At 47.1% G+C, this 288358-nt stretch overlaps 1 protein-coding gene across 2 annotated transcripts; it reads left to right on the top strand.

Annotated features, from left to right (window-relative positions):
* Positions 1–60410: 60410 nt before the first annotated feature.
* Positions 60411–237555, top strand: FAR1 (fatty acyl-CoA reductase 1). 2 transcript variants are annotated; one of them, XM_063944487.1, is made up of 12 exons: positions 60411–60605; positions 178398–178599; positions 197162–197337; positions 198307–198486; positions 207010–207187; positions 215091–215135; positions 215834–215961; positions 216061–216128; positions 217484–217655; positions 231578–231707; positions 232279–232406; positions 235418–237555. In XM_063944487.1, exons 2-12 carry the CDS (start codon positions 178411–178413, stop codon positions 235578–235580), a joined length of 1557 nt encoding a protein of 518 aa, XP_063800557.1. In that variant the 5' UTR covers positions 60411–60605; positions 178398–178410; the 3' UTR covers positions 235581–237555. The 2 variants fall into 2 exon arrangements, with proteins under 2 accessions (XP_063800557.1, XP_063800556.1); XM_063944486.1 differs by lacking the exon at positions 60411–60605 and having other exon boundaries at positions 215834–215952.
* Positions 237556–288358: the final 50803 nt, after the last annotated feature.

Here is a 288358-nt window from a genome sequence, read left to right on the forward strand (position 1 = left end):
TAAGTCCACAGTGGTGAGTGGTTCAAACCAATGTGATTTTAGGAACCCCAAAACTACATTGAGATCCCAAGGTGCCACTGGAGGCACAAAAGGAGGCTGTATATGCAGTACCCCCTTGACAAACGTCTGAACTTCAGGAACTGAAGCCAGTTCTTTCTGGAAGAAAATCGACAGGGCCGAAATTTGAACCTTAATGGACCCTAATTTTAGGCCCATAGACAGTCCTGTTTGCAGGAAATGCAGGAAACGACCCAGTTGAAATTCCTCTGTAGGGGCCTTCCTGGCCTCACACCACGCAACATATTTACGCCAAATACGGTGATAATGTTGCACGGTTACATCCTTCCTGGCTTTGATCAGGGTAGGGATGACTTCATCCGGAATGCCTTTTTCCTTCAGGATCCGGCGTTCAACCGCCATGCCGTCAAACGCAGCCGCGGTAAGTCTTGGAACAGACAGGGTCCCTGCTGGAGCAGGTCCTTTCTTAGAGGTAGAGGCCACGGGTCCTCCGTGAGCATCTCTTGAAGTTCCGGGTACCAAGTCCTTCTTGGCCAATCCGGAGCCACGAGTATAGTCCTTACTCCTCTCCTTCTTATGATTCTCAGTACCTTGGGTATGAGAGGCAGAGGAGGGAACACATACACTGACTGGTACACCCACGGTGTTACCAGAGCGTCCACAGCTATTGCCTGAGGGTCCCTTGACCTGGCGCAATATCTGTCTAGTTTTTTGTTGAGGCGGGACGCCATCATGTCCACCTTTGGTTTTTCCCAACGGTTCACAATCATGTGGAAGACTTCTGGGTGAAGTCCCCACTCCCCCGGGTGGAGGTCGTGTCTGCTGAGGAAGTCTGCTTCCCAGTTGTCCACTCCCGGAATGAACACTGCTGACAGTGCTATCACATGATTTTCCGCCCAGCGAAGAATCCTTGCAACTTCTGCCATTGCCCTCCTGCTTCTTGTGCCGCCCTGTCTGTTTACGTGGGCGACTGCCGTGATGTTGTCCGACTGGATCAACACCGGCTGACCCTGAAGCAGAGGCCTTGCTTGATTTAGGGCATTGTAAATGGCCCTTAGTTCCAGGATATTTATGTGAAATGACGTTTCCATGCTTGACCACAAGCCCTGGAAATTTTTTCCCTGTGTGACTGCTCCCCAGCCTCTCAGGCTGGCATCCATGGTCACCAGGACCCAGTCCTGAATGCCGAATCTGCGGCCCTCTAGAAGATGAGCACTCTGCAACCACCACAGGAGAGACACCCTTGTCCTTGGAGACAGGGTTATCCGCTGATGCATCTGAAGATGCGATCCGGACCATTTGTCCAGCAGATCCCACTGAAAAGTTCTTGCGTGGAATCTGCCGAATGGAATCGCTTCGTAAGAAGCCACCATTTTTCCCAGGACCCTTGTGCATTGATGCAATGACACTTGGGCCTGGTTTTAGGAGGTTCCTGACTAGCTCGGATAACTCCCTGGCTTTCTCCTCCGGGAGAAACACCTTTTTCTGGACTGTGTCCAGAATCATCCCTTGGAACAGCAGACGTGTTGTCGGAATCAGCTGCGATTTTGGAATATTTAGAATCCACCCGTGCTGTCGTAGTACTACTTGAGATAGTGCTACTCCGACCTCTAACTGTTCCCTGGACCTTGCCCTTATCAGGAGATCGTCCAAGTAAGGGATAATTAAGACGCCTTTTCTTCGAAGAAGAATCATCATTTCGGCCATTACCTTGGTAAAGACCCGGGGTGCCGTGGACAATCCAACGGCAGCGTCTGAAACTGATAGTGACAGTTCTGTACCACAAACCTGAGGTACCCTTGGTGAGAAGGGCAAGTTGGGACATGGAGGTAAGCATCCTTGATGTCCAGAGACACCATATAGTCCCCTTCTTCCAGGTTCGCTATCACTGCTCTGAGTGACTCCATCTTGAATTTGAACCTTTGTATGTAAGTGTTCAAGGATTTCAGATTTAAAATCGGTCTCACCGAGCCGTCCGGCTTTGGTACCACAAACAGCGTGGAATAATACCCCTTTCCCTGTTGTAGGAGGGGTACCTTGATTATCACCTGCTGGAAATACAGCTTGTGAATGGCTTCCAATACCGCCTCCCTGTCGAAGGGAGACGTTGGTAAAGCAGACTTCAGGAACCGGCGAGGGGGAGACGTCTCGAATTCCAATTTGTACCCCTGAGATACTACCTGCAGGATCCAGGGGTCCACTTGCGAGTGAGCCCACTGTGCGCCGAAATTCTTGAGACGACCCCCCACCGTACCTGAGTCCGCTTGTAAGGCCCCAGCGTCATGCTGAGGACTTGGCAGAAGCGGGGGAGGGCTTCTGTTCCTGGGAAGAGGCTGCCTGCTGCAGTCTTTTTCCCCTTCCTCTGCCCCGGGGCAGATATGAGTGGCCTTTTGCCCGCTTGCCCTTATGGGGACGAAAGGACTGAGCCTGAAAAGACGGTGTCTTTTTCTGCTGAGAGGTGACCTGGGGTAAAAAGGTGGATTTCCCAGCCGTTGCCGTGGCCACCAGGTCCGATAGACCGACCCCAAATAACTCCTCCCCTTTATACGGCAATACTTCCATATGCCGTTTGGAATCCGCATCACCTGACCACTGTCGCGTCCATAACCCTCTTCTGGCAGAAATGGACAACGCACTTACTCTTGATGCCAGAGTGCAAATATCCCTCTGTGCATCTCGCATATATAGAAATGCATCCTTTAAATGCTCTATAGTCAATAATATACTGTCCCTGTCCAGGGTATCAATATTTTCAGTCAGGGAATCCCACCAAGCCACCCCAGCACTGCACATCCAGGCTGAGGCGATTGCCGGTCGCAGTATAACACCAGTATGTGTGTATATACTTTTTAGGATATTTTCCAGCTTCCTATCAGCTGGCTCCTTGAGGGCGGCCGTATCAGGAGACGGTAACGCCACTTGTTTTGATAAGCGTGTGAGCGCCTTATCTACCCTAGGGGGTGTTTCCCAACGCGCCCTAACCTCTGGAGGAAAAGGGTATAATGCCAATAATTTTTTAGAAATTAGCAGTTTTTTATCGGGGGAAACCCATGCTTCATCACACACCTCATTTAATTCATCTGATTCAGGAAAAATAAGAATTTACTTACCGATAATTCTATTTCTCATAGTCCGTAGTGGATGCTGGGGACTCCGAAAGGACCATGGGGAATAGCGGCTCCGCAGGAGACTGGGCACAAAGTAAAAGCTTTAGGACTAGCTGGTGTGCACTGGCTCCTCCCCCTATGACCCTCCTCCAAGCCTCAGTTAGGATACTGTGCCCGGACGAGCGTACACAATAAGGAAGGATTTTGAATCCCGGGTAAGACTCATACCAGCCACACCAATCACACCGTACAACTTGTGATCTGAACCCAGTTAACAGCATGATAACAGAAGGAGCCTCTGAAAAGATGGCTCACAACAACAATAACCCGATTTTTGTAACAATAACTATGTACAAGTAATGCAGACAATCCGCACTTGGGATGGGCGCCCAGCATCCACTACGGACTATGAGAAATAGAATTATCGGTAAGTAAATTCTTATTTTCTCTAACGTCCTAGTGGATGCTGGGGACTCCGAAAGGACCATGGGGATTATACCAAAGCTCCCAAACGGGCGGGAGAGTGCGGATGACTCTGCAGCACCGAATGAGAGAACTCCAGGTCCTCCTCAGCCAGGGTATCAAATTTGTAGAATTTAGCAAACGTGTTTGCCCCTGACCAAGTAGCTGCTCGGCAAAGTTGTAAAGCCGAGACCCCTCGGGCAGCCGTCCAAGATGAGCCCACTTTCCGTGTGGAATGGGCTTTTACAGATTTTGGCTGTGGCAGGCCTGCCACAGAATGTGCAAGCTGAATTGTACTACAAATCCAACGAGCAATCGTCTGCTTAGAAGCAGGAGCACCCAGCTTGTTGGGTGCATACAGGATAAACAGCGAATCAGATTTCCTGACTCCAGCCGTCCTGGAAACATATATTTTCAGGGCCCTGACTACGTCCAGCAAATTGGAATCCTCCAAGTCCCTAGTAGCCGCAGGCACCACAATAGGCTGGTTTAAGTGAAATGCTGAAACCACCTTAGGTAGAAATTGAGGACGAGTCCTCAATTCTGCCCTGTCCGTATGAAAAATTAGGTAAGGGCTTTTATAGGATAAAGCCGCCAATTCTGAGACACGCCTGGCTGAAGCCAGGGCTAACAGCATTACCACTTTCCATGTGAGATATTTTAAGTCCACAGTGGTGAGTGGTTCAAACCAATGTGATTTTAGGAATCCCAAAACTACATTGAGATCCCAAGGTGCCACTGGAGGCACAAAAGGAGGCTGTATATGCAGTACTCCCTTGATAAACGTCTGAACTTCAGGAACAGAAGCCAGTTCTTTTTGGAAGAATATTGACAGGGACGAAATTTGAACCTTAATGGACCCTAATTTGAGGCCCATAGACAGTCCTGTTTGCAGGAAATGCAGGAAACGACCCAGTTGAAATTCCTCTATAGGGGCCTTCCTGGCCTCGCACCACGCAACATATTTACGCCAAATACGGTGATAATGTTGTATGGTTACATCCTTCCTGGCTTTGATCAGGGTAGGGATGACTTCATCCGGAATGCCTTTTTCCTTCAGGATCCGGCATTCAACCGCCATGCCGTCAAACGCAGCCGCGGTAAGTCTTGGAACAGACATGGTCCCTGCTGGAGCAGGTCCTTTCTTAGAGGTAGAGGCCACGGGTCTTCCGTGAGCATCTCTTGAATTTCCGGGTACCAAGTCCTTCTTGGCCAATCCGGAGCCACGAGTATAGTCTTTACTCCTCTCCTTCTTATGATTCTCAGTACTTTTGGTATGAGAGGAAGAGGAGGGAACACATACACTGACTGGTACACCCACGGTGTTACCAGAGCGTCCACAGCTATTGCCTGAGGGTCCCTTGACCTGGCGCAATATCTGTCCAGTTTTTTGTTGAGGCGGGACGCCATCATGTCCACCTTTGGTTTTTCCCAACGGTTCACAATCATGTGGAAGACTTCTGGGTGAAGTCCCCACTCCCCCGGGTGAAGATCGTGTCTGCTGAGGAAGTCTGCTTCCCAGTTGTCCACTCCCGGAATGAACACTGCTGACAGTGCTATCACATGATTCTCCGCCCAGCGAAGAATCCTTGCCACTTCCATCATTGCCCTCCTGCTTCTTGTGCCGCCCTGTCTGTTTACGTGGGCGACTGCCGTGATGTTGTCCGACTGGATCAACACCGGCTGACCCTGAAGCAGAGGTCTTGCCTGACTTAGGGCATTGTAAATGGCCCTTAGTTCCAGGATATTTATGTGAAGTGACGTTTCCATGCTTGACCACAAGCCCTGGAAATTTCTTCCCTGTGTGACTGCTCCCCAGCCTCTCAGGCTGGCATCCGTGGTCACCAGGACCCAATCCTGAATGCCGAATCTGCGGACCTCTAGGAGATGAGCACTCTGTAACCACCACAGGAGAGACACCCTTGTCCTTGGTGACAGGGTTATCCGCTGATGCATTTGAAGATGCGATCCGGACCATTTGTCCAGCAGATCCCACTGAAAAGTTCTTGCGTGGAATCTGCCGAATGGAATCGCTTCGTAAGAAGCCACCATCTTTCCCAGGACCCTTGTGCATTGATGTACTGACACTTGGCCTGGTCTTAGGAGGTTCCTGACTAGGTCGGATAACTCCTTGGCTTTCTCCTCCGGGAGAAACACCTTTTTCTGTACTGTGTCCAGAATCATCCCTAGGAACAGCAGACGTGTCGTCGGAATCAGCTGCGATTTTGGAATATTTAGAATCCATCCGTGCTGTCGTAGTACTACTTGAGATAGTGCTACTCCGACCTCTAACTGTTCTCTGGACCTTGCCCTTATCAGGAGATCGTCCAAGTAAGGGATAATTAAGACGCCTTTTCTTCGAAGAAGAATCATCATTTCGGCCATTACCTTGGTAAAGACCCCGGGTGCCGTGGACAATCCAAACGGCAGCGTCTGAAACTGATAGTGACAGTTCTGTACCACAAACCTGAGGTACCCTTGGTGAGAAGGGCAAATTGGGACATGGAGGTAAGCATCCTTGATGTCCAGAGACACCATAAAGTCCCCTTCTTCCAGGTTCGCTATCACTGCTCTGAGTGACTCCATCTTGAACTTGAACCTTTTTATGTAAGTGTTCAAGGATTTCAGATTTAAAATGGGTCTCACCGAGCCGTCCGGCTTTGGTACCACAAACAGCGTGGAATAATACCCCTTTCCCTGTTGTAGGAGGGGTACCTTGATTATCACCTGCTGGGAATACAGCTTGTGAATGGCTTCCAATACCGCCTCCCTGTCGGGGGGAGACGTTGGTAAAGCAGACTTCAGGAACCGGCGAGGGGGAGACGTCTCGAATTCCAATTTGTACCCCTGAGATACTACCTGCAGGATCCAGGGGTCCACTTGCGAGTGAGCCCACTGCGCGCTGAAATTCTTGAGACGGGCCCCCACCGTGCCTGAGTACGCTTGTAAGGCCCCAGCGTCATGCTGAGGACTTGGCAGAAGCGGGGGAGGGCTTCTGTTCGTGGGAAGAGGCTGTTTGCTGCAGTCTTTTTTCCCTTCCTCTGCCCCGGGGCAGATATGAGTGGCCTTTTGCCCGCTTGCCCTTATGGGGACGAAAGGACTGAGCCTGAAAAGACGGTATCTTTTTCTGCTGCGAGGTGACTTGGGGTAAAAAGGTGGATTTTCCAGCCGTTGCCGTGGCCACCAGGTCCGATAGACCGACCCCAAATAACTCCTCCCCTTTATACGGCAATACTTCCATATGCCGTTTGGAATCCGCATCCCCTGACCACTGTCGCGTCCATAATCCTCTTCTGGCAGAAATGGACATCGCACTTACTCTTGATGCCAGAGTACAAATATCCCTCTGTGCATCTCGCATATATAGAAATGCATCCTTTAAATGCTCTATAGTCAATAATATATTGTCCCTGTCCAGGGTATCAATATTTTCAGTCAGGGAATCCGACCAAGCCACCCCAGCACTGCACATCCAGGCTGAGGCGATTGCTGGTCGCAGTATAATACCAGTATGTGTGTATATACTTTTAAGGATATTTTCCAGCTTCCTATCAGCTGGTTCCTTGAGGGCGGCCGTATCAGGAGACGGTAACGCCACTTGTTTTGATAAGCGTGTGAGCGCCTTTTCTACGCTAGGGGGTGTTTCCCAACGCGCCCTAACCTCTGGCGGGAAAGGGTATAATGCCAATAATTTTTTAGAAATTAGCAGTTTTTTATCGGGGGAAACCCACGCTTCATCACACACCTCATTTAATTCATCTGATTCAGGAAAAACTACGGGTAGTTTTTTCACACCCCACATAATACCCTTTTTTGTGGTACTTGTAGTATCAGAAATGTTCAAAACCTCCTTCATTGCCGTGATCATGTAACGTGTGGCCCTACTGGAAAATACGTTTGTTTCCTCACCGTCGACACTGGAGTCAGTGTCCGTGTCAGTATCGACCTGAGGTAACGGGCGTTTTATAGCCCCTGACGGTGTTTGAGACGCCTGTACAGGTATTAACTGATTTGCCGGCTGTCTCATGTCGTCAACAGTCTTTTGTAAAGTGCCGACACTATCACGTAATTCTTTCCATAAGACCATCCAGTCAGGTGTCGACTCCCTAGGGGGTGACATCACTAACACAGGCAATTGCTCCGCCTCCACACCATTTTCCTCCTCATACATGTCGACACAGCGTACCGACACACAGCACACACACAGGGAATGCTCTGACAGAGGACAGGACCCCACTAGCCCTTTGGGGAGACAGAGGGAGAGTTTGCCAGCACACACCAGAGCGCTATATATATATATACAGGGATAACCTTATATAAGTGTTTTTCCCTAATATAGCTGCTGTATATATTAATATGCCAATTTAGTGCCCCCCCTCTCTTGTTTTACCCTGTTTCTGTAGTGCAGGACTGCAGGGGAGAGTCAGGGAGCCTTCCTCCAACGGAGCTGTGAGGAAAAAATGGCGCTTGTGTGCTGAGGAGATAGGCTCCGCCCCTTTTTCGGCGGCCTTTCTCCCGCTTTTTTGTGGAATACTGGCAGGGGTTAAATACATCCATATAGCCCAGGAGCTATATGTGATGTATATTTAGCCATTTAAGGTATTTTCATTGCGTCCCAGGGCGCCCCCCCCCAGCGTCCTGCACCCTCAGTGACCGGAGTGTGAAGTGTGCTGAGAGCAATGGCGCACAGCTGCGGTGCTGTGCGCTACCTTATTGAAGACAGGACGTCTTCTGCCGCCGATTTTCCGGACCTCTTCACTCTTCTGGCTCTGTAAGGGGGCCGGCGGCGCGGCTCCGGGACCCATCCATGGCTGGGCCTGTGATCGTCCCTCTGGAGCTAATGTCCAGTAGCCTAAGAAGCCCAATCCACTCTGCACGCAGGTGAGTTCGCTTCTTCTCCCCTTAGTCCCTCGATGCAGTGAGCCTGTTGCCAGCAGGTCTCACTGAAAATAAAAAAACCTATTTAAACTTTTACTCTAAGCAGCTCAGGAGAGCCACCTAGATTGCACCCTTCTCGTTCGGGCACAAAATCTTAACTGAGGCTTGGAGGAGGGTCATAGGGGGAGGAGCCAGTGCACACCAGCTAGTCCTAAAGCTTTTACTTTGTGCCCAGTCTCCTGCGGAGCCGCTATTCCCCATGGTCCTTTCGGAGTCCCCAGCATCCACTAGGACGTTAGAGAAAACTACGGGTAGTTTTTTCACACCCCACATAATACCCTTTTTTGTGGTACTTGTAGTATCAGAAATGTTCAAAACCTCCTTCATTGCCGTGATCATGTAACGTGTGGCCCTACTGGAAAACACGTTTGTTTCCTCACCGTCGACACTGGAGTCAGTGTCCGTGTCTGGGTCTGTGTCGACCATCTGAGGTAACGGGCGCTTTAGAGCCCCTGACGGTGTTTGAGACGCCTGGACAGGTACTAACTGATTTGCCGGCTGTCTCATGTCGTCAACAGTCTTTTGTAAAGTGCTGACGCTATCACGTAATTCCTTCCATAAGACCATCCAGTCAGGTGTCGACTCCCTAGGGGGTGACATCACTATTACAGGCAATTGCTCCGCCTCCATACCATTTTCCTCCTCATACATGTCGACACAACGTACCGACACACAGCACACACACAGGGAATGCTCTGATAGAGGACAGGACCCCACTAGCCCTTTGGGGAGACAGAGGGAGAGTTTGCCAGCACACACCAGAGCGCTATATATATACAGGGATAACCTTATATAAGTGTTTTTCCCTTATATAGCTGCTGTATTGATTAATCTGCCAAATTAGTGCCCCCCCTCTCTTGTTTTACCCTGTTTCTGTAGTGCAGGACTGCAGGGGAGAGTCAGGGAGACGTCCTTCCAGCGGAGCTGTGAGGGAAAATGGCGCTTGTGTGCTGAGGAGATAGGCTCCGCCCCCTTCTCGGCGGCCTTTCTCCCGCTTTTTTAAGGAAAAACTGGCAGGGGTTAAATGCATCCATATAGCCCAGGAGCTATATGTGTAGAGATGTGCCCTGTGGGCACATCTCTGGTGGTGTCCCTAGCTGGGGACAGCGCTGGGGCAGCTTGTCTGTCCCCAGCGCTGGGTGCGTGGCGGCGGGTGTCCGGTGCAGGGATTACCCTTTTCCCTGCACCGGACCAGAGGCGTTTGAATCTTGGCGCCCTCCGGGAGCCAATCGCGGCTCCCGGAGCGGCGGCCAATCAGGGGGAGACGCGGCGAGCCAATCGGCGCTCGCCGCGTCATAGGCCCCGCCCCCGGCGTCTGACGTCAGACGCCGGGCGGGAGCCTGAAGAAAAGGCCGCGCCAAAGAGCGGCAGAAGAGACGGGCGGAAGAAGAGGAAAGAAGACGCCGCGCGGAGGAGAGGAGAAGAGCTCCGGTGGCCGCTGAAGAGGCCTGAAGACTCCAGCCCTCGGAAAGAAGATGTCCAGCGGCGGCTGGACGCGGCGCGACGATGGCGGCGCCGCTGGCCAGGACGGGCCAGCGGCCGAAGATTAAAGAAGAGCGCCGGAGGGGTCACCAGGGGTGGGAAGCAAAGGGCTGCCGAAGCTCCCCCCTGGTGCCTCTCCCAGCGGGTCAGGTAGGCCCTTCTCAGGTGCCCCTGTACCCGCCCCTCCCTAGACCACCGGGTGTTCGGGCATTAGGCCCGTGGGCAGAGTCAGGCCCTCTCGGCCTGTGGGCATTCAGTCGGGCCCTCTCGGCCCGTGGGCACATAGTCGGGCCCTCCTGGCCCGTGGCCAAGTAGGGACACATTAAGGTGACCCTGGGCATTAGGTCCAGGTCACCCAACGGGCACCAGTTAGGCGGGCACTAGGCCTGGGGCACAATCCAGGCACTAGGCCTGTGGGACAGATAGAGGGCATTAGGCCCTAGTGTATTTTGGCCGAATAGGTATATATAAGGTGACCCTGGGCACAAGGTCCAGGTCACCCAACGGGCAGCGAGTTAGGCGGGCGCTAGGCCCGTGGGCGAAATCAGGCCTCCGGCCTGTGTGCAGTTAGGGGGCGCTAGGCCCAGTGAATTAGAGCCCCCGGGGTGAATACAGGTGGCCCTGGGCGCTAGGCCCAGGCCACCCCGAAGTATTTAGGAAGGCAGATCTGAGGCCCACCTAAGGGAAGGCACAGGAGGTGGGTAGGCCGTGCGGTGCCCACCCCCTTCCAGCGGCAGGTAGGGATTTAAAGGGACAACACCGTGTGATATTGCATTCCGATATTGTGATGTATGTTGTTACCGTGCAGGGCAAAGTGTCTGTGTTTGCATAGTTTTGTTGCACCACACCCACAGAGCTAGTTTGAGGGCTCTGCTGTTGTATTTAGTATAGGGTGTGACACTAGGGTAGAGTTAGGCCCTGCACGGCTGTTTCTCTTTGCCTCCTTACAGGGACCTGTAAATGGAGAAGATCGGAGTGCAAGACTTGTGACGGTGAGTAGCATCCGTGTACGTTTGTCCCTTGTTTGTCCCCGAGCGCCGGAGTCGGGATTGCTCACGGACGTGAGAATCCTTTTCATCACACTACGTGCGAAAGCGCGAGTGTGTGAAATCTGGGTGGCTGAGGCTTTGTGCCGGTGATGACCATTCACCCAACCGGTGAAGGTCGCGGCCACCCCTGGGGTATCCCCTGTTCCAGTGGAAGAAGGGTCGATACCCCCTTTAATGTAAACCATTCTCTCCTCAGCTCGGTCGTCGGTCAGCTCCGAGAGGGAATCGCCGTGTCCGGATCCGAGTGAAGATTTCCAGGTCCGTTGAGGGTTCCGGTACCTGAAGGTGAGAGAGAGCGGCGCCTGGTGAGTACCGAGTCTACACCTGCACGGCAGCAGGCACCACACGCACCGCCGCCCCACCTCTCACATATGTGATGTATTTTTCGCCATCTAAGGTGTTTTTATTGCGTCTCAGGGCACCCCCCCCAGCGCCCTGCACCCTCAGTGACCGGAGTGTGAAGTGTGCTGAGAGCAATGGCGCACAGCTGCGGTGCTGTGCGCTACCTTATTGAAGACAGGACGTCTTCTGCCGCCGATTTCCCGGACCTCTTCTGTCTTCTGGCTCTGTAAGGGGGCCGGCGGCGCGGCTCTGGGACCCATCCATGGCTGGGCCTGTGATCGTCCCTCTGGAGCTAATGTCCAGTAGCCTAAGAAGCCCAATCCACTCTGCACGCAGGTGAGTTCGCTTCTTCTCCCCTTAGTCCCTCGGTGCAGTGAACCTGTTGCCAGCAGGACTCACTGAAAATAAAAAACCTATACTTAAACTTTTTCACTAAGCAGCTCAGGAGAGCCACCTAGTGTGCACCCTTCTCGTTCGGGCACAAAAATCTAACTGAGGCTTGGAGGAGGGTCATAGGGGGAGGAGCCAGTGCACACCAGGTAGTCCTAAAGCTTTTACTTTTGTGCCCAGTCTCCTGCGGAGCCGCTATTCCCCATGGTCCTTACGGAGTTCCCAGCATCCACTAGGGCGTCAGAGAAATTCTCTTTTAGTACCCATGTTAGTAACCTTACCGCCTGCTCTTACCCTCCCCCCAACTTCTCCCCCATTTCGTTTACTACCGCCATCCCCACTATTCTCACTGCATGACCCGTAGTTTCTAGCTAAACCCTCCCCCCAGGCTCCTAGTTTAAAATCTCCTCCAACCTTCTAACTATCCTTCCCCCAGCACCGCTGCCCCCTCCTCAGTCATGTGCAATCCGTCACGACAAAAGAGATGGCGCCTGACTGAGAAGTCCGCCCAGTGTTCCAGGAACACAAACCCCTCTTTCCTGCACCAATCCCTAAGCCACACATTTACCTCCCTAATCTCCCTCTGCCTCCCTGGACTAGCGCGTGGCACGGGTAATAATTCCGAGAATATTACCTTAGATGTCCTTGCCTTCAGTTTCTTTCCTAAGTCCCACATGGTGGGGGCATATCTGGCACTGTGGGGGCATATGTGTATCTCGCACTATTGGGGTCATATGTGTATCTGGCCCCCCCATATGTGTATCATGCCCCCATTTTCACTGGCCACGCCCCATGTGGCATTTGGCCACACCCATTTTTGGGGCACAGTACCTATAACACGTTTTTTTCTACTTGCACCACTGGTTACTACCTTGTGTTAATGTGAGATTCCGTTCAGCTACTATGAAGGTCCGTGCATCTGCAAGCAGGAAGTGTGCCGCCCCAACATCATCATTAAGGCCCATACACACTAGTTGATTTTGAGTTCAAAGTAGCTCACTTTTGGCATTTTGAGCTACTTTGAGCTCAAACTCGGCCAGTGCGTAGGGCGGGCGATGAGCGCTGATGTGCACTCCCGCATCATTGCTGGCTGCCGCTGTCCGTCGGGCTGTTTTAATAGGCAAGTGAGCCACTTTCCACAGTCTCCTACTGTGGAAAGTGGTTCACCCTCCTGAACATCACTGGGCACAGGGAAAATCGCTCAGTGTGTATGCACTTAGCTATTTTCCTGCCAGCGATGTTCACATCATCACTCTGCATACACACTGTGCAGTGTGTATGCACCTTTATTGTGCGATACGTCAGAGACAGGCTTCCCTTCCCTGTATGCACAACTCAGGATCGCACAGAGCATTAGCTATACGCCCATGACACTCCCACATATCAGCGCAGTTCTGTGCAATTGCATTGTTGCCGCCCTCTTCCTGCCCCCAAAACACCCAATTTCATGGAAAGACAGCCAGCAAAAATCTACGCATGTGTTGTATGCTAAAGCTGAACATTTGCATCTCTGCACAGAGGGCCATCCATTCAGAATCAGCCTGTGTCTTTATTTACAAGTGCTCAGTCCAGGTCTATAAAGCCGAACGCTCCACTGAGTGGATTGAACTTTGCCCTTGTAAAATGCATGCTTTTTATAGCTTCCTTATAAAACAATTTACTGAAACTCAAGTCAAATGTTACGACATTGTGATCCCTTACAATCTATGTATATAAAAGTCTAAACGCTGCTCCTCACCTCTGTGGTACCAACGGCGGTCACTGGAGGGCGCCCGACGGAGCTCCTTTCAGGACACAGACACACTGCACCCCCCACCATATACTGCCCCTATATACACTGCATCCCCATCCTCTTCCATATTCTGCACCCCCCACCATATAATGCCACTATATACACACTGCAGCCCCATACCCCTCAATACAGTGCCCCCTATATACAGGGCACCCCCTTCCTCCATATGCTGCATACTCTGCACCCCCTCCTCCATATACTATGCTGCAACCCCAGGTTACTTGCCATCCCGGGACTCGGAAACGAGCAGCAGTAGTAACCAAGAAACAGGTGCAGGAATCACCAGACAGTCCCGTAGCGCTCAGATTGTAGCCATCGGGGACCCTTGTGGCCACTTACTGGCGGGGGGGGAAGGTGAATCAGTCTGGCAGAAAGGGGTGAGACCTTGTGTGGGGTTGGCAGTGCGGTGACTGGGAGGAGGGGTCTGTGCTGATACTGCAGATGACGCGGGTGAGGAGAAAGCAGATAACCAAGTCAGCTGCTTTATATATACTGCACGCTGGCGGAGTCCTGTGCACGCCCCTCCCATACAGGCAATGCCCAGACCCCTCCAGCCAGCTGCTGGTAGCTACTGGTGACCTCTACCCCAGACTGGGCGGGAGCTGTGCGGGGACTGGTGAGCTTACACGTGCCAGTACTGGAGTAAATAGTGCAGCATCATTATAGCCTCCCATTACAGATATACAGCATCTATATCTAGCTATCTATCTATATATATATCTATATATATATATATATATATCTATATATATATATACATAAAATAGGATTTTAATACCTAACGGTAAATCCTTTTCTCCTAGTCCGTAGAGGATGCTGGGGACTTCAAAGGTACCATGGGGTATAGACGGGATCCGCAGGAGACATGGGCACACTATAAGACTTTGAATGGGTGTGAACTGGCTCCTCCCTCTATGCCCCTCCTCCAGACCTCGGTTATAGGAACTGTGCCCAGGGAGACGGACATTTCGAGGAAAAGGATTTTTGTTAACCAAGGGTGAGAAACACACCAGCTCACACCACAACACACCGTACAACATGGTTTACAAGCAATACCAGTTAACAGTATGAACTAAAAACAGCAACAAGCTGAATATAACCGATACACAGCCTTCGTGTAACAGAAAACAATGACCAGCAATACAACTGCAAGTAACAGTCCGCACTAGGACGGGCGCCCAGCATCCTCTACGGACTAGGAGAAAAGGATTTACCGGTAGGTATTAAAATCCTATTTTCTCTTACGTCCTAGAGCAGGCTTTTTCAACCAGTGTGCCGTGGCCAGTTGCAAGGTGTGCCGTGGAGCCAGAGCAGCTTCCTGCACCTTCAGAGTGAACTGTTGGCCCGGGCTCTTCTTAGAGGATCAGTCGTGCTCTGGCCGTGACCTATGCCTTGAAGATGTGGCGGTGTGATATCATAGGTCACAGCCGCCGTGTATCACCACCCAGCCAGCCCACCTGCCTGCGTACACATCTTCCAGTTCCTGCCTGCATACACAACTTTCCTTGCCGACCCACATCCACACTTGCCCGACCGCCCGCTGCTCAGTATTCGCAGAATTCCACTATGAACAACCCCCGCCACTGAGGAACAGGGAGGAAGACAGCTGACCAGTAGGGGCTAATATTTGTTATCTTATTTCTCCTGTGGGGAACAATAGGATTTCAATAGGATTTATGTGAGGAGAATAAGGATTTATGAGGGGAACAATGAGAATAATTCATGTGGGGAGCAATAGGATTTATGTAGGGAGCAATGTGATTGATTTATGTGGGGCGCAATAGGATTTATGTAGGGAGCAACATGATTTATGTGGGGAGCGTCGTGATTGTTTTTTCTATGTAGGCAAATGTATGTGTGGATTTTTTTTTTTTACTGTGAGGGCCAATGTGTGGGTTTTTTTCTGTGGGGAACTGATGGTGTGCCTTGGGAATTTTAAAATATTGTTCGGTGTGCCGCGAGTAAAAAAAGGTTGAAAATCACTGTCCTAGAGGATGCTGGGGACTCCAAAAGGACCATGGGGTCTATACCAAAGCTCCAGATCGGGCGGGAGAGTGCGGACGACTCTGCAGCACCGATTGAGCAAACATGAGGTCCTCATCAGCCAGGGTATCAAACTTGTAGAACTTAGCAAAAGTGTTTGAACCCGACCACGTAGCTGCTCGGCAAAGTTGAAGTGCCGAGACTCCTCGGGCAGCCGCCCAAGATGAGCCCACCTTCCTGGTAGAATGGGCTTTCACTGACTTCGGCAACGGCAATCCAGCAGTACAATGGGCTGAATCGTATTACAGATCCAGCGTGCAATAGTCTGCTTGGAAGCAGGAGCCCCAATTTTGTTGGCAGCATATAGGACAAACAGAGCCTCTGATTTCCTAATTTGAGCCGTTCTGGCGACATAAATTTTCAAAGCTCTTACGACATCTAGAGATTTTGGCATCGCCACGGCATCCGTAGCCACAGGCACCACAATAGGTTGATTTATGTGAAACAAAGAAACCACCTTTGGCAGAAATTGTTGACGAGTTCTCAATTCCGCTCTATCCACATGGAAAATCAAATAGGGGCTCTTGTAAGACAAAGCTGCCAATTCCGACACCCGTCTTGCGGACGCCAAGGCCAAAAGCCTGACCACTTTCCAAGTGAGAAATTTCAACTCAACCTTTCGCAAAGATTCAAACCAGTGAGACATAAGAAATTGTAACACCACGTCAAGATCCCACGGTGCCACGGGTGGCACAAACGGAGGATGGATGTGCAGCACTCCCTTCACGAAAGTCTGAAACTCTGGAAGGGCGGCCAATTCTTTTTGAAAGAAAATAGATAAAGCCGAAATCTGCACTTTAATGGAACCGAATTTCAGGCCTGCATCCACGCCTGCCTGCAAAACATGGAGGAAACGACCTAGCTGAAACTCCTCCGTAGGAGCTTTCTTGGCTTCACACCAAGACACATACTTTCTCCAAATACGGTGATAATGCTTCACCGTGACCTCCTTTCTAGCCTTGAGGAGAGTGGGGATGACTTCCCCGGGAATACCCTTTTGAGCTAGGATTTGGCGTTCAACCTCCACGCCGTCAAACGCAGTTGCGGTAAGTCCTGCAAGACGCATGGCCCCTGCAGTAACAGATCCTCTCTGAGAGGAAGAGGCCAGGGATCTTCTATGAGCAATTCCTGAAGATCCGGATACCAGGCCCTCCGTGGCCAATCTGGAACGATGAGTACCGCCTGAACCCTTGTTCTTCTTATGATCCTCAACACTTTTGGAATGAGTGGAAGTGGAGGGAACACATATACCGACTGAAACACCCACGGAGTTACCAGGGCGTCCACTGCACTGGCTTGAGGGTCCCTTGACCTGGAACAATATCTCGGGAGCTTCTTGTTGAGGCGAGACGCCATCATGTCTATTTGAGGAATTCCCCAACGACTTGTCACTTTTGCAAAAACCTCTTGATGAAGACCCCACTCTCCTGGATGGAGATCGTGTCTGCTGAGGAAGTCTGCTTCCCAGTTATGCACGCCCGGAAGGAAGACCGCTGACAGAGCGCTCACGTGCTTTTCTGCCCAGCGGAGAACTTTTGTGGCCTCCGCCATTGCAGCTCTGCTCTTTGTTCCACCCTGGCGGTTTATGTACGCCACCGCTGTTACGTTGTCTGACTGAATAAGGACAGGTAGACCTCGAAGCAAGTGTTCCGCTTGCAGAAGGCCGTTGTAAATGGCTCTTAATTCCAGAACGTTTATGTGCAGACAAGCTTCCTGGCTTGACCATTTTCCCTGGAAATTTCTTCCTTGTATGACTGCTCCCCAGCCTCGGAGACTTGCATCCGTGGTCAGCAGGACCCAATCCTGGATCCCAAACCTGCGTCCCTCTAGGAGGTGAGAACTTTGAAGCCACCACAGGAGAGATATTCTGGTCCTGGAAGATAGACTTATTTTCCGGTGCATGTGCAGGTGAGACCCGGACCACTTGTCCAACAGGTCCCACTGAAATACCGGGCATGAAACCTGCCAAACGGAATGGCTTCGTAAGCTGCAACCATCTTGCCCAGCACCCGAGTGCATTGATGACTCGATACCCTTGCCGGTTTCAGAATCTCCTTGACCATAGTCTGGATTTCCAGAGCCTTTTCCACTGGGAGAAATACTTTCTGCAGTTCCGTGTCCAGAATCATGCCCAGGAAAGACAGCCGAGTTGTCGGAATCAACTGTGATTTTGGCAAATTTAGAATCCAACCATGTTGTTGCAGAATCATCAAGGAGAGTGCCTTGTTTCTTAGCAACTGCTACTTTGATCTCGCCTTTATCAGGAGATCGTCCAAGTACGGGATAATTGTGACACCCTGCTTGCATAGGAGTACCATCATTTCCGCCATTACTTTGGTGAAGACCCTCGGGGCCGTGGAAAGACCAAACGGCAACGTCTGAAATGGGTAATGACAATCCTGCACCACAAACCTCAGGAAAGCTTGATGTGGAGGATATATAGGGACATGTAAGTAGGCATCTTTTATGTCAACTGACGCCATAAAATCCCCTCCTTCCAGACTGGAGATCACTGCTCGAAGAAATTCCATCTTGAACTTGAAAGTTTTCAAATACAGATTGAGGGATATTAGGTTCAGGATCGTTCTGACTGAGCCGTCCGGCTTTGGTACGACAAAGAGGCTCAAATAAAACCCTTCTCCCCGTTGAGACGGGGGTACCGTGACAATGACACGCTGTTGACACAGCTTTTGTATCGCCGCACTCACTACTTCCCTTTCTGGCAAAGAAACTGGCAAGGCTGATTTGAAAAATTGGTGGGGGGGCACCTCCTGAAACTCCAGTTTGTACACATGGGACACTATGTCTAACACCCAAGGATCCAGGCCCAAGTGAAACCAGACCTGACTGAAGAGTCGGAGACGCGCCCCCACCAGTACGGACTCCCGTAGGGGAGCTCCAGCATCATGCGGTGGACTTGGCAGAAGCCGGGGAGGCCTTCTGGTCCTGGGAGCCTGGCACAGCAGGCAACCTTTTTCCCCTTCCTCTCCCTTTAGAGGCAAGGAAGGACGACCCTCTTCCTTTTTTGTATTTATTAGGCCGAAAGGACTGCATCTGATAATGGGGTGCCTTTTTCTGTTGTGCAGGAACATAAGGAAGAAAGGATGACTTACCCGCTGTAGCCGTAGACACCAGGTCAGCGAGGCCATCACCAAACAAGACACTACCTTTATATGGGAGAGCTTCCATAGCTTTCTTAGAGTCGGCATCAGCATTCCATTGATGAATCCACAGCGCTCTCCTGGCTGAAACTGCCATGGCATTGGCCCTTGATCCCAAGAGGCAAATATCCCTCGCCGCATCCTTTAGGTAAGCCGCAGCATCCCTGATATAACCGAGAGTCAAATATTTGGGTAAATGAACGGTTTTGTGACACTGGGGGGGCCTGTACCTGAGACAAGGCGTCCTCCATGGATTTTCTCCACGTTTGTGTCTGATTTATCTAGCCTTTTAGTCAATAACGCCACATTTGCATTCAATGTACTCAACATATTCACCCAACCAGCATTCGGCGGTGCCGACAGAGCCACTCCCAAATCCTTCTCTGCGCCCCCAGCAACTTCCTCCGGGGAGGAGCACTCAGCCTCAGACATGTCGACACACCGTACCGACACACGCACACACACACACACACACACACACACACACACACACACACACACACACACACACACACACACACAATGGCTATAGGGGACAGACCCACAGGGAAGCCTGTTAGAGAAACACAGAGGGAGTTTACCAGCCCACACCCCAGCGCCTATTTCAATGCTGAGAAAGAATATCAGATGTTCTGCGTAGAGATGAGCGCCTGAAATTTTTCGGGTTTTGTGTTTTGGTTTTGGGTTCGGTTCCGCGGCCGTGTTTTGGGTTCGACCGCGTTTTGGCAAAACCTCACCGAATTTTTTTTGTCGGATTCGGGTGTGTTTTGGATTCGGGTGGTTTTTTCAAAAAACCCTAAAAAACATCTTAAAACATTGAATTTGGGGGTCATTTTGATCCCATAGTATTATTAACCTCAATAACCATAATTAACACTCATTTTCAGTCTATTCTGAACACCTTACACCTCACAATATTATTTTTAGTCCTAAAATTTGCACCGAGGTCGCTGGATGACTAAGCTCAGCGACCCTAGTGGCCGACACAAACACCGGGCCCATCTAGGAGTGGCACTGCAGTGTCACGCAGGATGTCCCTTCCAAAAAACCCTCCCCAAACAGCACATGACGCAAAGAAAAAAAGAGGCGCAATGAGGTAGCTGTGTGAGTAAGATTAGCGACCCTAGTGGCCGACACAAACACCGGGCCCATCTAGGAGTGGCACTGCAGTGTCACGCAGGATGTCCCTTCCAAAAAACCCTCCCCAAACAGCACATGACGCAAAGAAAAAAAGAGGCGCAATGAGGTAGCTGACTGTGTGAGAAAGATAAGCGACCCTAGTGGCCGACACAAACACCGGGCCCATCTAGGAGTGGCACTGCAGTGTCACGCAGGATGTCCCTTCCAAAAAACCCTCCCCAAACAGCACATGACGCAAAGAAAAAAAGAGGCGCAATGAGGTAGCTGTGTGAGTAAGATTAGCGACCCTAGTGGCCGACACAAACACCTGGCCCATCTAGGAGTGGCACTGCAGTGTCACGCAGGATGTCCCTTCCAAAAAACCCTCCCCAAACAGCACATGACGCAAAGAAAAAAAGAGGCGCAATGAGGTAGCTGACTGTGTGAGAAAGATAAGCGACCCTAGTGGCCGACACAAACACCGGGCCCATCTAGGAGTGGCACTGCAGTGTCACGCAGGATGTCCCTTCCAAAAAACCCTCCCCAAACAGCACATGACGCAAAGAAAAAAAGAGGCGCAATGAGGTAGCTGACTGTGTGAGAAAGATAAGCGACCCTAGTGGCCGACACAAACACCGGGCCCATCTAGGAGTGGCACTGCAGTGTCACGCAGGATGTCCCTTCCAAAAAACCCTCCCCAAACAGCACATGACGCAAAGAAAAATAAAAGAAAAAAGAGGTGCAAGATGGAATTGTCCTTGGGCCCTTCCCACCCACCCTTATGTTGTATAAACAAAACAGGACATGCACACTTTAACCAACCCATCATTTCAGTGACAGGGTCTGCCACACGACTGTGACTGAAATGACGGGTTGGTTTGGACCCCCACCAAAAAAGAAGCAATTAATCTCTCCTTGCACAAACTGGCTCTACAGAGGCAAGATGTCCACCTCATCATCATCCTCCGATATATCACCGTGTACATCCCCCTCCTCACAGATTATCAATTCGTCCCCACTGGAATCCACCATGTCAGCTCCCTGTGTACTTTGTGGAGGCAATTGCTGCTGGTCAATGTCTCCGCGGAGGAATTGATTATAATTCATTTTAATGAACATCATCTTCTCCACATTTTCTGGATGTAACCTCGTACGCCGATTGCTGACAAGGTGAGCGGCGGCACTAAACACTCTTTCGGAGTACACACTTGTGGGAGGGCAACTTAGGTAGAATAAAGCCAGTTTGTGCAAGGGCCTCCAAATTGCCTCTTTTTCCTGCCAGTATAAGTACGGACTGTGTGACGTGCCTACTTGGATGCGGTCACTCATATAATCCTCCACCATTCTATCAATGGTGAGAGAATCATATGCAGTGACAGTAGACGACATGTCCGTAATGGTTGTCAGGTCCTTCAGTCCGGACCAGATGTCAGCATCAGCAGTCGCTCCAGACTGCCCTGCATCACCGCCAGCGGGTGGGCTCGGAATTCGGATTTGGGATTTCGAAGAATGCACAGTTCTTTGCTGTGCTGCTTTTGCCAGCTTGAGTCTTTTCATTTTTCTAGCGAGAGGCTGAGTGCTTCCATCCTCATGTGAAGCTGAACCACTAGCCATGAACATAGGCCAGGGCCTCAGCCGTTCCTTGCCACTCCGTGTGGTAAATGGCATATTGGCAAGTTTACGCTTCTCCTCCGACAATTTTATTTTAGGTTTTGGAGTCCTTTTTTTTCCTGATATTTGGTGTTTTGGATTTGACATGCTCTGTACTATGACATTGGGCATCGGCCTTGGCAGACGACGTTGCTGGCATTTCATCGTCTCGGCCATGACTAGTGGCAGCAGCTTCAGCACGAGGTGGAAGTGGATCTTGATCTTTCCCTAATTTTGGAACCTCAACTTTTTTGTTCTCCATATTTTATAGGCAGAACTAAAAGGCACCTCAGGTAAACAATGGAGATGGATGGATTGGATACTAGTATACAATTATGGACGGACTGCCACGGTTAGGTGGTATAAAAAAACCACGGTTAGGTGGTATATAATACAATTATGGATGGACGGACTGCCTGCCGAGTTCCGACACAGAGGTAGCCACAGCCGTGAACTACCGCACTGTACACTGGTTGATAAAGAGATAGTAGTATACTCGTAACAACTAGTATGACACTATGACGACGGTATAAAGAATGAAAAAAAAACCACGGTTAGGTGGTATATATTATAATAATAATACAATTATGGATGGACGGACTGCCTGCCGACTGCCGACACAGAGGTAGCCACAGCCGTGAACTACCGCACTGTACACTGGTTGATAAAGAGATAGTAGTATACTCGTAACAACTAGTATGACACTATGACGACGGTATAAAGAATGAAAAAAAAACCACGGTTAGGTGGTATATATTATAATAATAATACAATTATGGATGGACGGACTGCCTGCCGACTGCCGACACAGAGGTAGCCACAGCCGTGAACTACCGCACTGTACACTGGTTGATAAAGAGATAGTAGTATACTCGTAACAACTAGTATGACACTATGACGACGGTATAAAGAATGAAAAAAAAACCACGGTTAGGTGGTATATATTATAATAATAATACAATTATGGATGGACGGACTGCCTGCCGACTGCCGACACAGAGGTAGCCACAGCCGTGAACTACCGCACTGTACACTGGTTGATAAAGAGATAGTAGTATACTCGTAACAACTAGTATGACACTATGACGACGGTATAAAGAATGAAAAAAAAACCACGGTTAGGTGGTATATATTATAATAATAATACAATTATGGATGGACGGACTGCCTGCCGACTGCCGACACAGAGGTAGCCACAGCCGTGAACTACCGCACTGTACACTGGTTGATAAAGAGATAGTAGTATACTCGTAACAACTAGTATGACACTATGACGACGGTATAAAGAAAGAAAAAAAAATACCACAGTTAGGTGGTATATATTATAATAATAATACAATTATGGATGGACGGACTGCCTGCCGACTGCCGACACAGAGGTAGCCACAGCCGTGAACTACCGCACTGTACACTGGTTGATAAAGAGATAGTAGTATACTCGTAACAACTAGTATGACACTATGACGACGGTATAAAGAATGAAAAAAAAACCACGGTTAGGTGGTATATATTATAATAATAATACAATTATGGATGGACGGACTGCCTGCCGACTGCCGACACAGAGGTAGCCACAGCCGTGAACTACCGCACTGTACACTGGTTGATAAAGAGATAGTAGTATACTCGTAACAACTAGTATGACACTATGACGACGGTATAAAGAATGAAAAAAAAACCACGGTTAGGTGGTATATATTATAATAATAATACAATTATGGATGGACGGACTGCCTGCCGACTGCCGACACAGAGGTAGCCACAGCCGTGAACTACCGCACTGTACACTGGTTGATAAAGAGATAGTAGTATACTCGTAACAACTAGTATGACACTATGACGACGGTATAAAGAATGAAAAAAAAACCACGGTTAGGTGGTATATATTATAATAATAATACAATTATGGATGGACGGACTGCCTGCCGACTGCCGACACAGAGGTAGCCACAGCCGTGAACTACCGCACTGTACACTGGTTGATAAAGAGATAGTAGTATACTCGTAACAACTAGTATGACACTATGACGACGGTATAAAGAATGAAAAAAAAACCACGGTTAGGTGGTATATATTATAATAATAATACAATTATGGATGGACGGACTGCCTGCCGACTTCCGACACAGAGGTAGCCACAGCCGTGAACTACCGCACTGTACACTGGTTGATAAAGAGATAGTAGTATACTCGTAACAACTAGTATGACACTATGACGACGGTATAAAGAATGAAAAAAAAACCACGGTTAGGTGGTATATATTATAATAATAATACAATTATGGATGGACGGACTGCCTGCCGACTGCCGACACAGAGGTAGCCACAGCCGTGAACTACCGCACTGTACACTGGTTGATAAAGAGATAGTAGTATACTCGTAACAACTAGTATGACACTATGACGATGGTATAAAGAATGAAAAAAAAACCACGGTTAGGTGGTATATATTATAATAATAATACAATTATGGATGGACGGACTGCCTGCCGACTGCCGACACAGAGGTAGCCACAGCCGTGAACTACCGCACTGTACACTGGTTGATAAAGAGATAGTAGTATACTCGTAACAACTAGTATGACACTATGACGACGGTATAAAGAAAGAAAAAAAAATACCACAGTTAGGTGGTATATATTATAATAATAATACAATTATGGATGGACGGACTGCCTGCCGACTGCCGACACAGAGGTAGCCACAGCCGTGAACTACCGCACTGTACACTGGTTGATAAAGAGATAGTAGTATACTCGTAACAACTAGTATGACACTATGACGACGGTATAAAGAATGAAAAAAAAAACACGGTTAGGTGGTATATATTATAATAATAATACAATTATGGATGGACGGACTGCCTGCCGACTGCCGACACAGAGGTAGCCACAGCCGTGAACTACCGCACTGTACACTGGTTGATAAAGAGATAGTAGTATACTCGTAACAACTAGTATGACACTATGACGACGGTATAAAGAATGAAAAAAAAACCACGGTTAGGTGGTATATATTATAATAATAATACAATTATGGATGGACGGACTGCCTGCCGACTGCCGACACAGAGGTAGCCACAGCCGTGAACTACCGCACTGTACACTGGTTGATAAAGAGATAGTAGTATACTCGTAACAACTAGTATGACACTATGACGACGGTATAAAGAATGAAAAAAAAACCACGGTTAGGTGGTATATATTATAATAATAATACAATTATGGATGGACGGACTGCCTGCCGACTGCCGACACAGAGGTAGCCACAGCCGTGAACTACCGCACTGTACACTGGTTGATAAAGAGATAGTAGTATACTCGTAACAACTAGTATGACACTATGACGACGGTATAAAGAATGAAAAAAAAACCACGGTTAGGTGGTATATATTATAATAATAATACAATTATGGATGGACGGACTGCCTGCCGACTGCCGACACAGAGGTAGCCACAGCCGTGAACTACCGCACTGTACACTGGTTGATAAAGAGATAGTAGTATACTCGTAACAACTAGTATGACACTATGACGACGGTATAAAGAATGAAAAAAAAACCACGGTTAGGTGGTATATATTATAATAATAATACAATTATGGATGGACGGACTGCCTGCCGACTGCCGACACAGAGGTAGCCACAGCCGTGAACTACCGCACTGTACACTGGTTGATAAAGAGATAGTAGTATACTCGTAACAACTAGTATGACACTATGACGACGGTATAAAGAATGAAAAAAAAACCACGGTTAGGTGGTATATATTATAATAATAATACAATTATGGATGGACGGACTGCCTGCCGACTGCCGACACAGAGGTAGCCACAGCCGTGAACTACCGCACTGTACACTGGTTGATAAAGAGATAGTAGTATACTCGTAACAACTAGTATGACACTATGACGACGGTATAAAGAAAGAAAAAAAAATACCACGGTTAGGTGGTATATATTGTAATACAATTATGGATGGACGGACTGCCTGCCGAGTTCCGACTGCCGACACAGAGGTAGCCACAGCCGTGAACTACCGCACTGTACTGTGTCTGCTGCTAATATAGACTGGTTGATAAAGAGATAGTATACAATACATACAACAATATACTACTATACTGGTGGTCAGGCACTGGTCACCACTAGTCACACTGGCAGTGGCACTCCTGCAGCAAAAGTGTGCACTGTTTAATTTTAAATTAATATAATATTATGTACTCCTGGGGGCTCCTGCTATAACAACCTGCAGTGCTCCCCAGTCTCCCCCACAATTATTATAAGCTTTGCCTTTTATACATTGATGTGCAGCACACTGGGCTGAGCTGAGTGCACACAGACTGAGTCACACTGTGTGACTGGCTGCTGCTGTGTATCGTTTTTTTTCAGGCAGAGAACGGATATAGCAGAGAACGGATATATTATATTAAAATAAATAAAAGTTAACTAACAACAACTGCACTGGTCACTGTGGTAAACTCTGTCTGACTCTGCACAATCTCTCTCTCTCTTCTAATCTAATTTCTAATGGAGAGGACGCCAGCCACGTCCTCTCCCTATCAATCTCAATGCACGTGTGAAAATGGCGGCGACGCGCGGCTCCTTATATAGAATCCGAGTCTCGCGAGAATCCGACAGCGTCATGATGACGTTCGGGCGCGCTCGGGTTAACCGAGCAAGGCGGGAGGATCCGAGTCTGCTCGGACCCGTGAAAAAAACATGAAGTTCGTGCGGGTTCGGTTTCAGAGAAACCGAACCCGCTCATCTCTAGTTCTGCGCTGTTATAATAGCACCAAATTACTGTGTCCCCCCCCCCTGTTTTGCTCCCTGTTGCTTGATCAGGAGAGTGGAGGTCCGGGCCAGCGTCTCTGCAGTCTGTGAAGAGAGAAAATGGCGCTGGTAAGCTGTGAGGGCTAAGCCACGCCCCCACTCGGCGCGCTGTAGTCCCGCTCAAATTTGAATCTTTATACTGGCGGGGGCTTATATTTAGTGCCTAGGCACTTATAATATATCTCTTTTAGCCAGTCTTTACCTCAGTAACATGCTGCCCAGGGCGCCCCCCCCCTGCGCCCTGTAAGTGCCGTTGGAAGTATGTGTGGGAGCATGGCGTGCAGCATGACCGCTGCGCTGTACCTCGTTACTGAAGTCTTCTGCCGTCACTGAAGTCTTCTGTTCTTCTATATACTCACCCGGCTTCTTTCTTCTGGCTTCTGTGAGGGGGTTGACGGTGCGGCTCCGGGAACAAGCAGCTAGGCGCACCAAGTGATCGAACCCTCTGGAGCTAATGGTGTCCAGTAGCCTAAGAAGCAAAGCCTTTAACTCAGAAGAAGTAGGTCTGCTTCTCTCCCCTCACTCCCACGAAGCAGGGAGCCTGTAGCTAGCAGGTCTCCCTGAAAATAAAAAACCTAACAAAGTCTTTTCAGAGAAACTCAGGAAAGCTCCCCTAGTGTGTGTACAGTCTCTCTGGGCACAGAATCTAACTGAGGTCTGGAGGAGGCGCATAGAGGGAGGAGCCAGTTCACACCCATTCAAAGTCTTATAGTGTGCCCATGTCTCCTGCGGATCCCATCTACACCCCATGGTCCTTTTGGAGTCCCCAGCATCCTCTACGACGTAAGAGAAATAGTATTTGTATTCGGCGCTCATGAAATCAAAATCACAGTGCGCTTGCCCGGTGCCCTCTAAATCAACTTTGCAGGTTGAAGATAAGCACAGTGAAGCAGCACTCCAGGACTTAATTCAAATAAACGGGTCCAGTCTCCCGATTTTGATGTGCACATCAAAATCGGTAGACTGGACCCGTTTATTTGAATGAAGGGGGTAATTCCAAGTTGATCGCAGCAGGAATTTTGTTAGCAGTTGGGCAAAACCATATGCACTGCAGGGGAGGCAGATATAACATGTGCAGAAAGAGTTAGATTTGGGTGGGTTATTTTATTTCTGTGCAGGGTAAATACTGGCTGCTTTATTTTTACACTGCAAATTAGATTGCAGATTGAACACACCACACCCAAATCTAACTCTCTCTGCACATGTTAAATCTGCCTCCCCTGCAGTGCACATGGTTTTGCCCAACTGCTAACAAAATTCCTGCTGCGATCAACTTGGAATTACCCCCTAAGTCCTGGAGTGCCGCTTCATTGTGCTTATATATATACATATATATATATATATATATATATATATATATAAAAAAGGCTATCGCTGCACACACCCCCAGCATGGCACTGGTGTCTGCCATTTTGACAGGCTTTTAGCTAGTAACGATTATATTTCAGTAAATCATTTATGCTAGGTGGTTTGTAACACACTCCAATCAGTACTTTACCCGTCTCCTTTTCTCAATCTACAGTATATTTACCCATAAAAAAAATAAGATTTTAAACCTACCTGTAAATCTTTTTCTCGTAGTCCGTAGAGGATGCTGGGGACTCCGTAAGGACCATGGGATAGACGGGCTCCGCAGGAGACATGGGCACTTTAAGAAAGACTTTAGGAATGGGTGTGCACTGGCTCCTCCCTCTATGCCCCTCCTCCAGACCTCAGTTAGAGAAACTGTGCCCAGAGAAGACGGACAGTACGAGGAAAGGATTTTGTTAATCCAAGGGCAAGATTCATACCAGCCACACCAATCACACCGTATAACTTGAGATATACTAATCAGTTAACAGTATGAAAACAACATAGCATCAGTCCAAGACCGATGAAAACTTTAACATAACCCTTATGTAAGCAAAACTATATACAAGTCTTGCAGAAGTAGTCCGCACTTGGGACGGGCGCCCAGCATCCTCTACGGACTACGAGAAAAAGATTTACCGGTAGGTTTAAAATCTTATTTTCTCTTACGTCCTAGAGGATGCTGGGGACTCCGTAAGGACCATGGGGATTATACCAAAGCTCCCAAAGGGGCGGGAGAGTGCGGATGACTCTGCAGCACCGATTGAGCAAACAGGAGGTCCTCCTCAGCCAGGGTATCAAACTTATAGAACTTTGCAAAGGTGTTTGAACCCGACCAAGTAGCAGCTCGGCATAGTTGTAGTGCCGAGATCCCTCGGGCCGCCGCCCAAGACGAGCCCACCTTCCTAGTGGAATGGGCCTTAACCGATTTTGGTAACGGCAATCCAGCCGTAGAATGTGCCTGCTGAATCGTGTTACAGATCCAGCGAGCAATAGTCTGCTTTGAAGCAGGGCCGCCAACCTTCTTGGCTGCATATAGGACAAACAGTGCTTCTGTTTTTCTGACTCTAGCCGTTCTGGCCACGTAAATTTTCAAAGCCCTGACTACATCAAGGGACTCGGAATCCTCCAAGTCTCGCGTAGCCACAGGCACCACAATAGGTTGGTTCATATGAAAAGATGACACCACCTTAGGCAAGAATTGAGGACAGGTCCGCAATTCCGCTCTATCCATTTGGAAAACCAGATAGGGGCTTTTATGAGACAAAGCCGCCAATTCCAACACTCGCCTAGCCGAAGCCAAGGCTAATAACATGACCAACTTCCAAGTGAGATATTTTAACTCCACCGTTTGAAGTGGTTCAAACCAGTGCGACTTAAGGAAACTCAACACCACGTTAAGGTCCCAAGGCGCCACCGGAGGTATAAAAGGAGGCTGAGTATGCAGCACTCCCTTTACAAAAGTCTGTACTTCTGGGAGAGAAGCCAATTCTTTTTGAAAGAAAATGGATAAGACCGAAATCTGAACCTTAATGGAGCCTCATTTTAGGCCCAAATTCACTCCAGTTTGTAGGAAGTGAAGAAAACGGCCCAGATGGAATTCTTCCGTAGGAGCATTCCTGGCCTCCCAAGAAACATATTTTTGCCATATACGGTGATAATGTTTAGAAGTCACGTCCTTCCTAGCCTTTATCAGCGTAGGAATGACCTCATCCGAAATGCCTTTTCTGCTAGGATCCGGCGTTTAACCGCCATGCCGTCAAACGCAGCCGCGGCAAGTCTTGGAACAGACAGGGCCCCTGTTGCAACAGGTCCTTTCCCAGAGGAAGAGGCCACGGATCTTCTATGAGTATTTCCTGCAGATCCGGATACCAGGTCCTTCGTGGCCAATCTGGAACAATGAGAATTGTTCTCACTCCTCTCTTATTATTTTCAACACCTTGGGTATGAGAGGAAGAGGAGGAAATACATAGACCGACTGGAACACCCACGGTGTCACTAGGGCGTCTACAGCTACCGCCTGAGGATCTTTTGATCTGGCGCAATACCGCTGTAGCTTTTTGTTGAGGCGGGACGCCATCATGTCTATCTGGGGTAATCCCCACTGACTTGCAATCTGTGCAAAGACTTCCGGATGAAGTCCCCACTCTCCTGGATGCAGGTCGTGTCTGCTGAGGAAGTCTGCTTCCCAGTTGTCCACTCCCTGAATGAACACTGCTGACAGTGCGCTTACATGAATTTCCGCCCAGCGAAGAATTCTGGTGGCTTCCGCCATTGCCACTCTGCTCCATGTGCCTCCTTGGTGGTATACATGAGCCACTGCGGTGATGTTGTCTGACTGGATCATAATTGGTTGGTCGCGCAGTAATGTCTCCGCTTGACGTAGGGCATTGTATATGGCCCTCAGTTCCAGGATGTTGAACTTGACCAAAAACCTTGGAAGTTTCTTCCCTGTGTGACTGCTCCCCAACCTCTGAGGCTCGCGTCCGTGGTCACCAGGATCCAGTCCTGAATGCCGAACCTGCAGCCTTCTAGAAGGTGAGCACCCGCAGCCACCACAGGAGAGATACCCTGGCCCTGGGGAACAGGGAGATCAACTGATGAATCTGTAGATGTAAGCAATAACTATATACAAGTCTTGCAGAAGAAGTCCGCACATGGGACGGGCGCCCTGCATCCTCTACGGACTACGAGAAATAGATTTACCGGTAAGTAAAATCTTATTTTCTCTAACGTCCTTGAGGAGGCTGGGACTCCGTAAGGACCATGGGGATTATACCAAAGCTCCCAAACGGGCGGGAGAGTGCGGATGACTCTGCAGCACCGATTGAGCAAACAGGAGGTCCTACTCAGCCAGGGTATCAAACTTATAGAACTTTGCAAAGGTGTTTGTCCCCGACCAAGTAGCTGCTCGGCACAACTGTAATGCCGAGACCCCTCGGGCAGCCGCCCAAGAAGAGCCCACTTTCCTAGTGGAGTGGGCCTTAACCGATTTCGGTAACGGCAATCCTGCCGTAGAATGCGCCTGCTGAATCGTGTTACAGATCCAGCGAGCAATAGTCTGCTTTGAAGCAGGAGCGCCAACCTTGTTGGCCGCATACAGAACGAACAAAGCTTCAGTCTTCCTGATTCTAGCCGTTCTGGGCACATAAATCTTCAAAGCCCTGACTACATTCAGGGACTCGGAATCCTCCAAGTCCCGTGTAGCCACAGGCACGACAATAGGTTGGTTCACATGAAAAGATGAGACCACTTTTGGCAGAAAGTGAGGGCGAGTCCTCAACTCCGCCCTATCCACGTGAAAAACCAAGTATGGGCTTTTATGTGATAAAGCCGCCAATTCGGAAACACGTCTTGCCGAAGCTAACGCCAACAACATGACCACTTTCCACGTGAGTTATTTCAACTCCACAGTTTTGAGTGGTTCAAACCAAGGTGACTTGAGGAAACGTAACACCACGTTAAGATCCCAAGGCGCCACCGGAGTCACAAAGGGAGGCTGAATATACAGCACTCCCTTCACAAAGGTCTGTACTTCAGGAATAGAGGCCAATTCTCTTTGAAAGAAAATGGATAAGGCCGAAATCTGGACCTTTATGGACCCTAATTTTAGGCCCAAAGTCACTCCTGTTTGAAGGAAGTGAAGTAGACGGCCCAAATAGAACTCCTCCGTAGGAGCAGCTCTGGCCTCACACCAAGAAACATATTTCCGCCATATACGGTGATAATGTTTGAACGTTACATCTTTCCTAGCCTTGATCAGGGTAGGAATGACTTCCTCCAGAATCCCTTTTTCCGCTAGGATCCGGCGTTCAACCGCCATGCCGTCAAACGCAGCCGCGGTAAGTCTTGGAACAGACAGGGCCCCTGCCGCAGCAGGTCCTGCCTTAGAGGAAGAGGCCACGGATCCCCTGCGAGCAACTCTTGCAGCTCCGGATACCAAGTCCTCCAAGGCCAATCCGGAACAATGAGAATTGTTCTGACCCTGCTTCTTCGTATTATTCTCAACACCTTGGGTATGAGAGGAAGAGGAGGAAACACATAGACCGATCTGAACACCCAAGGTGTCACCAGAGCGTCTACCGCTACCGCCTGAGGGTCCCTTGACCTGGCGCAATACCGCTTTAGCTTTTTGTTGAGACGGGATGCCATCATGTCGATTTGAGGCAGTCCCCAACGATCCATAATGTGTGCGAAGAAATCTTGATGAAGTCCCCACTCTCCCGGATGCAGGTCGTGCCTGCTGAGGAAGTCCGCCTCCCAGTTATCCACCCCCGGGATGAACACCGCTGACAGCGCGCTTACATGGCCTTCCGCCCAGCGTAGAATCCTGGTCGCTTCTGCCATGGCCATTCTGCTCCTTGTTCCGCCTTGGCGGTTTATATGAGCCACTGCCGTGACATTGTCTGACTGAATCAGAACCGGTTTTCTCCGAAGCAATTCCTCCGCTTGACGCAGGGCGTTGTATATGGCCCTTAACTCCAGGACGTTGATGTGGAGACAAGACTCTAGGCTTGACCAGAGACCTTGGAAATTTCTTCCCAGTGTCACTGCTCCCCAGCCTCGGAGACTTGCGTCCATGGTCACCAGGACCCAGTCCTGAATGCCGAACCTGCGACCTTCTAGTAGGTGAGCACTGTGCAGCCACCACAGGAGAGATACCCTGGTCCTGGGAGACAGGGTGATCCTTTGATGCATTTGTAAATGGGACCCGGACCACTTGTCCAAGAGGTCCCATTGAAAAGTCCTCGCATGGAACCTGCCGAAAGGGATGGCCTCGTAAGAAGCCACCATCTTCCCCAGGACCCGTGTGCAATGATGCACTGAAACCTTTTTTTGGTTTTAATAGGTTCCCGACCATGGCTATGAGTTCCTGAACCTTTTCGATCGGAAGAAAAAACCTTTTTCTGGTCTGTGTCTAGAATCAGCCCCAAAAAGGTCAGACGCGTTGTAGGGACTAGCTGGGACTTCGGTATATTGAGAATCCAGCCGTGTATCTGCAACGTCTTCATGGACAGAGACACGCTGTCCAGCAACCTCTCCCGAGATCTCGCCTTTATGAGGAGATCGTCCAAGTATGGGATAATTGTGACCCCCTGCCTGCGCAGGAGCACCATCATTTCCGCCATTACCTTGGTGAAAATTCTCGGGGCCGTGGAAAGCCCAAACGGCAACGTCTGGAATTGGTAGAGACAGTCCTGCACTGCAAATCTTAGGAACGCCTGATGCGGGGGGAATATCGGAACATGAAGGTAAGCATCCTTTATGTCCAGGGACACCATCCAATTCCCCCCCTCCAGGCTGGCGATGACCGCCCTGAGTGATTCCATTTTGAACTTGAACCTCTTCAAGTACAGGTTCAGAGATTTCAGGTTTAAAATGGGTCTGACCGAACCGTCCGGTTTCGGGACCACAAACAGGGTTGAGTAATATCCCTCTCCTTGCTGGAGATGAGGAACTGTGACAATCACCTGTTGAATATACAATTTTTGGATTGCTGCCAACACTAGCTCCCTCTCTGATGGGGAAGCCGGCAGAGCCGATTTGAAAAATCGTCGAGGAGTGAAGTCCTCGAATTCCAGCCTGTATCCCTGAGAAACAATCTCTAATGCCCAGGGATCCACCTGCGAGTGAACCCAGACGTGGCTGACAAACCGAAGACGAGCCCCCACCAGATCTGCCTCCCCTCGGAAAGCCCCAGCATCATGCAGACGCAGGGGAGGACTTCTGCTCTTGGGAACTAGCTGTGTGCAGCTTTTTTCCCCTGCCTTTCCCTCTGGCAACAAAGGATGATCCACGTACCTTCTTGTTTTTATTGGAACGAAAGGACTGCATTTGATAATGAGGTGCCTTTTTTGTATGCTGCGGGGGGACATAAGGTAAGAAATTTGACTTACCAGCCGTAGCCGTAGAGACAAGATCCGAGAGGCCGTCTCCAAACAACTCCACCCCTTTGTAAGGCAAGGACTCCATATGCCGCTTTGAATCTGCATCTCCCGTCCACTGTCGGGTCCACAAGAGCCGCCTAGCAGAAATAGACATAGCATTTATTCTGGAGCTTAATAAACAAATGTCTCTCTGAGCATCCCTCATATACAAGGCAGCATCTCTGATATGCTCTATGGTCATTTGAACGGCGTCCCTATCTAAGGTGTCAATTTCCGTAGATAAGGAATCTGCCCATGCCACAACCGCACTACAAACCCAGGCCGACGCCATAGCCAGTCGAGCAATAGTACCGGAATGATTGTAAATGTGCTTTAAGGTAATTTCCTGCCTGCGATCAGCAGGTTCCTTGAGGGAAGCCGTATCCTGAGAAGGCAGTGCCACCTTTTTGGACAAACGTGTCAGCGCCTTGTCAACCTTTGGTGAAGATTCCCAGCGTTTCCTATCAGTTTGTGGAAAAGGATACGCCATGAGATCCTTTTGGGAACTTGTGGTCTCCTATCCGGAGATTCCCAAGCCTTTTCGCACAAGTCACTTAATTCAAATGAGGATGGAAAAGTGACTTCAGGCTTTTTCCCTTTATACATGTGTACCCTCGTGTCAGGGACAGGGGGTTCCTCAGTAATATGCAAAACCTCTTTAATGGCAATAATCATGTACCGTATACCCTTAGCCACCTTCGGCTGTAATTTTGCATCTTCATAGTCGACACTAGAGTCAGTATCTGTGTCGGTATCTGTGTCATCGATCTGGGATATGGTGCGCTTCTGAGACCCCGAAGGACCTGGCGCCCCAGGGACAGGCATGGACTGGCTACCTGACTGATCCCTAGCTTCTGCCTTGTCTAATCTTTTATGCAATAGATTGACATTTGCATTCAAGACATTCAGCATATCCACCCATTCCGGTGTCGGCGTTGCCGACGGCGACCTGACATTCAAGCACTCCCCCTCCACATTAAGCGAGCCTTCCTCGTCAAACATGTCGACACACGCGTACCGACACACTTCACACACACACAGGGAACCCCTTTCCTGAAGACAGTATCCCTGTCAAGGCCCTTTGGAGAGACAGAGAGAGAGTATGCCAGCACACACCCCAGCGCAATAACCCTGGAGACCAACACAAAATGTTTTTCCCCAGCAGCGCTGTATAATATGTAAACCGCCAATTATGTGCCCCCCCCCCCCTCTCTTTTAAGCACCCTTTCACCGTTTGTAAGCAGGGGAGAGTCCGGGGAGCTTCCTCTCAGCAGTGCTGTGGAGAGAAAATGGCGCTGGTGAGTGCTGAGGGAGAAGCCCCGCCCCCTCGGCGGCGGGCTTCTGTCCCGCTCAAACTTAGTAAAATATGGCGGGGGCTCTTTTATATACATGTACAGAGCCCACCTGTACATGTATATAGTCTTTTTGCCATGCAGAGGTTTATATTGCTGCCCAGGGCGCCCCCCCCCCCCTGCGCCCTGCACCCTTACAGTGACCGGAGTATGTGAGGTGTATGGGAGCAATGACGCACAGCTGCAGTGCGGTGCGTTACCTCAGTGAAGCTGAAGGCTTCTGCCGCCTGACGACTTCTGTCTTCTGTACTTCTAGCTCTGTGAGGAGAACGGCGGCGCGGCTCCGGGGGTGGACGCCCAGTAAGAACCTGCGTTCCCCCTCCCCACTGGAGCTAATGGTGTCCAGTAGCCGAGGAAGCAGAGCCTATCTTTGACAAGAAGGTCTGCTCCTCTCTCCTCAGTCCCTCGATGCAGGGAGCCTGTTGCCAGCAGTGCTCCCTGTGAAAAAGTAGTAAAAGGTAGAAAAAAAAAAAATCCAAACAAAAATGCTTCTAGGCAGAGAACTCTGGAGAGCTCTCTGCAGTGCACCCATCTTGCTCTGGGCACAGTGTAAAACTGAGGTCTGGAGGAGGGGCATAGAGGGAGGAGAGAGTGCACACCCAGAGTCCAAAGCTTTCTTAAAGTGCCCTATCTCCTGCGGAGCCCGTCTTTTCCCCATGGTCCTTACGGAGTCCCAGCATCCTCAAGGACGTTAGAGAAATTTTGATTTACCAGCTGTAGCTGTGGAGACCAGGTCCGAGAGACCTTCCCCAAACAATTCCTCACCCTTGTAAGGTAAAACCTCCATATGCCTCTTTGAGTCGGCATCACCTGTCCATTGCCGGGTCCATAGGACTCGTCTAGCAGAAATCGACATAGCGTTGATTTCGTTAATATGACCCCGGGTCAATAAAATGGTACCCCTATCCAGGGTATCAATTTCCGTCGATAAGGTACCTATCCACGCTGCTACAGCGCTACAAACTCCCGCCGACACTATTGCCGGTCTGAGTAAGGTACTATAATGTGTGTAAATGGACTTTAAGGTAGCCTGCTGTTTGCGATCAGCAGGATCCCTGAGGGTAGCCATATCTTGGAATGGCAGCTTACTCTTTTGGATAAGCGTGTCCACGCTTTTTTCCCCCCTTGGGGAAGATTCTCGCCGTATCCTGTCCTTAGTCGGGAAAGGATACACTCTAAGAATCCTTTTGGGAATCTGCAGTTTCTTGTCTGGAGATTCCCAAGCCTTTTCAATAACTCGTTCATGAGATGGGGGAAAGGTTACCTCAGGTTTCTTTACCCTATACATGTGTACCCTCATGTCAGGGACAGGGGGTTTCTCTGTGATATGCAAAACATCTTTTATTACAATAATCATATATTGAATACTATTTGCCAATTCTGGCTGTAACTTTGCATCATCGTAGTCGACACTGGAGTCAGAATCCGTGTCGGCGTCAGTGTCTACTATTTTGGATAGTGGGTGCTTTTGAGACCCCGGATGTCCCTGTGACATAGGGGAAAGGCAGGGTTTGACGCCTGTACATTCCCTAGAGTCAGTGCAATAAATTCACATTAGCACTAAAACCTTCCACATATCCAACCAGTCAGGTGTGGGTGTTGCCGACGGAGACACCACAGTCATTAACTCCACCTCCTCCCTATGAGAGCCTTTTACCTCAGACATGCCGACACACGTGTACCGACACACCACACACTCAGGGAATCCTCTTATCTGAAGACAGTTCCCCCACAAGGCCCTTTGGAGAGAGAGAGAGAGAGTATGCCAGCACACACCCAGCGCTATATGACCCAGGAAAAAAACACACAATATGTTTACCCAGATAGCGCTGTAATCTTTATTTTTTGCGCCAAACTACGTGCCCCCCTTCTTTAAAACCCTCTTTCACTGTGGATAAGCAGGGGAGAGTCCGGGGAGCTTCCTCTCAGCGCTGTGCTGTGGAGAAAATAAGATTTTACTCACCGGTAAATCTATTTCTCGTAGTCCGTAGTGGATGCTGGGAACTCCGAAAGGACCATGGGGAATAGCGGCTCCGCAGGAGACTGGGCACAACTAAAGAAAGCTTTAGGTCACCTGGTGTGCACTGGCTCCTCCCACTATGACCCTCCTCCAAGACTCAGTTAGGATACTGTGCCCGGAAGAGCTGACACAATAAGGAAGGATTTTGAATCCCGGGTAAGACTCATACCAGCCACACCAATCACACCGTATAACTCGTGATACTATACCCAGTTAACAGTATGAAAACACTGAGCCTCTCAACAGATGGCTCAACAATAACCCTTTTGTTAACAATAACTATGTACAAGTATTGCAGACAATCCGCACTTGGGATGGGCGCCCAGCAGCCACTACGGACTACGAGAAATAGATTTACCGGTGAGTAAAATCTTATTTTCTCTGATGTCCTAGTGGATGCTGGGAACTCCGAAAGGACCATGGGGATTATACCAAAGCTCCCAAACGGGCGGGAGAGTGCGGATGACTCTGCAGCACCGAATGAGAGAACTCAAGGTCCTCCTCAGCCAGGGTATCAAATTTGTAGAATTTTGCAAACGTGTTTGCCCCTGACCAAGTAGCAGCTCGTCAAAGTTGTAAAGCCGAGACCCCTCGGGCAGCCGCCCAAGATGAGCCCACCTTCCTTGTGAAATGGGCTTTTACAGATTTAGGATGCGGCAGTCCAGCCGCAGAATGCGCCAGCTGAATTGTGCTACAAATCCAGCGATCAATAGTCTGCTTAGAAGCAGGAGCACCCAGTTTGTTGGGTGCATACAGTGATAAAGCTAAATATTTATCGTGTATATAACCCTTTATGAGGTCTAAGAACACTGTACGCTATCTACGTAAGAAGTACCGTAAGGGTACGCAAGTTGCGTATCGATCGCTTAGCCGTGATCGAGACGCTCAGGCGTCACGTTCACTCACGGCCAAGTGATCACAGGCAGGCAGACTATTGGCTGTTGACTATCGTAATGATTCGCTATAGCGTAGCGGCGCTCGGGACCACGAGGAGATCGCCAGCGATGCAGACGCTCACAACGTTAAACCTTTATATCTATACCTTTAGCAATGAAATACACAGCAAACCTCAATGTAGAGACAAAGTGTAAGTGCAACCTTGTGTAACCTGATTAACTACAAAGCTGCTTGAGTGTCACCGATGCTCAGGGAGTACTTAACACTATAAAGAATACACAGATACCTGGGCTTAGGGTCCGAAACCTATTATGTGTATTATGACTATTATACTTGCAAAAGGAATCACAGTACAAAGCATACACTACAATATAACATAAACCAACTAACCAGATAACTACACAGGAAATACAATACAATACAATTCAAGTCTAATCAAGGAAAAATACGAGAGAAAGAGAAGAGAGGGAGAGAGAGAAATGGCTCACAGTAAGACAATATGATTACGGAGAGAACTTACGCACAAGGGGAACGATCGCATGCGCCTCGATATCCAGCTCCCGATTATCAGCAATGAGAACCGTTGAAGAGAGAGTGGAGTTGGATATGGTCGGCCCGCTATTTATGCCCCACACACAATACAATTCAATGGTCCCTACAATCTCATTGTTCATTGGACACAGGAATTCGGCTTCGCATTATAACAAAAGGTCATAGGTTGATTCATACAGGTGGGCTGTGACTATTTCCAACTGCTCAGGTGGGAGGGAAACTGGGTTTCCCGCCGCATGGGTAATAAAGTGCAAATAAAGTAAATGTTCATAAACTTCTTATGTCCATAACTATTCGCACGAGCGATTGATCTGCTTCAAACCAACACCGGAATATTTCTAATTAAATATTCTTCCGATGGATACTAAACACCACTGTATTACTCCTATCTGACCCTTCGTATCAAACAAAGAGGGATTCCTCTGTTCATAAACATTCTATATTAACCAAACTTTCAGAATCTATCAAAGGGACCATGATCTATAAAATACATTATTTGTGAAAAATATGTAACGATTGAGTCGCACGCTACGACTACACAAACTTTACCGTAAATATGCATACCGTGCACCAGCGGGTGCACGCAACAGCGGGTATGCGCCTTCACGGGAGAGCGCACGCATGCGCAGCGCGGACCAGTGTGAGGTGCAAATATGGCAGTGTGTATAGAGATATTTTTCTGACTTTGACAGTCCACCCTTTGGCAGTCAATAATAACTGCCACCTTCTAAAACATTTCAAAAAGGAGAAAAATATATGTCAGGGGTTAATTCATTTCCATGGTTGGGTGAGGGAGGAGAGAGGAGTAGGTGTGAAGAAGGTATGACCTAGTGTGATAGCAGAAGCATGTGTGTATGAGTCCATGTTTGGGGGGTCATGTATCATCGTGCCGTACGTGTTGTAAATCAAGCTTCGAGGTATTGCGAAGTATACATTTGAATTCCTTCTTATCCCGTGGTACAGGTCTGTGGATGGGCTGTCAAACTTTACCGAGCTCTTTTCGGATTTTGAACAAAATGGGGAGCACATTTTAGTTGATGATACATGAATGGGGGAATATGTGATTGCTGATATCTGTGCCTGTATTCCCTATACTATGTGTGTCATTACCTGAGGGTTGTAGAAATGAAGAAAAGACATAATTACGGTAAATGCGGTGGTATTCTATGTCAGGTTAATGTACATCTGTCGGTTGAAGTTTTGTTCGGTATCAGTTGAAAGTCGTCTTCTTTGCGCTGTTTTGCTCATTAAGCGTGAGCAATAAGCTTTGTCAATGCCATTAGATTTACAAAAAATGTTGGGCTAGCGTAATTTTAAGAATTCTAGGGAAACTGGGGATCCATGGCAAAGTTCATCAAGTGTCCATATCTCAAGTGGTCAAAACTTCTTCTTTGGTCTATCCGTTGTCTGTATAGCGTCTCATCAACTTCCTCGTCCAAGGGGGTCTTGTTATCTTGGAGAAAAACCAGAAAAACAGGTGAAAGAAACGGACCGTAGAAATCGCATTTTCATCACATCATTGTTTCTATCGTTGGGTCGTAAATCAATTCCAGGTTAATTACAGTTTCCTCACTCCTCAAACTCATCACTCTGGTACTTTGTTTGCACCTCATTAAAGCCTGCCCGCATCTAAATATCAATCCAATCGATATAACGACACCTAAGATACATAGTAGAAACTTCCCAACATCCATTATGACTCCTTGAGCCCAGTCTCCTAAACCAGAGAACCAATTTCGCGGGTTCAACCATGACACCCAACCAGTCAGCTCATTACCTACAGCAGCAAGAGTGAGATTGTGTTTTCGGCGAAATTCCCACTTTAATTGGAGAATATCGTCCATCTTTTGGTCTATGACCTCTACCGGATCCTCGGTGCTATTTGTGATATACGTGCAACACTTCACGCCGTACTGTGTTGCCAATGTAACACAATATCCGCCTGTCACTGCTGTGAGGTAATTAAGAACCATTCTATGCTGTACCAGTTCTGTTTTATAAGCTTGAAGTTCTCTTCCAGTATATCTAAACGTGTCATCATACATTTCAGTGATATTATCTAACAAATTGGCGAGTGCGGAAATGTATCTATAATTCATCACTCCTCGAGCGGTGCGAGTGAAATCTAACGCCACCAGAACCTGAATCCCGGTGGATTCATGGATCAGATCAGAGGCCGGATGCTCTAACCTTTCTGACAGTTGTCTTTTAACGAGGTGCTCGTAATGAGTGTGAGTATAAGGAGCTTGGGCACCACGGTGTATGTCTTTCATTTTATCATGAGTTACAGTCATTACTTCAGGCAATACTCTTCCAATATAACACAATCCTTCAGAGTTTGGGGCAAGCCACTTGTACGCCTTTCTCCCGCATATGAAATATGCATCATCGGGGAGAACATATGGGACGGAGAAAGACATTACCATATTACACACCTTCCAGGTGAAATCTCCTAGCCCTAATTCTTCCATCTGCTTAATGCACGTATCAGGTTGTACGATATGTGCACAGTATCCTGGTGATACTTCTCCAACTCTAGTAATCCTATTTCCTAAGGTGTATCTATACCGGAAAGATTTTCCTCTACTGGCTATGTGGCGTACAAGCTCTGTATCTGTAGGCATTCTATCTGCTCTATGTGAAAAGGTCATGGTGTGGTTACTCCATGATACTTCCCAATTTCCCGGCTTTCTGGGATTGGAGATGTTAAAACATAATAGGGACCTATCCACGTGGTATTGGTGGAGCTTCAAACTAGGCGGGCTGGAGATATTAAACCTCCGGTCCACCGGTCTCCCACCATTTAACTCAAGTACCTCCCCTATCGTTAAAGGAAATGGTACTAGCCCTGATTTGCTATGACCCTGAGGTACTTGAGAGCATACCCAACAATCTGTTTTGTTTAATACATTACCCACTAAGGAGTGATAATCACTCAATGGATGCCGGTCCATATGGATATTAAAACTGGATTGGCATTTCTTAATGCACCCATCTTCAATGACATTGTTACAGAGCCTACAGATACAATTTTCTTCAGCTAACAATCCGTCACAATTTCTTCTATGGTCAATGCTATCGGATCGTTTTCTGATACTCGCCTTTGCTAGTTGGTTAGGTTGATCTTGGAAAACTACGCCTCCATCTTTATCATCAGAACTCATTCCAGAACCTCTATCGACCTCCATGGTACTCTCGCCGGAACAGACTGCTCTGGTCAACAGGAAAATCCGGATCACAGTCTCTTGGGGCAAGTCCATCTTTGAGGAGGAGACGAAGAAGAATGAGAAGGAGGAAAAATACATTTGAGGGAGAGGGGATGGGAAGTGGAAAAAAAAACAATAAAAGGGAGTGGGGAGTCGACAACAGCTCTCGGTCTTCAAGGCTCAGGTGCCGCCTCAGTCCTCCTGGAACAGACACTCCAGTGATACAACCTCTACCGTCTGTTCCTTATCACGGGACTTCTCTGGATCAGCAACCTTCTTGCAGTGGGATGAATGGACCCAAGTCTCTCTCTCAGCAACCTTCAATGCTGTAGTGCTAGTCAATAAGACCTGGTATGGTCCTTCCCATCTGTCAATAAGGCAACCTGAGCGTAGAAAATTTCGTATCATTACATAATCCCCAGGTTCAATGTCATGACAATTACTATCAGGTAGATCAGGAATCACCAACTTTAGATTATCATTTTGATTCCTTAACTGTTTACTCATGTTAATCAAGTACTTTACAGTTACTTCATTGTTACATTTCAAATCATCCTGAGGGTTAATCATGACATGCGGTTGTCGACCAAATAAGATTTCAAAGGGGGACAGATTAAGAGGGGACCTGGGAGTGGTTCTGATACTGTACAATACAATGGGTAAAGCTTCTGGCCATGTCAATCCTGTCTCTGCCATCACTTTACTCAATTTATTTTTAATAGTGCTGTTCACTCTTTCGACCTTCGCACTCGCCTGTGGACGGTACGGAGTGTGCAGCTTGCTATCAATTCCCATCAACTTACACATTCCTTGAAAGACATCACCTGTAAAATGGGTACCCCTATCACTTTCGATTATTCTAGGGATACCATATCTACATACAAATTCCTGCACAATTTTCTTAGCTGTAAACATAGCGGTATTTGTAGCTGCAGGAAATGCTTCGACCCAATTTGAGAAAACATCTATACAAACAAGTACATATTTCAAATTCCGACAAGGGGGTAATTGAATGAAGTCAATTTGTATTACCTGGAAAGGGCCGCCGGCAGGTGGGATATGGGATGGTTCTGTAGGTATTGCCTTTCCAATATTCTTTCTCAGACAGGTAAGGCATGACATTGCTCTTTTACTCGCATGAGAGGAGAATCCTGGGGCGCACCAATAGGCTCTTACCAATTTGCACATTCCCTCCTTGCCTAGATGAGTCAGCCCGTGAGCTGCTTCAGCCAGACATGGAAGATATGCTCTGGGGGCCACTGGTTTACCATGTCCATCCGTCCAGAGTCCTGAGGACTCTTGGCCACATCCCTTTGCCTTCCATACTGCCTTTTCCTGTGTGGAACACAAATTTTGCATTTTACACAACTTCTGTGTGTTGATGGTATTGAATACCATCAGTTGTGTGGTGTCTGTCTGTATGGGGGTAGCAGCTGCTAACTTAGCAGCTTCGTCTGCTCGGCTGTTACCAAGTGATACCGGGTCTTGGCTATATGTGTGTGCTTTACATTTGATAACAGCCACTCTGTCGGGTTCCTGTATCGCTGTTAGAAGCCTTTTTATGTGAGCTGCATGCGCTACCGGTGTACCAGCTGCCGTCATGAAATTTCTGAGGCGCCATAGGGCTCCGAAATCATGGACTACCCCGAATGCGTATCTAGAATCGGTGTAGATATTGGCTGACTTACCCTTAGCCAATTCACATGCTCTGGTTAGGGCGACCAGTTCAGCAACCTGGGCTGAGTGAGGTGGGCCTAGCGGTTCCGCTTCTATGGTGTCTTGGTCATCTACGACTGCGTATCCAGTACACAAGTCTCCCGAGTCTGACTGTCTGTGACAACTACCGTCCGTGTAGAACGTGAGTTCTGCATCTTCCAGTGGGTTGTCACTGATGTCAGGCCTTGCGGTAAAATTTTGGGTCAAATATTCCATACAATCATGTGTATCTTCCTTTGTATTAAATCCTCCTTCCCCAGCACTCTCACCTTCCACCCTTTGTGCCTGACCAGGCACACCTGGGAGATATGTTGCAGGATTTAATGCACTGCATCTCCTTATGGTGATGTTTACGGGGGCCATTAGTGCTAATTCCCATCTTGTAAACCTCGCTGATGAGACGTGTCTGGTTTGGGCAGAATTCAATAAGGCTGATACCGCATGTGGCGTATGGATTGTGAGGTTGTGGCCTAGCACGACATCTTCGCTTTTTGTCACTAGCAATGCTATCGCAGCAACGCTTCGCAAGCATGTGGGGAGGGATCGCGCTACCGTATCTAGCTGAGCGCTGTAGTATGCAACTGGCCTGCTGGCATCACCGTGTTTTTGGGTTAGTACGCCTGCCGCGCAACCAGCACTTTCTGTTCCGTATAGTTCAAAGGGTTTCCCATAGTCTGGCATACCTAGTGCTGGTGCCTGCGTTAGGCACTGTTTGAGTCTCTCGAATGCTGTTTCGGACTCGTCTGTATGCGAGATCCTATCAGGTTTGTTTGAGGAGACCATTTCCTGCAAAGGTAACGCTAAAATGGAAAACCCTGGGATCCAATTGCGGCAATACCCACACATTCCTAAAAACGTTCTGATCTGTTGCTGGGTTTGTGGCAGGGTCATGTCTCTAATTGCTTGGATTCTATCAGCGGTCAGGTGTCTCAGTCCTTGTGTTAGACAGTGTCCCAAATATTTTACCTTAGTTTGGCATAATTGCAACTTGTCTTTGGACACCTTGTGTCCGGTGTCTGAAAGATGAAACAGGAGCTGTTTCGTATCCTTCAGAGATGCTTCCAGTGAATCTGAACACAGTAATAAATCGTCCACATACTGTATCAATACTGATCCACTGTCTGGTTGGAAAGACTGTAAACAATCATGCAAAGCCTGAGAAAATATACTTGGACTATCTATGAAACCTTGGGGCAATCGAGTCCACGTGTATTGGACTCCTCTGTATGTGAATGCAAACAAATATTGGCTGTCAGGGTGCAGAGGTACCGAAAAGAAAGCGGAGCAGAGGTCAATAACAGTGAAAAATTTGGCAGTGGGAGGGATTTGCATTAGGATGACAGCTGGATTTGGCACTACGGGGAACTGACTCTCAACTATTTTGTTAATCCCCCTTAGATCCTGCACTAGCCTGTAACCCCTCCCCCCACTCTTCTTAACAGGGAAGATGGGACTATTGGCAGTGCTGGACGTTCTTACCAGAATGCCCTGTTGTAGCAAGCGCTCTATTACTGGGTAAACTCCTAACTCCACCTCTGGCTTCAGAGGATACTGTGGGATTTTTGGAGCTATCCTACCATCTTTTACTTGTACAACTACTGGAGCTACGTTTGCCATTAATCCAGTGTCCTGTCCGTCTTTTGTCCAAAGTGACTCTGGTATCTGAGATGTCATCTCTTCTACTTGGGATGGATTCCTATTTGTCATAATGGTATGTGACATTAATTTTGATGGGGAGTCTAACATGTCTCGCACTTCCTGAGCGTGATTCTCAGGTATGTCCAAGAATACACCTTCAGGAGTACAATAAATGACGCACCCCATTTTACACAGTAAGTCTCTTCCCAGGAGATTGGTTGGTGCCGATGCAGCCAGCAAAAAGGAATGCTTGGTATGCAAAGGCCCTATTGTAATCTCGGCTGGTTTGCTAACAGGGTAGTGCTGGACTACTCCTGTTACTCCCATGGCTGGAATTGTCCTACCAGTGGTTCTCATGCCCACTGTCGAATTTATCACTGACTTGGCCGCCCCTGTGTCTACAAGAAAGTTTAAAGTTTTACCAGCTACATTAATTGCGACCTCGGGTTCACTTTCAAGGTTGGCAATCAATTTCACTGGCTGCAGATTACAGGTATGGCCACACCCCTATTGGGTATGGTGACCTCCCTGAATCCCGCTGGCAGCAACTATTTGTGAGGGAGATAGTTGGGAACTACCAGAGGCATGCCAGTCTCTGTTTGGGGGATATCTTTTTGTTTCCCCTGTATGTGGCTCATAACTCCGTTTCTGCGGACCTTGCTCCCAATGTCGTGTGTCGTGTCGTTGTCTAGGGGGTTGGTATGATCTTTGCGAATTTTTCGCTCTACAGTCTCGTGCATAGTGTCCCTGTCTTTGACAAGAATAACATGTTATCATAGTTGACTTACCCACAGGGTTGGATGGTACATACGCAGGCTGCTTTGTGGTCAGAGCCTGTATACTTACTGACATTAGCTTATCACTCTGCGACTCCCTGTGTCTGGTGATGTTTCGGTCGTGATCAATAGCAGCCTCTCTCAAAGTGGACACTGACAGACCTCGCCAACATGGTTGCGTGGTCTGTACCCTTGCCTTTAATGTTTCCTTCAAACCATCCATTAGTACAGATACTGCTACTTCTCGATGGTTTGGATTTGTCCTAATGTCCTCTATACCAGTGTACTTTGCCATTTCTAATAGTGCCCGGTGAAAATATTCTGCAGCTGTTTCTGACTCTTTTTGTTTAATGGAAAATATTTTGTTCCATTTAACAACTGCTGGGAAATGCTCTTTTAACTGTAAGTTTATCCTTCTTACGTTATCTTTGTTGTACACATCTGTAAGAGGTACATCCAGATCTAGTCCACAATCAGCTAAAAATTGAGCTGAGTCGACATTGGAGGGTAAACAAGCTTTTAGCAATATCTGCCAATCTTTATTATTGGGCTCTAAAGTGTTTCCTAAGTCTGTGATGTATTTTTGGCTGGCAACTAAATCTTTTCTAGGGTCAGGGAATTCAGACACTATGGTCCTTAATTCCATTCGGGAAAATGGGCTGTACATGGCAATGTTCCTTATGGGAGTGGCTCCTGATACATCTGTTTTCCCATTGGGAACTGCTATTACCCTAACAGGAGTAATTCTAACAACCTCATTCTGTGTAGATTCTACAGCTTGTGGTGAAATAGTCTCAGCATAATGCATGGTGCCGTACTTACCAGTTGATACGACCTCACCTATCCCTCCGCTAGGGGCCTTTACTAATCTCGTGGGTGTTGCTGTGCCTACTGTGGTCTCTGCTATGGTGGCTGCTAGAGAGAGCGCTGAAATCGTTGTCGCTTCGTCCTCTTGATCACACTCCTGAGGAAAGTTCAAAACAGGGTACAACTTGCACGGGTTAATACTTGCATGGGTTAATGGGTTAACATTATCATTAACATTTACACAGTTACTAAGTGATTTTGTGTTACACTTTAGTGTGTCTTTCTCCGTAATCAACTTCTCTCCTGATATATATGGTGGCGGCGGGGCCGTGGCAATCAGTTTTCTGTTAGAGCCAGATCCTGCCGCCTGAGCCAAACCTCTCTGTATCTCACCTTCCTGTTGCCACAACTGTAAATAATCATAATGCTGAACTCGTCTCTTTGTTGATTTTATGAGACATATCCTCCTCCTTAAATTTTGTAACACCTCTGGGCTGAAGCTACCTATTCTTGGGAATTTCTCCCGGTCTTGTACCGTCATTCTCTCCCATTCATCACATAAAACCTCTGTGTGACTTCCATATTTCTCACACATGATATACCTGGCCGACCCAATTGGTCGGACCACTGAATCAACCCGAACCGAGGTTGATCGCCCCCTACCTGAACAACTGGCCCCCATAACTCTGCAGGCGTTGCTTGCTCTACCTCTGATCTCTATATCAAGGTCTTCAGCGAACCCTTACAGAAAACCAGATTGTTCACAATAGGCTGACGGTGGCGGTTTACCGAGTACCCCACTCACTCGCCCACGCCGACCAATGCGACCTGATCACACCGATATGGTGCTGGCGCACTCGACCCAGGGCACCTATAAAAACCGTTGTTTACTGGAACATGCGAGGGTTATCCGCAGAACACTTACTCTTTCCAGTAAAGGTGAGGTTTGTCAGATAGTTCCTGAGTGACCAGCGAACTTCCCTTCTTGAAAAAAAAAAAAATTACACAAATCACGTCAGAATGTACAAATAGCGTTTGTGACCCCTTTACTCTAATGGTACTAGGTCAGATTACTAACTACTGTACACAATTACGTGCGGTCCAGTCGTTCAGTACACAAACAACTAAGCTTGTGTACGGAAAGACCAATGGAATCGAAACTTACGACTGCGAATTCCTTCAGCCAGAGCTTGTACGGCCTATATGGGTCTTGCACCAACCCTTCTCTTGGTGTTGTGCCTCTGAACTGTATAGCGGACTTCCCTGTTTACTGTACCTGGACCTGCTGATCTACTATGACCTCCTGGTCTTGTTCTGTACGACCTCCTGGTCTGACCTCCTGGTCTTGTTCTATACTGGTCCGCTATACTCTAATGCTCAAATATTATGTTTAACCAAGGATGCCTCCCTAGCCACCGTGCACGTCACTTACACGCGTGTACCTCACGAGTACTCGACTTTTCTTGTGGTTCAACCTTTAAGTTATATAAACTTATGTAATACAAAAACACTCACTCATCACATGTACACTTTTGCTTCTATTTCTGCGCAGAAATTTTTCTTTAGCCCAGCTGTGTTACCAATTAGGAGCAGGATCTGTTAATTTAAATTTTGGATTTCCAAAAATAGACTTGCGTTATTTATCGCCTGTGGCGCTATTTACCGCTTTGCGTTACTTATCGCGTTGCGTATAAAAATCAACTTATCGTGACTTGAGCTACGTGGGCGTAACCGGATGCTCCGTTGCGTAATGTACGCTGCGTGCGTCCGCCTTTGGATTGCGTACACAAGTCTTTTGTTAGGGACACGTGTACGCAAAGCAAAGATCCACCGTAACACAATTTATATTTTTATCAATGTAGATGATCCCTGGTCATCTACCACACAACACACTGACTTCGCCTTATCTCCCAGGCAAAACTGTGTGTTTGTCTATCTTTTAACTATATTACCTTTACTCTTAAACTATGAAATAACAGCAAATCTCTTTTGGCACTTTTTTTTTTTTATCAACTATAAAACTGGCAGACAGGAGAATGATATACGAAAATGAAACGGAAATGCAGATATATATGTGTGCGTGCGTGTGTACGCAAGACAGAAAAATAAACAGTTTTAAAAGACACTAGCGTTTTGTTCTTACCTCCGGTTCCCGGATTCCTTCAGCACTCTTTTATCTAAGCGAAGCAGACGCTTATCCCGTCAGCACTACGAGACAACCTCCCGCCCTTTGCTGAGGGATAATGTCTGCTGATCTACCTAGTGCAGATATGTGAAGGACAGGACGAGCCGCCAATTGATAAAGCTAAATATTTATCGTGTATATAACCCTTTATGAGGTCTAAGAACACTGTACGCTATCTACGTAAGAAGTACCGTAAGGGTACGCAAGTTGCGTATCGATCGCTTAGCCGTGATCGAGACGCTCAGGCGTCACGTTCACTCACGGCCAAGTGATCACAGGCAGGCAGACTATTGGCTGTTGACTATCGTAATGATTCGCTATAGCGTAGCGGCGCTCGGGACCACGAGGAGATCACCAGCGATGCAGACGCTCACAACGTTAAACCTTTATATCTATACCTTTAGCAATGAAATACACAGCAAACCTCAATGTAGAGACAAAGTGTAAGTGCAACCTTGTGTAACCTGATTAACTACAAAGCTGCTTGAGTGTCACCGATGCTCAGGGAGTACTTAACACTATAAAGAATACACAGATACCTGGGCTTAGGGTCCGAAACCTATTATGTGTATTATGACTATTATACTTGCAAAAGGAATCACAGTACAAAGCATACACTACAATATAACATAAACCAACTAACCAGATAACTACACAGGAAATACAATACAATACAATTCAAGTCTAATCAAGGAAAAATACGAGAGAAAGAGAAGAGAGGGAGAGAGAGAAATGGCTCACAGTAAGACAATATGATTACGGAGAGAACTTACGCACAAGGGGAACGATCGCATGCGCCTCGATATCCAGCTCCCGATTATCAGCAATGAGAACCGTTGAAGAGAGAGTGGAGTTGGATATGGTCGGCCCGCTATTTATGCCCCACACACAATACAATTCAATGGTCCCTACAATCTCATTGTTCATTGGACACAGGAATTCGGCTTCGCATTATAACAAAAGGTCATAGGTTGATTCATACAGGTGGGCTGTGACTATTTCCAACTGCTCAGGTGGGAGGGAAACTGGGTTTCCCGCCGCATGGGTAATAAAGTGCAAATAAAGTAAATGTTCATAAACTTCTTATGTCCATAACTATTCGCACGAGCGATTGATCTGCTTCAAACCAACACCGGAATATTTCTAATTAAATATTCTTCCGATGGATACTAAACACCACTGTATTACTCCTATCTGACCCTTCGTATCAAACAAAGAGGGATTCCTCTGTTCATAAACATTCTATATTAACCAAACTTTCAGAATCTATCAAAGGGACCATGATCTATAAAATACATTATTTGTGAAAAATATGTAACGATTGAGTCGCACGCTACGACTACACAAACTTTACCGTAAATACGCATACCGTGCACCAGCGGGTGCACGCAACAGCGGGTATGCGCCTTCACGGGAGAGCGCACGCATGCGCAGCGCGGACCAGTGTGAGGTGCAAATATGGCAGTGTGTATAGAGATATTTTTCTGACTTTGACAACAGGTTAAATAGCGAGTCAGTTTTCCTGACTCTAGCCGTCCTGGAAATATAAATTTTCAAGGCCCTGACTACGTCCAGTAACTTGGAATCCTCCAAGTCCCTAGTAGCCGCAGGCACCACAATAGGTTGGTTCACGTGAAAAGCTGATACCACCTTAGGGAGAAACTGGGGGCGAGTCCTCAATTCCGCCCTATCCATATGGAAAATCAGATAAGGGCTTTTACATGACAAAACCGCCATTTCTGACACACGCCTGGCCGAAGCCAAGGCCAATAACATGACCACTTTCCACGTGAGATATTTTAGATCCACGGTTTTAAGTGGTTCAAACCAATGTGATTTGAAGAAACTCAACACCACGTTGAGATCCCAAGGTGCCACTGGAGGCACAAAAGGGGGCTGAATATGCAGCACTCCCTTTACAAAAGTCTGAACTTCAGGCAGTGAAGCCAGTTCTTTCTGAAAGAAAATCGACAGAGCCGAAATCTGGACCTTAATGGAACCCAATTTTAGGCCCATAGTCACTCCTGACTGTAGGAAGTGCAGAAATCGACCCAGCTAAAATTCCTCCGTTGGGGCCTTCCTGGCCTCACACCACGCAACATATTTTCGCCAAATACGGTGATAATGGTTTGCGGTTACTTCTTTCCTAGCTTTAATCAGCGTAGGAATGACTTCCTCGGGAATGCCTTTTTCCTTTAGGATCCGGTGTTCAACCGCCATGCCGTCAAACGCAGTCGCGGTAAGTCTTGGAACAGACAGGGCCCCTGCTGTAGCAGATCCTGTCTGAGCGGTAGAGGCCATGGGTCCTCTGATATCATTTCTTGAAGTTCTGGGTACCAAGCTCTTCTTGGCCAATCCGGAACCACGAGTATCGTTCTTACTCCTCGCCTTCTTATTATTCTCAGTACCTTTGGTATGAGAGGCAGAGGGGGGAACACATAAACCGACTGGTACACCCACGGTGTCACTAGAGCGTCCACAGCTATTGCCTGAGGGTCTCTTGACCTGGCGCAATATTTATCTAGTTTTTTGTTTAAGCGGGACGCCATCATGTCCACCTGTGGCCTTTCCCAACGGTTTACCATCAGTTGGAAGACTTCTGGATGAAGTCCCCACTCTCCCGGGTGTAGATCGTGTCTGCTGAGGAAGTCTGCTTCCCAGTTATCCACTCCCGGAATGAACACTGCTGACAGTGCTAACACGTGATTTTCCGCCCATCGGAGAATCCCTGTGGCTTCTGCCATCGCCATCCTGCTTCTTGTGCCGCCCTGTCGGTTTACATGGGCGACTGCCGTGATGTTGTCTGATAGGATCAGTACCGGCTGGTTTTGAAGCAGAGGCCTTACCTGACTCAGGGCATTGTAAATGGCCCTCAGTTCCAGAATATTTATGTGTAGGGAAGTCTCCTGACTTGACCAAAGTCCCTGGAAGTTTCTTCCCTGTGTGACTGCCCCCCAGCCTCAAAGGCTGGCATCCGTGGTCACCAGGACCCAGTCCTGTATGCCGAACCTGCGGCCCTCTTGAAGATGGGCACTCTGCAGCCACCACAGTAGCGATACCCTGGTCCTTGGAGACAGGGTTATCAGCCGATGCATCTGAAGATGCGATCCGGACCACTTGTCCAACCGGTCCCACTGAAAAGTTCTTGCATGGAACCTGCCGAATGGGATTGCTTCGTAGGAAGCTACCATTTTTCCCAGGACTCGCGTGCAATGATGCACCGATACCTGTTTCGGCTTCAGGAGGTCTCTGACTAGAGATGACGGCTCCTTGGCTTTCTCCTCCGGGAGAAACACTTTTTTCTGGTCTGTGTCCAGAACCATCCCCAGGAACAGTAGACGTGTCGTAGGAACCAGCTGTGACTTTGGAATGTTTAGAATCCAACCGTGCTGTTGTAGCACTTTCCGAGATAGTGCTACCCCGACTAACAACTGCTCCTTGGACCTCGCCTTTATAAGGAGATCGTCCAAGTACGGGATAATTAAAACTTCCTTTTTTCGAAGGAGTATCATCATTTCGGCCATTACCTTGGTAAACACCCTCGGTGCCGTGTACAGTCCAAACGGCAGTGTCTGGACTTGGTAATGGCAATCCTGTACCACAAATCTGAGGTACTCCTGGTGAGGATGGTAAATGGGGACATTCAGGTAAGCATCCTTGATGTCCAGGGATACCATGTAATCCCCCTCGTCCAGGCTTGCAATAGCCGCCCTGAGCGATTCCATCTTGAACTTGAATTTTTTATGTATGTGTTCAAGGATTTTAAATATAAAATGGGTCACACCGAACCGTGCAGTTTCGGTACCCCAAACAGTGTGGAATAGTAACCCCGTCCTTGTTGAAGTAGGGGCACCTTGAGTATCACCTGCTGGGAATACAGCTTGTGAATTGCCTCTAGCACAGCCTCCCTGCCTGAGGGAGTTGTCGGCAAGGCAGATTTGAGGAAACGGCGGGGGGAAGACATCTCGAATTCCAGCTTGTACCCCTGAGATACTACTTGAAGGAAACAGGGAACCACCTGTGAGCGAGCCCATTGATCGCTGAAATTTTTGAGGCGGCCCCCCACCGTACCTGGCTACGCCTGTGGAGCCCCCGCGTCATGCGGTGGACTCAGAGGAAGCGGTAGAAGAATTTTGATTCTGGGAACTGGCTGACTGTGCAGCTTTTTCCCTCTTCCCTTGTCTCTATGCAGAAAGGAAGCGCCTTTGACCCGCTTGCTTTTCTGAAGCCGAAAGGACTGTACCTGATAATACAGTGCTTTCTTAGTCTGTGAGGAAACCTGAGGTAAAAAATTTTCTTCCCAGCTGTTGCTGTGGATACGAGGTCCCAGAGACCATCCCCAAATAATTCCTCACCCTTATAAGGCAGAATCTCTATGCGCCTTTTAAAGTCAGGATCACCTGTCCAGTGACAGGTCTCTAACACCCTCCTGACAGAATGGACATTACATTAATTTTGGATGCCAGCCGGCAAAATATCCCTCTGTGCATTCCTCATATATAAGACGACGTCTTTAATATGTTCATATGTTAGCAAACTAGTCTCCCTGTTTGACAGGGTCACCGACCACGCTGCAGCAGCACGATCTGCAGGTCTCAGTCTAGTACCTGAGTGTGTAAATACAGACTTCAGGATAGCCTCCTGCTTTTTATCAACAGGTACCTTCGAAGTGGCCGTATCCTAAGACGGCAGTGCCACCTTTTTTGACAACCGTGTGAGCGCCTTATCCACCCTAGGGGATATCTCCCAGCGTAACTTATCCCCTGGCGGGAAAGGGTACGCCATCAGTAACTTTTTAGAAATTACCAGTTTCTTATCGGGGGAACCCACGCTTTTTCACACACTTCATTCACTCATCTGATGGGGGAACAAAACACTGCCTGCTTTTTCTCCCCAAACATAAAACCCATTTTTAGAGGTACTTGGGTTAATGTCAGAAATGTGTAACACATTTTTTATTGCCGGGATCAAGTCACGGATGTTCCTAGTGGATTGTGTCTATGTCTCAACCTTGTCGACACTGGAGTCAGACTCCGTGTCGACATCTGTGTCTGCCATCTGAGGGAGCGGGCGTTTTTGAGCCCCTGATGGCCTTTGAGACGCCTGGGCAGGCGCGGGCTGAGAAGCCGTCTGTCCCACAGCTGTTACGTCATCCAGCCTTTTATGTAAGGAGTTGACACTGTCGGTTAATACCTTCCACCTATCCATCCACTCTGGTGTCGGCCCCCAGGGGGCGACATCACATTTATCGGCATCTGCTCCGTCACCACATAAGCCTCCTCATCAAACATGTCGACACAGCCGTACCGACACACCGCACAAACACAGGGAATGCTCTGACTGAGGACAGGACCCCACAAAGCCCTTTGGGGAGACAGAGAGAGAGAGTATGCCAGCACACACCAGAGCGCTATATAATGTGGGGATTAACACTATAACTGAGTGAATTTTCCCCAATAGCTGCTTGTATATATAATATTGCGCCTAAATTTAGTGCCCCCCCTCTCTTTTTAACCCTTTGAGCCTGAAAACTACAGGGGAGAGCCTGGGGAGCTGTCTTCCAGCTGCACTGTGAAGAGAAAATGGCGCAGGTGCTGAGGGAGAAGCTCCGCCCCTTTTTCGCGGACTTTTCTCCCGCTTTTTTATGGATTCTGGCAGGGGTATTTATCACATATATAGCCTCTGGGACTATATATTGTGATTATTTTGCCAGCCAAGGTCTTATTATTGCTGCTCAGGGCGCCCCCCCCCAGCGCCCTGCACCCTCAGTGACCGGAGTGTGAAGTGTGTATGAGGAGCAATGGCGCACAGCTGCAGTGCTGTGCGCTACCTTGGTGAAGACTGATGTCTTCTGCCGCCGATTTTCCGGACCTCTTCTTGCTTCTGGCTCTGTAAGGGGGACGGCGGCGCGGCTCCGGGACCGAACACCAAGGACGGGCCTGCGGTCGATCCCTCTGGAGCTAATGGTGTCCAGTAGCCTAAGAAGCCCAAGCTAGCTGCAAGCAGGTAGGTTCGCTTCTTCTCCCCTTAGTCCCTCGGTGTAGTTAGCCTGTTGCCAGCAGGTCTCACTGTAAAATAAAAAACCTAACATATACTTTCTTTCTAGAAGCTCAGGAGAGCCCCTAGTGTGCATCCAGCTCGGCCGGGCACAAAGATCTAACTGAGGCTTGGAGGAGGGTCATAGTGGGAGGAGCCAGTGCACACCAGGTGACCTAAAGCTTTCTTTAGTTGTGCCCAGTCTCCTGCGGAGCCGCTATTCCCCATGGTCCTTTCGGAGTTCCCAGCATCCACTAGGACGTTAGAGAAAATGGCGCTGGTGAGTGCTGAGGAAGAAGCCCCGCCCCCTCAGTGGCGGGCTTCTGTCCCGCTAAAATATATAAAAAACTGGCGGGGGCTCTTTATATATACAGTGCCTAGCTGTATATATGTACTTTTGCCAGAAAATGAGGTTATATTGCTGCCCAGGGCGCCCCCCCCTGCACCCTTACAGTGACTGCCGTTTGTGTGTGCTGTGTGGGAGCAATGGCGCACAGCTTTACTGCTGTGCGTTACCTCAGTGAAGATCTAAAGTCTTCTGCCGCCTCTGAAGTCTTCTTTCTTCTCATACTCACCCGGCTTCTATCTTCCGCCGACTCCCTATGGAGCTAATGGTGTCCAGTAGCCTAAGAAACAGAGCCTTGAAACTCATAGAAGTAGGTCTGCTTCTCTCTCCTCAGTCCCTCGATGCAGGGAGTCTGTTGCCAGCAGTGCTCCCTGAAAATAAAAAATCTAACAAAATACTTTCTGACAGGAAACTCAGGAGAGCTCCCTGTAATGCACCCAGTCTCCTCTGGGCACAGTAGTAAACTGAGGTCTGGAGGAGGGGCATAGAGGGAGGAGCCAGTGCACACCCATTCCTAAAGTCTTTCTTAAAGTGCCCATGTCTCCTGCGGAGCCCGTCTATCCCATGGTCCTTACGGAGTCCCCAGCATCCTCTAGGACGTAAGAGAAATCTACATGTGTATAATCATCACTCCCACTGGGCAGGGCTTATCTAGATTATTACATAGAGATAAACCACACCAGTTACTATACTTCCACATACACTGCAGTGCCCAGTTCTCAGGTTTACCCGCTATATTTTAGTTCACATTAAACATTACTGATTGTACTGTAGCCCACCTACTGTGGAAGACTCCTAGCATTTGTTACCATACAGTTAGTATTCTTACTGCCATTTGTAATTTTACTCACCTCCTTATCACCTCTTCTAAGTACTGCATCAAGCCCTATACACACTATACCAGTGGTTCTCAAACTGTGTGCCTAAGCATCCTGGGGTGCCTCAGGACGCTTGCAGGGGTGCCCTGGGTGGTTGGTCTAGGACCAATTAAAAATTATTTATGGTCAATGTATTAGGCAAAACCAATGCTGGGGGCTGCCAATCATAAAATAAGTGGACGTACAGTACAGAACCAAATCTTGTCCCTAACCGCACAATTGAACCTAAGGATGACATAGAAACCATAATTACTTAATTTAATATTTCTTTCAAAATGTCTCAATAAGAAACATTTAGCCTAGGGGTGCCGTGACAAAAATTATGATGCTCTAGGGCACCGTGATTCAAAAAAGTTTGAGAACCACTGCACTATACAGTACATTACGAGAGATTTATCAAAGCTTGGTACCAACTTATCAGCTCCTAATTGCCATGTTACAGGCTGTGCTTGAAAATTACAATTAAGAGCTCCCCCCATTTACCAGTATAACATGTTTCTCTAACCATCTAAGTGAAATCATAATTTCCTCCAGCTGTCTGCACCCTGTCCATTGAGACGCAGCCCATCCCTACTGTAGAGTCCATAGCGGAGAGACAAGTCTTACAAGTTGTCTGTCACTCATTAACCTCCCTAGGCTGCCGCTGCCTCTCCAATTCAGGATTTGGCACAGGTAACAGTTCAAGCAATACTACCTTGCAGGCCCCGGCTTTAAGTTTTTAGCTTAATTCCCCTGTTTTAGAGGACTATGGGAGTCATTCCGAGTTGATCGCTCGTTAGCTACTTTTAGCAGCCATGCAAACGCATAGTCACCGCCCACGGGGGAGTGTATTTTCGCTTTGCAAGTGTGCGAACGCGTGTGCAGCCGAGCGGGCCGAAAAAGTTTTTTGCAGTTTCTGAGTAGCTCTGGACTTACTCAGCCCTTGCGATCACTTCAGTCTTTTTATCCCGGAATTGACATCAGACACCCGCCCTGCAAACACTTGGACACGCCGGTGTTTTTCCAAACACTCCCAGAAAACGGTCAGTTGCCACCCACAAACGCCCTCTTACTGTCAATCTCCTTGCGAACACCCCTGCGAATGGATTCTTCGTTAAATCCATCTCCCAGCAACGATACGCTTTGTACCCGTACGACGCGCCTGCGCATTGCGCTGCATATGCATGCGCAGTAGTAGCCTGTTCTCTGCACTGCGAAAAACGGCGAGTGATCAACTCAGAATGACCCCTTATGTAAATAATCACTGGGTCCACACCAGCAATCAACAAACCCAATCCCTACAGACTCAACAAACACTTTTGGAACTCCCCTATAATCTTCCATAGTGTTTAAGTTACATATTCCAAGTGATACCTTAAATTGCCCAAGAATCAGGCTTATTGTAAGTTATTATGTGACACAGCTTTTAATAATTAATCGCAGCAACATTAATACTGCACGGAACGTGTTGCACCTTTTAGTAATTAATCGCAGCAACATTAATACCGATTAATGTGCTATTATAACTGTGTTTATACCTTATTAAGCAAAAATATGGTATCTACCCTACAGGTTTGGCAGCATACATTTGTAGGATACAATGCCAGCACTGCAGTTAAGAATCTTTATAATCAGTGCAGAAAAATTGTAGCAACTTTTGTGAACATTCGTTTTTTAGCTACAATTTGTATCTATCTCCCTAACAAGTGGCTACAATACTTTGTATTACAGTGTATTCATTTCTTCATATTTTATTGCAACTGTAATTCTCTGACTTAATGCACAGTATGTAATCATTGCTTCAACATTTGAGAGTGTAATCTCCTTCTATTGTGTATCCTGCTCTTTTCAGCATAAACTGTTGGTACTATGCTTATGCATACAAACTACGAACCTCATGTATTAAACTCCCACAAATACTGTTCAGATCTGTATGTTTGTTATATACAAATAAGATTAATTTCTGAATCCAATATCCACTCATTTATTTTCATTTTCTGGACTCTCATCGGTGATTCAGAGAACTCTTCCCACGGCAGTTTTTCATCTGGTGGGGAACAACCCACTGTCTAACACCAAAAGCATATCCACCTGCACTGCTTCTTACTGAATTCTATTTCCTGAACTCTCATCAATGATTCAGGAGAGGTGCGCATATTTGAATCAGTGACCTACTATCATACCATGCTGTATATGCCCAACCCCATCCGATCTTGGAAGCTATTCGGTACAGGGGTGGTCTTCAGTATGCCGGCGGTCGGGTTCCCGGCGACCAGCATACTGGCGCCGGGAGCCCGACAGCCGGCATACCGACACTTATTCTCCCTCGTGGGTGCCCGTAGCGTGGCGAGCGCAGCGAGCCCGCAAGGGGCTCATTTGCGCTCGCCACACTGTCGGTAAGCCGGCGGTCGGGCTCCCGGCGCCGGTATGCTGGTCGCCGGGAGCCCGACCGCCGGCATATCGTAGTGAACCCCAGTATAGGGCTGAGCCAGTACCTGGTGGGAGACCCCCAGGGAATAGTCGGTGTAGTAGGTCCATATTTACAAACTACACTCATTAGTCAGATTTGTTGGGAGCTTATGAGAGCTATATATTGTGCAATAACGAATATCAGGACAGTATTTACGGATGTGTAATACAGTAGGTGTGCAGAGCTCGGTAGAGGTATCAATTAAGATTCCCCCGCTGAGTATTACCCAATGAGGGGCACAAGAATGTGATATATTTTATTCTAATTTATCGCTTACTACCCATATTGACTTATTTAATATACTCTATTCTTTGGAGACATTATTTTAAAGTAACAGGTAAACGTTACATTTTAACTATCTTCAATTATACATAAACATATCATCCTTTCTAAGAGTGCGCCAAAAAAGGAGTCTTTCTTTTTTTTCTCTTTGATATATGCACCCACACCCCATCTGCAGAGAGAGAGCCCAGGACTAGAGGGTATCATGGCTGCAACAGCACTCGATCTGCAGGTTGGGAGCCCAGGCCAGGGACTAGAGAGTGTCATGGCTGCACCCACACCCCATCTGCACAGTGGGAGCCCCGGACAGGGATTAGGGGGTGCCACTGCAGCACCCCCACCCCTTCTATACGGAGGGAGCCCCGGACAGGGATTAGGGGGTGCCACTGCAGCACCCACACCCCATCTATACGGAGGGAGCCACGGACAGGGACTAGAGGGTGTCATTGCAGCACCCACACCCATCTGCATGAAGGGAGCCCCAGACAGGGACTAGAGGGTGCCATTGCAGCACCCACACCCATCTGCATGAACGAAGCCTAGGTCAGGGACTAGAGAGCGTTGCGGCTGCACCCACACACACAATCTGCAGGGAGGGAGTCCAGAAAAAGGGTGTCATGGCTGCTGCACCCACACCCCATATGTAGAGAGGGATCCCAGGACTAGAGGGTGTCATGGCTGCAACCACACCCCATCTGCAGGAATGGAGCCCAGGCCAGGGACTAGAGGGTGTCATGGCTGCACCCACATCCCATCTGCAGGGAGGGAGCCCAGAACTAAAGGGTGTCATGGCAGCACCGATACCCCACTAGATTGTTAGCTCTTCAGACCAGGGCCCTCTTTCCTCTTGTTATCTAAGCCCTCGTCTTGACACATTTCCCTCGCAGCTCTCCCCTACTCAACGACCATCTTTACCCTGCTATTAAAGGCTCATCTCCATCTCTGGCCACCAGCCCCTAGAAGTACGATGATCACTCCCTCAATACTTACATCTTAGCTGTATTATGTCTTGAGAATGTGTGGTGCTCTGTTACCTGTACTCTATTTCTGTTATTTATTTACTGTAATGTTAAGTTTTGTATCCCTGTACTGTCCTTTGTACGGCGCTGCGAAACACTTGTGGCGCCTTATAAATAAAACGTAATAATAATAATAATGGCTGCACCCACACCCATCTACAGGAAGGGAGCCCAGACCAGGGACTAGAGGGTGTCATGGCTGCACACACACCCCATCTGCAGAGGAAGCCCAGGTCAGGGACTAGAGGGTGTCATGGCTGCACCCACACCCCATCTGCAGGGAGGGAGCCCCGGACGGGGTGACATTTGGGAATCTGATACAAAATATATCTTTATTTCCCAGGATCCCGCGCTCCGCCGGCGACGGCCAGCCTGGGTTCGGTTCCCCTCACACACAGGGCACAGCGCCCGCAGCAGGACCCGATGCCCGTTACCGTTTCTATGGTAACCTGACTCCCAGAATCCTTTAGTCTTCCACTACGTTATAGTTCCCCACTGTAACCCGCACACGCGGCCGGGACCCCCTCGCCGGATCGCCAGCCCCCTACCCATCATCCCCCTCTGCTGGGGCTCCCGCCCGGTCCCCGATGACGGACCCCTTCCTTCCCTGCCAGAGCCTCGGCCAATCACAGGGCGGGGTTATTGCCTGTTCCGTGACGCGGTCGGACGGCGGCCAATGAGCGGGCGTGGTGTGGGTCTGCCGCTGGCTGAGGGAGGGGAGCGCGGCCTGAGTGTCTGCTGTCAGCGGAGGGAGGACTGAGAGCGGGAGCTGCTGCAGCCGGAGCTGAGGTACGTGAGAGCAGAGTGTATGTAGGGTGTGACGGGCCAGAGCCGGCATGTCGCCCCCCGCCCTGCCGTCATCCACCTCCATCCTGCCGGTCACCTTCCCATCATTAGTACCGGTCACCGGGCCTCCGCACCCCATCTATCATTCCGTCACCTCCATACTCTCACTCATTCTGCCCCACCACTCCCTACTCACTCATCTCATTCTGTTACCCCCACTTCCTAATCTCGCTCCTCATTCTTTCTGCCCCACCACCCCCTATTCTCTACTCTCTCATTCTGCATCTCTACTCCATATTATCCCCTCATTCATTCTGCTTCCCCCTCCCTTTTCTCTTTTCTCATTCTGCTGCCCCCTCTCCCTACTCTCCCATTCTGCTGACCCTCATTCATTCTGCCCCACCACTCCCTACTCTTCCCCTTCATTTTGTTGCCCCCTCATTCATTCTGCCCTACAACCCCCTGTTCTCCCCTCTCATTCTGCTGCCCCCTCATTCATTCTGCCCTACCACCCCTTATTCTCCCCTCTTGTTCTGCATCTCCACTTCCTCTGCCTCCTGCATTCATTCTGCACCCACACCCTTTCTCTCCTCTCATTCTGCTGCCCCCTTATACCACTTTCACATCGCACTGAAAACCCGGTACCGACACGGCATATTGCCGTGTCGAAACGGGTCCGTGTGCGATGTGAAAGGTCCAATTGTGAATTAGCGGGTCACCTGACCCGGTAATTCAACCCAGTAAAAAAGAAGGGTTCTTACCTGGTTGATTACCGGGTCAGGCGCAGTGTGAATGGGAGCCGTTCCGATGCGAATCGGCTCCCATTCACAGCATAGGCAGAGGCGGCGCAGGAGATGAGCTCATCTCCCGGTGCTGCCTCCACCCCCGCCCCTGCTGCTGCTGCTCCCTCCGCTGCTATGGCAACCGACCCGGTATATTGCCGGGTCGGAAAGCCAGCAGAGGAGCGCAAATGCCGGATCCCACCCGGTAAGTACACGTTTGTCTTACCGGGTAGGATCCGGCATTTGCGATCTGAATGCAGTATTATTCATTCTGCCCCACCACTCTTTTATTATCCACGCATTCTGCTGCCCTCTCATTTATTCTTTCCCCACCGGCCCTACGCTGTCCTCTTTCATTCTCCTTACTCTGCTTCACCATTACATATTCTGCCCTCATTCATTCTACACCCTTGCTCCCCCCTCATTTTTCTTCTACAACTCTCCCCTCTTTTTTATTCTGTTGCCCCTGCGCCCTACAGTCATTCTGCTATCCCCACTACCTACTCTGCCCTCTCTGCTCCATACTCTTCCTTCATTTATTCTGCTCTCTCAACTCCCTACTCTTCCTTAATTAATTCTATTCCCCCCACTTCCTACTCTGCTCTCATTCATTCTGCCCCACCGCTCCCTGCTCTGCCCTCATTCATTCTGCCCCACAAGCTCCCTGCTCTGCCCTCATTCATTCTGCCCCACCGCTCCCTGCTCTGCCCTCATTCATTCTGCCCCACAAGCTCCCTGCTCTGCCCTCATTCATTCTGCCCCACAAGCTCCCTGCTCTGCCCTCATTCATTCTGCCCCACTGCTCCCTGCTCTGCCCTCATTCATTCTGCCCCACCGCTCCCTGCTCTGCCCTCATTCATTCTGCCCCACCGCTCCCTGCTCTGCCCTCATTCATTCTGCCCCACCGCTCCATGCTCTGCCCTCATTCATTCTGCCCCACCGCTCCATGCTCTGCCTTCATTCATTCTGCCCCACCGCTCCTTGCTCTGCCTTCATTCATTCTGCCCCACCGCTCCTTGCTCTGCCTTCATTCATTCTGCCCCACCGCTCCTTGCTCTGCCTTCATTCATTCTGCCCCACCGCTCCTTGCTCTGCCTTCATTCATTCTGCCCCACCGCTCTCTGCTCTGCTCTCATTCATTCTTTGCTCTAATGTTCATTCTAGCCCCCTGCACCAATCACAACCCATGCATGTCCTCTTTCCTACCTGGGGTGTCGCTGTCTGCTCTGGTGCTTCAAGCACACTGGTCTGTATTTCAGTGCTGAGATACAGACCAGAGTGTGCTAGTAGCACCAGAGCAGAGAGTGACACCCCAGGCAGAAAAGAGCAACTGCACGGGTTGTGACAGGTGCAGGGTGCCAGAATGATCACTACTCTCATCATTCATTAGGCCACCTCTCGGGTACCTAGTCACCCATTATTCATTCTCACATTATGTGTACTTTACCTTGAGTCATCCCACCTCCGCCTGTTGCCTTTCCCTCATTGCTCATCCTGCCACCCCCTCCCCCCCTATGTCCCCACTCACCTCCATCATTCTTTTTGCCCCATTAATCTCCAATTGCTGCTTTATACCTCTCCACTCACTCTCCCATGGCTCCTTTGTACCTCTACTAACCCTGCCTTCTCTCATTCTGTCTCCTCTTGCACCCTACTTTTATTACAAACTGCCTCAACTACCCTCCCTTTCTACCATCACCCCAACCTGTACCCCATCAACCATCCCACATGCACCTACTGACTGATCACTTCTCACTTCCTTCCTCTTGCCCTTTACACCATTTTAACAGTTATTCTCGTTCATTTACTTTTATCTGACTTTTACTCTGTAACTGCTCCCTCTCATTAATCTCACTTTCTAATCTGGCTGAGATTGTGTTCTTATTAACACTGTGTATGTATTTTTTTTCCAACCTGACCATATCCTATGCTGTCTTCATTACTTCTCCCTCCTGTCACTTCTAGTCATTTTATAGCGCTTTTTTTAGTTGTTCATGTACAGTATTTTCATTTTTGTGGTAGGTCAAAATGCTACATTGTCAAATTATGCTGCAGCATGTCCCTCCCACCCAAGTCTCTGAAAATAGTGTTTTTGACTTCCCACCCCCTTTTCTTGCTTGTCCAGATTCCATTGACATTCCAATCTGCCTTTCTTATCTTTCACCATGGCTTTTTTCTATCAGTCTTCCACAGTACAAATGGCTCATTTGCTTATTTCACACTAGGCAGTTATACCTCAAAATGTCCTTGGTCCTTATTGATTTACCCAGTGCTCTTTCTTACAATTTTGCAAGCTTCCCTTATTGCGCTTTTTAGTCTAGTTGACTTCCTTGTGTGTCATTACATCCTTTCAGTCTTTGCAATATGTGTTATTGTCGTCATGCTTGGATCTGTGTTTTTGCAGCACATCACATGTCCATACCATAAGTGAGTAAATTATTGTGTGATGGACTGGAAAGTGTCTGGCTTGTCCTGGACTGGAAAGTGTCTGGCTTGTCCTGGACTGGAAAGTGTCTGGCTTGTCCTGGACTGGAAAAAATGGGTTCAGAGCAGTTTTAGCTGAAATATTTTGTTTATCCTTGGGGTTTGTTTTAATAGAGTTTCTGTTTTTTGGCATAAAAACTTAAATGGTTGTTTCTAACGTTTGGGAAATGGTTATCTTGCTGTGAGTTTGTTGTGGTTTTTAAATATCGTCACCACAAATGAACACTTTTTGATTTAGGTCTTTAAAAACAGTATGGATGGTGTAATGGTTTTGCATTACTGCCTCACAGCACTGAAGTCATGGGTTTGATTCCCACCATGGCCCTAACTGTGTGGAGTTTGTATGTTTTCCCCGTACTTGCATGGGTTTCCTCCAGGTACTCTAGTTTCCTCCCACAATCCCAAAATATACTGGTAGGTTAATTGGCGCCCATCAAAATTAACCCTAGCATTTATGTTTGTACATGTTATAGGGAATAAAGGGCCAGATGTGTGAAAGTGCGCTGTGGTTCCTGCTGACCACAGCGCACCTTAAGGCAGCACTTTGCGCTGCATCCATATGTATGAACGCCGTGTTAACGCCATATTGCCTGTCCGCTGCGCGCCCCCGCCACTTACCGCTACCCCGCTGTAGTGAACGGGAGATGAAGAGCAGAGGCAATGTATGATTGCCTCTGCTGTCCCTTTTCGTCTCCTGAAGCCGCCGGTCCGGAACGCCTCCCCCGGGCAGGCGATGTGAGGTTAAAGCTTGCTTGTTTTTTGTTTTTTTTGTGTTCTTGAATTTCCCCCCCCGAAAACGTTATTGTTCGTGGACAAAAACAATATTCCCCTCACAGCAGTGTTCGTCCACAAGTTACTGTACTTAAGTGTCTGCTGTCAGGTACTTGTAATTGCCTCTGACACACCATTATATTTGTGTGTGTTATTATACCTACATTTTTGCTTCTGTGTGTATGTGTATATTAATGTCAGTTGTAAAGTTATTACTCCCGCTACCAGCGCCCCACTCGCCAGAGTCCCGCCCGCGCCTATTGCTCCCTGAGGCAGCCCTTCCTCACACATCCGGCGCCGGCGAGCATCCAGCCTATTTGCGCATGCGCCTCAAGCCGCCAGCGCGAGCAGGGAGAAGGGGAAAAGGGCGCGCATGCGCAGATAGACACCGGGAGCGAGACCAGCCCAGCCGATGTGGAAAGTGCCCTATCGCAGGACAGGTAGGATAACGCACTCACACATCGGCGGGGGCCTTAATCATACATTGTGGCGGCGGCTGCGGGCGTATCACCACAATAATGTGGTGATACGCCCCTGGACACATAACGTCCGTTAGGACGTTTTTAATACATTACCCCCAAAGATTGTAAACTCCACTGGGGCAGGGACTGATGTGAATGGCCAAATATTCTCTGTAAAGCGCTGCGGAATATGTGTGCACTATATAAAAAAACGTAATAATAATAAATAATAATAATAATAAAAACAGTATTAAAAAAAAAAAAAGTTTAATTCTTGTTCCAGGTAGTCTTAGTTTGCATCAGTTTTTGCTGTATTTAGGATAGACCTTTGAATAAATCCTTGTTACCTGATGGTAGGACAGAATTGTATTGTCTTTATTATTTAGTTTTTTGTAATGTGGCCGACTGTCCAGCTGCAGACAAACTCCCCCTCACCTAGAGGCCAGTACACACTAGCCAATCCCCGCCGCTGCCAATATTGGCAGTGGCGGGGGTTCGGTGGGGTGCCGGCATTGGCAAGTGCATACACACTTGCCGATGCCGGCGGGGGAAGGCAGCGACGGCGGGTGGAATGACGCCAGTGCTCCATCTGCAGCATGTCTGTCGTTAACGAGGACCTCCCTTGTCTGTACATGTTCGGACGAGGGAAGGGGTCGTTAACGATGCGCGTGTACACACCGGACAAGATTGTGAAAGATCTCGCTCAGATCGGCCTTTCTGAGCGAGATCCTTCACTTTCTCGTCTAGTGTGTATGGGGCTTTAATTGCGCCTGTCCCTATGGAACGGTACGTCTGCATTTCTCCCTGTACAAGGTGCTATGTTGTAATCTGAAGTAATATTCATGAGTTTGCAGCCTACTCATTCTCTCTGAACTTCACTAGTTGCTAGCCGAATGATTTCATTGACAAATGTTTGTTGAGCCCACAAAACCGTAGCCTACAGGTATGTGTTACTGGGTACACTTCAGTATAGATCCTGGGACCTCCCCATTGCATTTTAGTAAACGTGCATGAAGGGGCAGCACTGCAAGGCAACCAATGCGGTTTCATTCCTCTCTGCCCATTCATACACTGTGTAGTAAGTGATGCTTGTGTGATAGTATATCTCTTGTGATCTGGAAGGGTGCATTAATAGGTAACAGCGAGGACTGCTCACCTTCTATTACCTGCGACCAGATTTAAGAGCTTTTATGTCCCATTTTGAGATGTGAGCAGGACTGCAAGAGCCTTAAACTGCAGCAGAGTTTGCTCTATTCTGTTTACGCCATGCTTCTGCAGCAGACCTGGAATTCCAGATAGCACTATCCATTAATTAGTGGTAACATGGCTGGCCTGGGTCTTGCTGCATAAGCTCTGGAGAGTAGGAAAAGCCCAATCGATAATGATTGGAGCTTTTCTGCACAGGAACTTTTATTCCAATAATATATAGAGTCAGTTTAAGGCTACACAAATATTTATTAAACACCATGTAATGATGATCACATCACATTGATCTACTTGGCATTGTGATTTGACATGCTGCGTACACTTGCTTGCATTGCTTCATCCTACACTTAATTCTCGGTTCCTCAGCCACAGACACCTGAAAAAGTGCTGTGTTATGTAGTTTTGCAGCGGAAAAGAGGTAAATTGTATATTCGGAGCATTTGAACTGTGTAGGTGTCAGAAACAAATGCCGAGGGCAATACAGACCTACATTTCTAATGTGCAACAAACTTTCCTTTTGGGTTTCTTTTTAAAGAGGTGTGTGAACTGCACGCTTTCATTTCTACATTGGCTGCAGGGTGAATTGAACGAAGGAGGTGTGCGGATCTACTGGAAAAACAAATATGGGATACACCCTGCTAACACACTTTGTGAACTGGTTCATACAGAGTATGTGATTAAGGTGTTGGCATGGACTACAGAGAATCAGAAAAATGTTTTATTCTTAGTGTGACAGGACGGTTCCGTACGAAAGCACTCGCCGCTTTCGCGTCCCGTCGGCTGCGCATAGAATGGAAGGTCAAGTCACACGAGGCCTGACCACATAGGGGATTCCCGCTTACCGTCAGTAACCGCCTGTTACTGACTCCACCCACTGCGCTGTGGGCGGGTTTATGCTGCCACCACCAAACTCCTAACCTGCCGTGGCGTTTGGAACCACGGTTCTGCTTTGTATGTGCCGACGCACTGCCTTACCACACCTGTGTGGTGTTGACGAATCCCCACTAGCCACTTGCTAGGCCTCTACCGGTAGCTGGCGGAAGGCGGAGCTTGGAGACGTTTAGGTGCTTCCCTGGGCAGCCGGAGGACGGGGCTAGGTTTGGCCTAACCCTGTAGGTCACAAGATGAAGCAATCTTCTTGAGGCTATGATGTTTATTTGCTCAATGATAATAACCTTTAAAAAGGCTCCTCCCTATTGCTAGGGGCAACAGCATACAATCAGATGTTTCAGCAGAATAAAGATGGTACAACTACAAATCTGGAGGCACGCAGGTCTCCTTTTTATGTCAATTTTCCACACAGTATCACAGGGGGGTAAGCCCTCCCTGTCTTCTCCAACCAATCAGGTTATTTTACAAAATACCAATAAATCACATTTTACAAGGATATAAGTGCAATAAAACAATATCCTCCTTCCTGTGACACAGACGTTTGGTATCAGATTAACATTCACTATTGATAAATTTATCACATAGCTTCAAAATACAAATGTTTCTTTCTCATTCACATCTCCAGGCAAACCCAGTGTTTGAGATTACAACAGGAAGGCTACAATACAAACAAACAGTCTTCCTTCCTGCATCGGCCCCCCAGGGCTCGCACATCAACCAAATCAGGTACATGAAACAAGTTCCAAGCCCATAGACCCAGTGATTAGCATCTCTCTCTAAGGAACTTACACATCAAAAGGTATTGTCCTTCACACCTCTCTGCTAGGACAGGGCCATTAGCATGCCACTTCCTATTTCCAGAGGATAAGAGATGATTATTCAGACATCTATAAGAGTAAGTGCATTTTCCTCTTTAAATATACAGATGACCACATCTTGAATATAAAATAAATACAGTTAAACATGCAATCCTACAATTGTGCACAGAGCACTACATATGACATGTTAAAACACATCATTAAACAAACTTTTAAACAGTCCGCGCCCAGCGCCGTAAGTACGTTTAACAGTGACACCAAGCGCCTATTGTCCGCAACATGGCGTCGGGCACTAGGGGTTAACCCCTTCAGTGCCGCGGCGGCCATTTTCCACGTGGCTGAGGCCTCTCCGGCCACACTTAGACATCCTGGGTCTATGTAATCTATGACATGATCTGGTTGGGCAATTTGTTATGCAGCTAAATCATTATGAAATGTAAAATACGTTGGTGAGCGAGCATGGGTTGAGCAGGAAATATGCTCCGAACGCTAGGTACAGTCCTGACCGATTAGAGAAGCGATACACTAATTAATTTATTTTTTTGTGAGAGCTGAAATTAACATAAGAACATACAATTTCCTGTGTACATATACTACTCCATTATTGTTCCTGAAGATCATTGAGGTGACCCTATGCTGGACGATCTGTGTGCACATTATACCTGTTCATCGGGACCAATGAACTTAGTGCAGCAGTCCAGGTGTCGGGGACAGTTCTGACAACCGTTGGCGCCCGGGTGCTGTGTGCACACTAAGCCACTGAGTCCAGATGGTTAAATTAAATTGACTGAGGTAGTAATTAAGTTGCCTGTGGTCAAGCATGGATATCCTTAAAACCTGGACTGTAATAACGGAGTTTGGTAAACTGCACTAAGCAATAATCGGACTGGTCAGCTGAGAATCGATTTACATTTTTTTTCTTGCACCATTTAGGTGCGGTTGCACCTGAGACCATTGCCGTAAAGTACAGATTTTTCGGCACATTGGGGTCGATTCAATTCGGCAACTTATGAATAGCGCCGGGAATTAGCTCCCGACGCTATTCATTTCAGCTCCAGTTAAGTCGGCGATGGCCCGTTCTCGCCGACTAAACAGGTTGCATTGTCGGGAGAACGGGCATTGTCCGACTTAACTCCCCGGCGCGAGGCTGATTCCTGACAGAATCAGCCTCGTGCCGGCCGCGAGGCAGCACTTTTGTCGGGTTTCTTCTTTCATTCCCCGGGGATGAGAGAAGAATTCCCGACAATTGCGGGTCACTAGCAGCTGAATTGAATAGCGTCGGGAGCTAATTCCCGGCGCTATTCTTAAATTGCCGAATTGAATCGACCCCATTGTGCATGTGCAGGACCCGTTTGGCCATACCTTGTAGATTCAAAGTGTACATGTGATCAAACAGGCTAAAATATGAATCTCAAGTATAATGGCCAATTCTCGGTGCGACCGATGGCACCCTCACCCAGCTCACAATTGAGGGTTATCATACATAAGACCACTAACTTTTTCTTTTTTAAATCCCGTATGACCGGACAAAAGATAACCACTACAGCCACGACCGTAACTAGGGCTGTGGAAGTGGTGCCATCGTGCAAGGCCTTTGGGGCGGCACCTGCAGCCAGTAGAGCTACAGCAGAGCCACCTACAGCCTAAGGAGCACACTTCTGCCCTGTTATGGAGCTGACTAGAGGATATTCCACCTGTTTATATGGGCATAAACCGAGTTTTTTAAAATAATTATCATGTGTCAGTAACTAGTCTAAGCCACTTTTGGATTGCGAAAACCTGTATCCGCATAACCCCCCCTCCCCCCCAAAAAAATAAAAATAAACACACCAAAAGCAACCTTAAGACTTTGCCGCTTTCCTTTGCCTAAACCACGTCAATAAAAACACTAACAAGCTGTAAAACCTGAAGTGTAATTATATTTATGTTTACACAGAATATAAAAGAATGCATCTACTGTGCTCAGGACAGCTATCTGCACTCGGGAAATACAGGATGTTTTCAGATATGGGACTGTCGCAGATCCCAAGTGTCGTCCTTGGATCAATGTAAAATAATACTAAGCAAAAATGCTGTCCGCTAAAGTTGTAATCTGTAGAAGTGATTTAAACCAGTGTATAATGTTTAGGTGACATTAATATACAAGTGCACCACTGATAATCCTGCACCCTTGGTTCCAGCACTGTGCCCGATTATCCATTCTGCCGTATCACAGTGCCTACACTGAGCAAAAAAGTTTTTGGGTCCCCTCCCTTTCATAAAATTGAGGTCCTACTCTGCTGCTGTTGGTGCAGCCGTTAAATTATCCAGGAAAGGTGCCAAAGACGTCTAGGCCTGGCTCCACCTCTGCTTTTAATAGCATGTAGCCAGGCCAGGATACCTCAATCACTTAATCAGGAGCCAGGGATTGGCAACAGCGGAACGTGTCCCCGGTGACCCACCCATTCTGTAAAAGTTAGTCCTCAGTACTGGGTCAAATCCGCACTATAGCATGTGCTTGCGATCAGTGGATTATCTGTGTTACATACTGTGGCACCCTACTGCCTAATCCTAAACCTCCCTCAGCCTGACACCCTCACACAGCCTAAAGGTCCATACACACTGGGCATATACATAGATTATAAATTGCAAGAGATCACAACGTGGTAACATTTGACTTGAATTTCAGTAAATTCAAGTCATAAGGAAGCTATAAATAGCATGCATTTTACAAGGGCAAAGTTCAATCCACTCAGTGGAGCGTTGGGCTTTATAGACCTGGACTGAGTACTTGTAAATAAAGACACAGGCTGATTCTGAATGGATGGCTCTCTGTGCAGAGACGCAAACGTCCAGCTTTAGCATACAATACATGCGCAGATTTTGCTGGCTGTCTTTCCATGAAATTGGGTGTTTTAGAGGCAGGAATAGGGCGGCAACAATGCAATTGCACAGAACTGCGCAGATTTGTGGGAGTGTCATGGGCGTGTAGCTAATGCTCTGTGCGATCCTGAGTTGTGCTTACAGGGAAGGCTGTCTCTGATGTATCTATTGCACAAAAAAAGGTGCATACACACTGCTGGGCGATGATGTGAACATCACTGGAAGGAAAATAACTCAGTGCATACACACTGAGTGATTTTCCCTGTGCCCAGTGATGTTCACGGGGGTTGAACTACTTTCCACAGTAGGAAAGTGGTTCAACTCTGCTGGTAAAACAGCCTGACGGATGGCGGCGGCCAGCGATGAAACGGGAGCACGCATCAGGGCTCATCGCTCGCCCATACAGACTGGCCGAGTGAGCTCAAAGTAGCTCAAAATGCCGAAATTGAGCTACTTTGAGCTCAAAATAGGCCAGTGTGTATGGTCCTTAAGTTAACCTTCCTGCAGCCTAACTCTCCCCTCCTCTCCCCCTCCCCCGCAGCTCCTAAACCTCCCTCAGCTGAGCTCTCACGCAGCCTAATTCCTCCGGTGCCTAATGTGTGCGTATGAAGAGGTGGCGAACCATCAGGTGCCGGATAATTGATCGATGTTGTACCTGTATTTTAAAAGCCTGCTTATATTTGGTGCGTTTCGCGTTACAGGACTTTTCCACAAACACTTGAAGCTGCCACACTGTGCTTTGTATACTGTAGGTTCACTCAGCTCCTGGGTGGCTTCTTATACCCTTTTATGCTCTTTAAGGCCCATACACATTAGACGATGTCGCTCTGTGAGTGACATCGTCTAATGTTTCCCCCTACCGGGGCGGCCGACTGTACACACTGAGCGATATGACCACTCATATCGCTCAGTGATGTCACGCCTCCGCCAGCCCTGCATGCAGGTCGTGGACGACAGACCGGATCCTGCATGCATGCCCTACCGACAGCGACGATCGTTGCCGACCCGTGTGGCTGCGCATTGGTCGTCGCTGACGGCATACACACTTGACGATAAGATGAGCGACGTCGCTCAGGGAGGGGGAAAATTAGCAACGGCGCTCATTTTATCGTTGTGTGTATGGACCTTTAGTTTAGTATTGGACTGTTCTGTGTATTTATTTTTATATTTTTCACTATTGAAAACAGATTTCATAAATATTTGCTCCCAGTTTTACAGAGCAACGGAATATGATTGCTCTTTATAAATATATATGTTCATAGATAAAATACATTTCGCTAACGTCCTAGTGGATGCTGGGGACTCCGTAAGAACCATGGAGAATAGACGGGCTCCGCAGGAGACTGGGCACTCTAAGAAAGATTTAGTACTACTGGTGTGCACTGGCTCCTCCCTCTATGCCCCTCCTCTAGACCTCAGTTAGAATCTGTGCCCGGACAGAGCTGGGTGCATTTTAGTGAGCTCTCCTGAGCTTGCTAATCAGAAAGTATTTTAGTTAGGTTTTTTATTTTCAGAGAGTTTCTGCTGGCAATAGACTCTCTGCTACGTGGGACTGAGGGGAGAGAAGCAAACCTACTAACTGCGGCTAGGTTGCGCTTCTTAGGCTACTGGACACCATTAGTTCCAGAGGGATCGAACACAGGAACCTAACCTTGGTCGTCCGTTCCCGGAGCCGCGCCGCCATCCCCCTCGCAGAGCCAGAAGACAGAAGCCGGCGGGTTGAAGCAAGAAGACGTTAAAATGATCTCATATGAGGTAGCGCACAGCACTGCAGCTGTGCGCCATTGCGCCCACACTAACCCACACACTCCGGTCACTGTAGGGTGCAGGGCGCCGGGGGGGGGGGGGGTGCCCTGGGCAGCAATTGATTACCTCCTGGCAAAAAGCAGCATATATACAGTTGGACACGGTTATATGCATGAGCCCCCGCCATTAATTTTACACAAAATCGCGGGAGAAGCCCGTCGCTGAGGGGGCGGGGCCTTCTTCCTCAGCACTCACCAGCGCCATTTTCTCTCCACAGCTCCGCTGAGAGGAAGCTCCCCAGGCTCTCCCCTGCTGATACACGATATAGAGGGTGAAAAAGAGAGGGGGGGGGCACATAAATTTGGCGTAAAAACAATATATACAGCAGCTACTGGGTTAACACTAAGTTACTGTGTGATGCCTGGGTCATATAGCGCTGGGGTGTGTGCTGGCATACTCTCTCTCTGTCTCTCCAAAGGGCCTTGTGGGGGAACTGTCTTCAAATAGAGCATCCCCTGTGTGTGTGGTGTGTCGGTACGTGTGTGTCGACATGTCTGAGGTAAAAGGCTCCCCTGAGGAGGAGATAGAGCAAATATGTGTGTGAGAGGGTGTCTCCGTCGACAACGCCGACACCTGTTTGGATATGTGTAAGTGCTGAGGTGAATTTATTGCACAAAAGATTAGAGAACAGACAGGAAATCTACCCATGTCTGTCCCTATGTCACAGAGACCTTCAGAGTCTCACTATGCTCACTATCCAAAATAATAAACACTGATATCGACACGGAGCTTGACTCCAGTGTCGACTACGATAATGCAAAGTTACAGCCAAAATGGCTGAAAGGTATTCAATATATGATTATTGTAATAAAAGATGATTTGCATATCACTGATGACTCATTTGTCCCTGACACAAGGGTACACATGTTAAGGGGAAGAAAGCTGAGGTAAATTTCCCTCCTCTCATGAGGAAAAAGAGCGGGAATCTCCAGACAAGAGACTGCAGCTTCCCACAAAAAATTCTCAGGCAGTATCCTTTCCCCACTAGGGCCAGGATGTGATGGGAATCTTCCCCTAGGGTGTCACGTTTGCACAGAAGGTAGCACTAGCTATTCTCAGGGATCCTGCAGATAGCGTGCTGACAATGCTAAATTCCTTTGCCTTATAACAACCCTTTATGAAGCTAAGAACACTGTACGCTGTTTACTTAAGAAGTACCGTAATGGTACGCTAGTTGCGTAACGATCGCTCAGCCGTAGGCGAGACGCTCAAGCGTCACGTTCGCTCACGGCCCAGCGATCACAGGACACGTTATTGGTTATGTCTAGGGGAATGATTCGCTGTAGCGTAGCATACGCTCGAGACCACGAGGAGGTCACCAGCGATGCAGACGCTTACAACACTATACCTTTATGTTAAAACCTTATACCAATGAAATACACTGAATACCTTAATGTGAGTACAGGGTGTAAGTGCAACCTTGTGTAACCTGACTAACTACAAAGCTGCTTGAGCGTCACCGACGCTCAAGTGAACACTTAACACTATAGAAAATACACAGATACTGGTTTAGGTTCCAAGGCCTATTAACTGTATTATATCTAATATACTTGTAAAAGGGGATAACAGTACAAATGATACACTACAATATAACAGAGACTTCCTAACCACAGAACTAAACAATAAATACAAAAGGACAATACTACTCTGACCTAAAAGAAATACAATACAATACTATCTAATACAATACAATACTAGCCTAGTCTAGGGGAGATATGAGAGAACAGAACAGAGAGAGAGAGATGAGATGAGAGAAATTGGCTCACAGAAAGACAATGATTACGGAGAGAAACTTACGCACAAAGGGTATGATCGCCTGCGCCTCGATATCCAGCTCCCGGCTATCAGCAGATAACCGTTGATGAGAGAGTGAGAGCTGGATGTGGTCGGTCTGCCTATTTATGCCCCACACACAATGCAATCTCCTGGTCCTACAATCCCATTGTCCATTGGCCGAAGGAATTCGGCCCTGTATCATAACAAAAGGTCATAGGGTGATTCATACAGGTGGGCTGTGACGATTTCCAACAGCTCAGGTGGGTGGGAAACTGGGTTTCCCGCCGCATACCTGAGTATGTGTAATTAATAGAAATGGACATAAACTTCTTATGTCCATAACTATTCGCACGAGCGATTAATACGCTCCAAACCAACACCGGAATATTGCTAATTAAATACTCTTCCGATGGGTACCAAACACTGCTGTATGATTCCTGTTAGACCCTTTGTACGATATAAAGAGGGATTCCTCAGCTCTGGGACATTGTATTTTAACCAAACTTTCAGAATCTATCAAAGGGACCATGATCTATAAACTACATTAATTGTGAACATTTGTAACGAATGAGTCGCACGCTACGACTACATAAACTCTACCGTAAATACGCATACCGCGCCTGCGAGTGCACGTTATTGCGGGTATGCGAATCCACGGGAGAGCGCATGCACGCGCAGCGCGGACCAGTGTGCGGTGCAAATATGGCAACGTGCATTGAGACATTTTTCTGACTTTGACAGTGCACATTCTAGTACACTGCTCAGACCGGCGATTGTGTCGGCATGGGTTTATCGCGCTGTGGCAGCGTGGACAGGTACCTTATCAGCAGAGATTGAGACCCTAGTATGCATATAGATATATATATTTCTCTGACGTCCTAGTGGATGCTGGGAACTCCGTAAGGACCATGGGGAATAGACGGGCTCCGCAGGAGACTGGGCACTCTAAAAGAAAGATTAGGTACTATCTGGTGTGCACTGGCTCCTCCCTCTATGCCCCTCCTCCAGACCTCAGTTAGAATCTGTGCCCGGCCAGAGCTGGGTGCTCCTAGTGGGCTCTCCTGAGCTTGCTAGAAAGAAAGTTTTTGTTAGGTTTTTTATTTTCAGTGAGATCTGCTGGCAACAGACTCACTGCTACGTGGGACTGAGGGGAGAGAAGCAAACCTACCTGCTTGCAGCTAGCTTGTGCTTCTTAGGCTACTGGACACCATTAGCTCCAGAGGGTTCGAACACAGGGCCTGACCTCGATCGTCCGTTCCCGGAGCCGCGCCGCCGTCCCCCTTGCAGAGCCAGAAGACAGAAGAAGAACGATGAAATCGGCGGCAGAAGACTCCTGTCTTCATTAAGGTTGCGCACCGCACTGCAGCTGTGCGCCATTGCTCCCACAGCACACCACACACTCCGGTCACTGTAGGGTGCAGGGCGCTGGGGGGGGCGCCCTGGGCAGCAATTATATTACCTTTTGGCATAAAATACACATAATACAGTCCGCTAACTGTATATGTGTAAAAACCCCCGCCATTAAGTTACAAGAAACGCGGAACAGAAGCCTGTCGCTGAGGGGGCGGGGCCTTCTTCCTCAGCACACCAGCGCTATTTTCCCTTCACAGCTCCGCTGGAAGCACGCTCCCCAGGCTCTCCCCTGCAGTATCCAGGTACAAGACGGGTAAAAAAGAGAGGGGGGGGCACATAAATTTAGGCGCAAATCGATACAAACAAGCAGTTATTGGGAAAATCACTTATTAGCAGTTTAAATCCCTGTGTTATATAGCGCTGTGGTGTGTGCTGGCATACTCTCTCTCTGTCTCCCCAAAGGACTTTGTGGGGTCCTGTCCTCAGTCTGAGCATTCCCTGTGTGTGTGCGGTGTGTCGGTACGGCTGTGTCGACATGTTTGATAAGGAGGGTTACGTGGAGGCGGAGCAAGGGCAGATACATGTGGTGTCGCCCCCGACGGGGCCGACACCTGATTGGATGGATATGTGGAAGGTCTTAACCGACAGTGTCAACTCCTTACATAAAAGGTTCGATGACGCAGCAGCCTTGGGAAAGCCGGGGTCTCGGCCCGCGCCTGCCCAGGCGACTCAGAAGCCGTCAGGGGCTCATAAACGCCCGCTAGCTCTGATGGTAGACACGGATGTCGACACGGAGTCTGACTCCAGTGTAGATGAGGATGAGACAAATGTACAGTCTACAAAAGCCATCCGATGCATGATTACTGCAATGAAAGATGTATTGCACATTTCTCTAACGTCCTAAGTGGATGCTGGGGACTCCGTCAGGACCATGGGGAATAGCGGCTCCGCAGGAGACAGGGCACAAAAATAAAGCTTTAGGATTAGGTGGTGTGTACTGGCTCCTCCCCCTATGACCCTCCTCCAAGCCTCAGTTAGGTTTTTGTGCCCGTCCGAGCAGGGTGCAATCTAGGTGGCTCTCCTAAAGAGCTGCTTAGAAAAAGTTTTTAGGTTTTTTATTTTCAGTGAGTCCTGCTGGCAACAGGCTCACTGCATCGAGGGACTTAGGGGAGAGAATTTCAACTCACTTGCGTGCAGGATGGATTGGATTCTTAGGCTACTGGACACCATTAGCTCCAGAGGGAGTCGGAACACAGGTCTCACCCTGGGGTTCGTCCCGGAGCCGCGCCGCCGACCCCCCTTACAGATGCTGAAGATTGAAGGTCCGGAAACAGGCGGCAGAAGGCTCTTCAGTCTTCATGAAGGTAGCGCACAGCACTGCAGCTGTGCGCCATTGTTGTCACACACTTCACACCAAGCGGTCACGGAGGGTGCAGGGCGCTGCTGGGGGCGCCCTGGGCAGCAATATTTAATACCTTTATGGCAAAAGAATACATCACATATAGCCATTGAGGCTATATGTATGTATTTAACCCATGCCAGATATCTAAAACTCCGGGAGAAAAGCCCGCCGAAATAGGGGGCGGGGCTTATTCTCCTCAGCACACAGCGCCATTTTCCTGCTCAGCTCCGCTGTGAGGAAGGCTCCCAGGACTCTCCCCTGCACTGCACTACAGAAACAGGGTAAAACAGAGAGGGGGGGCATTTTTTGGCCATATTTTGATATATTTAAGCTGCTATAAGGAACAACACTTATATAAGGTTGTTCCCATATATATTATAGCGCTTGGGTGTGTGCTGGCAAACTCTCCCTCTGTCTCCCCAAAGGGCTAGTGGGGTCCTGTCTTCGATAAGAGCATTCCCTGTGTGTCTGCTGTGTGTCGGTACGTGTGTGTCGACATGTATGAGGACGATGTTGGTGTGGAGGCAGAGCAATTGCCGATAATGGTGATGTCACCCCCCAGGGAGTCGACACCGGAATGGATGGCTTTGTTTATGGAATTACGTGATAATGTCAGCACATTACAAAAATCAGTTGACGACATGAGACGGCCGGCAAACCAGTTAGTACCTGCCCAGGCGTCTCAGACACCGTCAGGGGCTGTAAAGCGCCCTTTACCTCAGTCGGTCGACACAGACCCAGACACTGAATCTAGTGTCGACGGTGATGAAACAAACGTATTTTCAAGTAGGGCCACACGTTCTATGATCACGGCAATGAAGGAGGCTTTGCATATCTCTGATACTGCAAGTACCACAAAAAGGGGTATTATGTGGGGGGTGAAAAAACTACCTGTAGTTTTTCCTGAATCAGAGGAATTAAATGATGTATGTGATGAAGCGTGGGTTAACCCAGATAGAAAAGTGCTAATTTCAAAAAAGTTATTAGCATTATACCCTTTCCCGCCAGAGGTTAGGGCGCGCTGGGAAACACCCCCTAGGGTGGATAAGGCGCTCACACGCTTATCAAAACAAGTGGCGTTACCGTCTCCTGATACGGCCGCCCTCAGGGATCCAGCTGATAGGAGACTGGAAACTACCCTAAAAAGTATATACACACATACTGGTGTTATACTGCGACCAGCCATCGCCTCAGCCTGGATGTGCAGTGCTGGGGTCGTCTGGTTGGATTCCCTGACTGAAAATATTGATACCCTGGATAGGGACAGTATTTTATTGACTATAGAGCAATTAAAGGATGCTTTCCTTTATATGCGAGATGCTCAGAGAGATATTTGCACTCTGGCATCGAGAGTAAATGCGATGTCCATATCTGCCAGAAGGAGTTTATGGACCCGACAGTGGTCAGGTGATGCGGATTCCAAACGACATATGGAAGTATTGCCGTATAAAGGGGAGGAATTATTTGGCGTCGGTCTATCGGATCTGGTGGCCACGGCAACTGCCGGAAAATCCACCTTTTTACCTCAGACCCCCTCCCAACAGAAAAAGACACCGTCTTTTCAGCCGCAGTCCTTTCGGTCCTATAAGAACAAGCGGACAAAAGGACAGTCATATCTGCCTCTGGGCAGAGGAAGGGGTAAGAGAGGGCAGCAAGCAGCCCCTGCCCAGGAACAGAAGCCCTCTCAGGGTTCTGCAAAGCCCTCAGCATGACGCTGGGGCCTTACAAGCGGACTCAGGAGCGGTGGGGGGTCGACTCAAGAATTTCAGCGCACAGTGGGCTTGCTCACAGGTGGACCCCTGGATCCTGCAGGTAGTATCTCAGGGTTACAGGTTGGAATTCGAGAAGTCTCCCCCTCGCAGGTTCCTAAAGTCTGCTTTGCCAACGTCTCCCTCAGACAGGGCGACGGTATTGGAAGCCATTCACAAGCTGTTTTCTCAGCAGGTGATAGTCAAGGTACCCCTCCTACAACAGGGAAAGGGGTATTACTCCACGCTATTTGTGGTACCGAAGCCGGACGGCTCGGTAAGACCTATTCTAAATCTGAAATCTTTGAACCTGTACATACAAAAATTCAAGTTCAAGATGGAGTCACTCAGAGCAGTGATAGCGAATCTGGAAGAAGGGGACTTTATGGTGTCCCTGGACATAAAGGATGCTTACCTGCATGTCCCAATTTGCCCTTCACATCAAGGGTACCTCAGGTTCGTGGTGCAAAACTGTCATTATCAGTTTCAGACGCTGCCGTTTGGATTGTCCACGGCACCTCGGGTCTTTACCAAGGTAATGGCCGAAATGATGATTCTTCTGCGAAGAAGAGGCGTATTAATTATCCCTTACTTGGACGATCTCCTGATAAGGGCAAGGTCCAGAGAACAGCTGGAGGACGGAGTAGCACTAACCCGACTAGTGCTGCAACAACACGGGTGGATTCTGAATTTTCCAAAATCTCAGTTGACCCCGACGACACGTCTGCTGTTCCTGGGAATGATTCTGGACACGTTTCAGAAAAAGGTGTTTCTTCCGGAGGAGAAAGCCAGGGAGTTATCCGAACTTGTCAGGAACCTCCTAAAACCAGGGAAAGTGTCTGTGCATCAATGCACAAGAGTCCTGGGAAAGATGGTGGCTTCTTACGAAGCGATTCCATTCGGCAGATTCCACGCACAAACTTTTCAGTGGGATCTGCTGGACAAATGGTCCGGATCACATCTGCAGATGCATCAGCGGATAACCTTATCGCCACGGACAAGGGTGTCTCTTCTGTGGTGGTTGCAGAGTGCTCATCTGTTAGAGGGCCGCAGATTCGGCATACAGGACTGGGTCCTGGTGACCACGGATGCCAGTCTGAGAGGCTGGGGAGCGGTCACACAGGGAAGAAACTTCCAGGGAGTATGGTCAAGCCTGGAGATGTCTCTTCACATAAATATACTGGAGCTAAGAGCGATTTACAATGCTCTAAGTCTGGCAAAACCCCTGCTTCAGGGTCAGCCGGTGTTGATCCAGTCGGACAACATCACGGCAGTCGCCCACGTAAACAGACAGGGCGGCACAAGAAGCAGGACAGCAATGGCAGAAGCTGCAAGGATTCTTCGCTGGGCGGAAGATCATGTGATAGCACTGTCAGCAGTATTCATTCCGGGAGTGGACAACTGGGAAGCAGACTTCCTCAGCAGACACGATCTACACCCGGGAGAGTGGGGACTTCATCCAGAAGTCTTCCACATGATTGTGAACCGTTGGGAAAAACCAATGGTGGATATGATGGCGTCCCGCCTCAACAAAAAACTGGACTGGTTTTGCGCCAGGTCAAGAGACCCTCAGGCAATAGCTGTGGACGCTCTGGTAACACCGTGGGTGTTCCAGTCAGTGTATGTGTTCCCTCCTCTGCCTCTCATACCAAAAGTACTGAGAATTATACGGCAAAAGGGAGTAAGAACGATACTAGTGGCTCCGGATTGGCCAAGAAGAACTTGGTACCCGGAACTTCAAGAGATGCTCACGGAGGATCCGTGGCCTCTACCTCTAAGACGGGACCTGCTTCAGCAGGGACCGTGTCTATTCCAAGACTTACCGCGGCTGCGTTTGACGGCATGGCGGTTGAACGCCGAATTCTAAGGGAAAAAAGCATTCCGGAAGAGGTCATTCCTACACTGGTAAAAGCCAGGAAGGAGGTGACTGCACAACATTATCACCGCATTTGGAGGAAATATGTTGCGTGGTGTGAGGCCAGGAAGGCCCCCACGGAGGAATTTCAACTGGGTCGATTCCTACATTTCCTGCAAACAGGATTGTCTATGGGCCTCAAATTGGGGTCCATTAAGGTTCAAATTTCGGCCCTGTCGATTTTCTTCCAGAAAGAATTGGCTTCAGTTCCTGAAGTCCAGACTTTTGTAAAAGGAGTACTACATATACAGCCCCCGGTTGTGCCCCCAGTGGCACCGTGGGATCTTAATGTAGTCTTGGATTTTCTCAAATCCCATTGGTTTGAGCCGCTCAAATCGGTGGAGTTGAAGTATCTTACATGGAAAGTAACCATGCTACTGGCCCTGGCTTCAGCCAGGAGAGTATCAGAATTGGCGGCTTTATCATATAAGAGCCCATATCTGATTTTCCATACGGACAGGGCAGAACTGCGGACGCGTCCTCATTTTCTGCCTAAGGTGGTGTCAGCGTTTCACCTGAACCAGCCTATTGTGGTGCCTGCGGCTACTAACGATTTGGAGGATTCCAAGTTGTTGGACGTGGTCCGGGCATTGAAAATATATATTTCAAGAACGGCGGGAGTCAGAAAGTCTGACTCACTGTTTATATTGTATGCACCCAACAAGATGGGTGCTCCTGCTTCTAAGCAGACGATTGCTCGTTGGATTTGTAGCACAATTCAACTTGCACATTCTGTGGCAGGCTTGCCACAACCTAAATCTGTCAAGGCCCATTCCACAAGGAAAGTGGGCTCATCCTGGGCGGCTGCCCGGGGGGTCTCGGCATTACAACTCTGCCGAGCTGCTACTTGGTCAGGGGCAAACACGTTTGCAAAATTCTACAAATTTGATACCCTGGCTGAGGAGGACCTTGAGTTCTCTCATTCGGTGCTGCAGAGTCATCCGCACTCTCCCGCCCGTTTGGGAGCTTTGGTATAATCCCCATGGTCCTGACGGAGTCCCCAGCATCCACTTAGGACGTTAGAGAAAATAAGAATTTACTTACCGATAATTCTATTTCTCGTAGTCCGTAGTGGATGCTGGGCGCCCATCCCAAGTGCGGATTGTCTGCAATACTTGTACATAGTTATTGTTACAAACAAATTCGGGTTGTTATTGTTGTGAGCCGTCTGTTCAGAGGCTCCTACGTTTGTCATACTGTTAACTGGGTTCAGATCACAAGTTATACGGTGTGATTGGTGTGGCTGGTATGAGTCTTACCCGGGATTCAATATCCTTCCTTATTGTGTACGCTCGTCCGGGCACAGTATCCTAACTGAGGCTTGGAGGAGGGTCATAGGGGGAGGAGCCAGTACACACCACCTAATCCTAAAGCTTTATTTTTGTGCCCTGTCTCCTGCGGAGCCGCTATTCCCCATGGTCCTGACGGAGTCCCCAGCATCCACTACGGACTACGAGAAATAGAATTATCGGTAAGTAAATTCTTATTTTCTGATATTAACCCGGTTACCACCAAAAGGGGTATTATGTTTGGGGAGAAAAAGCAGCCAGTGACTTTTCCCCCATCTGATGAATTAAATGATTTGTGTAAAGAAGCGTGGAGTTCCCCTGATAAGAAACTAGTGATTTCTAAGAGGTTACTGATGGCGTACCCTTTCCCGCCAACAGATAGGTTACGTTGGGAAACATCCCCTAGGGTGGACAAGGCGCTAACACGCTTATCTAAAAGGGTGGCACTGCCGTCTCCGGATACGGCCGCCCTAAAGGATCCTGCGGATAGAAAGCAGGAAGCTATCCTGATGTCTGTGTATACACACTCTGGTACTCTACTGAGACCTGCTATTGCTTCAGCCTGGATGTGTAGTGCTGCAGCAGCATGGTCTGATACCCTGTCAGACAACATTGATTCCCTCGACAGGGATACTATTTTGCTAACCATCGAACATATAAAAGACGTCGTTTTATATATGCGGGATGCACAGAGGGACATTTGCCTGCTGGCATCTAGAATTAATACAATGTCCATTTCTACCAGGAGAGTATTATGGACTCGGCAGTGGACAGGTGATGCTGATTCTAAAAAACACATGGAGGTTTTGCCTTATAAGGGTGAGGAATTGTTTGGGGACGGTCTCTCGGACCTCGTATCCACAGCAACTGCTGGGAAGTCGACTTTTTTACCTCGGGTTCCCTCACAGCCTAAGAAAGCACCGTATTATCAAATACAGTCCTCGCAGGTTCGGCATACAGGACTGGGTCCTGGTGACCACGGATGCAAGCCTCCGAGGATGGGGGGCAGTCACTCAGGGAAGAAACTTCCAAGGACAGTGGTCAAGTCTGGAGACTTCTCTACACATGAATATTGGAACTAAGGGCCATCTACAACGCCCTGAGTCAAGCAGAGCCCCTGCTTCAAAACCAATCAGTACTGATTCAGTCAGACAACATCACGGCGGTCGCCCATGTAAACCGCCAGGGCGGCACAAGAAGCAGGATGGCAATGGCAGAAGCCACAAGGATTCTTCGATGGGCGGAGAATCACGTGCTAGCACTGTCAGCAGTGTTCATTCCGGGAGTGGACAACTGGGAAGCAGACTTCCTCAGCAGGCACGACCTCCACCCGGGAGAGTGGGGACTTCATCAAGAAGTCTTTACACAGATTGTAAATCGTTGGGAACTGCCACAGGTGAACATAATGGCGTCCCGCCTCAACAAAAAGCTAAAAAAATATTGCGCCAGGTCACGGGACCCTCAGGCGATAGCTGTGGACGCACTAGTGACACCGTGGGTGTACCAGTCGGTTTATGTGTTCCCTCCTCTTCCTCTCATACCCAAGGTACGGAGGATGGTAAGAAAGAGAGGAGTAAGAACTATACTCATCGTTCCGGATTGGCCAAGAAGAACTTGGTACTCAGAACTACAAGAAATGATCTCAGAGGACCCATGGCCTCTGCCTCTCAGACAGGACCTGTTAAAGCAGGGGCCCTGTCTGTTCCAAGAGTTACCGCGGCTGCGTTTGACGGCATGGCGGTTGAACGCCGGATCCTAACGGAGAAGGGCATTCCGGATGAAGTGATTCCTACGCTGATAAAAGCTAGGAAGGATATGACCGCAAAGCATTATCACCGCATATGGCGGAAATATGTTGCTTGGTGTGAGGCCAGGAAGGCCCCAACAGAGGAATTCCAGCTGGGTCGATTTCTGCACTTCCTACAGTCAGGGGTGACTATGGGCCTAAAATTGGGGTCCATAAAGGTCCAGATTTCGGCCCTATCTATTTTCTTTCAAAAAGAACTGGCTTCACTGCCTGAAGTTCGGACGTTTGTTAATGGAGTGCTGCATATTCAGCCCCCTTTTGTGCCTCCAGTGGCACCTTGGGATCTTAACGTTGTGTTGGATTTCCTGAAATCACACTGGTTTGAGCCACTTAAGACCGTGGAGCTAAAGTATCTCACATGGAAGGTGGTCATGCTGTTGGCCTTAGCTTCAGCTAGGCGTGTGTCAGAATTGGCGGCTTTGTCATGTAAAAGCCCATATCTGATCTTTCATATGGACAGGGCAGAATTGAGGACTCGTCCCCAATTTCTCCCTAAGGTGGTATCAGCGTTTCATTTGAACCAGCCTATTGTGGTGCCTGCGGCTACTCGGGACTTGGAGGACTCCAGGTTACTTGATGTAGTCAGGGCTTTGAAAATCTATGTAGCCAGGATGGCTGGAGTCAGGAAAACTGACTCGCTGTTTATCCTGCATGCACCCAACAAACTGGGTGCTCCGGCTTCAAAGCAAACTATTGCGCGCTGGATCTGTAACACGATTCAGCAAGCTCATTCTGCGACAGGGTTACCGCATCCTAAATCAGTAAAAGCCCATTCCACAAGGAAGGTGGGCTCTTCTTGGGCGGCTGCCCGAGGGGTCTTGGCTTTACAGCTTTGCCGAGCTGCTACTTGGTCGGGTTCAAACACAATTGCTAAGTTCTACAAGTTTGATACCCAGGCTGAGGAGGACCTTGCCTTTGCTCATTCGGTGCTGCAGAGTCATCCGCACTACCGCCCGTTTGGGAGCTTTGGTATAATCCCCATGGTCCTTACGGAGTTCCCAGCATCCACTACGGACTATGAGAAATAGAATTACCGGTGAGTAAATTCATATATATATATATATATGTGTATCTATATCTATATATATATATATATATATATGTGTGTGTGTGTATCTATATCTATATATATATATATATATATATATATATATATATATATATATATATATATATATATATATATATATATATATATATATATATATATATATCTATCTCTCTCCCAAAAGAAAGGCGGCACTCAGAGACTTTGTAAATCACACCAGGTTCTTTAGTGAAAACACTGCACAGTTACAACATCAACGTTTCGGGGCGTGTAGCCCCTTCATCAGGATGAACACGCTACACGCCCCGAAACGTTGATGTTGTAACTTTGCAGTGTTTTCACTAAAGAACCTGGTGTGATTTACAAAGTCTCTGAGTGCCGCCTTTCTTTTGGGATATGGATGGAGGTGATTCCTCATAGGATGGCACCTGAGCCAGATAGCCCTTGGAGGCCTTCTGAGTGCCGGCCACTACATGGACTTTTATATATATATATATATATATATATATATATATATATATATATATATATATATATATATATATATATATATATATATATATATATATATATAATGCTGTCTTAAGAGATAGGTGTATATATATAAAACATGCCCAAAGAGACATGAGTATACTGGGTCCTAGAGTCAAAGCTATGTCGATTTCTGCTTGACGTGTCCTGTAGAATATGCAATGGACAGATGATGCTGACTTAAGAGGCATATGGAAGGCTGAGGATTGTGTGGAGAAGGGTTCTCGGACCTGGTCTCCACAGCTATAGCTGGTAATTCTGATATTTTGCCTTATATTCCTGCACAGCCTAGGAAAGCACGACATCAAATGCAGCCTTTCGAATAAAGAAACAAAGTCCGAGGTGCGTCCTTTCTTGCCAGAGGCGGGGGCAGAGGATAGAAGCTGCACAACACAGCTAGTTCCCAGGAACAGAAGTCCTCCCCGGACTCTACAAAAATCCACCGCATGTCGCTGGGGCTCCACAGGCGGAGCTAGGCCCGGTGGGGGGCACGCCTTCGTAAGTTCAGCCACAAGTGGGTTCACTCCCTGTTAGATCCCTGGTCAATAGATATTGTGTCTCAGGGATACAAGCTGGACTTTTAGAAGATGTCCCCTCACCGACGGCCCTGCCGGCTTCCCCCCACGAGAGGGAAACAGTGTTAACTGCAATTCACAAATTGTATCTTCAACAGGTGGTGGTCAAGGTTCCCCTCCTTCAACAAGGAGGGGGGTTATTTTTCGACCATGTTGTAGTCCCGAAACCAGACGGTTCGGTCGGACCCACATTGAATTTAAAATCCCTGAACATATACCTGAAAGGGTTCAGGTTCAAGATGGAATCGCTAAGAGCGGTTATTGCAAGCCTGAAAGGGGGAGATTTTATGGTGACTCGGGACATAATGGATGCATACTTTCATGTCCCCATTTATCCACCTCATCAGGCGTACCTCAGAATTGCGGTACGGGATTGTCATTACCAATTTCAGATGTTGCCGTTTGGTCTCTCCACGGCCTTGAGAATATTCACCAAGGTAATGGCGGAAATGATGGTGCTCCTGCGGAAGCAAGGTGTCACTATTATCACGTACTTGGACGATCAAGAGAGCAGTTGCTGAACAGCGTATCACTTTCTCTGGAGGTGTAACGGCAACACGGCTGGATTCTATATATTCCAAAGTCGCAGTTGGTTCTTACAGCTCATCTGCCTCTCCTAGGCATGATCCTAGACACAGACCAGAAAAGGGTTTATCTCCCGATAGAGAGAGCTCAGGAGCTCGTGACACTGGTCAGGAATCTATTAAAACCAAAACAGGTGTCAGTGCATCACTGCACTCGAGTCCTGGGAAGGAGGGTGGCATCATACGAGGCCATTCCCTTCGGCAGGTTCCATACGAGGACCTTCCAATGGGACTTACTGGACAAGTGGTCCGGATCACATCTTCAGATGCATCGGTTAATCACCCTATCCCCCAGAGCCAGGGTGTCTCTCCTGTGGTGGCTGCAGAGTGCTCACCTTCTCGAAGGTCGCAGATTCGGCATTCAGGACTGGGTCCTGGTGACCACGGATGCAAGCCTCCGAGGGTGGGGGGCAGTCACACAGGGAAGAAATTTCAAAGGGCTGTGGTCAAGGCAGGAGACTTGCCTTCACATCAATATCCTGGAACTAAGGGCCATATACAACGCCCTAAGTCAAGCGGGAGACCCTGCTTCGCGACCAACCGGTTCTGATTCAGTCAGACAGTATCACCGCAGTGGCTCATGTAAACCGCCAAGGCGGCATAAGGAGCAGGGTGGCGATGGTAGAAGCCACCAGAATTCTTCGCTGGGCGGAGAATCACGGAAGCGCACTGTCAGCAGTATTCATTCCGGGAGTGGACAACTGGGAAGAAGACCTTCCTCAGCAGGCACGACCTCCACCCGGGAGAGTGGGGACTTCATCAAGAAGTCTTGGCGCAGATTGTAGGTCGGTGGGAACTGCCACAGGTGGACATGATGGCATCCCGCCTCAACAAAAAGCTACAGAGGTATTGCGCCAGGTCAAGAGACTCTCAGGCGATAGCTGTAGACGCACTGGTGACACCGTGGATGTTCCAGTCGGTTTATGTGTTTCCTCCTTTTCCTCTCTTACCCAAGGTGCTGAGAATCATAAGGAAAAGAGGAGTGAGAACAATACTCATTGTTCCGGATTGGCCAAGAAGGACTTGGTATCCAGAGCTGCAAGAAATGCTCACAGAGGACCCATGGCCTCTGCCTCTAGGGCAGGATCTGTTGCAGCAGGGACCTTGTATGTTCCAAGACTTACCGCAGCTGCGTTTGACGGCATGGCGGTTGGACGCCGGATCCTAGTAGAAAAGAGGGATTCCGGATGAGGTAATTCCTATGCTGATAAGGGCTAGGAAGGACGTGACGGCTAAACATTATCACCGTATACGGCGAAAATATGTTGCTGGGTGTGAGGCCAGGAATGCCTCTACAGAGGAAGTCCAGCTGGGCCGTTTCCTTCACTTCCTACAGTCGGGAGTGACTTTGGGCCTAGAATTGGGGTCCATTAAGGTCCAGATTTCAGCCCGATTTCATTTTCTTTCATACAAAAACTAGCTTCTCTACCTGAAGTTCAGACGTTTGTAAAGGGAGTGCTGCATATTCAGCCCCTTTTTTTGTGCCACCAGTGGCACCTTGGGATCTTAACGTGGTGTTGAGTTTCCTGAAATTTCACTGGTTTGAGCCGCTTAAGACCGTGGAGTTAAAATATCTCACGTGGAAAGTGGTCAAAAATTGGCGGCTTTGTCATGTAAAAGCCCCTATCTGGTTTTCCATATGGACAGGGCAGAATTACGGACTCGTCCGCAATTTCTGCCAAAGGTGGTGTCATCTTTTCATGTGAACAAACCTATTGTGGTGCCTGCGGCTACTCGTGACTTGGAGGATTCCAAGTTACTAGATGTAGTCTGGGCTTTGAAGATTTATGTAGCCAGATCGGCTGGAGTCAGGAAACCTGACTCGCTGTTTATCCTGTATGCATCCAACAAGCTGGGTGCTCCTGCTTCAAAGCAAACTATTGCTCGCTGGATCTGTAACACGATTCAGCAGGCTCATTCTGCGGCTGGCTTGCCGCCTCCAAAATCAGTAAAAGCCCATTCCACAAGGAAGGTGGGCTCTTCTTGGGCGGCTGCCCGAGGGGTCTCGGCATTACAGCTTTGCCGAGCAGCTACTTGGTCGGGTTCAAATACTTTTGCAAAGTTCTACAAGTTTGATACCCTGGCTGAAGAGGACCTTGTGTTTGCTCATTTGGTGCTGCAGAGTCATCCGCACTCTCCCGCCCGTTTGGGAGCTTTGGTATAATCCCCATGGTCCTTACGGAGTCCCCAGCATCCACTAGGACGTTAGAGAAAATAAGATTTTACTCACCGGTAAATCTATTTCTCGTAGTCCGTAGTGGATGCTGGGCGCCCGTCCCAAGTGCAGACTTCTTCTGCAATACTTGTATATAGTTATTGCTTAAATAAGGGTTATGTTATGGTTGCATCAGGTTTGTCTGATGCTCTGTTGTTGTTCATACTGTTGACTGGGTATGTTATCACAAGTTATACGGTGTGATTGGTGTGGCTGGTATGAGTCTTACCCTGGATTCCAAAATCCTTTCCTTGTAATGTCAGCTCTTCCGGGCACAGTTTCCTTAACTGAGGTCTGGAGGAGGGGCATAGAGGGAGGAGCCAGTGCACACCAATAGTACTAAATCTTTCTTAGAGTGCCCAGTCTCCTGCGGAGCCCGTCTATTCTCCATGGTCCTTACGGAGTCCCCAGCATCCACTACGGACTACGAGAAAATAAGATTTTACTCACCGGTAAATCTATTTCTCGTAGTCCGTAGTGGATGCTGGGGACTCCGTAAGGACCGTGGGGAATAGCGGCTCCGCAGGAGACTGGGCACAGCTAAGAAAGATTTAGGACTACCTGGTGTGCACTGGCTCCTCCCACTATGACCCTCCTCCAGACTTCAGTAAGGATACTGTGCCCGGAAGAGCTGACACAATAAGGAAGGATTTTGAATCCCGGGTAAGACTCATACCAGCCACACCAATCACACCGTATAACTCGTGATAATATACCAAGTTAACAGTATGAACACAACAGAGCCTCTCAAAAGATGGCTCAACAATAACCCTTGTAGGTAACAATAACTATATACAAGTATTGCAGACAGTCCGCACTTGGGACGGGCGCCCAGCATCCACTACGGACTACGAGAAATAGATTTACCGGTGAGTAAAATCTTATTTTCTCTAACGTCCTAGTGGATGCTGGGGACTCCGTAAGGACCATGGGGATTATACCAAAGCTCCCAAACGGGCGGGAGAGTGCGGATGACTCTGCAGCACCGAATGAGAGAACTCAAGGTCCTCCTCAGCCAGGGTATCAAATTTGTAGAATTTTGCAAACGTGTTTGCCCCTGACCAAGTAGCAGCTCGGCAAAGTTGTAAAGCCGAGACCCCTCGGGCAGCCGCCCAAGAAGAGCCCACTTTCCTCGTGGAATGGGCTTTTACAGAATTAGGCTGCGGCAGGCCAGCCACAGAATGCGCAAGCTGAATTGTGCTACAAATCCAGCGAGCAATAGTCTGCTTTGAAGCAGGAGCACCCATCTTGTTTGGTGCATACAGGATAAATAGCGAGTCAGTCTTCCTGACTCCAGCCGTCCTAGAAAAATAAATTTTCAAGGCCCTGACTACGTCCAGTAACTTGGAGTCCTCCAAGTCCCTAGTAGCCGCAGGCACCACGATAGGTTGGTTCAAGTGAAAAGCTGATACCACCTTAGGAAGAAACTGGGGACGAGTCCTCAATTCTGCCCTATCCATATGGAAAATCAAATAGGGGCTTTTACATGACAAAGCCGCCAATTCTGACACACGCCTTGCCGAAGCCAAGGCCAAAAGCATGACCACTTTCCACGTGAGATATTTTAAATCCACGGTTTTGAGTGGCTCAAACCAATGTGACTTTAGGAAACCCAACACCACGTTGAGGTCCCACGGTGCCACTGGAGGCACAAAAGGAGGCTGAATATGCAGCACTCCCTTGACAAATGTCTGAACTTCAGGCAGTGAAGCCAGTTCTTTTTGGAAGAAAATCGACAGAGCCGAAATCTGGACCTTAATGGAACCCAGTTTTAGGCCCATAGTCACCCCTGACTGTAGGAAGTGCAGAAATCGACCTAGCTGGAATTCCTCCGTTGGGGCCTTCCTGGCCTCACACCACGCAACATATTTTTGCCATATGCGGTGATAATGTTGTACGGTTACATCCTTTCTAGCTTTAATAAGCGTAGGAATGACTTCCTCCGGAATACCCTTTTCTTTTAGGATCCGGTGTTCAACCGCCATGCCGTCAAACGCAGCCGCGGTAAGTCTTGGAACAGACAGGGCCCCTGCAGCAGCAGGTCCTGTCTGAGCGGCAGAGGCCATGGGTCCTCTGAGACTAATTCTTGAAGTTCCGGGTACCAAGACCTTCTTGGCCAATCTGGAACAATGAGAATAGTTCTTACTCCTCTTTTCTTTATTATCCTCAGTACCTTGGGTATGAGAGGAAGAGGAGGGAACACATAAACCGACCGGTACACCCACGGTGTCACTAGAGCGTCCACAGCTATCGCCTGAGGGTCTCTTGACCTGGCGCAATATTTTTCTAGCTTTTTGTTTAAGCGGGACGCCATCATGTCCACCTGTGGCTTTTCCCAACGGTTTACAATCAGTTGGAAGACTTCTGGATGAAGTCCCCACTCTCCCGGGTGGAGGTCGTGCCTGCTGAGGAAGTCTGCTTCCCAGTTGTCCACTCCCGGAATGAACACTGCTGACAGTGCTAACACGTGATTTTCCGCCCATCGGAGAATCCTTGTGGCTTCTGCCATCGCCGTCCTGCTTCTTGTGCCGCCCTGTCGATTTACATGGGCGACTGCCGTGATGTTGTCTGACTGGATCAGAACCGGCTGGTTTTGAAGCAGGGGCTTTGCTTGACTTAGGGCATTGTAAATGGCCCTCAGTTCCAGAACATTTATGTGTAGGGAAGTCTCCTGACTTGACCACTGTCCATGGAAGTTCCTTCCCCGTGTGACTGCACCCCAGCCCCGAAGGCTGGCATCCGTGGTCACCAGGACCCAGTCCTGTATGCCGAATCTGCGGCCCTCTCTGAGATGAGCACTCTGCAGCCACCACAGCAGAGACACCCTTGTCCTTGGAGACAGGGTTATCAACCGATGCATTTGAAGATGCGATCCGGACCATTGGTCCAACAGGTCCCACTGAAAGGTTCTGGCATGGAACCTGCCGAATGGAATCGCTTCGTAGGAAGCTATCATCTTTCCCAGGACTCGCGTGCAATGATGCACCGACACCTGTTTTGGTTTCAGGAGGCCTCTCACTAGAGATGACAGCTCCTTAGCTTTCTCCTCTGGGAGAAACACTTTTTTCTGGACTGTCCAGAACCATCCCCAGGAACAGTAGACGTGTCGCCGGAACCAGCTGAGACTTTGGAATATTCAGTATCCAACCGTGCTGGTGTAGCACCTCCTGAGATAATGCTACGCCGACCAACAACTGCTCTCTGGACCTCGCCTTTATCAGGAGATCGTCCAAGTATGGGATAATTAAAACTCCCTTTTTTCGAAGGAGTATCATCATTTCGGCCATTACCTTGGTAAATACCCTCGGTGCCGTGGACAGGCAGAACGGCAACGTCTGGAATTGGTAATGACAATCCTGTACCACAAATCTGAGGTACTCCTGGTGAGGATGGTAAATGGGGACATGCAGGTAAGCATCCTTGATGTCCAGAGATACCATGTAATCTCCCTCTTCCAGGCTTGCAATAACCGCCCTGAGCGATTCCATCTTGAACTTGAATTTTCTTAAATATGTGTTCAAGGATTTCAAATTTAAAATGGGTCTCACCGAACCGTCCGGTTTCGGTACCACTAACATTGTGGAATAGTAACACCGTCCTTGTTGAAGTAGGGGCACCTTGACTATCACCTGCTGGGAATACAGCTTGTGAATTGCCTCTAACACAGCCTCCCTTTCTGAACGAGTCGTTGGTAAGGCAGATTTGAGGAAACGGCGGGGGGGGGGGTGTCTCGAATTCCAGCCTGTACCCCTGAAATACCACTTGAAGGATCCAGGGATCTACCTGTGAGCAAGCCCACTGATTGCTGAAGTTTTTGAGACGGCCCCCCACCGTACCTGGCTCCGCCTGCTGAACCCCAGCGTCATGCGGTGGACTTAGCAGAAGAAGCGGGGTAGGACTTTTGTTCCTGGGAAGTGGCTGTATGCTGCAGCTTTTTTCCCCTACCTCTGCCTCTGGGCAGAAAGGACGCGCCTCTACCCCGTCTGCTCTTTTGGGGGCGAAAGGACTGCACCTGATAATACGGTGCTCTCTTTGGTTGTGATTGATATGTGGCAAAAATGCTGACTTCCCAGCTGTTGCTGTGGACACTAAGTCTGAAAGACCATCCCCGAACAACTCCTCACCCTTATAAGGCAAAACTTCCATGTGCCTTTTAGAATCTGCATCACCTGTCCACTGCCGGGTCCATAACCCTCTCCTGGCACAAATGGACAGTGCACTTATTTTTGATGCCAGCCGGCAAATATCCCTCTGTGCATCTCTTATGTAAAAGATAGCGTCTTTAATATGCTCTACGTTTAGCAATATAGTGTCCCTGTCTAGGGTGTCAATGTTTTCTGACAGGGAGTCTGACCATGCAGCAGCAGCACTGCACATCCATGCTGAGGCAATAGCTGGTCTCCGTATAATACCAGTGTGTGTATATATAGCTTTCTGGAGAGCCTCCTGCTTTCTGTCAGCAGGTTCCTTTAGGGCGGCCGTATCCTGGGACGGCAGTGCCACCTTTTTTGATAAGCGCGTAAGTGCTTTATCCACCCTAGGGGGTGTTTCCCAACGCGACCTATCCTCTGGCGGGAAAGGGTACGCCGTTAGTAATTTTTTTGAAATTACCAATTTTTTATCGGGGGAAGCCCACGCTAGTTCACACACTTCATTCAATTCTTCAGAAGGGGGAAAAACTACTGGTAGTTTTTTCTCCCCAAACATAATACCCTTTTTTGTGGTACCTGGGGTCACCTCAGAAATGTGTAAAACATTTTTCATTGCCTCAATCATATAACGAGTGGCCCTATTGGACATTACATTAGTCTCTTCGTCGTCGACACTGGTATCAGTATCCGTGTCGACATCTGTGTCTGCCATCTGAGAAGCCGGCTGCCCCGCATTTGGCATGTCGTCAAATTTTTTATGTAAGGAGTCGACACTTTCGCGTAATTCCTTCCACAAGTCCATCCACTCCGGTGTCTGCCCCGCAGGGGGTGACAACACATTTATAGGCACCTGCTCCTCCTCCACATAAGTCTCCTCATCAAACTTGTCGACACAGCCGTACCGACACACCGCACACACACAGGGAATGCTCTGACAGAAGACAGGACCCCACAAAGCCCTTTGGGGAGACAGAGAGAGAGTATGCCAGCACACACCAGAGCGCTATATAAATCAGGGATTAATTAAATTATATCCCCTTATAGCTGCTATATGTATATTGCGCCTAAATTTAGTGCCCCCCCCTCTCTTTTTTTACCCTTTTCTGTAGTGTAGACTGCAGGGGAGAGCCAGGGAGCTACCTTCCAGCGGAGCTGTGAGGGAGAAATGGCGCCAGTGTACTGAGGGAGATAGCTCCGCCCCTTTTTCGGCGGACTTTTCTCCCGCTTTTTTATGGATTCTGGCAGGGGTATTTATCACATATATAGCCTCTGGGGCTATATATTGTGATATATTTGCCAGCCAAGGTGTATTTATTGCTTCTCAGGGCGCCCCCCCCCAGCGCCCTGCACCCTCAGTGACCGGAGTGTGAAGTGTGTATGAGGAGCAATGGCGCACAGCTGCAGTGCTGTGCTGTGCGCTACCTTGGTGAAGACTGATGTCTTCTGCCGCCGATTTTCCTTCTGGCTCTGTAAGGGGGCCGGCGGCGCGGCCCCGGGACCGAACACCAATGGCCGGTTCCATGCGGTCGATCCCTCTGGAGCTAATGGTGTCCAGTAGCCTAAGAAGCCCAAGCTACCACCAGTTAGGTAGGTTCGCTTCTTCTCCCCTTAGTCCCTCGCTGCAGTGAGTCTGTTGCCAGCAGATCTCACTGTAAAATCAAACACCTAAAATATACTTTCTCTCTAGGAGCTCAGGAGAGCCCCTAGTGTGTATCCAGCTCAGCCGGGCACAGGATTCTAACTGTAGTCTGGAGGAGGGTCATAGTGGGAGGAGCCAGTGCACACCAGGTAGTCCTAAATCTATCTTAGCTGTGCCCAGTCTCCTGCGGAGCTGCTATTCCCCATGGTCCTTACGGAGTCCCCAGCATCCACTAGGACGTCAGAGAAATAGATTTACCGGTGAGTCAAATCTTATTTTTGTTTTTCACGTTTAATGATGTGGTTCTTCTGTAACCCATCCACTCTTTGCCAGCCTGCAGTTTTTTGCAGTGCTGCCTGGACACACAGTCTTGAAGCTTACGGTATGTAATGATGTAGTGTCCTGTAGATAAAACATTAATTTAATTTTAATTCTCGCTGACTGTGCGATGTTTTTGTTTCTCATTCTAATATTCAGGAAATAATCCTAGGCGAGGCTCTTCTCTGTAGCAGCACATCTGAATGGGAAGCTTAGCTGGGACCCGGGCTATCTGTGGTTTTTTACATGCTTAGTCGTCTTACTAATTCAGAAGGAAATTTATTGTAAATGGGAGAACTGGCAGCATGAATATGATTTTGCTTATTGACTGTATAAAGCGCTGACACATTATACAGAATAATAGGAAATACTTTAGAGACTCCACTGCCCAAATGAAATTTACATCCTAATAAGAGAGGAGACTTCATACATATAAGGAAGCTGCATAACGGTTGTAGGTGCCAGTAAGGAAAGTGTGCAGGTATTCTGGTGACTAGCGTTTCTGTGCAGCTACCGGCGGTGTGGTAAAGTTACATTGATGAGCGGCATTGAACGTTGGAGATTTGAAATGGTTTATTTTCACTACCAAATGTAGGTAAAGGGCCATATGCAATTGCGGTCGAATTGCCGCAAAAGTCGATAAACGGGGCATTTTCGACAAAAAAAAACCTGTCGAATTGGATTCGACAATGCAATACAGTACTTTTCGACAAAAAACCTGCCGTTTCAGATTCGACTTTTTGCAATTCGACATTTCTCAGATTCGACATGTCTGCAATGGTAAAAATGCGGCTTTTTCGACAAAAGTATATTCAATTGAAGAATGTTGATTCGACAACCGTGCTTTTCGACAGTCATTTCGTCAATTTCATTCCGCCTCATTTTGCTGTTGTAATCTAATAAAAAATTTTAAAAATGTTTTTTTTTTATTTATTTTTATTGCTAATAGCATATCTATTTATATTAGAAGGGATTATCTACTTGGTTTGTCTATTTAGGAGCAACAAGTATTATTTAATCGATTTTTTTTTTTTTTTTTTTTTTAAAGAATATATATATTTTTTTTTTTACTGACTCAAAAAAAATAGGAGAGATCAGTGCATGTTTTTCTGTGGGAATGGGTTAAAATTCCTGAAAAAAATTGCGTTGGGTCTCCCCTCCTAAGCATAACCAGCCTCGTGCTCTTTGAGCCGGTCCTGGTTATAAATATACGGGGGGAAAAATGACAGGGGATCCCCCGTATTTTAACAACCAGCACCGGGCTATGCGTCCGGTCCTGGTGTCAAAAATACGGGGGACAAAACACATAGGGGTCCCCCGTATTTTTAACACCAGCACCGAGCTCCACTAGTCAGAGAGATAATGCCACAGCCGGGGGACACTTTTATATCGGTACCTGCGGCCCTGGCATTAAATCACTAACTAGTCACCCCTGGCCGGGGTACCCTGGAGGAGTGGTGACCCCTTAAATCAAGGGGTCCCCCCCCCCTCCAGCCACCCAAGGGCCAGGGGTGAAGCCCGAGGCTGTCTCCCCCCCCCCCCCCCCATCCAAGGGCGGCGGATGGGAGGCTGGTGGCCAAGTCACAAAAAAATATATAATTTTTTGTTGTAGCAGAACTACAAGTCCCAGCAAGCCTCCCCCGCAAGCTGGTACTTGGAGATCCACAAGTACCAGCACGCGGGGGGAAATCGGGCCCGCTGGTACCTGTAGTTCTACTACAAATAAAATACCCAAATAAAAACAGTACACACACGCCGTGGCAGTATAACTTTATTACATACATGCACACCGACATACACGCATACTTACCTATGTTGACACGAGGCTCGGTCCCCTTCTCCACGTAGAATCCACAGGGTACCTGTAAATAAAATTATACTCACAACAATCCAGTGTAGATCGGTCCTCTTCTTAATTTGTAATCCACGTACTTGGCAAAATAAAAAAATGGAGACCACGCACTGAGAGGGGTCCCATGTTTACACATGGGACCCCGACTGCCGGGACCCCCGTGACTGCTGTCAAAGAGGGTCCCTTGAGCCAATCAGGGAGCGCCACGTCGTGGCACTCTCCTGATTGGCTGTGCGCGTCTGAGCTTTCAGGCGGCGCATAGGCGCTCCATTATATTCAATGGTGGGAACTTGGCGGTCAGCGGTTAACTGCGAGTAACCTCGATTAGGGTAGGTGCTGTTTTAAAGCCATTGCTGTAACTGCATTGAGTGCATGTGTTCACCTGTATCTCTCGGTGCTTCCATCCTTTAACCATACGCTTGGTTTGCTACTCTCCATTAATAGGGTGCACAGCCCTTTCCTTGGTGACAAAGATAAGATCGGACGTCCAGTTCTGCATAGCCTGTAGTTCCGTCAGTAAGTCCACACCGAGCTTTACCTGTGTGAGACCCACTGTAGTCACAAATGGAGATGCGACTGCAGTGCGGTTCTGAAACGTGCAGTGCAAACGCGTAAGAGAATGCTCTGTAAACAGGCAGAGGTTCAGCACTGCATTAGCTGCATTGCTAGTAAATCTTAGCCACAAGAAAAGCTAAATTATCTACCCACTTCAAAGTCAAGTATGCTGGGACTTGTGGTACCCCATTCTGGATGACTAAAGTAAATGTTACCCTATTCGTGTCATAATGCTAGTAAATAAAATCATTCCTTTGAAAAAGAAAAAAATGGTACCAGTACATACACCAAGCGCGTCAGATGGAGATCAAAGGGCCACTAGTATCAGTAGTCCTCATATGTGGATTTCCCAAAAGAAACGAAAAAAAGTGCATATAGTGAAGCACAATTTTATGTAGACATGGGGATTTTTGTAATTAAAAAGGCATTTATTATACACATATAAAAACATCAATCCCCACACAATTAAAAAGTATGATAGCAGTGGTAAAAATGACACAAAGTGCAGTGTGTCTAGCAGCAATTGGAATATCCACACAAGGAGTCCAAGTGGACAATTACCAGCATTAGGTGAGAAGAGTGCATGTAAGTGTAAAGTCCACAGCAACTGCAGCAGCTCCTTCACCTCCCCTGTGATAGGACATCCAGGAAAGCCTTGACAAAGACCCGATGAACAGGGGAGAAACGCGTTGGCTATATCGACTTGACTATTGGAGGCAGATCCTGGATGTCCTATCACAGGGGAGGTGAAGGAGCTGCTGCAGGGGAGGTGAAGGAACTGCTATCATACTTTTTAATTGTGTGGGGATTGATGTTTTTATATGTGTATAATAAATGCCTTTTTAATTACAAAAATCCCCATGTCTACATAAAATTGTGCTTCACTATATGCACTTTTTTTCGTTTCTTTTGGGAAATCCACATATGAGGACTACTGATACTAGTGGCCCTTTGATCTCCATCTGACGCGCTTGGTGTATGTACTGGTACCATTTTTTTCTTTTGCATGTCTATCCCACCAGTGGGGGTTGGAGGTACTGGTTAGAGAGTTACCTCTAGGTTACTGCGGTACACAACTAAGCTGCTCTAAAATTACGCGCACTGAACATAGTATCTAAATCCAATTTTTGTTCTAAAATCATTCCTTTGTACAGCAGTTGACTGATCTGATGCTAAAATTGATGCGTGGACTGACAAGTTGGAACAAAAGTTGGGGGATATATGAAAGTTGGTTATATGTGTTGCCAGCAAATACTTACGGGTCAGTCCAGTTACCAACGATTTACTTGCAGGTGTGAATAAGTGTGGCAATATGCCCCATAGGGCTGTGTACAAAAATGCACTAGGTCTACGTTGGGGGGTGGGGGCGAGTTCTATTGCCACTGTTGGTGTATGCACACTGTGGCAACGTCACCTTGTTCCCATCCCATGTGATGGCAAGTTAATTGGATTAACCCCTTAGTGGGTTCCCAATGATCCAGTCCCATCACTAAGGCCTTGAGCTCTATTGACTAGCGACCACTTTGCTGTGTTCTGAATGATGAAGGTTGAGCTCACGCAATGTAACAAGAAGTATACATTAATGTTACCATGTAATAACTCGCTGTTGTATTGAATGTTATATATACTGCAGGTGTTGTGTACAGTAATCTCATCTATTGAGGAAACGTTCCTCAATAGAAGTAATTTTAAAGCTTTTTATTTTCATTCTTATAATGCCGGCGTTGGTCTCCTGACAGCCGGCATTTGAAGTGCATCCCAATATACGCTACTTTAATATTCTGAATCAATTCTTTCCTTCCTCCTTGTGCAATGTAGTATGCCTTAATTGTGAATAAAGAATTGGTTGCCATTCAGCTGTTTAGTGTTGGGGCTGAACCCCTGCCGGTTAGAACAGGTCCGACATAATTTTCTTTCTCAAGCTCAATGACCTACTCCCTGCACTGCCAAAAGGTTATAAGGAAGCTGTACGTTGGAAATGGCCTGTTTGCAGAAAGCGTGTTCCATAATTGGAATGACAGATCGCTGCTCCCTTGCCTGTATTATGACTTGTTAGTAACAACAACCGTGCATATCTGGACTGTCACTGGTTGATGGTTGGCCCTGATGCCTGCCACAAACCTGTTAGAGCTGAAGGCCTAGCAATGTGTGTTTTGCAGTTAAGTGTGTTTGGAAAGTGTTTTGAGCCGTTTACAAACCAAGGCCACGCAGTGAGTGTATAATGTCTGTGAAGTCACTGGTTCTTAACAAATTATTAGGCTGTGTTCTTATGAATTTCTTTTCCTCAAGTAATGGCTGGATACACTATACCTAGACAGCAGGTACCGTTACATTTCTTCTGTCCTTTTTATTAGTTTTGTTGCACCTCGTGAAGAGGAGCAGATTCAGCAACATTCTCATAGTTTAAAAAGGAGAGATGACTATGATTTACATTGCACCTGTTCTGCAGTTTCACGTAAACTAACATGTATAATACAGACAAAAACTAATCACACAATACAGTTTATATACACCAAACTGAATGTTCTGCTGTGCCTATCACACTTTTAATATTCCCTGCTAAAATATCCATAGGCATTACTTAATTTTCTCACCAAAGTGCTGCAATCATGCTCTACAATTTCTCGCCTAACATCATGCAGATATGACACTATGGGGTTCCGACAATGCAGTAGATTTGGCCGTTCTCAACAATGTCAATCCGACTTTTTTTTAAAGTCGGATTGACATTGTCGAAAACGGGGCTAAAAGCTGTCGGATTTGGCCACAAAACACGTGGATCCACAGCTAATCCGCTGATCCACGTGTTTTCTGACAAGTCGGAATTGCTGACATGTCTGGAAAACGGCAGCCCAGTTGAATAGGTTGGAACACTGTTCGACCTATAAAAGTCGGAAACTGCCGTCTTTCCGACAAGACGGCAGTTCCGACTTGAATTGAATACACCCCTGTATCTGATTAGGATGTAGCTAAGGGGTTTTCTGTGATGTTAGAGACCATAATCCTAAAAGCAGATTCAGCTCAAGGTTCCACTGCACACACTCCCACGTATTGGCTCACGTCTGTGTGGTAAGAGGAAATATAAGCCATGTTTCTTACCTGCAACATCCTGCTGAGTATCTTGTCGCTAACCTCCAGCAGGACCTCGCACTGAATTGAATCTGCCTGTGAGTCCTGTAGGTCAGGGGTAAGCAACATGTGGCACTCCATCTACTGTGGAACTACACATCCCAGTAGATGTAGCTGAACTTATTAATGCTGTGAAGGCTGTTCTCAGGGGTATGGGTTCCCATTCAGGAGGCAGCCTCCTCAAAGATTTTTTTTGCACCAGTCCGTCTCGTATAGAGTCGAAGGCCAATGCCCTGCAAGAAGCAGTCCGAATATTACTGCAGTAATCACAAAGGGGACGGGTTTTACTCCAATCTGTTTCTGATCCAGAAGCCAAATGGGTCGTATCGACCAATTCTCAATTTAAAAATGTTAAACAAATACATTTGGATCCCGATGTTACGCTCCATAATGTTGGCCATGGAACCGGGAGATTACATGGTATCTCTGGATGTACGGGATGCTTACCTACATGTTCCTATAGCACTGTCGGATCAGTGTTACCTCAGGTTTGCCATCCTCCAGGAACATTTTCAGTTCCAAGCCTTGCCCTTCGGGCTAGCAACAGCACCCAGGGTGTTTACCAAGATCATGGTGGTTATGACAGCTTGTCTGCGCAAACGGGGGATAAGAATATTCCCATACCTCGACGACCTGTTAATCTTAGCACATTCGCAAGATTTACTTCTGAGCCATCTTCAACAGACAATAGTTTGTTTACAGAGACACGGGTGGCTCATAAATTGGGAAAAGTCGTCTCTGAGTCCGTCACAGCGGATGGTTCATTTGGGGGCCATAATGGATTCAGACCTACAGAAGATTCTCTTACCAGAGAAAAAGATAGTCAAGGTGCAGGTCATGGCTCAGGAAGCGTTGCACGCCCAGACAATGTCCGTCCATGCAGCAATGCGACTGTTGGGTCTGATGGTATCAACCTTCGACATGGTGGAATATGCGCAATTCCACTCCAGACCATTGCAGCACCTTATTCTGACCAAATGGAACGGAAATCATCAGACAATAAAAAAGCAGATGATAAAGTTTCCAGTAAACGTAAAAAGGTCTCTAGCGTGGTGGCTACATGCAGACCATTTAAACAAGGGGAGACCTTTTTGGATAAAACAATGGCAAGCCCTGACGACAGATGCCAACCTGCAAGGCTGGGGTGCGGTACTCGGAAGCCTTTGGTTCCAGGGAAAATGAACCGCAAGGGAAAGTCGCCTGCCGATAAATCTGTTGGAGATAAGGGCCATTTACTTGGCTCTAGTTCAGGCAAAGGACAGTCTGCAAGGAAGACCGGTCCAGATTCGCTCAGACAATGCGACAGCAGTAGTGTACCTCAATCATCAAGGAGGAACTCACAGCAGGAGACTGATGGAGGAGGTAACTCCAATTCTAAGATAGGCAGAACTCCATTTCCCAGCATTGTCAGCAGTTTTTGTCCCAGGTGTTCTGAACTGGGAAGCGGATTTTCTCAGTCGACACACCATTGAGGAAACCGAATGGGCATTACACCCAGAAGTGTTTCAGACACTAGTAAACAGATGGGGTCTACCAGAGATAGATCTCATGGCGTCTCGTCTAAACAACAAAGTTCCAAGGTATGGATCGAGAACAAGGGACCCAGGAGTGGTCTTTGTAGACGCATTGTCAGTAGAATGGAAATTTAATCTGGCGTATCTGTTCCCTCCAATATCTGTTACCGAGAGTAGTGAGAAAAATAAAGCAAGCAAAGGGAGTAATAATTCTAATAGCTCCAGCTTGGCCAAGAAGGCATTGGTACACAGATCTACTGAGGATGTCCGTGGAAGCACCGATACTGCTCCCTCAACGTCCAGATCTGCTAATGCAGGGTTCTTGTTGCCACAGTCATCTGGATCGCCTGTCATTGACGGCGTGGCTGTTGAAACCTCTATCTTAGAAGCGAGAGGATTTTCAAAACAAGTAATCCAAACTATGCTTAGAGCAAGAAAGCTTTCTTCAGCTCGTGTGTATCATAGAATATGGCAAGCCTATATTCATTGGTGTACTGGAAAAAATTTGAATCCAAGATCTTTTAAAGTATCCAGGATTTTGGATTTCCTTCAAGCAGGATTGGATAAAGGTTTGAAGGTTGCTTCCTTGAGAGTTCAAGTATCAGCATTAACTGTATGGTTTCAGCGAAAGATTGCTGATTTACAGGATGTACGTACTTTCTTTCAGGGAGTTGTACATATTCAACCTCCGTTTGTTCCTCCTGCAGCTCCCTGGGATTTGAATTAAGTTCTTAAATTTCTTCAGGGTCCTCCGTTTGAACCGCTTAAGAGAGCAGATCTTAAATGGTTAACGGCTAAAGTGCTTTTTCTACTGGCAATGGCGTCAGCCAGAAGAGTGTCAGATTTAGGAGCATTATCGTGTAAGTCTCCTTTCCTAAGGTTTTTTTTCCAGACAGAGCAGTTCTCAGAACGAGATCGGGTTATCTTCCAAAGGTGGTTTCAAAGTTTCACCTGAATGAAGAGATAGTAGTCCCAGCTTTTCAGGTATCGGGACTATCTGCGGGAGAAGCGTCGTTGGACGTAGTCCGAGCTTTAAGAATCTACATAGATCGTACTAGTGCCATCAGAAAGACAGATTCTCTCTTCATCCTCTACGGATTCCATAGAAGAGGATGGCCTGCTAGTAAACAGATGCTGGCGAGATGGCTCCAAATGGTAATATCAGAAGTTTATTCTCATGCAGATCTCCCTACTCCGGCTAATGTCTCTGCGCACTCTACACGTAAGGTAGGTCCTTCATGGGCAGCACAACAGGGTGCTTCCATAAACACGTACATCAGACATTATGCCTTGGATACTTTTGCCTCTCATGACGCAGACTTCGGGCGAAAGGTCCTCCTGTGTAATCAGGAGCATCCCCACCACTAAAATTGGCTCTGGGAATCCCAATGTTATTCTGTGGATAATCCTGTGGACCCAGCCAGAGAAATAGACGTTATGGTAAGAACTTACCGTTGATAACGTGATTTCTCTTATGTCCACAGGGATCCCACCCTGACGCACCTGATTTGAGGATCTATACAATCACTAAACCACTTCCTCCTTGTATGGAAGGGTGTGCATGTGTGTTCTTATCGCCTAAACAGGTCTCTACCTGATGCTCCTGCCTAAATCGCTGTGGAAAGAACTGATCTAATTGAGTCAGTGGGTGGGAATATATGGTGAGGCCCCGATGCATCCTGGGAGGCCAGAAAGCTTGTGACCGTGTTGGTGCCATTTCCGCTGTCGCTCAACCATATCCCAATGTTATCCTGTGGATACCTGTGGACATAAGAGAAATCACATTATCAACGGTAAGTTCTTACCATAACGTCTATTTTTGCATTTTTAACAGCTGTGAAATAAAAGCTAGAAAGTGTTTTTCTGCATATTGAAGCCCCTCTAGATGAATTGTGGGTGTACAGATGCCAGTAAGGTGATCTTTTATGGTTGTCATTCAGGTGCAGTTGCACCTGAGATCATTGGCGCAAAGTACCGATTTACTGTACTCTGCGCGTGCGTGAACAGGTCCTGCGGCATAGGACGGAGGCTGGCATCAGACTGTCATTGACAAACAGAGTTGTGTCGCCGCCATTTAGAGGGTGTGGGAAGAGGCCAGGGATCTCCGTCATAGGATGCAGAATTCCTGGCCTCTGCGACAGGCAGCTTGAATGGTACTTTGGGCGCCGTAAGCCGACCAATAGTAGGTTCCTTGATCCGATGCTGTGTCCTAGGACGTAGCTCGGATCACTAGTGCAGCAGAAGGCATCTGCTGATTAAACTACCCCACTCGTGTTATTATTTAATCTTTACAGCCAGATATCAAAATAATGTTCAAATCATTAATTACCTCCCTAATAGATGAGTGGTACCATTTTTATATCCTCTGATGTGGAATAATATTTTTTCCAAAGCTCTGCTTTATCCGTGCTCGGTCTGTCTTCTTTGTAACCAAAACAAACAGTTGGTGACAGCTTAAGAATAGTAAATGCTTATTTTATTGCAGGTTTAGCATTAGGTTATGTTTGCTTTCCAGGAATTACACAAGCTGCTGTAACCTGTAACACCAGTCTGAAATCCCTTCATCAGCTTTACTGTTATCAGTTGCTGTACGAGTAGTAGCTGATGGAGCAACGTTACCTTGCAGTTAGGCCAAGTGAAGCGTATTTATGAGCGCAGGTAACGAGATATGGACTTTTTTTGTTTATTAGTTAGTGAATAATCTGAGGCATTTTTTGTGTTTACTTTGATTGTCAATCTGAGATGTGTCCTCCTGCATCTTTGCTGCAGCTGCGCCAAACAACCCCTCTTGGCACACCAGGTCCCATGAGACTGTGCTCGTGTTGGGTGTCCAAGGGTGTGGGTGTTGGATGTGTCTGAGACGCAACGTGATGGACCTGAAGACTGTGCTGATTAATTTAAGATGCAACACTTCTATATTGTGTGTCACTGAGTCTCTGAATCTGCATATGCAGTGCTACAATGCAGCAGCCATGGCTTTTTTTTTTCTGTACCAAGTTTTGTTGTGCTTCATGTACAGTCACACACAATTGTCAAATTAATCAGCATAGCCTCCTGGTGTGTCGTAGACGCACCGTGTTACAACTAAGACGCATTTTCAACAAAAAGACTGCTGATGCTAGTGGTGTTGCACGGGAACGGTCGGCTCACTTGTGACTGGCCTCTCCCGCTACATGGCGTACTGAAGCTAGATGTATGAGGACACATCTGTATCGCAGCCATGCCACCGTTTTATTAGGTCATCGTAGGACAGCTTTTATGTACTGTAGACATATTGAGTCACCAATAAACTGTAGACTGGACAACCTGCAAATTTTGCTTTCTTTGTAGTATGTATGTATGTGTATATATATATATATATATATATATATATATATGTGTGTGTATATATATATATATATATGTGTGTGTATATATATATATATATATATATATATATATATATATATATATAGCAGCAGTAGTAGTAAGGGCGGCACTCAGTCCAGACTTCACAACTTGATGAAAGTTTACTTTAATGGGCCATTAAAGTAAACTTTCATCAAGTTGTGAAGTCTGGACTGAGTGCCGCCCTTACTACTGCTGTTTAAACCTGGGACTTTTTGTCACTGGCTGGGATGGCACCGCAGCTGTTGTTTTCACTGGGAGTGGAGTGCCGGATCGATTCTGTTTGTTATATATATATATATATATATATATATATATTCGTAGTTCCAGTTTCCTGGGGGGGCACTCTCCTTCACAAATCAAATCCAAATGTGTTTTCTTAGGTCATAATCGGCTTTCTTAGGTCGACGTTTCGGCTCAACAAACAGAGCCTTTATCAAGACGAGCCATACATATTTTCATATTGCAAAAAGTCATAACCTATCCAAATAACAGATACATGGAATAAATAAATGCAATCAGTCTCACGGGCCCAATCAGAAATTCACCACTAAAGAGCAATATGTATAATAAAGAAAGTGCCAGGAATAATACAATCAAGTATATAAATATATATATCTTGGATACCAGGTGAGGTGAAGAAAAGTAACCCAACAAGGACCAATCACCAAAAGGGTACTAGTAACATACTTACTAGGATGAAATAACTTAACAGTACAACACTGTGAAAAGACAGACGGCCAAATCGGCATATGGGCCCTATTGGGGGGACAACAAATATATATTACAAGTTCCCAACGTAATGAGAGTCGGGTGTAATACTAGGTAACACCTGAGTTCATCAAAGACTTCTACTTACTTCACACATAGCTCCTGGGCAATTATCCATACAGTGGCACATCAGTCAATAAACCCTCTGTAATATGAGTAATGCATCATGAGAAATCTCAAAGATAAACCTAACCTGATATCAAGCCAAACAATCTAAACTATATTCATCAGAAGAGGGCAATAGTAACTCTTACCACTGGAGGCAAAAGATGGAAGTCCATTCAGTGTGACTGTGTGTTTCCTAATGGGCACAGCATGCCTTATATGAGCACAAGACCGGAAGTCCAATCAACCCAGATACACTGGTAAATCACCCTATTCCCATGCTAAAGAGAGTAATATGCTCAATCCCCAATAGATATTCATATTCGCAACGCCCACAGCAATATCGCCAGGTCAAATATAATAAAACCTGTGAAGGGGAGCTTACCGCCGCCGCTCGTCCGAGCGGCGTGCGTTCCATTACCCGGAAGTCATGCGCTGGGTGCATTCCATTACCCGGAAGTCATGCGCCGGGTGCGTTCCACCAGCTGGAAGGATCCAACAGTCTTAGCGGTCGTTGCTTAGCAACGTCGTACCGCGGATCACAATACAAGGAAAATAACCAGCAAGATGTATGTCACAGTAACATATAATCCCCCGCGGTGTGGGCTAAAGGGAACTCACCATAAACAAACTGTACTGGGGGCACCCCCAGACCCTACACCAGAAACGGGTCAAGACCCACGGGGCGGGAATAAGGGATAACTCCTATAACCAGTCCACAGAATCCTATACATATTTTCAATCATACTCTGCATCAGAGGCTGATATGTCAAGGTCTCATACCCAACGGCTAAAGATTCATATAAGTATACGAATATATATAGGTGTATCTAATCAGGCCCGTGAGTGTAGACTTACAATCAACATAAACAAATTACAACACTATACATGAATACATTAAACACACAGTTAAAACAATTGATATAATCTGTATCAGAAAACACCCATGAACAATAATACCTTGTGTCCATGCCTGAAAAGAGAAAAATATATATCATGGACACATCACAGGAAAATGTTCATGGTGTTGTATTCATTAAGGCCCCTCGGCCTTAATGAATACAACTCACTCTTTAAGATGGCATGAGGATATGTCAGAGAAAAGTAAACGAAACATTGAGATATCCAAGAATTATTTATTATTTCATGTTGTGCCAGGCCCTTGTGGCATATGCCAGTGTTATATTTGTGGGGAGGTTTCCAAGGTGCTTTCTGCTGAAGGCAAAGTGAAACCTGGAAAAGGAACATATGCCGCTGTAGAGTCATTTTAATAGTAACGAAAAGGCTCTGGGTTATGTCGGCTTTGCTTTGTTCATAATAAAGTACAGACATGGGCAGATTTGTTGGTACCCATACAGCTCATTGAAAGAATGCTTCATTCCTCCTGGAAACTGATGACCTTAGCTATTGTCTATTGTATACCCGCATGCCATTGCTGTGTCTTAGAATAAAGCAAAGAGACTGTTAAAAGAGGTACATTATTGCTTATTCTCCAAAGATATATATTTTTCTTTGGTCATACATCTGATACATAGTCATTAAACAAACACTGAGAAAGAGGACAAACGGCCAAAGAACCATCGTCTAGCAAAGACCAAATTTTTTCCCCCTTAAAATAAAGAACAAGAACAATCAGAAAGAAACATTGGTAACAAAGTATCAAATGCAGGGGGGGAGGGGAAAAAGAAGGGAGGGGGGGGGGGACCACGGTGTTAACAAATATCAGTAGGTATTACGAAGTAGAAGCTGCCGCCCATGGGCCTACGGACGGAGTCAAGAGCAAAAGGGCGAGGGTGGTGGTCCACGCTCTGCAAGGAGCCAGGTAGCCCATACCTGCTCAAAGGCGTGACCCCGATCATGGAGGTAATATGTAATCCTCTCCATTGATGCAATATGCCAGATTTTAGCTTTAAGAGAAGGGGGCGAAGAATTTTTCCAATTGAGAGCAATCAACGATTTTGCCGCAGTTAAAATGTGCATGGCCAATTTTTTGGAGAAGTTATCAAGGGTCGGGGGAGGATAACACAGCAAAAAGATCCAGGGATCTTTCAGCACAGGAGATTCCAGAAGGATGGTCAGGAGGGAATGGACTAGGTTCCAGAAGGGAACAATGATTGGGCAGGTCCACCATATATGAAGCATAGTGCCTTTACAACCGCAATTCCTCCAACAATTTGGGGAGGAGGAAGGGAAGAATTTATGGAGTCTATCAGGGGTATAGTACCAACGATAGTAAACTTTTTGTATGCCATCTTGTATGCAGTTGCAATAGAGCTCCTAGCTATCCCCAGTCTCATGTCATCCCAGTCCTCACTCTCCGTGGGGGTCCAAGATCACGCTCCCAAGCGAGTTTGTGGGACCTGGAAGGGTTGAATCTAGTAGAAAAGAATAAAGTTGGGAAATCAAGCCTTTGGAGAGGTGTGAGTTTTTACACAAATTTTCAAAGGGGGTGAGGTCGCGGAGTAGAGCAGAAGAGGGCAAGGAACATAAAGTGACAAATCTGTAGAAATTGGAAGGGATTAAGTGTGCGCAAAGGTGTCTTCTGTTGAAGATCAGGTAGGGACAACCATTGGCCTCGATCGGCAAAATCAACCGGGAATTTAAAGCCCAGCTGCGTCCACGCACGGAACCTCGTAATCGAGAGCCCAGGAGGGAACAGAGGGTTCTGCCAAATAAAGGTCAAGAGTGAAGGAGTGGCGGTAAGATTCATCTTCAGAGAGTGAAGGTCCCAAAGGTTAAGGTTAAATTTAATAGTGGGGAGTAGTTTGGATGTTGGGGGTCGGGAAGCGGCGGACAAACACCATAAGGGGGTCAGGTCTGGGAGGTTGAGATAGGCCACCTCAATATCCAACCAGGAGACAGAACCAGGAGGAGCGTAGGAGGTGACAACTTGAGAGAAATGGGAGGCCAGGTAATAGAGCTTGATATGGGGGAGACCCCTACCGCCGGCGGAGGGCGGTCTTTTCAGGGTGTTGGCAGCGATGCTGGGGGGGGGGGCTATGGTTCCAGATAAAACGAACGAGGGCTTTCTGAATGTTACGAAGGAAGCAGGGACAGCTATAGGGAGGGTCTGAAAAAGATAGAGCCATTTGGGGATTATATTCATTTTAACCGCTATAATCCTACCCAGCCACGAGATGAACAGACTGTCCAGGACGTTAAATCAGTTTGAGTTTTAGTAAGAAGAGGCAGAAAATTTTCACGAAAGAGAGTGTCGTAGCGGGAGGTCAAATAGATCCCTAGATATTTGATTTTTATAGGCTGCCATTTTAAGTTGAAGTTGGCGCGAAGGGAATCAGCATCCCGTGGGGAGGCATGGAGCAGCATAGCCTCAGATTTAGAGTAGTTGATTTTGTAGCCCGAAATAAGACTGTAGGATTGGAGGACCGAAAATAAATTTGGGAGTGAGGATAAGCGGCTGAGTCAGGGAAAGTAGTATGTCATCCGCGAAGAGAGATTTTAGGATCGGTATTGCCCACGCGAATGCCATGTATACCCTGATGAGATCTAATTTGGGAGGCGAGCGGCTCAATAATAAGGGCGAATATTAATGGGGATAGAGGGCAGCCCTGACGGGTTCCATTAGAGATGTGGACGGGGGCAGACAGGACGCCATTGATCAAGACCGTAGCGGAGGGGGTGGAGTATAGTGCCAGGACACCAGTGAGAGACACCAGAAAGGCCATAGGTCTCCAAGGCGGCCCTCAGGAACCTCTAGGAGATCCGATCGAAAGCTTTCTCAGCATGTAAGGAGAGCATGATAGTAGGGGACCTCCTGGAGTTCGAGATGTGGATAAGATCGATAGCACGTCTGGTGTTGTCCCTCGCCTGGCGGCCCGGAATAAACCCCACTTGGTCAAAGTGAACGAGAGAGGTGAGATATGGATTCAGGCGGTTGGCCAAGATTTTAGCAAATATTTTTAAGTCCAAGTTCAGGAGGGAGATAGGTCGGTAGCTAGCACAGTTAAGGGCGTCCTTACCTTCCTTAGGGATCACCACAATTCTAGCCTCCAACATCTCAGGAGGGAAAGAATCACCATGGATAATCCTATTAAATAGGGACTGAAGGTGGGGGGAGAGGAGGTTGGAACATTTTTTATAGTACAAAGCCGTAAACCCATCTGGGCCGGGAGACTTGCCAATTTTCTGTGTGACTATAGTCTGGGTAATCTCTTCCATTGAGATCTCACTGTTAAGATGATCCATGGCATCCTGAGGAAGTTTAGGCAGACTCGAAGCAGAGAGAAAGTGAGAGATCAGGTCAGAGTGAGGCGGGGAAGAAGAAGCAGACGAAGGGGAAGGTAAATTGTACAAACCCTCGTAGTAGGATTGGAAGGCGGTCCTAACGGCAATACGATCATGGCCTAAGTTATTGTGAGGGTCTCTAATAGAGATAATATTTGTTTTGGCCTTAGCGGATCGGAGTCGTGCTGCCAGGATTTTGTCTGCTTTATCCCCCTTCTCATAGAAAGACTGGCAAGCCATTTAAGGCGTTTGGCCACTTGTCTGGAGAGGAGATCAAGGTCCGCTTTAACTTTACGGAGTTTAGACAAAACCGCCTGGTCAGAAGACGCCTTGTGCTGAGCTTCAAGCGTATGAAGTTTAATGGAGAGCTTATTAAACTGGGTAAGAGACTGTTTTTTGATCTTAGAGGCCAGATTAATGATGTGTCCCCGAAGAACCGCCTTATGTGTTAGCCAAAGAGTGGCTCTGGAAATATCTGGAGAGTCATTCAGGGCAAAGTAATTGGAAAGCTTGTGTTGAAGATGGGACCAAAATTCTGGGTTGTGAAGCAGGGAGTCGTTAAGACGCCATGTCATGGGACGAGGGCGAGTAAGTAGACCTGGGAGGTCACACGATATAGGGGCATGGTCAGACCAGGTAAGAGGATAATTATGGGCGGAACAGAGATTCAAAGTAAGATCGTGGCTGAGCAGGATCATATCGATGCGGGAGTAGGAATTATGAGGGGAAGAGTAAAAAGTGTAGTCACGTGCAGATGGGTCTTTTTATGCTCCACGAATCGTAGAGGAGCTGGGACTTCATGAGACGGAGGAGGAATTTAGAGCGGAGGGAGTCTGACGAGGAGGTAGAGGGCAGAGATGGAGAGCGATCCAAGGTAGGATTGCAAACAGAGTTAAAATTCCCTGCGAGTATGAGTTCCACCTGTCGGGACTTGAGTAAGAAGGGTATCCAATTTGGCAAAGAACATCTCTTGATGCTGGTTAGGGGCGTATATGTTGGCTAAGATGCATAATTTTGTTAAGTTTCCCCACCAAAATAAAAAACCGGCCCTCCTTGTCAACTTGGGACTCAATAAGCTCAAAAGTAAGGTGACGGGCAATCAGGATCGCGACCCCCCCTTTTTTTGGCCGTATGATCACAGGCATAGAAAGAATCAGGGTATGGTTTACATTGCAGCGTAGGGTGGGACTTACGTAGGAAATGAGTCCCCTGAAGGAAGACCAAATAGCCTTTATGGAGTTTAAGAGATGCAAATAGCTTTCCCCGTTTTTGGGGGCCATTTAGCCCCTTTACATTAAAAGAGAGGACCCGGAGACCCATAGGCAAGCAGCAAAGAAGCAGGCAAGATAGAAAAAATATAGATCCGTAGAGGCAGCATAAGATAGTAGAGAGAAAGAAAAAGGAGATGAGAGGCAGAAGACAGCATGGTCAAAAGGAAGGGCGGTGGGGAGGAAAACTGGGAGGGAGGGAAGGGTGGGTGGTCATCCGGCAGTGGAGGCCAGGACCGGCGGCGCTGACAGGGGGAAGGGATACTATGTGTCGGGAAGGCACCTAGGTCAACTAAGGGTCTATTAGCCCCGAGGGGGCGCAGCAAGGCGTCCAGGCGGTACATCAGAGCATGCAGTGAGACAGACACCCCCGGAGAACCTGAGGAAAAAAGCTAGAGAAAAAAGACAGGATCGGAGTGTAGATGGAGCGCTAGTATTAGAGAAAGAGATAAGAAAAGAAAAAGGGGAACACAGAAGGAACAAAATATCACATTGCAATAAGAGTTAAGAACGTAACAGTTGAAAAACGACTTAAGGACTGGGAAACCAGAACATAACAAATCTAAGATTAAACAGCTCCCCAGCTAGGGAGTTCGACCGATACAGGTCGGCAGGAACGAAGATACAAGGCAACAAACAGAAAACGTGAGATTAAATCAGGGCACTGGAGGCGGAGCCGGAGAGGCCATGGACGCTGGAACTGTAAACCACTCCGAACGGGGAGGCGGAGGAGGCTTCCGTTGTGTCCGCGGAGGCAGACGTGCAGTAGAAAGGTCTTGGTCATCGGTGTGGATGCCTAGTCTGGACAACGATTGGGCCTCAGATGGATTTCTGGCTGTGAGTAGTTTTCCTTGATGCCACACCAGGATGCGAAAGAGGAAGCCCCAGCGGTACTTAATATTATGTTGGGAGAGCAAGGAGGTGATGGGTTTAAAGTCTCTTCGTTTAGCCAGGGTGAGCGGGGACAGGTCTTGGAAAATGTGTAGAGAGACATTCTGAAAGGAAACCGATCCCAGCCGTTGGACTTCTCTCATAATGGCCTCTTTCGCAGTGAAGTAATGCATTCCTTGAATAACATCCCTAGGTTGGGAAGAATCTTGAGAGCGAGGTCGGAGGGCTCGGTGAGCTCGGTCCAGAAGGAGATGATCTTCAGGGGTGCTAGGGGACAGTTGGGTAAAGAGGCGCTTGAGGTAAAGATCAAGGTGGGTCGCTTCAATCTCGAATCCTCAGGTTATTCCTCCTTGCCCTATTGTCTTGATCCTCATGCTCCTCCCTCAGTTGGGCAACATCCTGACGGATCTGTTGGAAGCCGGTCTCGACCGATTGTTGGAACGTCACAACCTCCTCCACCCTCCTTTCAAGTTGATCGGTTCTGGAGCCAATTTCCGCAATATCGGATTTCAGGGAGTGGAGAGCTTGAGCTGAGGTCTTCACATCTCTGACTTCCTTAAGGAGAGAGAGAAAGTCACGGCGGGTGAGGGTTGTGAGATCGTCGTCTTCAGGGTCGGAGTCAGAGATACCGTGGGAGAGTTCAGAAGTGTCCTTTTTTTTTTAGTAAGGAAAGGCGTGAGGTCAGACCCCTGCAATTTTTTTACCACCTCTAGGCATCTTAAGAGGATGGAGACGGGGACAGTCGACAAGATAGGAGGGAGAAAGGGCGCTCCAGCAGGTTAGCTCAGGACCGGGAGGGGGGGGGGGGTAAGGATAGCAAGGTTAGGGGAGAGTCATGAGGGGTTCAACAGCGAGCCGTGGGTGAGGTAGGGCCAGGTATCTCCGGCTCTGGAGTAGAGGCTACGTGGAATGTGGAGGCAGGTAGGGCTGGGTGTTGTATACTGCTGGATCCGGAGCCCAGCACAGCAGGACCTACCCACAAGGAGAGGGAGCCAGACAGGCAGAGGACAGTGGCTGCAGAGAATGTCAAGGCGGCCCCTGAATCTTCACCCCCGTCTAGGGGGAACAGATGGGGTTGCTCCACAGGGTGAGGCCCGGACACAGACCAGCCAGTGACCGGGACACCCCCAAGGCCAGGGGGTGGTGGGATAGCAGGGGAGGGGAGACAGTCCCGGAAGCCCAGGCCGCAGCAGTAAAAAGACCCCCTATAAGCACCAGGGCAGGTGGGGTGACGGGGGCAGCAGAGGGCACCGGGGGGGGTCAAAGATACTTAGAGCAGGGCTAATATGGGTGTGCAGGCCTCCAGCCCGCGCACCGAGGGGATCCTTGGAAGGGACAGCGCCAGCCCAAAGGTCAGAGCAGCGGGGTGTGTGATGTCACCAGAGTGACTAGTGCAGCGCAGGAGCGGCGAGTTGCAGGGCTCCAGGAGGCTTGAGGAGAAGAACGGAGGGAGCAGTGAGGGCTGTGAAAGGAGGGGATGGGAGAGTGCAGGGCCACCAGCGGGCGCCGCCGCGGCTGCACGACGTACCCGGAGCTCACCTCTAACTCACTGCGGCAGGCACCCGACCAGGGAGCAATCGCAGGAACCTTCCGGGGGGAGTGCTCGTCCGCCGGGCGCCGCGGCAGCTCCGATGTGTGGAGTCCCCGTCAGAAGGCTGTCTGCAGCGCCGGGTGCTGGCGGCTCTCCCCGCAGTCACACAGGGGCAGCTGGAGCCAGGCGATATCCGGAGGAAGTAGGCCGGATGGCAGGACCCTCCCGCGGGATCCCAGGCAGCGGGACTTCCGGTCACGGGGAGGGGGGAGAAATCAAGGTCCCGGCTGGATAGTGGTGAGTCGGCCGCAACCCGCAGGAGCCGGGAAACCGGCTCCCCGATTCCGCCGCACGGACCCACCAGTGCCTGGGGTGCCCCACCACGTAAGATCAGGAAGCGGGGTAGGTAGGGCCGAGGTAGGTGCTGTCTAGGGGGTGATTTATAGGGCTGCTGTGCAGGAGCTCTCAGGAAATGCTTCCAGCTCGTTCAGCCACCAGGCCACGCCCCCTCCAAAGATATTTTAAAATGGCCTTGACAGATTTGTTAATGCCCCTTAGAAAAGGTAAACTGTTCTAGTCCCATTTCAGACTAATTCCTTTCTTGAATTCGCATCACACTTGGCTACAGTCTTCTTCTAATCCAGGCATTCAGCCTTTTTAAATGGAAAAAAGTAGTCACACTGCTGTTTGGTATCATTGTGTGAACCATACTGAACATGGACCAGAGAAAGCAAAGGAGAGAGATGTCTGAGGAGACGAGAAAGAATATCTTAAAAACGCACACATTAAAGGTAAAGGCTGTAAGACCATGCCTAAGCAGCTTCATGTTCCTGGGACTGCAGGTGTAAATATTAAGAAGTTTGAAGTCCATGGACTATAGCCAACCTCCCTGGATGCAGCAGCAAGAGGAAATCCGCCCTAGATTAAAAGGAAGGATAGTCAGAATGGTAGAAAGAGCCAAGGAAACTTCCAAAGAGATGCAAGCTGAACTCCAAGGTCAACGTATGTCCGTGTCTGATAGCACCAACTGGCGCTTTTTGAGCTCCGTGGAAGAAGACCCAGCAACTTAAAGCCAGACTGGACTTTGTTGCATCATTTTCATACACCTGTAAAGCTACTGTTGCTGGGTGTGTGCAGTCTGCTGGTGCCCGAGAAAGCGGTGTACTGCGTCTCTCTGTGTTTCCAATAAGTTGCCATTGACAACATTATAAACAGAGGAGCCATTTGTTATGCTCTAATGCAGTGTGTGTGCCAAAGCAATTCTACACAGCACAAAAGCTATAATGCTCGATAGTGAATTGGCTTTATCCTGTGATATAGCAGCACTTTTACTGTGCATCAGTGTCCTCCCAGAGCTATTTGAGGTCTGGGATCGTAGATGTGTTTTTTTTTTTTTTCTTGGGAGGAGGGGATACTGGTGATGGAAGAGCACCTGTGTGACAGCATGCATAGTATTACAATGTCAATAATCCTTTAGTAGCAGTATAAGCACTCGCACAAAGCAGCCTGACCACGTGCACAGAGCTCTTGATGTACGGTCTCTGGAGGCGATCACTTTACAGTCATCTAATGTTACCGCTTTCCTTTCCGTACACAGCATTTTTTTTATAGCTTTACTTTTTATTTTCTGATCGCAGACACTTGCTGTGTGATCACAATGAAGAGCGTCTGGCATTCTGCCCAAAACCGACTTGTGCTGCGAGATGTAAGCAAACAAGTTTCTTTACTCTGTTTGTTGGGAAGAATCCTCTTCTAATTATTTGTCTTTTATATAAAGCTGTGGTTAGAGAATTTGAGTGCCAAATGTATTTAAAACACTGCTGTAAGTCATCTGTGGATGTTGGCCATATAAAGGCAGGCACACATAGTCTTACTCACTAAGCCAGTTTACAATAAACTCTTAATACAGTTATTTTCTTTGAATTGCCTAGTGCTTTCTATGATGTTGACTGTGAATGAAGCTACTTTTGTGGACATGAAGTGTGAATTTGTGTGTTTGTTTTTGTTTTTTCCCTCCAAATTTTGGGGTCAATCCGATTACATTAAGTAACTGGAACTGAAGGCAAAGCAACTCATCTCATGGAATTTTTTGTTCCCAGCTCGTACTGAAAGCCATCTTCTGACACATAAGCTGTGACCCTTAGGGGGGGGGGATTCAGTTATTTTGTGCTGCAGCAGCTCCTGTCTAAGGTGACTGGTATCTATTCTATTGTTTGTGCCACTGATGCCCATCATTCGTGCATGCTCCCTACTGATGTAGCGAGCAGAAATCTGCCCACAGGCTTTTGGCTGCCCAGAACTGCCGATTGGGCAGCGTGCCCAGAAGTTTGCACAGGTTTAGCCGCGTTATGCACAAAGGGGATAATTCAGAGTTGATCGCAGCAGCGAATTTGTTAGCAGTTGAGCAAAACCATGTGCACTGCAGGGGGGCAGATATAACATGTGCAGAGAGAGTTAGATTTGGGTGGGTTATATTGTTTCTGTGCAGGGTAAATACTGGCTGCTTTATTTTTACACTGCAATTTAGATTTCAGTTTCAACACACCCCACCCAAATCTAACTCTCTGCACATGTTATATCTGCCCCCCCTGCAGTGCACATGGTTTTGCCCAACTGCTAACAAATTTGCTGCTGCGATCAACTCTGAATTAGGCCCCAAATCCCAGTGCATTTTGGAACAACATGTACAATAAGTAATGAATGTTGCATTAAACAGGAGCTGCAGGCATGAGAAAATAATTGAATCCCCCCCCCCCCCCCCCCCCCTTTAAGTCTATCCCAGAGATTAAAGGAAAACATAAAATATGAACTTGACTTCTTGCACATATAGTTATTTCTCTGACGTCCTAGTGGATGCTGGGTACTCCGTAAGGACCATGGGGTATAGACGGGCTCCGCAGGAGACTGGGCACTCTAAAAAGAAAGATTAGGTACTATATCTGGTGTGCACTGGCTCCTCCCTCTATGCCCCTCCTCCAGACCTCAGTTAGTATCTGTGCCCGGCCACAGCTGGATGCACCCTAGGGGCTCTCCTGAGCTTCCTAGAAAAGAAAGTATTTGTTAGGTTTTTTATTTTCAGTGAGATCTGCTGGCAACAGACTCACTGCTACGTGGGACTGAGGGGAGAGAAGCGAACCTACCTGCTTGCAGCTAGCTTGGGCTTCTAAGGCTACTGGACACCATTAGCTCCAGAGGGATCGAACACAGGCCCAGTCCTCGGTCGTCCGGTCCCGGAGCCGCGCCGCCGTCCCCCTTGCAGAGCCAGAAGAACGAAGAGAAGTTGAAAATCGGCGGCTGAAGAATCCGGTCTTCATTAAGGTAGCGCACAGCACTGCAGCTGTGCGCCATTGCTCCCTTAGCACACCACACACTCCGGTCACTGATGGGTGCAGGGCGCTGGGGGGGGGGCGCCCTAGGCAGCAATTAGATTACCTTACTTGGCGAAAAGCACATAATACAGTCTGATAAACTGTATATGTGCATTAACCCCCGCCATTAAAGTACATAAAAGGACAGAAGCCCGCCGCTGAGGGGGCCGGGCCTTCTTCCTCAGCACACCGGCGCCATTTTCTCTTCACAGCTCAGCTGGAAGGAAGCTCCCCAGGCTCTCCCCTGCAGTATCCTGGTACACAAAGGGTAAAAAAGAGAGGGGGGGGCACATAAATTTAGGCGCAAAACTGTGTATATAAGCTGCTATAGGGGAAAAATCACTCAGTACAATGTACATCCCTGTATTATATAGCGCTGTGGTGTGTGCTGGCATACTCTCTCTCTGTCTCTCCAAAGGGCCTGGTGGGGGAACTGTCTTCAAATAGAGCATCCCCTGTGTGTGTGGTGTGTCGGTACGCATGTGTCGACATGTCTGAGGTAAAAGGCTCCTCTAAGGAGGTGATAGAGCGGATAAGTGTGTGGGAGGGTGTCTCCGTCAACAACGCCGACACCTGTTTGGATATGTGTAAGTGCTGAGGTAAAATTATTGCACAAAAGGTTAGGGAACAGAAAGGAAATCTACCCTGGTCTGTCCCTATGTCACAGAGTCCTTCAGAGTCTCTCTATGTTCACTATCCAAAATAACAAAGTATCGACACGGAGTTTAACTCCACTGTCGACTACGATAATGCAAAGTTACAGCCAAGAGGGCTAAAAGATATTCAATATATGATTATTGGAATAAAAGATGATTTGCATATCACTGATGACTCATCTGTCCCTGACACGAGAGTACACATGTTAAGGGGAAGAATGATGAGGTAAATGTCCCTCCTCTCATGAGGAAAAAGAGCGGGAATCTCCAGACGAGACGGCAGCTTCCCACAAGAGAATTCTCAGGCTGTATCCTTTCCCCACTAGGGCCAGGATGTGTTGAGAATCTTCCCCTTGGGTGTCCTGTTTGCACTAGCTATTCTCAGGGATCCTGCGGATAGCGTGCACATTCTAGTATACTACCCAGACCGGCGATTGTGTCGGCATGGGTTTATAGCGCTGTGGCAGCGTGGACAGGTACCTTATCAGCAGAGATTGAGACCCTAGTATGCATATAAATATTTTCTCTGACGTCCTAGTGGATGCTGGGAACTCCGTAAGGACCATGGGGAATAGCGGCTCCGCAGGAGACAGGGCACATCTAAAGAAAGCTTTAGGATCACCTGGTGTGCACTGGCTCCTCCCCCTATGACCCTCCTCCAAGCCTCAGTTAGATTTTCTGTGCCCGACGAGAAGGGTGCACACTAGGGGCTCTCCTGAGCTCTTTGTGAAAGTTTTAGTTTAGGTTTATTATTTTCAGTGAGACCTGCTGGCAACAGGCTCACTGCATCGAGGGACTAAGGGGAGAAGAAGCGAACTCACCTGCGTGCAGAGTGGATTGGGCTTCTTAGGCTACTGGACATTAGCTCCAGAGGGACGATCACAGGTTCAGCCTGGATGGGTCACCGGAGCCGCGCCGCCGGCCCCCTTACAGAGCCAGAAGAGCGAAGAGGTCCGGAAAAATCGGCGGCAGAAGACTTTCCTGTCTTCAGATAAAGGTAGGCGCACAGCACCGCAGCTGTGCGCCATTGCTCTCAGCACACTTCACACTCCGGTCACTGAGGGTGCAGGGCGCTGGGGGGGCAGCGCCCTGAGACGCAATAAATCGATAGAAAACCTTTTATAGCTAAAATAAATGCATCACATATAACTCCTGGGCTATATGGATGCATTTAACCCCTGCCAAAACATACAAGAAAACGGATGATAAGGACGCCGAGAAAGGGGCGGAGCCTATCTCCTCAGCACACTGGCGCCATTTTCCCTCACAGCTCAGTTGGAGGGAAGCTCCCTGGCTCTCCCCTGCAGTCACTACACTACAGAAAGGGGTTAAAAAAGAGAGGGGGGCACAAATTAGGCGCAGTATAAACAATACAGTAGCTATAAAGGGAAAAACACTTATATAAGGTTATCCCTGTATATATATAGCGCTCTGGTGTGTGCTGGCAAACTCTCCCTCTGTCTCCCCAAAGGGCTAGTGGGGTCCTGTCCTCTATCAGAGCATTCCCTGTGTGTGTGCTGTGTGTCGGTACGTTTGTGTCGACATGTATGAGGAGAAAAATGATGAGGAGACAGAGTAGAGTGTCTGTAATAGTGTTGTCACCCCCTGGGGGGTCGACACCTGAGTGGATGTACTGTTGAAATTGCGTGACAGTGTCAGCTTTGTATAAAAGACAGTGGTTGACATGAGACAGCCGGCTACTCAGCTTGTGCATGTCCAGACGTCTCATACAGGGGCTCTAAAGCGCCCGTTACCTCAGATACAGACGCCGACACGGATACTGACTCCTGTGTCGACGGTGAAGAGACAACCGTGATTTCCAATAGGGCCACACATTGCATGATTGAGGCAATGGAAAAAGTTTACACTCTTCTGATGATATAAATACCACCAAAAAAAAGGGGTATTATGTTTGGTGAGGAAAAACTTCCTGTAGTTTTCCTGAATCTGAGAAATAAAATGAGGTGTGTGATGATGCGTGGGTTTCCCCCCGATAACAATTGATAATTTCTAAAAAGTTATTGGCAGTATACCTTTTCCCGCCAGAGGTTAGGGTGCGTTGGGAAACACCCCCTAGGGGGGATAAGGCGCTCACACGCTTGTAAGAACAAGGGCTCTACCCTCTCTGGAGATGGCCGCCCTTAGGGATCCTGCTGATAGAAAGCAGGAGGGTATCCTAAAATGTATTTACACACATACTGGTGTTATACTGCGACCAGCAATCGCCTCAGCCTGGATGTGCAGTGCTGGGTTGGCGTGGTCGGATTCCCTGACTGGAAATTTGATATCCTAGATAAGGACAGTATATTATTGCCTATAGAGCAATTAAAAGATGCATTTCTATATATGCATGATGCACAGCGGAATATTTGCCGACTGGCATCAAGTATAAGTGCGTTGTCCAATTATACCAGTAAAGTGGTCAGGTGATGCGGATTCCAAACGGCATTTGGAAGTATTGCCTTAAAAAAAAAAAAAAAAAAAAAAAGGGGTATGTACCCCAGGTCGCCTCTCAAAATAAGACGCCGTATTATCAGGCGCAGTCCTGGTTGGCAAGCGGACAAAAGGGTTCCTCTTTTCTGCTCGTGACAGAGGGAGAGGAAAATGGCTGCAGAGATCAGCCAGTTCCCAGGAACAGAAACCCTTTTCCGCCTCTGCCAAGCTCTCAGTATGATGCTAGGGCTTTACAAGTTCAGGCACGGTGGGGGCCCGTTCTCAATGAATTTCAGTGCGCAGTGGGCTCACTCGCAAGTAGACCCCTGGATCCTTCAGGTAATATTTCAGGGGTACAAATTGGAATTCGAGACGTATTCCCCTCGCCGTTTCCAAAAGTCTGTTTTACCGACGTCTCCCGCTGACAGGGAGGCAGTTTTGGAAGCCATTCACAAGCTGTATTCCCAGCAGGTGATAATTAAGGTACCCCTCCTGCAACAGGGAACGGGGTATTATTCCACACTATTGTGGTACCGAAGCCAGACGGCTCGGTGAGACCGATTTTAAAATCTAAAATCTAAAATCTTTGAACACTTACATACAGAGGTTCAAATTCAAAATTGAGTCACTCAGAGCAGTGATTGCAAACCTGGAAGAAGGGGACTACATGATGTCTCGGGACATCAAGGATGCTTACCTTCATGTCAAAATTTACCCTTCTCACCAAGGGTATCTCAGGTTATGGTACAGAACTGTCACTATCAGTTCAGACGCTGCCGTAGGGATGGTCCACGGCACCCCGGGTCTTTACTGAAGTAATGACCGTAATGATGATATTCCTTCGAAGGAAGGGAATTTTAGTTATCCTTTACTTGGACGATTCCCTGATAAGGGTGAGATCCAGGGAACAGTTGGAGATCGGTGTAGCACTACCTCAGGTAGTGTTGCGGCAGCACGATTGGATTCTCAATATTCCAAAATCGCAGCTGGTTCCGACGACTTGTCTTCTGTTCCTAGGGATGATCCTGGACACAGTCCAGAAAGAAGGTGTTTCTCCCGGAGGAGAAAGCCAGGGAGTTATCCGAGCTAGTCAGGAACCTCCTAAAACCGAACCAAGTCTCAGTGCATCAATGCACAAGGGTTCTGGGTAAAAATGGTGGCTTCCTACGAAGCAATCCCATTCGGCAGATTCCACGCAAGACTTTCCAGTGGAACCTACTGGACAAATGGTCCGGGTCGCATCTTCAGATGCTTCAGCGGATAACCCTGTCACCAGGGACAAGGGTATCCCTCCTGTGGTGGTTGCAGAGTGCTCATCTTCTAGAGGGACGCAGATTCGGCATGCGGGACTGGGTCCTGGTGGCCACGGATGCCAGCCTGCGAGGCTGGGGAGCAGTCACACAGGGAAGGAATATCCAGGGCTTATGGTCAAGCCTGGAGACATCACTTCACATAAATGTCCTGAAGCTAAGGGCCATTTACAATGCTCTAAGCTTAGCAAGACCTCTGCTTCAAGGTCAGCCGGTGTTGATCCAGTCGGACAACATTACGGCAGTCACCCACGTAAACAGACAGGGTGCCACAAGAAGCAGGAGGGCAATGGCAGAAGCTGCAAGGATTCTTCGCGGGGCGAAAAACCATGTGATAGCACTGTCAGCAGTTTTCATTCCGGGAGTGGACAACTGGGAAGCAGTTTTCCTCAGCACGACCTCCACCCGGGAGAGTAAGGACTTCACCCAGAAGTCTTCACATGATTATAAACCGTTGGGAAAAACTCGACAGGTATTGCGCCACGTCAAGGGACCCTCAGGCAATAGCTGTAGATGCTCTGGTAACACCGTGGGTGTACCAATCAGTGTATGGGTTCCCTCCTCTGCCTCTCATACCCAAGGTACTGAGATTGATAAGATGGAGAGGAGTAAGCACTATATTAGTGGCTCCGGATTGGCCAAGAAGGAATTGGTAACCGGAACTTCAAGAGATGCTCACGGAGGATCCGTAGCCTCTACCTCTAAGAAGGGACCTGCTCCAGCAAGGACCTTGTCTGTTCCAAGACTTACCGCGGCTGCGTTGAGGGCATGGCGGTTGAACGCCGGATTCTGAAGGAAAAAGGCATTCCGGATGAAGTCATCCCTATCCTGATCAAAGCCAGGAAGGATGTAACCGCAAAACATTATCACCGCATTTGGCGAAAATATGTTGCGTGGTGCGAGGCCAGTAAGGCTCGACGGAGGAAATTCAACTGGGTCGATTCCTACATTTCCTGCAAACAGGAGTATCTATGGGCCTGAAATTGGGGTCCATTAAGGTTCAAATTTCGGCTCTGTCAATTTTCTTCCAAAAAAGAACTAGCTTCAGTCCCTGAAGTTCAGACATTTGTTAAAGGGGTACTGCATATACAGCCTCCTTTTGTGCCTTTAGTGGCACTTTTGGGATCTCCAGGTGGTTTTTGGGTTCCAAAAGTCACATTGGTTTGACACACTTAAATCTGTGGAGTTAAAATATCTCACAGAAAAAGTGGTCATGCTGTTGGCTCTGGCCTGGGCCAGGCGCGTGTCAGAATTGGTGGCTTTATCCTGTAAAAGCCCTTATCTGATTTTCCATTCGGACAGGGCGGAATTGAGGACTCGTCCTCAGTTTCTCCCTAAGGTGGTTTCAGCGTTCACCTGAACCAAACCTATTGTGGTGCCTGCGGCTACTAGGGACTTGGAGGACTCCAAGTTGCTAGACGTTGTCAGGACCCGGAAAATATATGTTTCCAGGACGGCTGGAGTCAGGAAATCTGACTCGCTGTTTATCCTCTATGCACCCAACTAGCTGGGTGCTCCTGCTTCTAAGCAGACTATTGCTCGTTGGATTTGTAGTACAATTCAGCTTGCACATTCTGTGGCAGGCCTGCCACAGCCAAAAATCTGTCAATGCCCACTCCACAAGGAAGGTGGGCTCATCTTGGGCAGCTGCCCGAGGGGTCTCGGCTTTACAACTTTGCCGAGCAGTTACTTGGTCAGGAGCAAATACGTTTGTAAAATTCTACAAAATTGATACCCTGGCTGAGGAGGACCGGGAGTTCTCTCATTGGGGGCTGCAGAGTCATCCGCACTCTCCCGCCCGTTTGGGAGCTTTGGTATAATCCCCATGGTCCTTACGGAGTTCCCAGCATCCACTAGGACGTCAGAGAAAATAAGAATTTACTTACCGATAATTCTATTTCTCGTAGTCCGTAGTGGATGCTGGGCGCCCATCCCAAGTGCGGATTGTCTGCAATACTGGTACATAATTATTGTTACCAAAAAAATTCGGGTTATTGTTGTAGTGAGCCATCTTTTCGAGAGGCTTCTCTATTATCATGCTGTTAACTGGGTTCAGATCACAAGTTGTACAGTGTGATTGGTGTGGCTGGTATGAGTCTTACCCGGGATTCAAAATCCTTCCTTATTGTGTACGCTCGTCCGGGCACAGTATCCTAACTGAGGCTTGGAGGAGGGTCATAGGGGGAGGAGCCAGTGCACACCAGGTGATCCTAAAGCTTTCTTTAGATGTGCCCTGTCTCCTGCGGAGCCGCTATTCCCCATGGTCCTTACGGAGTTCCCAGCATCCACTACGGACTACGAGAAATAGAATTATCGGTAAGTAAATTCTTATTTTAAGATGCTGTCTTAAGTGATAGACATATAATTATAAAGCATGCCCAAAGGGACATGAGTATACTGGGTCCTAGAGACAAAAGCTATGTCGATTTCTGCTTGACGTGTCCTGTAGAATATACATTGGACAGATGATGCCGACTTAAGAGGCATATGGAAGGCTGAGGATTGTGTGGAGAAAGGTTCTCGGGCTTGGTCTCCACAGTTATAGCTGGTAATTCTGATATTTTGCCTTATATTCCTGCACAGCCTAGGAAAGCACGACATTATTAAATGCAGCTTTTCGAATAAAGAAACAAGAAAGTCTGAGGTGCGTCCTTTCTTGTCAGAGCCGGGGGCAGAGGAAAGAAGCTGTACAACACAGCTGGTCCCCGGGAACAGAAGTCCTCCCCGGCCTCTACAAAAATCCACCGCATGTCGCTGGGGCTCCACAGGCGGAGCTAGGCCCGGTGGGGACACGCCTTTGTAAATTCAGCCACAAGTGGGCTCACTCCCTGTTAGATCCCTGGGCAATAGAAATTGTATCGCAGGGATACAGGCTGGACTGTGAGAAGATGCCCCCTCACCGAGGACCCGGCGGGCTTCCCCCCAAGAGAGGGAGCCAGTGTTAACTGCAATTCGTAAATTGTATCTTCAACAGGTGGTGGTCAAGGGTCCCCTCCTTCAACAAGAGGGTGTTATTATTCGACCATGTTATAATCCCGAAACCAGACGGTTCGGTTAGACCCATATTGTATTAAAATCCCTGAACATATACCTGAAAAGGTTCAGGTTCAAGATGGAATCGCTAAGAGCGGTCATTGCAAGCCTGAAATGAATCGGGACATAAGGGATGCATACCTTCGTGTCCCCATTTATCCACCTCATCAGGCGTACCTCAGAATTGCGGTACGGGATTGTTATTACCAATTTCACTAAGGTAATGGCGGATATGATGGTGCTCCTGCGGAAGCAAGGTGTCACTATTTTCACATACTTGGATGATCTCCTCATAAAAGCGAGATCAAGAGAGCAGTTGCTGGACAGCGTATCACCTTCTCTGGAAGTGAAACGGCAACACGACTGGATTCTATATATTCCAAAGTCGCAGTTGGTTCCTACAGCTCATCTGCCTCGCCTAGGCATGATCCTAGACACAGACCAGAAGAGGGTTTATCTCCCGATAAAGAGAGCTCATGACACTGGTCAGGAATCCATTGAAAACCAAAACAGGTGTCAGTGCATCACTGCACTCGAGTCCTGGGAAGGATGATGGCAGCATACGAGGCCATCCCCTTCGGCTGGTTCCATGCAAGGACAATGGAACTTACTGGACAAGTGGTCCGGATCACATCTTCAGATGCATCGTTTAATCACCCTATCTCCCAGGGCCAGGGTGTCTCTCCTGTGGTGGCTGCTGAGTGCTCACCTTCTCGAGGGCCGCAGATTCGGCATTCAGGACTGGGTCCTGGTGACCACGGATGCAAGCCTCCGAGGGTGGGGGGCAGTTACACAGGGAAGAAAATTCCAAGGTTTGTGGTCAAGCCAACAGACTTGCCTTCACATCAATATCCTGGAACTAAGGGCCATATACAACGCCCTAAGTCAAGCGGAGTTCCTGCTTCGCGACCAACCGGTTCTGATCCAGTCAGACCGCAGGGGCTCATGTAAACCGCCAGGGCGGCACAAGGAGCAGGGTGGCGAGGGTAGAAGCCACCAGAATTCTTCGCTGGGCGGAGAATCAAGTAAGCGCACTGTCAGCAGTGTTCATTCCGGGAGTGGACACGACCTCCACCCGGGAAAGTGGTGACTTCATCAGGAAGTCTTCACGCAGTTTTGCAAATTGATGGAAACTGCCTCAGGTGGACTACATGGCGTCCCACCTCAATAAAAAGATAAAAAAGGTTTTACGCTGGGTCAAGGGACTCTCAGGCGATAGCTGTGTTCGCACTAGTAACACCGTGGGTGTTCCAGTCGGTCTATATATTCCCTCCTCTTCCTCTCATACCCAAGGGCTGAGAATTGTAATAAACGGAGGAGTGTGAACAATATTCTTTGCTCCGGATTGGCCAAGAAGGACTCGGAACTGCAAGAAATGCTCTCAGAGGACCCATGGCCTCTGCCTCTCAGTCAGGACATGTTGCAACAGGGACCCTGTCTGATCCAAGACTTACCGCGGCTGCGTTGGACGGCATGGTGGTTGAACGCCGGATCCTAGCGGAAAAGGGCATTCCGGATGCAGTTATTCCTACGCTGATAAAGGCTAGGAAAGACGTGACAGCAAGACTTTTTCACTGTATATGGCGAAAATAGGTTGCTTGGTGTGTGGCCGGGAAGGCCCTACAGAGGAATTCCAGGGGGGTCGATTCCTGCACTTCCTACAGTCAGGAGTGACTATGGGCCTTAAATTAGGATCCATAAAGGCCAAGATTTCGGCCCTATCCCTTTTTCTCTCAAAAAGAACTGGCTTCACTGCCTGAAGTTCGGACGTTGTTACAGGGGTGCTGCATATTCAGCCCCTTTTGTGCCTCCAGTGGTACCTTGGGATCTTAACGTGTGTTGGATTCCTAAAATCCCACTGGTTTGAGCCACTTAAGACCGTGGAGCTAAAATATCTCACGTGGAAAGTGGTCATGCTTTTGGCCTTAGCTTGGACTAGGCGTGTGTCAGAATTGGCGACTTTGTCATGTAAAAGCCCATATCTGATCTTCCATATGGAAAGGGCAGAATGGAGGACTCGTCCCCAATTTCTCCCTAAGGTGGTATCATCGTTTCATTTGAACCAACCTATTGTGGTGCCTGCGGCTACTAGGGACTTGGAGGATTCCAAGTTGCTGGACGTAGTCCTGGGCCTAGAAACTTTGTTTCCAGGACGGCTAGAGTCAGGAAAACTTACTCGCTATTTATCCTGCATGCACCCAACAAACTGGGTGATCCTGCTTCAAAGCAGACTATTGCTCGCTGGATCTGTAGCACGATTCAGCTTGCACATTCTGCGGCTGGACTGCCGCATCCTAAATCAGTAAAAGCCCATTCCACGAGGAAGGTGGGCTCTTCTTGGGCGGCTGCCCGAGGGGTCTCGGCTTTACAACTTTGCCGAGCTGCTACTTGGTCGGGTTCAAACACTTTTGCAAAATTCTACAAGTTTGATACCCTGGCTGAGGAGGACCTTGAGTTTGCTCATTCGGTGCTGCAGAGTCATCCGCACTCTCCCGCCCGTTTGGGAGCTTTGGTATAATCCCCATGGTCCTTACGGAGTACCCAGCATCCACTAGGACGTCAGAGAAAATAAGAATTTACTCACCGGTAATTCTATTTCTCGTAGTCCGTAGTGGATGCTGGGAGCCCGTCCCAAGTGTGGACTCTCTGCAATACATGTATATAGTTATTGCTTAACTAAAGGGTTATTGTATGAGCCATCTGTTGAGAGAGGCTCGGTTATTGTTCATACTGTTAACTGGGTATAGTTATCACGAGTTGTACGGTGTGATTGGTGTGGCTGGTATGAGTCTTACCCTGGATTCCAAATCCTTTCCTAGTAATGTCAGCTCTTCCGGGCACAGTTTCCCTAACTGAGGTCTGGAGGAGGGGCATAGAGGGAGGAGCCAGTGTACACCAGATATAGTACCTAATCTTTCTTTTAAGAGTGCCCAGTCTCCTGCGGAGCCCGTCTTTACCCCATGGTCCTTACGGAGTACCCAGCATCCACTACGGACTACGAGAAATAGAATTACTGGTGAGTAAATTCTTATTTTTTCGCCCCCTAGTGGTAGCCGCGGGGTGAAACAACTGAATTCTCCCCATTGTTTTTCATTGAAATACATTTGTTTTCTTCCTTGATTTCATGTGTGCTTTTCAGCCAAGCATTTGTATAATTAGGCAATTGTAGGACATGATTGGCCTCTGTGTATGGTTGTTTGTGGTATCCTGGGGTAACTACACTGCAACATAAACGCATGACTTGAAAAGATAAAGCACAGGCTTCAGGAAGCGTTGTAAGAGGGCTTGTGTGAGCTAAATGTCATTTGAAGGAGTGGGGAAATGAACTGTGCCTTCAAATCCAAAATGAATGCAATGTATTATTTCTAAAGACTGATGACTTATATTTTGTTCCACATGTCTTTTAGAGTGTGTAGTGAGGTGGATTCCTGTCGGGCAGGTTACAGAATAACGCTTAAAGTAAACATCCACAGCTAATCTTCGTGTTCAGGTATGATCGAAGTACAGTTAAGTGGGATGCAGTCAAAATGACGGCGGTCTGTATCCCTGCGTTCAGGAGACCGACGCCGGAATCCCGACAGCTGGCTTTTTGCCAGTGGCTGGCATCCTGACACCTGCCCTTAATTCCCACTCACTTGGTGTGTCCATGCCACCGGGCCTGCAGCATGGCGAGCGCAGCGAGCCCGCAAGGGTTCTCCCTGCGGTATTCCGACAGACAGGATTCCACTGTCGGTATAATGACAGACGGCATCTCGTCTGCCGGACCCACTTTTTAAGCAGTGGTTAGATTGTTTATCTTGCCTTTAATAAGTCGCCTTGTTATTTCAATACTTTTGTGTGTGTATGTGCGGATTTTTTCTTTTTTTTTTCTTTTACCATTGGTCATCCTGAGAATGAGCGGCATCACTCGATGCACGAGATTCGCTTTTCTGCTGTAATTTGCAGGTATGGCCCACTCCCACCACACGCCCTCCTCATTTTTAGTAGGGATGCGTTTGGTTGCAGGAGGTATTTAGAATTCCTGTAGGTCATGGGAAGTTAAAACTTGGGTATGGGGCAGGAGGAAATCATTCTGCATCACCCGCTCACCACTGGCTGCTGATGGGGTGGGGAGTGCCTTGTTTCAAGTAACTGAAGTAATAAAATATATAACATTTATCATCCGTGCCTACTCCAGCCACCACTATTGTTCTCTAGCTAGTCGCCCCCATCCCAAGTTACACACTCACATTACATTTGGTTGGTCTAGGTCAGAGGTTCCCAAACGCAGTCCTCAAGGCACCCCAACAGTCCAGGATTTGGCTATATCCATGGCTTAGTACAGATGGTTAAATCAAATTGATTTAGGTGCTAATAAAGCCACCTGTGATCAAGCATAGATTAATTTAAAACCTGGACCGTTGGGGTGCCTTGAGGATCATGCTTTAGAATCTCTGGTCTAGGTGTTGGGCCAAAGTAACTAGATGACAGTGTCAACATCGGATGGAGAATTTATGAATGCCCAGTTGGCTAATGGCCACAATCTGCCACTCTGCACTGTTGTGCAGTTACTATACAGTCTGGTTCCAATTTGACCAGCCCGTATCTGGGCAACTGGATCCTTATTGATCCAGTGGGCCATTGATGCCCCCTTTTCTCCTATTACCAGTGGCATCTTTCAGGCACAGTGGTGTTGTCAAATGCCGTTCCACCATGAACTTCTTATCTGTGCGCGTGAATCTAACTGGACATGTGACTTAGGCCCACCATCAGTAAGAGAGAAGAAAGCCACACTAGACCATTACAGCTTATATGGGTTCAGCCAACCTTAGGAAATTATGCCTACTGTGTATTTTGGATGTTTTTAATGAACGCCATCCATATGCTTATAGAGTTTAAGTGAAGTTTTACTCTTAAGATGCTGGGACCTGATTTAATGTATTTGTTGTAAGTGTATATGTTGTAAATCTATTAGAAAAGAAACACATGGGGGGAATCCAACTTCTTGCAATGAATTGTGGGTGCGGGTAAGTGTGGCTGTATGCCGCACTTACTGTACCGCCATCTCACAGATTTTTGTTTGCATCCCCATAGGGCTGTAAGCCAAAATGTGAGTCCAGCACTAGAAGGGGGTGCAAGTTCTGGTGCCGTTGCCGACATTTACACGCCGTTGCAACAGCAACTTACACTCTTCACGGAGAATAGGATTCCCACCACAATATAAGAACTCAGAGATTAGAAATCAGACCATTTTAATAAGGCCTTATTATTGCTCACAAATGCTTATTAACATTTACATATTTAGAGCCAGCGTATTTCATTGCGCTTTACAATTGGGAACAAAACAGTAATAAAACAAGACTGGGTAACAGCAGCCAGAAAGGTAAGAGGGTCCTGCTCGCAAGCTTGCCGTCACATTAACCTGGTCATGTGACCAGGTTTATGTGACGGTACCAGTCACCTGGGTAAGATGTAGTTACTTTACAATTCAGCAGCCTAACTCTTGTGTTTTGCAGACTTGTTGCTGATCCACTTGTTGGGTCTGTATATTTATGCTCTGTGTGACATTCATCTGGGAGTTTGCATATTTGGCAAGGTAAATAGAACTGTGCAGTGCTGGTTAGAGATGAGCGCCTGAAATTTTTCGGGTTTTGGTTTTGGGTTCGGTTCCGCGGCCGTGTTTTGGGTTCGAACGCGTTTTGGCAAAACCTCACCGAATTTTTTTTGTCGGATTCAGGTGTGTTTTGGATTCGGGTGTTTTTTTCAAAAAACACTAAAAAACAGCTTAAATCATAGAATTTGGGGGTCATTTTGATCCCAAAGTATTATTAACCTCAAAAACCATAATTTACACTCATTTTCAGTCTATTCTGAATACCTCACACCTCACAATATTATTTTTAGTCCTAAAATTTGCACCGAGGTCGCTGTGTGAGTAAGATAAGCGACCCTAGTGGCCGACACAAACACCGGGCCCATCTAGGAGTGGCACTGCAGTGTCACGCAGGATGTCCCTTCCAAAAAACCCTCCCCAAACAGCACATGACGCAAAGAAAAAAAGAGGCGCAATGAGGTAGCTGTGTGAGTAAGATTAGCGACCCTAGTGGCCGACACAAACACCGGGCCCATCTAGGAGTGGCACTGCAGTGTCACGCAGGATGGCCCTTCCAAAAAACCCTCCCCAAACAGCACATGACGCAAAGAAAAAAAGAGGCGCAATGAGGTAGCTGTGTGAGTAAGATTAGCGACCCTAGTGGCCGACACAAACACCGGGCCCATCTAGGAGTGGCACTGCAGTGTCACGCAGGATGTCCCTTCCAAAAAACCCTCCCCAAACAGCACATGACGCAAAGAAAAAAAGAGGCGCAATGAGGTAGCTGTGTGAGTAAGATTAGCGACCCTAGTGGCCGACACAAACACCGGGCCCATCTAGGAGTGGCACTGCAGTGTCACGCAGGATGTCCCTTCCAAAAAACCCTCCCCAAACAGCACATGACGCAAAGAAAAAAAGAGGCGCAATGAGGTAGCTGTGTGAGTAAGATTAGCGACCCTAGTGGCCGACACAAACACCGGGCCCATCTAGGAGTGGCACTGCAGTGTCACGCAGGATGTCCCTTCCAAAAAACCCTCCCCAAACAGCACATGACGCAAAGAAAAAAAGAGGCGCAATGAGGTAGCTAACTGTGTGAGTAAGATTAGCGACCCTAGTGGCCGACACAAACACCGGGCCCATCTAGGAGTGGCACTGCAGTGTCACGCAGGATGTCCCTTCCAAAAAACCCTCCCCAATCAGCACATGATGCAAAGAAAAAGAAAAGAAAAAAGAGGTGCAAGATGGAATTGTCCTTGGGCCCTCCCACCCACCCTTATGTTGTATAAACAAAACAGGACATGCACACTTTAACCAACCCATCATTTCAGTGACTGGGTCTGCCACACGACTGTGACTGATATGACGGGTTGGTTTGGACCCCCCCCAAAAAAGAAGCAATTAATCTCTCCTTGCACAAACTGGCTCTACAGAGGCAAGATGTCCACCTCATCTTCACCCTCCGATATATCACCGTGTACATCCCCCTCCTCACAGATTATCAATTCGTCCCCACTGGAATCCACCATCTCAGCTCCCTGTGTACTTTGTGGAGGCAATTGCTGCTGGTCAATGTCTCCGCGGAGGAATTGATTATAATTCATTTTAATGAACATCATCTTCTCCACATTTTCTGGATGTAACCTCGTACGCCGATTGCTGACAAGGTGAGCGGCGGCACTAAACACTCTTTCGGAGTACACACTTGTGGGAGGGCAACTTAGGTAGAATAAAGCCAGTTTGTGCAAGGGCCTCCAAATTGCCTCTTTTTCCTGCCAGTATAAGTACGGACTGTGTGACGTGCCTACTTGGATGCGGTCACTCATATAATCCTCCACCATTCTATCAATGTTGAGAGAATCATATGCAGTGACAGTAGACGACATGTCCGTAATCGTTGTCAGGTCCTTCAGTCCGGACCAGATGTCAGCATCAGCAGTCGCTCCAGACTGCCCTGCAACCCCTGCCAGCGGGTGGGCTCGGAATTCTGAGCCTTTTCCTCGCACCCCCAGTTGCGGGAGAATGTGAAGGAGGAGATGTTGACAGGTCGCGTTCCGCTTGACTTGACAATTTTTGTCACCAGCAGGTCTTTCAACCCCAGCAGACTTGTGTCTGCCGGAAAGAGAGATCCAAGGTAGGCTTTAAATCTAGGATCGAGCACGGTGGCCAAAATGTAGTGCTCTGATTTCAACAGATTGACCACCCGTGAATCCTTGTTAAGCAAATTAAGGGCTCCATCCACAAGTCCCACATGCCTAGCGGAATCGCTCCGTGTTAGCTCCTCCTTCAATGTCTCCAGCTTCTTCTGCAAAAGCCTGATGAGGGGAATGACCTGACTCAGGCTGGCAGTGTCTGAACTGACTTCACGTGTGGCAAGTTCAAAGGGCATCAGAACCTTGCACAACGTTGAAATCATTCTCCACTGCGCTTGAGACAGGTGCATTCCACCTACTATATCGTGCTCAATTGTATAGGCTTGAATGGCCTTTTGCTGCTCCTCCAACCTCTGAAGCATATAGAGGGTTGAATTCCACCTCGTTACCACTTCTTGCTTCAGATGATGGCAGGGCAGGTTCAGTAGTTTTTGGTGGTGCTCCAGTCTTCTGTACGTGGTGCCTGTACGCCGAAAGTGTCCCGCAATTCTTCTGGCCACCGACAGCATCTCTTGCACGCCCCTGTCGTTTTTAAAAAAATTCTGCACCACCAAATTCAAGGTATGTGCAAAACATGGGACGTGCTGGAATTTGCCCATATTTAATGCACACACAATATTGCTGGCGTTGTCCGATGCCACAAATCCACAGGAGAGTCCAATTGGGGTAAGCCATTCCGCGATGATCTTCCTCAGTTGCCGTAAGAGGTTTTCAGCTGTGTGCGTATTCTGGAAAGCGGTGATACAAAGCGTAGCCTGCCTAGGAAAGAGTTGGCGTTTGCGAGATGCTGCTACTGGTGCCGCCGCTGCTGTTCTTGCGGCGGGAGTCCATACATCTACCCAGTGGGCGGTCACAGTCATATAGTCCTGACCCTGCCCTGCTCCACTTGTCCACATGTCCGTGGTTAAGTGGACATTGGGTACAACTGCATTTTTTAGGACACTGGTGAGTCTTTTTCTGACGTCCGTGTACATTCTCGGTATCGCCTGCCTAGAGAAGTGGAACCTAGATGGTATTTGGTAACGGGGGCACACTGCCTCAATAAATTGTCTAGTTCCCTGTGAACTAACGGCGGATACCGGACGCACGTCTAACACCAACATAGTTGTCAAGGACTCAGTTATCCGCTTTGCAGTAGGATGACTGCTGTGATATTTCATCTTCCTCGCAAAGGACTGTTGAACAGTCAATTGCTTACTGGAAGTAGTACAAGTGGGCTTACGACTTCCCCTCTGGGATGACCATCGACTCCCAGCGGCAACAACAGCAGCGCCAGCAGCAGTAGGCGTTACACGCAAGGATGCATCGGAGGAATCCCAGGCAGGAGAGGACTCGTCAGAATTGCCAGTGACATGGCCTGCAGGACTATTGGCATTCCTGGGGAAGGAGGAAATTGACACTGAGGGAGTTGGTGGGGTGGTTTGCGTGAGCTTGGTTACAAGAGGAAGGGATTTACTGGTCAGTGGACTGCTTCCGCTGTCACCCAAAGTTTTTGAACTTGTCACTGACTTATTATGAATGCGCTGCAGGTGACGTATAAGGGAGGATGTTCCAAGGTGGTTAACGTCCTTACCCCTACTTATTACAGCTTGACAAAGGGAACACACGGCTTGACACCTGTTGTCCGCATTTCTGGTGAAATACCTCCACACCGAAGAGCTGATTTTTTTGGTATTTTCACCTGGCATGTCAACGGCCATATTCCTCCCACGGACAACAGGTGTCTCCCCGGGTGCCTGACTTAAACAAACCACCTCACCATCAGAATCCTCCTGGTCAATTTCCTCCCCAGCGCCAGCAACACCCATATCCTCCTCATCCTGGTGTACTTCAACACTGACATCTTCAATCTGACTATCAGGAACTGGACTGCGGGTGCTCCTTCCAGCACTTGCAGGGGGCGTGCAAATGGTGGAAGGCGCATGCTCTTCACGTCCAGTGTTGGGAAGGTCAGGCATCGCAACCGACACAATTGGACTCTCCTTGTGGATTTGGGATTTCGAAGAATGCACAGTTCTTTGCTGTGCTGCTTTTGCCAGCTTGAGTCTTTTCATTTTTCTAGCGAGAGGCTGAGTGCTTCCATCCTCATGTGAAGCTGAACCACTAGCCATGAACATAGGCCAGGGCCTCAGCCGTTCCTTGCCACTCCGTGTGGTAAATGGCATATTGGCAAGTTTACGCTTCTCCTCCGACAATTTTATTTTAGGTTTTGGAGTCCTTTTTTTTCTGATATTTGGTGTTTTGGATTTGACATGCTCTGTACTATGACATTGGGCATCGGCCTTGGCAGACGACGTTGCTGGCATTTCATCGTCTCGGCCATGACTAGTGGCAGCAGCTTCAGCACGAGGTGGAAGTGGATCTTGATCTTTCCCTAATTTTGGAACCTCAACATTTTTGTTCTCCATATTTTAATAGGCACAACTAAAAGGCACCTCAGGTAAACAATGGAGATGGATACTAGTATACAATTATGGACTGCCTGCCGAGTGCCGACACAGAGGTAGCCACAGCCGTGAACTACCGTACTGTACTGTGTCTGCAGCTAATATAGACTGGTTGATAAAGAGAAGATGTCTATGTAACTATGTATGTATAAAGAAGACTGAAAAAAATCCACGGTTAGGTGGTATACAATTATGGACGGACTGCCTGCCGAGTGCAGACACAGAGGTAGCCACAGCCGTGAACTACCGTACTGTACTGTGTCTGCAGCTAAAATAGACTGGTTGATAAAGAGAAGATGTCTATGTAACTATAAATGTATAAAGAAGAATGAAAAAAAACCACGGTTAGGTGGTATACAATTATGGACGGACTGCCTGCCGAGTGCAGACACAGAGGTAGCCACAGCCGTGAACTACCGTACTGTACTGTGTCTGCAGCTAATATAGACTGGTTGATAAAGAGAAGATGTCTATGTAACTATGTATGTATAAAGAAGAATGAAAAAAATCCACGGTTAGGTGGTATTACAATTATGGACGGACTGCCTGCCGAGTGCAGAGACACAGAGGTAGCCACAGCCGTGAACTACCGTACTGTGTCTGCTGCGACTGGATGATAAATGATATAAAAAATATATATATATCACTACTGCAGCCGGACAGGTATATATTATATATTATATAATGACGGACCTGCTGGACACTGTCTGTCAGCAGAATGAGTTTTATTTTTATAGAATAAAAAAAAAAAAACACACAAGTGAAGTCACACGACGAGTGTTTAACTTTTTCAGGCAATCACAATATAAGTATACTACTAACTATACTGGTGGTCAGTGTGGTCAGGTCACTGGTCAGTCACACTGGCAGTGGCACTCCTGCAGCAAAAGTGTGCACTGTTTAATTTTAATATAATATGTACTCCTGGCTCCTGCTATAACCTATAACTGGCACTGCAGTAGTGCTCCCCAGTCTCCCCCACAATTATAAGCTGTGTAAGCTGAGCAGTCAGACAGATATATAATATATATAGATGATGCAGCACACTGGCCTGAGCCTGAGCAGTGCACACAGATATGGTATGTGACTGACTGAGTCACTGTGTGTATCGCTTTTTTCAGGCAGAGAACGGATATATTAAATAAACTGCACTGTGTGTCTGGTGGTCACTCACTATATAATATATTATGTACTCCTGGCTCCTGCTATAACCTATAACTGGCACTGCAGTAGTGCTCCCCAGTCTCCCCCACAATTATAAGCTGTGTGAGCTGAGCAGTCAGACAGATATATATAATATTATATATAGATAATAGATGATGCAGCACACTGGCCTGAGCCTGAGCAGTGCACACAGATATGGTATGTGACTGACTGAGTCACTGTGTGTATCGCTTTTTTCAGGCAGAGAACGGATATATTAAATAAACTGCACTGTGTGTCTGGTGGTCACTCACTATATAATATATTATGTACTCCTGGCTCCTGCTATAACCTATAACTGGCACTGCAGTAGTGCTCCCCAGTCTCCCCCACAATTATAAGCTGTGTGAGCTGAGCAGTCAGACAGATATATATAATATTATATATAGATAATAGATGATGCAGCACACTGGCCTGAGCCTGAGCAGTGCACACAGATATGGTATGTGACTGAGTCACTGTGTGCTGTGTATCGCTTTTTTCAGGCAGAGAACGGATTATAAAGTAAACTGCACTGTCCTCACTAGTAAACTCTCTCCACTCAGTCTCTACACTTCTACAGTAACAGTACTCCTCCTAGTCCGCTCCAGTAAATCTCTCTCAGTCTCTTATAATCTAAATGGAGAGGACGCCAGCCACGTCCTCTCCCTATCAATCTCAATGCACGTGTGAAAATGGCGGCGACGCGCGGCTCCTTATATAGAATCCGAGTCTCGCGATAGAATCCGAGCCTCGCGAGAATCCGACAGCGTCATGATGACGTTCGGGCGCGCTCGGGTTAACCGAGCAAGGCGGGAAGATCCGAGTCTGCTCGGACCCGTGAAAAAAACCATGAAGTTCTGGCGGGTTCGGATTCAGAGAAACCGAACCCGCTCATCTCTAGTGCTGGTAAAGTCACTTTTAGGTTTTGTGAGTCGTTTCAGGACAGAACACACAAATGCACTGAAACACAGGGCAAAGTTGACTGTTTTCTATCCAGCACTTAGTGCAATCAGTAGCTCAGATATGGATAAGTGCAGTAAGATTGTTTACGGAACTGGTAACAATTTTATGGATCTTTGTGGAGCATTCTGCCCACAGACTTTGTGCAGTAACAATGATTTCAAGCTGTGGTTATAAAAATGAGAGCTTTTTTATACTGTGGTAAAGTGGCATGGGCTATTGCTGCTGGCACCAATTCCCTTACTGTCCGTTCTAGTGTAAAAGGCTGGCTAGTCCACTACACATAGCAAACATTTAGGATATCATCAGATAACAAAAGATCCAAGTTTTTGTTTGTTTAATAAAAGGCCTTTTGTTATTTCTTGTACTGAAGACCTTTTGTACTGCCGTAAAGGTGTAGTATGTTCTTTGCACTTACTGGGTGTCCTTGTTAAAAGCCACATGGCTTTCTGGGGCACAATATTATCGCTTACTACAGGAGCTAGAACAGAGGTAGGTAATTAACTATTGTGGAACTACAGTCTGGTAAAGCATGCTTGAATTTGTAGTTCCTGAGTGCCACTGGATGCTTAAATTTGAAAACCACTGTTTTAAATGTAACCTTTATTAATAACTGTGTGCTGGGCTGGATAATATACAGCTGGTGTACTCTGCTTGACTAAGGGCCTTATCCAAAAAAGCACGTGAATGGGCCAAACCATGTTGCACTGCAGGGGGGGGGGGGGGGAGTGGGGCTGCGGCAGCAGATGCAACATATGTACACAGAGAGTTAAGCATACACCTAAAGATTTATCTTCCAATCTGGCTGGTTGGAATTAAAATCTGGTAATGGATGGGAGCATTTGAAATGGTTAACTGTCATTTGCTCCCATCCATGTAATTTGGTGTCATCCATTACCAGATTTTCGTTCCAACCAGCCAGACTAGAAGATTAATCTTTAGGTGTACGGGCAAGTTAAGATTTAGGTAGAAACTGAAATCTAAATTGCAGTGTAAACATAAAGCAGCCAGTACTTGCCGTGCACAGAGGCAATATAACCCACCCATATCTAATGGTCCATACACACGGTGAGATTCTGGCTGTACCCGATTCTCACTATGCGACATGGACTGTGGCCGGTATCGCAAGCAAAGAGGACTGTGCTTGCGATACCGATTATGACTAAGTGACCATTTTGACTATCTTTTACACGAGATAGTCAAAATTTACTTGCCTGCGCAGTCTATTTTTGCTTGTGATGCCGATCCCGTGTGACTGCGCATCGGCATCGCAAGCTGTGTACACACGGTGCAATATGCTCTAACTTTCCTTACGATTTTGACTATATAGTCAAAATCATAATAAAAGTTAAGTGCATATCGTACCGTGTGTACACACCTTAACTCTCTCTGCACATGTTACATCTGCCCCACCTGCAGTGCAGCATGATTTTGCCCATTAGTGTGCTTTTTTTGGTTTGCTAACCACTCTGAATAACCTTTGCAGCAGGCTTTTATGTTTCTCAAACTGAGTTGGCAGACAGTGACTGTAGAGTAATACCCCTTTCTCTGACGTCCTAGTGGATGCTGGGACTTCCGTAAGGACCATGGGGAATAGCGGCTCCGCAGGAGACTGGGCACAAAAGTAAAAGCTTTAGACTAGCTGGTGTGCACTGGCTCCCTCCCCCTATGACCCTCCTCCAAGCCTCAGTTAGATTTTTGTGCCCGAACGAGAAGGGTGCAGGCTAGGTGGCTCTCCTGAGCTGCTTAGAAGTAAAAGTTTAAATAGGTTTTTTATTTTCAGTGAGTACTGCTGGCAACAGGCTCACTGCATCGTGGGACTAAGGGGAGAAGAAGCGAACTCACCTGCGTGCAGAGTGGATTGGGCTTCTTGGCTACTGGACATTAGCTCCAGAGGGACGATCACAGGTTCAGCCTGGATGGGTCCCGGAGCCGCGCCGCCGGCCCCCTTACAGAGCCAGAAGAGCGAAGAGGTCTGGAGAAAACGGCGGCAGAAGACGTTCCTGTCTTCAAATAAGGTAGCGCACAGCACTGCAGCTGTGCGCCATTGCTCTCAGCACACTTCACACTCCGGTCACTGAGGGTGCAGGGCGCTGGGGGGGAGCGCCCTGAGACGCAATAAAACACTATAAAAACCTTATATGGCTAAAGAAATGCATCACATATAGCTCCTAGGCTATATGGATGCATTTAACCCCTGCCAGTTTTCCTGAAAAAAGCGGGAGAAAAGGCCGCCGAGAAGGGGGCGGAGCCTATCTCCTCAGCACACAAGCGCCATTTTCCCTCACAGCTCCGCTGGAAGGACGGCTCCCTGACTCTCCCCTGCAGTCCTGCTACAAGAATCAGGGTAAAACAAGAAAGGGGGGCACTATTGGCAGCTAATATATAATACAGCAGCTATAACAGGGAGTAACACTTATATAAGGTTATCCCTGCATATATATAGCGCTCTGGTGTGTGCTGGCAAACTCTCCCTCTGTCTCCCCAAAGGGCTAGTGGGGTCCTGTCCTCTATCAGAGCATTCCCTGTGTGTGTGCTGGGTGTCGGTACGATTGTGTCGACATGTATGAGGAGGAAAATGATGTGGAAGCAGAGCAATTGCCTGTGTTAGTGATGTCACCCCCTAGGGAGTCGACACCTGACTGGATGGTCGTATTTAAAGAATTACGTGACAATGTCAGCACTTTGCAAAAAACTGTTGACGACATGAGACAGCCGGCAAATCAGTTAGTGCCTGTTCAGGCGTCTCAGACACCGTCAGGGGCGCTAAAACGCCCGTTACCTCAGATGGTCGACACAGACCCAGACACGGATACTGAATCCAGTGTCGACGGTGAGGAGACAAACGTAATGTCCAGTAGGGCCACACGTTACATGATCACGGCAATGAAGGAGGCATTGAACATTTCTGACACTACAAGTACCACAAAAAAGGGTATTATGTGGGGTGTGAAAAAACTACCAGTAGTTTTTCCTGAATCAGAGGAATTGAATTAAATGAGGTGTGTGATAAAGCGTGGGTTTCCCCCGATAAAAAACTGCTGATTTCTAACAAATTATTGGCACTATACCCTTTCCCGCCAGAGGTTAGGGCACGTTGGGAAACACCCCCTAGGGTAGATAAGGCGCTCACACGCTTATCAAAACAAGTGGCGTTACCGTCTCCTGATACGGCCGCCCTCAAGGAACCAGCTGATAGAAGGCTGGAAAATATCCTAAAAGGTATATACACACATACTGGTGTTATACTGCGACCAGCAATCGCCTCAGCCTGGATGTGCAGCGCTGGAGTGGCTTGGTCGGATTCCCTGACTGAAAATATTGATACCCTGGATAGGGACAGTATTTTATTAACTATAGAGCATTTAAAGGATGCATTACTATATATGCGGGATGCACAGAGGGATATTTGCACCCTGGCATCAAGAGTGAGTGCGATGTCCATTTCTGCCAGAAGGGCGTTATGGACGCGACAGTGGTCAGGTGATGCAGATTCCAAACGACATATGGAAGTATTGCCGTATAAAGGGGAGGAGTTATTTGGGGTCGGTCTATCAGACCTGGTGGCCACGGCAACGGCTGGAAAGTCCACCTTTTTACCCCAGGTCACCTCTCAGCAGAAAAAGACACCGTCTTTTCAAACTCAGTCCTTTCGTTCCTATAAGAACAAGCGAGCAAAAGGCCACTCATTTCTGCCCCGGGGCAGAGGAAGAGGAAAAAGACTGCACCAGGCAGCCTCTTCCCAGGAGCAGAAGCCCTCCCCCGCTTCTGCCAAGTCTTCAGCATGACGCTGGGGCTTTACAAGCGGACTCAGGCACGGTGGGGGCCCGTCTCAAAAATTTCAACGCGCAGTGGGCTCACTCGCAAGTGGACCCCTGGATCCTGCAGGTAGTATCACAGGGGTACAAATTGGAATTCGAGACGTCTCCCCCTCGCCGATTCCTGAAGTCTGCTCTTCCAACGTTTCCCTACGACAGGGAGGCAGTATTGGAAGCTATTCACAAGCTGTATTCCCAGCAGGTGATAATCAAGGTACCCCTCCTACAACAAGGAAAGGGGTATTATTCCACGCTGTTTGTGGTACCGAAGCCGGACGGCTCGGTGAGACCAATTTTAAATCTGAAATCCTTGAACACTTACATAAAAAGGTTCAAATTCAAGATGGAATCACTCAGAGCAGTGATAGCGAACCTGGAAGAAGGGGACTATATGGTATCTCTGGACATCAAAGATGCTTATCTCCATGTCCCAATCTTCCCTTCTCACCAGGGGTACCTCAGGTTTGTGGTTCAAAACTGTCATTATCAGTTTCAGACGCTGCCGTTTGGATTGTCCACGGCACCCCGGGTCTTTACCAAGGTAATGGCCGAAATGATGATTCTTCTTCGAAGAGAAGGCGTCTTAATTATCCCTTACTTGGACGATCTCCTGATAAGGGCAAGATCCAGGGAACAGTTAGAGTTCGGAGTAGCACTGTCTCAGGTAGTGCTACGTCAGCACGGGTGGATTCTAAATATCCCAAAATCACAGCTGATTCCAACAACACGTCTACTGTTCCTGGGGATGATTCTGGACACAGTCCAGAAAAAGGTGTTTCTCCCGGAGGAGAAGGCCAGGGAGTTATCCGAGCTAGTCAGGAACCTCCTAAAACCAGGCCAAGTGTCAGTGCATCAATGCACGAGAGTCCTGGGAAAAATGGTGGCTTCTTACGAAGCAATTCCATTCGGAAGATTCCATGCAAGAACTTTTCAGTGGGATCTGCTGGACAAATGGTCCGGATCGCATCTTCAGATGCATCAGCGGATAACCCTATCTCCAAGGACAAGGGTGTCTCTCCTGTGGTGGTTACAGAGTGCTCATCTTCTAGAGGGCCGCAGATTCGGCATTCAGGATTGGATGCTGGTAACCACGGATGCCAGTCTGAGAGGCTGGGGAGCAGTCACACAGGGAAGAAATTTCCAGGGCTTGTGGTCAAGCATGGAAACGTCTCTTCACATAAATATCCTGGAACTAAGGGCCATTTACAATGCTCTAAGTCAAGCAAGGCCTCTGCTTCAGGGTCAGTCGGTATTGATCCAATCGGACAACATCACGGCAGTCGCCCACGTCAACAGCCAGGGCGGCACAAGAAGCAGGAGGGCAATGGCAGAAGCTGCAAGGATTCTCCGCTGGGCGGAAAATCATGTGGTAGCACTGTCAGCAGTGTTCATTCCGGGAGTGGACAACTGGGAAGCAGACTTCCTCAGCAGACACGACCTCCATCCGGGGGAGTGGGGACTTCACCCAGAAGTCTTCCAAGTGATTGTAAACCGTTGGGAAAAACCAAAGGTGGACATGATGGCGTCCCGTCTCAACAAAAAACGGGACAGATATTGCGCCAGGTCAAGGGACCCTCAGGCAATAGCGGTGGACGCTCTGGTAACACCGTGGGTGTACCAGTCGGTGTATGTGTTCCCTCCTCTGCCTCTCATACCCAAAGTACTGAGAATCATAAGAAGGAGAGGAGTAAGAACTATACTCGTGGCTCCGGATTGGCCAAGAAGAACTTGGTACCCGGAACTGCAAGAGATGCTCACGGAGGACCCGTGGCCTCTACCTCTCAGAAAGGACCTGCTCCAGCAGGGACCTTGTCTGTTTCAAGACTTACCGCGGCTGCGTTTGACGGCATGGAGGTTGAACGCCGGATCCTGAAGGAAAAAGGCATTCCAGATGATGTCATCCCTACCCTGGTCAAGGCCAGAAAGGATGTAACCGCAAGACATTATCACCGCATTTGGCGGAAATATGTTGCGTGGTGTGAGGCCAAGAAGGCCCCTACAGAGGAATTTCAACTGGGTCGTTTCCTGCATTTCCTGCAAACAGGACTATCTATGGGCCTAAAATTAGGGTCCATTAAGGTTCAAATTTCGGCCCTGTCAATCTTCTTCCAAAAAGAACTGGCTTCAGTGCCTGAAGTTCAGACGTTTGTCAAAGGGGTACTGCATATACAGCCTCCTTTTGTGCCTCCAGTGGCACCTTGGGATCTCAATGTAGTGTTGAGTCTTCTAAAATCACATTGGTTTGAACCACTCACCACTGTGGAATTGAAATATCTCACATGGAAAGTGGTCATGCTGTTAGCCCTGGCTTCAGCCAGGCGTGTCTCTGAATTGGCGGCTTTATCATATAAAAGCCCTTACCTAATTTTTTCATTCAGACAGGGCAGAACTGAGGACTCGCCCTCAATTTCTCCCTAAGGTGGTTTCAGCGTTTCACATGAACCAGCCTATTGTGGTACCTGCGGCGACTAGGGACTTGGAGGACTCCAAGTTGCTAGACGTAGTCAGGGCCCTGAAAATATATGTTTTTCCAGGACGGCTGGAGTCAGAAAATCTGACTCGCTGTTTATCCTGTATGCACCCAACAAGCTGGGTGCTCCTGCTTCTAAGCAGACGATTGCTTGTTGGATTTGTAGTACAATTCAGCTTGCACATTCTGTGGCAGGCCTGCCACAGCCAAAATCTGTAAAAGCCCATTCCACAAGGAAAGTGGGCTCATCTTGGGCGGCTGCCCGAGGGGTCTCGGCTTTACAACTTTGCCGAGCAGCTACTTGGTCAGGGGCAAACACGTTTGCTAAATTTTACAAATTCGATACCCTGGCTGAGGAGGACCTGGAGTTCTCTCATTCGGTGCTGCAGAGTCATCCGCACTCTCCCGCCCGTTTGGGAGCTTTGGTATAATCCCCATGGTCCTTACGGAAGTCCCAGCATCCACTAGGACGTCAGAGAAAATAAGAATTTACTTACCGATAATTCTATTTCTCGTAGTCCGTAGTGGATGCTGGGCGCCCATCCCAAGTGCGGATTGTCTGCAATACTTGTATATAGTTATTGTTACAAAAAAATCGGGTTGTTTATTGTTGTGAGCCATCTTTTCAGAGGCTCCTACGTTTATCATACTGTTAACTGGGTTCAGATCACAGGTTGTACGGTGTGATTGGTGTGGCTGGTATGAGTCTTACCCGGGATTCAAAATCCTTCCTTATTATGTACGCTCGTCCGGGCACAGTATCCTAACTGAGGCTTGGAGGAGGGTCATAGGGGGAGGATCCAGTGCACACCAGCTAGTCTAAAGCTTTTACTTTTGTGCCCAGTCTCCTGCGGAGCCGCTATTCCCCATGGACCTTACGGAAGTCCCAGCATCCACTACGGACTACGAGAAATAGAATTATCGGTAAGTAAATTCTTATTTTTCCACTTGTTAGCACAGGTCGCAGCCGGGAGCCTGACACGGCTGCGACCCGTGCTAGAGCCCCCTTCTACACTGAGCTCACCAACCAGGCATATTGCCGGGTTGGTGACGCTGCTGCTGACATGGCAGGGGCAGCGCTGGGAGATCACATGATCTCCCAGCGCCGCCATTCCATACACTGAACGGGAGCCGTGTCGCATCGACACGGCTTCCGTTTACTCTACACAGCTTACCGGGTTGAACACGTGTTCAACCCGGCAAGCTACCCGGGTAGGATTCCCGGATCACCCGCGCATTTACCCGTGTTTTTAGAGCTAGTGGAAAAGGGTTATTACATTGCAGAAATCATTGGTAGTTCTTCAAAGCCTTTTTTCCAACATTTCTTGTGTTTTGTCGTTTTGTATTATCCCATTTTAATGCTGGAGCAACTTAATCTAACTGAATAAGGAGAATGCACAGGTATTATACAGTCAGTTGTAATTGATTATTTATCTAGCATCCTGTACATTAATACCCAGGTTATTTATCGGTCGTCCCCGTTTACACTAAACCTGGGACTGCCCTACATGTCACTCAACAGACATTCCCTTCAGGCGGATCATGGCATACACAGCCAGTCAGCAGCTTTTAAGCATAACCGGGTTGGGGTCAGGATTATTTTTCAAGAACTCTTTTACACCAAGCTGTGACCCAATCGGGATTCTTTTTTTTTTTTATTCTTTTTTTTTTTTGTCCCTCTGCCGCAATAACCTGGGATTTCTCTGACGTCCTAGTGGATGCTGGGAACTCCGTAAGGACCATGGGGAATAGACGGGCTCCACAGGAGACTGGGCACTCTAAAAGAAAGATTAGGTACTATCTGGTGTGCACTGGCTCCTCCCACCATGACCCTCCTCCAGACCTCAGTTAGATTTCTGTGCCCGGCCGAGCTGGATGCACACTAGGGGCTCCCCTGAGCTCCTAGAAAGAAAGTATATGTTAGGTTTTTTATTTTACAGTGAGACCTGCTGGCAACAGGCTCACTGCAACGAGGGACTAAGGGGAGAAGAAGCGAACCTACCTGCTTGCAGCTAGCTTGGGCTTCTTAGGCTACTGGACACCATTAGCTCCAGAGGGATCGACAGCAGGACCCGTCCTTGGTGTTCGTTCCCGGAGCCGCGCCGCCGTCCCCCTTACAGAGCCAGAAGCATGAAGATGGTCCGGAAAATCGGCGGCAGAAGACTTCAGTCTTCACCAAGGTAGCGCACAGCACTGCAGCTGTGCGCCATTGCTCCTCATACACACTTCACACTCCGGTCACTGAGGGTGCAGGGCGCTGGGGGGGGGCGCCCTGAGCAGCAATAAAAACACCTTGGCTGGCAAAATAATCACAATATATAGCCCCAGAGGCTATATATGTGGTAATTACCCCTGCCAGAATCCATAAAAAAGCGGGAGAAAAGTCCACCGAAAAAGGGGCGGGGCCATCTCCCTCAGCACACTGGCGCCATTTTCTCTTCACAGTGCAGCTGGAAGACAGCTCCCCAGGCTCTCCCCTGTAGTTTGCAGGCTCAAAGGGTTAAAAAGAGAGGGGGGGCACTAAATTTAGGCGCAATATTGTATATACAAGCAGCTATTGGGAAAAATTCACTCAATATAGTGTTAATCCCTAAATTATATAGCGCTCTGGTGTGTGCTGGCATACTCTCTCTCTGTCTCCCCAAAGGGCTTTGTGGGGTCCTGTCCTCAGTCAGAGCATTCCCTGTGTGTGTGCGGTGTGTCGGTACGGCTGTGTCGACACGTTTGATGAGGAGGCTTATGTGATGGCAGAGCAGATGCCGATAAATGTGATGTCGCCCCCTGTGGGGCCGACACCAGAGTGGATGGATAGGTAGAAGGTATTAACCGACAGTGTCAACTCCTTACATAAAAGGCTGGATGACGTACCAGCTGTGGGACAGCCGGCTTCTCAGCCTGCGCCTGCCCAGGCGTCTCAAAGGCCATCACGGGCTCAAAAACGCCCGCTCCCTCAGATGGCAGACACAGATGTCGACACTGAGTCTGACTCCAGTGTCGACGAGGTTGAGACATATACACAATCCACTAGGAACATCCGTTACATGATCCCGGCAATAAAAAATGTGTTACACATTTCTGACATTAACCCAAGTACCACTAAAAAAGGGTTTTATGTTTGGGGAGAAAAAGCAGGCAGTGTTTTGTTCCCCCATCAAATGAGTGAATGAAGTGTGAAAAAGCGTGGGTTCCCCCGATAAGAAACTGGTAATTTCTAAAAAGTTACTGATGGCGTACCCTTTCCCGCCAGAGGATAAGTTACGCTGGGAGATATCCCCTAGGGTGGATAAGGCGCTCACACGTTTGTCAAAAAAGGTGGCACTGCCGTCTTAGGATACGGCCACTTTGAAGGTACCTGCTGATAAAAAGCAGGAGGCTATCCTGAAGTCTGTATTTATACACTCAGGTACTAGACTGAGACCTGCAGATAGTGCTGCTGCAGCGTGGTCTGTAACCCTGTCAAACAGGGATACTATTTTGCGAACATAAGACGTCGTCTTATATATGAGGGATGCACAGAGGGATATTTTGCCGGCTGGCATCCAGAATTAATGCAATGTCCATTCTGTCAGGAGGGTATTAGAGACCCGACACTGGACAGGTGATGCTGACTTTAAAAGGCACATAGAGCCTTATAGGGGTGAGGAATTGTTTGGGGATGGTCTCTGGGACCTCGTATCCACAGCAACAGCTGGGAAGAAAATTTTTTACCTCAGGTTTCCTCACAGCCTAAGAAAGCACTGTATTATCAGGTACAGTCCTTTCGGCTTCAGAAAAGCAAGCGGGTCAAAGGCGCTTCCTTTCTGCACAGAGACGAGGGAAGAGGGAAAAAGCTGCACCAGTCAGCCAGTTCCCAGAATCAAAATTCTTCCCCCGCTTCCTCTGAGTCCACCGCATGACGCGGGGGCTCCACAGGCGTAGCCAGGTACGGTGGGGGGCCGCCTCAAAAATTTCAGCCATCAGTGGGCTTGCTCACAGGTGGATCCCTGGATCCTTCAAGTAGTATCTCAGGGGTACAAGCTGGAATTCGAGGAGTCTCCCCCCCGCCGTTTCCTCAAATCAGCCTTGCCGACAACTCCCTCAGGCAGGGAGGCTGTGCTAGAGGCAATTCACAAGCTGTATTCCCAGCAGGTGATAGTCAAGGTGCCCCTACTTCAACAAGGACGGGGTTACTATTCCACACTGTTTGTGGTACCGAAACCGGACGGTTCGGTGCGACCCATTTGAAATTTGAAATCCTTGAACACATACATAAAAAAATTCAAGTTCAAGATGGAATCGCTCAGGGCGGTTATTGCAAGCCTGGAGGAGGGGGATTACATGGTATCCCTGGACATCAAGGATGCGTACCTACATGTCCCCATTTACCATCCTCACCAGGAGTACCTCAGATTTGTGGTACAGGATTGCCATTACCAATTCCAAACACTGCCGTTTGGACTGTCCACGGCACCGAGGGTCTTTACCAAGGTAATGGCAGAAATGATGATACTCCTTCGAAAAAAGGGAGTTTTAATTATCCCGTACTTGGACGATCTCCTTATAAAGGCGAGGTCCAAGGAGCAGTTGTTGGTCGGAGTAGCACTATCTCGGGAAGTGCTACAACAGCACGGATGGATTCTATACATTCCAAAGTCACAGCTGGTTCCTACCACACGCCTACTGTTCCTGGGGATGGTTCTGGACACAGAACAGAAAAAAGTGTTTCTCCCGCAGGAGAAAGCCAAGGAGCTGTCATCTCTAGTCAGAGACCTCCTGAAACCAAAACAGGTATCGGTGCATCACTGCACACGAGTCCTTGGAAAAATGGTAGCTTCTTACGAAGCAAAATTCCATTCGGAAGGTTCCATGCAAGAACCTTTTAGTGGGACCTCTTGGACAAGTGGTCGGGATCGCATCTTCAGATGCATCGGCTGATACCCTGGTCCTTGGAGACAGGGTTATCTCTACTGTGGTGGCTGCAGAGGGCTCATCTTAAAGAGGGCTGCAGATTCGGCATACAGGACTGGGTCCTGGTAACCACGGATGCCAGCCTTCGAGGCTGGGGGGCTGTCACACAGGGAAGAAATTTCCAAGGACTTTGGTCAAGTCAGGAGTCGTCCCTACACATAAATATTCTGGAACTGAGGGCCATTTACAATGCCCTAAGTCTGGCAAGGCCTCTGCTTCAAAACCAGCCGGTACTGATCCAATCAGACAACATCACGGCAGTCGCCCATGTAAACCGACAGGGCGGCACAAGAAGCAGGATGGCGATGGCAGAAGCCACAAGGATTCTCCGATGGGCGGAAAATCATGTCTTAGCACTGTCAGCAGTGTTCATTCCGGGAGTGGACAACTGGGAAGCAGACTTCCTCAGCAGACACGACCTACACCCGGGAGAGTGGGGACTTCATCCAGAAGTCTTCCAACTGTTGGTAAACCGTTGGGAAAGGCCGCAGGTGGACATGATGGCGTCCCGCCTAAACAAAAAACTAGATATTGCGCCAGGTCAAGGGACCCTCAGGCAATAGCTGTGGACGCTCTAGTGACACCGTGGGTGTACCAGTCGGTTTATGTATTCTCTCCTCTGCCTCTCATACCAAAGGTACTGAGAATAATAAGAAAACGAGTAGTAAGATCGATACTCGTGGTTCCGGATGGGCCAAGAGGAGCTTGGTACCCAGAACTTCAAGAAATGATATCAGAGGACCCATGGCCTCTACCGCTCAGACAGGATCTGCTACAGCAGGGGCCCTGTCTGTTCCAAGACTTACCGCGGCTGCGTTTGACAGCATGGCGGTTGAATTCCGGATCCTAAAGGAAAAGGGCATTCCGGAGGAAGTCATTCCTACGCTGATAAAAGCCAGGAAAGAAGTAACCGCAAACCATATGTTGCGTGGTGTGAGGCCAGGAAGGCCCCAACAAAGGAATTTCAGCTGGGTCGTTTTCTGCACTTCCTACAGTCAGGGGTGACTATGGGCCTAAACTTGGGTTCCATTAAGGTCCAGATTTCGGCTCTGTCGATTTTCTTCCAGAAAGAACTGGCTTTACTGCCTGGAGTACAGACATTTGTAAAGGGAGTGCTACATATTCAGCCCCCTTTTGTGCCTCCTGTGGCACCTTGGGATCTCAACGTGGTGTTGAGTTTCTTAAAATCACATTGGTTTGAGCCACTTAAAACTGTGGATTGTAAATATCTCACGTGGAAAGTGGTCATGTTATTGGCCTTGGCTTCGGCCAGGCGTGTGTCAGAATTGGCGGCTTTGTCATGTAAAAGCCCTTATCTGATTTTCCATATGGATAGGGCAGAATTGAGGACTCGTCCCCAGTTTCTCCCTAAGGTGGTATCAGCTTTTCACTTGAACCAACCTATTGTAGTGCCTGCGGCTACTAGGGCCTTGGAAGATTCCAAGTTACTGGACGTAGTCAGGGCCTTTAAAATTTATATTTCCAGGACGGCTGGAGTCAGGAAAACTGACTCGCTTTTTATCCTGTAGGCACCCAACAAATTAGGTGCTCCTGCTTCTAATCAGACTATTGCTCGCTGAATTTGTAGCACAATTCAGCTGGAGCATTCTGCGGCTGGATTGCCGCATCCTAAATCAGTAAAAGCCCATTCCACGAGGAAAGTGGGCTCATCTTGGGCGGCTGCCCGAGGGGTCTCTGCTTTACAACTTTGCCGAGCTGCAACTTGGTCAAGGGCAAACACGTTTGCAAAATTCTACAAATTTGATACCCTGGCTGAGGAGGACCTTGAGTTCTCTCATTCGGTGCTGCAGAGTCATCCGCACTCTCCCGCCCGTTTGGGAGCTTTGGTATAATCCCCATGGTCCTTATGGAGTTCCCAGCATCCACTAGGACGTCAGAGAAAATAAGATTTTACTCACCGGTAAATCTATTTCTCGTAGTCCGTAGTGGATGCTGGGCGCCCATCCCAAGTGCGGATTGTCTGCAATACTTGTATATAGTTATTGCCTAACTAAAGGGTTATTGTTGAGCCATCTGTTGAGAGGCTCAGTTATATTTCATACTGTTAACTGGGTATAGTATCACGAATTATACGGTGTGATTGGTGTGGCTGGTATGAGTCTTACCCGGGAGTCAAAATCCTTCCTTATTGTGTCAGCTCTTCCGGGCACAGTATCCTAACTGAGGTCTGGAGGAGGGTCATGGTGGGAGGAGCCAGTGCACACCAGATAGTACCTAATCTTTCTTTTAGAGTGCCCAGTCTCCTGCGGAGCCTGTCTATTCCCCATGGTCCTTACGGAGTTCCCAGCATCCACTACGGACTACGAGAAATAGATTTACCGGTGAGTAAAATCTTATTATTGCCCGGTTGACCCAGGTGGTGGGTCCCGACAAAAGAGGTTTGTGATACTCCTGTGTATTTCTACTACACAGGGTGTTGGTAACTAAAGCTTCTGCATGGTATCTTGCGGAGTAATTCTTTTGATGGACCCGGTTTCTCTAAATTTACTGTGGTTTTATTGTTTGATTTTAGGCTGGTTGAGGATATCTGCACCTGACTGTGTCTGATGTACCAGCCATAATATGTAAATGTGCCTCTGGTATTAAGGTGTGGATGGGATTGTTCAGCCTCCCCTTTGAGAACAGCTGCGGATGGCGGTAACTACAGCCTGCAGAAAGATTATTTTTTAGAAATGGTGATCTGCAGAGTATTCTTCCATGGTACTTTTCACTTAAAGCAGACCCATTGCTATGGGATCAGTACTAAATGCCGCCGGTCGGAATCCCGGCGGTCGAAATACCGACGCCGGAATCCCGACCACACAATCCCGACAGGGGTGGTGAGCGGAACGCAGCCCCTTGCGGGCTCGCTACGCTCGCCACGCTGCGGGCACGGTGCCTCGCTACGCTCGGCACACTATTATATTCTCCCACTATGGGTGTCGTGGACACCCACGGAGGGCGAATATGTCGGGATTGTGGCGGTCGGGATTCCGGCGTCGGTATTTCGACCGCCGGGATTCCGTCCGGCGGCATCTTGACCGGATCCCATTGCTATATCTAATCGGTTTAGCAGTGGTTGTGATTATTCTCAAATGGTAAAACGCCCTTTGCTTTTTGAGGCTTCTGAGCTAATGCCGAAAGGAGCTAAGTGAGTTAGAGAAGGAACACATTCTAAAATTGGTAAGTTACATTTGATTTATGCATTTGTAGAGTATGCAGCTAGTATCACACTGCATGCTTGGATATTGGATTTTTAGATGGTCTGCTTTAACTGGAAAACCTTTTTCTCTGACGTCCTAAGTGGATGCTGGGACTCCGTAAGGACCATGGGGAATAGCGGCTCCGCAGGAGACTGGGCACAACTCAAAGAAAGCTTTAGACTACTGGTGTGCACTGGCTCCTCCCACTATGACCCTCCTCCAGACTTCAGTTAGAATCTTGTGCCCGGCTGAGCTGGATGCACACTAGGGGCTCTCCTGAGCTCCTAGAAAGAAAGTATATTTAGGTTTTTTATTTTACAGTGAGATCTGCTGGCAACAGACTCACTGCAGCGAGGGACTAAGGGGAGAAGAAGCGAACCTACCTAACTGGTGGTAGCTTGGGCTTCTTAGGCTACTGGACACCATTAGCTCCAGAGGGATCGACCGCAGGACCCGACCTTGATGTCCGGTCCCGGAGCCGCGCCGCCGTCCCCCTTACAGAGCCAGAAGCAAGAAGTGTTCCTGAAAATCGGCGGCAGAAGACTTCTGTCTTCAACAAGGTAGCGCACAGCACTGCAGCTGTGCGCCATTGCTCCTCATGCACACCTCACACTCCGGTCACTGATGGGTGCAGGGCGCTGGGGGGGGGGCACCCTGAGGGCAATATAAGACACCTTGGCTGGCAAATCTACACCATATATAGTCAGGAAGGCTATATAGGTGTAAAAATACCCCTGCCAGAATTCCAGAAAAAGCGTGAGAAGTCCGCTGGAAAAGGGGCGGGGCCATCTCCCTCAGCACACTGGCGCCATTTTTCCTTCACAGCTCCGCTGGAAGGACGCTCCCTGGCTCTCCCCTGCAGTGTCAAGCTACATAAAGGTAAAAAAGAGAGGGGGGGCACTAAATTTAGGCGCAGTATATATAATATAAGCAGCTATAAGGGAAAAACAATCATTTATAGTGGGATCCCTGTGTTACATAGCGCTCTGGTGTGTGCTGGCATACTCTCTCTCTCTGTCTCCCCAAAGGGCTTTGTGGGGTCCTGTCCTCTGTCAGAGCATTCCCTGTGTGTGTGCGGTGTGTCGGTACGGCTGTGTCGACATGTTTGATGAGGAGGCTTATGTGGAGGCGGAGCAGATGCCGATAAATGTGATGTCACCCCCTGCGGGGCCGACACCTGAGTGGATGGTTATGTGGAAGGAATTACGTGACAGTGTCGACTCCTTACATAAAAGGTTTGACGACATACCAAATATGGGACAGCCGGCTTCTCAGCCTGTGCCTGCCCAGGCGTCTCAAAAGCCATCAGGGGCTCTAAAACGCCCGCTACCTCAGATGGCAGACACAGATGTCGACACGGATACTGACTCCAGTGTCAACGACGATGAGACTAATGTAACTTCCAATAGGGCCACACGTTACATGATTGAGGCTATGAAAAATGTGTTGCACATTTCTGATGTTACCCCAGGTACCACAAAAAAGGGTATTATGTTTGGAGAGAAAAAACTACCAGTTGTTTCTCTAACGTCCTAGTGGATGCTGGGGACTCCGTCAGGACCATGGGGAATAGCGGCTCCGCAGGAGACAGGGCACAAAAGCAAGCTTTTAGGATCACATGGTGTGTACTGGCTCCTCCCCCTATGACCCTCCTCCAAGCCTCAGTTAGGTTTTTGTGCCCGGCCGAGAAGGGTGCAATCTAGGTGGCTCTCTTAAAGAGTTACTTAGAAAAAGTTTTTAGGTTCTTTATTTTCAGTGAGTTCTGCTGGCAACAGGCTCACTGCATCGAGGGACTTAGGGGAGAGATTTTCAACTCACCTGCGTGCAGGATGGATTGGATTCTTAGGCTACTGGACATAGCTCCAGAGGGAGTCGGAACACAGGGCTCGCCCTGGGGTTCGTCCCGGAGCCGCGCCGCCGACCCCCCTTGCAGACGCTGAAGATGAAGAGGTCCGGAACCAGGCGGCAGAAGACTCTCAGTCTTCATCAGGTAGCGCACAGCACTGCAGCTGTGCGCCATTGTTGTCAGCACACTTCACACAGCGGTCACGGAGGGTGCAGGGCGCTGGAGGGGGGCGCCCTGGGCAGCAATGTATAATACCTGTATGGCGAAAAATACATCACATATAGCCCTTGAGGCTATATGGATGTATTTAACCCCTGCCAGATATCTAAAACTCCGGAGAAGAAGCCCGCCGAAAAGGGGGCGGGGCCTATTCTCCTCAGCACACAGCGCCATTTTCCCTCACAGAAAGGCTGGTGGGAAGGCTCCCATGCTCTCCCCTGCACTGCACTACAGAAACAGGGTTAAAACAGAGAGGGGGGGCACTGATTTGGCGATATGTATATATATTAAAATGCTATAAGGGAGGAACACTTATATAAAGGTTGTCCCTGGATAATTATAGCGTTTTGGTGTGTGCTGGCAAACTCTCCCTCTGTCTCCCCAAAGGGCTAGTGGGTCCTGTCCTCTATCAGAGCATTCCCTATGTGTGTGCTGTATGTCGGTACGTGTGTGTCGACATGTATGAGGAAAATATTGGTGAGGAGGCGGAGCAAATTGCCTGTAATGGTGATGTCACTCTCTAGGGAGTCGACACCGGAATGGATGGCTTATTTATGGAAATTACGTGACATGAGAGGGCCGGCGAACAAATTAGTATCTGTCCAGGCGTCTCAAACACCGTCAGGGGCTGTAAAATGCCCATTTACCTCAGTCGGTCAACACAGACCCAGACACGGACACTGATGTCAGTGTCGACGGTGAAGAAACAAACGTATTTTCTTTAAGGGCCACACGTTAAGGGCAATGAAAGAGGTGTTACATATTTCTGATACTCCAAGTACCACAAAAAAGGGTATTATGTGTGAGGTGAAAAAACTACCTGTAGTTTTTCCTGAATCAGATAAATTAAATGAAGTGTGTGATGATGTGTGGGTTTCCCCCGATAGAAAATTATTGGCGGTATACCTTTTCCCGCCAGAAGTTAAGGCGCGGTGGGAAACACCCCTCAGGGTGGATAAGGCGCTCACACGCTTATCCGAACAAGTAGCGGTACCATCTACGGATAGGGCGGTACTTAAGGAGCCAGCTGATAGGAGGCTGAAAAATATCCTAAAAAGTATACACACACATGCTGGTGTTATACTGCGACCAGCGATCGCCTCAGCCTGGATGTGCAGAGCTGAGGTGGCTTGGTCGGATTCCCTGACTAAAAATATTGATACCTTTGACAGGGACAGTATTTTATTGACTATAGAGCATTTAAAGGATGCATTTCTATATATGCGAGATGCGCAGAGGGATATTTGCACTCTGGCATCAAGAGTAAATGCGATGTCCATATCTGCAAGAAGATGTTTATGGACACGACAGTGGTCAGGTGATGCAGATTCCAAACGGCACAAAGATGTATTGCCGTATAAAGGGGAGGAGTTATTTGGGGTCGGTCCATGGGACCTGGTGGCCAGGGCAACTGCTGGAAAATCCACCGTTTTTTACCCTAAGTCACATCTATGCAGAAAAAGACGCCGTCTTTTCAGCCTCAGTCCTTTCGTCCCTATAAGAGTCATATCTGCCCAGGGATAGAGGAAAGGGAAGAAGACTGCAGCAGGCAGCCCATTCCCAGGAACAGAAGCCCTCCACCGCTTCTACCAAGTTCTCAGCTTGACGCTGGAACCGTACAGGACCCCTGGATCCTACAAGTAGTATCCAAGGGGTACAGATTGGAATGTTGAGAGGTTTCCCCCCTCGCAGGTTCCTGTAGTCTGCTGTACCAATGTCTCCCTCCGACAGGGAGGCAGTATTGAAAACAATTCACAAGCTGTATTCCCAGCAGGTGATAATAAAATTACCCCTCCGACAACAAGGAAAGGGGTATTACTCCACACTATATGGTGGTACTGAAGGCTAGGTGAGACCTATTCTAAATCTGAAAAATTTGAACACTTACAAGGGTTCAAATCCAGATGGAGTCACTCAGAGCAGTGATAGCAAAGAACAAGGGGACTATATGGTGTCCCGGGACATCAGGGATGCTTACCTCCATGTCCCAAAATTTGCCTTTTCTCACCAAGGGTACCTCAGGTTCGTGGTACAGAACTGTCACTATCAGTTTCAAGACGATGCCGTTGGATTGTCCAAGGCACCCCGGGTCCTTACCAAGGTAATGACTGAAAGGAGGATTCGTCTTCAAAGAAAATGGACGACCTCCTGATAAGAACAAGGTCCAGAGAACAGTTGGAGGTCGGAGTAGCACTATCTCAAGTAGTTCTACGACAGCACGGGTGGATTCTAAATATTCCAAAACTGCAGTTGTTCCGACGACACGTCTGCTGGTCCTAGGGATGATTCTGGACACAGTCCAGGAAAAGGTGTTTCTCCCAGAGGAGAAAGCCAGGGAGTTATCCGAGCTAATCGGGATCCTCCTAAAACCAGGAAAAGTGTCAGTGCATCATTGCACAAGAGTCCTGGTAAAAATGGTGGCTTATTACGAAGCGCTTCCATTAGGCAGATTTCACGCAAGAACTCTTCAGTGGGATCTGCTGGACAAATGGTCCGGATCGCATCTTCAGATGCATCAGCGGATAACCCTATATCCAAGGACAAGGGTGTCTCTCCTGTGGTGATTACAGAGTGCTCATCTTCTAGAGGGCCGCAGATTCGGCATTCAGGATTGGATGCTCGTGACCACGGAGGCCAGCCTGAGAGGATGGGGAGCAGTCACACAAGGAGTGTGATCAAGTCTGGAGAATTCTCTCCACATAAATATACTGGAGCTAAGAGCAAATTTATAATGCTCTAAGCTTAGCAAGACCTCTGCTTCAAGGTCAGCCGGTATTGATCCAGTGGGATAACATCACGGCAGTCGCCCACGTAAACAGAAAGGGCGGCAGGAGGGCAGTGGCAAAACTGCAAGGATTTTTCGCTAGGCGGAAAATCATGTGATAGCACTGTCAGCAGTGTTCATTCCGGGAGTGGACGACTGGGAAGCAGACTTCCTCAGCAGGCACGACCTCCACCCGGGAGAGTGGGAACTTCATCGGGAAGTTTTCCGCATGATTGTGAACCGTTGGGAAAGACCAAAGGTGGACATGATGGCGTCCCGCCCGAACAAAAAATGGGACAGGTATTGCGCCAGGTCACGAGACCTTCAGGCGATAGCTGTGGACGTCCTGGTAACACCGTGGGTGTAACAGTCGGTGTATGTGTTCCCTCCTCTGCTTCTCATAACCAAGGTATTGAGAATTATAAGACATAGAGGAGTAAGAACTATACTCGTGGCTCCGGATTGGCCAAGAGGGACTTGGTAACCGGAACTTCGAGAGATGCTCACAGAGGACTAATGGCCTCGGGAGCTAAGAAGGGATTTGCTTTCAGCAAGTACCATGTCTGTTCCAAAAGGAACCGTGGCATCGGCCTTTAAGAAAGGACCTGCTCCAGCAGGGACCTTGTCTGTTCCAAGACTTACCGCGACTGCGTTTGACGGCATGGCGGTTTGAACGCCGGATCCTAAGGGAAAAGGCATTCCGGAAGAGGTCATACCTACCCTGGTCAAAGCCAGGAAGGAGGTGACCGCACAACGTTATCACCACATGTGGTAAAAATATGTTGCGTGGGTGAGGCCAGGAAGGCCCCACGAAAAAATTTCAACTAGGTCGATTTCTGCACTTCCTGCAAACAGGAGTGTCTATGAGCCTCAAATTGGGATCCATTAAGGTTCAAGTTTCGGCCCTATAGATTTTCTTCCAGAAAGAATTGGCTTCAGTTCCTGAAGTCCAGACGTTTGTCAAGGGAGTATTGCATATACAGCCCTTGTGTGCCTCCAGTGGCACCGTGGGATCTCAACGTAGTGTTGGGATTCCTCAAATCATATTGGTTTGAACCACTCAAATCTGTGGATTTGAAATATCTCACATGGAAAGTGACCATGCTGTTGGCCCTGGCCTCGGCCAGGCGATTGTCAAAATTGGCGGCTTTGTATTACAAAAGCCCATATTTGATTTTCCATTCGGACAGGGCAGAACTGCGGACTCGTCCCCAGTTTCTTCCTAAGGTGGTGTCAGCGTTTCACCTGAAACAACCTATTGTGGTGCCTGCGGCTACTAGGGACTTGGAGGACTCCAAGTTGCTAGACGTTGTCAGGGCCCTGAAAATATATATATATATATATATATATAATTCCAGGACGGCTGGAGTCAGAAAGTCTGACTTGCTGTTTATATTGTAGGCACCCAAAAAGCTGGGTGCTCCTGCTTCTAAGCAGACTATTGCTCGTTGGATTTGTAGTACAATTCAGCTTGCACATTCTGTGGCAGGCCTGCCACAGCCAAAATATGTAAATGCCCATTCCACAAGGAAGGTGGGCTCATCTTGGGCGGCTGCCCGAGGGGTCTCGGCTTTACAACTTTGCCGAGCAGCTACTTGGTCAGGGGCAAACACGTTTGCAAAATTCTACAAATTTGATACCCTGGCTGAGGAGGACCTGGAGTTCTCTCATTCGGTGCTGCAGAGTCATCCGCACTCTCCCGCCCGTTTGGGAGCTTTGGTATAATCCCCATGGTCCTGACGGAGTCCCCAGCATCCACTAGGACGTTGGAGAAAATAAGATTTTACTTACCGATAAATCTATTTCTCATAGTCCGTAGTGGATGCTGGGCGCCCATCCCAAGTGCGGATTGTCTGCATTACTTGTACATAGTTATTGTTACAAAAAATCGGGTTATTGTTGTGAGCCATCTTTTTTAGAGGCTACTTCATTGTTATCATACTGTTAACTGGGTTCAAATCACAAGTTGTACGGTGTGATTGGTGTGGCTGGTATGAGTCTTACCCGGGATTCAAGATCCTTCCTTATTGTGTACGCTCGTCCGGGCACAGTACCTAACTGAGGCTTGGAGGAGGGTCATAGGGGGAGGAGCCAGTACACACCATGTGATCCTAAAAGCTTGCTTTTGTGCCCTGTCTCCTGCGGAGCCGCTATTCCCCATGGTCCTGACGGAGTCCCCAGCATCCACTACGGGCTATGAGAAATAGATTTATCGGTAAGTAAAATCTTATTTTTTCCTCCATCTGAGGAATTAAATGAAGTGTGTGAAGAAGCGTGGGCATCCCCCGATAAGAAACTGGTAATTTCCATGAGGTTACTAATGGCATACCCTTTCCCGCCAGAGGATAGGTCACGTTGGGAAACATCCCCTAGGGTGGATAAAGCGCTCACACGCTTGTCAAAAAGGTGGCACTACCGTCTCCGGATACGGCCTCCCTGAAGGAATCTGCTGATAGAAAGCAGGAGGCTATCCTGAAGTCTATATATACACACACAGGTGTTATACTGAGTCCAGCTATTGCTTCAGCATGGATGTGCAGTGCTGCAGCTGCATGGTCAGATTCCCTGTCAGAAAATATTGATACCCTAGACAGGGACACTATATTGCTATCCGTAGAGCATATTAAAGACGCACTCTTATACATGAGGGATGCACAGAGGGATATTTGCCGGCTGGCATCTAAAATATGTGCAATGTCCATTTCTGCCAGGAGAGGGTTATGGACTCGGCAGTGGACAGGAGATGCAGATTCTAAAAGGCACATGGAAGTTTTGCCTTTATAAAGGTGAGGAGTTGTTCGGGGATGGTCTCTCGGACCTCGTTTCCACAGCAACAGCTGGGAAGTCTACATTTTTACCCCATGTTCCCTCACAGCCAAAGAAAGCACCGTATTATCAGGTACAGTCCTTTCGGCCCAATAAGGGCAAGCGGGTTAAAGGCGCGTCCTTTCTGCCCAGAGGTAGAGGGAAAAAGCTGCAGCATACAGCCAGTTCCCAGGAGCAAAAGTCCTCCCCCGCTTCCTCCAAGTCCGCAGCATGACGCTGGGGCTCCACAGGCGGAGCCAGGTACGGTGGGGGCCCGTCTCAAAAATTTCAGCGATCAGTGGGCTCGCTCACGGGTGGATCCCTGGATCTTTCAAGTAGTATCTCAGGGGTACAAGCTGGAATTCGAGACGTCTCCCCCCCGCCGTTTCCTCAAATCTGCGTTGCCAACAACTCCCTCAGCCAGGGAGGCAGTGTTAGAGGCAATTCACAAGCTGTATTCCCAGCAGGTGATAGTAAAGGTGCCCCTACTTTAACAAGGACGGGGTTACTATTCCACAATGTTTGTGGTACCGAAACCGGACGGTTCGGTGAGACCCATTTTAAATTTGAAATCCTTGAACACGTATATAAAAAAATTCAAGTTCAAGATGGAATCGCTCAGGGCGGTTATTGCAAGCCTGGACGAGGGGGATTACATGGTATCACTGGACATCAAGGATGCTTACCTGCATGTCCCCATTTCTCTGACGTCCTAAGTGGATGCTGGGGACTCCGTCAGGACCATGGGGATTAGCGGCTCCACAGGAGACAGGGCACAAAACTAAAGCTTTAGGATCAGGTGGTGTGTACTGGCTCCTCCCCCTCTGACCCTCCTCCAAGCCTCAGTTAGGTTTTTGTGCCCGTCCGAGCAGGGTGCAATCTAGGTGGCTCTCTTAAGGAGCTGCTTAGAAAAAGTTTTTAGGTTTCTTATTTTCAGTGAGTCCTGCTGGCAACAGGCTCACTGCATCGAGGGACTTAGGGGAGAGAAGTTCAACTCACCTGCGTGCAGGATGGATTGGCTTCTTAGGCTACTGGACACCATTAGCTCCAGAGGGAGTCGGAACACAGGTCTCACCCTGGGGTTCGTCCCGGAGCCGCGCCGCCGACCCCCCTTGCAGATGCTGAAGATTGAAGGTCCAGAAACCGGCGGCAGAAGGCTTTTCAGTCTTCATGAAGGTAGCGCACAGCACTTCAGCTGTGCGCCATTGTTGTCACACACTTCACACCAACGGTCACGGAGGGTGCAGGGCGTTGCTGGGGGCGCCCTGGGCAGCAATGTATAATACCTTATTCTGGCTAAAAATACATCACATATAGCCCCTGGAGGCTATATGGATGTATTTAACCCCTGCCAGGTCTCAGAAAAACGGGAGAAGAAGCCCGCCGAAAAGGGGGCGGGGCCTATTCTCCTCAGCACACAGCGCCATTTTCCCTCACAGAAAGGCTGGTGGGAAGGCTCCCAGGCTCTCCCCTGCACTGCACTACAGAAACAGGGTTAAAACAGAGAGGGGGGGCACTTATTTGGCGATATGTATATATATATTAAAATGCTATAAGGGAAAAACACTTATATAAATGTTGTCCCTGTATAATATAGCGTTTTTGGTGTGTGCTGGCAAACTCTCCCTCTGTCTCCCCAAAGGGCTAGTGGGGTCCTGTCCTCTATCAGAGCATTCCCTGTGTGTGTGCTGTGTGTCGGTACTTGTGTGTCGACATGTATGAGGACGATGTTGCTGAGGAGGCGGAGCAATTGCCTGTAATGGTGATGTCACTCTCTAGGGAGTCGACACCGGAATGGATGGCTTATTTAAGGAATTACGTGATAATGTCAACACGCTGCAAGGTCGGTTGACGACATGAGACGGCCGGCAAACCAATTAGTACCTGTCCAGGCGTCTCAAACACCGTCAGGGGCGTTAAAACGTCCTTTTACCTCAGTCGGTCGACACAGACACGGACACTGACTCCAGTGTCGACGGTGAAGAAACAAACGTATTTTCCTTTAGGGCCACACGTTACTTGTTAAGGGCAATGAAGGAGATGTTACATATTTCTGATACTACAAGTACCACAAAAAAGGGTATTATGTGGAGTGTGAAAAAACTACATGTGGTTTTTCCTGAATCAGATAAATTAAATGAAGTGTGTGATGATGCGTGGGTTTCCCCCGATAGAAAATTATTGGCGGTATACCCTTTCCCGCCAGAAGTTATGGCGCGTTGGGAAACACACCTTAGGGTGGATAAGGCGCTCACACGCTTATAAAAACAAGTGGCGTTACCGTCTCCAGATACGGACGCCCTCAAGGAGCCAACTGATAGGAGGTTGGAAAATATCCTAAAAAGTATATACACACATACTGGTGTTATACTGCGACCAGCGATCGCCTCAGCCTGTATGGGCAGCGCTGGGGTGGCTTGGTCGGATTCCCTGACTGGAAATATTGATACCCTTGACAGGGACAGTATTTTATTGACTATAGAGCATTTAAAAGATGCATTTCTATATATGCGAAACTCTGGCATCAAGAGTAAGTGCGATGTCCATATCTGCCAGACGATGTTTATGGACACGACAGTGGTCAGGTGATGCAGATTCCAAACGGCACATGGAAGTATTGCCGTATAAAGGGGAGGAGTTATTTGGGGTCGGTCCATCGGACCTGGTGGCCACGGCAACAGCTAGAAAATCCACCTTTTTTACCCCAAGTCACATCTCAGCAGAAAAAGACATAGTCTTTTCAGCCTCGGTCCTTTCGTCCCCATAATATCTGCCCAGGGATAGAGGTAAGGGAAGAAGACTGCAGCAGGCAGCCCATTCCCAGGAACAGAAGCCTTCCACCGCTTCTGCCAAGTCCTCAGCATGACGCTGGGGCCGTACAAACAGGTGCGGTGGGGGGTCGTCTCAAGAGTTTCAGCACGCAGTGGGCTCACTCGCAAGTGGACCCCTGGATCCTACAAGTAGTATCCCAGGGGTACAGATTGGAAATTCGAGACGTCTCCCCCTCGCAGGTTCCTGAAGTTTGCTTTACCAACGTCTACCTCCGACAGGGAGGCAGTATTGGAAACAATTCACAAGCTGTATTCCCAGCAGGTGATAATCAAAGTACCCCTCCTACAACAAGTAAAGGGGTATTATTCCACACTATATTGTGGTACTGAAGCCAGAAGGCTCGGTGAGACCTATTCTAAATGGAGTCACTCAGAGCAGTGATAGCGAACCAGGAAGAAGGGGACTATATGGTGTCCCTGGACATCAAGGATGCTTACCTCCATGTCCAAATTTGCCCTTCTCACAAAGGGTACCTCAGGTTCGTGGTACAAAACTGTCACTATCAGTTTCAGACGCTGCCGTTTGGATTGTCCACGGCACCCCGGGTCTTTACCAAGGTAATGGCCGAAATGATGATTCTTCTTCAAAGAAAAGGCGTCTTAATTATCCCTTACTTGGACGATCTCCTGATAAGGGCAAGGTCCAGAGAACAGTTGGAGATCTGAGTAGCACTATCTCAAGTAGTTCTACGACAGCACGGGTGGATTCTAAATATTCCAAAATCGCAGCTGTCTCCGACGACACGTCTGCTGTCCCTAGGGATGATTCTGGACACAGTCCAGAAAAAGGTGTTTCTCCCGGAGGAGAAAGCCAGGGAGTTATCCGAGCTAGTCAGGAACCTCCAAAAACCAGGAAAAGTGTCAGTGCATCATTGCACAAGGGTCCTGGGAAAAATGGTGGCTTCTTACGAAGCGATTCCATTCGGCAGATTTCACGCAAGAACCTTTCAGTGGGATCTGCTGGACAAATGGTCCGGATCGCATCTTCAGATGCATCAGCGGATAACCCTGTCTCCAAGGACAAGGGTGTCTCTTCTGTGGTGGCTGCAGAGTGCTCATCTACTAAAGTGCCACAGTTATGCATTCAGGACTGGGTCCTGGTGACCACGGATTCCAGCTTGAAAGGCTGGGGAGCAGTCACACAGGGAAAAAATTTCCAGGGAGTGTGATCAAGTCTGGGGACTTCTCTCCGCATAAATATACTGGAGCTAAGAGCAATTTACAATGCTCTAAGCTTAGCAAGACCTCTGCTTCAAGGTCAGCCGGTATTGATCCAGTGGGACAACATCATGGCAGTCGCCCACGTAAACAGACAGGGCGGCACAAGAAGCAGGAGGACAATGGCAGAAACTGCAAGGATTCTTCGCTGGGCGGAAAATCATGTGATAGCACTGTCAGCAGTTTTCATTCCGGGAGTGGACAACTGGGAAGCAGACTTCCTCAGCACGACCTCCACCGGGGAGAGTGGGGACTTCATCGAGAAGTTGTTTCCACATGATTGTGCACCGTTGGGAAAGACCAAAGGTGGACATGATGGCGTCCCGCCTGAACAAAAAACTGGACAGGTATTGCGCCAGGTCAAGAGACCCTCAGGAAATAGCTGTGGACGTTCTGGTAACACCATGGGTGTACCAGTCGGTGTATGTGTTCCCTCCTCTGCTTCTCATACCAAAGGTACTGAGAATTATAAGACGTAGAGGAGTAAGAACTATTCTCGTGGCTCCGGATGGGCCAAGAAGGACTTGGTACCCGGAACTTCATGAGATGCTCACGGAGGACTCGGGGCCTCTGCCGATAAGAAGGGACTTGCTTCAGCAAGTACCATGTCTGTTCCAAGACTTACCGCGGATGCGTTTGACGGCATGGCGGTTGAACGCCGGATCCTAAAGGAAAAAAAGGCATTCCGGAAGAGGTCATTCCTACCCTGGTCAAAGCCAGGAAGGAGGTGACCGCACAACATTATCACCACATGTGGCGAAAATATGTTGCGTGGTGTGAGGCCAGGAAGGCCCCACGAAGAAATTTCAACTCGGTCGATTCCTGCATTTCCTGCAAACAGGAGTGTCTATGGGCCTCAAATTGGGGTCCATTAAGGTTCAAATTTCGGCCCTGTCGATTTTCTTCCAGAAAGAATTGGCTTCAGTTCCTGAAGTCCAGAAATTTGACAAGGGAGTACTGCATATACAACCCCCTTTTGTGCCTCCAGTGGCACTGTGGGATCTCAACGTAGTCCTGGGATTCCTAAAATCACGTTGGTTTAAACCGCTCAAATCTGTGGATTTGAAATATCTCACATGGAAAGTGACCATGATGTTGGCCCTGGCCTCGGCCAGGCGAGTGTCAGAATTGGCGGCTTTGTCTCACAAAAGCCCATATCTGATTGTCCATTCGGACAGGGCAGAGCTGCGGACTCGTCCCCAGTTTCTCCCTAAGGTGGTGTCAGCGTTTCATCTGAACCAGCTTATTGTGGTACCTGCGGCTATTAGAGACTTGGAGGACTCCAAGTTGCTAGATGTTGTCAGGGCCCTGAAAATATAGATTTTCAGGACGGCTGGAGTCAGGAAAACTGACTTGCTGTTATCCTGTATGCACCCAAAAAACTGGGTGCTCTTGCTTCTAAGCAGACGATTGCTAGTTGAATGTGTAGTACAATTCAGCTTGCACATTCTGTGGCAGGACTGCCACAGCCAAAATATATAAATGCCCATTCCACAAGGAAGGTGGGCTCATCTTGGGCGACTGCCCGAGGGGTCTCGGCTTTACAACTTTGCCGAGCTGCTACTTGGTCAGGGGCACACCCTGGCTGAGGAGGACCTGGAGTTCTCTCACTCGGTGCTGCAGAGTCATCCGCACTCTCCCGCCCGTTTGGGAGCTTTGGTATAATCCCCATGGTCCTGACGGAGTCCCCAGCATCCACTTAGGACGTCAGAGAAAATAAGATTTTACTTACCGATAAATCTATTTCTCGTAGTCCGTAGTGGATGCTGGGCGCCCATCCCGAGTGCGGATTGTCTGCAATACTTGTACATAGTTATTGTTACAAAAAAATCGGGTTGTTATTGTTGTGAGCCGTCTGTTCAGAGGCTCCTACGTTTGTCATACTGTTAACTGGGTTTAGATCACAAGTTATACGGTGTGATTGGTGTGGCTGGTATGATTCTTACCCGGGATTCAATATCCTTCCTTATTGTGTACGCTCGTCCGGGCACAGTATCCTAACTGAGGCTTGGAGGAGGGTCATAGGGGGAGGAGCCAGTACACACCACCTGATCCTAAAGCTTTAGTTTTGTGCCCTGTCTCCTGCGGAGCCGCTAATCCCCATGGTCCTGACGGAGTCCCCAGCATCCACTACGGACTACGAGAAATAGATTTATCGGTAAGTAAAATCTTATTTTACCATCCTCACCAGGAGTACCTCATTGCCGTTTGGTCTATCCACGGCTCCGAGGGTCTTTACCAAGGTAATGGCCGAAATGATGATACTCCTTCGAAAGAAGGGAGTTTTAATTATCCCGTACTTGGACGATCTCCTGATAAAGGCGAGGTCCAGGGAGCAGTTGTTGGTCGGGGTAGCACTATCTCGGGAGGTGCTACAACAGCACGGCTGGATTCTAAATATTCCAAAGTCACAGCTGGTCCCTACGACACGTCTACTGTTCCTGGGGATGGTTCTGGACACAGAACAGAAAAAAGTGTTTCTCCTGGAGGAGAAGGCCAAGGAGCTGTCATCTCTAGTCAGAGGCCTCCTAAAACCAAAACAGGTGTCGGTGCATCACTGCACGCGGATCCTGGGAAAGATGGTAGCTTCCTACGAAGCAATTCCATTCGGCAGGTTCCATGCAAGAACTTTTCAGTGGGACCTGTTGGACAAGTGGTCCGGATCGCATCTTCAGATGCATCGACTGATAACCCTGTCTCCAAGGACCAGGGTGTCTCTGCTGTGGTGGCTGCAGAGTGCTCATCTTCAAGAGGGCCGCAGATTCGGCATACAGGGCTGGGTCCTGGTGACCACGGATGCCAGCCTTCGAGGCTGGGTGGCAGTCACACAGGGAAGAAACTTCCAAGGACTATGGACAAGTCAGGAGACTTCCCTGCACATAAATATTCTGGAACTAAGGGCCATTTACAATGCCCTAAGTCTGGCAAAACCCCTGCTTCAAAACCAGCCGGTACTGATCCAGTCAGACAACATCACGGCGGTCGCCCATATAAACCGACAGGGCGGCACGAGAAGCAGGACGGCGATGGCAGAAGCCACAAGGATTCTCGAATGGGCGGAAAATCACGTGTTAGCACTGTCAGCAGTGTTCATTCCGGGAGTGGACAACTGGGAAGCAGACTTCCTCAGCAGGCACGACCTCCACCCGGGAGAGTGGGGACTTCATCCAGAAGTCTTCCAACTGATTGTAAACCGTTGGGAAAGGCCACAGGTGGACATGATGGCGTCCCGCCTAAACAAAAAGCTAGAAAGATATTGCGCCAGGTCGAGAGACCCTCAGGCGATAGCTGTGGACGCTCTAGTGACACCGTGGGTGTACCGGTCGGTTTATGTGTTCCCTCCTCTTCCTCTCATACCAAAGGTACTGAGGATAATAAGGAGAAGAGGAGTAAGAACTATACTCATTGTTCCGGATTGGCCAAGAAGAGCTTGGTACCCGGAACTTCAAGAAATGATGTCAGAGGACCCATGGCCTCTGCCGCTCAGTCAGGACCTGCTGCAGCAGGCACGCTGTCTGTTCCAAGACTTACCGCGGCTGCGTTTGACGGCATGGCGTTTGAACACCGGATCCTGAAGGAAAAGGGCATTCCGGATGAAGTCATTCCTACGCTGATTAAAGCTAGGAAAGAAGTGACCGCGAACCCTTATCACCGCATTTGGCGAAAATATGTGGCGTGGTGTGAGGCCAGAAAGGCCCCAACGGAAGAATTTCAGCTGGGCCGTTTCCTGCACTTCCTACAGTCAGGGGTGACTATGGGCCTAAAATTGGGTTCCATTAAGGTCCAGATTTCGGCTCTGTCGATTTTCGTCCAGAGAGAACTGGCTTCACTGCCTGAAGTTCAGACTTTTGTTAAGGGAGTGCTGCATATTCAGTCCCCTTTTGTGCCTCCAGTGGCACCTTGGGATCTCAACGTGGTGTTGGATTTCCTAAAGTCACATTGGTTTGAGCCACTTAAAACCGTGGAATTGAAATATCTCACGTGGAAAGTGGTCATGTTGTTGGTCTTGGCTTCGGCCAGGCGTGTATCAGAATTGGCGGCTTTGTCATGTAAAAGCCCTTATCTGATTTTTCATATGGATAGGGCAGAATTGAGGACTCGTCCCCAGTTTCTCCCTAAGGTGGTATCAGCCTTTCATTTGAACCAACCTATTGTGGTGCCTGCGGCTACTAAAGACTTGGAGGCTTCCAAGTTGTTGGACATAGTCAGGGCCCTGAAAATCTATGTTTCCAGGACAGCTGGCGTCAGAAAGACTGACTCGCTATTTATCCTGCATGCGCCCAACAAGTTGGGTGCACCTGCTTCAAAGCAGACAATTGCTCGCTGGATCTGTAGTACGATTCAGCTTGCACATTCTGCGGCTGGACTGCCGCATCCTAAATCAGTGAAAGCCCATTCCACAAGGAAGGTGGGCTCTTCTTAGGCGGCTGCCCGAGGGGTCTCGGCTTTACAACTTTGCCGAGCAGCTACTTGGTCGGGGTCAAACACATTTGCTAAATTCTACAAGTTTGACACCCTGGCTGAGGAGGACCTTGAGTTTGCCCATTCGGTGCTGCAGAGTCATCCACACTCTCCCGCCCGTTTGGGAGCTTTGGTATAATCCCCATGGTCCTTACGGAGTCCCAGCATCCACTTAGGACGTCAGGGAAAATAAGAATTTACTCACCGGTAATTCTATTTCTCGTAGTCCGTAGTGGATGCTGGGCGCCCATCCCAAGTGCGGATTGTCTGCAATACTTATATATAGTTATTGCTTAACTAAAGGGTTATTGTTGAGCCATCTGTCGAGAGGCTCAGTTATTGTTCATACTGTTCATACTGTTAACTGGGTATTGTATCACGAGTTATACGGTGTGATTGGTGTGGCTGGTATGAGTCTTACCCGGGATTCAAAATCCTTCCTTATTGTGTCAGCTCTTCCGGGCACAGTATCCTTACTGAAGTCTGGAGGAGGGTCATAGTGGGAGGAGCCAGTGCACACCAGTAGTCTAAAGCTTTCTTTTAGTTGTGCCCAGTCTCTCGCTATTCCCCATGGTCCTTACGGAGTCCCAGCATCCACTACGGACTACGAGAAATAGAATTACCGGTGAGTAAATTCTCATTTTCTCTTACGTCCTAGAGGATGCTGGGGACTCCGTAAGGACCATGGGGTATAGACGGGCTCCGCAGGAGATAGGGCACCTAAAAAGAACTTTTACTATGGGTGTGCACTGGCTCCTCCCTCTGTGCCCCTCCTCCAGACATCAGTTAGATCTTGTGCCCAGAGGAGAATGGGTGCACTGCAGAGAGCTCTCCAGAGTTTTCTGTTGAAAAAGAATTTTGTTAGGTTTTTTATTTTCAGGGAGTCCTGTTGGCAACAGGTCCCTGCATCGTGGGACTGAGGAGAGAGAAGCAGAGCTGGCTTGTCAAGTTGGGCACTGCTTCTAAGGCTACTGGACACCATTATCTCCAGAGGGAGTCGGAACACAGGTCTCACCTGGGGTTCGTCCCGGAGCCGCGCCGCCGTCCTCCTCACAGATGCCGAAGATAGAAGCCGGGTGAGTATGAGAAGGCAGAAGACATCAGATCTTCATGAGGTAAGGCGCGCAGCGGTAAGCTGCGCGCCATTTCTCCCAGTCACACACACAGAGCAGCACTGAAGGGTGCAGGGCGCAAGGGGGGGCGCCCTGGGCAGCAATATTCCTCACTTTTGGGCAAATTCAGATAGATTAGGCTGTGGAGGCAGTAAATCTAAGATCCCCCGCCATTTTAATAGATAATTTACTGGGACCGAAGCCCGCCGTCGGGTGGGCGGGGCTTGATCCTCAGCACTAACCAGCGCCATTTTCTCCACAGAAGCTGCATGCATGAACGCTGGCTCCCTGGTCTCTCCCCTGCTGAACTTCACAGGCTGGAAAAAAGAGGAGGGGGGTACATTAGCGACGCAGTGAGTGGGAATTGGTATATTATGTATAAAAAAGCGCCATCTGGTCATATTTTTTCCAGTGTTTTTAAGCGCTGGTGTGTGCTGGCATACTCTCTCTGTCTCTCCTTAGGGCCTGGTTGGGGTTTTGTCCCCTTATAGGTTAATCCCTGTGTGTGTGGGGTGTCGGTACGTGTGTGTCGACATGTCTGAGGCGGAAGGCTTCTCCAAGGAGGAGGTGGAGCAAATGAGTGGTGTGTCCCCGTCGGTTGTGCCGACTCCGGATTGGATGGACATGTGGCATATGTTGAATGCAAGTGTGGCATCTTTACATAAAAGGCTTGATAAGGCTGAATTAGGGGGTACATCAGGGGTCAATCCTCGGATTGGACCGACTCACAGGGCCCGTCGGGGTCTCAAAAGCGTCCCTTAACACAAGACACTACTACCGACACGGATTCTGATTCCAGTGTCGACTACGACGAAGTAAAATTGCACCCTAGGGTGACTAAATCCATTCAGTTTATGATTGTGGCAATAAGGGATGTGTTGCATATTGAGGATGAACCCTCGGTCCCCGACACAAGGGTACACATGTTTAAGGAAAAGAAACAGATTATTAATTTTCCCGCATCTCATGAATTAAATGATTTCTTTGGAAAAGTTTGGGAGACTCCGGAAAAGAGACCGCAGATCCCCAAAAACAATTTATATGGCATACCCCTTCCCTAAGCAGGACAGGGAGATTTGGGAATCATCCCCCACTGCGGACAAGGCCCTGACGCGCTTGTCTAAGAAAGTGGCGCTACCGTCTCCTGACACAGCGGCCCTTAAGGACCCTGCAGATCGCAGGCAAGAAACTACCTTAAAGTGTATTTATTCTCATACGGGTGCTGTGCTAAGACCGACAATTGCGTCGGCATGGGTGGGTAGCGCAATTGCAGCTTGGACAGATGAGCTGACAGATCAATTTGATAATATGGATAAGGATACTATATTCCTAACTCTAGCCCATATAAAAGACGCAGTCTTATTTATGAGGGATGCTCAAAGGGACATTGGATTGCTAGCTTCTAGGGCCAATGCCATGTCTATCTCAGCGAGAAGAACCTTATGGACTCGCCAATGGACGGGTGATGCGGATTCCCAAAAACATATGGAAGTACTACCCTATAAGGGTGATGTATTGTTTGGGGATGGGCTGACGGACCTGGTTTCCACAGCTACAGCAGGTAAATCAAATTTTTTACCATATATTCCCCAACAGCAAAAGAAAGTAACACCCTATCAGATGCAGTCCTTTCGGTTGCACAAGTCCAGAAGAGGTCGGGGATCCTCTTTCCTCGCCAGAGTTAAGGGCAGAGGCAAAAGAGCACCTGCTTCGGCAGGTGCCCAGGAACAAAAGTCCTCCCCGGCTGCTCCAAAACCAATAGCATGACGCTGGGGCTCCCCTGAGGGAGTCCGCACCGGTGGGGGCACGTCTTCGACTTTTCAGTCAGGCCTTGGTCAGTTGGAAATAGTTTCCCAGGGTTACAAATTGGAATTCGAGGAGGTGCCCCCGTGCCGATTTTTCAAATTGGCCCTACCAGCTTCCACATCGGAAAGGGATATAGTGTTAGCTGCAAGTCAAACGCTGTGTATACAGCAAGTGATAATCAAGGTTCCTCTGCACCAGCAGGGAAGACGTTACTACTCAACCCTATTTGTGGTCCCGAAACCGGACGGTTCGGTCAGACCTATTTTGAATCTGAAATCCCTAAACCTGTACATAAAAAGATTCAAATTCAAAATGGAATCACTCGGAGCGATAATAGCCAACATGGAGGAGGGGAGTTTATGGTGTCTCTGGACATAAAGGATGCGTACCTTCATGTCCCCATATATGACCCCCATCAGGAATACCTGAGATTCGCTGTACAGGATTGTCATTACCAATTTCAGACGTTGCCGTTTGGACTTTCCACGGCCCGAGTATTTTCACCAAGATAATGGCAGATATGATGGTGGTACTGCGCAAGCATGGAGTCACAATTATCCCATACTTGGACGATCTCCTGATAAAAGCGAGATCAAGGGAGAAATTGCTGAGCAGTGTGGCGCGCTCTCTGAGAGTGCTCCAGCAACACGGTTGGATTCTAAATCTACCGAAGTCACAGTTGATTCCGACAACTCGACTACCGTTCCTAGGTATGATACTGGATACGGAACAAATGAAGGTCTTCCTCCCAATAGAGAGAGCCCAGGACATCCAGAACATGGTCAGAGACTTGCTAAAACCGAAAAGGGTGTCAGTTCACCAATGCACTTGAGTTCTGGGGAAAATGGTGGCGGCCTACGAGGCCATTCCCTTTGGAAGTTTCCATGCAAGGACTTTTCAATGGGACCTTCTGGACAAGTGGTCCGGGTCCCATCTGCACTTACATCGGAAAATAACTCTGTCCCCAGGGGCCAGAGTGTCTCTCCTGTGGTGGTTGCAAAGTGCTCACCTCCTGGAGGGTCGCAGGTTCGGAATTCAGGATTGGATCCTGGTTACCACGGACGCGAGCCTCCGAGGATGGGGAGCGGTCACACAGGGAAAAAATTTTCAGGGTCTTTGGTCAGACCAGGAGTCCTGTCTACACATCAATGTGTTGGAACTCAGGGCCATTTACAACGGCCTTCGACAAGCGGAGAGTCTTCTTCGAAACCTACCGATTCTGATTCAATCAGACAATGTCACAGCAGTGTCTCATGTGAACCGCTAAGGCGGGACAAGAAGCAGAATCGCGATGGCGGAAGCCACAAGGATTCTTCGCTGGGCGGAAAATCATGTAAGCGCTCTGTCGGCTGTCTTCATTCCGGGAGTGGACAACTGGGAAGCAGACTTCCTCAGCAGACACGATCTCCATCCAGGAGAGTGGGGTCTTCATCAAGAAGTCTTTGCAGACATAACACGTCTTTGGGGAACTCCTCAAATAGACATGATGGCGTCACGCCTCAACAAAAAGCTTCGGAGGTATTGTGCCAGGTCTCGGGACCCTCAGGCAGTGGCAGTAGATGCTCTGATAACACCGTGGCTGTTCAAATCGGTCTATGTGTTTCCTCCTCTTCCTCTCATCACAAAAGTGTTGACGATCATAAGGCAAAGAAACGTACAGACAATACTCGTTGTCCCAGACTGGCCTCGAAGGGCCTGGTACTCGGATCTACAAGAGATGCTCACAGGAGATCCCTGGCCTCTTCCTCTCAGGGAAGACCTGTTGCAACAGGGGCCCTGTGTATTTCAAGACTTACCGCGGTTACGTTTGACGGCATGGCGGTTGAACGCCGAATCCTAGCGAAAAAGGGGATTCCGGAAGAGGTCATCCCTACTTTAATAAAGGCTAGGAAGGAGGTGACGGTTAAGCATTATCACCGTATCTGGCGAAAGTATGTGTCTTGGTGTGAGACCAAGAATGCACCTACGGAAGATTTTCATCTGGGTCGTTTTCTCCACTTCCTACAGACAGGAGTGGATATGGGCCTGAAATTAGGCTCTGTTAAGGTACAGATTTCGGCCCTCTCGATTTTCTTTCAGAAGGAATTGGCTTCTCTTCCAGAAGTCCAGACGTTTGTAAAGGGAGTGCTGCATATCCAGCCCCCTTTTGTGCCTCCAGTGGCACCATGGGACCTGAACGTGGTGTTGCAGTTCCTAAAATCACACTGGTTTGAACCACTTAACAAGGTTGAGTTGAAATTTCTTACCTGGAAGGTGGTCATGCTGTTGGCCTTGGCATCAGCAAGGCGAGTGTCTGAATTGGCGGCTTTGTCACACAAGAGCCCCTACTTGATTTTTTATGTGGATCGAGCTGAATTGAGGACACGTCCGCAATTTTTGCCTAAAGTGGTTTCTTCATTCCATATGAATCAACCTATTGTGGTGCCTGTGGCTACAAGTGACCTGAAGGATTCCAGATCCCTGGATGTAGTCAGGGCCTTAAAGATTTATGTAGCCAGAACGGCTAAAATTAGGAAAACAGAGGCTCTGTTTGTCCTGTATGCTGCTAATAAGATTGGCGCACCTGATTCGAAGCAGACTATTGCTCGCTGGATCTGTAATACGATTCAGCAGGCTCATTCTACGGCTGGATTGCCGGTACCAAATTCGGTTAAAGCCCATTCCACTAGGAAGGTGGGCTCTTCTTGGGCGGCTGCCCGAGGCGTCTCGGCATTACAGCTTTGCCGAGCGGCGACTTGGTCGGGGTCAAACACTTTTGCTAAATTCTACAAGTTTGATACCCTGGCTGATGAGGACCTAGCGTTTGCTCAGTCGGTGCTGCAGAGTCATACGCACTCTCCCACCCGATTGGATGCTTTGGTATAAACCCCATGGTTTTTACGGAGTCCCCAGTATCCTCTAGGACGTAAGAGAAAATAAGATTTTAAACCTACCGGTAAATCTATTTCTCCTAGTCCGTAGAGGATGCTGGGCGCCCGTCCCAGTGCGGAAACTCTGCAAGACTTGTATATAGTTGTTGCTTACATAAGGGTTCTGTTACAGTTGGAATAGGTCTTGGACCGTTACTGTTGTTTGTTCATACTGTTAACTGGTTATGTATGTTCCAGGTTACATGGTATGATTGGTGTGGGCTGGTATGAATCTTACCCTTGGATTTCTAAATCCTGCCTTGTATTGTCCATCTCCTCTGGGCACAGTTCTCTAACTGAGGTCTGGAGTAGGGGCATAGAGGGAGGAGCCAGTGCACGCCCATAGTAAAAGTTCTTTTTAGGTGCCCTATCTCCTGCGGAGCCCGTCTATACCCCATGGTCCTTACGGAGTCCCCAGCATCCTCTACGGACTAGGAGAAATAGATTTACCGGTAGGTTTAAAATCTTATTTTTTTTTTCCCCCCAACCATTTTACCGTAGACTGTAGTTTATTTTAAATTCTACACATTCATCATATACAGAAGTTAATTTGATTCATGTGACAAAAATCCATACTTATTTTTATTTTCTTATTGAACATTCGCCCCCTTGATTGTACACAACTGTCTAATAACATCTGTCAATCACGCTCAAACTGTAAATGTGTAACTTTGTTCACACTCAGAGTGGTTTAGCATACTGTAGACATGAGTCAGATGCATTTCGCCTACTCTTATTTACGCATGCTTTTTCCTGCGTCGCTGAGAAAACTCTTGTACGTCTGTGACGCATTTTGTTTTGGTATTAATCTAACAGGCCAGTTATAGCCTCGCCATCTAAATTGATGGACTCATTTAATAGATGCTGAGGGAATAAAAAGTGAATCTATCCAAAGGTGCTTAAATGTTATTTTTTCTCTCTTAAGAATTACAATGTAAAACATATTTCTATTTTTAAATTGAGGAACTTGGTTAAAGTATGTGATAATTGTGAGTTATTGGTATCAACATATTTCTGTAGTACCTGAAAAGTCTGCAGCAGTTTACAAGTGGAACACTTCTTTTGTAGAGATGTGTAGGGTAGCTTCTATGCATAGGTCTTCAACCTGCGGCTCTTCATCTGCTGTGGAACTACACATCCCAGCATGCCTTAATAGCAAAACTGTGGCAGGGCATGCTGGAATGTGTAGTTTCACAGCAGCTGGAGGGCCGCAGGTTGAAGACCCATGCTCTATAGGCACACTGCTTGTGTTTTACATTGCAGATATCAGGGGTATTCAATTAGTACCGAATTTTCCGACAGTCTGAAAAACTGCACTTTTCGCCCGTTTTTAGGTCGAATTTACATTCGACCTATTCAATCAAATTGCCCATTTTTCAACTGTCAAAAAATATGCAACTGTCGATAAACACGTGGATCGAGGAATTACTCGCCAATCCACGTGTTTTTGACAAAAACGCAACTGCTTTCGACTATTTTCCGCGGATGCAGATTCGACTTGTTAACAAGTCGAATCTGCGTTGTCAGAAAACGGTCGGGATTAAATAGCTATGCCGAAATATCTGGACATAATTGAATAACCCCCATAGACATAATAGTTTATATTTTACATTAGTGTTCTATGGCTTATTTGAAAATCTTTTCTATAATGGAAATAATGTGTGTGTTGGTTTTTATACTTCCTTTCAATTGGCTGTATTTTGATTTTGTTGCAAAGTTCCGCTTGTACCTTAAGCCTGAGCCCATTCATCTGTGAATAGTGCTGGCATTTACTGCTGTGCCAGTCTGTGTCATACCCTCTTCTTCCATCCCTAACAATGCAGCCTCTCTGTAGAGATTATCATAGCCCTCAGTGGAAGTATTTTATGGAGTACTCGCTTATCTGTGTCTTATTGCTCTAGCCTTTGTTTAGTATCTAATGATTAGCTATATGGCCTGTGCTAATCGATAGATTGTAGTTTTCTTTGATAAGCGTGCCTGTGCTTATCACTAGCCCTGCAAGTAGCTGTGACTTTTCACTTGATATAACCAACTAGATTGTAGTGAATGTTAAATCGGTTTACAGTAAATCTCTGCCAGTGACCGAGCCATAAAAATATTCCCCTTCATTATACTAGTTATTTGTTTACCCTTTTACATTGCTGATGTGACACCAAGCAGTGAATGAAGTGTCTGTACTGATGTTGGTTACTTGATTGTGTTGCTTTCTCCATGTTCCGGAAAATGCAGCCAGATACAAACCAGCATAAATTGTCCGCAGGGAGTCATCGCCCACTCGTCCCATTCCGCAGTTTCTTCTATTCTGGCCCTCCTGAATAAGCTGACAAGCATTGTGACTGTGTTTGGTATTCAGCAGAATCTTGGTTTGGATGCATTCCAGTAAGATGATATGCTTGGCATGCGCCATTACATTTAGTGAGCAGCTTGCACCCGAAGCTACCACTCATCTGTGTGTAATGCTGGGGTTTCCTGGGAGGAAAGGGATGTACTTGGGTCCTGGATAAGGAAAAGTTACTCCACACTGAGTTTTGGAAATTACTTTGAGAACAAGTTCGTCTGGCACCCACTTTGGCAGTATATGAGTGCCGCTTTGTGTATGCAGTGATGTATAGAACACACATTACCCCTTTCACATCGCAAAAATAACCCGGTATCGAACGGTCGACACGGGTCAGTGTGCAAAGTGAAAAGGGACTTGGAGAATTCCCAGGTTGCCTGACCCGGTAATAAGAAGGGTTATTCCCGGGTTGAATACTGGGTCAGTGGCAGCGTAAACGGATTCCCGGGTCGATGGGACCCATTTACTACATAGAGAGAGGCGGTGCAGAGATGAGCTCATCTCCCAGCGCTGCCCTCCACTGCCGCTCCCGCTGCTGGCTCTGCCACCCCCCCTTCCCCCCCCTCCGCCGCTATGGCAACCAACCCAGCATATTGCCGGGTTGGGAAGCCAACGCAGAGGCTCCAATGCCGAATACCACCCGGGAAGGACCTGTTTCCAATTCCCGGGTGGGATCCGGCATTGGAGATCTGAAAGGGGTATCAGTCATTTCACATCAGTCGCTCCCACAGTGGAGTGTACTGCTATAATCCCTGCCGCACACATGCACATTTGTTTTTGGTCAGAAGCCAATTACCAGCATGTTTTTGGAATGTGGGAAGAAAATGGAGCACTTGGAGGAAACTCCCCAAACCTCTGGGTAGACATACAAACGCCACACATATAGGGCCTTGGTCAGGAATTGAACTCGTGACCTCAGAGCTTTTGAGACAGTGATGCTAACCACTATGCCAGACGTGCTGCCTTTTAATTTTTCCTTTATTTTCTGCAGCAGTTTTTAGAAATGTTCCACAGTGTGCCTTGTTTATTGTGCGCTCAGGTTGTCTACATTATGGTGTTTGGAGACAGGCTGCGGCAGTGCTTCCATAAAGCTGTAAGCCAGTCCCAGGGAAAACTAGCAGTGATCAGGGATTTCCTGCAGAATCCTCCTTTTCCTGCAGCCACTCCAAACACCTGGAGTTAGGTCGCTGGGAATATTTCATTTTGTTGGGACGTGTCCCACTTTCAGTGTAATCTGTACGAAAAATAAGTGTGTTTACCCGGTTTCTTTATCGGAAACTATGCAGCCGTTCTCCTCCCTTGGTGCATGACCAATTATCTTTTGGTTGGATCTACAACTGCCGAAAACAAGCTTGTATGGAAGTATTTAGTACATGCTGAGCCTTGTAGTTCCTCATCGTCTGCAGATCCACAGGCTGCCTACTTCTGCTCTATCGCTATTTATTCTTCTTCTTATGTGAATCTCCAGAACACTGAGCGGTTCGCTCACATCACCTATTCTGGTAACCACATTCTCCAGGAGCATTGTGCTTAGGCGGAGGTCATGTGTGCAGAGGAGGAAGTCACATTGCAGGGTGGTGACTGCTTGTTCACACACTTGTTTTCCTTCTGTTTATGACATTTCTCTAAAAATAAAGTGCAGTGTTCACAGTAGTTCGTATTGTTGAAGCTGTCTTACTGGTTATGTCTGGACATATCGGATATGTGTAAAACAACCATACAGTTTGACCTGCTTGTCATTTATTTTATCACTATAAAACTCCTCTTGTGCAGCTTCTGGTTCTAGCAAGCCCATACCATCCTATGTACAGTAAATACAATTTATATTTGTTAGATGACTGTAGAATATTCAGTATAAATGTTTGCACCATATTTTGTATCTGTAAACTAAGGGGCATATTTACTAAGCCGCCACTTTCAGGCAGTTTTTCCCAACATGGGATTTAAAAGAGCAAAAATATGCAATGCAAAACACACTTATTATTGCCCTTTTTAATTCCGCTGCTTAGTAAATATGCTCCAAAATTCTAACAAAGTTCATAATGTGTGGTGGTCTACAGAAACTATATAGTAGTCCAAAGTTTGGGAATTACCGAGCCAGAGGCTGGCAGGAAAGAGACAAGCTGCTCAGTAAAAGGCATACATGTTGCTTGTTTCAGAAGTGCTTTGTGTCAGGCCATTTCTATACAAGCTGGCACGGTCATTTGTTTTCCACCACTAATAAACGTCTTGCCTGTGTGTTTTTCTCCTCTAGGACTTGGTTCATCATGGTTTCCATTCCAGACTTTTACAGAGGGAAGAATGTCCTCATCACAGGAGCCACCGGCTTCATGGGGAAGGTTCTCCTGGAAAAGCTGCTGCGGTCTTGTCCAGGCATAAATGCTGTTTATGTGCTGGTTCGACCTAAAGCGGGTCAGAAACCTCAGGAGAGAGTGGCTGAAATGATGAGCTGTAAGGTAAGTCACTGAAAGTGTTCTCACAGGATTATACCTACTCTAGGTGCAGCTATAGTCTCCGGAGGGTAGAAACATTGTCGTTGTCTTCCATGTGTACATAGTGACAAAACTGGTGCTGCGAGTTACATTTAGCTGAAGGATATTGTGCATATACGGTTGTTTGGCCTCAGTGGACCCTTTTGGTCCACAGTGGAAGTCCATATATGATCTGCTAATTTAGTGCTCGGGCGAAACACTTGGATTGCCCCCAAAAATTTATTTTTGCTTCCAAGCCGATTTGAATCACAGGTTGAGTCCGTGTGATTGTTGCAATGCCATTGCAGAATACAGTAATAGGGCTGTAACACACTGGTCGGTTTCTCCTGGATGGCAAAAAGCCGGACAAACTTTGTCCGGCTTTTTGCCATCCGGGAGAAACCGGCAGTGTCTGTCACACAGGACGGCTTTGAGCCGTGTGTGATGCTGTGCGCATGCGCAGCATCAGACACGGCTTCAGAAAAAACCGTTGTGTGTGTGAAAGCTCCCCTTCACACACACGGTTCACTGGCTGCAAAGACGGCCCGGCGGCCGCCCGGCCGCCGGACCTTCCAGTGGTGAGACCCGGCTGCAACCTGGCAGCCGGGCCGGGGCCGTGCAGTGTGAAGGGACCCTAGCCCTCACACTGTTAACTACAATGCCGGCACGGGAATAAGCCGTCCGGCTTTTTCCCGGCCGGCAAAAGCCGTGTAGTGTGTTTTAGCCCTAAAGGTGGATGTGACATGTTTGTTCAGGTCGTGTCCCTGATGAAAGGCTGGCTTTCTGGTCACACAGTAAATATTATTTCCTAAAATACAAGCGGTGTATTAATAGAATTGTTTGTTCCATACAGGTTATGTCATCCAGGACCTTTATAAAAGCTGTAGCAATAATGCTTTCTGTCTGATACTGAGTGAGCACACAAACCTGTATACATCGGGGCCAAATTGGTCAGAACCCCATGAAGTTAGTATTGTCTGTGGATATCTGAGCTCCCTTTTATATCTTGTCTGTGCCGTTTGGCATAGATCTTAGGCTGTGTGACCTGACTTGGATTGTGGAGAGCATAGAACCCACGTCATAATCATTCCTTTGGCAGACACATCCATCTGATACAACACTATTTAAATCTCTATTGCAATGCCACCTTTTATAGTCTGATCCTTAACTCATCTCTAAGGGTGACTTATTCCATCAAGAACACACTCTAGAACATAATGTTTGCAAAATATTGAACCTCGGTGAAGTGACTTGACTACAATGGGCCTAATTCAAATCTGATTTGCAGCAGCAAACTTGTTAGCTAAATGTCAAAACCATGTTGCACTGCAGGTGGAGCAGATGTAACATGTGCAGAGAGTTAGATTTGGGTGGGGTGTGTTCAAACTGAATTCTAAATTGCAGTGTAAAAGTAAAGCACCCAGTATTTACCCTGCACAGAAACAATATAACACACCCAAATCTAACTCTCTCTGCACATGTTATATCTGCCCCACCTGCAGTGCACATGGTTTTGCCCATTTGCTAACAAATTTGCTGCTGCGGTCAGATCTGAATTACCCCCAGTGTTCTTTGTGTTTAGTAAACTCACTGTGTACTGTGAAGATTGATTTCACTTTGGATGTTCCTGGATATTAAAATGTCATTGACCTTACAATGTATAACAGATGTATCCTTATTCACTCTGTATGAGTAAAGGGAAAGTAAAGTCCATGTTACCTTAATACATACATGTCTAAATATTGGTTGGCTAGGTATACGTGAATAGCTGCTGTGTTTCTAATCAACTTTGGGCCCGATTCATAGATGGACGCACATCACACAGCTGCTTTGTGTCTGTATGCAGCAGCTGTGCAATAATAGGGATCTTGTGTGAAGAAGCGCCTCCTATAGCCTTCTTCTGTGATAGGTATACGTTCAGGATCCCGAAGGTAAGTATTAACGACTGCCTTAGCTTTAGACTGCGGGAGACTGGTCAGGGTTAGGCACCCTCCAGGGGGAGGTTAGGGTTGGGCTGCAGAGAGGGGGGTTTAGGGTTAGGCACCACCGGGGGAGTGTTAGGGTCAGGCACTAAGGGGGGATGTTAGGGTTGGGCTGCAGACAGGGAGGGGTTAGAGTTAAGGGGTATGGTAGGGAGTTTACGGTAACTTTGTTCCATTTACATGGTTAGGTTTCTATGCGTCTGAAGAGCAGTATACTCTCTATTAAATGATGAAAGAGGTCAGTGGTGATGTGTCCTCCCCCTACTGACTTACCAGCGCATTCCTATCACTTTCTGTAACTGGCATAAAATACTTGGCCTACATCTGCATGGAGAGAATTCCGTAGTGAATACAACCACCGGAATGTCAGTGAGCCAGCAATGCTTCAGTACTAGTTTATAGTGTGTGTAATGCAGTTATTGCCTATGCATAGTTTTTACACTATTGCTTGTATGCAAACATCCACATGATATTTCTCCTCTGCTTTATAGAGTCTTCATACGCTATTGCTATTTATTTATTTTGTGCTGAATTTAAAAATGGTATTTGATCAGGTGGTCACCAATAACCAACACCACATCGTCATCAGGCACCGTGCCGACATGTCCACAGTGGTGACATCTGAAATGTCACCATGTGAAACGGCTTTCTGTGGATGTCTGGAGGATTAGTGTTAGACTACGGGGAATGTGGGAGGGAAGGTTCGCGTTAAGCAATAGGGGAGGCTTAGGGCTAGGGATAGGAGGTAGAATACTCACTAAAACACCGCTGCTGAGGTGTGACCACCGTAACTACACTGTACACTGGAGCCTCTGCTGCCTCCGGGAGAAGGTAGACCAGTGTGTCGACAGTTCATCATGTCAACGTATCATCTGTCTAGACATGCCTGCTGACTTCACTGTCGACTTTATCATGTCTACCTGATGTGTGTCAATATAACTGTTGACCAATCGCACCATGCGCTTCACAGTGTTTTACTTTAATACAAATTGACCAGCTGGACTGAATAAGGGCAACATCACCAGTTCTAAAAAAACTCCTACCTTAGTAAATTTATCCCATAGTGTCCCTGTCTTTTGCCACAGATCTCATTCATACATGGGGGACAAGCGGTATCTGAAGCATAAAACATGCGCTGATACCACTAATCTGACCTGTGCCCTTTCATACGTTTGCCCAATGGTGAGGCGGTTATGTGTTAGCTTGCGTAAAATCTCCTCATATAGACTAGCTACAATATCGTATGATCACAGCCCAGTGTGGCAGCTGCAAGGGACCAGACCCTGCAGCCAGCATGATGTGTAACCTGGTTTGTGAGGATTTAAAAGTCCTTGCAGAAATTGTTGATCAACACATCTGAGACTGACTGCTGCTGGTGTTGTGACTGTCCTGGAAACTGGCGCTAAATAACATCTATTCAGCTTCAGTTTTGTTGCATGTTCTAATTTAGTTGGAACCATTCTACCTTCTACTTAGAGAATGATTCCTAGGCAAATGGCAACTGCCACACAACCCCACAGTTTAATAGACCCAGCTGTATGCTGCCCCAGTGCTAAGAGAAGTATCAGAACTTATATGATTATGACTAGTCCAAAAAATTAAATAGACTTCAGATTTCTCTAACGTCCTAGAGGATGCTGGGGTCCACATTAGTACCATGGGGTATAGACTGGTCCACCAGGAGCCATTGGCACTTTAAGAGTTTGGGAGTGTGGGCTGGCTCCGCCCTCTATGCCCCTCCTACCAGACTCAGTTTAGAAATTGTGCCCGGAGGAGCCGGTCACAGCTAGGGGAGCTCTCCTGAGCTTTCCTGGAAATGTTTAGTTTAGAATTTTTTTATTTTACAGGGAGGCTGCTGGCAACAGCCTCCCTGCAGCGTGGGACTAAGGGGAGTGGGGGAACACTGCCCTGCGGGGTCTGAGCCACTGACTCCGCTGACTGGACACTGAGCTCCAGAGGGGCTGATCGGTCTCTGCCACAGGGGAACCGCTCACCCCAGCAGCATGCCGCCGAACCCTTACAGAGCTGAAGCAGTGGTTAGTCACCGCCCCCCCCCCCCCTAGCAAGCGGGGGGCCGGTGTGAAGATGGCGGCAACAGGGGTGGGAGCGCGGTATTAACCGCGCTCCCGGATGGTACCAGCGGCACACTGTGCGGCGCTGTGACGTGCACCCTGTGCCAGCGCTTACCCCTCACACTTGGTCAGCAAGCCTGTCGGGCCCAAGGGATCCCAGCCAGCACAACTCCTCAGACCAAATTTGAACTGAGATGAGCAGGAAGACAGCGCCGGGAAGGGGGCGAAGCTTCTCCTCAGAGCGGGCCTGCAGCGTTCCAGCGCCAGAAGGAAGATCCTGATCCCTCCACAGCAGCTCCAGTTACTGTAACGGTACCAGGGGGTTGTAGAAGGGGGGGGAAGCTAAGTACTTGACTGTGTGTCCTATTAAGGTGCACAAGTCAGCGCTGAAAAGGGGTTTTTCTCCTTGGTTTGGGCGCTGGTGTGGGTTGGCTCCAATCTCTGTCTCTCTCTTGCCATTCTTGGGGGGGAAAATCTGTCTTACCCCATCCTGTGTGTTTGTGTGGTGTGTTTGGTGGTCACTAGCAGCAATTTCCAGAGATACAGTATCATATGCTGCTGAGGATTTATCCTCACAGGATAATCCCATTCCATGCAATCAGGGTAGCACTGGTTTAGCACAGATTCCAGCAAGGGAACCAGAGTGGTGTTCCTCTATCAGGACTTGGATTTCTGACAGGGTTACCAGTAATGAATCAGCAACCCAGGTCTTACAGTCCTCTATGGCTGTGTGGCCCTTGTCAGGTACCTCAGGTCACCCCGCTATATACCCCCACAAACGTGCGCTTGTGCAGGTTACACAAGACGACACGGATACAGAGTCTGACACTACAGATGGTGACGGGGATGTGTTGCGTGGGTCCGCATCTCTTGCAAGGAGGGTACAATTGTTGATAGAGGCTATCAGGGATGTGTTAAATGTTAATGATACCACACCTGAGCAGGTTGAGGAGGCTTTCTTCACTGAAAATAAGAAAGCCTCGTTAACCTTCCCTGCGTCAAAAGAGCTGAATGCTATATTTGAAAAGGCCTGGGTGAATCCTGAAAAGAAGTTTCAGATCCCTAAGAGGATTCTGGTAGCGTTTCCTTTCCCTGAGGAGGATAGGAAAAAGTGGAAAAACCCACCGATTGTTGACGCTTCTGTATGTAGAATCTCAAAAAAGGTGGTTTTGCTGGTACCGGGTTCTACTGCCTTAAAGGAGCCGGCGGATAGACAAATTGATAATACAGATACTCTGAAATCAGTGTACACTGCCTCAGGGGCCATATTACGTCCCACTATTGCTAGTGCTTGGATTGCTAAGACTATAGTGAAATGGTCGGCTGCCTTGATGGAAGATTTGGATTCAATGGATAGGGATGACGTTGCATTGTATTTACGTAACATTCATGATTCTGCAGGTTTCATGGTAGAATCTATGAAGGACCTGTGTTCCATAGCGGCGGGAATTTCTTCCTTGTCTGTTTCAGCTCGTCGGGGACTGTGGCTCCGCCAGTGGTCGGCCGACACGGAATCCAGAAAGAGTGTGGAGTCGCTGCCCTATACAGGTCAAGCTCTCTTTTGGGGAAGCCCTAGATGCATGGATATCTACCGCTACAGCGGGTAAGTCTCCATATCTTCCCTCCGGAGCTCCTGCTCCGAAGAGGTCCTTCGTCTCGGCTTCGCAGCAGTCCTTTCGGCCCAACAAGACCAGAAAGGCCAAATCTTCCAGTTCCTCCTTCAGGGAGGTAAGGTTAAGTCCAAGAAGCCTGCCGTTGCAGGTTCCCAAGACCAAAAGCCTGCTTCGGGTACCCCTAAGTCCTCCGCATGACGGTGGACGGGACGGCCCAGAGGTGGCGAGACTCCTCCGGCCTGGATTCCTGGGTGGTGGATATTGTCTCTCAGGGATACAGGCTGGAATTTCCCATGGAATGGAAGTCTCCCTCCTCATCGGTTTTTCAAGTCTGGCTTGCCAACTTTGTTGGAGGACAGCACAGTGCTACAGGAGGCTGTTCAAAGGCTGGTAGAGGCACAAGTCATTGTCCCAGTCCCACCGCACATGCTGGCGAAAGGTTACTATTCGAACCTTTTTGTGGTACCGAAACCGGATGGTTCGGTCAGGCCCATCCTGAACCTGAAATCACTGAACCCCTTTCTAAAGGAGTTAAAGTTCAAGATGGTGTCTCTCAGGGCGGTGATATCAGGTCTGGAAGAGGGGGAATTCCTGGTATCCTTGGATATCAAGGATGCGTACCTTCACATTCCGATCTGGTTACCACATCAGGCTTATCTCCGCTTTGCATTGCTGGACTGTCATTTTCAGTTTCAGGCCCTGCCGTTCGGCCTCTCGACAGCGCCGAGGATGTTTACCAAGGTGATGGCGAAGATGATGATGCTACTCCGGAAGCGGGGTGTGAACATAATTTCTTACCTGGACGATCTCCTGATAAAGGCGTCGTCCAGGGAACAGCTACTGCAGTCCATTGCTCTCCAACACTGCTGCTTCAGAGCCACGGGTGGATTCTGAATTTCCCAAAGTCACTTTTGGAACCGACCCGGAGATTGACGTTTCTGGGAATGATCCTGGATACGGAAGTACAGCGGGTGTTCCTTCCGCAGGACAAGGCCTTGGTGATCCAATACATGGTCCGGGATGTCTTGAAGCCACCCCGGGTGTCGATTCATTAGTGCATTCGCCTTTTGGGAAAGATGGTGGCTTTCTACGAGGCTCTCCAGTACGGGAGGTTTCATGCTCTGACCTTCCAACTGGATCTCCTGGACAAATGGTTGGGTTCACACCTCCACATGCATCAGAAGATTCGTCTGTCGCCAAGGGCAAGGATTTCTCTCCTCTGGTGGCTCCAGTTGCCTCACCTCCCAGAAGGCTGCAGGTTTGGGGTTCAGGACTGGGTCCTGCTAACAACCGATGCTAGCCTCCGGGGATGGGGACCGGTCACTCAGGGGGTGACCTTCCAAGGAAGGTGGTCAAGCCTGGAAGCCGGCCTGCCCATCAACATACTGGAACTAAGAGCCGTCTACAACGGTCTTCTTCAGGCGGCCCCTCTTCTAAGAAACCGGGCAACTCAAGTACAGTCGGACAACGTAACAAAAGTGGCTTACATAAACCGACAGGGCGGAAGAAAGAGCAGAGTGGCAATTTTAGAGGTCACAAGGAGACTCCTCTGGACGGAAAAGCACGCGTTGGCACTGTCAGCCATCTTCATTCCGGGAGTAGACAACTGGCAAGCAGACTTCCTCAGCAGACACGATCTCCATCCGGGAGAGTGGGGTCTCCATCCGGAGGTGTTCAAGGAGGTAACAGATCTTTGGGGGCTACCCCAAATCGACATGATGGCCTCTCGTCTATACAAGAAGCTTCGGCGCTATTGTTCCAGGTTGGGGGACCCACAGGCAGTGGCAGTGGACGCCCTGGTGTCTCTGTGGGTGTTCCAGTTGGTATACGTGTTTCCTCCCCTCCCTCTCATCCCAAAAATCCTAAAGCTCATAAGGAGAACAAGGGTTCAAGCGATTCTCATTGCCCCAGACTGGCCAGGAAGGGCTTGGTACGCGGACCTTCTGAATCTGCTGCAAGAAGAGCCGAGGCCTCTTCCTCTTCGGGAGGACCTTTGCAGCATGGACCGTTCACCTAGCAAGACTTACCGTGGCTACGTTTGATGGCATGGAGGTTAAGCGCCTGATTCTTGCTCGGAAGGGCATTCCGAAAGAAGTAATTCCTACGCTCATACAGGTTAGGAAACGGGTAACGTTGAAACATTACCACCGTATTTGTAAAAAATGTTTCTTGGTGTGAGTTCAAGAAGTTTCCTGTGGTGGAATTTCATCTAGGGCATTTCCTACTTTTCCTGCAGGCTGGAGTGGATATGGGGCTGAAGTTGGGATGTGTGAAGGTCCAGATTTCAGCCCTGTCAATTTTCTTTCAGAAACAATTGGCTTCCCTCCCTGAGGTTCAGACCTTTTTGAAGGGAGTTCTGCATATCCAACCTCCCTTTGTGCCGCCTTGGGACCTTAACGTGGTATTGCGGTTTCTCCAGTCGGATTGGTTTGAGCCTCTACAGGAAGTGGAGCTCAAATTTCTTACGTGGAAAGCGGTCACTTTGTTGGCTTTAGCTTCTGCCAGGCGTGTCTCCGAGCTGGGGGCTTTGTCATGCAAAAGCCCTTACTTGATCTTCCATGAGGATAGAGCTTAGCTCCGGACTCGTCAACAGTTCCTTCCAAAGTTTGTGACGGCATTTCATATCAACCAACCTATTGTAGTGCCAGTGGCTACTGACCCCTCGACTACTTCAAAGTCCTTGGATGTTGTGAGGGCTCTGAAGATTTATGTGAAGAGAACTTCTCGTCACAGGAAATCGGACTCTTTGTTTGTCCTATATGATCCCAAGAAAATTGGGTGTCCTGCTTCTAAGCAGTCTATTTCTCGCTGGATTAGGTTCACTATCCAGCATGCCTATTCTACGGCAGGACTGCCGTGTCCAAAGTCTGTTAATGCCCACTCTACTCGTAAGGTGGGGTCTTCCTCGGCGGCTGCCCGGTGTGTCCTGGCAACGCAGCTTTGCAGAGCGGCAACTTGGTCTGGGTCGAGCACGTTTGCAAGGTTCTACAAGTTCGATACTTTGGCCTCTGATGATCTGACGTTCAGTCAATCAGTTTTGCAGGAGCCTCCGCGCTCTCCCTCCCGTTCTGGGAGCTTTTGTTCATCCCCATGATACTAATGTGGACCCCAGCATCCTCTAGGACGTTAGAGAAAATAGGAGTTTGGTACCTACAGGTAAATCCTTTTCTCGTAGTCCGTAGAGGATGCTGAGCGCCCGCCCAGCGCTTCGTTTTCCTGCTAATTGTTATTTGGTTCAGTACCACTTCGTTTAGTTGCGTACTGCATTGTTACTGGGTAAGTAATGTTTCAGCCGTTTGCTGATTGGTTCAAGCTAGTTGTCTTGACGTGCCTGTATGTGTGAGCTGGTATGAATCTCACCACTATCTGTGTTAAGTCCTTCTCTCGAAGTATGTAGTCTCCTCGGGCACAGTTTCTAGACTGAGTCTGGTAGGAGGGGCATAGAGGGAGGAACCAAAATCCTATTTTTTTTCTGTGTGTTAGCAGTTCCTTCTTCAGGGGTATGCTACACTGTGCTTATCTGACCAGTTTGCAAGCTAGTCCGTCAGATGTTTCTGGATCTTTTGTTTTCTCAATGTCTCAAATATTATAAACCCATCATAGAAACTGTTTTTCGATCCTTTATTGTATTAACTGGGGCAGATTTATTAAGCCTGGAGAAGTGCTAAAGCATTGATAAGTGGAAGGTGATAATTCACCAGCCAATCAGCTCCTGTCAATTTACATATTGGAGCTGATTGGCCGGTGTGTTATCACCTTGCACTTATCACTGCTTTATTACTTCTCCAGGCTTAATACATCTGCCCCATTATTGTTCCCTCCTCCTCTGGGATGTCACGTGTATATACAGTAAGTGTGACCCGCACTGTACATTATTTATACCATTTCCTTTGTGACAAAAAATACTAACCCTAAACTACTACTGTTCCTTCTCTCAGATCACAACCTTATTACCTGCATGCTCTCCTCCATTACTTCAAACTCGATGTCCCTAAATTCTACCAAACATCCACAAACCCACAGAAATATTAACACTCTTAATTTAAACCTCTCTGCACTCTCACCAATTGCTACATTTACCTCTCCTGAGTCTGCTGTATTAAACCAGACTCTAGATATAGCACTCAATGACGTGGCTCTAGCTACCCATTACACTCCACGTAGATGTCAACTGTGGCACTCTAAATTCATAAAACACCTACAAAAACTTTCACGTAAAGTAGGAACGTCAAGAGGCGTAAATATCGAACTTCAATTGACTTCCTCACATACTATATACGACCCTTTAACACTCTTCTCGTAATGTCATGGACACTCCCAAACATATTTCCAATCTCTCACCTCTACCCAAGCTTCTAACCCCAAGCGACTTTTTAATACAGTCCCTTCTTATTCCTCCCTCACCCAACGCACCAGCCACTATCCGTGCACAAGATATTGCTTTCTATTTCAAGAACAAGATTGATAATATCCAAAATTAAATGGTATGATTTTTCACAGCCAGTGACCTGCTCAATTCCCTTCCTGAACCCTCTGGCCCCTTCTCATCTTCATTTGATCCCTCAAATGGAGATGAAGTATCTACACTCTTCTCATCTGCCTACTCTAACTACCTCTCGTCTTGATCCTACACCCTCACAAATAAGTAAAACTGTCTCTTGTACTCATTTCCAATCTTAACTAAAGTCTGTAATTTCTCTCTGTCTACTAGTATCTTTCCATCCCTGTTCAAACATGTAGTGATTACTCCCATTCTGAAAGAAAAAAAAATTCTGACCCTAACGCTCTCTCAAATTACCATCTTATTTCACAGCTCCCATGCCCATCCAAGCTACTTCAGACTTGCCTACACTCGCCTCACACACGGTGTTAACTCACACAACTTATTGGACCCACTTCAGTTAGGCTTTCGTGCCCAGCACTCCACAGAGACAGTACAATCCCTAGGTCTCCAGAGAACAACCCCTTCTTGTTTCTCAACCTACCTGTATAATTGCTCTTTCAGTGTTTTTCTGAGTTCACTTCCACTTCGCTACCTCTTTCAGTTGGAGTACCGCAGGGCTCAGTCTTAGGTTCTCTGCTTTTCTCAATCTATACAATGTATCTTGGCAAACTAATGGGCTCTTTCGGATATTTTCATCTTGGATGTCAAATAGCCACCTCAAACTTAATATTTCCAAAACAGAATAAATTATAAATATACCAACCTGATATCTCTATCACTGTTTATAACTCCACAATCTACCCTACCCCACAAGCTCGATACCTAGGTGTTATCCTTGACTCTGAACTGTCCTTTGTTCCCCACATTCAATCTTTCTCAAAATCATGTTACATACATCTAAGAAACGTATCTAAAATCCGATCATATCTTACACAAGACACTGCAAAAACTTTTATCCATGCTCTCATTATCTCCCGCATTGATTATAGCAATTAGTCTCCTAACTGGTCTTCCCAAAAATAGTCTCTCATCACTAAAATCCATTTTGAATGCAGCTGCAAGGCTAATCTTTCTCGCTAGACGTTCATCTGATGATCCGCTCTGTCAGGCCCTCCATTGGTTACCGGTATTCTACCGCATTAAATATAAAATACTTTCTCTAACGTCCTAAGTGGATGCTGGGGACTCCGTAAGGACCATGGGGAATAGCGGCTCCGCAGGAGACTGGGCACATCTAAAGAAAGCTTTAGGACTATCTGGTGTGCACTGGCTCCTCCCCCTATGACCCTCCTCCAAGCCTCAGTTAGATCTCTGTGCCCGAACGAGAAGGGTGCACACTAGGGGCTCTCCTGAGCTTCTTAGTGAAAGTTTTAGTTTAGGTTTTTTATTTTCAGTGAGACCTGCTGGCAACAGGCTCACTGCATCGAGGGACTAAGGGGAGAAGAAGCGAACTCACCTGCGTGCAGAGTGGATTGGGCTTCTTAGGCTACTGGACATTAGCTCCAGAGGGACGATCACAGGCCCAGCCATGGATGGGTCCCAGAGCCGCGCCGCCGGCCCCCTTACAGAGCCAGAAGACAGAAGAGGTCCAGAAAATCGGCGGCAGAAGACATCCTGTCTTCAACAAGGTAGCGCACAGCACTGCAGCTGTGCGCCATTGCTCCTCAGCACACTTCACACTTCGGTCACTGAGGGTGCAGGGCGCTAGGGGGGGGCGCCCTGAGCAGCAATAAAAACACCTTGGCTGGCGAAAATACATCACATATAGCCCCCAGGGCTATATGGATGAATTTTAACCCCTGCCAGAATCCATGCAGGAGAAAAGTCCGCGAAAAAGGGGCGGAGCCTATCTCCTCCGCACACTGGCGCCATTTTCCCTCACAGCTCAGTTGGAGGGAAGCTCCCCTGGCTCTCCCCTGCAGTCACTACACTACAGAAAGGGTTAAAAAAGAGAGGGGGGCACTAATTAGGCGCAGTATTAACAATACAGCAGCTATAAGGGGAAAAACACTTATATAAGGTTATCCCTGTATATATATAGCGCTTTGGTGTGTGCTGGCAAACTCTCCCTCTGTCTCCCCAAAGGGCTAGTGGGGTCCTGTCCTCTATCAGAGCATTCCCTGTGTGTGTGCTGTATGTCGGTACGTTTGTGTCGACATGTATGAGGAGAAAAATGATGTGGAGACGGAGCAGATTGCCTGTAATAGTGATGTCACCCCCTAGGGGGTCGACACCTGAGTGGATGAACTGTTGGAAGGAATTACGTGACAGTGTCAGCTCTGTATAAAAGACTGTGGTTGACATGAGACAGCCGGCTACTCAGCTTGTGCCTGTCCAGACGTCTCATAGGCCGTCAGGGGCTCTAAAGCGCCCGTTACCTCAGATGGCAGATATAGACGCCGACACGGATACTGACTCCAGTGTCGACGGTGAAGAGACAAATGTGACTTCCAGTAGGGCCACACGTTACATGATTGAGGCAATGAAAAATGTTTTACACATTTCTGATAATACGAGTACCACCAAAAAGGGGTATTATGTTCAGTGAGGAAAAACTACCTGTAGTTTTCCTGAATCTGAGAAATTAAATGAGGTGTGTGATGATGCGTGGTTTTCCCCCCGATAACAACTGATAATTTCTAAAATGTTATTGGCATTATATCCTTTCCCGCCAGAGGTTAGGGTGCGTTGGGAAACACCCCCTAGGGTGGATAAAGCGCTCACACGCTTGTAAGGGCTCTACCCTCTCCTGAGATGGCCGCCCTTAAGGATCCTGCTGATAGAAAGCAGGAGGGTATCCTAAAATGTATTTACACACATACTGGTGTTATACTGCGACCAGCAATCGCCTCAGCCTGGATGTGCAGTGCTGGGTTGGCGTGGTCGGATTCCCTGACTGAAAATATTGATACCCTAGATAGGGACAGTATATTTTTGCCTATAGAGCATTTAAAAGATGCATTTCTATATATGCGTGATGCACAGCGGAATATTTGCAGACTGGCATCAAGTCTAAGTGCGTTGTCCATTTCTACCAGTAGAGGGTTATGGACACGTCAGTGGTCAGGTGATGCGTATTCCAAACGGCATTTGGAAGTATTGCCTTAATAAGGGGAGGAGTTATTTGGGGTCGGTCTTTCAGACCTGGTGGCCACGGCAACAGCTGGGAAATCCACGTTTGTACCCCAGGTCGCCTCTCAACATGAGAAGACGCCGTATTATCAGGCGCAGTCTTTTCGTGGACAAGCGGGCAAAATGTTCCTCATTTCTGCCCCGTGACAGAGGGAGAGGAAAAAGGCTGCAGAAATCAGCCAGTTCCCAGGAACAGAAACCCTCTCCCGCCTCTGCCAAGCCCTCAGTATGACGCTGGGGCTTTACAAGCAGAATCAGGCACGGTGGGGGGCCCGTCTCAATGAATTTCAGCGCGCAGTGGGCTCACTCGCAAGTAGACCCCTGGATCCTTCAGGTGATATCTCAGGGGTACAAATTAGAATTCGAGACGTCTCCCCCTCACCGTTTTCCTAAAGTCGGCTTTACCGATGTCTCCTTCTGACAGGGAGACAGTTTTGGAAGCCATTCACAAGCTGTATTCCCAGCAGGTGATAATCAAGGTACCCCTCCTGCAACAGGGAACGGGGTATTATTCCACACTGTTGTGGTACCGAAGCCGGACGGCTCGGTGAGACCGATTCTAAATCTAAAATCTTTGAACACTTACATACAGAGGTTCAAATTCAAGATTGAGTCACTCAGAGCAGTGATTGCGAACCTGGAAGAAGGGGACTACATGATGTCTCGGGACATCAAGGATGCTTAGCTTCATGTCAAAATTTACCCTTCTCACCAAGGGTACCTCAGGTTTATGGTACAGAACTGTCACTATCAGTTCAGACGCTGCCATATGGATGGTCCACGGCACCCCGGGTCTTTACCAAGGTAATGGCCGAAATGATGATATTCCTTCGAAGGAAGGGAATTTTAGTTATCCCTTACTTGGACGATTCCCTGATAAGGGTAAGATCCAGGGAACAGTTGGAGGTCGGTGTAGCACTATCTCAGGTAGTGTTGCGGCAGCACGATTGGATTCTCAATATTCCAAAATCGCAGCTGGTTCCGACGACTTGTCTTCGGTTCCTAGGGATGATCCTGGACACAGTCCAGAAAAAGGTGTTTCTCCCGGAGGGGAAAGACAGGGAGTTATCCGAGCTAGTCAGGAACCTCCTAAAACCGAGCCAAGTCTCAGTGCATCAATGCACAAGGGTTCTGGGTAAAATGGTGGCTTCCTACGAAGCAATCCCATTCGGCAGATTCCACGCAAGAACTTTCCAGTGGGACCTGCTGGACAAATGGTCCGGGTCGCATCTTCAGATGCATCAGCGGATAACCCTGTCACCAAGGACAAGGGTGTCCCTCCTGTGGTGGTTGCAGAGTGCTCATCTTCTAGAGGGCCGCAGATTCGGCATTCAGGACTGGGTCCTGGTGACCACGGATGCCAGCCTGCGAGGCTGGGGAGCAGTCACACAGGGAAGGAATATCCAGGGCTTATGGTCAAGCCTGGAGACATCACTTCACATAAATATCCTGAAGCTAAGGGCCATTTACAATGCTCTAAGCTTAGCAAGACCTCTGCTTCAAGGTCAGCCGGTGTTGATCCAGTCGGACAACATCACGGCAGTCACCCACGTAAACAGACAGGGTGGCACAAGCAGCAGGAGGGCAATGGCAGAAGCGGCAAGGATTCTTCGCTGGGCGGAAAATCATGTGATAGCACTGTCAGCAGTATTCATTCCGGGAGTGGACAACTGGGAAGCAGACTTCCTCAGCACGACCTCCACCCGGGAGAGTAAGGACTTCACCCAGAAGTCTTCCACATGATTATAAACCGTTGGGAAAAACTCGACAGGTATTGCGCCAGGTCAAGGGACCCTCAGGCAATAGCTGTAGACGCTCTGGTAACACCGTGGGTGTACCAGTCAGTGTTTGTGTTCCCTCCTCTGCCTCTCATACCCAAGGTACTGAGATTGATAAGATGGAGAGGAGTAAGCACTATATTCGTGGCTCCGGATTGGCCAAGAAGGACTTGGTAACCAGAAATTCAAGAGATGCTCACGGAGGATCCGTGGCCTCTACCTCTAAGAAGGGACCTGCTCCAACAAGGACCCTGTCTGTTACAAGACTTACCGCGGCTGCGTTTGACGGCATGGCGGTTGAACGCCGGATCCTGAAGGAAAAAAGGCATTCCGGATGAAGTCATCCCTATCCTGATCAAAGCCAGGAAGGATGTAACCGCAAAACATTATCACCGCATTTGGCGAAAATATGTTGCGTGGTGCGAGGCCAGTAAGGCCCGACGGAGGAAATTCAACTGGGTCGATTCCTACATTTCCTGCAAACAGGAGTGTCTATGGGCCTGAAATTGGGGTCCATTAAGGTTCAAATTTCGGCCCTGTCAATTTTCTTCCAAAAAGAACTAGCTTCAGTCCCTGAAGTTCAGACGTTTGTAAAAGGGGTACTGCATATACAGCCTCCTTTTGTGCCTCCAGTGGCACTTTGGGATCTCAATGTAGTTTTTTGGGTTCCAAAAGTCACATTGGTTTGAACCACTTAAATCTGTGGAGTTAAAATATCTCACATGGAAAGTGGTCATGCTGTTTGCCCTGGCCTGGGCCAGGCGCGTGTCAGAATTGGCGGCTTTATCCTGTAAAAGCCCTTATCTGATTTTCCATTCGGACAGGGCGGAATTGAGGACTCGTCCTCAGTTTCTCCCTAAGGTGGTTTCAGCGTTTCACCTGAACCAACCTATTGTGGTGCCTGCGGCTACTAGGGACTTGGAGGACTCCAAGTTGCTAGACGTTGTCAGGGCCCTGAAAATATATGTTTCCAGGACGGCTGGAGTCAGAAAATCTGACTCGCTGTTTATCCTGTATGCACCCAACAAGCTGGGTGCTCCTGCTTCTAAGCAGACTATTGCTCGTTGGATTTGTAGTACAATTCAGCTTGCACATTCTGTGGCAGGCCTGCCACAGCCAAAAATCTGTAAATGCCCACTCCACAAGGAAGGTGGGCTCATCTTGGGCGGCTGCCCGAGGGGTCTCGGCTTTACAACTTTGCCGAGCAGCTACTTGGTCAGGAGCAAATACGTTTGTAAAATTCTACAAAATTGATACCCTGGCTGAGGAGGACCTGGAGTTCTCTCAATTGGTGCTGCAGAGTCATCCGCACTCTCCCGCCCGTTTGGGAGCTTTGGTATAATCCCCATGGTCCTTACGGAGTCCCCAGCATCCACTTAGGACGTTAGAGAAAATAAGAATTTACTTACCGATAATTCTATTTCTCGTAGTCCGTAGTGGATGCTGGGCGCCCATCCCAAGTGCGGATTGTCTGCAATACTGGTACATAGTTATTGTTACCAAAAAATCGGGTTATTGCTGTAGTGAGCCATCTTTTCTAGAGGCTCCTCTGTTATCATGCTGTTAACTGGGTTCAGATCACAGGTTGTACGGTGTGATTGGTGTGGCTGGTATGAGTCTTACCCGGGATTCAAAATCCTTCCTTATTGTGTACGCTCGTCCGGGCACAGTATCCTAACTGAGGCTTGGAGGAGGGTCATAGGGGGAGGAGCCAGTGCACACCAGATAGTCCTAAAGCTTTCTTTAGATGTGCCCAGTCTCCTGCGGAGCCGCTATTCCCCATGGTCCTTACGGAGTCCCCAGCATCCACTACGGACTACGAGAAATAGAATTATCGGTAAGTAAATTCTTATTTTTACATACACGCTATTAACCAAACTGCATCAACATACATTTCTTCACTCGTCTCAAAATATCTACCTACCCGACCTCTCCGCTCTGCACAAGATCTGCATCTCTCATCCACACGCATTACTTGTTCCCACTCAAAATTACAGGTCTTTATCCGGGCATCACCCACCCTGTGTAATGCCCTCCCATGCACAGTAATGCCCCATACACATGGGGTGACTAGATCGCTTAGAAATAAGGACAAATCGCTCCATGTGTATGCACCATAGTGATAGCGATGTGCGGCCCCGTGTGTCGCTATTGCCGGCACAGATAATTCAAGCATGCAGGCAATATCTAGTTAGATTGACTAGCATGTGTATACAGAATGCTGGTTAGCACAGATCACTCGGCACACATCGCTGTGTGTGTATAGCGATGTGTGCTGAGCGATCTGTACTAACCTAGATCGCTTAGCACACAGGCACAAGTCGCCCCCTCTCTTCTAGACTCCAAACCTTCAAGTTTTCCCTGAAAATTCACCTGTTCAGACAAGCATATCAATTCTGAGCCCACCCACATAACCTTCAATGTCTCCTATCTAATTACATCCTATCTGTACAGTCCACACATAACCTCACATTTTTTCTTTCTTCACTTTCACCTCCTCCTGACCCTTGGCCAACACTGCTTGGTGATCATCTCATACAGGCCTTTAAGAGCCTTTATAATCTGGCAGGACCATAGCACCTATCCTTGTGTATCAATGCCTATTTCCCTATAAATTGTAAACTTTCAAGCAGGACCCTCCTACCTCTAGGATTGTCTATTACCCAGTTTTGTTCCATTACTGTTTCCCCAATTGTAAAGCGCAACGGAATATGCTGTGCTATATAAGAAACTGTTAATAAATAAATACTTGGCAACAGATTTAACATTGAGTGATATTCTTGTTATCACTCGCTACGAATGAGAAATGGTGCTCCAGCTAATCAGCTCCTAACGGTCATATGTTGAAAAATGACTGGAGCTGATTGGCTGGAGCACTATTTATAATTCGTAACAGTTGATAACAAGAATATCACTTGTTAATAAATATGCCCCTTAGTACATTATTAGCTTTTTAGAAGCCTATGTAACTTGGCACTCTAATAGCGAATTAAGATGGGGGGAAAATTACTCAAGTAGGGGAATTGCCACCCGTGGCAGAACGTCTCAGTTACGCCAGGTGTCTCGAGCCGTATGGCTCAAAAAAAGATACATGTTTGTGGACACATCTGTAGTCCTGGTCCTAGGGATAACTTATGGTGGCCTTGTGCTCTTGAATACGGGTCCTAGCTATTCTTGTGGGCTTACATATATACATTTTTTTATATATTTTTCTAGAGCTGTCTGGCAATGAAATGGTTAGGTCTGTGTATATTTTTAGGTGTATATGTGTTTTTGATTTGATGTGTGAGTTTGTGTGGAAATAGTTTCAATTTTGAGGCGCCTTTCCTACACCCTAATAGCTGAATATAATTTTCAAACATCCTGAGGTTAAAAACCAACTTGGTGATGAACTGAGGTTCTGTAACAGTACTGAATAGTTTTTTGTTTGTTTTTTTCCATTTATGTGAAGTTTCTGAAATATTTATCTAATCATTAAACTGATATTAATTGTTGTAGTAAAATTGCCTTCTCTCCACCCCTGCAGCTGTTTGACAGGGTGAGAAATGAACAGCCAGATTGTGCAGAGAAGCTGATAGCGGTGAGCAGTGAACTCACACAGCCAGAGCTGGACCTCAGCAAGAAAGACCAGGAGACACTAATAGAGTGCATTGATATTGTGTTCCATTGTGCAGCTACAGTCCGCTTCAACGAGTCGCTTCGGTGAGTCTTTATTCTCTATAGGCTTTTACAGGACCCACTTCCACTGCTTTCAATACCTTGGAAACCTTTTATATGAAATGCCAATGACGTGGATGAAGAAACAAATATTTTCTATGTTAACACCTTCTGAATGTTTTTTACATACTGGTAATATTATTCCGTCTAGAACCATACTGGGACATTTTGATAATTAAAGTTCTGTGCTCTCCTCCTACAACAGTGATTTGGATAGTCACCTCTGTATCAAGTCTCTTGAAAGTATTACAGTCAAGGTGGGAAATGTAACACAGTTGTGTACGTGGTAATACATGGCCTGTAAATGAAGATATGTTCTGGTTACAGTGCAGGTGTTGCCCTACATGCGGTGGAAGTGGTCAGAACAAATATACCTATTAGAGAGCAGTCTCGACTACTTACCATCCCCTTCTCACCACGATAATGCCAGATGCGCACACCTTACATGATCCTATCACAGCATTGTATGTGATCTGTAGTGAGGCTCAGAAATAACGACGCAACTGTAGCCGACTTCTCTTCTGTCATACGCTTCGTAGCCCGATTCATTCTACAGAACGGAAGCGGGACCTTTATTTCGTGGTGTTGCTTGTTGTACCGTACATCGGGCACAAGTGGTCACGGGCTATATTCTAAAGTTGTGACATTCGTGTCTAATTCGGTGAGGGCGATTTTATTTATCTTAAATTCACTAAAGCTACTTTTTTGTTATCCATTTAAGACGGAAAAAAATTAAGTGTTTTTCAAATATTATTTTGGTGCTTCTGTATTTAGTCGAATTAAACCATATATATTAGGGGGAATTGAGGATAGCTGGTGCAAGAGATACTTTATGGTTTTACAGTTATAGTAGTACTAATACCAGTATTACCATTGTCTGGCGTTTGTGCACAGTAGCGCAGGCTATGGTAACTTTCTGCTTTGTTTATATTCTACCTCTTTTTATGCTTGTAGAGATGCCATGCAGTTAAATGTTATTGCAACACGACAGATGTTACATCTAGCCCAGCGGATGAAGAAACTGGAAGTGTTTATACACGTTTCCACTGCATATGCCAACTGCAACCGGAAGCAAATTGAAGAAATAGTATATCCTCCCCCTGTGGACCCAAGGAAGCTCATTGAGTCACTAGAGTGAGTGTTTTACTCATTTACTGTTTATAACATGTGCAACGTACTCCTGGGCACAGCCAGTGTGTGGGCTGAGCCAGTATGAGCTATAAGGCGCTAACTAGAAATACGTTACATCGCTGATGTACTGCATGAGCCAGGTTCAAGGGTCTTTGTGGATGAAGGGCTCCTTTCTTCTTTTTCATTCCACAATGTGGTTGTCTCTTAATCATGTAAGTAAACCTACACAGTGTTAATGTATTGGCAAAATCCACAGTACTGGGCTTAGTCGTACAGATGGAGCCATGCTCATTGAGCGTGGCCGCATCGCAGGAGAGCGGCGCGCCTGTGCCTCGGCCGAGCGTACACAGATGCTCCCATTCAAAGTGAATGTGGAGCGTGTGCGTCTGCAACGCACGCACATCTAATTCGTTACCAGCGGTGTGCACCTTGTCGCAGACGGAGTCGCGATTAGCGTGGCTACATCTGTAGTTGCGCAAGTGTGGCCGCAATGAGTGCACAGAAATATATGCCGATATTCACTGTTGTCTGCCCTCATTTGTCTGTCTGTGTCAGTAGCTGTCCTCACGAGATCCGGTGAAGTCGAAATGCAGACGCCGGGTTAGGCTGCGGGGGGAGGGGGGGGGGGGGGGTTGGGTTAAGTACAAGCTTCGGGAGGGGGTGGGGGTTTAGGTTCAGGCGCCACCGGGGGTGGGGGGGGATTAGGGTTAGGCTGCGGGGTGGGGGAGGTTCAGGCTGTGGGAAGGAAGGGTTAGGGAGACATTTTTGGTAGATAAGTATACTTGCCTTCCCCTGTTGGGATTACGATCAGCGGGATGCCGCGGACTGTATTCTGACCACCAGCATTCTCTACCCCACTGCGTCCTAACTATCAGCACTCATCTACACCTGGTGCAAGAGATCCATCTGAAATCACATGGATCTGTGCATAAACGTACCCCCGCATAGCCCATCATGCCATCCACACAAGCCCGTGAGATGCCCTGGAACACCCATTCAGCTGTAAGCGGAGAGGAGACTGTGATGCATATTCTGAATTGCTGACCTACACTCAGCTACTGAGCATGCACAATACATACAGTATCAATCCCTAAATGTACAGATTCAGGGTGACTATTGTAACGGTACTGTGCATTAACATGGGAATAAAATAACAAGCTGTACCTGTATAAAGGGATCCTCATATCTTTACAGTACTAACTACTATAAATTGGACAGTTTGTACAAATAGACAAAATGTTGCTAAAAGTACTGTGACAAGAATGCATTTGCTTTTATTGTACTAGACTGCTCATACTAGAAGCAACATCCAGGAGCATGCAGCCTGCAGGATCACTAGACTCTTCTGTACTGATGTAATCTAGGATGACTTCCTCCAGTGGAGGCCGTTTCTCGCTGCTAGCTCCAGCGTCCATAGATGTATGGCTAGATGGGTGTGTTATGCAGAGGAGACACAGTTTACACAGGGAAAGTGTAGCGATTGAGCAGATTGATTGTGCGCCTGCTGTAAACACAGACTGAAGCCTCATTTTAAATGGCAGCGCAGACATCGGTCATTACATTTGCAGAGCAAATCATTGTAATGAGATAAAGGGGTGGAGAGACCCATTTCAGGGTCATTCTTTGGCATGCAGTGTTGAACGCTTATTTCCACTCCACGAAGGGTTTTTTATTTTGAATCCTATAAGAGTTACTGCCAATCTCATCTCTCTATGTTTGGCATATACTACCGTAGGTGTCAGAATATTTGAGAGGCGCCAGTCTGTGTACTAGGTCGCAGGGCGGCCGCCATCTAGGTTTATCACTGGCTTTGTCAGGAGGAAGATAATGCCATTTCCAGCTGCTCTGCCTTCCCTCTTCCCACAGCCCATCTCCACCTGCCCCAGGGCTCTCCTCCCTCCCTGCTCCCAGCTCCAGCCCCTACAATGTGAGTCTAGTTACTGTGGACTGACCCCTCCGCTGGGGTAAGCCCTGCACCCTTCTCGCCTCCCACTTCCTATGTTCCTACCATCTACCCCTCACCTCATCCCCCTCCTTCCCCCACTAGATGGATATATTCATTACATTTAGGGGGTCATTCCGACCCGTTTGCACGCAGCTGTTTATCGCTGCGTTGCGAACTGGGTCGGAATGCGCATGCGCAGCAGCCACATTGCGCGTGCGCGACATTGCTGTCGCCGGGTTACGACGCGTACAAAGAAAGTGGTTGCAGAGCGGACCTCTGAGAAGATTGACAGGAAGAAGGTGGTCCTGGGCGTCTCCACGGCGTTGGCGGCCGTTTTCGGGGAGTGGATCGAAAAACGCAGGCGTGTCCAGTCCAACGGAGGGCGGATGTATGACGTCAGAAGCGGCTTCAGCATCGCAGGGAGCATCGCACAGGGTAAGTATGTCCAGGGCAACTCTGAAACTGCTTGATTTTTTTTTTAGCTTAGCAGGTCTGCACAAGCGATCACAGCCCTGCTAAGCTAAAATACACTCCCCCATAGGTGGGGACTGTTGATCGCAGCAGCAGCTAAAAGTTGCTGGCTGCGATCGACTCGGAATGAGGGCCTTAGTGCGGACGCTGATGACACTTATGTGGTTTAATATATACTAGTATTATGTTACATTCTGGGGCCGGTACTGTGCACTTGTGACGCACACTTCCGGTGTGTGGGGGTCCGGAAGTCTGGACAAAGTGGACTGAGGTCTGGCTATTTAGTGGTGCCATGGGCAGCGGTGTTTATGCTGTAGCTTCTGGACTTGGATTATCTTCTCTCGTCTTGACAAAGTTCCTTACTGGACAGAAACGTCAACATATACATTCAGCAATCTTGGGGTGCCAAAATTAATTTGTCTCCCCCCCCCCCCCCCCCCCCTTTCCACCCCCCTCTCACCATCTAAAAACCTTGTGCGCCCCTTTATACTACCCTGTGCTCCAGTGATCATTCCCAATAAAGGCAGCGCTCTCTTTTAAGTACAGTGAGGGTAAAGAATCTTCTAATGCTGATCGGTAATGCTGATTTGAATGCACTTTTGCAGGCAGATGGCAATATCGTGTGAAATCACTTCCCTAGCTATCAGCTGCTCTGCATAAAAGCAGGGTGAAACCTTGAAGCTCACACTCCAAATATGTTGCAAAACAAATGTAAGCTTTAAGGCCCATACACTAGTACATTTTGAGCTCACTTTTGGCATTTGAAGCCGCTGTCCGTCAGCCTGTTTTACCGGCCGAGTGAACTGTGGAAAGTGGTTCACCCCCATGAACCTCGCTGGCCAGGTGAAAATTGCTCAGTGTGTATACACTGATCTGTTTTCCTGCCGGTGATGTTCACAGCCTCCCAACCCAAAAACGCCCAGTGTGTATGCACCTTAAGTTTAAGTAATGTGTTCCTTTTTAAAGCCTTCTTTTCTAGAGGTGTGGATGCTTAGATGAACGCCTGTATGGTATTTCCCACATATCCATTTAAAAAATATATATATTTTTTGTTAGTCTAAGTACAAAGATGACATAATGAGGTAATAGTAGCCTGTGCATTTCTGGCTCCTGTTCATGATGCCAGAGGGAATTAATTCAGCAACTGTTGATGGGTGGAAATGTAATGTCCGGGCCAGACATTCTATAATTACTGCTCCGGGTAACCCACGTAGTGGGAGGTAAGTGTAAAAATAAGTGTCTGAAACTGGGCAGAGTGAACAGTGCAATAGTTCTCACACTGCTGTGCGTGGACTGCAGCGGATCAGACCATGCAAAGCCTGTCACTGTCGGTGTTTACTCTATGTATAGCATAGACTGTTTTGAGTATGTATAAGATTTGAAGTTATTGTGACGTTCAATAAATGTGTTTTGCTTGCAATAGATTTTATTTGATACTTTGGTCAGAGTATTGCAGACATGGTAAATAAACTCCACCAGCAGATTACTTTTAATTTTTGTTTTGAGCCTCTTGCAGCTTCTACCAAATAGGGTATACTTTCTATTGCCACCCTGTGCATTTCAGCCATGCCTTTATAGCATAAAGAAGAATGATCTATTTTCTTAATATTCTCTGCATTTAAACGTGGTCTGTTCTACAAGGCAGCCTTTGTGTCCTACCTAAGGTCAGGATGTGTTACTGTTTTGATAGAAAGAAGTGGCTGTAAAGGCCAGTACTCACGGCCTGATGCTGTAGAGATGTGTGCTGAGCGAACCGCTCAGAACACATCTCTCCCGGCACTCAGCACAGCGCGATCTGTGCTGAGCGTGCGGGGGAAGACGGGGGTGCCGCTCACTTCACCCAGCGGGTGAAGTGAGCGTCCGCTAGATTGGCCTGCATGCAGGCCAATCTAGCAGCAGCGATAGCGATGCGCGGGGCTGCGCATCGCTATCGCTGTTAGGGCTACACACGGAGCGATCTTGCTGAAAATCTAAGCAATCTAGTCAGATTGCTTAGATTATCGCTCTGTGTGTACCCCCCTTAAGAAAAAGCAATACCTTGCACCTTCCCTTATCTAGCCCCTCATATTTATTAAACCATAAGTGCACCTACGGTTAGTGCTCTTGTTAAGAAACGCTCCATGACCTGCATAGATGTTTGGCTTTCCGTACAAAACCGGTTTGAAAACCTCTAGTGCTAGTATTTTAGCCACAAGTCTTACAAGTATCGTTACACTGAGCCCAGCCCTTCTGTCAGATCTGACCTTTATATTGTAAAAGGCAACTAGGCTACGTGCTAAGCAGCAGTGTGAGAGATTAGGTGTGAATGCTGCATAGTATTTGTGTAGCGAGATCTAAAGCTGCTGATTTGGTTTACTTTTTCTGGGGGTTTTTTTTTTTTCATAGATTGGTATTAAGAGAGGAGTCTTCACATACCTTGTGTGGGTCAGTAGGAATAAGTCCTCACAGGTTTTAGCTGGGGAAAATAAAATTAAGTGACTTAAGTTTAAAATAAATAAATAAAAATGAATATGATTTCTGTGTTGCATTGCTGCATGGTTACTGTAAAGGTCAGCATTTCAATAGGATGTGTATTTTAAATACTTTCTTGCAGCCTTAGGGGAGGTTGTCTAGCTTGGAACAGCTCATCTAGAAAGAAAAGCTGGTACAACACAGTTGCACAAATAGGATAACTTTGCATGGATTAAAGTCTGCTCCCATTAACTCACATCTAAAATGAAATCTATCCTTTTGGGACATCATCTACTTACAGGTTGCTCCTCCTCTCATCCCAACCGGACCCTTCCACTGCTGTCTGTCCCCTGCACCCCTTTGTTCCTGTCAACCCAGACTTCCGTCTTTAAAGATGAAGTTATGGCCGTCATCAGGTTCTCCCTTTAGTCATATCACCTTCTGAGCTCCCTTTCTCCTACTGCCTGTTCCCATCTTGCCCACCTTGTCAACATTTCTCCTTCATTGTGCTTTGTCTCCTCTGCAATCAGGCATGCCCTTGTCCCTACCATCCTTAAAAAAAAAAAAAAAAAAACCCTGATGCTTTCTCTTATTACCGCCCATCTATCTCATTCCCTTTGCCTCCAAGCTCCTTGAGTGGAATGTCCTACAGCGTTCTTACCACCTTTCTTTCTTCCCATTCCCTCATAGACATACTTCACTCTTCATCTACTTGACAAAAACTGCCCTCACTGAATCAGTAAATGAACCTTATTGCTGCCATATCCAATGACTACTCCTCTCTGCTGCCTATGATACTGTGAATGATCCTCTACTCAAATCCTTCACGCCCTTGGTCTGTATGACACAACCCTCTCCTGGCTGTCCTGCTACCTTTTTTTTTTACCGCTCTTTCTTTCTCTTCCCTTCTCATGACTCCTCCTCTCTCCCTCTTCCACCACCAGATGGTGTCTCCCATGGTTCTGTTCTCGGTCTCCTCCCTTCATACTTCCTCCCTAGGTAAACCTCTATGCTTATAATACTAGAATCTCTTCCTCTCTTTCCATGAACTCTGCCTCTCGCTAATTATGCTTCCATCTGTCTGTCAGCTCTATCCTCCTGGATGTCCTAAGCGCTTTCTTAAACTTAATATGTTTCCGACTGCACTCACTGTTCTCCCACCCGAGTACCTTTACCTCTCTCCACTTCGCTGTCATTGGTAACCTCACCATCTCTTGTATCCTGCAAGTCTGGTAACCTCACCATCTCTTGTATCCTGCAAGTCTACTCTCTAGGAGCTACCATTGACTCTCCCCTCTCCTTCAAAACCCACATTCAGGCACTCCCAGTATTAACAGGTGGAAGTGTTTTGATGGCTCATAGTGGCAGTGATTGTCCGTTTCTGTTGGGAGCTGTCCTGTCTTGGGGGTCACCAACCCCCTTTAATAACAAACATCAAGTAACCGAGCGCTCACCTGTCTAAATCTGTAAGTAGTGCCGTATCTGGATTGTGTGTTACAGAAGAATAAACCCAGAGTCGCTACCAATTGCTTATTCTGTAGTAACTCTATGGTAGTCCTGTATTCGGCTAGTTGGTGCAGGTGTGTGCAGCGTGCATGTCTGTATAAAGGCCTCAGTGGCACTCTTGGTATAAATAACTCAGGATTATAGTGTGTGTAGAGAGCCTGTGCAATTAAGAAGCTATGTGGCCCTTCTCGTAAAGGATGCAGAGTCTAATGTTGTATAATAAATAATACAGTTGTAACAATTGTGTGTCCCATCCCCACTCTGTTCACTTGCTCTTATGGAGACAGGTGGGTGTATTGTAGTTATAAGATATGCAGAAACCGAAATACAGACTTAGTCTGGAGGCTGGGTACACACCACACAACATCCGGACAATATATCGCTCACATCTCATAGTGTGCGCCCGCGATTGTGCTTTCCCGGCTGTCGTACCACCTGATGTACTGCATACCAGATGGGCCGACACTGCAGATGACCGAGTGCAGGCAAATTCTGGATGTACCAATATGTCTCTCTGCAATGCGATATATATTGTGCAGTGTGAATGGCCAGCACGATATATCAGTACATCGTCATGCCATTGCTGGGTACACACATCATGTAGGGTCTACCCAACCTTACACATAAACTGACTCAAGAGTCATGTAGAGTGGAAACTGGGATAATGTGCTGTTCCCCTGGATTATTGCTGCTTCCACTTTTGTCTCTCCAGTCTCATACCTTTTCTCCACCTGGAGGGAAAGAAACCCCTCATCCAGTCCCTTTTCATCTCTGCAACCTTCTCTTTTATACCATTCTCAACTCCAACCTTTCTACTCTCCAACCCACTCTGAATGCTGCTGTTGGACTCCTCTTTCTTTCCAACAATACTGCTTCTGGCTTCCCCTCCCCTACAGTCACCTTTTAAAGCCCTCACCTAGTCGGGTGTGGTTCATCAAATCGACAGTGTCTAGGTCGACAACTATAGGTCGACAGCCACTAGGTCGACATGGATGGAAGGTCGACAGGGTTTCTAGGTCGACATGTGCTAGGTCGACGTCTAAAGGTCGACAGGATTTTAATTTTTTTTGTGTCGTTTTCTTCGTAGAGTGACCGGGATCCCAAATTAGTGCACCGCTTCGCTCGCCATGCTTCGGGCATGGTGCCTTCGCTTCGCTCGGCACACTTTACCGTTCCAATCGTAGTCCACGTGGATCGTTAAGTATGAAAAAATTTTAAAAAAGAAAAAAAATGTGAAAAACTCATGTCGACCTTTAAGACCTGTCGACCTAGCACATGTTGACCTAGAAACCCTGTCGACCTTCCATCCATGTCGACCTAGTGACTGTCGACCTATAGTGGTCGACCTAAACATTGTCGACCTAGACACTGACGATCTTCAGACCGGATCCCCACCTAGTCATCTCCCCTTACCCCCTTACATCTGACCTCCTCTCACTCTTGCATACAACTACTGTTTCGCTTCCCAACGGTCTCCTGCCTCCAAGATTTTATGTTTGCCACTGGATCTCTTTTCTCTCCCTATCAGACTCTCCATCTCTCTCCAAAGCTTCAGACAGGCTCTCAAAATCCATTTTTATAAAAGCCTTCCAGCTCTAATCCTAACTAGGTCTCTGTGTTCCTTGCACACTGTCTCTCATTTCTGTCGCCTCTGTCTGTGTGCCCATGCCCAACCCTTGTACGCTCTCGTCCTCATGCTCTCTTCCCATCCTCACTTACAGCATCCCTTCATCTCCTCCTTGCCAGCAGTGGCACTGAACCTTCAGTTTCAGCTGGTGCTGCCTTGTGGGTGTGATGTCTGCATGTGCGGCAATATTTGTGTTTGATAATTATAATAATAAGGTGTCAGGAAAATTCATGTTCTCTAGTTTTTCAAAGGTGTTGGGACAATTAGTGATTGCAGATTATATATAACACGCCAGGAAATTGTTCCCATAGCCTTTTTAAAAAGTCTTAACTGGTTAAGCATTACTAAAGAGCAGCGTTTCCCATCTTCATTCTCCAAGCGGGTTTCCCTGGAGCAGTGATGGTTGTACATGCTACAAAGGTTTTGTATTTGGTCTGTTTCCCACTTACTAGTCTGCTGGATATATGTTTTGGTTGCAGAATCGACTTACTCCTAGTAACAAAATGAAATCCATTGCTGTTCACAGATGGATGGACGATGGCTTGGTGAACGCTATCACCCCAAAACTCATCGGAGACAGGCCGAACACTTACACGTATACGAAGGCCTTGGCAGAATATATAGTTCAGCAAGAAGGAAGCAAACTGAACATAGCGATTGTCAGGCCATCCATTGTTGGGGCCAGTTGGAAAGAACCGTTTCCCGTAAGTCAGCCTGTTCTCTGTAACCCCACAATATACTCTCCTTACCATCCTTCAGTAGTCCTTTCTGTAAATCATTGATATTACGTGTTGCTTGTGAAATACCTCTGAGTGCCCTTTACTTCATTGTTTCTCTGCCCTCCGGCACTTTCTACAGAAAAGTAAAAAATATTTGTCCCTTAGACATCATAAAGTAAATTGCTGGGTGGATGTAAATTCTTTCCTCTGTAACAGGTTGTATGGTGTAGAACTCACGTCTGTTTTCCACCACAGATTCTGTGCATTTGTTAGGGCTCCATTCAGTATTCTCAATCTTATCACAAATATTATCAGGCAATATCGACACATTTTTTTTTTTCTTCAAAATTGAACACAGCCTGATTAGCAATAAACTTTGTGGGGATAGCTGTTGCGGTATCACACTGTTCCTGTGAAGTTCTCGACTGCTTTGTTTTCGGAATTACGGAAACTTGCTTTAACAGTGCGAACAGTCCACTTCCCTGCGATGTGATGAGTGGTAGGTGTATGCCCAGCCTTCCAAAAGTGTCTAAATTGATTTGTATGAAGGTTTTATATTAGTCTGTGTACATTTTTGTTTGTGTTTTTTTTTTCAATATAAAACGTAGATATAAATTTTATATATAAAACTACATAAATTTTCTCTTACGTCCTAGAGGTTGCTGGGGACTCCGTAAGGACCATGGAGAATAGACGGGCGCCGCAGGAGACATGGGCACTATAAAGAAACTTTAGAATGGGTGTGCACTGGCTCCTCCCTCTATGCCCCTCCTCCAGACCTCAGTTAGATCCTGTGCCCAGAGGAGACTGGGTGCTTTCAGGGGAGCTCTCCTGAGCTTCTCTGTAAAAAAGAATTTTGTTAGGTTTTTTATTTTCAGGGAGTCCTGCTGGCAACAGGCTCCCTGCGTCGTGGGACTGAGGAGAGAGAAGCAGACCTACTTCAGTGATAGGCTCTGCTTCTTAGGCTGCTGGACACCATTAGCTCCAGAGGGATCGGAACGCAGGTCTCACCCTAGCCGTTCGTCCCAGAGCCGCGCCGCCGTTCTCCTTGCAGAGCCGGAAGATAGAAGCCGGGTGAGTATACGAAGAAAGAAGACTTCACAGGCGGCAGAAGACTTCGGATCTTCACTGAGGTAACGCGCACACACGATACAGGCACGGATGGGTTCAGGGCGCAGGGGGGGCGCCCTGGGCAGCAATAATCCTCTTGGCTGGCATAAATGTATATTAAGCTGTGGCATTATTATATACAATCCCCGCCAGGTTTTTTTGTATTTTGAACGGGACCGAAGCCCACCGCTGAGGGGGCGGAGCTTGATCCCACCGCACTAACCAGCGCCATTTTCTCCACAGCACGCTGCTGAGAAGCTGGCTCCCCGGACTCTCCCCTGCTGAACACGGTGACAGAGGGCTTTGAAGGAGGGGGGGGGGCACATAATTTTGGCGCAGTCAGTATATTAAAAAAAGCGCTATATATATATATCTGGGAATTGTGTTTCCTGGGTCATTGGCGCTGGGTGTGTGCTGGCATACTCTCTCTCTGTCTCTCCAAAGGGCCTTGTTGGGGACCTGTCTCCAGATTAGAGATTTCCCTGAGTGTGTGGGGTATCGGTATGTGTGTCGGCATGTCTGAAGCGGAAGCCTCTTCTAGGGAGGAGGTGGAGCAAATGAATGTGGTGTCTCTGTCGGCAACGCCGACACCTGATTGGGTGGATATGTGGAATGTTTAAAATGCAAATGTGAATGTATTACACAAAAGGTTGGACAAAGCGGAGTCCAGGGAAAGTACAGGGAGTCAATCCCTGCCTTTCACTATGTCACAGGGCCCTTCGGGGTCTCAGAAGCGCCTACTATCCCAAGTAGTAGACACTGATACCGACACGGATTCTGACTCCAGTGTCGACTACGATGATGCGAGGTTGCAGCCAAAATTGGCGAAAAGTATTCATTATATGATTATTGCAATAAAAGATGTGTTGCATATCACAGACGACCCCTCTGTACCTGACATGAGGGTCCACATGTTTAAAGAAAAGAAACCTGAGGTTACTTTCCCCCCTTCACATGAGCTAAATGAGTTGTTTGAAAGGGCTTGGGAAACTCCAGACAAGAAACTGCAGATTCCCAAAAGGATTATTATGGCGTATCCTTTCCCGACTAAGGACAGGATACGGTGGGAATCCTCCCCCATGGTGTACAAAGCGTTGACGCGCTTATCCAAAAAGGTGGCGCTGCCGTCTCAAGATACCGCAGCCCTCAAGGATCCTGCTGATCGCAGGCAGGAGACTACCTTGAAGTCTATTTACACGCATACTGATACATTACTCAGACCGTCGATAGCGTCTGCTTGGGTTTTTTAGCGCTGTAGCAGCGTGGACAGATACCTTGTCTGCTGAAATTGAGACACTGGATAAGGATACCATTTTATTGACCTTGGGTCATATTAAGGATGCTATCCTATATATGAGAGATGCTCAGAGAGACGTTGGCCTACTGGGTTGCAGAGCCAACGCCATGGCGATTTCTACTAGGCGAGCCCTGTGGACCCGCCAATGGACGGGTGATGCCGACTCAAAGAGGCATATGGAGGTTTTGCCTTACAAGGGTGAGGACTTATTTGGGGAAGGTCTCACGGACCTGGTTTCTACAGCTACTGCAGGTAAATCCATCTTTTTACCTTATGTTTCCTCACAGCCAAAGAAAACGCCACATTATCAGATGCAGTCCTTTCGGTCGCATAAATCCAAAAGAGTACGGGGATCTTCCTTTCTCGCCAGAGGTAAGGGCAGATGGAAAAAGCTGCTAACTACAGCTAATTCCCAGGAGCAGAAGTCCTCCCCGGCTTCTACGAAATCCACCGCATGACGCTGGGGCTCAGCTGAGGGAATCCGCCCCAGTGGGGGCACGTCTTTGACTTTTCAGCCATGTCTGGGTTCAATCACAGGTGGATCCCTGGGCAATAGACATTGTTTCCCAGGGTTACAAGCTGGAATTCGAAGAGTTGCCTCCTCGCCGGTTTTTCAAATCGGCCCTACCAGCTTCTTCCCCAGAGAGGGAGTTAGTTTTAAATGCAATTCAAAAACTGTGTCTTCAACAAGTGGTGGTCAAAGTTCCCCTGCTTCAACAGGGGATGGGGTACTTCTCAACCCTGTTTGTGGTCCCGAAACCGGATGGTTCGGTCAGACCCATTCTGAATTTAAAATCCTTAAACCTATACTTGAAAAAGTTAAAATTCAAGATGGAATCGTTCAGAGCGGTCATCGCCAGCCTGGACAGGGGGGATTATATGGTGTCCCTGGACAAAAAGGATGCATACCTTTATGTCCCCATATATCCTCCTCATCAGGCGTTCCTGAGATTTGCTGTACAGGACTGTCATTACCAATTTCAGACGTTGCCGTTTGAGCTTTCCACGACCCCGAGGATTTTCACCAAGGTAATGGCAGAAATGATGGTGCTCCTGCGCAAGCAGGGAGTCGCAATTATCCCGTACTCCTGATAAAAGCGAGATCGAGAGAACAGTGGCTGAACAGCGTATCACTCTCCCTGAGTTTGTTGCAGCGGCACAGCTGGATTCTCAATCTACCAAAGTCACAGTTGGTCAGGGACCTGTTAAAGCCAAAAAGGGTGTCGGTCCATCAATGCACTTGAGTTCTGGGAAAGATGGTGGCGTCTTACGAGGTCATTCCCTACGGCAGGTTCCATGCGAGGACCTTTCAGTGGGATCTTCTGGACAAGTGGTCCGGGTCACATCTACATATTCATCAGATGATCAGCCTGTCCCCCAGGGCCAGGGTATCTCTCCTGTGGTGGCTGCAGAGTGCTCACCTTCTAGAGGGTCGCAGGTTCGGCATTCAAGACTGGGTTCTGGTGACCACGGACGCGAGCCTCCGAGGATGGGGAGCAGTCACACAGGGAAGAAACTTCCAGGGACTGTGGTCAAGCCAGGAGGCTTGTTTACACATCAACGTACTGGAATTGAGGGCCATATACAACGGCCTGTGTCAAGCGGAGAATGTTCTTCGCGACCTACCGGTTCTGATTCAGTCAGACAACGTCATAGCAGTGGCTCATGTAAACCGCCAAGGCGGAACAAAGAGCAGAGTGGCAATGGCAGAAGCCACCAGAATTCTTCGCTGGGCGGAAAATCACGTAAGCGATCTGACAGCAGTCTTCATTCCGGGAGTGGACAACTGGGAAGCAGACTTCCTCAGCAGACACGATCTCCATCCAGGAGAGTGGGGACTTCATCAGGAAGTCTTTACAGAGATTGCAAGTCACTGGGGACTGCCTCAAATAGACATGATGGCGTCACGCCTCAACAAGAAGCTTCCGAGGTATTGTGAAAGGTCAGGGGACCCTCAGGCGGTAGCTGTGGACGCCCTGGTGACACCGTGGGTGTTTCAGTCGGTCTATGTGTTCCCTCCTCTTCCTCTCATCTCAAAAATATTGAGAATCATCAGACGAAAAGGAGTACAGACAATTCTCATTGTTCCAGATTGGCCTCGAAGGGCCTGGTATCCGGATCTGCAGGAAATGCTCACAGAAGATCCGTGGCCTCTTCCTCTCAGAGAAGACCTGTTGCAACAGGGGCCCTGTTTGTTCCAAGACTTACCGCGGCTGCGTTTGACGGCATTGCGGTTGAACGCCGGATCCTAGCTGGAAAGGGCATTCCGGATGAGGTCATTCCTACTATGATAAAGGCTCGGAAGGAGGTGACAGCGAAACATTATCACTGTATCTGGAGGAAGTATGTGTCTTGGTGTGAGACCAAGAATGCTCCTCCAGAAGAATTCCATCTGGGCCGTTTTCTCCACTTCCTACAGACTGGAGTGAATTTGGGCCTAAAATTAGGCTCCATTAAGGTACAGATTTCGTCCCTGTCCATTTTCTTTCAGATGGAATTGGCTTCTCTCCCAGAAGTCCAGACTTTTGTGAATGGAGTGCTGCATATCCAGCCTCCTTTTGTGCCCCCAGTGGCACCATGGGACCTTAACGTGGTGTTACAGTTCTTTCAGTCTCACTGGTTTGAGCCTCTTAAAACCATGGAATTAAAGTATCTCACTTGGAAAGTGGTTATGTTGTTGGCCTTGGCATCTGCAAGGCGAGTGTCTGAGTTGGCGGCTTTGTCTCACAAAAGCCCCTATCTGATTTTCAATGTGGATAGAGCTGAGTTGCGGACTCATCCTCAATTTTTGCATAAAGTGGTTTCCTCTTTTCATATGAACCAACCTATTGTGGTGCCTGTGGCTAAAAGGGACCTGGTGGATTCAGAGTCCCTTGATGTGGTCGGGGCTTTGAAAATTTATGTAGCCAGAACGGCTAGGGTTAGGAAAACAGAGGCCCTGTTTGTCCTGTATGCAGCCAACAAGGTTGGCGCTCCTGCTTCTAAGCAGACTATTGCTCGCTGATCTGTAACACGATTCTACGGCTGGATTGCCGTTACCTTACTCGGTAAAGGCCCATTCCACTAGGAAGGTGGGCTCTTCTTGGGCGGCTGCCCGAGGCGTCTCGGCATTACAGCTTTGCCGAGCGGTGACTTGGTCGGGTTCAAACACTTTTGCTAAATTCTACAAGTTTGATACCCTGGCAGATGAGGACCTCATGTTTGCTCAATCGGTGCTGCAGAGTCATCCGCACTCTCCCGCCCGTTTTGGAGCTTTGGTATAATCCCCATGGTCCTTACGGAGTCCCCAGCATCCTCTAGGACGTAAGAGAAAATAAGATTTTAAACCTACCGGTAAATCTTTTTCTCCTAGTCCGTAGAGGATGCTGGGCGCCCGTCCCAGTGCGGACGACATTCTGCAAGACTTGTATATAGTTATTGCTTGCATAAGGGTTATGTTACAGGTTTGTTCAGTCTTTGAGTGATGCTGTTCTGTTTCATACTGTTGACTGGTTCGTATATTCCAGGTTATACGGTGTGGATGGTGTGGGCTGGTGTGAATCTTGCCCTTGGATTAACAAAATCTTTCCTCGTACTGTCCGTCTCCTCTGGGCACAGTTTCTCTAACTGAGGTCTGGAGGAGGGGCATAGAGGGAGAAGCCAGTGCACACCCATTCTAAAGTTTCTTTATAGTGCCCATGTCTCCTGCGGAGCCCGTCTATTCCCCATGGTCCTTACGGAGTCCCCAGCATCCTCTACGGACTAGGAGAAAAAGATTTACCGGTAGGTTTAAAATCTTATTATTTATTTATTTACAGACAGACAGACATAGAGGTAGGAAGGCCGAGCTTACAATCTATAGGAAAATAGAGCGTATCCTTGTGTATCCTTCCTATCTATAGCATAGCAGTCACCAGATTGCAAAGACGGGATTGCAATGATGGGATGTAATTAGATATGAATGCGTCTGAAGGTTATGTGGGCGGTTAAGGAATTTGATAGGCTCGCCCGAAGAGGTGAGTTTTCAGGGAACGGTTGAAAGTTTGGAGGCTAGAGGAGAGTTTTATTATGCGTGGGAGGGCATTTCATAGGGTGGGTGCAGCCCGAAGAAAGTCCTGCAGTTGTGAACGGGAAAAAGTGGGCCGCGCGGATAAGAGATGCACATCTTATACAGAGCAGAGTGGGCGAGTTGGGAGATATTTCGAGATAAGTGAGGAGATATAAGTTGGTGTATAAATGTATACAATATAAGACTATGTACACATTTTAACTAGTTTAACTTTTGGTAGGCTGGAGCTGCTCGTCACACTGCAGGGAAATTGACTGGGGCGGAGTTTCAAGATCCTGCAGGGACTGATGGAGAAAATTTCCTTCAGTCCCAGCAGTTTTGGGGTTTTTAATGACATTTAAGGATTTTCTTCATGCAACTCCATTCTGAGATGGTGTTATATTAAGTAAACTTTTATCGAGAATGTTAACATTTGTATGCTTGCATAAAACAGTAAAGCACTTTAGAGATCAATGACTTGCTCCCTACAGTGCGATTCTCCTATGAGACTGGTATTAACGGAGGCGATGATTGCGTCATCTTCACCGTTAACCCTTTGCTGAATAGCAAGGTTACATAAAAAATGCGGAAATGTTCGTTTCCACATTTGTAACGTGAAAAATTACGCGCTGAACAGAGCATAGCATCACAGCAATGCTTGAATAAGGGTTAATGCTGCTGTAAGGAATCACGCAGTGGTTACAGCTGCATATTTCAGATTGCTACAGTTAGGGGAGATGTATCAATCCTTCTACAGAGTTAACAAGTGCAGAAGTTGCTCCTAGCAACCAATATATGCTAACTACAAGATGCACTCTTTTTAGAAGGGTTGATACAGCTCCGTCTTAGTCACTTAGTGGCACGCATGGGCAGTGAAGCCATTAAGTAGTAGCTCCTCACCCCATCACGCACAGTACCATGTATGCCCTGAGGTGCACAGTGAAACAGAACACATGCGGATAATGATGTTTGAAACACACACAGTGGGGGGAATTCAAATGTTTGAAAAGTCGGTTGGTTGTCTGTTTTCTCCTGTTTATTAGATAGGAAAAACAGACTCCCAACTGACTTTTCAAACATTTGAATTCTCCCCAGTATGTGGGATCATTAATTGTAGTTGGTTATAGTTCTGTTTCTGTCAGTTACTACCATACTACCCTCCAGTGGCTCAGGATGTCTGGTGTAATCATGCTGCAGAGGCCAGACACAGACCCTGCCCTCTGCACACCTACACCCCCCCACACCCCACATTGCCTGTTGACACCCCTGCCCAGCTCCCAAACAGCAGCAGCTGGATTCTGTGTGTACACATGCTCTCAGTCAGAGCAGAGCCATCGTCCACTTCTCTGAATTAGTTTGTGTTGCTAGTGCACAGTGAATCGAACTCTGACCTACAAGCAGACTCCTAGTAAGTTAGAACTGAACGCATGCCTGCCTTTATTTTTTCTCTACAGGGCTGGATCGATAATTTCAATGGTCCAAGCGGACTCTTCATTGCTGTAAGTAGATGGTCACCTCTTTCTGTTGTGCATATTTTCATATTTTTAGGATGTTTTTTTTTTTTTTTTTTCTGGCATGGGAGTTTGGGTCCCTCTGATTGGATTCCAGTGTGCCATGAGGACAGCTTGCCCAGGCTCCAAAACGGCAGAGGTTTGGTGCTCCTATGTTATTGAGTCAGTGTAGTCGCCCTTTTGTTTTTTTCTTCTTTCATTGGGAGTGAAGACCCTCATAAGCCAATTAATTGAAGGTGTCTTGTTTCTAATTTATATAATTTTAGGCTTCGCTTTTAGAGCTCCGTGTCGGAGGATAGTGTTTCTGCTCAGCATGTGAAATGCTACAGATGTAACCTCCATTTAAACTAAGGAAACGCGTCAGAGATGCTCCCTAATCTTTCCTTAATTCTGTGGAACCGAAAGCTCTGATGAAGCACTTACAGGAAAATTTGCAGTGCGATTATGTTTGAACACTTCATTTTATTAACCATCTGTGGCATATGCAACATCTGACTACTGCAAGTGCTGTGGTGAGACAGATATCCAAATCCGGCAACAGGGCAAACTGGTCATTTAGAATTGAAAACCTCAGTAACAATGTTTTTGTTTCCAGATGTGTGTTAGTTGTAATCGGCCAATTTTATTTGCACTTGTGACTGTGATAAGTGTTTTATAAAAAATATTTTAATTCACCTGCTTTACAGGCAGGAAAAGGAATCCTTCGCACAATGAGAGCTTCCAACAATGCCGTCGCTGATCTCATCCCAGTAGATGTCGTCGTGAATACAACCGTAGCAGCTGCCTGGTATTCCGGAGTGAATAGGTACAGCAGGTGACACGGATTCCTTGTCAACCAACTTCTTACAGTAAAGCAGTCTGCTGCACCAGCTCATAACAAACCAATGTAATGTGTTTTTTTTTCCTCTTTCAGGCCTAAAAATATTCTAGTGTACAACTGTACGACAGGCGGCACAAATCCTTTCCACTGGGGTGAAGTTGGTACGTTCTCCTTTTTTTGCCTTTTAAATAATAGTTTTATATGGCATACTGCTAAAACATTGCTGAAAGACAACTATATATAATGCAGTAATGCTGATAGGGTGTTTTCTTTTTTAGTTCTGCAGGGATGTTGGCAGTAATTAATTAAGTAATGCACTGCTGAATATGCTGTCACTTTTTTGTCATTATTTTGTTTATAAGCTTATTTAGTTCGGCATGGTTTTTTTTTCTCCCTTAGATTTTTATGTACATTTTAAATTTATGTACAAGCGTGCAGGATTTAAATCTTTAGATGTGAACTATGTTACTTGTGCTGTTGTCAAAAAACAAACAGGTTTTTGAGCAGAGTGTCTCCAGCACCCGAAAAGCGCCTTTGAATATAGACTGACTTGGTGACTACTTCTTTTGACAATTCCACCTTAGTTTAGCAAATGAAGCTCTTGGAATCCAGTCACTTGGTTGTCTGGATACCTCTGCTCAATCAAACTATTTGGCTATAATAAACGGGAATGTGTTTATACTTTTTAGTTTATAGGGGGGAATTTTATTGTTTTCGCCCAACCTAAGTGACTTGGCGAGAATCAATTGTTTGTGCCGGTGGGTGTGTGTTACTGGGCACCTGTTACATGTTACGCCCAAATGCATCAGGTTTAGATGCGTAAAGCGGTGAAATCCGTGCAATAACTGGGCGCACTGTGTTTGGGGTGCCAAAAGCATGACTATTCACAGAATAATGAAGAGGATGCGAGCAGACATAATGGGTGCCAGCAGCAACACAAACAATTGAATTGATCCTGTCACTTTAGATGGGAGCTGCCAGCCGCACAAAACAATTGATTACCCCCTACAGAATTTAATTTGCCTGATTGTTTAGAGAATCAATATAATGCTTCATGCAGCTTTTTTTTTTTATTTTTTTTACATTTTTGATAATTCAGAAATGTAATTGTTATTTTTAATTGTATTAAGCAATTATTGAATTAGAATATTCGCTTTAGTTCATTTAAATAATTGGTCTTAATTTGTGGGGTTTGTTTTTTTTGTGATCAATTAAGATCGCTAATGGTAATTTAGCGATAACTATATGAGAAGAGTATAAGAGGAACAGAAAAAGAAAAACTACGTAAGGCGTAAATGAAATCCAGACACCAAGCTGAACTTTCCTCGTAGGCAGCACTCCCCAGGGTAGCTGATTACCTCCTAGCCAGCCGACTTGGAGTGTTTCCTCTGACTTTGGGATGTTAATAATATTTTCAGTAGTCTGTGACTTTTTTTTTTGTAATTTTTTTTTTTATTTAATATTTTTATTGCCGTACATTACATGGTTAAGCTATTCAACAACTTTTCTTTCTTAGAATACCATGTAATTTCTACTTTCAAGAGGAATCCTCTCGAACAGGCCTTCAGACGGCCCAATGTAAATCTAACCTCCAATCACCTATTATATCACTATTGGATTGCTGTAAGCCATAAGGCCCCAGCATTCCTGTATGATATCTACCTCAGGATTACTGGAAGAACCCCAAGGTAATGGTGAATAGCTCTGTGATTTTTCTGTTCCTCTTACATGTCACGTTATCATCATCACCATGAATCATACACTCGGACGATGAGCCGCCTGGTGTTGCTGGAAACATGCGTTCACCTAACCGGATAGGAACTTGGATTGGTAGTGGTAAATAGATAGCTTACAGGCTGCGTCCCAGTTTTACTGCTGAAACATAATCTTGTAATTGTAGGTGTTAATTATTGTGGGGGATTTTTTTTTTTCGGGCACAAATTATTCCGTTATGTTATAATATTGGCCTCCTTCTACAGATGTGTCCTCATTCACTTATCCTTTTTTATGCCACAGGTAGCAATTTCAGGGCTCTCATACTTTTTCCTAAATTTACCATCTTATTGGCATCGTAACCCCGTACAAAGCCTCTTATTAGTATTCTAGGCTTTTTGTCACAAGGGTATTGATATAAAGTCGCTGATGAAGCACAATGATGCATGGTGTGAGTCACTCCTGTCGAACCTGCCTTTTACCATCTAGCTGGCCATACCACCTGTCCAATCTGGCTGGTTGGAATAAAAATCTGGTAATGTATGGAAGCAAATGACAATTGAACATTTGCTCCCAAACACTGAAAAGCAGACAAAAATAGTCAGACAAATTGGTTAAATCCATTTGGTTTAACCAAATTGTCTGAAAGACCCTTTTTGTCAGTTTTCTGACATTTCTGAGCAAATGATCAAGTATCATTTGCTCCCATACCTTACCAGGTTTTCATTTCAACCAGCGAGATTGGACAATCAATCTTTAGTTGTATGGCCAGTCTTACATAGACCAACTGTAGGTGTGGGTACACACTAGAACATCATGTAATTGAAATGATCCTTCACCCGATTTCCCTTGAGCCCAGAACAAACGATATTGAGCGTAAACACTGTACTATCTTGGAAACAGCTGAACGAATGTATCTTATTGTATCGTTTGGTCTTATACAGTTTATTTTTGCTCTTGCACACACTAGCACGTTCACTGGCTTATTTTAATAATGGCCTGGAATTAACAAGAGGCCAAATCAGACCAACATATTGTCTGGTCGTCCAGTTGGCCGTACACAATACATGATGTGCACCAAATCGCATACGATATTGCCTGATTGGCCGTGCAGCATGGGCGACCAGAGGATGTCGCATGTAACCAAGCAATTGTGCATACACACTAGGCAATGTAGGCGATTTGTCTTTCCAATACAGCAAATCGGCCAGATATCCCTCTAGTGCAGGGGTGTCAAAGACAAGGCCCGCGGGCCAAATCCGGCCCGCCAGACCTCGTCTGATGGCCCGCGGTGCCGCCGCCATGAAACCCCCTTCTCCCGAGTGCCCAGCTCGGGGGGGGGCGGGGTTTCGCGGAATGACGCGATTGCGTCGTGACGTCACGGCGCAAACGCGTCATTCAACGAAACCCCGTCGGAGGAGGGAGAAGGGAGCCGCGCAGACGAGGAGGGAGAGGCGGCTGAAGAGCGGCGAGAACCGCTTCAAATGTAAGTCAGCCCCTCTCCCTTCCTCTCTTTCTCTCTCTCTCCCTCCTTCCACCACCTGCCGCAATGTGTAAAATGGGGACCTGTGCCTGCCACAATGTGTAAAATGGGGACCTGTGCCTGCCACAATGTGTAAAATGGGGACCTGTACCTGCCGCTATGTGTAAAATGGGGACCTGTGCCTGCCACAATGTGTAAAATGGGGACCTGTACCTGCCGCTATGTGTAAAATGGGGACCTGTGCCTGCCACAATGTGTAAAATGGGGACCTGTGCCTGCCACAATGTGTAAAATGGGGACCTGTACCTGCCGCTATGTGTAAAATGGGGACCTGTGCCTGCCACAATGTGTAAAATGGGGACCTGTGCCTGCCACAATGTGTAAAATGGGGACCTGTACCTGCCGCTATGTGTAAAATGGGGACCTGTGCCTGCCACAATGTGTAAAATGGGGACCTGTGCCTGCCACAATGTGTAAAATGGGGACCTGTACCTGCCGCTATGTGTAAAATGGGGACCTGTGCCTGCCACAATGTGTAAAATGGGGACCTGTGCCTGCCACAATGTGTAAAATGGGGACCTGTACCTGCCGCTATGTGTAAAATGGGGACCTGTGCCTGCCACAATGTGTAAAATGGGGACCTGTACCTGCCGCTATGTGTAAAATGGGGACCTGTGCCTGCCGCAATGTGTAAAATGGGGACCTGTGCCTGCCGCAATGTGTAAAATGGGGACCTGTGCACTATAAAAGGGGGCACATGGCTGGGCACTATAAAAGGGGGCACATGGCTGGGCACTTTAAAAGGGGGCAGATGGCTGGGCACATATAAGGCAGGTGGAGCGGTAAATTTTGGATAGACCTACAGATACAACCGGCCCTTTGATGGGGACCAAACTGCTGATGCGGCCCCCGATGAATTTGAGTTTGACACCCCTGCTCTAGTGTGTACCTACCCTTATAGTTCGCTAATAGTGTTCTAGGTACTTTAGATTTTTTTTTTTTTTTTTGTCACAAAGGTATTGGTATAAAATCCCAAATTAAGCATAACTATGCTTGGTGTGAAGCACTGTATCATACCTCCATCTTCTGTCATTTTACACAGGGAAGCGTATGAGTCGTACACATCGGCTACACGCAGGGCCAGCGCCAGTATTCAGGGTACCCATCATTTTTTTTTTTTTTTTACGCAATAGTGATGCAACTAAGATCCATAGTTTATGAAAAAGTCTGCGATGAAAGGCATGGTGTAGCTTAGTGTATTGCAGACACATCTGTAAGGTTGAAAAATGTACTGTCCGCTCACCTCCCGAGTTAGTCCATTAACGGTTTGTTCAGCCTGTAAGCCGTCTATTTATGAAAGGGGGATGAACTGCCTAGTCCAAAAATGAAAATCTCTCTTAATTCTAGTTCGTTTGCTTTTTGCCAGCTGAACTGGACATTGATAAAATGTTTTTTGTGGGCTCCCTCTTGGTTACATCGCTGTTCGTCCTTTGGGTGTTCTGACAATGCTGCATCCACCTCCTGTTTTAGAGGATGATGACATGCTCGGCTCTCAGAAATAAGAGCAGGCTTTGTTTGTGGTCCACAAGTCCATATTCATGAGGGTACAGTCTGATACCAGTACCATTCATACCTCCGCTATTTCTGCATGTTCTGCTAAGTGTAAAGTGCACTAAGGCAGAGGTTCCCATACTGTGTGCCGTGGCTCCCTGGGGTGCCTCGGGACACTTGCAGGGGTGCCCTGGGTTGGTGGTCCAGGACCAATTCAAATTATTCATGGTCAATATAATAGGCAAAACCAGTGCTGGTGGCTGCCAGTCATAAAATATGTGGCCAAACAGAAGCAAATCTTGTCCCTCACCACACAACTGACCCTAAGGATGACACATAAATGCGATCTACTTAATGTAATATTTCTTTCTAAATTTCTCAATAAGAAATTTTTGGCCTAGGGGTGCCGTGAAAAAAATTCTGATATTCTAGGGCGCCGTGATTCAAAAAAGTTTGTTTACCACTGCACTAAGAGGTTGGCTTGTCCATGTTGAGACAAAAGGCTCCTGGCCAAATGCTTTTCCAAAGGTCACAGATGACTTCTGGTACCAGATTTAGTCTGTAGTACAGTACAGATACCTTTATTTTTTTTTTATTTTTTATTTTTTTTATTTAAACTAAAAGAAAATTGGGAGACTGTGCAATAAGTGGTGTCTGAAAACAAAGGTATGCTTGCATTATCAAATATATAGCATTTAAGAGAATGTAACCTATTGCGTGAGAGTAAACAGGTAAAGATAAAACTGTACATAATGTATGCATGAAAGGGCTAGCAAAATCTTCTGATAGAATTGACAAAATGTTTCTCCGATAAAGGTGGGAGGTACGTCCTCCAGTGCAGCCTTAGCAGCCTAAATTTGACACCGGAGTGAAAGAAAATGGATAACGGCGTTTGTGAGTTGGTATATACGGTATGAGGCAAATAGGTCTAGAGATCTAGAATTACTAGATTATCCTGAGTATACGGCCCAGGTTATAGTAAAACATGCATTGTTATAAGATTGACTGTGGTTCACCATTACTGAGCATTATCCCGGTGAGAAAATCCTCCTGATTAATAATGGGCATGACTATCCATTGAGTCCTCTATAGCCCCTATAACATCATCCTAGTCTCTCTCTCCGTGCAGCTCACAATTAATTTTTAATATGTTTTGGGCCATATTTCTGTAGATTGAAAACCATGCTTTTTTTATTGTAATCCGGTCAACGTGTTCATGATACCAACAAAAGGTGAATGTTTTTAGGTCTAATATAGTAATTCTAAATATCTAGATTTATTTGTCTCCTATATATAATAACTCATACATGCTGTTTATCTATACCCTTTGATTCCTATTAAATTGAGCTAGGGTGCTCATGGCTGGCACCTGCCCTGCAGTTTGCTCTGCTCCGTAAGCTTCTATGGCCCTGTGCACCAGTCACCATCAGGAGCGGAAAAGAAGCGGAAAGACACTTTGTGCACCTGTAACTGTGGCTCTGTACAGCAGTTTGGTAGCTGAGGGGTTAATGTGCTGTAATACTCTGTAAACCATCGGCAAGTAGGAGCTCTCCTATCTTTCACCTATAGGCTATGAGATTGGAAAGTGCTGTATATCTGTGTCGGAAATACTTGTACCACAATAACGGAGCTGTATTCTTCTAAGCACAGCGAGCACAGTGTTTGTGAATGTTCCAGCGACTCTTTGATACGTAACGTACATTTTATATTTAGTTGGCCTTTAACAACATTGTCAGCAGACCTGTTAAGTGATTGATACCAAGAGGGAAATATCTGTAAATCTAGGCTTCTATAAACAAAGAGAGTACTCTCTCAGTGTGATAGAAAGGCGAACTGGAATTAGTATGAGATTTTACATTTTTAGGAAGCTCATTCCCCTTTTTACAGATCTCCTGGTAATGCGTCATTGTTTTGCTTCTGTGTTTATCCCCAGACTCTGTGCATTTTCTCACTGCATCTGATCCTTATTTCTCCTACAGAGTATTATGTAAATGTATCCTTCAAGATGAATCCTTTAGAACAGGCTCTCAGGCGCCCCAATGTTAATCTGCGAAACAACCCCCTTTTGCATCATTACTGGACGGCTGTCAGTCATATAGTACCTGCAGTGTTGTTTGATGCTGTTCTCAGGTTGACAGGTCAGAAACCCTGGTAAGGAGGTTGCGTTTAAAAATAAAATTAAATACCAAAAAATAAAGAAATAAATAGGCGGTGCGCTTATCCTGGTGGAGGCCTCCTGAGAACATGCAGGCTCAATGGCAGAAATGCTACTTTTTATAGCAAGCCTATGTCACAGCCTTAAGTCTTCCCATTAGTTATGGGGCTGGGGGGGATATAGTTCAGTACGAGTTGCCTTGCACATTGTTTTAACTTGGGAAAAGTGCTGAAGATCTTCTCAGGTAGGAGTTTAGAAGACCCAAATTCAGATAGAAGACCCAGGTTGTACATAGTGGCTCTAAATAAGGCTGGACATTTCTTATTTTGGCTTGCATCTCATTACTTGCATTAAAAACAATATAGACAATCAAGAAAGATCCCGCACCAGGAGCAATGTAAGAGACTTTACAGTTATATCTCATATATGGGGTGTTTTTACACTCAGACATGTGTATCCTTAATGTTCCCACTAGGATGCGGGCAGTGCGTTCGCCTTTGAGAAGGGGGCGCTGCCTCACCGACATCACTACTTGGGGTTGTCCAGCCCCCTCTACAACACTAATGGGGTCTCTTTATATTTTTATTATTATATATTATTAATAAAGAATAATGTGATAGATACAATCTATATAGAAAGAAAAAATCTTGTGAAGTTTAATAGTGATTAATAACAAAGCATTGCACGGTCTTTATTCAGATATGTGCTCATTGTAAGTGTTGTGTGTGAGAACAAAAAGTGCAGGACTGCGCTTATCATCCAAGTATGGACATTTATTGCACAATACAAAATATATTAAACTAATGGGCCCTACACACTGCGCGATAGTAATGAAAGATATGAGCGATCTTGTTCATTAATGAACGAGATAACGTTCATATCTTTCAGTGTGGGGGCACCAGCGATGAACGATGCGCGGCCCCGTGCTCGTTCATCGCTGGTGCCCCGTCGCCTGTGCATGCAGGCCAATATGGATGATCTCGTCCAGATTTGCCTGCACTTCTATGGAGCCGGGTGATGGGGGGGGAGGGGGTGAAGAAACTTCACTGCCCCTCCGCCGCGTCGGCCGTATCTGCCGTCGGCCAGCTCGGCGGTTGATCGCTCAATGTGTAGGGCCCATAAGACACCAGCCGGTATCACAAATCAATTAAAACATAACACATAATACTGATTAATTCGCAACAGACCTTAGATTTTTAATATATATTATATTGTGCAATAAATGTCCATACTTGGGTAATAAGCGCAGTCCTTCACTTTTTGTTCATATTTGTACATTCTAGGGTCAAAAAAACCTGGCCCTTAAGACTTGCTGCTACCATTCAAGGATAACAGTGGTGCCGGGTTGCTTTGCTTACTGTGTGTGTGTTTGTGATCTCATCCACTTTCAAATTCTTAATGACTGTAAATTGTAACAAATCTTGTATACTTTTCATAAATAAGCTGCTTCACTGTTAGAGAGTAACAATCGCTATCCTGATGCTTATAGCTCTGAACAATTCAGCTAATAATGCTCCACAGATACGGGCTCTGAGAAACCGTATATCTTATTATTACTGGTCTATTATAATAATAATAATAGCTCGTTATGCTTGAAAGCAATCTCCCTGAAAATCAACATTCCAGTATGGTTCAAAATCTTTAATGAAGTCACTATAAGCTTTATAGTGACAGTAATAGAACCTGTGCCACATTTAGCCCTATGGCAAACAATAGAGATTATTTTCTTAAATTGCAGGCTAATTCTGAGCCCGCAGAGATGATATTACACTCCGGGGAGTCCTACATGCTCATTGATCGTTTTATCCAGAGTCAATGTGTGGCTCACATAGCCTTTCTTTCAGTAACTTGAGAGCTGTTGCGCTCTGTCACATTAGTTACTTGTGATAATTGTATATCGGCTTATTCAAGCGTCAGTATATGAATTGGAATAATTGATCTTATAGTATCAGGACTGAAATCCGGTTCCATATACGGAGTGTATATTCTCCAATTACTTGGTTTTAATTGAAGAATATATTATATCTAAAACATCAATATGCCCTTAAATGTAACCCTGCAGCATGGCCAGTACAGGTGCTTTTCATATAGTTATCCAGTCACTTTATAATAACTAAGAAGTTAATCTGCAGGTAGGTCAGTATTACCCCTGTTTATCAGTTGTATGACCAGTCAGAATATTGCTGGCCTGTGAACATGCAGCAGGTCAGTGTAAAGCTGCCCATACACTACGTTGATATTGTGTACGAATACAAGATATTGACGCATTTTGGGTGCGAATAAGATGCGACCTACCACCCCCGGTTTACATGTCGCATCAACTGATCATATGTGCCTCCGCAACTGCCCCAGCAGCGGGCAGTTGCAGAGGTACAATAGAACCGTACAGTCTATTTAATGCCGGGGTGTTGAGTGGGGTGGTTGTGGGACAGCTCACATCTAATGCGAGTCCATCCATGTGTATGGCCGTCAGTACTTCAGTTAATCTGCAGGGAGGTCAGTATTACCCTATTTATCAATTGTATGGCCTAAGCACATGCAGCAGGTCAGTGTAACTTGTATTCTCTGCTCACAGTGATTACAGGCAGTTCCCAGTGCCATTGCAGGCATACAATAGGGCAGTGTAATCAACAGGAATGTAGTTCACATCACACACGTCATATAGACATAATTGTACAGACAGCGCACCGCTAACGCTGATGCACGTTTTGCAGAAGCTTTTTCAGGGCTATAGTAGTTTTATGTGTTGGCTTTGTTTTTACTCACTATTTACTTCACAAGATTTCTTTTTCTTTCACATTACATCACATTCCGCATGTAAAAGTCCTAATCTAAGACGCACGGGTATAAGCAGATGCAAAGACCTTGTCATGGAAGGAATGCAGAGCATTTATTGTTTGGAATTAGGGTATCGGCACCTTTTTAAAGCATATCCAATAAGTTGTTTTTGCATTAAAACAGTCTACAAGGCAACTCACAGCTAACTGGTTTAATAACTCTCTCCACATTGATTATTGTGGAACCCCAACTAAAATTATTGTACCCTAAGTCACGGAGCTCTAGGGCTGGTCCTATCCTCACAAAAATGTTTTGATTTGTGTTACTTTCTGTTTGGGGTGTCTTATTTTATTTACTTTTTTCGTCTTGGCAAACTAGAGAGATTTTTTTCCTCCTTTATAAATGACCCCACTAACTTAACTGTTTTGTTGCCATCAAGCCTGTCTCATTTCTCTGCACTAATTTGGCAAAAGTTATAATTCGCAGTCTGTTTTGCCTGGTATGTATACATCAGCCATTTTTATATTTATAGCTGGGCATTAAACATATATAAGAACAAAGGACTTGTATAGTAAAGATTTCTACCAACAGATTAAAAGTGAGACTAGGACAGATTTTGCCATCCGGTTGTTTAAATATACTATGGCTGAAAATAATGTATATTATAGCTCTGAGAGTGGATGAGAACTAATGCTTATTTCTCCAAAGATTAATACTGTCTTATTTCTGCACATCCATTGTAGACGCTTGCTGTTGCTTCTGAAATATGTACTCTGTTCTTGATTACAGTGTCTCATAATATCTCCATCCTGTTGCAGTGTTGCATCCTAATGATGTCCCATTCTCACCCCCATCTTGTTCCGTTTGCAAAACCAAGCCTAACCTTTTAGTTCTGTTTTTCTTCTTCTCCTTTTACTTTAAAAGACAAGCGTCTTGCTTCTTTAACCCCTGCTCAGAATAGTTTTAAATAGGTTCCCTCTTTTAGACAGCTGAACATTCCTGGTAGAAGCTGATTCATTGCTTGGAATTGGCCACACATTGCTGACTGCACAGTTCTTTATCCTCCTGTAAAATCTCTCTCCTTTTCTTCTCTTCACTGCAGTGAGGCTCTGTCAGTATTTGGGTCACTGTGAGGTAATATGATGTTGCAGGTCACAAGCTAATAAGTCTCTTTTATTTTAGTCGCCGAGTTTTCTGTCTAATCCAGCTGCTTTCTAGATGCAGTTGTAACAGCCCAGTGAAGATGGGCTAACTGACTGATGTTTCATAGCGCCAGCAATATCCCACTTTGGTCTGCCAGGAATCTGCCCGCCAGATGTTGCTGCGCTACACACTCATCTGTCTGTGTTGCAGTGTATCTGCAGTTCAGTAACTTCTGGAGTGCCGAAGATTGATTAGCACTGCCTTTTTTAAAGGGAGGGATTGTTTACTTACAGATAACTAATACACTGGCCTGTAGGATGGGGGGGGGGGAGGAATCTATATTATTCTACTAAGGTCTACAGAGCAGAAAATAGTCATGTACTCCAATAGTTTTGAGTGTGTGTGGTTGGGGGGGGGGGGGGGGGGGTAAATGGGTGGGATAAAAGCCCATAAATTGGTCATCTGAGAGTGGGACAACCCCTTTCTAGAGAATAGATTCCCCTAATAGGTTTCTTCAGCGTTGCTAAAATTATCACAGTTGATGGTTTTGCATAGTATAATTAAGACATATGTATTTTCCGCTCCACCTGTGGACCTGCACCTGGCGTCTGCTGACAATGGAGTGGTTGCATTGCAGAACCGATATGCATAAGGAGGCGGCCTATCCAGGCACTGGTTATCTCAAAGCTCCTCGGGTCAATGGTTCCATCTGAACCAATTTGCTATATTCTTATAGATTTTGGATTAGCACATAAAGTATGCATACACACAAATCTATGTCTGGAAAACGAAGAGTGGCCACCTCCGTTGTCTGTAGGTGAAAGGTACAAGTTAATATTTTGGCAGAAGAGCAAAAAAAAAACCCTTTTATTTTTTATAATATTAAATGTATTTTCTGTATTCCCCTATGCTTAATCCACTCGCCTCTTTCCTGCTTCTGGGATCCTCTAGAAGCTGTGATTTGTTTGCATCACCTCTTTTACCACAGTAAACCCCCACTGTCATCGGTGTCTTTGAGGCATGACTGCTTGCAAGTCGAGCTCATTTGCTAACAATTAAATTAAAATTTGCAGTGACCCTCCGCAATCATTCAGCACCGAGCTTTGTATGTTTCTAGTACAAGTTAAAGTTTCCAGATTGCTATAGTTTTTATGTAAAGTTTGCACTGATTGCAATTTCTGAGCCTGCCATTAAATATTGCTTTTCTAGGAGATTAGCTTTTTATCATTCTCATTCTGTCCTTACTTAGGGGGTCATTCCGAGATGATCGTAGCTGTGCTAAATTTAGCACAGCTACGATCATTCACACTGACATGCGAGGGGACGCCCAGCACAGGGCTAGTCCGCCCGCATGTCAGTGCCGCCCCCCGCAGAAGTGCAAAGGCATCGCACAGCAGCGATGCCTTTGCACTTCAAGAGTAGCTCCCAACCAGCGCAGCTTTAGCGTGCTGGCCAGGAGCTACTCATCGCTGCCCGGGTCGCAGCATCTGCATATGACGTCACGTAGCCGCTGCAGGCCGCTTCCCGCACAGTCCGGCCACGCCTGCGTTGGCTGGACCGCGCCCACGAAGCGGCGGCCAAGCGGCGCCGTTCTGTCCCCTCCCGCCCAGCGACTGCATCTGCCTGTCAATCAGGCAGAGGCGATCGCAGCCCAGCTACGGCCTTCGGCAGTCTGGCATGCGCACGTGCAGTGGGTACCCGTTCGCTCGGCTGCGATAAAAAGCAGCGAGTGAACGGGTCAGAATGACCCCCTTAATGTGTTTGCTATAATAACCAGCTGCGGTCAACATACAGACTGTTTTATAAGAAGGAATCGTGGACCCAAAACGACAGAAAATCGAGCTGGTTTATTAAATCATGTTCTGGATCATTTTATCCCAGCATAAACCATGGTGGAAGTTCTGGTCCTTGTTTGGTCATCTTAAAGGGAACAATTGCAAACTGTTTTTGTTTTTGTGTCTGATTTTCATGGTCTTGTCTAATATCCGTGAAACCTTGGAACCCCCATACAGAGTTTCACAGATCCTGGATGTCTTGGACAGCTAAAGATTGCAAATTCTAATCTATGACATGTTGGTTCCAATCAAAGATAATATTTTAGCTAACCAGCTGATACCCCTAAGTGAAACCGATGTTTCCAGTAGTAGCATGTATGTTTTATTTCCCACACTGCACAAGTCATGATATATTAAATTAATGGTTTGTCTGTTTTTATTTTTTGTTGTCTTTTTCTTTTTAATGTGAAATTGTTTTTGTTGCATAACTTAAATTTGTTATTGTACTACCAAGTCTGGGGTTGGGGAAAGCCAACATGTTGGAAACCCCTGATTCGCTGATTACGATAAAAAATGATCAGGGAGTCGGGCGTCATGCTGATTTTTCACCGATTCCAAGACTTGACATATGGCCCACATAAGTTGTTGCTTCAAAGTGTTTCAAATATGTTTTTGGATGAGGCTGTTGAATTAAAAAAAACACATTTACAGTATTTTCCGATTTAGTTACCATTTGAAATTGTGCTCTATATGCCGCTTCCCATTCATTAATGTAAATTGGTCACTGGAGCATTGTGAAGCATTCTGAAGTGCTTTCAGTCCGGGTAAAACGCTCTGGTAGTATGGGTGGGTGGAACTTTAAGCAAGATGGCTTTACCTTCTCTTCGTGCCATTTTATTTTGATCCAGAACAAGGAATGTGAAGTAATTTGCCCTCGTTTCCTATATAGGGTCTTTTTTATATGCAGCAAAGTTGATCTGGTTTGTGAAGATTGGCAGAAGCTGGTCATTTGCCAGATTTCACGGGAAGGGTCTTCCATCCTGCTAGACCCCATTATATTGCATTGGAGTCCTACTGTACCCATTACATACAAATTTGCAACTCAGAATAGGAGTTTGTTAATAATGGCATTATTCTCAATACATGGAGTGCACTTTGCTTTTTTTCATTCACAGTGATACTGTGTATAGGTGGACATAACTGGCCTGAAAAAGACTACAGTAAGTGCTGAAACGCTAATGAAACACCTATAAAATGGACACACGTACGCACTAGGGTTAACCTTTCATGTCATAGGCCAGTCAGCCTGGCAGTATGTTATTTGTAGTGTGGGAGGAAATCGGAGCAAACAGGACACAAAAAGACTGCACATATTTTGCCATGTTCAGAAATGAACTCCTGACCTTAGGACTACGAGACTGTATTGCCAACCACTACTTCAACCAGGCTGGTTAGCATTACTGCTAGTACAGATGGTGTAATAGTTAGCATTACTGTCTCACAGCACTGAGGTCATGGGTTCGATTCCCACCATGGCCCTAACTGTGCAGTGTTTGTATATTCTCCCCGTACTTGTGTGGGTTTCCTCTGGGTACTCCGGTTTCCTTCCACAATCCAAAAATATACTGGTAGGTTAATTGTCTCCCAAAAAAATTAACCATAGTGAATGTGCCTGTGTGTACATGTGATAGGGAATCTAGATTGTAAGCTCCACTGGGGCAGGGACTGATGTGAATGGGCAAATATTCTCTGTAAAGCGCTGCAAAATATGTGTGCGCTATAGAAATAACTGGTAATAAATAAATTGTTTGCAAATTTTCTGGAGACTTGGTGTAATATGTTAAAAATCTTTGTGTTTGGTGTCTGTAGTGGTCCTAAGATTGGTAAAAGTAACTTACTCTCCTCCCTGGTCAGCATGCCCTGGCAGCCATTTTTAAAGTACCAACTGCCCCTATTGGTGACCTGTGGGGAGAAAGTTGCAAGTCATTATTTAGGTCAAGTGAAGCTAACAGTGGGCCTGACACTGTTGGGCACAGTGGCATGAGGGTGGACCATTCCAGAAATGGTTTGACCGTCCCTGTTTCTGGGCATGCCAAAGCCAGTGGCTGCGTCCATAGATGCAGCTTCACTGGCCACGGCTGTGTGGTTTTGGTGGACATCCTGAGTAACCCAAGGGTTATATTGGGGAGGGGAACCTTGAACTGCAGGTGGTGATATTATGCAGAGACTTATAGTTCCACATAAAAAAAAGAAAATGCAGATGCACACTCAATAGTACTAAGCTAAGGGTTAGTCAGATGTCCAGTGTTCACGCAGAGGATCAGATGCTGCGTTTTAAGAAGCAGCCAGTGGATCACAGGAGACTACAGTGAGTGTCTGTTTACTTCAGATGCCTTCTGAGGCATTTGCGTATTGGTGCCTCTAACAATTATATATGAATCAGGCCCAATGTCCAACTAGTAAACGGTTACATAGTGTGTATTAATCACAGTACTTTTTCATGAATAAATATAGATCCCAAATATGTGCTGAGCCTTCTGTGTTTACGGGATATGCGCAAGCTCTAGAGCTGCAGCTGTTACCAAACTACAGCTCCCAGAACGATCCTTACACTTGTAGCCCAGTGACGTTTGCTGCCGTGTTTATCCCCAGCTCAGCGACTGATGGCTTGTGCCAGGCTTATTTTATCCTTCACCTCTCTCCATGCTCCCTTTCTGCCTGTCCTACTTTCATTTCAATCACGTTTGCAAATTAAAATCTGCGCTTAAGAGGAATAATAACTTTATAAGAATAATTATGCATTAACCTTCTGCTGCATAATTGTGACTTTATTAGGCTGCAAAATGTGTGTGTGTGTGTGTGTGTGTGTGTGTGTGTGTGTAGTACTTGCTACATGTGTATGGTTTTTCTACAAAGTGTGTTTGGGCTTTTGGAAGTTTGCTCTCTGTTTTGGCACCAGCTTTGATACGTAGTTTTGGTCTCACAATGATTCTGGTCCTTGCTTTGGTTAAGGATGATGAAGACGATCACACGTCTGCACAAGGCCATGATGTTGTTGGAGTATTTTTCAAGTAACTCCTGGGTGTGGAATAATGAGAACACCAACATGCTGATGAACCAGCTGAGCCCGGAAGATAAAAAGGTGAGCGCCCTCTGTCATGTACCCATGCCCACTAGCCGCAGATGCTCTTCATGCTGCCTCCCCCCCCCCCGCAAGCATTAATTAGACTACCTCGAGTAAACTGCTTTGAAGGGAGAAGAATATAGCAACGGCATAGGTTTTGGATGTATATAAGAGCAATGTTGCTCATGCGTCCAATTCCGCACGGTAAAATTGTTTTGATAAAGTGTGCACTCGTTGCTGCAGTGAAGTGGTTCTTGCGCTATAGTGTATTTCAATGGAGACCTCATGCATGCGCACTGGTTATTCTTGCGCTATAGTATTTTATAGGACACCTCACGCATGCGCAATGGTGATTTTCAAAAGAGAAATCTGGTGGATGACACTCACCGGTAATGCCATAAGCTCTATGCGCCTCCCTGCGACCAGACACACTGCGACTCCGTGATCAGGACAAATGCCATGGACTGTATAGATTCCATCTGTACTCTTAGTTTGTCTTTTTCAACTACTTTTCCACCAGGTAGAAGAGTCATTGTGTGTCTTTTGCTAAGAATTAAAGGTGTTAATACAAGCCTACATTTATTTACAGGTATTTAACTTTGATGTCAGACAGCTGCACTGGGCAGAATACATGGAAAACTATTGTATGGGAACAAAAAAATACGTTCTAAATGAGGAAATGTCAGGACTCCCCGCAGCCAGGAAGCACTTAAACAAGTAAGTTGCACATTGTTGTAATGTCGCATTTCGAGTTTATGGATTTGTGTACTGTAAAGTAATCAGTTATTCGTTCTGTGTAGGCACTTGGCCCACCACAACATCCATCTTATAGAAACGGCAGGTCAGAATTCAGTCATGCCAGAATTCAATGACATCTGAAGCTAGTATACTTCGTAGAATAAACTGGCAAATGTGTGGGATGGGCTAAATGAAAAGAGTTTTAATCAGTGAAATGGCGCATGTTCAAAGAATCAGTGAAACAGCACATGTTCCAATGACCTAAGAATTACTCTCGCTGTGATGCAGCAACATCTGCCCTACCAAAGTAGCTAATAACTAATGAGGAGATGTATCAACTCTTCTAAAAAGTGGAGTAGTAGACAGGTTGCCTATAGCATCCAATCAGCTACTACCTATCATTTTTATGGATGTTGGGAAGAGTCATAGCTAGAAAGGAGACAACATAAATATTAGGACTTTTAAGTTATGTTTCTTTTAAGTCAAGTTATGTTATGAATCCGCCGCACACTTGTTAATAGACTGATTTATTTAGGCTGTTGGCTTTGTTAGCACCTGGGAGGTTATTATTAGCATGTCAATGCTAATTCAGGCCTAGGAAGGCCTTTTGGTTGACGTTGCGTCCTTTACATCAAAGGTAATTCAATTCAGAAGAGGCGTCCAATGGCCTGCAGGACACAGATCTTGTTGTCTGTGTTGGCATCTACAGGAAGGAAAACCAGTGAGGTGTAATTAGGTCATGTGTGTATTGAAACGCTAAGAGTAAAGGCACATTATATTGGATATGGGTTATGACTCAAAATTATATGTTCATAATGACATAGACTGTGTAAAATAATATGAAACATAGCTGAGGTGGATTCGGAGGTTGGGTACGTTTTTCATATCCCTCAGAAGTATGGTTTCCAACATATGAAACCTCTCCACAATCCCACATCACAAGCGCAGGACATTTCCACGCATATGGTAGCTAAAATAGCAGAGAGTAATATGTGCACCCCATATTCTAGGTCATCATTTCACAGGGAGGGACGTTATGCCCAATTATGTGAATTTGAGTTAGAAGTTATGTGAGCAGCTCAGGGAGGATCCCAGCCGTACTTGCGTAACCAGCCAATCGGCAAGTACTTGGGTGACATCCTCCAAGGTGTGATGCTCTGCAGTTAAAAGGGCTGAGCACCTATCGTTTTGGGTTCAGACTAGGAGATCAATGACGTTTGGGGCATTGAAGTTTAAACCTGCATTCCTTTCATTCTCAGATTTTGTGTGTTTTTGTAATTTTTATTCTACCTGCCTGTATGTACTTTTGTAACAGTTTTCTTGTTGACATTCTTTTCTAAATGAGCATTGTCCCTTTTTTGGAAATACAGCATTTCTTTGTTAGTTAATTCATGTGTGCTCTCAGGGATTACATAGGTTTTATCGGCGGACGGGATGCTGGCTGTCAAGATCCCGACCGTGGCATGCCAGCAGCGGGGCGAGCGCTAAGAGTCAGCTTGCAGGCTCGCTGCACTCGCCACAGGATCTATTCCCACTCTATGGGTGTCGTGGACGGGATCCGGTCTCTAGGTCGACCACTATGGTCGACAGACTGGGACTCTAGGTCGACATGTTCTAGGTCGACATGAGTTTTTCACGATTTTTTTCTTTCTTTTTTTTTTTTTTTAACCGTTTCATATATAACGATCCACGTGGAGTACAGTTGGGATCGGTAACCTGTGCCGAGCACAGCGAGGCACCTTGCCCAAAGGTTTGCGAGCCATGCGAGGGAACACTGTGCACTAATTGGGGTTCCCGGTCACACTACGAAGAAAACGACACAAAAAAAAAAACATTAAAAACTCATGCTGACCTGTTGATCTAGCATCCCTGTCGACCTAGTTACTGTCGACCAATAATTGTCGACCTAGTTACTATCTACCTTCCATACCACACCCGTCGTGGACGTCCACGAGTGGGAATAGCCGTGGTGCGTCTGGATTCTGATTGTCGGCTGTCGGGATTTCGACATCTGTATACTGAACGCTGAGATCCCGACAGCAGGCATTTTAACTGCAGCCCGCTCTCAGAACCCAGTCCCTTTTGAAGAGATTGCGAGACCGCTAGACTATGCTATAGACTGTTATTAATTGTTGAAGCATGTGGCAAATTGTGCACTTTGTGGACACTTGGTTATCGTGCCTGTGCAACAAGGGCTAATAATTAACACTGTTATGAATTGTCGGAGTACTGTAGGCAGCTTTCCAGCAGACATAGATGGGCGGTGGTACCCATTGTATGAATTGCTGAAAGAGAGGCGGTGGTACCCATTGTATGAATTGCTGAAAGAGAGGCGGTGGTACCCATTGTATGAATTGCTGAAAGAGGCGGTGGTACCCATTTGTATGAATTGCTGAAAGAGAGGCGGTGGTACCCATTGCATGAATTGCTGAAAGAGAGGCGGTGGTACCCATTGTATGAATTGCTGAAAGAGGTGGTGGTACCCATTGTATGAATTGCTGAAAGAGGCGGTGGTACCCATTGTATGAATTGCTGAAAGAGAGCTGGTGGTACCTTTTTTGTATGAATTGCTGAAAGAGAAGCGGTGGTACCCTTTGTATGAATTGCTGAAAGAGGCGGTGGTACCCATTGTATGAATTGCTGAAAGAGACGGTGGTACCCATTGTATGAATTGCTGAGAGGCGGTGGTACCCATTGTATGAATTGCTGAAAGAGGCGGTGGTACCCATCGTATGAATTGCTGAAGGAGGCGGTGGTACCCATTGTATGAATTGCTGAAAGAGAGCTGGTGGTACCTTTTTTGTATGCATTGCTGAAAAAGAAGCGGTGGTTCCCTTTGTATGAATTGTTGAAAGAGAATGACTCTTCTATCATCCAAGCACCAAAGGATAACAGAGAAAAAAGGAACCGATAAAGGGGACCTTCATTACGTTAAGCAATGTTAGACCATTTCTAGTAAATCTAATTGTGCACATTACATATTGTTACAGGTTACGGAACATTCGCTATGGATTCAATACCGTTCTTGTGGTCCTAATTTGGCGTGTCTTCATTGCAAGGTCACAAATGGCAAGAAACATCTGGTACTTTGTGGTTAGCCTATGTTTCAAGTTCCTGTCTTATTTTCGAGCATCTAGCACCATGAGATACTGAAGACACGGAGTCATTCGGACATCTATGCACACAGCGATGAACTGCACAGACTCTGTAACCCAATCGGTGTCCTTCAATGTTTGTGTACAGCCATTCTAACATCCTCGGTCCAGAGAAAATGATGTAATATTTGAAGTGTACCCTAGTGTGTATGTATGTGTGTGTGTGTGTGTGTGTGTGTGTATAAGTATGTATATATGTGTATGTATATATGTGTATGTATATGTGTGTATGTATATATATATATATATATATATATAACACACACACACCCATACAAGTACGATTGAACTAGCATTAAGCAGAATGGTTTACTAAAATATTAGCAAAAGTAACATTTCTCTGTGTACATATGTAACATCCTGTACACATTTCTTCCCTGTTAACAATGCACAGGTTTGTGCCATGTGTGGTGTTGAGTTTAGTGTTAGTCACTGATGGGTGCTAGACTATATGGTTATCTATACATAGAGGGTTTACAGTTTGGTTATATGGCTTGTCTCTCGGTAAATAAGCCTGTATTGCTTTAGCTGCCTCTTACATCCTCTCTATTTTTTTCTCACCCAGATACCCCCATATGCAACACTATAAATATATATATATATATTTTTTTTTTACTTGTTTATTTCTTCTTTTTTTTCTAGTGTTTTAACGATTTTCAGTCTCACTCCCTCTCCACAATCTAATTCTTTGCACTGCATCAATTTAACCAAACCAATAAAACATTTTGTAGTTTTATACGCACAGGGGAATCTAAAAATAAAGCTGTCTGATCTGTATTTGTTACACGGAATCGTGGTATAGCCAAGTAACCACTAAACATTGATGTCACTGGTTGGTTGCGGGTTATTTTTTTGTAGTGCTTGTACAATAAAAGGATGCTATTGTTAACACATTGTCCCCTTACTTACAGGGTTGATTATTTTAATTTGTGTATCCAAAGCCTGTCTTTTTCTGCTTCTGTCATATGGTAGGGGATTCCTGTTGTGTTTTTTTTTTTCTTTGCCACTCAAACATTTGTACATAATGTGGTGCAGATGATGACTGTACTGTGCAATTAGTCTTCATGTCCCTTCTCTAAATTACAGATGATCTTTGGCACGCCTTTAAAGGGTTTGGCTGTTGTTGTACCCCTAGTATGTAGTAAATAGGTGGTTTGGCGGCACCTCTAGCCATATCTTCCCTTTTTCTGTGATGACGGCGGCTGCTGCAGCTCTAAATATATTTTAGATCATTTACTACGTTTCTCCCGGTCCTGTTCAGCAGAGCAGCATAGAAGTGTATAGTGTAATAGTGAGTGAGCGAAACCAGGCCCTCTGCGCTGTGAGCTGCCGCAACACTGTTCTCATAAGCAGTATTGATGGAGAACGGGAAAGCTACATTTCTCACCCTCATTAGCGATGTTGGGTAGCAGTCACTCAGGACATAGTCTGGTTGTCCAGAAGTGGATGACCGCCTCCATGTTTTGGCATTTCAAAAATAAACAACTTGCAGTCGATTTAGAAACCGAATTAAAATGATTTCCCTAACATTTTAAACTTGTACTTTGAAAGTCTCATTCCTGGCGTGGGGTTTGGTAATTGAGTCACAAAGCACTTACTGCAGAACTTTCTACCTTAATCGTTGTCGCATTAAACAGAAGGAACTGCTTCAACCTATGTGGTGACGGTTAGATTTAAATCTTTGTTCCTCTCTAAAAATAAATAAATAAAAAATTCATCATTGTGCTTACATGTTGTGCTGTGCTATCCCACAAGGCACTCTTATTTTCTGTAGATGTGGAGCTCATGCTGGAAATTGCTGAATTGGCTTCTGTGTCGAGAAGCCCGGCGGTTTTCTACTGTTCTTCAGTGTTGCTCTTTTACAGAATTGTATAACATTTAAATCTCTTCTAGCTGCCGTGGTTCAGGACCACACTTGGGAGTGAGAGACCATTGGCTAATTCTAAACATTCAATAAATTATGACTTTTGTGACGTTTGTGGCTTCTTTTTTTATGTGTGTGTGTGTTATTTAAATATTGTTTGGTCTTGATTGGGAAGTGGTGAGATACTGCGGGTAGCTGAAACTTTTAGCAAATCTGTATTTATTATTTTTTACCAGTTATTTATATAACGCACACATTCCGCAGCGCTTTACATAGAATATTTTGGCCATTCACATCAGTCCCTGCCCCAGTGGGGCTTACAATCTGTATTCTCTACAGATGTACACACTTTCACGCTAGGATTCATTTTGTCAGGAGCCAATTAACCTACCAGTATATTTTTAGATTGTGGGAGGAAACCGGAGTACCCGGAGGAAACCCATGCAAGTACAGGGAGAATATACAAACTCCACACAGTTAGGGCCATGGTGGGAATGAAACCCACGACCCCAGTGCTGTGGTGCAGTAATGCTAACCATTACACCATCCATACTGCCTCAGTATTTTAAGCTCTCTCATTTCACGGGCGATGCTGCACATATTTATCAATGCTGTGATTGCCGGTAAAATGTTCAGAAACGTAACACCAGGTTTCTCTGGCTGGGTCCACAGGATTATCCACAGGATAACATTGGGAAATGGTTGAGCGACAGCGGAAATGGCACCAACACGGTCACGAGCTTTCTGGCCTCCCAGGATGCATCGGGGCTTCCCCATATAATCCCGCCCACTGACTCAGTCAGATCAATTTTTTGCTTGGTGCGGCAGGAAGCCGCATGGTCACAGGGCTGCTGTAGATAAAGCAGTCTAAAGCTTTTATTGTTTTATTTCTCTAACGTCCTAGTGGATGCTGGGGACTCCGTAAGGACCATGGGGAATAGACGGGCTCCGCAGGAGACATGGGCACTTTAAGAAAGAATTTAGATTCTGGTGTGCTCTGGCTCCTCCCTCTATGTCCCTCCTCCAGACCTCAGTTTGAATCTGTGCCCGGACGAGCTGGGTGCTGTTCAGTGAGCTCTCCTGAGCTTGCTGTAAGAAAGTATTTTGTTAGGTTTTTTTATTTTCAGGGAGCTCTGCTGGCAACAGACTCCCTGCATCGTAGGACAGAGGGGAGAGAAGCAGCCCTACTCTCTGAAGATAGGTCCTGCTTCTTAGGCTACTGGACACCATTAGCTCCAGAGGGATCGTACACAGGATCTCACCCTTGTCGTCCGATCCCAGAGCCGCGCCGCCGTCCCCCTCGCAGAGCCGGAAGACAGAAGCCGGGTGAGCATGAGAAGCAAGAAGACTTCGAAATCTGCGGCAGAAGACTCCGGTCTTCACTGAGGTAGCGCACAGCACTGCAGCTGTGCGCCATTGCTCCCACACACACCTCACATACTCCGGTCACTGTAAGTTTAGCATATATACAGTTGGGCACTGTATATATGTATGAGCCCCCGCCAAGAAAATGTATATTTAAGCGGGACAGAAGCCCGCCATCGAGGGGGCAGGGCTTCTTCCTCAGCACTCAACAGCGCCATGTTTTTTCTCCACAGCACCGCTGAGAGGAAGCTCCCCAGCCTCTCCCTTGCAGATACACGGTAGAAGAGGGTAAAAAGAGAGGGGGGGCACATAATTAGGCGCAAAAATCAATATAAACAGCAGCTACTGGGTTAACATTAAATTACTGTGTTATTCCTGGGTTAATAGCGCTGGGGTGTGTGCTGGCATACTCTCTCTCGGTCTCTCCAAAGGGCCTTGTGGGGGAATTGTCTTCAGATGAGCATTCCCTGAGTGTGTGGTGTGTCTGTATGTGTGTGTCGACATGTCTGAGGTAAAAGGCTCCCCTAAGGAGAAGATGGAGCAAATGTGTGTGTGAGGGGTGTCTCCGTCGACGACGCCGACACCTGTTTGGATATGTGTAATTAAGTGCTAAGGTGAAATTATTGCACAAAAGATTAGAGAACAGACAGGGAATCTACCCATGTCTGTCCCTATGTCGCAGAGACCTTCAGAGTCTCTCAATGATCACTATCCAAAATAATAGACACTGATATCGACAAGGAGTCTGACTCCAGTGTCGACTACGATAATGCAAAGTTACAGCCAAAATGGCAGGAAAGTATTCAATATATTATTATTGTAATAAAAGATGATTTGCATATCACTGATGACTCACCTGTCCCTGACACAAGGGTACACATGTTTAAGGGGAAGACAAGAGACTGCAGTTTCCCACAAAGAATTCTCAGGGAGTATCCTTTCCCTACTAGGGCCAGGATACGATAGGAATCTTCCCCTAGGGGGTCACGTTTGCCCAAAAGATAGCCCTGACTTAACAGCTATCCTCAGGGATCCTGCAGAGAGAGTGCACATTCTGGTACACTACTCAGACCGGTGATTGTGTCGGCATGGGTTTATAGCGCTGTAGCAGCGTGGTCAGGTACCTTATCAGCAGAGATTGAGACCCTAGTATGTATGTGTGTATGTATATATATATATTAAAGATGCGGTCTTAAGATAGAGATATATATATATATATATATATATATATATATATATAAAACATGCCCAAAGAGACATTAGTCTACTGGGTTCTAGAGTCAACGCTATGTCGATTTCTGCTTGACGTGTCCTGTAGAATATGCAATGGACAGGTGATGCTGACTTAAGAGGCATATGGAAGGCTGAGGATTGTGTGGAGAAGGGATCTCGGACCTGGTCTCCACAGCTATAGCTGGTAATTCTGATCTTTTGCATTATATTCAAAGCACGACATTATCAAATGCAGCCTTTCGATCACAAAGAAACAAGAAAGTCCGAGGTGCGTCCTTTCTTGGCAGAGGAAAGAAGCTGCACAACACAGCTAGTTCCCAGGAACAGAAGTCCTCCCCGGCCTCTACAAAATCCACCGCATGTCGCTGAGGTTCCACAGGCGGAGCTAGGCCCGGTGGGGGCACGTCTTCGTAATTTCAGCCACACATGGGTTCACTCCCTGTTGGATCCCTGGGCAATTGATATTGTGTCTCAGGGATACAAGCTGGACTTTGAGGAGATGCCCCCTCACCGACGGCCCTGCCGGCTTCCCCCCATGAGAGGGAAATAGTGTTAACTGCAATTCACAAATTGTATCTTCAACAGGTGGTTGTCAAGGTTCCCCTCCTTCAACAAGGAGGGGGTTATTATTCGACCATGTTGTAGTCCCGAAACCGGACGGTTTGGTCAGACCCATATTGAATTTAAAATCCCTGAACATATACCTGAAAAGGTTCAAGTTCAAGATGGAATCGCTAAGAGCGGTCATCGCAAGCCTGAAAGGGGGAGATTTTATGGTGTCTCTGGACATAATGGATGCATACCTTCATGTTCCCATTTATCCACCTCATCAGGTGTACCTCAGATTTGCGGTACAGGATTGTCATTACCAATTTCAGACGTTGCCGTTTGGTCTCCCCACGGCCCCGAGAATCTTCACCAAGGTAATGGTGGAAATGATGGTGCTCCTGCGGAAGCAAGGTGTCACAATTATCCAGTACTTGGACGATCTCCTCATAAAAGCGAGATTAAGAGAGCAGTTGCTGAACAGCGTATCACTTTCTCTGGAAGTGTAACGGCAACACGGCTGGATTCTAAATATTCCAAAGTCGCAGTTGGTTCCTATGGCTCATCTGCCTTTCCTAGGCATGATTCTAGACACAGACCAGAAAAGGGTTTATCTCCCGATAGAGAGAGCTCAGGAGCTCATGACACTGGTCAGGAACCTATTAAAAGCAAAACAGGTGTCAGTGCATTACTGCACTCGAGTCCTGGGAAGGATGGTGGTATCATAAGAGGCCATTCCCTTCGGCAGGTTCCATGCGAGGACCTTTTCAATGGGACTTACTGGACAAGTGGTCCGGATCACATCTTCAGATGCATCGGTTAATCACCCTATCCCCCAGGGCCAGGGTGTCTCTCCTGTGGTGGCTGCAGAGTGCTCACCTTCTCGAGGGCCGCAGATTCGGCATTCAGTACTGGGTCCTGGTGACCACAGACGCAAGCCTCCGAGGGTGGGGAGCAGTCGCACAGGGAAGGAATTTCCTAGGTCTGTGGTCAAGTCAGGAGACTTGCCTTCACATCACCATCCTGGAATTAAGGGCCGTATACAACGCCCTACGTCAAGCGGAGACTCTGCTTCTTGACCAACCGGTTCTGATTCAGTCAGAAGCCACCAGAATTCTTCGCTGGGCGGAGAATCACGTAAGCGCACTGTCAGCAGTGTTCATCCCGGGAGTGGACAACTGGGAAGCAGACTTCCTCAGCAGGCACGACCTCCACCCGGGAGAGTGGGGACTTCATCAAGAAGTCTTCACGCAGATTGCAAGTCGGTGGGAACTGCCACAGGTGGACGTGATGGCATCCCGCCTCAACAAAAAGCTACAGAGGTATTGCGCCAGGTCATGAGACCCTCAGGCGATAGCTGTGGACACACTGGTGTCACCGTGGGTGTTCCAGTCGGTCTATGTATTTCCTGCTCTTCCTCTCATACCCAAGGTGCTGAGAATCATAATAAAAAGAGGAGTGAGAACAATACTCATTGTTCCGGATTGGCCAAGAAGGACTTGGTATCCAGATCTGCAAGAAATGCTCACAGAGGACCCGTGGCCTCTGCCTCTAAGACAGGACTTGTTGCAACAGGGGCCCTGTCTGTTCCAAGACTTACCGCGGCTGCGTTTGACGGCATGGCGGTTGAACGCCGGATCCTAGCAGAAAAGGCATTCTGGATGAGGTCATTCCTACTCTGATAAAGGCTAGGAAGGACGTGACGGCTCAACATTATCACCGTATATGGCGAAAATATGTTGCTTGGTGTGAGGCCAGGAATGCCCCTACGGAGGAATTCCAGCTGGGCCGTTTCCTTCATTTCCTACAGTCGGGAGTGACTTTGGGCCTAAAATTGGGTTCCATTAAGGTCCTGATTTCGGCCCTATCCATTTTCTTTAAAAAAGAACTGGCTTCTCTACCTGAAGTTCAGACGTTTGTAAAGGGAGTGCTGCATATTCAGCCCCCTTTTGTGCCTTCAGTGGCACCTTGGGATCTTAACGGGGTGTTGAGGTTCCTGAAATCACACTGGTTTGAACCACTCAAAACGGTGGAATTGAAATATCTCACGTGGAAGGTGGTCATGCTACTAGCCTTGGCTTCGGCTAGGCGTGTGTCGGAATTGGCGGCTTTGTCACATAAAAGCCCCTATCTGGTTTTCCATGCGGATAGAGCAGAATCGCGGACCCGCCCACAGTTTCTGCCGAAAGTGGTTTCATCCTTTCATATAAACCAACCTATTGTGGTGCCTGTGGCTACTACTGACTTGGAGGATTCTGAGTTACTTGATGTGGTCAGGGCTTTGAAGGTTTATGTAGCCAGAACGGCTAGGGTCAGGAAAACAGAATCTTTGTTTATCCTGTATGCTTCCAACAAGCTTGGTGCTCCTGCTTCAAAGCAGACTATTGCTCACTGGATCTGTAACACGATTCAGCAGGCTCATTCTGCGGCTGGATTGCCGCTGCCAAAATCAGTTAAGGCCCATTCCACTAGGAAGGTGGGCTCGTCTTGGGCGGCTGCCCGAGGGGTCTCGGCATAGCAGCTTTGCCAAGCGGCTACTTGGTCAGGTTCAAACACTTTTGCAAAGTTCTACAAGTTTGATACCCTGGCTGAGGAGGACCTTGTGTTTGCAGAGTCATCCGCACTCTCCCGCCCATTTGGGAGCTTTGGTTTAATCCCAATTGTCCTTATGGAGTCCCCAGCATCCACTAGGACGTTAGAGAAAATAAGATTTTACTTACCGGTAAATCTATTTCTCGTAGTCCGTAGTGGATGCTGGGCGCCCGTCCCAAGTGCTGACTTCTTCTGCAATACTTGTATATAGTTATTGCTGCAATAAGGGTTATGTTATAGTTGCATCAGGGTTGTACTGATGTTCTGTCGTTGTTCATACTGTTGACTGTGTAAGTTTATCACAAGTTATACGGTGTGATTGGTGTGGCTGGTATGTATCTTGCACTGGATTACCAAAATCCTTTCCTTGTACTGTCAGCTCTTCCGGGCACAGTTTCTCTAACTGAGGTCGGGAGGAGCCAGAGCACACCAGAATCTAAATTCTTTCTTAAAGTGCCCATGTCTCCTGCGGAGCCCGTCTATTCCCCATGGTCCTTACGGAGTCCCCAGCATCCACTACGGACTACGAGAAATAGATTTACCGGTAAGTAAAATCTTATTTTTTATAGACTTACTATGTTTTTTTGAGCAACTTTTCTTAACAGCGTATTAAACGCATACTGGAAAGAGTCGCTCCAACAACTCCCCACCGGGTCGCAACAACGCTTACCTTCGCAGTACAGTGCTGTCTCGACGGCGTCTGTGTCGGATGTTCTAGCAGGTCCAGCAGACGTAACCAGACTGTGGCCGGAGCATGGGGGGAAGGTAAGTCTATGGATTTCCTCTTACTAGAGGGGTCTGGACACAGCTACACTGATTTGGTGGAGACTACAAACAGTGTGTTAATGCGCCGAACATCTCAGGTGCGACAGCGCTACGCTCTAGGGATCATAGGCGCCAGGACTAGGCAGAGGCCGCGATCCTTAGAGTTTAAGTCAACGGGGGATTCAGACGCTCTCCTGGCCGCCCCTCCTCCGAGTTCATGACCAGTTTCTGCGCGTCTCCCGTCCATGAACTGAATGACCTCACTTCCGTCTCAGACGCTACCACGAGGGTACTCGATCGCAGCTTAGACGCTGCGGTTGTGTACACTAGAGATCCCGCCTAGACCGAGTCGCAGGCCTTAGCGTCTGCATACACGTGGAAGTCGCTGAGCGTCCGTGTCCGCAGGGAGCGACTGTGTCCGTTATCAGTTATACAGGAGCGGTAGTGTACATCAGTAGCGTCTGAATCCACTCAGCATCTTACGAGCGTATTTGCTTGGATATGGAAGTGTGGTGAGTCTCCCTGTATCCCGCTTTATAGAGGAAGGGTATACAGTACTAAAAATTCTCTCTACTTGTTAGTATGAATTGTTAATTTTTAGTACATATTGCATATGGGATCTGTGTATTACTGTGTTTTCTGCATGTTATGTTGAAAAAGAACCAGTTAAAAACAGAAGTACAATTTTCCTACTTACTTGTAAGTTGTTATGGGCGTTGTATTCTCATATGACAATGTCTAATGCCTTAACATGTGACTGACTGCTAGTATGTGTGCTGACTTTTCTATGTAACGTCAGTCCTGTTCTGACCCTCAATTCAGGTGCACGGCTGTGGTCAGATTGATCTCACTTCTATATACTCATATAGGTGACTTTCAGTCACAAATTGTGTAGTAATTTACAGATTATTACCATGTCTGTGAGTGGCAAAAGTGACGAGGAGAATTTATCAAGCACTCCTACATCCCTAACATGCTTATCTTGTAAGACGGGGTTAATTGGTATGGACCAATTAGTCACTTATGAGGGGTTGTGTGCGAACTGTTTTGCTTTTCAGCAAAGTAAAAAACAGGAGTTGGTTCAACCACCAACAGAGCCACCATGGAATATGTTCTCAAAGACTTTATCCTCAATAGCGGACAGGTTAACTCCGATAGCACCACCTCAAGGGTTAGGTTACACTATTAACCCATACATGCAGCTCCCTTCCTACGGCTTGGTTCCAGTAGCCTCTACAAGCAACCAAGGGACAGGTAAGACTAAGACAGATACGTCTATGTGGCAGACTACACAAGATGATACAACAGATGATGATACAGTATATTCAAATACTCCGTATGATGATCAGTCGCACAATTTTAGTTCAGAGGATGTTGCTGAACTTATTGATGCTGTGAAGGCTGTTCTCTTTGGAAGAGCCAGCCAAGACAGTGTTAAAATCTAAAGCACCTGTGTTTAAACAAACAAAATCAGTGAGAACTGAATTCACAGCGTCAGATGAGCTGACTGAAATGATAGATGAGTCTTGGGCGACGCCCAGTAAAAAATATAAGATTCCGAAAAGATGGAATTCTTATTATCCATTTCCAGCTGCGGATTGTTCGAAAAGAGAAGTTCCTCCAAAAGTAGATGCACATGTACTGCGACTTGTGCATAAATCTGCTTTACTGCTGTCATCTACCTCACTAAATGATGTCACAGTCAGAAGGGTAGATAGTTTCTTGAAAAATGTATTTTCTCTAGTAGGAGCAGTGGTAAGACCTGCTATGGCTTCGGCCTGGGTAGCAAAGGCAATGGGCGAATGGATAGAGGAACTTGAGAATGACATCTCTTCTCCTAATAGGGAGCAAGAGTATCATTTAAGCCGTTTAAGACAATCTGCCCAATGCTTAGAAGAAGCAGCAATTGATATGGGTACAGTTGCTTCTAAAGCTTCAACCTTGACAGTAGCCGCTCGCAGAGCAGTTTGGCCACGTACCTGGAAGGCAGATGCGGAATCCAAGAAGGAATTGGAAGCATTGCCTTTCATTGGTAATATATTGTCTGGGAAACCATTATCTGATATCCTACAATCAGAGGGTGAATCAAAGAAGGTCAGATTTCCGGCTACTTATAACCCTAAGTCTAAGGGTTCAAAGTTTTGCTCATTTCGTTGGCAAAGCGAAAGCTAAAGAGGAGTCTAAGCAACCCCAGTTTAAAACCAGGGGTAGGAAGCAGTGGGCTAGCAAAAAGCCAGCTTCCAAGCCTGAACAGAAACCATCAGCCTGAAGAGACGGGCCTCCGCCTGGAAGATTCCAGGGTTGGGGGCCGACTCCTTCATTTTGCACACATATGGCAGCAGTCAACAACAGATGCTTGGGTGCAGAAGGTGGTATCTCAGGGGTTTGGGTTCCCATTCAGGAGGCAGCCTCCTCAAAGATTTTTTTGCACCAGCCCGTCTCGTATAGAGTCGAAGGCCAATGCCCTGCAAGAAGCAGTCCAAAAATTACTGCAGTCAGGGGTGATTGTCCCAGTACCTCCATCACAAAGGGGACAGGGGTTTTACTACAATCTGTTTCTGATCCAGAAACCAAATTGGTCATTCCGACCAATTCTCAATCTGAAAATGTTGAACAAATACATTTGGATCCCAAGGTTCCACATGGAGACGTTACGCTCCATAATGTTGGCTATGGAACTGGGAGATTACATGGTATCTCTGGATGTAAGGGATGCTTACCTACATGTGCCTATAACACTGTCTCATCAGTGTTACCTCAGGTTTGCCATCCTCCAGGAACATTTTCAGTTCCAAGCTTTGCCCTTCGGGCTAGCTACAGCACCCAGGGTGTTTACCAAGATCATGGTGGTTATGGCAGCTTGTCTGTGCAAACAGGGGATAAGAATATTCCCATACCTCGACGACCTGTTAATCTTGGCACATTCACAAGATTTACGTTTGAGCCATCTTCAACAGACAATAGTTTGTTTACAGAGACTCGGGTGACTCATAAATTGGGAAAAGTCGTCTCTGAATCCGTCAGAGCGGATGGTTCATTTGGGGGCCATATTGGATTCAGACCTACAGAAAGTTCTCTTACCAGAGAAAAAGATAGTCAAGGTGCAGGTCATGGCTCAGGAAGCGTTGCACAATGTCAGTCCATGCAGCAATGCGACTGTTGGGTCTGATGGCATCAACCTTCGACATGGTGGAATAGGCGCAATTCCACTCCAGACCATTGCAGCACCTTATTCTGACCAAATGGAACGGAAATCATCAGACGATAAAAAAGCAGATGATAAAGTTTCCAGTAAACGTAAAAAGGTCTCTAGCGTGGTGGCTACAGACAGACCATTTAATTAAGGGGAGACCCTTTTGGATAAAAAAATGGCAAGTCCTGACGACAGATGCCAGCCTGCAAGGCTGGGGTGCGGTACTCGGAAGCCTTTGGTTCCAGGGAAAATGGACCGCAAGGGAAAGTCACCTGCCGATAAATCTGTTGGAAATAAGGGCCATTTACTTGGCTCTAGTTCAGGCAAAGAACAGTCTGCAAGTGAGACCGGTCCAGATTCGCTCAGACAATGCGACAGCAGTAGCGTACCTCAATCATCAAGGAGGAACTCACAGCAAAAGATTGATGGAGGAAGTAACTCTCATTCTAAGATGGGCAGAGCTCCATCTCCCAGCATTGCCAGCAGTGTTTGTCCCAGGTGTTCTGAACTGGGAAGCGGATTTTCTCAGTCGACACACCATTGAGGAAACCCAATGGGCATTACACCCAGAAGTGTTTCAGACAATAGTGAACAGATGGGGTCTACCAGAGATAGACCTCATGGCGTCTCGTCTAAACAACAAAGTTCCAAGGTACAGATCGAGAACAAGGGACCCAGGAGCGGTCCTTGTAGACGCACTATCAGTAGAATGGAAATTTAATCTGGCGTATCTGTTCCCTCCGATAGAAAAATAAAGCAAGCAAAGGGAGCCTTAATTCTAATAGCTCCAGCTTGGCCAAGAAGGCATTGGTACACAGATCTATTGAGGATGTCCGTGGAAGCACCGATACTGCTCCCTCAACGTTCAGATCTGCTAATGCAGGGTCCTTGTTGTCACAGCCATCTGGATCGCAGTGGCGTGCGGTGAGGCACTACAGCCATAAAGTCCGCCGAATCCTGCCACTAACCCCTACCGCCGCTGAGCCAATGCCCGCTACTGCCTCTGAGCCGATGCCCGCTGCCACCGCCAATGGCTTACAATCTCGTCAACCATCAACTGACCCAGCCTTCTGCCACTAATTTGCATCTCACTCCAATGCTGCCAATGCACGCTGCCTGCTCGTCATACTTGTGATATATTGTACATTTTTATAGAAAAAAAGAAATTAAAATTAGTGTTTGCGACTGGGAAGGGAGTGGGAGGAGGACATGAATGCAATTTTGTTGTTCAGGGCTTCCATTAACTTAATGGAGAAGGGTCTGAATGGGTAAAAAAAAAATGCGTGAGGTCCCCCCTCCTAAGTATAACCAGCCTCGGGCTCTTTGGAGCCAGTCCTGGTTGTTTAAATACTGGGAAAAAATTGGACAGGGGTTCCCCGTATTTAGACAACCAGCACCGGGCTCTTAGTCCGGTCCTGGTTCCAAAAATACGGGGGACAAAAGATGTAGGGGTCTCCCGTATTTTTAAAACCAGCACCGGCTCCACTAGCCAGAGAGAGAATGCCACAGCCGGGGGACACTTTTATATTGGTCCCTGCAGCCGTGGCATTACCTCCCCAACTAGTCACCCCTGGCCGGGGTTCCCTGGAGGAGTGGGGACCCCTTAAATCAAGAGGTCCCCCCTCCAGGCACCCAAGGGCCAGGAGTGAAGCCCGAGGCTGTCCCCAGCCCCGCTGGGCGGTGGGTGCCAGGCTGATAGCCATGTGTGTAAAAAAGAATATTGTTTTTTGTTGTGGAACTACAAGGCCCAGCAAGCCTCCCCCCCTTGATGGTACTTGGAGAACCTCAAGTACCAGCATGCGGGGAAATAACGGGCTCGCTGGTACCTGTAGTTCTACAACAACAAAAATACCCAAATAAAAACACAACACACACACCGTGAAAGTAAAATTTTATTATAACACACTTACACACTCACACATACTTACCTACATCCCACGCCGGTCACGTCCACTTGTCCAGTAGAATCCAATAGTGTAGGGGGACCTGTAAAAATGAACATAATACTTACACATCCACAGGGGGGAGAGAGAGACACACACACACACACACACACACACACACACACACACAGTGGAGAGTGAGAGAAACAGGAGAGGTAAGAAAGTCCAGGCAACACTGGGGACAATGGATCACTTATCTAATGACATCACAATAGGAGAGAGAGAGAGAGGATGAGTGATGGCGGGAGATGCATCCTGCTGATGAGTGATAGCGGGAGGTGCGTCCTGCTGATGAGTGATGGCGGGAGATACATCCTACTGATGAGTGATGGCTTGAGATACGTCCTGCTGATGAGTGATGGCGGGAGATACGTCCTGCTGATGAGTGATGGCGGGAGATACGTCCTGCTGATGAGTGTTGGCGGTTAATCTATCTATCTGTCTGATGAGTGATGGTGGTATATACGTCCTCCTGATGAGTGATGGGGGGAGATACGTCCTGCTGATGTGTGATGGCAGGAGATACGTCCTGCTGGTGAGTGATGGCGGGAGATAAGTCCTGCTGGTGAGTGATGGTGGGAGATACATCCTGCTGGTAAGTGATGGTGGGAGATACGTCCTGCTGATGTGTGATGGCAGGAGATACGTCCTGCTGGTTAGCGATGGCGGGAGATACGTCCTGCTGATGAGTGATGACTGTTGATCTATCTGTCTGATGAGTGATGATAGGCGATACATCAATTTGTATTTATATTGACACTTTTGCATTGTATTTGGGGAGTGTATGTGGTTAGTGATTAAACAAAAACCACTGCATGATCCCTTACAATTTGTGTAATAAGCTGTCACTGATGGGACTCTCAGTGATAGAAGTACTTCCAGTAATAGAGGTAAGATGACAGCGATTAGTGCACATTCTACTGTTTAGTTATAGGAGACTGTACAACAGAGGTTTCCAAGGGAGACAAGTTGTGGAACTACAGATTCCAGCATTCCTTACCATCCCGCTGTTGGTGTATGCTGAGTCTTGTACTTATGGAACACCTGAGTGATTATAGTGTATGTATTGGGAATTGGAGAAATAATGATAGTGGACTGTATAGGGTCTTTCTCATCTTTCCTGTGTAGCTTACAGCAAGGCTCTCACATTCACTGATAACACTCGCATGCTGCGGGATCAGTACGTAATCCCACTGGACGGGATCCCGGCGGTCGAAATCCCGACCACACAACCCCGACAGGGGTGGCGAGCGGAACGCAGCCCCTTGCGGGCTCGCTACGCTCGGCACACTATTATATTCTCCCTCTATGGGTGTCGTGGACACCCACGAAGGGAGAATATGTCGGGATTGTGGCGGTCGGGATTCCGGCATCGGTATTTCGACCGCCGGGATCCCGTCCAGCGGGATGTTGACCGCATCCCCATGCTGCACATGGGTGGTGTGATTGTGTCTGTAGTCCGGGTGTCGTCATTGCTCACCGCTCGTCACATATATTCACCTGCATCACCTGTCCCCGCTCTTCCTCCCATCCTGTCCCTCCAGTTACCATTCGAGAAGAACCTTAGAACATTGATTAGTTCCCTGTAACACCCTTGCCGCCCTCCACGCCCAGCATTCTGTTGGGTCGGCGATTAGGGTCACACTACCCTGAGTGACAGGTCTGTGAATATATTCAAGGCGCTGTGACCAGTGACACCCTCCCCCCACGTTCTCCAGCTGCTAATACTTGTGCTGTGTGCTGCATTTGATTTATTGTGACTAACTGCTACCATGTATACAGCATGTAATCACTCTTCAAACATTAAGGGCTTCATTCAGAGTTGCGGCTTTTTGAGAGAGAGAGAATCTTTTGCTGCTGCTGGAGGAGGAAGAAGGATGGGGGAGGGAGAGACTGTGAGACTAACCTGCTGCTGGATGCCGGAGAAGGACGGGGGAGAGCCGCACGTACTGCAGGGCCCGCTGCTGGCTGTCAGGTGAGGAGGACGGTGCCGGCGGGGGAGGACGGGGGGAGAGCTGCACGCTCCGCAGGGCCACCGACTGTGAGTGAGCGGGATACAGCGGAGGAGGACGGGGGGAGAGCCGCACACACTGCAGGCTCAACGCCGAGACCACCGCCTCCAGCGCCGCATGTGGGTGATTGGACAAGCGGATCCAGCCCTGGATCCGCTGCCCAATCACAGGTGCCTCACTGACATGGGGGTGGTGTCCCTGTCAGCGAGGCACTTGGAACAGTGCCGCTTTCCCTATGTTTTTTCATGGGCTTTTACAGCCCAGTGCTTGGCCCCGCCCCCCGCTCTGTTCCGTTCCCATTATCCACGGGAGGCACCTGCTGTCAGTGCCTCCCAAAGAACTTTAAGGAATTACAATTATTAGAATAAAATAAAGAAGATACTTATGACACAGAATATGTGTCATAAGTATCTTCTTTTTATTATTTTAATAATCACAGGGGAGGCACTGCCTGCACGTCCCTGCTGGATCGCTTGTCTTTGACGGTGTGGCTGTTGAAACCTCTATCTTAGAAGCTAGAGGATTTTCAAAACAAGTAATCCAAATGATGCTTAGAGCAAGAAAGCTTTCTTCAGCTCGTGTGTATCATAGAATATGGCAAGCCTATATTCATTGGTGTACTGGAAAAAAATTGAATCCTAGATCTTTTAAAGTATCCAGGATTCTGGATTTCATTCAAGCAGGATTGGATAAAGATTTGAAAGTTGCTTCCTTGAGAGTTCAAATATCAGCATTAACTATGGTTTCAGCGAAAGATTGCTGATTTACAGGATGTACGTACTTTCTTTCAGGGAGTTGTACATATTCAACCTCCGTTTGTTCCTCCTGCAGCTCCCTGGGATTTGAATTTAGTTCTTAAATTCCTTCAGGGTCCTCCGTTTGAACCATTTAAGAGAGCAGATGGTTAACAGCTAAAGTACTTTTTCTACTGGCAATGGCGTCAGCCAGAAGAGTGTCAGATTTAGGAGCGTTATCGTGTAAGTCTCCTTTCCTAAGTCAGAGCAGTTCTCAGAACGAGATCTGGTTATCTTCCAAAGGTGGTTTCAAAGTTTCACCTGAATGAAGAGATTGTAGTCCCAGCTTTCCAGGTATCGGGACTATCTGCGGGAGAAGCGTCGCTGGACGTAGTCCGAGCTTTAAGAATCTACATAGATCGTACTAGTGCCATCATGAAAAATTCTCTCTTCATCCTCTACGGATTTCATAGAAGAAGATGGCCTGCTAGTAAACAGACGCTGGCGAGATGGCTCCGAATGGTAATATCAGAAGCTTATTCTCATGCAGATCTCCCTACTCCTACACTCTACACGTAAGGTAGGTCCTTCATGGTCAGCACAACAGGGTGCTTCAGCAGAACAGATATGTAATTGGCTCCCAACAAAATTAACATTAGTATGAATGTGTCTGTGTACATGTGGTAGGGAATATAGAATGTAAGCTCCACTGGGGCAGGGACTGATGTGAATGGGCAAATATTCTCTGTACAGCGCTGCGGAATATGTGTGCGCTATATAAATAACTGGTAATAAGTAATAATAAATAATAAGGCAGCCACATGGTCTTCCATAAACACATTCATTAGACATTATGCCTTGGATACTTTTGCCTCTCATGACGCAGACTTCGGGCGAAAGGTCCTCCTGTTTAATCAGGAGCGTCCCCACCACTAAAATTGGCTTTGGGAATCCCAATGTTATCCTGTGGATAATCCTGTGGACCCAGCCAGAGAAATAGACGTTATGGTAAGAACTTACCGTTGATAACGTGATTTCTCTTATGTCCACAGGGATCCCACCCTGACGCACCTGATTTGAGGATCTTGACAATCACTAAATCTCTTCCCTCTTGTATGGAAGGGTGTGCATGTGTGTTCTTATCGCCTAAATAGGTTTCTACCTGATGCTCCTGCCTAAATCGCTGTGGAAAGAACTGATCTGACTGAGTCAGTGGGCGGGATTATATGGGGAAGCCCCGATGCATCCTGGGAGGCCAGAAAGCTCGTGACCGTGTTGGTGCCATTTCCGCTGTGCTCAACCATATCCCAATGTTATCCTGTGGATACCTGTGAACATAAGAGAAATCACGTTATCAACGGTAAGTTCTTACCAGAACGTCTATTTTGGCTGCTTTCTAATGCCTCACGGCTATTTGAATACGCTCCTTAATGGTTTCAACATAATATGCTGCATGTAATCAGGAGCTCTTGTAACATTGTAACACAGGCCCTCATTCAGTACTGATCGCTTGTGCGATCAACTGCGCAGTTTCCTGATTAACGGAAACTACGCAGGTGCAGGACCCGTTCTGCATGTGTGCACAACGGGTCCTGTGTGATTGCAGGCAACACTCCATAAGCCTCTGCCTAATTGACAGGCAGAGGCGTTCAGGGGGCGGGGACTGATTTCCGTGAGTGGCGAGGCAGAGGTCTGTGACACCGATTTTCCTGGCTTCGCAAGGACACCTGCGATGGTATCTGCATAAGCTGAGGCTTACTCAGCGGTCCGTTTGCGGGGAACATCGCGACCATCGGAAATGCACCATGGAGGTGTTTAATAACGAATAGCTGTATCTGGAGTTTTAGTGATCGCATTTGCAAAGCTGCCTGTGTGCAGCTTTGCAAATGCGATCACTGCTGAATGAGGGCCACAGTTGCCTTTATGATCTATTCCAGTAGCTGTTTTTAATATATATATATATATATATATATATATATATATATATATATATATATAAAATTAATAATTTTATTAATTTCTTTTTTTCCTTTTTCAAGGGCCTTACTGAGGTTTGTCAGCAAACCAAAAAAGTTAGCAATTGGGCAAAACTATGGCCCTCATTCCGAGTTGTTCGCTCGTTGCCGAGTTTCGCTATATTGCGATTAGTCGCTTACTGCGCATGCGCTTAGTTATTTTACTCAAAAGTTAGGCATTTTACTCACGGCATAACGAGGATTTTTCATCGTTCTGGTAATCGTAGTGTGATTGACAGGAAGTGGGTGTTTCTGGGCGGAAACTGGCCGTTTTATGGGAGTGTGCGAAAAACCACTGGCGTTTCTGTGAAAAACGCGGGAGTGTCTGAAGAAACGGGAGTGTCTGGGCGAACGCTGGGTGTGTTTGTGACGTCAAACCAGGAACGAAACTGACTGAACTGATCGCAATGGCTGAAGTAAGTCTGGAGCTACTCAGAAACTGCTAAGAATTTTCTATTTGCAAATCTGCTAATCTTTCGTTCGCAATTCTGCTAAATTAAGATACACTCCCAGAGGGCGGCGGCTTAGCGTGTGCAATGCTGCTAAAAGCAGCTAGCGAGCGAACAACTTGGAATGAGGGCCAATGTTGCATTGCAGATGGGGTAGATATAACATGTGCAGAGAGAGTTAGATTTGGGTGGGGGGGTGTTCAGATTGAAATCTAAATTGCAGTGTAAAAATAAAGCAGCCAGTATTTACCCTGCACAGAAACAATATAACCCACCCAAATCTAACTTTCTGCACGTTACATCTTCCCCACCTGCAGTACAACATGGTGTTGCCCAATAGCTAACTTTTTTGGTTAACCCCCTAACTTCTGATCCAATTGGCAAAAGCAGCACTGCGTAATTACCTGTGCATAATTTAAGTCATTGGTTGGTGTTTGCAGATTTGTGCTCTTCTGGTCCCTTAGGGGGGTCATGAATTACAGTAGGTGCCCACAATTTGATCATGCATAGGTCGGGGCTTAGGGTTGTGTTCCACCTGGATGATGGGGGTCATTCAGAGTTGCTCGCTAGCTATTTTATGCAGCGCTGTGAACAGATAGTCACCGCCCACTGGGGAGTGTATTTTAGCTGTGCAAGTGTGCGAACGCATTCGCAGCCGAGCACTACAAAAAAGCTTTGTGCAGTTTCTGAGTAGCCCAAAACGTACTCAGCCGATGCAATCACTTCAGCCTGTCTGGGACCGGAATTGACGTCAGGATCCCTTCCAGCGAACGCATGGACACGCCTGCATTTTTCCAACCACTCCCGGAAATGGTCAGTTGCCAACCATAAACGCCTTCTTCCTATCAATCTCCTTGCGATCTAATGTGCGAATGGATTCTTTGTTAAATCCATCGTACAGCATCGATCCGCTTTGTACCCATACAATGCACCTGCGCAGCGCGGTGCATACGCAGTTCTGACCTGATCGCAGCGCAGCAAAAAAAACAGCGTGCGATCAGGTCGGAATGACGCCCTATGTCTTTGCCTATTAATATTCAGGGCTTTGTTAGAAAATAATTAAGGAGCTGTTCCAAGAGGGGGACATTACAATTCAGCATACTAGCAGTTTCAGTGTCGAGTCCTGCACTGTGCCCCCAAGGTTTATAGTGTCCTCCAACTGGATTTAGGGAAAAGGATTTAAAGCGAGGTACAAATATCTTATGTCAAAAGTAATGTTTTTGCTAAAAAGAAGTTATTTAAAAAAAAAAAAAAGCTATAGACTCATACGTATGTTGTGGCAATATCTGCATAGTAAAACCTGAATGACCTTTTATTTAAGAATGATTCAGTATTAATTGTGGCCATTACATGGATTGCTGTATGCGTCTATGGGGTAGCACAGTGGATGACTTTGTTACCTTATGAAGAATTCCATCTATAAGTAATATTTGTAATAAAGATATTTTTGAATGAGAAATGTCTTTTGTTCCTTGTATTTATTTTGTGACACAAGAAAAAAACTTTCGTAGACTCTTCTCAGCCTCTCAATGGCATGGGGGGGGTGAAGAAAAAGTCTCCGAGGCATCGCAGCCCTGTGCGGTGACTGAGACAATAAACTACAACTGCCATCAGCGCATACAGACAGTAAAACCCTAAATACTTTCTTTCCCTGGGAATGACACAATCACTGGTCACAAGGCTGCAGTTACCCTGAACAACCACTACTCCACCAGAGGTCAGACATTTCCCTAAGCAATGCTTGCAGGTATCTTGTACTGGAAATGTGACTTTTAAATTTGGAACTCTAAAGTATTATGCATATCAACATTTATTTTTCAGATCTACAAAGTATACAGCTAGTAACACACTTCTTCGTTCCATCAGTGTTCTAACTGATTCATTCCTCATGTTATAACGGATTCAGTATGATATCCCGGCTGTTGAGATACCGGCGGTGAGCGCATTGTGTCCACTCGGGTGGTGACATGGACCTCCACCCGAGTGGGGATTCCAGCCAGTGGTCAAGATACCAACCAACGGTATTTCACCGGGTGTTGGGATTCCGGTGTCTGTATCCTGACAACCGGCAAAATGAATGCCTCCCATTATAACGTCAGCCTTTTCTAGCCTAATACCTACAACAAAGCATTTACCAAGTGAACATGTGAAGGAGGATGAGACGTAAAGTAGCTTGATGTTCAGGGCAAAAAAAACTGACCAGCTTCTTTTGAATATATAGAACCATGCACCCACAGACTTTATAGAAAGACACCAAGGGGTAGACAGTCAGTGAAAATCCAGACATGGTCAAAATACCGACATTTAAAATGTTGAAAGGTAAAAAAAAAAAGAGTCTACATGAGTTTTCATGATCTTTTCATTGAAACCGACTCGTTCATACTTTACCATCCCAGTGGACCTGGAGGGAGAATATAATAGTGTGCCGAGACACCGTACCTGAAGCATGACGAGCGCACGCTGTACCCTTATACCGTGTCCATGTCGACATACACACCAAAAAACAATTTAAAAAATTGTGTCGACTTTTTGACCTGTCGACATTTTAAATGTCTGTATTTTGACCATGTCGGGATTTTGATTGTGGGTATTTCATACTAAACCTGATTTACGAGAGCTTCTGTAAATATCCGCTTCTTGCAAGGTTGGATAAGATAGCATATAGTAGTTGTAGGTTCAGGAACGGCCATGTATGTTTTGAATACAGTACACCAAGGACTTTGTAACAAAGGATTTCTTTTTACCAAATTGGCATTGCTGATAGGGGGAGCTAAAGTATAGGGCAGCGATTCCAGACTTGTGTGTCACCGCCACAAAGACTATTTACAAAAGCTTTATTTTATGTTCATGTGTGTGACACCAATGTTCAAATATTGTAACAAAATCAGAATTGTGAAGACTTACCTGTACAATTGGGGAAAAAAAAGTCTGCTTATTTTGTCAGTTACGTTTTAGTTCTTTTCTTTATTACCCTGTTTGCCCTGAATTCTGTATACTGAGCACTAGCTTGGAAGTAACTTGGATAATGGATTTTTTTTGTACTTCACAAACGATCTGCTTGATGTTTACTTATTTTCTGTTTCATTTATAAGCTGCATATGTGACAAGTCATTTTGTGGTGCTAGAGTGTATCACTTTGTAATGCTGTTAGGCAATATGCTGCAGATGGTCATTAACCTAATGGACGTTCTTCCTTGCGTTGCAGATTTACTGAATGAAAATAAATTATTCTGGCCACACATCAAGCAAATGTAACTAGGAAACTACAGCAATCTGTACTAACCTGGCCTTGGGTGACTGAGTGGGATTTGTGCTTATAAGTGGGTTGTGCGATCACTAGACAATATAAAGAGCTAAAATGTGCCTTTATAGTGCGCCAATTCCTTTCCCGCAGTGTAAGCAGCCACCATGTCATCCAAACCTGTATTTATTTGAATGCAGCATATTAATTCACTAATAAATCTAGTGACCTTACTGAGGTGTGAGGCACTTGGTGCTGCACGGGGATTGCATTCAGGTGACATGTTTGGATGGGGCTATTCTTCTTAAATGTGTTTTTTCCATTATGAAAAGCCAACTTGTATCATTGCACAACTACACATACAAATATGTAGCACTTCCCATAACATTGCATGTATTAGATCACTGGTTCTCGAACTCTGTCATCAGGACCCCAAATGGTTCATGGTTTCCACGTTACCTCACAGAATCCTGTGATATAATGAGCTCCACCTATGGATCTTTTAAAATGTGTCATTGCGTAATGAGTACACCTGTGCACCTGCTAGGGGATCTGGATAATGTGTCTGTGAGTAATGAGTGCACCTTCTAGGGAATCTGGGTAATGTGTCAGTGAGTAATGAGTACACCTGTTTGAGAAACTGTGTATTAGATAGCCAGAGCTGAGACTTCTGCAGTAATCCTCCATAGAAGACTAAGCACACTCTGTCCTTCACTACTGGCACTAATTTAAAAAAAAAAAAGTGCAGGGTATCTTCCAAAACACCTGTTGGGGGCACCTGCAAATATTAGGTATCCCTTGAATGCATGTGCAGGGAGCCGCAACAGGTGTTTGATAGTTCTCATTTTTCCCTGCCAAAGCAGCTCCATAGGTCTTTATGGTAGCTGCAAAACCGCTGACCTTACCAAGCCATTGTAGTCTTCGCAATGTTTACCAGAATAGGAATCCATATGATCCCTCCCCGGCAATAGCCAATTACATGGTCTGCTGATCACCATGTGCCGTAGGACGGCCAGCTCCCAAACCAGGAACTAAAGTGAACACATCAGCGGCCGCTTTACCTTTATACATCGCAGGGACAGGCTTCTACTGGCACACCTGTCTCTAGAAGTGAGAGTTGGTAGATTACTGCGATCCTTAATATCATTTTATTGCTATGATAAGAAAACTATCATTATCAGGACAGTTCTGAATGTCCACGTGACAGCTGTCATAGCAGTGAATTGTGTGGTTTGTTTGATTTTTGTCCTCGCTGCCCTGAGTGGCAGGGATGCAGACGTCATGGATGCCGAAATGGATGACCGGGCGGCAACTGGCGGGCGGATCGGCGGCCCCGGAAAGAGAATGATGGAGGCCCTCATGTCGGCCATAGTAGGAGGACCTGAGCTGAGAGGAGAGGCTGTTACGCAGGTGCCCTAGTGAGGTGGCGGCGAGGGCCCCGGTCTGCACGTCAACACGATCCTGCTCTCGAACGTCCACTGGCAAGCAAGTTCGACAAACTGTCCCTCCTTCTGGGCAGTGCAGGGTCAGGCATTACAGGGTTGTCCGTCCTCTGGTTTACGGAGACGTGACTGGATGACCATATTGCGGACAACCCGATGTCTCTTCAAGGCCGATCGCTCTAAGGTTCTTTCAGGAAAAACGAAGGGTGGTGACATCTGCTTCAACATCAGTGATAGATGGTGCACCAATGTCACAATCGTAGGCAAATCATGTAGCCCTCACCTGGAGATGCTAAGTATCAACTGCAACCCCTTCTATTCCCCCCGAATGTACCTCAATTGTCCCTGTGGGAGTGTACATCCCCCCCGCCTGCGCGAACGAAACATTGCACCACCTGGCTGTATGCAAATCCGACATAGAACAGAAACACCCAGACTCTGCTTATAGTGCTGGCCGAATTCAACAGAACTAACCTGAGCAAGAAGCTAACTAAGTACAAACAACAAGTCACGTGTCCCACTAGTGAAGGGCTCACACTTGACCACTGCTACACTATCCTCAAGCCTGCCTTCCGGTCTATCCTGCATGCTGCACTCTGACCGCTGCCTCGTCCACCTACTCCCTACCTATACACAGAAGCTGAGAGCGGTTAAGCCTGTCGTCAAGACTGTTAAGAAATTAACCAATGAGGTGAAGATGAAGCTCCAGGCCTGCTTCAACTGCACGGAATGGGGGTCTTCGAAGCCTCGGCACCCGACTACCTGACAGACACAGTCACATCCTACATCAGCTGCTGTAAGGACCAAGACTTTCCGCATTTACAACAACAAGCAGCACTGGTTCAACACCCAGCTCAGGCAACTTCATCAGGCCAAAGAGGAGGCCTATAGCAGCGGTGACAGAGCACTATACAACTGAACTTGGTTTCTCTGACTAAAGAAATCAGGCTAGCAAAAAAGCAGTTCTCGGACAAGCTGACATACGATCTCTCCACCAAAGACCCCATATCTGTATGGAAAGGAATGCAATCCATAACCAACTATAAGAAAATATCGAAGTCCACCACCATGCACCAAGACCTAGCAGACGAGCTGAACCACTTTTATTGCAGGTTTGCAAAAGAAGTCCCCTGCAACCCAAACAATCACCTCTACGATGCCCCGAACACAGACTGCCAACTCCAGGCACTGCAAGTCGCCCAAGAAGAGGTGGAGGCACAGTACAAAAGGGCCAAACCCAGGAAAGATCCGGGTCCTGACGGAGTGTTACCATCTGTCCTGAGAGCATGTGCGGGTCAGCTCGCCCCCATATTCACCAAGATCTTCAACAAATCGCTGGAGCTACAGAAAGCCCCTTCCTGCCTCAAAAGGTCCACTATCGTCCCGGTCCCCAAGAAACCCTCTATCACGAACCTGAATGACTACAGGATGATAGCACTGACGTCTGTGGTCATGAAAACGTTAGAGCGTCTGGTTTTAAATCCCTGAAAACTGTGACTGGCTCCCAACTGCACCCCCCACACTTCGCCTATCGGTCAAATTGGTGTGTCGAGGATGCAGTCAACCTGGGACTGCACTTCATTCTACAGCACCTAGACATTCCCGGTACCTACGCGAGGGTCCTGTTTGTCGGTTTCAGCTCTGCCTTCAATACAATCGTCTCCAGCATCCTCCTTCCTAAATTACTTCGCCTAGGGGTCCCAGAAGCTACCTTCCTGACAGATCGGACACAGGTGGTGAAAGCGGGGGAATTCACCTCTCAAGCTCGGCCCATTAGTACAGGGGCCTCTCGGGGCTTTGTCCTCTCACCCCTGCTCTTCTCCCTGTACACAAATGACTGTACCTCAGAGGCGCAATCAGTAAAGATCATCAAATTCGCCGATGACACCACCGTCATCGGCCTCATCAAGGACGAGGACGAATTGGCCTATAGATGGGAAGTAGACCGGTTGACCCAGTTTGTGCCACCACAACAACCTTGAGCTCAACCCTCTCAAAACTGTTGAGATGATAGTGGACTTTAGGAAGAAGTCAGCTAGTGCACCTCTGCTAAGGATTGCTGACAGTGTGGTATCGCTAGTGGATGCCTTCAAGTTCCTAGGGACCACAATCTCCTGGCACCTTAAATGGGGGACCAACACTGACGCCACTGTCGGGAAAGCGCAGCAGAGGTTGTTGCAAGACCATTCAATCAAACATAGTTTCCTGGATCTCTTCCTGTGGTGTTCCATTAAACACATTGCCTGTGTCTACCCCTCTTAAACCTATAAACCTTCTTACTTTTAAAAGCTTTCTGAGGTTTATATCTATTGTTCCAACAAGTATCTCTGTCGGCTTCACTCCCCGCATCCATGTAAATATTTCATTTGGAAACGGAAACATATAGCATTTCACTCATTGAGCCTCATTTAAACTAAACATGATTCCTTTGCAATTTTAATGTCATGAAGCAGCACTTACACTAAAACAGGCTGCAAAATATGGGCCTTTGTTTGACATTCGAGAACTGTTACAGAAAATGTTACTGTACAAATGAAATTCAGGCTCTTCTACTGTTAATATATTCTTGTCAGACTAGACAGAGGCGCTGCTATTAGTTATTTTTTTTTCAGACAAGCTCTTTGAATGTGTATATGTGTAATCTATATAATAAATTGCTAGGGTCTGTTCCGAATCCAACATGCATGCACAGTGGGAACCGGGGCGTGCACCAACCCTTCAACAGCTCTCTCTGTGCTACTGAAACGGGTCAGACCTAGCCAAAGAGGAGGATGACTCAGTCGCCCGCCGGAGCTTGGGGGTGGGTGTTGGGGGAGGGGTGCAGACTGAGGTGACTTGGTATATGCCAGGTCTCTTTGCACACAAATATTTAATATATACTAGTAATCATGCCTTTACAGTTTGGGAACAGCAATATAATGTCTTGCCTTATAACTTTTTATTTTATTTTATGTACTATGGGGGTCATTCCGAGTTGTTCGCTCGTTATTTTTTTTGTCGCAACGGAGCGATTAGTCGCTAATGCGCATGCGCAATGTCCGCAGTGCGACTGCGCCAAGTAAATTTGCTATGCAGTTAGGTATTTTACTCACGGCATTACAAGGTTTTTTCTTCGTTCTGGTGATCGTAATGTGATTGACAGGAAGTGGGTGTTTCTGGGCGGAAACTGGCCGTTTTATGGGTGTGTGCGAAAAAACGCTACGGTTTCTGGGAAAAACGCGGGAGTGGCTGGAGAAACGGAGGAGTGTCTGAGCGAACGCTGGGTGTGTTTGTGACGTCAAACCAGGAACGAAACTGACTGAACTGATCGCAGATGCCGAGTAAGTCTCGAGCTACTCAGAAACTGCTAAGAGGTGTCTATTCGCAATTTTGCTAATCTTTCGTTCGCAATTTTGATAAGCTAAGATTCACTCCCAGTAGGCGGCGGCTTAGCGTGTGCAAAGCTGCTAAAAGCAGCTTGCGAGTGAACAACTCGGAATGAGGGCCTATATGTTGTAAAGTTCATACAAATTACTGCTATTTCTAAATATTAAGTACTAAATTGCTGAATATACTCTATTTCTCAAACGCCGTCCTCAAGGTCCAGGTTTTAAGTATATCCATGCTTGGCCATAGGTGACGTAGAGGGTCATTCAGATCTGATCTGATCATAGATGTGCTAAATTTAGCACCTCTACGATCAGTTACTCTGACATGCGGTGGGACGCCCAGCACAGGGCTAGTCCGCCCCGCATGTCAGGCCCTTGCCACCCCTTCCCCGCACAGGTACAAAAGCACTGCACGGCGGCGATGCTTTTGTACCTGGCGAGTAGCTCCCTGCCAGGGCAGCTACTGCGTGCTGGTAGGCCGCTACCTGCCGCGTCTTGGGTCTCATCGGCTGTGTGTGACGTCACGCAACCGCCGCGACCCGCCCTTCCCCAATGTTCCGAACATGCCTCAGTTGTACGGGCAGCGTCCCGCCAATGGCATTCTAAAGCCACTGGCACACCCCGCGACCGCCTCAGCCTGTTAATCAGCTAACAGCATCTCACTGGGCTCCCGGGGTGCCGCGATCCAGTCTGAATTAGCCCCTTAATTAGTACCTTAGTCAATTTGATTTAACCATCTGTGCTGAGACATGGTATACCTAAATCCTGGATCATTGGGGTTCCCTGAGGACTGAGTGTGAGAACCTCTGCCATAGATTTATTTCATTTATTTATTTTGCTCCATTTACTATCATATTTTTAGTGTGTTTGTCTAAAGTTTCAGTCCTCCTTTATCCTGCCCGTCTGAGCACCCAGGATAGAACAACCTGCAGCCAATCGTCAGAATTGGTCTTAAAGCACAGGAAAAGAGAAGTGTTCTGATGTTGTGGGAGCCGACGACTGTTGTAGGCTAGAGTGGACATAGAAGCCGCTCAGACTGGATATCATCCAGCTGGTACTAGAAAATAGTAGCGTTAGATGACACTCAGAAGCAAAGATCATGCGTTATGCTGATGTATTGCCTTTCTCTTGTGCACCAGGAGTCAACGTCTGTGGGTATGTGGTCGAAGGTTCAGACCTGACATGCAGTTTTGGTACTGGTCCTTCGATGTTGAATGCACTGTAACCTTATACAATTACCACTCACTACATGATGACATTTTTCTTTTTTATAAGCCGCAAAATAAAGTGATAAGGAAGCATAAAGATAGAAAAAGTAAATGAGAAACTAGAACTACGTATGCATTCTTTCTGTATGTACGTGGAACAGTATTATGTATGTTACTGTAATCTCGCCATCGGCATTCATATAACGGCACAGTGAAATGTCACTTATTTTAAAAATGTGGTTTAGGTGGATACAGCTAACATACACGGTAACCTAATGTTACAATTTGTATTAATACCCCCCAAGGCAGCTCTTAGGGGTATTAATACAAAGTGTGCAAAGGAAATTCTTGGTGAGCCCCGCACACTCCTCTAATGTCAGGCTCCAGACTGTGCACTCATATTACACAGGTTAGAGGACCAGTTACCTGGTAGAGAGGGTGCATAGGTAAAATGGGAGCTTGCTTTGTTTCTATAGAAATGACACCAAGATTTGTTCTCCTGCCAATCACATTTAGCGGTTGGGATAACACATCTAATGTTTTCTTTTGAGAAAATGACATTTAAGATATAGAAAACTGCAAACAAAGAATGTAGTTGTATAAAAGAAAAAGTAACTAACACTTTAGCCATCCCAGTGCTGATAGTTTATTTTAATATGTTTATTATTATCTTATTTACAATGGCATGTCTTTGAACTTATGTAGACTTCATTCAGTTCTCATTGAGTATAGCACATTAATGTGGGGGGGGGGGGGTGTGTGTGTGTGTGTGTGTGTGTGTGTGTGTGTGTGTGTGTGTGTGTGTGTGTGTGTGTGTGTGTGTATATATATATATATATATAATGTGTTATTGATGGGTGTAGATCATTGGGTCAACAGTAACTAGGTCGACCATTATTGGTCGACGGTGACTAGGTCGACATTTGAAATAGGTTGACACGGTCATTAGGGCGACATGAGTTATTTTTTTGTGTCGTTTTCTTTGTAAAGTGACTGGGAACCCCAATTAGTGCACTGTGTCCCCTCGCATGGCTTGTCATGCTTCGGGCAAGGTGCCTCGCTTTGCTACTGCTGCGCTCAGCACAGGTTACTATTCCGACGTGGATCGTAAAGTATGAAAAAGTTAAAAAAATAAAAATGAGAAACTCATGTCGACCTTTTCATGTGTCGACCTAAGTGTTGTTGACCTAAAGACTGGATACTATATAGATTGGGTCCCTACCCAACCACTGGGTGATTGACTTCTTACCTTTAAATAGGTGTGAACGTTTTTGGATATCATCTTTGGAGACTGTGGCACTTAAGGGTCTTAATGAATATAACACCATGAATATATTTCTTTTGAATTGGTGAAATTTGGGGTTGAGAGTCTCTTGTGTATGTATGCATCACTGAGTACCAATGTATATTACCGGTGTTCACCTGTGGATGTACAGGTATGTACACATATATTTAAGGTCTGTTGCTTGAAATAATATGTCATCCGTTTGATGTACAGTATGACTAACTATGGATGCCAACATTAGAATGTATTCTCTAGCTCAGTGGTCCCAAACTTTTTTGAATCATGGCACCCTGGAGTATCAGAATTTTTTCACGGCACCCCTAGGCCAAAAGTTTCTTACTGAGAATTTTAGAAAACAATAAGTAAATTATGTTTGTGTCATCCTTAGTTTCTTTAGTGTGGTGTGGGACAATATTTACTTCTGTTTGTCCTCATATTTTATAATTGGCAGCCACAAGCACTGGTTTTGTATATTACTTTGACCAAAAATAGTTTTAATTAGTCCTGGACCACCAATCCAAGGCACCCCTGCTAGTGTCCTGAGGCACCCGAGGGTGCCTAGGCACACAGTTTGGGAACCACTGCGTCTAGCTTGTTTCTATGTTTTATATATCTTGTTATTTTTATTTAATTTCGTTTACAGCTCTGTTCCCCTGTATATTACTAGCATTGTGTCGCTTATGGGCCCTACACATTGGACGATCCGCCGCCGAGCTGCCCGACGGCAGATACGGCCGACGGGCGACCCAGCGGCGGAGGGGCAGTGACGGGGGAGTGAAGTTTCTTCACTCCCCCCATCACCTGGCTCCGTAGACGTGCAGGCAAATATGGACGATCTCGTCCATATTGGCCTGCATGTACAGCCGACGGGGGACCAGCAATGAACGAGCGCGGGGCCGCGCATCGTTCATCGCTGGAGCCTCCACACTCAAAGATATGAACGGTATCTCATTCATTTATGAACGAGATCGTTCATATCTTTGACTGATATCGGCCAGTGTATTAGTATTAGTTACCAGTGTTTTCAGAATCTCTTGGGCCCCTTGTAAATTTTTAATGACCTACACCAGCAGAAAATTTGTTAGCTAATGGGCAAAACCATGTGCACTGCAGGGAAATGGGTCGTTGGATAGACACAACTTAGGTCAACAGTCATTAGGTCGAACATGGAAGGTCGACATGGTTTTTAGGTAGACAGGTCAAAAGGTCGACATGGTTTTTGTTTTACTGTTTTTGACGTTGTTTTCTTCATAAAGTAACGGGGAACCCCAATTAATGCACCGTGTCTCCTCTCATGCTTCGGGCAAGGTTACCGTTCCAATCATAGTCCACGTGGATCGTTAAATATGAAAAAATCCAAAAAATGAAGAAAAAAATGTGAAAAACTCATGTCGACATTTTGACCCGTCGACCGTGTACATGTCGACCTATTGACCATGTTGACCTTCAATGGTCAACCTAATGTTTGTCGACCTAAGCTGTGTCAACCTAACGACCGTATCCCCACTGCAGGGGGGCAGATATAACATGTGCAGAGAGAGTTAGATTTGGGTGGGGCGTGTTCAAACTGAAATCTAAATTGCAGTGTAAAAATAAAGCAGCCAATATTTACCCTGCACAGAAACAAAATAACCCACCCAAATCTAACTCTCTCTGCACATGTTATATCTGACCCACCAGCAGTGCACGTGGTTTTTGCCCATTAGCTAACAAGTTTGCTGCTGCGATCAGATCTGAATTGGGCCCACAGACTCCGTCGCACACAGATACACAAGTGTCATATAGCAAATTAATCAGCACAGTCTCCTTGTGCGTCCTAGTTGCTTTGCGGCGAAACTCAAATCTAAATTGCAGTTCAACGATTAAAGCTGTCCAGCATTTGTGGGCCACATGCAGAAGCAGCCTGAATTTACCGTGCTTGCATAAATAAATGTATGTATTTGCACCCCCTTGTGTTGCAGCATGGAGTTGCCAGTATGCAAAGTCTTTTTTTTTTTTTTGCCTTTTCCCAACTCATAATAAGTAGAGATGAGCGGGTTCGGTTCCTCGGAATCCGAACCCGCCCGAACTTCAGGGTTTTTTACACGGGGCCGAGCAGGCTCGGATCCTCCCGCCTTGCTCGGTTAACCCGAGCGCGCCCGAACGTCATCATCACGCTGTCGGATTCTCGCGAGGCTCGGATTCTATATAAGGAGCCGCGCGTCGCCGCCATTTTTCACACGTGCATTGAGATTCATAGGGAGAGGACGTGGCTGGCGTCCTCTCCGTTTATAGAGATTCGAGAAGAGAGTGAGACAGTCTCACTAGAGAGAGACACAGTAGTAATTTTGGGGAGCATTAGGAGGAGTACTACTACTACTAGTACTTGCTGAAGTGAAGTGATAGATAGTGTGACTGTATTGTATTATCTGACTTGTGGGGGAGACACTGACAGTGGGGAGCAGTTAGAGTCTGAGAGCAGGACTCAGGACTCAGGAGCACATACTACATATAACGTACAGTGCACACTTTTGCTGCCAGAGTGCCACACCAGTATAATATATATTGTGATTGTATGCTTAGGAGTACTACTTGCAAGTTGCTGATAGTGTGACCAGTGACCTGACCACCAGTTTAATAATCACCACCAGTTTAATTAATATATATATATATATATATATATATATATATAATTGTATATAATTAATATATATATAATATTATAATTGTATACCACCTACCCGTGTTTTTTTCTTTTTTCTTTCTTCTTTATACATACTACTATAGTAGCTTACTGTAGCAGTCTGCGGTGCTGCTGAGCTGACAGTGTCCAGCAGGTCCGTCATCAGTCATTACATAATAAATATATATACCTGTCCGGCTGCAGTACTAGTGATATTATATATACATATATATATTGATTTCATATCATTATCATCCAGTCTATATTAGCAGCAGACACAGTACGTTAGTCCACGGCTGTAGCTACCTCTGTGTCGGCACTCGGCAGTCCATCCATAATTGTATACCACCTACCAAAGGTTTTTTTTTTTTTCTTTCTTCTTGATACATACTACTATAGTAGCTTACTGTAGCAGTCTGCGGTGCTGCTGAGCTGACAGTGTCCAGCAGGTCCGTCATCAGTCATCATTACCTAATAAATATATATCTACCTGTCCGGCTGCAGTACTAGTGATATTATATATACATATATATATTGATTTCATATCATTATCATCCAGTCTATATTAGCAGCAGACACAGTACGTTAGTCCACGGCTGTAGCTACCTCTGTGTCGGCACTCGGCAGTCCATCCATAATTGTATACCACCTACCCGTGGTTTTTTTTTTTTCTTTCTTCTTGATACATACTACTATAGTAGCTTACTGTAGCAGTCTGCGGTGCTGCTGAGCTGACAGTGTCCAGCAGGTCCGTCATCAGTCATCATTACCTAATAAATATATATCTACCTGTCCGGCTGCAGTACTAGTGATATTATATATACATATATATATTGATTTCATATCATTATCATCCAGTCTATATTAGCAGCAGACACAGTACGTTAGTCCACGGCTGTAGCTACCTCTGTGTCGGCACTCGGCAGTCCATCCATAAGTATACTAGTATCCATCCATCTCCATTGTTTACCTGAGGTGCCTTTTAGTTGTGCCTATTAAAATATGGAGAACAAAAATGTTGAGGTTCCAAAATTAGGGAAAGATCAAGATCCACTTCCACCTCGTGCTGAAGCTGCTGCCACTAGTCATGGCCGAGACGATGAAATGCCAGCAACGTCGTCTGCCAAGGCCGATGCCCAATGTCATAGTACAGAGCATGTCAAATCCAAAACACCAAATATCAGTAAAAAAAGGACTCCAAAACCTAAAATAAAATTGTCGGAGGAGAAGCGTAAACTTGCCAATATGCCATTTACCACACGGAGTGGCAAGGAACGGCTGAGGCCCTGGCCTATGTTCATGGCTAGTGGTTCAGCTTCACATGAGGATGGAAGCACTCAGCCTCTCGCTAGAAAAATGAAAAGACTCAAGCTGGCAAAAGCAGTAGCACCGCAAAGAACTGTGCGTTCTTCGAAATCCCAAATCCACAAGGAGAGTCTGACTCCAATTGTGTCGGTTGCGATGCCTGACCTTCCCAACACTGGACGTGAAGAGCATGCGCCTTCCACCATTTGCACGCCCCCTGCAAGTGCTGGAAGGAGCACCCGCAGTCCAGTTCCTGATAGTCAGATTGAAGATGTCAGTGTTGAAGTACACCAGGATGAGGAGGATATGGGTGTTGCTGGCGCTGGGGAGAAAATTGACCAGGAGGATTCTGATGGTGAGGTGGTTTGTTTAAGTCAGGCACCCGGGGAGACACCTGTTGTCCGTGGGAGGAATATGGCCACTGACATGCCTGGTGAAAATACCAAAAAAATCAGCTCTTCGGTGTGGAAGTATTTCACCAGAAATGCGGACAACAGGTGTCAAGCCGTGTGTTGCCTTTGTCAAGCTGTAATAAGTACGGGTAAGGACGTTAACCACCTCGGAACATCCTCCCTTATACGTCACCTGCAGCGCATTCATAATAAGTCAGTGACAAGTTCAAAAACTTTGGGTGACAGCGGAAGCAGTCCACTGACCAGTAAATCCCTTCCTCTTGTAACCAAGCTCACGCAAACCACCCCACCAACTCCCTCAGTGTCAATTTCCTCCTTCCCCAGGAATGCCAATAGTCCTGCAGGCCATGTCACTGGCAATTCTGACGATTCCTCTCCTGCCTGGGATTCCTCCGATGCATCCTTGCGTGTAACGCCTACTGCTGCTGGCGCTGCTGTTGTTGCTGCTGGGAGTCGATGGTCATCCCAGAGGGGAAGTCGTAAGACCACTTTTACTACTTCCACCAAGCAATTGACTGTCCAACAGTCCTTTGCGAGGAAGATGAAATATCACAGCAGTCATCCTACTGCAAAGCGGATAACTGAGGCCTTGGCATCCTGGGTGGTGAGAAACGTGGTTCCGGTATCTATCATTACTGCAGAGCCAACTAGAGACTTGTTGGAGGTACTGTGTCCCCGGTACCAAATACCATCTAGGTTCCATTTCTCTAGGCAGGCGATACCGAAAATGTACACAGACCTCAGAAAAAGAGTAACCAGTGTCCTAAAAAATGCAGCTGTACCCAATGTCCACTTAACCACGGACATGTGGACAAGTGGAGCAGGGCAGGGTCAGGACTATATGACTGTGACAGCCCACTGGGTAGATGTATGGACTCCCGCCGCAAGAACAGCAGCGGCGGCACCAGTAGCAGCATCTCGCAAACGCCAACTCTTTCCTAGGCAGGCTACGCTTTGTATCACCGGTTTCCAGAATACGCACACAGCTGAAAACCTCTTACGGCAACTGAGGAAGATCATCGCGGAATGGCTTACCCCAATTGGACTCTCCTGTGGATTTGTGGCATCGGACAACGCCAGCAATATTGTGTGTGCATTAAATATGGGCAAATTCCAGCACGTCCCATGTTTTGCACATACCTTGAATTTGGTGGTGCAGAATTTTTTAAAAAACGACAGGGGCGTGCAAGAGATGCTGTCGGTGGCCAGAAGAATTGCGGGACACTTTCGGCGTACAGGCACCACGTACAGAAGACTGGAGCACCACCAAAAACAACTGAACCTGCCCTGCCATCATCTGAAGCAAGAAGTGGTAACGAGGTGGACATCAACCCTCTATATGCTTCAGAGGTTGGAGGAGCAGCAAAAGGCCATTCAAGCCTATACAATTGAGCACGATATAGGAGGTGGAATGCACCTGTCTCAAGCGCAGTGGAGAATGATTTCAACGTTGTGCAAGGTTCTGCTGCCCTTTGAACTTGCCACACGTGAAGTCAGTTCAGACACTGCCAGCCTGAGTCAGGTCATTCCCCTCATCAGGCTTTTGCAGAAGAAGCTGGAGACATTGAAGGAGGAGCTAACACGGAGCGATTCCGCTAGGCATGTGGGACTTGTGGATGGAGCCCTTAATTCGCTTAACAAGGATTCACGGGTGGTCAATCTGTTGAAATCAGAGTACCTTGGATCTCTCTTTCCGGCAGACACAAGTCTGCTGGGTATAAAAAGAAGAACAATTGGGTGCGCTATCAATAGCAGCTGGTAAGGGGATGGTAAGTCCCCAAGGTATAAACAACTAGAAAGGAAAAAATTACCAGCGCTGGCTGATCATGTAGATAATGAACACAATCCAATAACCAAAGGGCTTAAATATAAAAAATATCACATTTATTTTACACATGTAAATGAATGATTAAACAATAAAATAAAACCATTAAAATAAAAATATGAATAAAATTGTATATCAGTTTTCCATAAAAAATGCCACAAGGTGCCTGAATTATTATTAGAAAGTCCACGTTAGGCAGTTTATTGACACTCATAGGGACCTTGATCACTGGAGATGTCCATCACTAATCGGTTATTTGTGCATAAACCGAAAAAATTGCAGATGTGAGGTAGTTACCAGTGATCCTTGGAGCAGATAGAGTCCACCTGTATTTAGCTGGATAGGTTGTCCTCTTTAGCGTGGAGGAATGCGTCCAGAATGGTGGATGCTGCTAGAGACTGTCCCAGTTGTGGTAATGCCGAGTGTCAGGAAAGCCAGTGGTACTGATGAATATCAGGATAAGGTAGTAGCTCAACGCGTTTCGCTGGTTTTAAATGATCCAGCTTCCTCAGGAGCAAGTAAGGTAGTGGCTGTCATGAGGCCCTTTTATACTGATGTCTGTGGCAATAATTAATTACACATGTGGTTCACACATAATTGCAATATGTAAGCCCTTTGGAAAAATATACTTTAATATATATATCTATAAACTAATTGGTCCCACACACTTAAATATCCTAATAGATAATAAAAACGAGTTTGTGCTAGAAAGATATAAGTATTTTCTTTATTAGGATGTGTATACAAATCTAGAAGGCCCCGATCACGTGACCGGTAAGATCACGTGATCGGTATCCCATCCAATGGAAGTGTATTGATCTTATCACGTGACACACCAGATGACCCTAACAAAAGCCGGTTGCTAAGTAATATGTGTCTGTGTAGTAATCTGGGAAGCCTCGATCATGTGACTGGTAAGGTCACGTGATCGGCATCCTATCCAATGGAGGTATATTGTTCTTAGCATGTGACACACCAGGTGACTGAAACAAATTAGGTTGCTAGGTGATGTGTATCTGTGTGGTTATGTCCGGTGTCGTCACGTAAAATGTCACGTGACCGGACTCACATAACCATGCTTAGCTTATCTCAGCCGTACTTGCGGCTGATGGCATGACGTGACGTATATTTAGTTTCAGTCACATGACCGGAGAAAATGAGGAAGTGTTTATATGGAAAACAAACTTTGTAGTTTCCATGGTATCTATTACATCTCTAAGGGGGAATTTCAACACTGATATTAGTAATAATAAGAATTTACTTACCGATAATTCTATTTCTCGGAGTCCGTAGTGGATGCTGGGGTTCCTGAAAGGACCATGGGGAATAGCGGCTCCGCAGGAGACAGGGCACAAAAGTAAAGCTTTCCGATCAGGTGGTGTGCACTGGCTCCTCCCCCTATGACCCTCCTCCAAGCCAGTTAGGTACTGTGCCCGGACGAGCGTACACAATAAGGGAGGAATTTTGAATCCCGGGTAAGACTCATACCAGCCACACCAATCACACCGTACAACTTGTGATCTAAACCCAGTTAACAGTATGATAACAGCGGAGCCTCTGAAAAGATGGCTCACAACAATAATAACCCGATTTTTGTAACTATGTACAAGTATTGCAGATAATCCGCACTTGGGATGGGCGCCCAGCATCCACTACGGACTCCGAGAAATAGAATTATCGGTAAGTAAATTCTTATTTTCTCTATCGTCCTAGTGGATGCTGGGGTTCCTGAAAGGACCATGGGGATTATACCAAAGCTCCCAAACGGGCGGGAGAGTGCGGATGACTCTGCAGCACCGAATGAGAGAACTCCAGGTCCTCCTTAGCCAGGGTATCAAATTTGTAGAATTTAGCAAACGTGTTTGCCCCTGACCAAGTAGCTGCTCGGCAAAGTTGTAAAGCCGAGACCCCTCGGGCAGCCGCCCAAGATGAGCCCACCTTCCTTGTGGAATGGGCATTTACATATTTTGGCTGTGGCAGGCCTGCCACAGAATGTGCAAGCTGAATTGTATTACACATCCAACTAGTAATAGTCTGCTTAGAAGCAAGAGCACCCAGTTTGTTGGGTGCATACAGGATAACAGCAAGTCAGTTTTCCTGACTCCAGCCGTCCTGGAACATATTTTAAGGGCCCTGACAACATCTAGCAACTTGGAGTCCTCCAAGTCCCTAGTAGGTGCAAGGCACCACAATAAGCTGGTTCAGGTGAAACACTGACACCACCTTAGGGAGAGAACTGGGGACAAGTCCGCAGCTCTGCCCTGTCCGAATGGACAAACAGATATGGGCTTTTTTGAGAAAAAACCACCAATTTGACACTCGCCTGGTCCAGGCCAGGGCCAAGAGCATGGTCACTTTTCATGTGAGATGCTTCAAATCCACAGATTTGACTGGTTTTAAACCAATGTGATTTGAGGAATCCCAGAACTACGTTGAGATCCCACAGTGCCACTGGAGGCACAAAAGGGGGTTGTATATGCAATACTCCCTTGACAAACTTCTGGACTTCAGGAACTGAAGCCAATTCTTTCTGGAAGAAAATCGACAGGGCCGAAATTTGAACCTTAATGGACCCCAATTTGAGGCCCATAGACACTCCTGTTTGCAGGAAATGCAGGAAACGACCGAGTTGAAATTTCTTTGTGGGGCCTTCCTGGCCTCACACCACGCAACATATTTTCGCCACATGTGGTGATAATGTTGTGCGGTCACCTCCTTTCTGGCTTTGACCAGGGTAGGAATGACCTCTTCCGGAATGCCTTTTTCCCTTAGGATCCGGCTTTCCACCGCCATGCCGACAAACGCAGCTGCGGTAAGTCTTGGAACAGACATGGTACTTGCTGAAGCAAGTCCCTTCTTAGCGGCAGAGGCCATAAGACCTCTGTAAGCATCTCTTGAAGTTCCGGGTACCAAGTCCTTCTTGGCCAATCCGGAGCCATGAGTATAGTTCTTACTCCTCTACGTCTTATAATTCTCAGCACCTTAGGTATGAGAAGCAGAGGAGGGAACACATACACCGACTGGTACACCCACGGTGTTACCAGAACGTCCACAGCTATTGCCTGAGGGTCTCTTGACCTGGCGCAATACCTGTCCCGTTTTTTGTTCAGACGGGACGCCATCATGTCCACCTTTGGTATTTCCCAACGGTTTACAATCATGTGGAAAAAACTTCCCGATGAAGTTTCCACTCTCCCGGGTGGAGGTCGTGCCTGCTGAGGAAGTCTGCTTCCCAGTTTTCATTCCCGGGATGAAACACTGCTGACAGTGCTATCACATGATTTTCCGCCCAGCGAAAAGTCCTTGCAGTTTTTGCCATTGCCCTCCTGCTTCTTGTGTCGCCCTGTCTGTTTACGTGGGCGACTGCCGTGATGTTTTTCCCACTGGATCAATACCGGCTGACCTTGAAGCAGAGGTCTTGCTAAGCTTAGAGCATTATAAATTTACCCTTAGCTCCAGTATATTTATGTGGAGAAAAGTCTCCAGACTTGATCACACTCCCTGGAAATTTTTTCCTTGTGTGACTGCTCCCCAGCCTCTCGGGCTGGGCTCCGTGGTCACCAGCATCCAATCCTGAATGCCGAATCTGCGGCCCTCTAGAAGATGAGCACTCTATAACCACCACAGGAGAGACACCCTTGTCCTTGGATATAGGGTTATCCGCTGATGCATCTGAAGATGCGATCCGGACCATTTGTCCAGCAGATCCCACTGAAAAGTTCTTGCGTGAAATCTGCCGAATGGAATTGCTTCGTAGGAAGCCACCATTTTTACCAGGACCCTTGTGCAATGATGCACTGTTTTTAGGAGGTTCCTGACTAGCTCGGATAACTCCCTGGCTTTCTCTTCCGGGAGAAACACCTTTTTCTGGACTGTGTCCAGAATCATCCCTAGGCACAGCAGACGTGTCGTCGGGATCAGCTGCGATTTTGGAATATTTAGAATCCACCCGTGCTGTTGTAGCAGTATCCGAGATAGTGCTACTCCGACCTCCAACTGTTCCCTGGACTATGCCCTTATCAGGAGATCGTCCAAGTAAGGGATAATTAAGACGCCTTTTCTTCGAAGAAGAATCATCATTTCGGCCATTACCTTGGTAAAGACCCGGGGTGCCGTTGACAATCCAAACGGCAGCGTCTGAAACTGATAGTGACAGTTCTGCACCACGAACCTGAGGTACCCTTAGTGAGAAGGGCAAATTTGGGACATAGCGGTAAGCATCCCTGATGTCCCGGGACACTATATAGTCCCCTTCTTCCTGGTTCGTTATCACTGTTCTGAGTGACTCCATCTTGATTTGAACCTTTGTAAGTGTTCAAAAAAAAATTTTTAGAATAAGTCTCACCTAGCCTTCTGGCTTCAGTACCACAATATAGTGTGGAATAATACCCCTTTTCTTGTAGTAGGAGGGGTAATTTAATTATCACCTGCTGGGAATACAGCTTGTGAATTTTTTCCCATACTGCCTCCTTGTCGGAGGGAGACCTTGGTAAAGCAGACTTCAGGAGCCTGCGAAGGGGAAACGTCTCGACATTCCAATCTGTACCCCTGGGATACTACTTGTAGGATCCAGGGGTCCTGTACGGTCTCAGCGCCATGCTGAGAACTTGTCAGAAGCGGTGGAACGCTTCTGTTCCTGGGAATGGGCTGCCTGCTGCAGTCTTCTTCCCTTTCCTCTATCCCTGGGCAGATATTATCTTATAGGGACGAGAGGACCGAGGCTGAAAAGACGGCGTCTTTTTCTGCAGAGATGTGACTTAGGGTAAAAAACGGTGGATTTTCCAGCAGTTGCCGTGGCCACCAGGTCCGATGGACCGACCCCAAATAACTCCTCTTCCTTTATACGGCAATACACCTTTGTGCCGTTTGGAATCTGCATCACCTGACCACTGTCGTGTCCATAACATCTTCTGGCAGTTATGGACATCGCATTTACTCATGATGCCAGAGTGCAAATATCCCTCTGTGCATCTCGCATATATAGAAATGCATCCTTTAAATGCTCTATAGTCAATAAAATACTGTCCCTGTCAAGGGTATCAATATTTTTAGTCAGGGAATCCGACCAAGCCACCCCAGCTCTGCACATCCAGGCTGAGGCGATCGCTGGTCGCAGTATAACACCAGTATGTGTGTATATACTTTTCATGATATTTTCCAGCCTCCTGTCAGCTGGTCCTTGAGGACGGCCCTATCTATAGACGGTACCGCCACTTGTTTTGATAAGCGTGTGAGCGCCTTATCCACCTTAAGGGGTGTTTCCCAACGCGCCCTAACTTCTGGCGGGAAAGGGTATACCGCCCATAATTTTCTATCGGGGGGAACCCACGCATCATCACACACTTTATTTAATTTATCTGATTCAGGAAAAACTATGGTAGTTTTTTCACATCCCACATAATACCCTCTTTTGTGGTACTTGTAGTATCAGAAATATGTAACACCTCCTTCATTGCCTTTAACGTGTGGCCCTAATAAGGAATACGTTTGTTTATTCACCGTCGACACTGGATTCAGTGTCCCTGTCTGTGTCTGTGTCGACCGACTAAAGTAAACGGGCGTTTTAAAAACCCCTGACGGTGTTTTTGAGACGTCTGGACCGGTACTAATTGTTTGTCGGCCGTCTCATGTCGTCAACCGACCTTGCAGCGTGTTGACATTATCACGTAATTTCCTAAATAAGCCATCCATTCCGGTGTCGACTCCCTAGAGAGTGACATCACCATTACAGGCAATTTCTCCGCCTCCTCACCAACATCGTCCTCCTACATGTCGACACACACGTACCGACACACAGCACACACACAGGGAATGCTCTGATAGAGGACAGGACCCACTAGCCCTTTGGAGAGACAGAGGGAGAGTTTGCCAGCACACACCAAAAACGCTATAATTATATAGGGACAACCTTATATAAGTGTTTTCCCTTATAGCATCTTAATATATAAGCATATCGCCAAATTAGTGCCCCCCCTCTCTGTTTTAACCCTGTTTCTGTAGTGCAGTGCAGGGGAGAGCCTGGGAGCCTTCCCTCCAGCCTTTCTGTGAGGGAAAATGGCGCTGTGTGCTGAGGAGATAGGCCCCGCCCCTTTTTCGGCGGCCTCGTCTCCCGCTCTTAACGGATTCTGGCAGGGGTTAAATATCTCCATATAGCCTCCGGAGGCTATATGTGAGGTATTTTTAGCCAAAATAGGTATTCATTTGCCTCCCAGGGCGCCCCCCTCCCAGCGCCCTGCACCCTCAGTGACTGCCGTGTGAAGTGTGCTTAGAGGAAAATGGCGCACAGCTGCAGTGCTGTGCGCTACCTTTAGAAGACTGAGGAGTCTTCTGCCGCCGATTCTGGACCTCTTCTTACTTCAGCATCTGCAAGGGGGCCGGCGGCAAGGCTCCGGTGACCATCCAGGCTGTACCTGTGATCGTCCCTCTGGAGCTGATGTCCAGTAGCCAAGAAGCCAATCCATCCTGCACGCAGGTGAGTTCACTTCTTCTCCCCTAAGTCCCTCGTTGCAGTGATCCTGTTGCCAGCAGGACTCACTGTAAAATAAAAAACCTAAGCTAAACTTTTCTAAGCAGCTCTTTAGGAGAGCCACCTAGATTGCACCCTTCTCGGCCGGGCACAAAAATCTAACTGGCTTGGAGGAGGGTCATAGGGGGAGGAGCCAGTGCACACCACCTGATCGGAAAGCTTTACTTTTGTGCCCTGTCTCCTGCGGAGCCGCTATTCCCCATGGTCCTTTCAGGAACCCCAGCATCCACTAGGACGATAGAGAAATGTATATATAATAAGAAAGAGATAGCTATACAGGATGATTAATAAGTGAATGTATTATTCATATCTGTTTGAAAAGACCATGTGACAATTTATATAGAGATTGGAACAAATCTTTTCCTGACATAAAAATGTCAAAATTTAAACATGAATAAAAAGTTAATGTGTTAAACAATAAATAAAATAAATTAAAATAAATAAATAAAATAAACATATATAAAAGAAGACAGAAATACATTGACAAAGTACTTCTCAAGCATGTCAGAGTAATTATATTAAGAAAAAAAAGACAGATAATATATATGTATTTAAATAACAGAGTTTAGTTCCACAGTTTCATTTAGACCTGCAGGATGCAAAGAATTAAATTTCAGCATCCAGAATACTTCGCGGCTACACAATCTCTTGAATCTGTCACCCCCCCTAGGGGTTGGGGCGATCTGTTCCAGACATATCACAGATAAGCAGAATGGGTTGGAATTATGTTTCATAGAGTAGTGTCGTGAGACACTATGAGTTTGACATTTGTTAATAATATTTCTCCTGTGTTCCATGAAACGAACACGTAATTTCCTGGTAGTGCGTCCTATATAATTAAGTCCGCAACTACAGGTTAATAAATATATAACAAAAGTTGTCTCACAGTTCATAAAAGTTTTTAATTCATAGGTCTCATTGAAATATGGAATATTGATTGAGTCGGTCTTACGTTGTATGTGTGAACACATAGTACATCTTGTTTGGCCACATTTGTGGAAACCCAATGGTTTCGTAGTAAGCCATTCTACCCCTATTTGGATACTAGATTCTTTGATATTTCTTAAATGACTAGGAGCCAGTATAGTCTTTAATGATCTGTTTTTCCTGTAAATCATTTGTAATTGAGTAGGCAAAATAGTGTTAAGTATATTGTCTTGTTTTAATATTCGGTAATTACGTGAGACTATGGATTTTATTTCTCGAGCACATCTGTTATATTTACAGAAAAAGGAAAAATCTCTATTTTTCTGTCTTCCAGTTTTGTGTGTAGACAGATTCTTCTGATGAAAAAGAAGTTGTCTATCCATGTTATAGACTTCTATATAGGCCTGTTGTAACAACGTCTCTGGGTAATCTCTAGTTCTAAATGAATTGATTAGATCTTTGGCCTGTGAGGCAAATGTCTCAATGGTAGAACAGTTCCGACGTAGTCTCATAAATTGACCTTTGGGGATATTATCCTTCCAAGGTCTATAGTGTGAGCTAGTATAATGTAAATAGGAATGGGTGTTCACTGGTTTAGTGTAATTAGGGGTGGTAATTTCATTATTGATTATTTCTAGTGTCAGGTCAAGGAAGTCCACACGGTTCTTACTATATGTGTGAGTGAAGGATAAATTAAATAAATTAGTGTTAAGATTAGAAATAAAGTGATTGGCAGATAACTCGTCCCCATCCCAAATAATAAATAAATCATCGATATAACGGCCATAGTAGACCAGGGACGCCCCCCATGGACTACTCCATATATGTTGTTGCTCGAAGTCGCCCATGTATAGATTGGCATAACTGGGGGCGAACCTGGTCCCCATGGCCGTACCCATCACCTGTAAATAATAACGGTCTAAAAACGTGAAATAATTGTGAGTAAGAATAAACTTGATACACTGTATAAGAAAAAATCTGTGATCCACACTGACATCACTATCTAGTTCCAAACGTCTAAAAATGGTATCGCAACCCAATACATGAGGGATATGGGTGTATAATGATTTAACATCAAGGGTCAGGAATGCAAAAGAGTCCTGCCATTTTATATCTTTTATTTTGATAAGAAAATCAGTCGTATCCTTTAGATGTGATCTCAGTGTGGAGACTCGTGGTTGAAGGAAAGTGTCGACGTAATGGGACAAATTAGATGTGAGGGAATCTATACCCGAAACAATAGGACGACCAGGGGGTGCAGTGAGGGATTTGTGAATTTTGGGTAAAAAGTAAAAAGTGGGAGTGATGGGATATTGTGGTAGTAAGAATCGGTGTTCTTCCTTAGACAGGACACCAGATTCCAATGCAGAATCAAGAAGCTCCTTTAACTCCGTCAAAAAAGTAGATGTGGGATTGGTATCAAGAATTTTATAAAAGTTTTTATCTTCTAATTGATTATAAGCTTCTTTAACATAATCAGTACGATTCATAATAACGAGACCACCACCCTTATCGGCCTCTTTAAATACCAAAGAGTTATCCTGTGTTAGTATGCGAAGTGCCTTATGTTCCTGTTTAGTTAAATTGGAAGGGGTTTGAAACTTATCCTGGTTACGTTCTACCATTGCTTTAAAATCATCCAAAGTAATTCTATAAAATGCCTCTATGCTACTGCTCTTAGCTGATATTGGGAAAAATTCAGATTTGTTTTTAAATGAACTAGATTCTCTTTTAATATCATAAATCTTTTCCGTTGTCAAGGGTATTCCATGAGAGGTATTGTTTTCCTCCCATAACTGTTCTAACATTGATAGCATGATGTCATCTGTGCTATTAAGAACAATGGGTATAGAATCATCATTTTTTGTATTTAAGTTCTTTTTAGCAAAATACCTCTTTCGGCATAGTGTGCGTACAAATCTATTGAGATCCACATACAACTCAAAAAGATTAGGATTATTCATTGGGGAAAATTTCAAACCCTTCTCTAATAATGATAGCTCTGAACTGGTGAGAGTTTTGCTAGAGAGATTAAAGACACTAGATTTTTTATTTTCATGGTCTCGTCTTTCACAAGTCTGCTGGGGTTGAAAGACCTGCTGGTGAGAAAATTGTCAAGTCAAGCGGAACGCGACCTGTCAACATCTCCTCCTTCACATTCTCCCGCAACTGGGGGTGCGAGGAAAAGGCTCAGAATTCCGAGCCCACTCGCTGGCGGTGATGCAGGGCAGTCTGGAGCGACTGCTGATGCTGACATCTGGTCCGGACTGAAGGACCTGACAACGATTACGGACATGTCGTCTACTGTCACTGCATATGATTCTCTCCCCATTGAAAGAATGGTGGAGGATTATATGAGTGACCGCATCCAAGTAGGCACGTCACACAGTCCGTACTTATACTGGCAGGAAAAAGAGGCAATTTGGAGGCCTTTGCACAAACTGGCTTTATTCTACCTAAGTTGCCCTCCCACAAGTGTGTACTCCGAAAGAGTGTTTAGTGCCGCCGCTCACCTTGTCGGCAATCGGCGTACGAGGTTACATCCAGAAAATGTGGAGAAGATGATGTTCATTAAAATGAATTATAATCAATTCCTCCGTGGAGACATTGACCAGCAGCAATTGCCTCCACAAAGTACACAGGGAGCTGAGATGGTGGATTCCAGTGGGGACGAATTGATAATCTGTGAGGAGGGGGATGTACACGGTGATATATCGGAGGATGATGATGAGGTGGACATCTTGCCTCTGTAGAGCCAGTTTGTGCAAGGAGAGATTAATTGCTTCTTTTTTGGTGGGGGTCCAAACCATCCCGTCATTTCAGTCACAGTCGTGTGGCAGACCCTGTCACTGAAATGATGGGTTGGTTAAAGTGTGCATGTCCTGTTTATACAACATAAGGGTGGGTGGGAGGGCCCAAGGACAATTCCATCTTGCACCTCTTTTTTCTTTAATTTTTCTTTGCGTCATGTGCTGTTTGTGGAGTGTTTTTTGGAAGGGCCATCCTGCGTGACACTGCAGTGCCACTCCTAGATGGGCCCGGTGTTTGTGTCGGCCACTAGGGTCGCTTATCTTACTCACACAGCTACCTCATTGCGCCTCTTTTTTTTCTTTGCGTCATGTGCTGTTTGGGGAGTGTTTTTTGGAAGGGCCATCCTGCGTGACACTGCAGTGCCACTCCTAGATGGGCCCGGTGTTTGTGTCGGCCACTAGGGTCGCTTATCTTACTCACACAGCTACCTCATTGCGCCTCTTTTTTTCTTTGCGTCATGTGCTGTTTGTGGAGTGTTTTTTGGAAGGGCCATCCTGCGTGACACTGCAGTGCCACTCCTAGATGGGCCCGGTGTTTGTGTCGGCCACTAGGGTCGCTTATCTTACTCACACAGCTACCTCATTGCGCCTCTTTTTTTCTTTGCGTCATGTGCTGTTTGTGGAGTGTTTTTTGGAAGGGCCATCCTGCGTGACACTGCAGTGCCACTCCTAGATGGGCCCGGTGTTTGTGTCGGCCACTAGGGTCGCATATCTTACTCACACAGCTACCTCATTGCGCCTCTTTTTTTCTTTGCGTCATGTGCTGTTTGGGGAGTGTTTTTTGGAAGGGCCATCCTGCGTGACACTGCAGTGCCACTCCTAGATGGGCCAGGTGTTTGTGTCGGCCACTAGGGTCGCTTAGCTTAGTCATCCAGCGACCTCAATGCAAATTTTAGGACTAAAAATAATATTGTGAGGTGTGAGGTATTCAGAATAGACTGAAAATGAGTGGAAATTATGGTTTTTGAGGTTAATAATACTTTGGGATCAAAATGACCCCCAAATTCTATGATTTAAGCTGTTTTTTAGGTTTTTTGGAAAAAAACACCCGAATCCAAAACACACCCGAATCCGACAAAAAAAATTCGGTGAGGTTTTGCCAAAACGCGTTCGAACCCAAAACACGGCCGCGGAACCGAACCCAAAACCAAAACACAAAACCCGAAAAATTTCCGGCGCTCATCTCTAATAATAAGCCCCCTTTTTTATTTTAAGCAATTTTATTAGTTAGTTGTGCAGAACATACAGGAAATGCTGAGATAACAGAAGAATGATGAAGCAAACACCACAAGTTGACTGATCAGTCCAGTAATATTAGAACATTGTCAACATATTTAATAAAGAGTATATAGATAGTGTAGGTATAAAGGGGGAGGTGTGTGAGGACAATACAGGCCTTACTGAGCTCAAATGAAAGTTGGAGAAAAATTTCTGTGGTGACCCAATACAGATGAGGTCTCAATTGCGGATGGCAAGACTTGGTGATTTTAGAGGTTTCTGTGCTGCAGATATGTTGGATGAGCTTATGGGTGAGTTTAAGGACTGGTAGAAGATGGGGAAATATTCCCTAGAGCCGGGAACGCGGATGTCCACTCTCAGTATTTGCAAAGACCTTCAGCTACTGTGCAGAATGTCACCATAGAACCAATCTGAGAACAAGATTCTAGCCCAAGGCTGATGGAGGGAAGACCTGGATCCTGTAGGGAACAAGGTACTACCTGTCCTATACTATTTGTGTTTATTCTCCCGGATTCTGGCAAGCTTTTGTTTCATTGACACAAGTCAAGGGGAGTTTCTTTAGGGGGACAGTGTTGACATTATTGAGTATATATTGGGCACTAGTCCTTCATACTGCTTTCAGATCCCAAACCCGGGTCCAAGCAGCCTCAGATCCTTTCACATTGCAGTTTCGACCCGGGTTGGTGCGTTTCACACTGAACCCGGTCACCCATGTTAAACTGTGATGTGATTTAAAATTGACTTTTCTGGCTCACATTGATGAGGTTTCAAAGGAAATAAAAGGAGGGGCTTGGGACTGCTCTGAGCAGACACATAACAGCCAATCAGCACCTTTTTCTGAGACCTGGGTTGGATTTCTTGGGTCAGAGGCTTTTACACTGCACAGCGACCCGGGTCCGACTCGTGTTTAATCATTCTTTTAACACGGGTTGAAATGCTGGGTTGCTTGACCCGGGTTATTTACTTTGGCGCTTTCACACTGTACCTCGACACGGATCAACTCTGCAACAATCCAGCAATAGCCTGGGTTATTTTTGTGATGTGAAAGGGGTATACTGTTTGAGAGGTGCAACATATGGTCTCCAGACTAAAAGCAAGTTGTGATCATGTTCATGAGGATGCATATAGTGAAATAAATGTCTGATACTTTATGTAGGTACTGATTAAAACACAAGTGAGCAGTAAGCTGCGCCTCAAAATCTTTGAATACCTAACTGTGATGATTCTACCTTTGAGCACTTATTGGGAAAGAAGAGATCATTCAATTTGTAAATTGTGGGCTATTCCACAGGGCCACAGAGAGCCTGACATGGAGAGAGAAGGGTATATGGTGAATCACCCAGTCCCACAAATCTGAGAAGGAACATGGTGAGACTATTCAGTGCAATAAGCCTACGGCTTTGTAGAAGTCATAAACAGGAGGGTATGTCTGTTTCCATGTCAAGCAATAGCTTGATCCTTCTGATTGAGCAGTGGGCCACCAAGACTGCCATCCATGTTGTTTAGATGTAGTGCCCTATGAATTTTGATGTTTGAAATAAGTATAAGAGAGAGATGAGAACCTTAATTGTAATGGTTGCCACCCTGCCTACTCAAGAGGTGAACAGCAACTGCCCTCCTGCCGAAAAAAGTTAGCAGAAGATCTGGTCATCCCTCTAAACTTTCTGGGAAAGTGATACAATTATATGGTTTTATCTTCCAGCAGCATCTTGAGGAGGGAAAATATTTAGATTAACCACTCCAGTAATGCATGCATTAATTTTCTTTATAAAGAGGAAATTACACTATTTCATGAAGCAGCTTTGGATATGCAGGCAGTAGGCACATTCTGGATTTGCTACATCATGTGTGGCTGCCAGTTGGTTTTGGCCCTAAGGCAAAAAAACTGAGGTTGAATGACTGGGATGAAGATAAGGGGTGATAACTCTTAGCACTGTCTGATACTATTCTCAGAGGTGTCATGATGACATAGCTCCCAGAGTGTCCGTTCACTCATCAATCATCTCATCATTGAGGGCTAGGACTATGGAAATGGGTTTTGTGACTTGCAGTGGGTGGATTATATTTATCATTGGTTTTGTCAGAGGCTGGATTATATTTATCATTGGTTTTGTTTTGTCAGAGGCTGGATGGCTATTGCACTGATCGCGCTAATTACAGTCTGGTTTAGGCGCGTCAAGCTCCTAAACCCGACTAAAGTAATGGGCGCAATTGCGAAGAGACCCATTTTGGTGCCCAAACGGGTCTCTTTACACGCATTTCAGCTCGCTACCTTCGGGGGTAGCGAGCTGAAATTAAGTTGTTGCGCCTGTCGGCGGTAATCTCAAAGAGGTCAATTCATTTTGCCGACAGTTGAATAGCGCCGGTAATTTCCCGGCACTATTCAGTACAGCGCCATGTAACACTTAATTGTCGGGATTTCTTCTTGCACCCCTGGGGGGTGCAAGCAGAAATCCAACAAAAGTGCTGGCGCAATGCTGATTCTGTCAGGAGTCAGCATCGCGCCGGGCAGTTAAGTCGGAGGATGGCAGTTCTCCCGACAAATCAAGCTGTTAAGTTTGGGAGAACGGGCATTCGCCGACTTAACTGTGAGCAGAATTGGGGATATAATTCCCGGCGCTCTTCAACTGACGGCAAATTTAATTGTCCCCAAAGACTATGCAATGGGATATCTTCATTCAATGGTGCAATACTGTCTGCGAAGTGCTAAGCATATTTGGGTGGGATTTTTAAAGTTCAAGGGCATATGTAACAACCCTTGGAGAGAGATAAAGTGGAGAAGTTTCCAATAGCAACCAACCAACCTATATTTTTCATATATCTACCATGATCTTTGAAATGACAGGCTGCTTTGGGCAACTTCACTTAGTCTTTATGCAAGGCTTGATACATCTCTCCCTAAATCTCCCATAGAGACGTGCTAGGGTGTGGACGGGAACTGGGCACATGTATATGGGAGCTAGGGGTATCACTCCGGCTGCTATGCCTGTAATCTGGTATTACAGTACTACATGTTAAAGCAGGCATGTCAAACTCAAAATCCCCACTGGGCCGAATAATCAAAGTCTTAGGGGTAAATTTACTAAGATGGGAGTTCTGTTTAAGATGGGATGTTGCCCATAGCAAGCAATCAGATTCCAGGTATTTATCTTCTAGAAGGTGCTAAATAAATGAGAAGTAGAGAACTCCCATCTTAGTAAATTTACCCCTAACTTTTCTGTGGGCTACAAAAAAAGAAAAAGTCTGATATGCAACTTTGAAAGGTTTAATAGAAAAACCAAACAAAAAAGTATAATCAAAGAGATGTCAAGTATCGGGAAGAAAACAACTTTAATAGTGTGAGCTGGGAGCTGTGTAATTCCTCCTCATATATATATCACAGTGCGGTCCCTTCTCCTCTATATATTAATACCACACACAGTGCCGGACTGGGGCATGAAGGCCCCACCAGGGAAATGCAATTACAGGGGCCCACTAAGGGGCGTTGCCATATTCTGGAAGGGGTGTGGCCATGTGACCAGAGAGGAGTGGCCAACCATTATAGGCACCACCTAACATAGTACATAAAGAAAAGATCTCTTCCTCTCTGCCCACTTCAAGCTGTTGTGTATGTGCCTGGGTTACACCAGGAGAGAACAGTAGTATATGTGCCAGATACAAATAATGACCCCAGTAGTGCAGTGGCAGATACACATATCCCCCAGCAGTGCAGTGCCAGATACATATACCCCCCAGTAGTGCAGTGGCAGATACACATATCCCCCCCCCCCCCCAGTAGGGCAGTGCCAGATACGCATATGCCCCCAGTAGTGCAGTGACAGATACACATATGCCCCCAGTAGTGCAGTGACAGATACACATACGCCCCCAGTAGTGCATTGACAGATACACATATGCCCCTTCTGTGCCAGTTAAACATTCTGCCCCACAGTGCTGCTTATATATATATTATTAGCATGTCATTCAGGACCAGACAAGGCAGCTAGCCTGTTGTCATCTGTGGTGGCAGGATCCTTCACTGCAGAGTCTGCATAGAACAAATTATATATAGCACTGAAAAGCTTACAGTAGCTGGGGGCTGGGATTGCCGCTGGCAGAAGCTCACGGTATTTACAGCACCAGAGGACCCCCTCATCTGTGTCACCAGAGGACCCCCTCCTGCTGGTGGTGCCTGCTGACGGCACTCACCAGCTCCAGGGCGTGCCTCCTCCTTCTGTGGACTGTGGCGGCGGGATCCACAGTGGGACTGTGCAGCGCAGTGTGATGTCATAACGCTGCTAGACATCATGATGCTACAAACCCCCAGTGCACCTCTGGGAACAGAGCCTGCCACCTGCCTGGCTAAGTCCCGCCCCCCTGCAGACATGGGCATGGCTATCAACTGGCAGGGCCTACAGGTGGATCCCTGGGTACCCCAGCAGTCCAGTATGAGCCTGACCGCATATCAGTGTGAGCTGGAAGCTGTGTTATCCCCCTATAAATCACTGTGCGGTCCCCTCTCCTGTATAATACGTATCATTGTGAGCTACTAAAATGTGTCACTTCCAGCCCCCTCTATCCTGCCAGTCCAGCCACATGCCCCCTGGTATACCCTCTTGGTCCTTGTGTCCCCTCCAGCCACAAACCCTCTGTGCCTCCTGTGTCTATTCAACCTCCAGCCCCCTCGATTTTACTTTCTTAATTTACATTCTTCGTTTTTCTATCCAGATTCCGGAAGAATCCACCTGCAATAAGGGCCGCTGGGTACACCGGGCAAATCGGGTACATACAGGGCGCGACGGCTTCAGGAATGTGGCGGGGTCAGAGCTTTGCAAAGGCAGCCGGGTATGCGCAGCAGCACCCCCTATGGACATTTCCACATATCTATCACTATCTTCTCACGCATGTGCAGAACGGTGAATGCTGCCTGATCAGAGATAAGCTCTGAGCCCACTTGGGCTGCAAAAGTCACATCTGTGTGTAATGCCTTGTTAGAAGGAATACCCAGGCAATGATCAGGTAATACTATTTACTGAGGAGCCTCTATATACAGGACTTGTATGTAGTGTATATCTTGTAACCGTATGCACCCTAAGTATGGTGAGTGGTATATTCTAGAGCCACCCTTTAGAGGAGCGGGTGCGAGGGTGAGCTGGCTGGCTAGAGACCGCTCATGTTGACCGGAGGGGGGAGAGAGGTCCGCGAGCGGAGAGGAAGTGGCGGCTTGGAGGAGCGGTTGGTGTCGCTTTGGAGAGCAGGGGGAGCAAGGTGCAGAGACCGGGCAAGTGAGAATGTCCGATGCCGGTGTGTACAGAACCGGTGGTAACAGCACTTATTGGAGGTAGTGACGGAGGTCAGCGCAACATCCCGGAGTCCTCTGGAGGCAAGAAGGTGACGCAGGCAGCGAAGAGTGAGTGAGGGCTAGTGACCGGAGAGCAGCAGCAATAAGCAGCGATACGGAGGGGACCGGAGCAAGTGGTGATTACCTAGCCAGATTAAGGGGGGATACAGGGCATACTGTACCCCGGGCCCCCCTTTGTCAGGTGCCCCCCCCCCCCAGCCAGAGCACACTGACATCACTAGCTTTCCCTCTTAAGCAGCAGTAGAACCAGCAGCCTGAATGCAAGCAGGACAGTATGCAGTGCAGGCAGAGACACAGGAATATCATGTTTTATGAGCTACCAGAAGAGCTTTCTGACCAGAGGAGAGATAGAAGGGTGGAGAGAGATGTAAGTGACACAGGGATCCCAGCTTCTCCTCCTCCGCTTGGGTGTCTAAATCCTGTGTAAACTTATGCAACTAAACCATTTGGGTCTAGCAATAGAGACACGTACA

The sequence above is a fragment of the Pseudophryne corroboree genome, chromosome 11, assembly GCF_028390025.1.
Source record: "Pseudophryne corroboree isolate aPseCor3 chromosome 11, aPseCor3.hap2, whole genome shotgun sequence".
Taxonomy (NCBI): Eukaryota; Metazoa; Chordata; class Amphibia; order Anura; family Myobatrachidae; genus Pseudophryne; species Pseudophryne corroboree.

Coding starts and splice junctions, on each gene's coding strand:
- FAR1 (XM_063944487.1), top strand. CDS start 178,411: ATGGTTTCCATTCCAGACTTTTACAGAGGGAAGAATGTCCTCATCACA. Junction 215,136..215,833: donor CAAGCGGACTCTTCATTGCT/GTAAGTAGATGG, acceptor CCTGCTTTACAG/GCAGGAAAAGGAATCCTTCG. Junction 216,129..217,483: donor TTTCCACTGGGGTGAAGTTG/GTACGTTCTCCT, acceptor TTTCTTTCTTAG/AATACCATGTAATTTCTACT.